This window comes from Chiloscyllium plagiosum, unplaced genomic scaffold, assembly GCF_037043375.1.
Source record: "Chiloscyllium plagiosum isolate Xiang-an unplaced genomic scaffold, Cpla_swu_hap1 HiC_scaffold_27, whole genome shotgun sequence".
NCBI lineage: Eukaryota > Metazoa > Chordata > Chondrichthyes > Orectolobiformes > Hemiscylliidae > Chiloscyllium > Chiloscyllium plagiosum.
Genome location: NW_028270165.1, coordinates 61820977 through 62077006, shown reverse-complemented (window position 1 = coordinate 62077006; position 256030 = coordinate 61820977). Strand labels below are relative to the sequence as shown.

The 256030-nt window shown below is 46.0% G+C and overlaps 4 protein-coding genes and 5 non-coding genes across 10 annotated transcripts; 8 read left to right on the top strand and 1 right to left on the bottom strand.

Annotated features, from left to right (window-relative positions):
- Window positions 1–31582: 31582 nt before the first annotated feature.
- On the top strand, window positions 31583–56289 carry LOC148144402 (uncharacterized). The gene is made up of 2 exons (XM_087975324.1): window positions 31583–31801; window positions 55636–56289. Exons 1-2 carry the CDS (start codon window positions 31583–31585, stop codon window positions 56287–56289), a joined length of 873 nt encoding a protein of 290 aa, XP_087831450.1.
- A 12564-nt stretch (window positions 56290–68853) lies between these two features.
- Window positions 68854–68927, top strand: trnan-guu (transfer RNA asparagine (anticodon GUU)). The gene has a single exon. It is a non-coding gene; the product is annotated as a tRNA-Asn (tRNA).
- A 5462-nt stretch (window positions 68928–74389) lies between these two features.
- On the top strand, window positions 74390–74461 carry trnae-cuc (transfer RNA glutamic acid (anticodon CUC)). The gene has a single exon. It is a non-coding gene; the product is annotated as a tRNA-Glu (tRNA).
- A 17982-nt stretch (window positions 74462–92443) lies between these two features.
- trnae-uuc (transfer RNA glutamic acid (anticodon UUC)) lies at window positions 92444–92515 on the top strand. The gene has a single exon. It is a non-coding gene; the product is annotated as a tRNA-Glu (tRNA).
- An 18210-nt stretch (window positions 92516–110725) lies between these two features.
- On the top strand, window positions 110726–231809 carry LOC148144394 (uncharacterized). Of its 2 annotated transcripts, none has more exons than XM_087974727.1 (2): window positions 110726–110804; window positions 229405–231809. In XM_087974727.1, the coding sequence occupies exon 2, from the start codon at window positions 229805–229807 to the stop codon at window positions 230810–230812; it is 1008 nt and encodes a 335-aa protein (XP_087830853.1). In that variant the 5' UTR covers window positions 110726–110804; window positions 229405–229804; the 3' UTR covers window positions 230813–231809. The 2 variants fall into 2 exon arrangements, with proteins under 2 accessions (XP_087830853.1, XP_087830852.1); XM_087974726.1 differs by lacking the exon at window positions 110726–110804 and adding an exon at window positions 213424–213824.
- Window positions 125235–174524, top strand: LOC148144397 (uncharacterized). Its single transcript, XM_087975323.1, has 4 exons — window positions 125235–126476; window positions 166944–166956; window positions 168706–168837; window positions 168908–174524. Exons 1-4 carry the CDS (start codon window positions 125461–125463, stop codon window positions 169643–169645), a joined length of 1899 nt encoding a protein of 632 aa, XP_087831449.1. The 5' UTR covers window positions 125235–125460; the 3' UTR covers window positions 169646–174524.
- Window positions 137387–139874, bottom strand: LOC148144398 (uncharacterized). Its single transcript, XM_087974716.1, has one exon. It carries the CDS (start codon window positions 139857–139859, stop codon window positions 138684–138686), a length of 1176 nt encoding a protein of 391 aa, XP_087830842.1. The 5' UTR covers window positions 139860–139874; the 3' UTR covers window positions 137387–138683.
- Window positions 177943–178014, top strand: trnae-cuc (transfer RNA glutamic acid (anticodon CUC)). Its single transcript has one exon. It is a non-coding gene; the product is annotated as a tRNA-Glu (tRNA).
- Window positions 196099–196170, top strand: trnae-uuc (transfer RNA glutamic acid (anticodon UUC)). Its single transcript has one exon. It is a non-coding gene; the product is annotated as a tRNA-Glu (tRNA).
- Window positions 231810–256030: the final 24221 nt, after the last annotated feature.

Here is a 256030-nt window from a genome sequence, read left to right as displayed (position 1 = left end):
TTCCCTGCTATTTTTAAAGTACAGATTTGACATGGCCTAGGGAAGCCCTTATGGACTCAGACCCGTAAGCCTCTCTTTCTTGGTTCGTCTGAAAGATCGTACTCTTTGGAAGTTTGGAATAAAAACCTCTTACAGACAGTTTAGTTTAATTTTAGTCATCCCCTTTATTCACTAGTAGCATCACTGTTACAACGTAACACTGACACCTATATGCTAAACTAACTAGGTTCTAATAACCTAGGAGAGTAGGGTTGAAAATGTGTTGCTGGAAAAGCGCAGCAGGTCAGGCAGCATCCAGGGAACAGGAGAATCGACGTTTCGGGCATAAGCCCTTCTTCAGGAATGCCCGAAACGTCGATTCTCCTGTTCCCTGGATGCTGCCTGACCTGCTGCGCTTTTACAGCAACACATTTTCAGCTCTGATCTCCAGCATCTGCAGACCTTACTTTCTCCTCCTAGGAGAGTAGGGTACCAGCTCTTCAAGTGCCCCAGCAGGCTACTCCAATGTACTGATACAAAGTGGCTTCCTTTAGACAAAAGTTTACAAAAAACATTGCATGTTCTTAATTAGACAGATAACAGTGAAAGACAATAATTTGCAATGAAGATAAGTTAATTGACAGATCTGTGTGTGCTTGACTGGTCACTCCTAAAGGCCTTGAGCTATCCATCAGGTGGGAAAAACAAATCCAACCGAGTTAGGCGTCTGGTGACGAGATAAGTTCCTATAAAGAAGTACCAGTCTAAATTAAGTGGGAGATGTCATAAGGTAACCTTGCACATCTCGCATGTCTGATACAATTGTTTTACAAAATGGCTTTTTAGCAAGGAGGGCAAACTTTTGACCATAAAATGGCTTCCTGACAGATTGTGTCAGAATCTCTTCAATGTTAGGTTTAGAATAATTTTAAGCTGGGAGCAGATTCCTGCTTTTTATCTTAAGCACAAAATTGTTCTGTACCTGAGGCTGAAATGTTACTGCAAGGTTGTATTTAAAATGATTAGTCTTGAATTAAACATGCCTTCTTTTCAAGTTTGTGATTCAAATAAGACATCAGATCTGAATGTTAGAATTGACAGTGGGGCAGTCTGTAAGGTCTGTAAAAACAGCAAGTAAGTTAAAGCTTTATCAATATTTCTTTTTACAGAGTTTGCATTTCATAACCAGAATTGGCTACTCAAAATCATCAAAAAGTCTCAAAATGCAATTAAATTCAATCCATAGCAGCTAAGCACTAAGAATTAATTTTCTACTGGATTCAACAGTCTCAGCACTAAAATAGTGATTCTCTCTAGTGTCCTTTTGAACTCTCAAGTCAGGGTTTTGTAACAGCAAAGATTTATTTTCTCTGTGACTGCCCTGCTTGCAAGGGGTATAAGAATCCATTATAATTGACAGCAACTGACCGTTAATTACAAAGTTTTTGATAGTACCAAGTTTCGTTTCAGGGTCAGAATCAAACACTGTCATTAATTTCACAAGGGAATGGCTGTGAATGTTATCACTTGGTGTCCTGTTCATACAGATTCACCGATGCTGAGGCAAACGTTCTTAATTGTCTTACAGCATCCTGTTATCACTTGGTAAGCCCAGGTGTCCCTATCTTTTTCATTCTTTAAGATGCCCCCCTTTTCTGAGCCTTGCTGCCTGTCTATTTTCTAGTGCAGTAAATGTGTTCTATAATTCAGCATTACATTTAGTCTAATGTTTAAAGACAAGTTTTCAGACTATAGACGTTCTCACTATGATGACTCTCGCGGTCTGGATGGTTGACAGGCTGGGAGATTGGGCCTTGATCGACTTTTATTGTTCTGGAAGGTGTAAAAGGGGCTCAAAATTTCAGCAGAAAGCCAGCTGAGCTGAGGACAGATGACACCTTACTCTGTGGGAACAGGGAGACCAACCGGAGAACAGAGAAATCAGGACCTGAAATCCGAGCTGACACCAGACTACCATGTTATCAGAGCTTTGATTAGCAGTGGCCACCCTCTACATTTACCTAGCTTCCCATTTGACTTGAATGTCATGTACCCCCTCGATATTCAGAATCCAATCCTTGTCATTCCTGAAGCCATGTCTCTGGAAGGAGTCTCAGATCATATTCTCTTCAACGTGTGCAGTCAATTCATTCACTTTTGTTACAATGCAGCACACATTCAGCCATACAGTCTTCAGGTTCAATTTTTGTGATTTGTAGAATCCAGTTTTGATTGCTGGTACATTTACTCTCCGTGTCCCTTTCTATCATTCTCTGATGTTCATTTTCCACATCACTACATTGCTCACCTGCCTTGATTCGGATTGCCCATGAGAAATGCAGGTTTATACATTCACAGCAATAGAAGCAGGAGTAAGCCACTTGGCCCATCGAGCCTACTCTGCCATTCTTTAAGATTATGTCTGATCTATCCATCATCTCAGCTCCTCTTTACCTGCATTATCCTGACTACCCTAAATTCACCTACCATACAAAATCCCATCGAACTGTGTCTTGAATATGCCTGCTTCTATTGCTTCCTTGGGCAAAGAATTCCATAGATTCACCACTCTCGAGTTCCTCCTCCTCTATCTTAAACGTACCCTTTATCTTGTTACCCAGTCTCACCCACCAGCAGAAACGACTAGATAGAGTGGATCTGGGTGGCTTGCTGTTTGGATAGGTCAGTGTGGACTTGATGGGATGAATGGTCTGCTTCCACGCTATAGGGATTCCAAGATTTACCACAGTTGTGCTTGCCCCAGACCACAGCACCCAGAACCTCCCACCTTTTGCAAATCGAAAGACAAGTCCTGCCCTGTTCTCTTGTATGTGTGTTATCTAACTGCTTAGTGATTTCTAATGAATACAGCCCACGCCTCTCGCTGCTGCCAGTAACCTTTACAAGCTGATGAGACAATGCAATACCTGCAGTACTGAAAATCATAAGGTTTCTAACGATACCAGTTACTGATTCACCGCTCCCACTGATGGACAGCATTGGAAATACAATGTTAACACTTCTGTTTTCCCTCAGTCCAAATTGTCCATGCTGACCAGATATCCCAAATTAACATAGTCCCATTTGCCAGCAATTTGCCCATATCCCTTTCAATTCTCCCTATTACCAGATGCCTTTTAAAATGCTGTAATTATACCAGCCTCCACCACTTCCTCTGGTAGCTCATTCCATACACACAACATCCTCTGCGTGAGAACGGTGCCTGCAAAGTTCCTTCTAAATATTTCCCCTCTCACCTCAGACCTATGACCTCTAGTTTTGGACTCCCCTACTCTGGGGAAAAGATTTTGGTTATTCACCCTATCCATGCTCCTTATGAACTTCTATAAAGTCACCCCTTAGCCCCAATGATCCAGAGAAAACACCCCCAGCCTATTCAGCCTCCCCATATAGATCAAACCCTCCAACTCTGGCAATATTCTTGTATATCTTTTCCAAATCCTTGCAAAGGTTCGCAACACTTTTCCTGTAGCAGGGAAACCAGACTGAATGCAGTATTCCAAAAGAGGCCTAATCAATGTCCGGTACAGCCGCAACATGACCTCCCAACGTCTGTACTGAAATGCACTGACCTATAAAAGCAAGTATACTAAACCTGTCTACCTGCGACTCCACTTTCAAGAAACTATGAACCAACACTCCAAGGTATCTTTATTCAACAACATTCCCCATTAAATGTGTAGATCCTGCCCTGATCTGCCTTTCCAAAATCCAAATTTCAAAATGTATCATCCATGGTTGAATGGTGGAGCAGATCTGATCAGCTGAATGGCCTAATTTCTGCTCCTGTGTCATTTGGTCTCTTGCTATCCTGGACACAGAGTGAGAGAATTGGGAGCAGGAATAGGTCATTTGGTCTTTCCAGCTAGCACCAGCATTGAACAGTATATTCATAACTGGATATTAATATACCTGCATCTAGGTGGATAGGCTGGGACTTTTTTCACTGGAGCATTGGAGGTTGAGAGGTGACCTTAGAGAGGATTATAAAATCATGAGGGGTATAGATGAGGTGAACGGCAGGTATTCTTTCCCTAGTGTGGGGTTTCAAGATTAGGGAGCAAATTTTGAAGATGAGAAAATAAATATTTTATAAAGACATGAGGGGCACCTTTTTTTTAAGACAAAGAGTAGTTCGTGTGAGGAATCAATGTCCAGAGGAGTTGCTGGATGCAGATACAGTTACAATGTTTAAAAGACATTTGGATAAGTACATGAATAGGAAAGGTTCAGAGGGATATAGGCCAATCATTGGCAGGTGGGACCAGTTTAGTTTCAGAACACAGTCAGCATGGACTAGTTCGACTGAGTGGTCTGTTTCTGTGCTGTATGACTCTGTAACTGTTCTGTACTGATCTTGAAACCATTTTCTTGTCTTTCCCCATAACTCCTTTGTTCTTCAAAGTCAAATAAACTCAGCCTGGAATACACTCCATGACCGACCTAACTGCAGGAAGACATCCCCACTTCTGAATTCAATTCCTCCTGCTGATATACCACTTGCTTTGCTCATTGCTGGCTGCACCTGTCTGACAACTGGCACTGACTGGTTTCGAAGGGTACTGAGGCCCCATTGTCCATCCACACATCAGTCCTGATGTAGGCTCATGCCCGAAATGTCGACTCTCCTCCTCCTCCTCCTCCTCAGTTGCTGCCTTACCTGCTGTGCTTTTCCAGCGCCACACTTTTCAACTCTGATCTCCAGCATCTCACTTTCGCCACATCTCAACATATCACTACATAAACAATGCACCTCCTTTCTGCGTTTTTTTTTCACTGCAAAGACTAGAACTTCACATTGTGATACTGCATTTGCCATGTGTTTGCAAACTGAGACACAGACCTGGATCAACTTTTCCAGAGTCTGGCCCCTCCCTTGATTCACTCTTTCAGTTGCTGCAAGTCAACAATTAACCCCAGAATGAAAAAGTGGTGAGAAAAACACTGTTGTACTCACAAATGTTAGACAGAGGAAGGAAGCTACAGTCTGGGGTGAAGTTTAACCTTATGCAGAGAGAAAAGAGCAGCAGCATGTCCAGAGCTCAATGTCCAACCTCCGCATTTCGACAATGGCCGGCTCTGATTGGCAGGAGGACCAGATTCCTTCCGGTCCTCCAAGGTTCAAGTGTCCAAATTTCAAGTGTCCAAATGCGAATACGAGAGAAAAATGCCGAAGCCAATTTTTTTGCCGAAATTTTTTTTCCCTGTGCCTCGACATTTTATTTCTTTTGCATTTTGACTGGCTGCTCAACGTTTCAGTCTTTTCCCCAGGATAGAGGTATTCCAAAACTAGAGGGTAAAGGTTTAGGGTGAGGGGGAAAGATTTTAAAAGATCTAAAAGACTCGGACTAGAACATTCACCCCTTACAGGGCGAAAGTGAGGACTGCAGATGCTGGAGATTAGGGTCGAGAGTGTGGTGCTGGAAAAGCACAACAGGTCAGGCAGCATCCGAGGAGCAGGAGACTCGACGTTTCGGGCAAAACCCTTCATCAGGAAATAGCCATGGGGAACTGCAGGGCTGTAGCGTAGTCGAGTGAGTCGAAGTGGGATGCTGTTGGGAAGGTCGGTGTGAATGTGGGATGATATAGTTGCGCTACCTAAGCCACGCGTATATTGAGAAATGATTGCCCCAAGTCTGCTGTGGGAGGAGTGCGTTCCAGTTGGTGGGACACTGACACCCTGTCAGCGCAGTCTCTCTCTTCACATTCTGCCCCCCTGTCCATTTTCTCCCCACCCACTGCCCCCTGCCCATTCTCTCTCCTCACACTGCACCCCCTATTCTATCCCCCAACCCTCTGAACCCCAGTCTGACCCCTGTCCATTTCTCTCCCTTCTCCACCACCACCAGCGACCGCCCCCCGCCCCCCCCCCCCCCCCCCCCATCCTTTCTCCTGCCTCAGCCCTCTTTGATCGCTGTATGAAGCCCTTCTAAGGAGAGAGAGAGAAAATGGTTGATGATGACTCTACCTGGGAAACAGGGAATGTGGGAAGTAGCTGATTTTTAAAATTGAGAATAACTCAAATCATATATTCAGAAGCTTCGTTAAAGTGTGGAAGAATGTTAATTTATTTTTAAAAAGCTGCAGAAATCTTTCTGAAACTTGCATTGATGTATTTGCACAACAAAAGACAGGCTGTAAGGAGTGAATGAGTGAATAAAAGACAAGTCCCACCTTGCCCTCGAGGAGAAAGTGAGAACTGCAGGTTATGGAAATCACAGTTGAGTGTGGTGCTGGAAAAGCACAGCAGGTCAGGCAGCATCCAAGGGGCAGGAGAATCGCCGTTTCGTGCATAAGCACTTGGCACTCGGCCATCGCTCCTTCAATCCCCCTGTGATGGCGCGTGAACTCACTGGTGCCTCCCCAGGTGGGAGGAGCAGGTGAATCCCTTCCGGCACTTACAGCAGGTGAATGGCCTCTCTCCAGGGTGGAGCCGCTGGTGGGTCAGCAGTGCAGCTGACTGAGTGAAACCCCTCCCGCACATGGGGTACGTGAATGGCTTCTCTCCCTTGTGGACCCACTCGTGCGTCTGCAGATGGCAGATCCGACTGAAGCCCTTCCTACACACTGAGCTGGTGAATGGCCTCTCCCGGTGTGAATGCGTCTGTGGGTTTCCAGCAGGGATGGGGAAGGGAATCCTTTCCCTCAGACCCCACATTTCCACGGTTTCCCCATTGGGGGAGCTTTACCTTGGTTGCTCTGGGTTTGAAATTACAATCAGAACGGGGACATAATCTTTCCCACCGTGAGGGTGAGACTTTGATTCCCCCAAGCTGAGTAACTGGTTTGAAACACTTTTCACAGTCAGCGCACTGAATCTCCCTCACTCGGTGTCTCAGTATTATTCCTGCCGCACCAGTATCCAAAATCTCTCAAACAAACAAAGGGAAACATGCCTTCTTGATTGGAATGGCTGCTGATATTCAAGTCCCAATGAATTAAGTGGCTCTGTCAGAAGTTGATGCATCATTTGCTTTCAGATTTCTTTCTGCACATCTTCCTGCAAAAAAAAACACAAAATAAGTGATCACTGTCAGTACAGCTAAATGAACAAAACAAAGGTGGCCGTTCCTGTAGATTGCCAGATGCCTGCTGATCACATATTACTCAGCACACAGAAACCTGAAAACCCTCATGTAGCCAGATAGCCTTAAGTGTGTATGGAGGAAAACTTCATTTCGGCGACAAAAACATGGAAAAAACTGCCTAAAAAGGTACTGGAAATGGAGCTGAATCAAGGATAGGAAAATGAAATGTCAAGGCTGCTTGAGAAAAGAAAGGCAGTAAAGTTGCTGAATGACTTCCTGCTGTCGGATTAAATAAAAAATGATGACAAAAAAAGGACGTGACCCCATTACTACATTAGAAGGTGAATAATAATTGCAAAGAAACTTTTACAGCAGCCAACAATATCAGACATACACCAAATGAAGCAACATACCTCTACATTTTATATCAATGTGCCAATCCTTTAAATGCTGCTCAGTTCCATGAGAAACTAACCTTTTAATTGTGAACATGAAGAAAGAAGCAACCTTTTCCAGGGTGCAAACTATAAACGTGCCAAACTGAGGAAATACACAAGGAAAATACACCCCACCTCCCCCTCCCTCCCCCTGCCCCACTTGCGGAGGATGGGGAATGGAAAGGGGGTGACATTGTTTTGCTCCCAGATGTTGCCCAGAGGGAGGGTGTTTCACTCTGAAACTGACAGGACTGCATCCCCGTTGCTCGGGCGGGCCGAGCAGCTGTCCCGCAGTTGAGGCATTTGTGGAGGGGAGGGCACTTTGCAAACTCCTACTCTCCTCCACGTCAAGCAGTTTGAGTTCAAGCAAAGCAATGGCTTTAATTTTAGGCTAGAAAACCTCCTCTGTGCCATGGGAACCCTCCTCCCTTGGGGAATGCAGGGATACAGATTCATAGTAACAGGAGGAATAGGCCATTTAGGAGAAATCCTCCAACCCTGGCAACATCCTTGTAAGTCTTTTCTGAACCCTTTCCAGTTTCACAACATCTTTCCGATAGGAAGCAGACCAAAATTACATGCAATATTCCAAAAGTGGCCTGACCAATGTTCTGTACAGTGGCAACATGAGCTCTCAATATCTTTACTCGATACTCTGAACAATAAAGCAAAGCATAACAAACGCCTACTTCACTATCCTATCTGCATGCAACTCTACTTTTAAGGAGATATCAACTTGCACTCCAATGTCTCTTTGTTCAGCAACACTCCCGGGGACCTTACCAATAAGTGTAAAAGACCTGTTCTGATTTGCTTTTCCAAAATGCACCACCCCACATTTATCTAAATTAACCTCAATCTGCCACTCAGCTCATTGGCCCATCTGATCAAAATCCCGTTGTAATCTGAGGTAATCTTCTTTGCATCCACTACACCTCCAATTTTGGTGTCATCTACAAACTTGGTAACTACACCTCCAATGTTTAGATCCAAATCAATTGTATAAATGACAAAAAGTAGTGGACCCAGCACCGATACTTATTACATACCACTGATCACAGGCCTCCAGTCTGAAAAGCAACCCTCCATCACCACCCTCTGTCTTCTGCCTTCGAGCCAGTTCTGTATCCAAATGGCTAGTTCTCCCTGTATGCCACGAGATCAAAACTTTCCCACCCGTCTCCCATGAGGAACCTTGTTGACCACCTTACTGAAGTCCATACAGATCACGTCCACTACTCTGTCTTCATCAATCCACTTTCTTACTTAGAGTCATAGAGGTGTAGAGCAGGGAAACAGACCCTTTGTTCCAGCCCATCCATGCCAACCAGATATCCCAACCCAATCTAGTCCCACTTGCCAGCACCTGGCCCATATCCCTCCAAACCATTCCTACTCATATACCCATCCAAATGCCTTTTAAATGTTGCAATTGTACCAGCCTCCACCACTTCCTCTGGCAGCTCATTCCATACACGTACCAAGCTCTACATGAAAACGTTGCCCCTTAGGTCCCTTTTATATCTTTCCCCTCTCACCCTAAACCTATGCCCTCTAGTTCTCTACTCCACCACCCCAGGAACAAGACTTTGTGTATTTACCCTATCCATGCCCCTCATAATTATGTTAACCTCTATTAGGTCATCCCTCAGCCTCCGACACTCCAGGGAAAACAGCCCCAGCCTGTTCAGCCTCTCCCTATAGCTCAAATCCTCCAACATTCTTGTAAATCTTTTCTGAACCCTTTCAAGTTTCACAACATCTTTCCGATAGGAAGGAGACCAGAATTGCATGCAATATTCCAGCAGTGGCCTAACCAATGACCTGTACAGCCGCAACATGACCTCCCAACTCCTGTAATCAATACTCTGACCAATAAACGAAAGCATACCAAATGCCTTCTTCATTTTCCTATCTACCTGTGACTCCACTTTCAAGGAGCTATGAACCTGCACTCCAAGGTCTCTGTTCAGCAACTCTCCCTCGGACCTTACCATTAAGTGTATAGGTCCTGTTAAGATTTGCTTTCCCAAAATGCAGCACCTCGCATTTATCTGAATCAAACTCCTTCTAGAAAACTCAATCAAGTTCGTGAGACATGATTTCCCACGCACAAAGCCATGTTGACTATCGCTAACCAATTCTTTCTTTTCCAAATGCACGTAAATCTTATCTCCCAGATTCTCTCCAACAACTAGTCTACCACGGATGTTAAGCTTACTGGTCTTTCATTCCCTGGCTTTTCCTTACCACTTTCTTAAATAGTGGCATCACGTTAGCTACCCTCCAGTCCTCCGGCACCTCACCTGTGACTACCTATGATACAAATATCTCAGCAAGAGGCCCAACAATGCTTTCCGTAGCTTTCCACAGAGTTCTAGGGTACACCTGATAAGGTACTGGGGATGTACCCACTTTTATGCATTTCAAGACATCCTTCACCTCCTCCTCTGTAATGTGGACATTTTCCAAAATGTCACCATCTATTTCCCCACAGTCTATATCTTCCATGCCCTTCTCCACAGGAAAAACTGACGCAAAATATTCGTTCAGCATCTCCTCCATCTACTGCAGCTCCACACATAATCCGCCTTGCTGATCTTTGAGGGGCCCTATTCTCTCCCTTGCTACCCTTTTGTCCTTAATGTATTTATAAAAACCCTTTGGATTCTCCTGAATTCTATTTGCCAAAGCTATCTCATGCCCCCTTTTTGCCCTCATGACTTCTCTCTTAAGTATGCTCGTATTGCCTTTATACTCTAAGGATTCACTCGATCCCTCTGTCTATACCTGACATATGCTTCCTTGTTTTTCTTAACCAAAATCTCATTTTCTCTAGTCATCCAGCATTCCCCAACCTACCAGCCTTTCCTTTCACCCTAACAGGAATATACTGTATCTGGACACTTGTTATCTCATATCTGAAGGCTTCCCATTTTCCAGCAGTCCCTTAACCTGCGAACATCTGCCCCCATCAGCTTTTGAAAGATGTTGCCTAATACCTGAATCTTCCTGCAATTTAGAACTTCAACTTTTAGATCTGACATATTATTTTCAATCACTATTCTAATGTTAATAAAATTGTGGTTGTTGGCTCTTAGGTTTTGCACCATCTCTAGTATATACATCCACATTGTGAATTAGAAAATGTCCTTATACACACTTAACAAATTCCTCTATTTGGCAGATAGGTAAATGGGCAGGAGTTATACCTTGGGTCCACTTTTCCTTCACTCCCATCAACCCTAACCCCATTCCCACCCCAATAGTCCAACGGCACTTTCCCCTGCAACTGCCGAATGTGTGACACCAGCCCATTTACCTGCTCCCTCCTCACTATCCAAGGGCCCAAACTTACCTTCCAGGTGCAGCAGCACTTGACCTGCACTTCCCACAACCCAGTCTACTGCATTTGCTGCTCACAATGTGGTCTCATCTACATTGGGGAAACCGAAGCATAAACTGGGTGACTGCTTCGCAGAACATCTACGTTCTGCCCGCAAAAAAGACCCTGAATTTCCAATTGCCTGCCAATTCCACACCCCACCCTGTTCCCTGGCCAACATCTCTGTCTCAGGTTTGCTGTATTGTTCCAGCGAAGCTCCGCACCAGCAGAACGAAGAGCACCAAATATTACACTTGGGGACCTTACATCCCTCCGGTCCCAATATCGAATTCAATAATTCTAGGGCCTGAACTCCATAATATCCTCGTCCCTACCACACACACCAAGCCTTGTTATCACATACTGGATTAGTGGTGCTGGAAAAGCACAGCAGTTCAGGCAGCATCCAAGGAGCAGTAAAATCAACGTTTCAGGCAATAGCCCTTCATCAGGAATACAGGTTTCCAGCATCTGCAGTCATTGTTTTCACCTTGTTATCACATAGTCTGTGATTACACACTGCCTTTCTTAGACACGAATAGTCCCCAATAACAGTTATTCACCCTCCCACGCAGATTGTTATCAACTCCCTTTCCTGTCCAACAGTTCTTCCCTCGCTTTGGGCTCTGTCCTGATCTATCATTTACTGCATCCGCCTTCCTCCCACAATATTTTTCGCATATTAACCGACATTTTCCCAATCACTATCAGTTCTGTGGAAGAGTCACCGGCAACTCCTGTTTTTCTTGTTTCTGATAAACAGCGTCCGCAGTTCTTTCAGCTTTTTGTTGAGGTAGAGTTGGAAATTGTTTCGAGAGACACAAGGAGAGGGGGGAGAGACAGAACAGACATGAACTGTTGATCTCCGTTGTTACTCATAACGTAAAATCATTGTAGTGCGATCGCTTCCCTTAACCGTGAATAGAAGCGCGTCGGGCCTTGTGAGCTTGTAGCGCAACGTAAGCGCGTTTGACTCCCGATCCGAAGGTTGCGCGTTCACGTCATGTCAAGCTCACTGAAATTAACTTCGCCTAATCCAAATCAAGAAAAGTGTGCGCTCATTCCGGGAATCTGCTGAGTTAAGTCTTCTTTCTGGAAACTTTCGATCACACGCGTGAAGCTTTGCCGTCAGTTTGATTTGTGAGCCCTGTGTCAGAGAGGTGGTGTGCCCATTGGTTGGGTAAATGCTCAGCTCCCCCAATGTGAGAAATAAAACTACCCAGTAACTCTCGCACGTCTGCTTATGCTAGAAGACCCAAAGGTGGAATCATACCCCGAGAACAATGAACAACCTGCCAAGGGTGCAGCGAAGTCCTGAAACAGCTGAGACTTGCTCAGTACGGAATACATTGTACATTGCTCCCAGAATTACAAGCAGCAAAGAGTTTCAAGAACATCTGCTTCTCAATCTGTCTCCCTGCTCCCAGGACGCTGCTGTTTGTCCCGACCCCAGGGACCGGGCTCTCTCCACTGGTGGATAATTGAAACATTTTGTTTCTACTTGCAAGCTGTACTGGTGGAAGACAGAGTCCATTCGCTCTTCTGCTCTCTCTCTCTCTCTCTATCATTTGGGGTAGGAGACGTCAGTTACAGTAATGCGTAAGAAATGGGCAACTTTGAACTTGTTCCAAAGGTCCTGTTAAGGGAGAGACAGAGAGATGCTGTGCTGCCAGGACAAAGAGAAATTGACACCGGAGACTCTTCCCTCAGGTAAATTGGTATGAGTGCATTTTTGTGCAGCCTGCTTGGTGTGCAGAATTTGTCTTGACACAGCAATCCTGCAGAAAGTCTTTTGTTACACGGGCATTAGTTTCTTTCCTGCGGGAAGTGGACAAAAACAGCAAGTCACGTGTTTCAACTTCAGTTCATTGCCATCTGAGAGAAGAGGTTTCACACTTGAGATCAGAACACACCGACAGAGACCAGGACAAGACAACTCACAGCTCCACAAGCGTGCCACCGCAACTGTGTAAATTTGACTCGTGTATCGAAATGACATATTTAGTTCAGATACCCGAAGTTTTGGGAAGCAAGGTAAAGGAAAGGCAAGGGAAAGAGCAGAGCACCGTTGTACGGGAAAGTTGCGAAAGGTGACATTAAGCGAATTGCAGGGGATGGTTATGCTCCATCAACTGCTGGATTATGTCCCAGCACTCTCCCGCTGCATCACGTTACGACAATGCACCAAAGCACATCCAGAGAAGAATTCAGCTTTTCCTCTGGTGCGTGACATGCACGTTCGGGAATGATGTCAAAGATGTTGCTGCGCGCACGTGTCATATGCTGTTGTGCGCATGTGTGGAGGCTGTGTCGAAATTCCCATATTCTGTTGGTCGAACTGTGATTTCACTCTGAATCACAACATGTATCACAGCGCAGATGGAAGCCATGCGGCCCACCTTTGCTCTGTTGGTTCGACATAGGAAGTAAACGAGTGTCTCCATTCGTATCATTCTCTTGGCTGAGAGACATAGACTCATAAGAGATGTACAGCATGGAAACACACCCTTCGGTCCATCCCGTCCATGCTAACCAGATAGCCCGATCCAATCTCGTCCCACCTGCCAGCGCCCGGCCCATATCCCTCCAAACCCTTCCTATTCATACACCCATCAAAATGCCTTTTAAATGCTGCAATTGTACCAGCCTCCACCGCTTCCTCTGGCAGCTCATTCCATACACGTACGTGAAAAGGTTGCCCTTGAGGTCTCTTTTATATCTTTCCCCTCTCACCCTAAACCTATGCCCTCTAGTTCTGGACTCCCCCACCCCAGGGGGAGCCTATTTACCCTATCCACGCACTTCAAAATTTTGTAAACTTCTATAAGGTCACCCCACAGCCTCTGACGCTCCAGGGAAAACAGCCCCAGCCTGTTCAGACTCTCCCTGTAGCTCAAATGCTCCAAACCTGGCAAGTCTGCACATTGTTACGTCGAACACGAAAACCGAATTCCTTCCTCTTTGTCAGTGTCAGACAGGGACTTACTGACCCTAACCACTCCCTGTACGAAAACTTTCTACCTCGTGTCACTTTTACTTCTTTTCCTCGTGACTTTAAAACTCTGCCGAATCGTTGTGGATCCTTTCAGGTGTGGGAGCATTTTCACAACATTATTTCCTGTTTCTAGGTCCCTCATGACTTGGAAAGCTTCGGTTCTCCGAGGAGAGCTGTCCCAATTTTCCAATCTACATTCATTGCGGACATTCCTCAAACACCGCACCACTCACGTCAACTTGTTCAACGCTATCTCCAACCATTTCACTTCCCTGTTCTCTGTCCCATTGGTACTCTAGGGAGCCTAACCTCGTTTCACGAAGGTGTTTTTTGAGAAAATTAACCACGCATTTTTGTACACGTCAAGTTAAGACAGGCGGGCGCATGCGGGATTTGAACACGGGACCTCTCGCAAGTCGGTGCAGTAAAAGACCTTAAGCGAGAATCATACGCCTCGACCAACGAGCCAGACAGCAAACACGCACTCAACTCCCCACGCCTCTTGAGCGACCTGAGACTTGCTCAGTATGAAATACATTTGAGATTGCTCTGAGGATTGCAAGCGGCAAAGAGTTTCCCGAACAGCTGCTTCTCATCCAGTCTCCCTGCTGCTATTTCATTCCACTGCATTCGCTGCTCACAGTGTCATTTCCCCAATGTAGCATGAAGCATAAACTGGGTGACTGCTTCGCAGAACATCCCGGTTCTGCCCGCAGGAAAAAAGGCCCTGACCTTGCGGTTGCCTGCCACTTTAACACATCACCCTGTTCCCTGGCCAACATCTCTGTCTCAGGCTTGCAGCAGTGTTCTAGCTCCAGATGAAAGAACAACACCTCATTTTCCACTTGGAGACCTTACAGCCCTCCGGTCTTCAATATCGAGTTCCATAACTTTAGGGCCTGAACTCCCCCATGTCCTTGACCCCTACCACACAAACGACTCCTTGTTACCACCTCGTCTGCTATGACACACTACGTATTGTTAGCCGCTAACAGTCTCCATCAACAGTTATTCGCCCTCTCACGCGGATCGTTATTCACTCCTACGTCCTTCCTATTGTTCTCTCTCTGAGCTGGCGGCAAACACAGCAATGTACATCGGAGACTCTGAGCCAGCTGAAACTTGCTCAGTATGAAGTACATACCACGTTGCTGCAAGAATTGCAAGCAGCAAAGCGTTTCCAGAACATCTGCTTGTCATTCTGTCCCCGGGGCGCTGATATTTGTCTCATCCCCAGGAACTGGACTACCTCCACTGGTGGATAATTAAACCATTTTATTTCTACTTGCACGTTGTTCTGGGGGGGGGGGGGGGGGGTGTAGGCTGGGGGGAGGGCAGAGTGCATTCGCTCTTCTGCTATCTCTCTCTCTCTCTCTCTGAAATCCTTGGGGTGAGAGGTATCAGTTACACGAATGCGTGGGTGGGACAGAGAGAAATAGACACCGAAGACTCTTCGCCCAGGTAAATTCACATTGTTGTGCAGCCTTCTTGGTGTTCAGAGTTCGTCTTCACGCAGCAATCTTTGGAAAGTCTTTTGCAAAGGGGGCATCGCTCTCTTTGCTGCGACCGCGCAGCAGTTAACCATCTGAGCCCCAAGTGTCCCAGATGAAGAGAATCCGAAAGGAACCTTCACTCACTGAGAGTCATCCCCACGGCCCTGAGCTGAGGGACTGCAGGCAGTCCGACACGGAAGGGACGATAAAAATGAACCAGTTTTGCTCCCTCAGCCTCTCTGTCCCAGAGACAGGCAGTGGGACGGCATAACACGTAGCATCATTCTCGCGCAGACAGAAGCCGTTCAGCCCATCGAGTCCACGGCGATTCTCTGTCACTGGCCTCTCTCTGAAGTTATTCACAATCGGTGATCTGTCCTAATCGTGGGGGAATGTGTCTGAGTCGTAATGCGGTTTCCGACATGCCGACCGTCTTATCATTCACGTCCGAACCGGCATGGCGAATTACTGCAGGGAATGGACAAAAACGTAAGGCATGTGTTTCAACTTTATCAGCTCATTGACATCTCAGAAAAGTGGTTTTACAATTCACTTCAAAGGAACTCGAGGGAGAACAGGAGAAGACCGCTCAGACCTCCAGAAGCGAGTCACTTCGCCTGCGTGAATTTGGCGAGTCTATCAGTACGATACATGTCACTCAGACACTCGAAGTTATGGGGAGCAGATGCAAAGTCAAGATATAGAACAGAGACTCACGACAAAGGAAAGCTGCTCAAGGAGAGTTTGAGCAATAGCAATAGAGGATGGTTTCGAGCTATGGGCCTCTGGGTTGTGGGGCCCGCACGCTTTCGTTGCACCACTCTGTAGTTCGCATGCCGTGCGTTTTCTCAGAACCCTTCAGCTTTTCGACAGGCACCTGGCATGCACGTTCCAGACTCATATCAAAGATCTCCACTGCTGTTATGTAATATACTGCTGCGCAGAGGTGTGGAGGCTGTGTTAATATGAACATTCTGTTGGTCGAACATGACCACCGAATTCAATTTTGTGTCCATTGAATCTGCCCCTTTATCACTGTCAGACAGGGATTTACTGACCCTAACCACTCCTTGTACGGAAACGTTCTTCCGAAGGTCACTTTTACTTCTTTTTCTCATGAATTTAAAACGCTGCCGAATCGTTCTCGATCCTTTCAGGCGTCGGAACACTTTCACGACATTATTTCCAATCTCTAGTCCCCTCATGACTTGGAAAACTTGCCACGCCGGATTTCAAACTTCTGTTCTCCGAGGAGAGCTGTCCCAATTTTCCAAACTACCTTCATGGCTGACCTTCCTCAAACACGGGACCACTCACGTCAACCTGTTCAACGCTATCTCCAATCATTTCACTTCTCCGCTTCCTTCCCCATTCGTACTCCAGGGAGCCCAGCCTCGTTTAACGAAGGAGCTTTTTGAGAAGTTTAATCGGGCATTTTTGCACAAGTCAAGAAAGCCAGGATCTCTCGCAAGTCTGCCCGTTAGAAGACCCAATGCGAGAATCATACCCCTAGACCAACGAGCCACAGGCCGCTGGCTCCAGCACCTCCTGAACCAGCTGAGACTTGCTCAGTGTGAAATACATTCGCCATTGTTCTCAGAATTGCAAGCAGCAAAAGAGTTTCCAGAACAGTGCTTCTCATTCTGTCTCCCTGCTCATTTTGTTCATTTTCAAATGAACAAAACCAGCAGGTCTAGTCCATCTGTGGAGAGAAAGGAGAGATAATGTTTTGAGCCCAACGATCCGTCTTCGGAACTGATGGAATGAGTGGGCGGGTAAAGACCGTGGAAGAAGGTGGACAGGTTCTAAAATGATTGAACTCGGCGTTGGGTCCTGAAGGCAGCGCGGTCTCTCAGGAGAAAATGAGGTTTCGCTCTTCCAGCTCGCGCTGTGCCTTGTGGGAGCACTGCAGCAAATCAGAGACTGAAATGTTGTCATGGGAACACAGTGGGAGGTTGAAGTGACAGGAAACTGGAAACTGACGGTTTATGGGAGAAAGGACACAGAACGGGGGATGTGCTCCAAAAGTGTACAGAAAAGCCACACCCCCAGACCAGACCCTGAACTACAACCATCAAAACACAGACAAGAGAAGCTGCATTAGGACGCTGTTCAAAAGGGTGACTACACACTGCAGCACTGCCGACCTGTGAAAGGAAGAAGAACACGTCTACAGAGGCTTCACCAGGAACGGATAAGCCCGCAACTTCATCCACAAGGGCCGAGCAGACAAACAACGGGACAAGGATCTGCCACGACCCAACACACTCACCACTTTACCTTATATAATAAACCTCACAGAACTTACAGCCAGACATCTCCGACCACTCGGATTCATGACAGCCCATAAACTGACAGCCACGCTCAGACAACAACTCACCAGAACAAAAGACTCAACCATATCATGTGGAAAACGAATATAGTTCAAAGGCTGCACGAAAACTATACAGTACAGGACAAACAGGCAGACAACTAGCAATCTGTAGCCATGAACAACATCTACCCATTAAACACTGTCTTTGGTACCCACACAAACACAGATGACAAGGACGATAAAATCGACTGGGACAGCACAACGGACATAGTACAACTAAACAGAGGACAGCCAGAGAAATTCAACAAACACAGCACTCATCCAGGAACTCCACCAGTAAACACATTGACATATGCCAATCACTGCAACGAACAACCAGAACAGTCAAACAAAAGCAGCAGAAACAGAACCAAATACATTCCAGAAGACACAGTACAGCAGTTCACAGGAGGCTCCAAAGCACTGAAGATGTCACCAAGACAGAGGATGTAACGCCTGCAAATCAACTTCCCAGCACGGCGAGCTACGACCATCGGCAGCCGAACTACAAAGCTTTCCGCAAATCTTATACGGAAGTGTAATTCCTGTCGAAATTTGAGAGCATCCTGTTTATGTCACTCAGTTCCTGCAAGCATAAACTTTGTTGTGATTCTGTTCGCCGAGCTGGGAATTTGTGTTGCAGACGTTTCGTCCCCTGTCTAGGTGACATCCTCAGTGCTTGGGAGCCTCCTGTGAAACGCTTCTGTGATGTTTCCTCCGGCATTTATAGTGGTTTGTACCTGCCGCTTCCGGTTGTCAGTTCCAGCTGTCCGCTGCAGTGGCAGGTATATTGGGTCCAGGTCAATGTGCTTGTTGATAGAATCTGTGGATGAGTGCCATGCCTCTCGGAATTCCCTGGCTGTTCTCTGTTTTGGCTTGTCCTATAATAGTAGTGTTGTCCCAGTCAAACTCATGTTGCTTGTCATCTGAGAGAGATCCCGGGTTCAAATCGCCGTTTCGGACGTGAATGACAAGACGATCCGCATGTCAGAAACCGCATCCCGGGGACAGAATGACAAGCAGATGTTCTGGAAACTCCTTGCTGCTTGCAATTCTTGGAGCAAAGTGGAATGTATTTCACACTGAGCAAGTTTCAGCTGGCTCAGAGTCTCCAGTGTACATTGCTCTCTTTCCCGCCAGCTCTTTCTTATTCACTCAATGTCGTCTTTAGCAGCTTTCCCGCATAATGGCGCACTGTTGTGCACCTCACCTTCTCATTTGCTTCCCAAAAGTGACATTAGGAAGAACGCTTTCGTACAGGGAGTGGTGGTTGGGGTCAGTAAATCCCTAACTGACACTGACAAAGAAGCAGATTCATTAGACGCAAACGGGAATTCGGTGGTCATGTTTAAAGTAACAATGTGCAGAATTACATGGAGAAGGCAAGAGAATGTGGGCCGCATGGTGAAGGTGGGCCGCATGGCGTCTATTCAGAGTGAAATCACAGTTCGACCAACAGAATGTGGGAAGTTAGAAAACGTTTATATTTACACAGCCTCCATACATCTGCGCAACACCATATAAGACAACAGCAGTGGAGATCTTTGACATCAGTCTCGAACGTGCATGCCACGCGCCAGACGAAAGGCTGAAGGGACCTGTGGAAGAGGGCGCTGTGTATGCGAGCAGAGTGGCGCAGCGGGAGCGGGCTGGGCCCATGACCGATAAGTCGAAACCTTCCTCTGCTGTTGTTCAGTGTCTCTTTGAGCGTCTTTCCTTTGTCATGGTACTCTGCTCTGTATGTTGCCTTGAAAACGAGAGTCTGAATTCCCACTGTTCAAGTAACGTGCTTTTGGCGGTCTGAGTGGTCTTCTCCTGCTCTTCGTCGGTTTCCTATGAACTGAATCGCAAACCCACTTCTCTGAGATGCCAATGAGCTGATAAAGTTGAAACGCATACCTTGTGGTTTCATGCCTTCCCTGCAGTAGTTCGCCACGCCGGTTCCGACGTGAATGACAAGACGATCCGCATGTCAGAAACCGCATCCCGGGGACAGAATGACAAGCAGATGTTCTGGAAACTCTTTGCTGCTTGCAATTCTTGGAGCAAAGTGGAATGTATTTCACACTGAGCAAGTTTCAGCTGGCTCAGAGTCTCCAGTGTACATTGCTCTCTTTCCCGCCAACTCAGAGAGAGAACAATAGGAGGGACAAAGGAGTGAATAACGATCAGTGTGGGAGGGTGAATAACTGTTAATGGAGACCGTTAGTGGCTAACAATAAGTAGCAGACTATGTGATAACAAGGTCTCGTATGTGTGTGATAGGGGTCAAGGACATGGGGGATTTCAGGCCCTAAAGTCATGCAACTCGATCTTGAAGACTGGAGGGCTGTAGGGTTTTGAAGTGGAATATGAGGCGTTGTTCTTCCATCTGGAGCTGAGCTTTGCTGGAACACTGCTACAAGCCTGAGACAGAGATGTTGGCCAGGGAACAGGGTGGCGTGTTAAAGTGGCAGGAAAGCAGAAGCTCAGGGCCTTTTTTTGCGGGCAGAACCGAGATGTTCTGTGAAGCAGTCATCCAGTTTATACTTCATGCTCCGTTGGGGAAACGACACTATGAGCAGCGAATGCAGCAGACTAGGTTGCGGCAAATGTGCAGGTAAAGTGCTGCTTCACCTGGAAGGTATGTTCGAGCCTGGAAGGATATTCAGGAGGGAGCGGGTAAATTGTGCTTCTGAGTGAAGTCACGGTTCGTAAAAACAGAATGTGGCAATTTAGACAGAGTTAATATTTGCTTGTCAGCGATATGTCTGCCGGGGCGTGATGGGAGCATAACCCAGAAGGGAAACCATCTTTCCTATTCACTCAATGTCGTCTTTAGCAGCTTTCCCGTATAACGGCGCACTGTTGTGCACCTCGCCTTCTCATCTGCTTCCCAAAAAACTTCGACGTAAATATTTCACATTGATGCACAGGGCCAATGTGCACAGTTGAGATGACACACTCGTGGAGGTCTGCGGGGTCTTCTCCTGTTCTCTGTACCCTATGTTGAGGAGGGCAATGCTTGTCACTGGTCACTCCGGTGTCAGAGAAAAGTTTAGAAAGAAAACGGTTTAATTTTCTGCCAGTAGAGAGGGCCCGGTTCCTGGGGACGGGCAAACGGCAGCAGAGAGACAGAATGAGAAGCAGCTGTTCATAGAGTCATAGAGATGTACAGCATGGAAACAGACCCTTCGGTCCAACCCGTCCATGCCGACCAGATATCCCACCCCAATCTAGTCCCGCCAGCCAGCACCCGGCCCATATCCCTCCAAACCCTTCCTATTCATATATCCATCCAAACGCCTCTTAAATGTTGCAATTGTACCAGCCTCCGCCACTTTCTCTGGCAGCTCATTCCATGCACGCACCACCCTCTGCGTGAAAAAGTTGCCCCTTAGGTCTCTTTTATATCTTTCCCCTCTCACCCGAAATCGATGCCCTCTAGTTCTTGACTCTCCGACCCCAGGGAAAAGACTTTGCCTATTTATCCTATCCATGCCCCTCATAATTTTGTAAACCTCCATAAAGTCACCCTTCAGCCTCCGACGTTCCAGAGAAAACAGCTCCAGCCTGTTCAATGTCAACTATACTTCACTCTGAGCAAGACTCAGCTGGTTCAAGTGGTAGAGCGGGGCCGCAGGCAGCTCGGCGGTGTGGCTCGTTGGTCTAGGGGTATGATTCTCGCTTTGGGTCTTCGTCGACGCAGACGTGCGAGAGATCCCGGGTTCTAATCCCGGACGAGCCCGCGTTTCGTGGCTCGTGCAAAAGTGGCGGCTTAATTTTCTCAAAAAGCACCTTCGTTAAACGAGTTTGGGCTCCCTGGCGTACGAATGGGACAGAAAGCAGCGAAGTGAAATGATTGGCGATACCGTTGAATAGGTTGACGTCAGTGGTGCGGTGTTTGAGAGCTATCAGCGATGGGGGTCGATTGGAAATTTGGGACAGCTCTCTTCGGAGAACAGAAGTTTCAAAATCTGGCCCGATTGAAGCTTTCCAAGTCATGCGACGTCGAGACAGAGAAAGGAATGGAGTCAAAATGCTCCCACGCCTGAAAGCATCGGCAGAGTTTTAAAGTCATGAGGAAAAGAACCAAAAGTGACATTCGGAAGAATGCTTTCGTCCAGGGAGTGGTGGTTGGGGTCAGTAAATCCCTAACTGACACTGACAAAGAGGCAGATGCATTGGACGCAAACGGGAATTCGGTGGTCATGTTTAAAGTAACAATGTGCAGATTACATGGAGAAGGCAAGAGAATGATACGAATAGAGACTCACGTTCACTTACTGTGTCGACCCAGCAGAGCGAAAGTGGGACGCATGGCGTCTATTCAGAGTGAAATCACAGTTCGACCAACAGAATGTGGGAAGTTAGAAAAAGTTTATATTTACACAGCCTCCATACGTCTGCGCAACACTATATAAGACGACAGCAGTGGAGATCTTTGACATCAGTCTCGAACGTGCATGCCACGCGCCCGACGAAAGGCTGAGGGGACCTGTGGAAGATACGCACGTTGCGTAGGAGCAGAGTGGCGCAGCCGGAGCGTGCTGGGCCCATAACCCAGAAGTCGATGTATCGAAACCATCCTCTGCTATTGGTCACTGTACCCTTGAGCGACTTTCCTATGTGATGGCACTCTGTTCGGCATTCAGACTTTCTGAATGCCCCGTATCATACCGATTCTGTCGCGAAACTCACACCGTTCAAGCAACGTGCTTTTGGAGGTCTGAGTGGTCTTCTCCTGTTCTTCGTCGGTTTCCTGTGAACTGAATCGCAAACCCACTTCTCTGAGATGCCAATGAGCTGATAAAGTTGAAACGCACACCTTGTGGTTTCGTGCCTTCCCTGCAGTAGTGCGCCACGCCGGTTCCGACGTGAATGACAAGACGATCCGCATGTCAGAAACCGCATCCCGGGGACAGAATGACAAGCAGATGTTCTGGAAACTCTTTGCTGCTTGCAATTCTTGGAGCAAAGTGGAATGTATTTCACACTGAGCAAGTTTCAGCTGGTTCAGAGTCTCCAGTGTACATTGCTCTCTTTCCCGCCAACTCAGAGAGAGAACAATAGGAGGGACAAAGGAGTGAATAACGATCAGTGTGGGAGGGTGAATAACTGTTAATGGAGACCGTTAGTGGCTAACAATAAGTAGTGTGTCGTAGCAGACTATGTGATAACAAGGGGCTCGTATGTGTGTGATAGGGGTCAAGGACATGGGGGATTTCAGGCCCTAAAGTCATGCAACTCGATCTTGAAGACCGGAGGGCTGTAGGGTTTTGAAGTGGAATATGAGGCGTTGTTCTTCCATCTGGAGCTGAGCTTTGCTGGAACACTGCTGCAAGCCTGAGACAGAGATGTTGGCCAGGGAACAGGGTGGCGTGTTAAAGTGGCAGGAAAGCAGAAGCTCAGGGCCTTTTTTTGCGGGCAGAACCGAGATGTTCTGTGAAGCAGTCACCCAGTTTATACTTCATGCTCCGTTGGGGAAACGACACTATGAGCAGCGAATGCAGCAGACTAGGTTGCGGCAAATGTGCAGGTAAAGTGCTGCTTCACCTGGAAGGTATGTTCGAGCCTGGAAGGATATTCAGGAGGGAGCGGGTAAATTGTGCTTCTGAGTGAAGTCACGGTTCGTAAAAACAGAATGTGGCAATTTAGACAGAGTTAATATTTGCTTGTCAGCGATATGTCTGCCGGTGCGTGATGGGAGCATAGCCCAGAAGGGAAACCATCTTTCCTATTCACTCAATGTCGTCTTTAGCAGCTTTCCCGTATAACGGCGCACTGTTGTGCACCTCGCCTTCTCATCTGCTTCCCAAAAAACTTCGACGTAAATATTTCACATTGATGCACAGGGCCAATGTGCACAGTTGAGATGACACACTCGTGGAGGTCTGCGGGGTCTTCTCCTGTTCTCTGTACCCTATGTTGAGGAGGGCAATGCTTGTCACTGGTCACTCCGGTGTCAGAGAAAAGTTTAGAAAGAAAACGGCTTAATTTTCTGCCAGTAGGGAGGGCCCGGTTCCAGAGAAAACAGCTCCAGCCTGTTCAATGTCAACTATACTTCACTCTGAGCAAGACTCAGCTGGTTCAAGAGGTAGAGCGGGGCCGCAGGTAGCCCGGCGGTGTGGCTCGTTGGTCTAGGGGTATGATTCTCGCTTTGGGTCTTCGTCGACGCAGACGTGCGAGAGATCCCGGGTTTAAATCCCGGACGAGCCCGCGTTTCGTGGCTCGTGCAAAAGTGGCTGCTTAATTTTCTCAAAAAGCACCTTCGTTAAACGAGGTTGGGCTCCCTGGCGTACGAATGGGACAGAAAGCAGCGAAGTGAAATGATTGGCGATACCGTTGAATAGGTTGACGTGAGTGGTGCGGTCTTTGAGGGCTGTCAGCGATGAGGGTCGATTGGAAATTTGGGACAGCTCTCTTCGGAGAACAGAAGTTTCAAAATCTGGCCCGATTGAAGCTTTCCAAGTCATGCGACGTCGAGACAGAGAAAGTAATGTAGTCAAAATGCTCCCACGCCTGAAAGGATCGGCACCGATTCGGCAGAGTTTTAAAGTCACGAGGAAAAGAACCAAAAGTGACATTAGGAAGAATGCTTTCGTACAGGGAGTGGTTGGGGTCAGTAAATCCCTAACTGACACTGACAAAGAGGCAGATTCATTAGACGCAAACGGGAATTCGGTGGTCATGTTTAAAGTAATAATGTGCAGAATTACATGGAGAAGGCAAGAGAATGATACGAATAGAGACCCACGTTCACTTACTGTGTCGACCCAGCAGAGCGAAGGTGGGCCGCATGGCGTCTATTCAGAGTGAAATCACAGTTCGACCAACAGAATGTGGGAAGTTAGAAAAAGTTTATATTTACACAGCCTCCATACGTCTGCGCAACACCATATGAGACGACAGCAGTGGAGATTTTTGACATCAGTCTCGAACGTGCATGCCACGCGCCAAACGAAAGGCTGAGGGGACCTGTGGAAAAGGGTGCGTTGCGTAGGAGCAGAGTGGTGCAGCGGGAGCGTGCTGGGCCCATAACCCCGAGATCGACGGATCGAAACCATCCTCTGCTATTGTTCAGTGTCTCCTGGAGCGACTTTCCTTTGTGATGGTATCCTGTCCAGCATCTTGCCTTTCAAACGACTTCCTGAATGTCTCTCCTGGCGCTCTATTCTTTTCCTTGCCATGTCATTTGCTTCCCAAAACTTAGAGTATCTGAGCTGGATATGTCACATCGAAACACAAGTCAAACACAGTTGCGCTGGCACCCTTGTGGAGCTCTGAGTTGTCTTGTCGTGTTCTCTGTCGGTGTGTCCTGATCTCGTGTGAAACCTCTTCTCTCAGATGGCAATGAACCGGTGAAGTTGAAACACATGACTTGCTGTTTTTGTCCATTTCCTGCAGTAAAGAAACCAACAGCCGTGTAATAAAAGACTTTCTGCAGTATTGCTGTGTCAAGACAAATTCTGAACACCAAGCAGGCTGCACAAAAATGTACTCATACCAATTTACCTGAGGGAAGAGTCTCCGGTGTCCATTTCTCTCCGTCCCGACAGCACAGTGTCTTTCTATCTCTCCGTTAACAGGACCTTTGAAACAAGTTCAAAGTTGCCCATTTCCTACGCATGACTGTAACTGACTTATCCTGCATCACGTAATAGTGTGAGAGAGCAGAAGAGTGAATGGGCTCTGCCTTCCACCAGCACAGCTTGCAAGTAGAAACGAAATGGTTCAATTATCCACCAGTGGAGAGAGCCCGGTTCCTGGGGACGGGACAAACAGCAGCGTCCTGGGAGCAGGGAGACAGATTGAGAAGCAGATGTTCTTGAAACTCTTCCCTATTTGCAATTCTGGGAGCAATGTACAATGTATTTCGTGCTGAGCAAGTCTCAGCTGCTTCCGGAGGTGGCTGCACCCATGGCTGGTGGCTCGTTAGTCTGGGATATGATTCTAGCTTTGGGTCTTCGAGCAAATGCAGCCGTGTGAGAATTCCCGGGTTCCAATCCCAGGCGAACCATCATTCCTTAAATTGACCTGATCAAAAATGGCCGATGATTTTTCTCAAAAAGCCGCTTCGTTAAATAAGATCGGACTGCCTGAATTAGGGACGGCGCAGAGCTACCATTGCAGTGAACACGGTGAAGGGAAACACTTTTTCAAAGTGAGACCAAATATTGCAGATTTTTCGCCCGCGCAATCCGAGTCTGAATGAATCCTCCACCTGTATTACGCTCAATTCTGAAGGTGATACTTCAGGAAGCGGGGAAGTGATGTGTTTGCAGACAGCGCTGAATAGATTAACGTGAATGGTACCGTCCTGAGGAATGTCAGCAATGAAGGGAGATTGGAAAGTTTGGGGCAGCTCTCTTTGGAGAACAGAGGGCTGAAAGCTGGTCTGATTGAAGTTTTCCACGTCATGAGGGTTTTAGATAGAGGAAATAATGCAGTGAAAATGCTCCCAGGCCTGAAAGGATCGAGAACGATTTGGCAGAGATTGAAAATCATCAGGAATAAAAGTAAAAGTGACATTAGGAAGACCGTTTTCGCACAGGGAGTGGGGTCAGTAAGTCACTGTCTGACAGTGACAAAGAGGCAGATTCAATGGACACAAAAGGGAATTCGGTGGGCATGTTCAATGTAACATTATGCAGATTTACAGGGAGAAGGTGACAGAATGAGACACTTATTTACATATTGTGTTGAACCAGCAGAGCTCAGGTGGGCCGCGTAGCCTCAATTTGACAACGGGTATATTCTGCCCAACAGGATATTCCATCACAGCAATGAAGGTGCTTTGACGTCATTCTCGAAGGTACATGACACAATGCAGATTCAAAACCGAGTATTCCTTTGAATCACGGAGTAATTTGTTTACAGTTATTCAGTTGAGGTGAGCGGAGTTGCGCATTGGGAGCCACTCCAGCTGATAGGTCGAAGCCGTTTTCTCCTGTGTGATAGTCCCACCAGCACTCCAATTTGCTGTGCTTCTAGTCAGTAGATGGAGGTTACTATCCCATACTGATACACGGGCCACGATGACCCAGCTGTGGTGACAAGCTTGTGAAGGTCTGAGTGCTCTTCTCCTGTCCTCTGTCTGGCTGCTATGATCCGAATCATCAAACCTCTCTTCTCCGAGATAGGAATAAACTGGTGAAAGTGAAACACCAGTTGCGGTGTGTCCCATGCGCAGGAGGCCCTGCAGTAATTCCCCACGCTGTTTCACACAGCAGCATCCTCTCGGTGAATTTCGCTTGGCAAAAAAATCGATTGAACCAAATCCGTGTCCGCCACTGGATTTTACTGACACCGTTTATAAAATTCAGGCTCACCGTTAATGTGGAGAGAGGCCATCAGACTAGAGTTCCGCTTTTCCTGTTGAATAAAGATAATTTTATCTGTGTCCAGTGAGAGGAAAGGATTTGCTGTTGGTGGGAAACATTTCTATCTGAACTCGCTTTCACTCTCCTGATAGATTGAAACATAAAGCTGGGAGTCTCTGGATTATGTTGTAAAAATATCGGTATTACGTTAATTCACACCGCGTTGTCACCAACTGAACGAAGCGGCTGCCCAGAGGGAGACGGCTGTGTTTAAATCCCGTGATGAACTGGGGAGTTGAGCATTGACCCAGACAATGGGCACACCACCTCCCTGACACAGTGTTCACAAATCAAACAGACAGCAAAGCTTCACGTGTGATCGAAAATTTCCGCAAAGAAGATTTGGCTCAACAGATACCCGGAGTGAAGTACTCCTTTCTTGATTTGAAATGTAAGAAGTTGACGTCAGTAAGCTTGACGAGATTCGAGCATGCACCCTTCTGATCTAGAGTCAGACGCGCTACCGTTGCGCCACAACCTCACGGATTGCCCCTGACCTCTCTTCATGCTTAATGGAAGTGATCGCACTGCAATGATTTTACGTTATGAGTAACAACGGAGATCAACAGTTCATGTGTGTTCTGTCTCTGCCCCCTCTCCTTCTGTCTCTCGAAGTAATTTCCAACTCTACCTCAATAAAAAGGTGAAAGAACTGTGGATGCTGCATATCTGAAGCAAAAAAACAGAAGTTGCCGGTGACCCTTCCACAGAACTGATGGTGATCGGGAAAACGTTGGTTTATATGCAGAAGATATTGTGGGAGGAAGGCGGATGCAGTAAATGATAGATCAGGACAGAGCCCAAAGCGAGGGAAGAACTGTGGACAGGAAAAGGAGTTGATAACGATCTGCGTGGGAGGGTGAATGGAGACTGTTCGTGGCTAAGAAGAGGTAGTGTGTAATGACAGACTATGTGATAACAAGGCTTGGTGTGTGTGGAAGGGACGAGGATACTATGGATTTCAGGCCCGAGAATTATTGAATTCGATATCGGGACCGGGATGTATGCTCCCCAAGTGTAATATCCGGTGCTCTTCGTTCTGCTGGTGCTGAGCTTCGCTGGAACACTACAGCAAACCTGAGACAGAGATGTTGGCCAGGGAACAGGGTGAGGTGTGGAATTGGCAGGCAACTGGAAGCTCAGGGTCTTTTTTGCAGGTAGAACGTAGATGTGCTGTGCAGCAGTCACCCAGTTTATGCTTCGTTTTCCCCAATGTAGATGAGACCACATTATGAGCAGCAACTTCAGTCGACAAGGTTGTGGGAAGTGCAGGTCAAGTGCTGCCTCACCTGGAAGGTAAGTTTGGGCCCTTGGATAGAGAGGAGGGAGCAGGTAAATGGGCTGGTGTCACACACTCGGCGGTTGCAGGGGAAAGTGCCGTTGGACTATTGGGGTGGGAATGGGGTTAGGCTTGGTGGGAATGAAGGAAGAGTGGACCCAAGGTATAACTCCTGCCCATTTACCTATCTGCCAAATAGAGGAATTTGTTAAGTGTGTACAAGGACATTTTCTAATTCACAATGTGGATGTACATACTGGCGAGGGTGCAAAACCTAAGGGCCAGCAACCATAATTCTATTAACTTTAGAACAATGATTGAAAATAATATATCAGATCTAAAAGTTGAAGTTCTAAATTGGAGGAAGACTCAGGTATTAGGCAAGATCTTTCAAAAGCTGATTGGGGGCAGATGTTCGCAGGTTAAGGGACTGCTGCAAAATGGGAAGCATTCAAATATGAGATAACAAGAGTTCAGACACAGTATATTCCTGATTCGGAGATGCCGGTGTTGGACTGGGGAGTACAAAGTCAAAACATCACACCACACCAGGTTATAGTCCAACAGGTTTACTTGGAAGCACACTAGCTTTCGGAGCGACGCTCCTTCATCAGGTGATTGTCTGACATAGAGTATATTCCTGTTCGGGTGAAAGGAAAAGCTGGTAGGTTGGGGAATGCTGGATGACTGGAGAAAATGAGATTTTGGTTAAGATAAAGAAGGATGTATATATCAGGTATCGGCAGAGAGATCGAGTGAATCCTTAGAGTATAAAGGCAGTACGAGCATACTTAAGAGGGAAATCATGAGGGCAAAAAAGGGGACATGAGATAGCTTTGGCAAATGGAGTCATGGATAACCCAAAGGGTTTTTATAAACACATGAAGGACAAAAGGATAACAAGGGAGAGAATAGGGCCCCTCAAAGATCAGCAAGGCGGCCTTTGTGTGGAGCTGCAGTAGATGGGGGGCCGGGGGGGGGGGGTGGGGGGGCGAGATACTGAACGGATATTGTGCATCAGTGTTTACTGTGGAGAAGAGCATGGAAGATATAGAATGTGAGAAAGTAGATGGTGACATGTTGAAAAAAATGGCCATATTACAGATGAGAAATTGCTGGACATCTTGATATGCATAAAAGTGGATAAATCCCAAGGACCTGATCAGGAGTACCCTAGAACTCTGTGGGAAACTGGGGAAGTGATTGCTGGGCCTCTCACTGAGATACTTGTACCATCAATAGTCACAGGTGAGGTGCCGGAAGGCTAGAGGGTGGCTAATGTGGTGCCACTATTTAAGAAAGGTGGTAAGGAAAAGCCAGGGAACTATAGACCAGTGAACCTGACATCCGTGATGGGCAAGGTTTTGGAGAGAATCCTAAGAGACAGGATTTACATGTATTTGGAAAGGCAAGAATTGATTAAGGATAGTCAGCATGGCTTTATGCTTGGGAAAACATGTCTCATGAACATGATTGGGTTTTTTTGAAGAAGTAACAAAGTGGATTGATGAGGGCAGAGCGATGGACGTGATCTATATGGACTTCAGGAAGGCGATCATCAAGGTTCCTCATGGGAGACTGGTGAGCAAGGTTTAATTTCATGGCATGCAGGGACAAGTAGCCATTTGGATACAGAACTGGCTAGAAGGCAGAAGACAGAGGGTGGTGATGGAGGTTGCTTTTCAGACTGAAGGCCTGTTACCAATGGTGTGTCACAAGGATTGATGCTGGGTCCGCTACTTTTTGTCATTTATATAAATAATTTGTATGTAAACGGAGGAGATATAGTTAGCAAGTTTGTAGATGACACCAAAATTGGAGGCGCAGTGGACAGTAAAGAAGGTTACCTCAGATCACAACGGGACATTGATCAGATGGGCCAATGGGCTGAGAAGTGGCAGCTGGAGGTTGATGTAGATAAATATGAGGTGCTGCATTTTGGAAAATCAAATCAGAGCAGGACTTTTACACTTAATGGTAAGTTCCTTGGAAGTGTTGCTGAACAAAGAGACCTTGGAGTTCAGGTTGATAGTTCCTTAAAAGTAGAGACGCAGGCAGATTGGATAGTAAAGAAGGGTTTGGTGTGCTTTCCTTTGTTGGTCAGAGCATCGAGGATGGATGTTGGGAGCTCATGTTGCCACTGTACAGAACATTGGTCAGGCCACGTTTGGAATATTGCATGTACTTTTGGTCTGCTTCCTATCGGAAAGATGTTGTGAAACTAGAAAAGGTGCAGAAAAGATTTACAGGGATGTTGCCAGGGTTGGAGGTTGGAGGGTAGGAAGGTTTTTTGGGGATTTGGGCCAAGTGCTGGCAAATGGGACTAGATTAGGTTAGGATATCCTGGCTGCATGGATGAGTTGGACCGAAGGGTCTGTTTCCGTGCTGTACATCTGTGTCACTCTGTGAGACTCCATGGGATTCTCTGCCCAAGAGAGCAGTTGAGACAGCTTCATGAAGTTTATTGAAGACGCAGTTGGATGGGTTTTTGCATGGTAGGGGAATTAAGGGTAGTCGGGATAGTGCAGGTTGGTGGAGCTGTGATCTGAATGAATGACGGAGCAGGCTTGACCAAATGGTCTACTCCTGCTTCTGTTACTTTGAATCTGTAACACTGCATTTCCCGCGGCAGTAGTTTTCCCACGGCACAAAGGAGGTTTTCTAAAGTATAATTAAACCCCTTGCTTTGCTTGAACTCAAACTGCATTGACTTGGAGGAGAGTGGGATTTGCAAAGTGCCCTCCCCTTCCACACGTGCCTCAACTGCAGGACAGCTGTCCGGCCCGCCCACCATTGTTGACGTCACAATGCGGATGCAGCCCTGTCAGTTTCAGAATGAAACTCCCTCCCTCTGGGCAACATCTGGGAGCAAAGCAATGTCTCCCCGTTTCCATATACCATCCTCCAGCAGCGAGGGGGAAGGGGAGATAGGGATGGGCGAAACACTATTCACTTATAGCAACTGGAGTGAATCCAGGGAGGGAGCAGACACTCCAAAGGTGCTCAAATACTTTCTATCTCTCTTAAAGCTATTTTCCTTGTATATTCCCTCAGTTTGGCACGTATACAGTTTGCACTCTAGAAAAGGATTGCTCCTTTCCTCATGTTCACAACTAAAAGGTTAGATTCTCAAGGAACTGAGCAGCATTTAAAAGATTGGTACATTGCTCAAAAAACGTACGCTGCTGGGGGCCTGTGGCTCGTTGGTCTTGGGGTATGATTCTCGCTTTGAGCCTTCCGGTGCGTGGGCATGCGAGAAATCCCGGGTTCAAATCCCAGACGAGCCCTTGCTTCTTACACTGCCTTATGCAAAAATGGCCAGTCAATACTCTCGCTCGTTAAACGAGATACCGTTACAATGAACGCGGCAAGGGCAGCACTTATTCAAAGAGAATACGTGCTTGACTTCACACAGAGGGTGGTGGGCGTTTGGAACGCGTTGCCAGTAGACGTAGCAGAGGCAGGCATGGTATGATTCATTGAAGATGCGTCTGGATAAATGCATGAGTGGGTGGGGAGGAGAGGGATACAGATGCTTCGGAATTGACCGACAGGTTTAGACAGCACATTTGGATCGGCTCAAGCTTGAAGGGCCTGTTCCTGGTCTGTAAACTTTCTTTGTTCTATATAGTAATGGAGTTACGTCCTTTTTTTGTCATTTTTTTTTATTTAATAGGTCAGAAGGAAGTCATTCAGCAATTTTCCTGCCTTTCTTTTCTCAAGCAGCCTTAACATTGCATTTTCATATTCTTGATTCAGCTCCATTTCCAGAATCTTTGTAGGCAGTTTGTTCCATATTATTGTCACTGAAATGAAGTTTTCTTCTATGCACAGCTAAGCCGATCTGGCTGCATGAGGGTTTTCAGGTTTCTGTGGCCTGGATAATATGTGATCAGCAGACATCTCGCAATCTACAGGAATTGCCACCAATGTTATGTTCATTAACTGTACTGACAGTGATCACTTATTTTGTGATTTTACTTTGCAGGAAGACGTGCAGAAAGAAATCTGAAAACAAATGATACATCAACTTCTGACAGAGCCACTTGATTCATTGGGACTTGAATATCAGCAGCCATTCCAATCAAGAAGGTATGTTTGCTTTTGTTTGTTTGAGAGATTTTGGACAGTCCTGTGGCAGGAAGAATACTGAGACACCGAGTGAGGGAGATTCAGTGCGCTGACTGTGAAAAGTGCTTCAAACCATTTACTCAGCTTGGGGGAATCAAAGTCTCATCCCTCAAGGTGGGAAAGGCTATGTACCCGTTCTGTTTGTAATTTCAATCCCAGAGCAACACAAGGAAAGCTCCCTCCAAAGGAGAAGCCTTGGAAATGTGGGGTCTTTGGGAAAGGATTCCCTTCCCCATCCCTGCTGGAAACCCACAGACGCATTCACACCGGGAGAGGCCATTCACCTGCTCAGTGTGTGGGAAGGGCTTCAGTCGGATCAGCCATCTGCAGACGCATGAGTGAGTCCACAAGGGAGAGAAGCCATTCACGTGCCCCATGTGCGGGAGGGGTCTCACTCAGTCAGCTGCACCGCTGACCCACTAGCGGCTCCACCCTGGAGAGAGGCCATTCACCTGCTGTAAGTGCCGGAAGGGATTCACCTGCTCCTCCCACCTGCGGAGGCACCAGCGAGTTCACGCGCCATCACAGGGGGGTTGAAGGAGCGATGGCCGAGTGCCAAGTGTCGATGCACGAAACGTCGATTCTCCTGCTCCTTGGATGCTGCCGGACCTGCTGTGCTTTTCCAACACCACACTCTCGACTCTGATCTCCAGCATCTGCATTTTTCACTTTCTCCTCGAGGGCAAGGTTGGACTTGTCTTTTATTCACTCATTCACTCCTTACAGCCTGTCCTTTGTTGTGGCCTAACTGCACATACATCAATGCAAGTTTCAGAAAGATTTGTGCAGCTTTTTTTTGAAAAAAAAAATTCTTCCCGACTGTAACGAAGTTTCTGAATATTTGATTTTAGTTATTCTCAATTTTAAAAATCAGCTGTTTCTCACATGCCTTGTTTCCCAGGTAAAGATATCACCACCCATTCTCTCTTTTCCCTGAGAAAGACTTCATACAGCGATCAAAGAGGGCTGAGGCACGAGAAAGGACGATTGTGGGGGTGGAGGGGGTGAAGGGGTCGCTGGTGGTGGTGGAGAAGGGAGGGAAATGGACAGGGGAACAGACTGGGCTTCAGAGGGTTGGGGGAGAGAATAGAGGGTGCAGTGTGAGGAGAGAGAATAGGCAGGGGGCAGTGGATGGGGAGAAAATGGACAGGGGGCCAGAATGTGAAGAGAGAGACAGCACAAATGCCACCTTCTCCAGGACTCGTGTCAGTGTCCAACGAACTGGAACCCACTCCTCTCACATTTCTCAATATACGCGTGGCTAAGGCAGTGGAACCATATCATCCCTACAGGCCATTCACACCGACTTTCCCAACAGCATTCCACTTAGACTCACTCGTTTACGCTACAGCCCTGCAGTTCCCCATGGCTATTTCCTGACGAAGGGTTTTGCCCGAAACGTCGAGTCTCCTGCTCCTCGGATGCTCCCTAACCTGCTGTGCTATTCCAGCTCCACAGTCTCGAACCTAATCTCCAGCATCTTCAGTCCTCACTTTCGCCCAGTAAGGGGTGAATGTTCTATTCCTAGTCTTTTAGATCTTTTAAAATCTTTCCCCCACATCCTAAACCTTTATCATCTAGTTTTGGAATACCTCTACCCTGGGGAAAAGACAGAAACGTTGAGCAGCCTGACAAAATGCAAAAGAAATAAAATGTGGAGGCACAGGGGGAAAAAAATCGGCAAAATAAAATAGCTTCGGCATTTTTCTCTCGTATTCGCATTTGGACGCTTAATATTTGTCATGATCGGGAGGTGCCCGTGTTGGACTAAGGTCTACGAAGTTAGAAATCACACAACACCAGGTTACAGTCCAATAGTCTTGTTTGGAAGCACTCGCTTTCGGAGCGCCGCTCCTTCATCAGGTGGTTGTGGAATATCAGATCGTAAGATCATAAATTCTGTGTCTTACGATGTTATACTCTACAATCAGCTGATGAAGGAGCAGGGCTCCGAAAGCTAGTGCTTCCAAATAAGTCTGTTGGACTATCACCAGGTGCTTTGTGATTTTTAACTTTAAAATTTGTTACAAATTCCTGCACACTGAGCATGCTCTGCGGTGTCAGCAAGTACTGCGCATGACCGCCAGTGTCAGCAAAGCACTGCGCATACTCTTGGGTGTCTGCAGAAATGGCGCGCGAGCTGCTTTCCATGGAGCAGTGGAGAACCTTGGAGGACCGGAAGGAGTCTGGTCCTCCTGCCAATCAGAGCCGGCCATTGTGGAAATGCAGAGGTTGGACCGTGAGCTCTGAAGCTGGTGCTGCTCTTTTCTCTCTGCAAAAGGTTAAACTTCACCCCAGACTGTAACTTCCTTCCTCTGTCTAACATTTGTGAGCACAACAGTGTTTTTCTCACCACGTTTTCATTCTGGGGTTCAAGAGTGAACCGAGGGAGGGGCCAGACTCTGGAAAAGTTGATCCAGGTCTGTGTGTCAACTTGCAAACACATGGCAAATGCAGTACCACAATGTGAAGTTCTAGCCTTTGCAGTGTAAACAAAATAGCAGAAAGGAGGTGCATTATTTAAATGGTGATATGTTGAGATGTGGCGTAAGTGAGATGCTGGAGTTCAGAGTTGAATATTGTGGCGCTGGAAAACCACAATCGGTCAGGCAGCAACTGAGGAGGAGGAGAGTCGACGTTTCGGGCACGAGCACTTCATCAGGAGTGATGTGTGGATAGACAAAGGCCCTCAGTGTCCTTCTACACCAGTCACTGCCAGTTGTCAGAAAGTGCAGCAAGCAATGAACAAAGCAAGTGGTATATCAGCAAGAGGAATTGAGTTCAGAAGTGGGGATGTCTTCCTGCAGTTAGGTCGGTTATTGAATGTATTCAAGGCTGAGTTCATGTGACTTTGAAGAACAAAGAAGTTATGGGAGAAGGCAAGAAAATGGTTTTAAAACCAGTACAGAACAGTTACAGAGTCATACAGCACAGAAACAGACCATTCAGTCGAACTAGTCCATGCTGGCTGTGTTCTGAAACTAAATTGGTCCCACCTGCCAATGATTGGCCTATATCCCTCTGAACCTTTCCTATTCATGTACTTATCCAAATGTCTTTTAAACATTGTAACTGTACCTGCATCCAGCAACTCCTCTGGACATTGATTCCTCACACAAACTACTCTTTATCTTAAAAAAAAAGGTGCCCCTCATGTCTTTTTAAAATATTTCTTTCTTCACCTTCAAAATTTGCTCCCTCATCTTGAACCACCCACACTAGGGAAAGAATACCTGCCGTTCACCTCATCTATACCTCTCATGATGTTATAATCCTCTCTAAGGTCACCTCTCAACCTCTGATGCTCCAGTGAAAAAAGTCCTAGCTATCCATCTAGATGCAGGTATATTTATATCCAGTTATGAACTGTTCAATACTGGTGCCAGCTGGAAAGACAAATGACCTATTCCTGCTTCAAATTCTCTCACTGTGTCCAGGACAGCAAGAGACCAAACGACATAGGCGCAGAAATTAAGCCATTTAGCCCATCAGATCTGTCCACCATTCAATCACGGCTTATACGTTTCTTGACCCCATTTTGAAATATGGATTTTTGAAAGGCAGATCAGGGAAGGATCTGCACATTTAATGGGGAGTGTTGTTGAATAAACATACCATTGAGTGCTGGTTCATATTGGAGTCGCGGGTTGACAGGATAGCAAAGAAGGTGTTTGGTATATTTGCTTTTATCGGTCAGTGCATTTCAATACAGATGTTGGGAGGTCATGTTGCGGCTGTACCGGACATTGATTAGGCCACTTTTGGAATACTGTATTCGGTTCTGGTTTCCCTGCTACAGGAAAAGTGTTACAAACCTTTGTAAGGATTTGGAAAAGATTTACAAGGCTATTGCCAGAGTTGGAGGGTTTGATCTTTCTGGAGAGGCTGAATAGGCTGCGGCTGTTTTCTCTGGATCATTGGGGGCTGAGGGGTGACTTTATAGAAGTTCATAAGGAGCATGGATAGGGTGAATAGCCAAAATCTTTTCCCCAGAGTAGGGGAGTCCAAAACTAGTGGTCATAGGTCTGAGGTGAGAGGGGAAATATTTAAAAGAAACTTTACAGGCACCTTTCTCACGCAGAGGGTGTTGTGTGTATGGAATGAGCTGCCAGAGGAAGTGGTGGAGGCTGGTATAATTAAAGCATTTTAAAAGGCATCTGGTAATAGGGAGAATTGAGAGGGGTATGGGTTATGTGCTGACAAATGAGACTATGTTAATTTGAGACATCTGGTCAGCATGGACAATTTGGACTGAAGGAAAGCAGAAGTGTCATTGTGAAGACTGGACTTTCAGAGCAGTTTTCAAAGAAGTTTTGTCCTTACTGGGAGCAGCAGCTACAATGAAATCTTTCATTTGTGAGACAGCAACTGAGTGAGTGAGGACATTCAGGATATTGGTGGAAAGTGGGAATTTGTTGCAATGTGGAGTTGAAGTGATTTAAGTAAAGTGTGCTGAGCAGGGAGCCGAGTGAAGGGTTAGATGAGTTTTTGTTTTAAACTGCTCATTTCTTTCAGCCTCCAACATTGTATTTCCAATGCTGTCCATCAGTGGGAGTGGTGAATCAGTAACTGGTATCGTTAGAAGCCTTACGATTTTCAGTACTGCAGGTATAGCATTGTCTCATTAGCTTTGTAAAGGTTACTGGCAGCAGCGGGAGGTGTGGGCTGGGATTCACTAGAAATGATTAAGCAGTTAGATAACACACGTACAAGAGGGCAGGGTGGGACTTGTCTTTCGATTTGCAGAAGGTGGGAGGTACTGGTGCTGCGGTCCATGGCAAACACAACTGCGGTAAATCATAGAATCACTACAGCGTGGAAGCAGGCCATTGATCCCATCAAGTCCACACTGACCCATCCAATGAGCATGCCACCCAGACCCACCCTATCTAGTCGTTTCTGCCGGTGAGTGAGACGAGGTCACAAGATTTGGTGGCGTAGGTTTAAGACAGAGGAGAAGGAACTGTTTTTCCAAGAGAGTGGTGAATCTATGGATTCTCTGCCCAAGGAAGCAGTAGAAGCAGCCATATTCAAGACACAGTTCGATGAGATTTTGTATGGTAGGTGAATTTAGGATAGTCAGGATAATGCAGGTAAGAGGAGCTGAGACGATTGATTGATGAGCCATGATCTTAATGAATGGTGGAGTAGCTCAATGGACCAAATGACCTACTCCTGCTTCTATTACTGCGAATGAATGAACATGCATTTTTTATGGCCAATCCGTATCAAGGCAGGTGAGCAATGTAGTGATGTGGAAATGAACATCAGAGAATGATAGAAAGGGACACGGAAAGTAAAAGTCCAAAGATGTGCAGGTCAGGTCAAATGACCATGCTAAATTTTGCCTAGTGTTAGGTTCATTAATCAGAAAGAAATGGGTCTGGGAGGGTTACACTTCAGGGTGTCGGTGTGGACTTGTTGGGCCGAAGGGCCTGTTTCCACACTGTAGGGAATCGAATCTAATCAATCAAAACTGGATTCTACAGAACACAAGAATTGAAACTGAAGACTGTATGGCTGAAAGTGTGCTGCAATGTAACAAAACTGAATGAATTGGCTGCACACATTGAAGAGAATAATTATGATCTGAGACTCCTTACAGGGACATGGCTTCAGGATGACAAGGATTGGATCTGAATATTGAGGGGGTACGTGGCATTCAAGTTGAATAGGAAGCGAGGTAAAGGTAGAGGGTGGGCACTGCTAATCAAAGCACTAATAACATGGTACTCTGGTGTCAGCTCGGATTTCAGGTCCTGATTTCTCTGTCCTCTTCTCCCTGTTCCAACAGAGTAAGATGTTGTTTGTTCTCAGCTCAGCTGGCTTTCTGATGAAACTTTGAGCCCCTTTTACACCTTCCAGAGCAATAAAACATTCAGTCGATCAAGGCCCAATCCACAATATTCTCAGCCTGACAACCATCCAGACTGAGAGAGTCATCGGAGCAGGGAATAAAACAAGAAAAATGAAACAAAATTAGACATAAATGCACATTTGGTGCTTAAAGTGTGTTCATTAGATAGTAAACCAGAATTAGGGGTGTCCCAGGATTCTTATCATCCCCTACTTGAGGAATTCTCTCTCCCTAACAATATTTACATCAACAGCAATAAAGCATCTGTTATCAAATAGACATAGAGATATACAGCACGGAAATAGACTTTTTGATCCAACACATCCATGCTGACAAGATGTCCTATATAAATCTAGTGTCCCATTTGCCAGCATTTAGCCCATATCCCTCCAAACCTTTCCTACTCACACATCCATCCAGATGCCTTTTAAATGTTGTAATTGCACCAGCATCCACCACTTCCTCTAGCCTATTTACCCTATCCATGCCCCTCATGATTTTATAAATGTCCATAAGATCACCCCTCAGCCTCCTATTCAGGCTCTCCTTATACCACAAACCCTCCAACCCTGGCGACATCCTTATCAATCTTTTCTGCACACTTTCAAGTTTCACAACATCGTTCCTATCCTATAGTAGGGAGACCAGAATCGAATGCAATAATCCAAAAGTGGCCGAACCAATGTGCTGTACAGCTACAACATGACCTCCCAACTGCTATACCCAATGCATTCAATGAGACAAATGGCCTCTTTCTGCACTGCAGCAATTTAATGATTTGATTTTGTATCAGAGTCAATTTCAGTCACTATCTCTGGTTTATGGTGTGTCAGGGTGGGATTGCTGGTACCAGAATTGCATGCAATAATCCAAACGTAGCCTAACCAATGTCTTCTACAGTCCCAACATGACTTCCCGACTCCTGCACTCAGTGCACTGACCAATATAGGCAGGCATATCAAACACCTTCTTCACTATGCTGTCTATGTGCGACTCCCCTTTCAAGGAACTATGAACTTACCATCGAGTCATACAGCATGGTCATGGACCTTTGGTCCAACCAGTCCATGCCAACCATAATCCCAAACTAAATCAGTCTCTCCTGCCTGCTGTTGGCCTGTATCCCTCCAAACCTTTCCTATTTATGTACTAAAACAAATGTCTTTTTCTTGTACCTGCATCCACCGCTTCCTGAGGTGGTTCATTCCACACATCAACCACCCTCTGTGTAAAATTAGTATTTGAATGGCAAGGATGAGGTTGAATTGAAATGGTTCATTAAAACAAACAGCTTCTCCCAAACCCCCTACAGCAGGTATGGTAGCAACTCCAACTCTGGAGTCTCTCAAATCGGTATTTCCATGGAGTGGAGGGGGGAGTAAAGTGTTGGATTCACAGAGGTGGGCGTCTTCTGAGACTGTAAAGCTAAAATTAAACCCCATGCTTTGCTTGAACTCAAACCGCATTGACGTGGAGAAGAGTGAAAGGAGTTTGCAAAGTGTCCTCCCCTCCCCATGTGCCTCAGCTGCAGGGCAGCGCAGGCGCAGTGCGTCCCCCCCCCCCCCCCCACCCATTGTAGATGTCACAATGTGGAGGTAGCCCTGTCAATTTCAGAGTGAAACTCCCTCCCCCTGGGTAACATCTGGGAGCAAAGCAATGTCTCCCCCTTTCCATTCCTCATCCTGGGAGGGGGGAGAGAGAGGCGTGGCGGGGTGTGCTGGGGGTGGAGACTGTTCACTTGTAGCAACTGGAGTGACTCCATGGAGGGAGCAGGCTCTCCAAAGGTGCTCAGATGCTCTTTGTCCCTCTCAAAGATATTTTCCTTGTGTATTCCCTCAGTTTGGCACGTATAGAGTTTGCACCCTGGAAAAGGTTTACTTCTTTCCTCATGTTCAGAATTATAAGGGTAGTTTCTCATGGAACTGAGCAGTATTTAAGGGATTGGCACATTGATTTCAAATGTAAACATCTGTTGCTTCATATGGTGTATATCTGATATTGTTGGCTGTTATAAAAACTTTGTGGCTATGATTTTTCACCTTCTAATGCAGTAATAGAGTTATGTTCTGTATCTCTTGTCTCTTTTTTATTTACTAGGACAGCAGGAAATCATGCAGTAACTTCGCTGGCTTTATTTTCCGAAGCAGTCTTGACATTTCATTATCATATTCGTGATTCAGCTCCATTTCCAGCACCTTTGTCAACAGCTTGTTCCAGGTTATTGCGATCTAAATTACGTTTTCCTCCATACACACTGAAGGCTATCTTGTTGCATGAGGGTTTTCTGCGTCCTGCATAATATATGGTCAGCACTCATCTAGCAATCTACAGGAATTGCCACCGATGTTATGTTCATTTAACAGTACTGACAGTGATCACTCAATTTGTGATTGTTTTTGAAGGAAGACATGCAGAAAGAAATCTGAAAACAAATGATACATCATCTTCTGACAGAGCCACTTGAATCAATGGGCCTTGAATATCAGCAGCCATTCAATTCGAGAAGAAATGTTTGCTTTTGTCTGTGTGAGAGATTTTGAACACTGGTATGGCAGGAATAATACTGAGATACCCGAGTGAGGGAGATTCAGTATGCTGTCTGTGAAAAATGCGTCAAACAATTTACTCAGCTTGGGGGATCAAAATCTCACCCCTCACAGTGGGGAGAGAATATGTATCCATTCTGTTTTGAATTTCAAACCCAGCGCGACACAAAGAATGCTCCCCTCATGGGGAAACCATGGAAATGTGGGGACTGTGGGAAAGGGTTCCCTTCCCCATTGGGGCTACACACCCACAGACGCGTTCTCACTGGGGAGACGCCGTTCTCCTGCTCAGTGTGTGGGAAGGGATTCAGTTGGCTGTGCAGCCTGCAGACACACCAGCGAGTTCACACCAGGGAGAGGCCGTTCATCTGCCACCATTGTGGGAGATGATTCATTCAGTCGTCCCACCTGCAGACACACCAGCAGGTTCACAGTTGGGAGAGGTGGTTCTCCTGCTCTCTGTGTGGGCAGCGATTCATCGATGCATCCCACGTCCTGAAACACCAGCGGGTTCACCTGAGGGAGAGACCGTTCACCTGCTCTGAGTGCAGGAAGGGATTTGTCGATTCTTACACCCTGCTGACCCACCAGCAGGTCCACATCGGAGAGGCCGTTCACATGCTCTGTGTGCGGGAAGGGGTTCACTCAGACATCTACACTGTAATCTACCAAAGGGTCCATCTCATGGAGAGGGCGTTAATCTGCTCTCAGTGTGGAAAGGGCTTCACCCGCTCCTCCCACCTGCAGAGCCACCAGCGAGTTCTGGAATTTTTTGAGGATGTAACTCTGAAGATGGACAAGGGAGATCCAGTGGATGTAGTGTACCTGGACTTTCAGAAAGCCTTTGAGAAAGTCCCACATAGGAGGTTAGTGAGCAAAATTAGGGCGCATGGTATTGGGGGCAAACTACTGACTTGGATTGAAAATTAGTTGGCTGACAGGAAACAAAGACTAGTGATAAACGGCTCCCTTTCAGAACGGCAGGCGGTGACCAGTGGGCTACTGCAGGCATCAGTGCTGGGACTGCAGCTTTTTACAATATATTTTAATGATATAGAAGATGGTATTAATCGTCACATTAGAAAATTTGCTGATGATACAAAGCTGGGTGGCAGGGTGAAATGTCAGGAGGATGTTAGGAGATTACAGGGTGACCTGGACAGGTTAGGTGAGTGGACAGATGCATGGCAGATGCAGTTTAATGTATGGTTATCCACTTTGGTGGCAAGAACAGGAAGGCAGATTACTACCTAAATGGAGTCAAGTTAGGTAAAGGGACAGTACAAAGAAATCTGGGTGTTCTTGTACACCAGTCAATGAAGGCAAGCATGCAGGTACAGCAGGTACAAGAAAGCTAATAGCATGCTGGCCTTCATAACAAGAGGGATTGAGTATAGAAGCAGAGTTTCTTCTGCAGCTGAACAGGGCCCTGGTGAGACCGCAACTGGAATATTGTGTGCAGTTCTGGTCTCCAAATTTGAGGAAAGAGATTCTGCCTATTGAGGGAGTTCAGCGTATGTTCACGAGGTCAATTCCTTGAATGGCAGGACTATCTTATGTTGAAAGATTGGAGCGACTGGGCTTGAGTTTAGAAGACCGAGAGGAGATCTGATTGAGACATATAAGATTATTAAAGGATTGGACACTATGGAGGCAGGAAACATGATTCCGCTGATGGGTGAGTCCCGAACCAGAGGACGCAGCTTAAAAATAAGGGAGAGACCATTTAGGACAGAGATGAGGAGAAATTTCTTCATCCAGAGAGTGGTGGGTGTGTGGAATGCTGTGTGCCAGAAGGCAGTGGAGGCCCAGTCTCTGGATTCGTTTAAGAAAGAGTTGGATACAGCTCTCAAGGATAGTGGAATCAAGGGGTATGGAGATAAGGCAGGAACAGGATACTGATTGAGGATGATTAGCCATGATCATAACGAATGGTGGTGCAGGCTCGAAGGGCAGAGAGGCCTACTCCTGCAACTATTGTCTATTGAGTTCATGTGCCATGCAGGGGGATTGAAGGAGCGACGGCCGAGTGCCATTATCGACTGGACTATCAACCCAGTTCCGGGGATTCCCGGGGTTTGAATCCCGCCGAGGCAGTTGGTGGGATTGGAATTCGGTCAGAAATTTGGAGTTCTGAATCTAATAATGAAACCATTTTTGGGGGGACAAACTGCCATCTAATTCACTCATGTCCCTTTTAGGAAAGGAAACTGTCATTGTGGGAAAGGGTTCACTCAGTCATCTCAACTGCATTCTTTATCCGGTCTGACCTACACCTGACTCTTGACCCACAGCAGCATGGTTGACTCTTGACTGCTCTACCCATGGCAAATGAGTGGGAGTAACTTAAATGGATACAGTGTGTGGGTTGAAATTGCTGAGTGAGGCAATACTTCCTTTCGCTTAAGGCTGTACCAAGGATCCAATTATAAAGGGACAACTCGGTGCTGACCAACAGTAAAGGAAGTGGAGTTGGGAGGAGTGTGTGAGCTTTGAGCTGTTTTAAAAAAAAGCTTCTTTTCATACACTTTTTTTTTGCTGGGGAGATCTGAAGCTGTAACAAAGTTGGGTAGCAATTAAGGTTACTTGAACTTAACCCCAGTCTCAGACTATCAATGAAAGCTATGAGATCCAATAGGTTTTTGTTTTAAAGCTGCTCATTCCTTTCAACCTCTTGGACTAAGTTTCCAATATCATGTATCAGAAGGAGCAGTGAATGAGTAGCTAATATCGTTAGAAATTGTAAATGTTTCATCTCTGCAGGTATTGCATCATTTCATCGATATTGTAACGTTTACTGGCAGCACCGGGAGGTGTGGGATGTATTCATGAGAAACAAAGTTAAAAATCATACAACACCAGGTTATAGTCCAACATGTTTATTTGGAAGCACTAACTTTCGGAACACTGCTCCTTCATCAGGTGTTTGTGGAGCAGGGTCATAGGAGAATTTATAGCAAAAGATCGCAGTTTCATGCAACAGAAATGATATAGAACAAACATAGATTGTTGTGAAGTCTTTCGTCTTTTAGAATGGGTTGTAGGTTTTGGTTCATTAATATGTAAATCCCAGAACTTGTTTGAAGACACATTCTCGAGACAACTTAAGGTCTGTATCCCAATCTTGATTGAGACTGGTTCTATTTCCAAAGTAGGAATTTATAAAATCTCACATGGATTGACTGCCTGTAGATTGTATTTTGCTCAAAAAGCGCACAATGTATCTGCAAATATAATTCTGCAAATTCAAAATCACACAAAAGACTTATATGTAAGTGTGTGAGTGATAGAGTATCAGCCTGTGAGAGGGTGTATATGTGTGTGTGTCTGAGAGAGTGATCTGTGTGAATGTGAGCGTGTGTGAGAGTGTATGCTTTGTGTGGGTGTGAGAGAGCGTGACAGTGAAGTGGGGTTACCTGTCATGTGACATGATCCCAAGATCCTGGTTGAGGCCATCCTCATGTGTTCTGAACTTGGTTACCAGCCTCTGCTGGGCCACTAAAACTGAATAAGCAGTTACATAGCACACATTGGAGAGGGCAGGGTGGGATTTGTCTTTCGATTTGCAGAAGGTGGGAGGTTCTGGGTGCTGGAAACTAGGGAAAACACATGCTGGAGGACCTTCAGCTCAAAGAGATGCAGCTGGAAGCCAGGCTGCAGACACGTTGGGGGAATCATCAAACCCCCTACACTGTGGAAACAGGCCCTTTGGCCCAACAATCCACACTGACCCCCCCTCAGAGCATCCCACCTAATAACCTCCACAGCTAATCCCTGAATTTAGAACGCCCAATCCACTCTAAGCTGCACATCTTGGGACCTTGGGAGGAAACCAGAGCACCCAGAGATGGGAGGGGGGAGGGTAGAAAAGTGCAAACTCCACACAATCACCCTGGGGGTGGGATCGAACTCAAGTCCCTGGCACTGTGAGGCAGCGGCACTAACCACTGAGCTGCTGCCACGCCGCCCACAGTCTTGGATTGAAGGAATCGATTGACTTCATTCCAGGATTGAAGGAATCGATTGGCTTCATTCCAGTCCTGGTGACACTCCAGCCCGTTTGGGGAATTGAATTTGCTTCCACACAGTTTCCACGGTGCAGGGGTCATTGCGTCTCAGCAGCTTCGACGATCCAAAGAAGGGCTCGTCTACAGCGAGAACACTAGTCCACATTTCGCGAAAGAGTTAAAGTTCTCTGCACAGTCAGAACCCTGGAACACTCCCACGCAGGCTTCGTGTAATCACGGGGCTTCTCAAGTCACGTTGATGTTTGAAATAACTTCACCTCCTGGATTTAAACGCTGCTGACATTCAGGCCCTGAGTAAATTTCTTGTGCACGCCTGAACAGCAAATCCTCCTCTGCTAATACCTTGAGAAAACAGATCATTGCTGTCAGTGCAGGGCAGGAGATAGGATAAGAGAATTCTAGTTTGTACCGAACAGCCTTCCCTATCTCCTACCCGAAATCTATGTCTCCCATTTCCTCCACCTTTCAATGGATTCCAACTCGAATTCATCCATCCATCCTCCTGTTTTTCCCCAGCTCCCCTCATCGGAAAGCGTTGACTCTCGGTTCAGTTTCTTAGTCACTTCTTGCCATTCCCAGTATATTGCAAACATCGTTATTTTGTTTTTGAAACAGAAAGGCAGTGATTTGCTGATGCCAGGATCTGAGGGTAATTGCACTCACGCTCCAGATTCTCTCTTGCGTCATTCACAAAAATCTGCACTGCACATGTGCAAAGAAGGGGATTCTGGGAGTGGGTGGGACGCATTCACCAACTCCCCTTTCAATCAAGATCCAATCATGCCCACAGCGTCCCCTGTCTATTCTCTCTCGCTATCCCTAGCTTCCCCCCTCTCACACACATGCCATCCTCCCCGTCCATTCAATCTCCATACCCTCTTCCCCCTGTCTAGTCCAGTCTCTCGTCCACCCTCTGCCATCCTCCATCCAGTCCCTCTCCCCACACTAATTCTCTCTCTCCTCCCACTCTCTGCTCCCCTCCATTCTCTCTCTTTCCCCACCCTCTGCTCTCCATCCATTCCCTCTCTCTTCCCCCACCCTCTCCTAACATTCATTGTTGCTCTCTTTCTCCCCCACCCTCTGCCCCCTTGCATTCTTTCCCCACGCACTGACCCACGTCCATTCTCTCTCCCCACACTCTGCACCCCCATTCTCTCTCTCTGTCAAACGCTCTGCCCCCACCCTATGCACCCCCTGTGTTTCTCTAACTCCAATGCTCAGTCCCCGGGTCGATTTCGCTCTCTCTCTACCCCCAGCCTCTGTTTCCCGTCCAATGTTTCTACCTGCACTCCATTCTCATCCTTTCTTGTGCGTCGAGCCCTCTTTGATCACTGTATCAGCCCTTCTAAGGATAGAGAGAGCGTGGATGGTGATGACTCTACCTGGGAGATGGGAGGGTGTGGTGTGAGAAATGGCTGATCTTTAACATTGAGAATCGCTAAAATCATATTTTCAAAAACATAAGTAAAGTTTGAAAGCAAATTCAATTTTTTTTAAAAGCTGCATTTTTCTGAAACTTGCATTGAAATCTGTGCAATTAGGCCACAGTTGAGGACAAGCTGTAAGGATGGAATGGTCAATTCCTCGTCTTGTGAAGTTGGTTCAGATTAATTAGAAATAGAGTCATAGAGTTGCAGAGCAGGGAAACAAACCTTTCGGTGCATGCCAACCACATATTCTAAATTAATCTGGTGATCCATTTGCCACCATTTGGCCCATATCTCTCTCAACCCTTCCTATTCATATACCCATCCAGATGCCTTTTAAATGTTGTAATTGTTCCAGCCTCGACCACTGTCTCTGGCAGCTCATTCCATACATATACCACGCTCTGCATGAAAATGTTACCAGTTCGGTCCCATTTAAACCTTTCCCCTCTCACCCTAAGCCTATGCCCCTCCAGTTTTGGCTTTCCTCTCCCCTGGGGAAAAGACATTCAAAAACTGAGCAGCCAGACAAAATGCAAAAGGAATAAACTGTTGAGCTCCAGAAAAACAAACAAGTCTGGCTCCAGCCTTTTTTTCTCTCCGATTGGCAGTTGGACCAGCATCTCTACTGGGCATACTGCGCAAGCTTCTCGATGTCAGGAAGCATTGCGCATGTCCGCTGGTGTCAGCAAAATACTACGCATGCTCTTTGCTGTCAGCGGAAACGGCATCCAATATTCTTGAGCGACCAATGGGAAGCCCTGAAGGACCGGAAGGAGTGTGGTCCTCCTGCCATTGAGAGCCTCCCCCCTATTGTCTGAATGCGGAAGTTGGACTATGCGCTTGTGAAGGTGTTCCTGCTCCTCTCTCGATGCATGAAGATTGGACTTCATCCCAGACTGCAAATTCTTTCCGCTGTCCAACATCTGTGAGGACAACGCACTCTTCTCACCCCCTTTTCCATTTTATTTTTTTCACTCTGGTGTTCAGTTCTTGACTTGCAGCAAAGTTGGCTCAGGTATGTGTCTTAATTGGCAAACACATGGTAAATGTAGTAACGCAGTGGGAAATTATAGCCTTTCCTATGAAATAAAAACAGAAAGGAGGTACATTGTTTAAATGGTGATATATTGGGATGTGGAGTAAGTGAGGACTGCAGATACCGGAAATCAGAGTCGAAAATTGTGGCGCTGGAAAAGCACAGCTGGTCAGATAGCATCCGAGGTGCAGAACAGTCAACGTTTTGGGCAAAAGCCCTTCATCAGGAATGATGTGTGGATGTACAAACGTGCCTCAGCTACCTTCTGCTCAGGCTTTCTACTCCAGTCAATGCCAGTTGTCACATAGGTGCAGCAAGCAATCAGCAAGGCAAGTGGTAGATTAGCAAGAGGAATTGAGTTCAAAGTGGGGATGCCTTTCTGTAGTTAGGGAGATATTGAATATATTCAAAGCTGAGTTCATCTGACTTTTGAATGTCAAAAATAGTTATGGGGGAAGGCAAGAAATTTTAAAAAAATATATTTTTATTAGAAACTTTTTCAAATCTCTCACAACACCTCCATACAAAAAAGAACAATACCAAAATACAGAAAATTAGCAGTACAACAATGTCATATTATGATACTACTAATAATGAGCTACCTATTATTCTACTAGAACAAACTTAGCTTAAACTGAACTACCATCAAATTGAATAAAAATAAAATTAAACATAATTTAAGTTAATTTGAATTCTATCACATTACTTTATTCTATTTCACTCACCACACCTCCATTAAGGCTCCCACCCATGGGAGTACCAGTTATTGCACCCGTATTCTTTTCACCCAGCCTTGCCCTCCCAGGGCCCCAGGAGCGCCCAGACTGATTCCCACAGTTATACCACGGCTCTAATTAATACTGCTGATCAGTCTGCATCAATATAATTTAGAAAGGGCTGCCACGTCTTGTAAAACTACTGTTTTGTGGTGCACCATATTTGTGAGGTCATCTTGGGGGGGATGCTCCATCACCAGCATATGCCACCCCATAAGCCCTGGGGGGTTTTCCAACGTCCAATTAATTAAAATGTTCTTCCTTACACAGTGCATAAGAATGTTACAGTCTGTTCCTGTGTTCTCCGAGAGAAGGCAAATTTGGCAACCCCAGAAGAAAAAGTACCGGATTCACTTTAACTTTAATCCCCCAGGATGTCCTTCAGCTCCCTTACTATAGCACTCCAGTATCTCTGGATCTTACAACATGACCAATAGCAGTGTGTGAGTGCCTATACTAATTTTACATTTGGGACACCCTGGTGATGTGCCTATCTTGAACTTAGCTAGCCTCTCTGGCACCACATAAGCCCAATGTAAAATCTTCAATTTCTTACCCTGTGCTTTGTTACATTTTGAAATTTTCCTTACATTTTCCCATATATCTTGCCATACTTCTAATGAAATATCCTATCCTAGCTCCCGATTCCACATCCGAGAGAGTCCCTCCACATCCCTTAAGGTAAATGGTACAACGTACTAACTGAAAGAGCACCTGTACACCAGAGTACTCTTTATTCCACATTTGACCTGTAATGCTGAGCCAGGAGCGTGGTATTCCTCTGTATATAATCCCTTGGCTGAAAGTAGCGGAAAAGGTCCCTATTAGACAATGCATATTTCTGACTTAGCTGGTTAAATGACATCAAGACCTAACCCTCGAATAAATCTCCCAGACAGAAGATTCCTTTGTTCTCCCATGACTTAAAGCCAGAGTCCATTGCCCCAGGTTTAAATCCTTGGGCTGCCACCAGTGGAGTAATCAGTGAGGTCTTCAGCCAATTGCCCTTGTCTTGCCTCATTATCCTCCAGGCTTTCACTGGATTTAGAATGATTGTACTCTTACACTGCTCAGTCTCAGATTTCATCCTATCAATGAATAATAGATTAACTAGGGGACATCTTGACTGCAATGCTTCAACGTCAAGCAAAATCGACCCGAGTCCCCTCGTGCCCAGTCACACACATATGCTAAGAAAGCGCTTATTTGATATCTCTTCAAGTCCAAAAGGTCCACTCCTCCTCACCCTGTGAGAGCAGCATTTTGGTAAACTTAATTAGGGGACGGCTGCGACACCAAATAAAAGAACCGAGCCAACCATTGAGCCTCAGTAATACTCATCTGGGTAGCAACAACAGGAGCATTCTCATGGGGTACAACAGGCGAGGAAGAACATTAATTTTAATCAGAGCTATTTGGCCTAACCATGATAACGGTAATCCGTCCCACCGCTGCAAATCCTGCTTTATCCTCTCCAGTAATTGTACATAGTTAGCTTTATACAGCTGGTGGAAGGCAGGGGAAATAAAAATTCCCAAATACAAAAACCCTTTTGACGACCATCTAAACAGGAACTGCATTCCATCCTTCAGATCAGGCACCTCCACTAATTCTTCCCCTCCCCCATCGGCATGGCTTCTGATTTTGTAAAGTTGATCTTGCAGCCCGAAAAACTGCCAAATAAATTAATTGTTTGAGTCAATCGAGGAACGGACTCCTCCAGATTGGCCAAGAACAAAAGGACATCATCAGCATATAGGGTAATCTTATGTTCCCCCATTCCCACTCCTGGCGCCACTATTGCAGGGTCCCTCCTGATAGCCTCAGCTAATGGCTCAATTGCCAAGGTAAACAGCAGCGGTGAAAGAGGACACCCCTGTCGACTAACTCTCCCAGGTTTAAAGTTATCTGACTTAGTGCCGTTTGTGATGACTGCTGCCTTAGGATCATTATACAACACCACCACCCATCTAGCAAAGGTTGTCCCCAGACCAAAGCGCTTGAGGACCCCAAACAGGAACGGCCATTCTATCTGGTCAAATGCCTTTTCTGCATCTAGGGAGGCCACTGAACCCAGGATCAACCTTTGCTAGCATATCTGCACCATGTTCAGTACCCTCCTGATATTGTTGGTGGAGCTACGGCTCTTCACAAAACCCATCTGATCTTCTTTCACAATACAGAACAACACCTTTTCCAACCTCAGGGCCAGCGTCTTGGGTAGAATTTTAAAATCTACATTCAACAGTGAAATGGGTCTGTATGAAGCACATTCTTCGAGCTCTTTCTCCTCCTTTAAAATGAGGGAGATACTAGCCTCCCTAAGAGAGGGAGGAAGATAATCCTGTACATATGAATAGCTATACATCCCCAGAGGTGGCTCCACCAACACATTTATGAATTCCTTATAGAATTCACTTGGGAATCCATCTGACCCCAGTGCTTTGCCACCTTAGAGATGCTTTATTGCTTCCTGCACCTCCTGTATTGCCATAGGCCCATTCAACAGGAAACCCGTTCCGCGTTTATACTAGGGAGGTGCAGGATCTCAAAAAAGGCCTGCATTCTCGCTGCACTGTGTTCATCTCCCTCTGACTGATATGACTCTGCAAAGTATTCCCTACATCTAACATTAATCTTAGTTAACTCACGGGTAACTGTGCCTACCTTCTCTCGAACAGACATAATAGATTGGGAAGCATTTTTCTTTCTAGCCAGATATCTACGTGGCTTATCTCCAAATTCAAACAATCTTTGTTGAGCAAAGCAGACCTTTTATTTCCCAGTGTGTGCAATGAGTTGGGAGCAGCCCGGAGAGCTGCAGCTTGACCAGTGAAGGCCTATTATAATATACTTCCTCAGCTATCTGCAGACGGGTCTCCAACATCTGTTGTTGCTCCTTCCTCTGCGTCCTTCTAGTCGTTGAATAAAAAATAATCAGGCCTCATAAATATGCCTTAGTGGCCTCCTACAGTATTTCCGGATTACTGGCCGTACCCGAGTTGTTATCCCAGAAGGCTCTGAACTCTTGTGATGTACTCAACAAATTTGCTTCCCTTGACAGGAATGGGTCCATGCACCAGTGCTGTGCATCCATTCCACCATTCTTGATTTTACCATCTAAATACACTGGCACATGGTCCGAGACAGCTATATTGCCAATTTCACAAGCCAATGTTCTGTCCAAGCAATCCAATGGCATTAAAAAGTGTCAGTTCCCATGTGGTACTTGTGTGGTTTGGAAGAGAAAGTAAAGTCTCTTCCATTAGGGTAGAGATGCCTCCACACTAATCCCAACTCCTTGCACATGCCCACCAACTGCTTCGGTTGCGCAGGTGTACCTGCCTGGCCCCTTGGCACCCTGTCTACCTCGGGATCTATTAGGTGATTAAAATCCCCTCCAATGACCATGCGGCGTACCCCAAGACTCATTAATTTAGCAACTGCATCAATTAGAAATTTAAGAGGGTGCACCGTAGGGACAATACACATTCAGGACGCCATATTCTTCACCATGTATTAGAGCTTTAAGAATGACGGACAGTCCATGTTTGTCCTTAATTTGCTCAATACCTGCAAAGGGAGCTTCCTTCTTCCCAGTATAGCCACTCCTCTACACTTGGAGCTAAAGGAGGAGAAGAATACCCTATCATAACCTCCTTGCTGCAGTTTCAGATGTTCCTTATCAGTTAAATGTGTCCCCTGCAGCAGGGCGATGTCCACCTTTTCCTTCCTGAGGCTTGACAGCACCTTCTTTCTTTTTAACGGGGGAATGGCTCCCTTTTACATTCCAGGTGCACTACCTGAACGAATCAGTAACCATGGTCATCCAGGTCAGCCCGTGGTTTCCCAAGAGGAGGAAGCTTATCTGAGGTGCAGTGAGCAACAAAGACATTAACTCTATAAAGTCTGAAAACTGCTCCTATTAAAAACTAGGATAAATAAAAATCTAACCACCACATATAACTTAAGCAAACGCTCAAATAACCCCCAATTATGTAGAGATCTCTTCTCCCCCCTCCCCAAACCCCACCATTGCCACCATCCTGGCTCCTTTCCACTGAGGCTGTGCCCCAAACGCCAGGCAATTCACAGATTGAACAAAACATGTTATTTACATTCTGAGAGTTAACAATGGTTGCCCATCTCCCCACACCCCTTCTCCATACATCTTAAGCACAGGTTTAGCCACTCCCAATCCAAAAACAAAAGGACAGCAGTAAAGAAAAAGGCCCCACACAACATGTAACTGACCGATATACTAAATAATTCCAGTTTTTTGTCAAGGCAGTACGTATAAAGCCAATAACCACAAAAAAGGGGCAAAAAAGTAGCATTGTCTGTAATGATGTCCCTCCCGCCTTCACCCCGACTCGATTTCTTTAATTCAGAGAATTCGCAAAGTCCTTCGCCTCTTCTGCTGAATCAAAATTATATACCGTCCCTACATGAGAGAAACGCAATACGGTCAGGGACGTCAAGGAATATTGTATATTCAGATCCCTTAATTTCCTCTTAACTTCATCAAATGTTCTTTTCTTAATCCAGGCTCCTGAGAAGTCCTGAAAATATATTATTCTTGAGCCTTTGTGCATTAAAGCCTGTGGGTCTCTTCCCAGTCTTCTTGCTGTTTCAATCACGAACTGTTTTTCTTTATAATGCAGCAGGCTCACTAGGACCACGCGGGGCTGCGGGTCCGACCCGGACCTGCGCATTTCGATCCAGTGGGCCCGCTCCACACTCAACAGGCCCAACTCCAACTCCAGCCCCAGGAATCCAATAAGGTCTTCGCCTTCCTCGCATTCCGGAAGACCCACCAGCTGTAAGATATTTCTTCTACTTTAGTTTTCCAGGTCGTCCACTTGCTCCTGAAGGACCCGAACCTGGTCTTCCAGCGTTTGGATCCTCCCTCCTGGGACCTCCGCCGCGGTCTCCGATGGCACGGTCCTCTCCTCCGCTGCCTGTTCTCTTCGGGCCAACATTTGAATTACCTGCTCCATGCTTTTCCAGCGTGGAAGATAATGGTTCCACCGCTGCTCCAATCTTATCTCAGAGTTTCGCAAACACCGAGAGTAACTGCTGCAGTCCCATTAAACCCAAAGGGTCTGCCCTGGGAGTTTGAGCAATGGCTCCAGGCGCCCCCGATGCAGTAGGGGAGTGCCCTGCCTGCTGCACCCCTGTCGGCCCTTTTCCTTCATTTGCTTTCATTCTGGTCCTAAAGCTGTCAAACCACAACTATAGCAGCTCCAGACGTTCAGTAAGTTTATATTAGCAATTGTTTTCTCCGACGGGTGGTTAATGAGGTGGGGGGAGGGGTAAAAGCCCACCTTGCCGGGGGTATGGCACAGAGCCCAGCACAGCAGACCACTCAAACCACCGCCATCTTGGATTTCCAAGAAAGTGGTTTTAAGACCAGTACAGAACAGCTACGGGGTCATACAGCACAGAAACAGACCCTTCGGTCCAACTGGTCTATGCTGACTATGTTCTCAAACCCAACTAGTCCCATCTGCCAGTGATTGGCCCATATCCCTCTGGACCTTTCCTATTCATGTCCATTTACAAATGTCTTTTAAACATTGTCACTGTACATGCATCCACTACTTCCTCTGGACACCCATTCCACACACAAACCACTCTGTGTGAAAAAAGTGGAGCTCTTCATGTCTTTTTAAAATGTTTCTCCTCTCCCCTTCAAAATTTGCTCCCTAAACTTGAAAGCCCCACCTGAGGGAAAGGACACCTGCCTTTCACCTCATCTGTACCCTTCATGATATTATAATCCTCTATAAGGTCACCTCTCAATCTCCTCTGCTCCAGTGAAAGAAATCCCTGTCTATCCACCTGGCTTATAGGTATATTCATATTCAGTTATGATGTGTTCAAAGTTGGTGCAGGCTCAAATGGCCAACTCCTGCTCCCAATTCTCTCACTCTGTGTCCAGGACAGCATTGGGAGATTGGGAAAGGGGAGGGATAGATATCTTGTTTGTTTTTATTTTTAGAATGCACTTGATTCCCACAAATAAAATCAACAGGTACAAGTACAGCACATGCAGTGTTCCTCATTGCAGCTTCAAGGTTTTGTATCCTCTTCTTCCGCGTTGGCTCCAGCACATTCGGCTTCCTTCCCCCATCCACAACCCCCCCCCCCCCCCCCCCCGCCCGCATCCCTGCCCTGAGCCGTTGATGCTTCCATTGTTTATAAAATCAAGAGAGGGATGGATAGGGTAAATAGAGAAGGTCTTTTCTCTGGGAGTGTAGAACTATAGCGTAACAGGTTTAGGGTGAGGTGGCCCGGGGAGGGGGCGAGGAATTTAAAAGGAACCGAAGGGGCAATTCATGCAGTAGATGGCACGTGTAAGGAAAGAGCTGCCAGCGGAAGTAGTAGATGCTGGTATAATTATGACACATTTAAAAGGCATCTGGATAGGTTTATGAATAGGAAGGGTTTAGAGGGATATGGGCCAAATGCTGGCAAATGAGACCAGATTCGGTGAGGATATCTGGTCAGCATAGACCAGTGGACCAAAGGACCTGTTTCTGTGCTGCATATCTAGATGACTCTGGTTTGCCACGCCAGTCTGTTCAATTTCTCTCTGGTGTCATAGCCTTGATGTCTCATTCTAAAACTCCCCCACCCCCGTGGGGGCACGTTAACCATTTTGTGTCTGATTGGTTGCCAAGAAGTTGCATTGCAGGTTCATCCTGAATTTACCCACTATATTTTTACTTCCAAAAATCAGACCTTCTCACTCTCAACAGTATCCCAATGTTGTGGAAGATATTAATTTTCAGGTGGAGGTATCCGAAATTCAGAGAGGTGTCAGTTGTGACTGTTTTGCTCTTCTGTCCCTGTCAGATCCTGAATCAGCACTTTCAGGAGAATTAGAATGGAGTGAGAACAGAGGGGGAGAGAGAGAGAAGGATGGTGCTTTCAGTTTTGTGGAATAACAAATGAAAAGAAAGTTCTGCAGAAAGGAGAATTGCTTGTTCTGAATTTCTACCCTGGACTGACAGTGATGACTTTTGTAATCTCTTTTCAGAGTATTTAATCTGAAGATGAAGTTTCAAAATCAACACATGAAGGGCTAATGCCTGAACCATTGACTCTCCTGCTCCTCAGATGCTGCCTGACCTGCAGTTTTCGACTCTGATTCTCCAGCATTTGTGAGTCACTCAATCCATCAGGACTGCAACAATTTTCAACTGTGATCCAATTGGTTCCTGTTTCAGTACGTTTTCAGCATCAGTGGGACTGGAAGAGAGACCCTACTGTTGCAGCAACGCACTGAGTGTGGAGCTTGAAACAGTTATCTGGCCTGGAAAGAGGAATTCAAGGCAGGGGAGGGGCCATACACGCGTTTGTGTGCAACTGTAGCTTCGGCCATGGAGAAACCATGGAAGTGTGGCGACTGCGGGAAAGGGTTCCGTGTCCCATCTGCCCTGGAGACACATCGGCGCAGTCACACCAGGGAGAAGCCATTTTCCTGTCCTGAGTGCGGGAAGGCCTTCAGTGATTCCTCCGCCCTGCTGAGGCACTTCCGGGTTCACACAAGGGAGAGGCCCTTCAGCTGCCTAAAGTGTGGGAAGGCCTTCAGCAATTACTCCGCCCTGATGAGGCACCAGCGGGTGAACACAGGGGAGAGGCCCTTCCCCCGCCCCGATTGTGGGAAGGTGTTCACTCGCTCCACCCACCTCGTGTTTCACCGGCGGGTCCACACCGTTGAGAAGCCCTACCCCTGCCCCAAATGTGGGAAGGCCTTCAGCGATTCCTCTGACCTGCTGACCCACCGGCGGGTCCACACCGGAGAGAGGCTATTCACCTGCTCTGTCTGCGGGAAGTGCTTTACACGCTCTTCCGACCTGCTGAAGCACCAGCGGGTCCACACTGTGGAAAGGCCCTTCAGCTGCTCTGTGTGCGGGAAGGGCTTTACCCAGGCCTCCCACCTGCTGACACACCGGTGGGTACACACTGGGGAGAGGCCGTTTGCCTGCCTCGAGTGCGGGAAGGGCTTTGCTGTCTCCTCCACTCTACTGACGCACCAGTGGGTCCACACTGGGGAGAGGCCGTTTGCCTGCCCCGAGTGTGGGCAGAGTTTCACAATGTCCTGCAGCTTGAACAAGCACCAGCGGAGGCACCAATGCTCCTAACAATCAGATTCTGCCGGTAACGCTGCTGAGGGTCACCCCCATGACTGAACCTCCTGCCCTTTCTGAACGTGGGGGTAGTGGTAAAGTTGTTAGGCTTTTTTGTTTTCTACTGGGGGAGTGGGGGGGGGGAAGGGGGGGGGGGGTGGTGGCTCAGTGGTTAGCACTGCTGCCTCATAGCGCCAGGGACCCAGATTTAATTCCATCCTCAGGGTGACTGTCTGTGTGGCGTTTGCATGTAATTCCCCCCTGTGTCTGCGTGGGTTTCCTCTGCGTGTTGCAGTGTCTTCCCAAAGTCCAAACGTGCGCATATTTGGGCGAATTGGCCAAGCTAAATAGTCCCATAGTGTTCATGAATGTGTAGGTGTGGTGCATTAGGTAGGGGTAAGTGCAGAGTGATAGGGTAGGAGAATGTGTCTGGGTGAGTTACTCTTCAAAGGGTCGCTCTGAACTTGTTGAGCAGAAGGGCCCGTTTCCACACTGTAGTGGCTCTATGTTTCTATGAACCTTGCTTCCAGTGGGCGCTGCTGCTCATTGAGCCCAAGACCCGCACAAACCTACGAACGCAAGACCATTGGAGCAGAAGTTAGGATATTTTGACCCATCGAATCTGCTCCACCATTTGTTAGAGACAAAATAAAAAACTGCAGATGCTGGAATCTAAAATAGACAAACAGGAGGCTGGGCACAACAAGGCAGGCAGCACCAGGAGGTGGAGAAGTCAGCATTTCAGGTATTATCCCTCAGGACTGAATAAGGGTTCTACCCGAAACGTTGACATCTCCATCAGAAATGATTTATCAGGATGTTGTTAGAATTAGAGGGCATAGGTTTAGAGTGAGAGGGGAAAGATTTAAAAGGGATCTGAAGGGAAAACATTTCATGCAGAGTGTGGTGCGTGTATGGAATAAGCTGCCAGAGGAAGTGGAGGAGGCTGGTAGAATTACAGAACTTAAAAGACATTTGGTTGGGGACATGAATAGAAAGGGTTAGCGGGATTTGGGCCAAGTGCTGGCAAATGGGACTAGATTAATTTAGAATATCTGGTCCGCGTGGACGACTTGGACTGAAGGATCTGTTTCCGTGCTGTACCTCTCTATGACTACCGGTCCTGATGTAAGTTTTGAATTGAGTAACTTTTAATAATTCAATCTTGTTGAATCCACCTCCTGAAAGGTTTCAAATGAACCCCTCTAAGCGATATGAGTTAACTACGCCGAGTTGGATAAAGTATCCCATCAAGTTCAACACGAATGCACAGTTGAAGAAGTCAGAAGTCATACAACACCAGGTTACAGTCCAACAGGTTTATTTGAAATCCCAAGCTTTGGGAGCATTGCTCCTTCATCAGTGCTGCTCCTTCATCACTTCGCCTGATGAAGGAACAGTGCTTCGAAAGCTCATGAGTTCAAATCAATCTATTGGGATTCTCACCTGGTGTTGTGTGACTTCTGACCTGTCCACCCCCAGCACCTCCACATCAGAATGAGATTAGATTTTATTCAGCATGATTTAGTGAGATATTCATCTGGATGTCCTTATGCCTGAAACATCGATTCTCCTGCTCCTCGGGTGCTGCCCGACCTGCTGTGCTTTTCCAGCACCACACTCTCAACTCTGATCTCCAGCATTTGCAGTCCTCACTTTTTCCTGGTTCATGTGGAAACTCAACACTGTCAGCGTTACAAAGAGATGGCACTCATAGAGTACTATAGCACAGAGACAGGCCCTTCAGCTCAAACTGGTCCATGCTGACCAAAATGTTTGTCAACACTAACTTCATTTCCTTGCACTTGGCCCATATCCTTCTAAAGCATTCCTATCCATGTATTTGTTGAAACGCCTTTTCAATGTTGTTAATGTACCAGCTTCAACCACTTCCACTGGCAGCTGTTCCCCCAGGCGAACTGCACTCTGTAAATATTTTGCCCCGCATTTTTTCTTCCATCTTTCTCCTCTCACCATAAAAACGCGTCCTTGGTCTTGAAATCCTCCCCCTCGGGAAGAGACAACTGTCATTAAGCCAACTCTACCCCTCATGGTTTGAAAATATTGCCTCTCAACGTCCTCTGCTCCAGTGGAAAAACATCCCAGCCTATCCAGCCTAAATTCTAATTTGATAATAATGACAGTGATGATTTTGGCTGTGTGTGTGTCAAGGATCTCTCATTTCTAAGCCAATGCTGTGCCTCTTAAGTTCACCTGATCTTAAAACGAATGGCACCCCATTCATTTAAAATGTCCATGTTTTCTGTGTAAAGTCGGTCCTGGTCGGGAAATAGGCAGTGGTGTCTTATATTCCCGTAGGCTTCTTGTGACCGGGTTCATATGCTCTGTTTTGAGATGTATGAGTAAATCTTCAGAACAAAAAATTAATGCAGCCTTTATTCATGTCTCATTATTAAAAACACTTTCTCCATTTCCAGATGTGATTGAGAAGCTTCTCCCAATGAATCTTTGACTGATAACAGCATTTGTCAGGCTTTTGAAAGTCACTGCAGCTCTGTCATAGCACAGGGGAGGGCTCTTTCAGACACAACGCGTCATGCAGAAAATTCTCCCACATTAGTCGAACAAAGTTGACGTCTTTTTAATACATTGTGAAACTTGAAAGGGTTTAAAAAAGGTTTGGACGGATGTTGCCAGGGTTGCAATGTTTGAGCTACAGGGAGAGGCTGAATACGCTGGTTCTATTTTCCCTGAAGCTTTCGAGTCAGCCAGAAACATCTGTTGAATCAGGAAACATCTCTTCCTGCAGCAGCTTCAGACAGACTGCTTGCTAAAACCAAAACCAAAACCAGGGGAAAAGAATGGGACAACTGCTCTTTCATTGTAGAAGTGTTTTAGAAAAAAAAAGTCAAACCCTTTTTCCGGATTGTTGCCTTAGCCAGTATCTGTTAACCATTAGCAAAAACCTTAATCCTAGATGAATGGGAAGCCTTTTACAACCCCTCCTGAAAATAAATCAACAACGTAATCTTCTTAAAGGAGTAGCATGATCACAACAAAAAGCACTTGAACTGAAACATTTGTAACAAAAGGCTGTATAGTTAGCAGGACAAGAAAACGGTTTTCAATTTCACCAATCAATTTAAGTCAGCCCCATTGGTTACCAAAAACTTATTAAATTTAAATCCTAAAGTTTTGACAACAGGACCAATCCTATCATAAAGAATTGGCGCTCTCAGTCATCTGTGTATAAGAGAAAGCATCATTTAGAAAAACAGAGAAGGGCATTCCTGACAGAGGAATCGGAGGAGGCATCCCCGATAGAAGATGGTACAGAATATTCCGGAAGACACATAACCTGGTTGTAATCTGAGAGATTAAATTCTATTTTGTGTTATCTGAGTGGGACATGTCTTGATTGGAACAGCATACCAGAAGAATCTTGATTTATTCCAGAATACCCAGTAGTTAGGACGGATTTATTCAGTTTATTGTAGTTTTGTTCATTTGTTCACATTGAGAGTTGGCTAAATAAATTGCTGATTGTCGATTTTAAAGTGTCAGGGATTTACGTTTAACACTACAGCAGGTTACACCACTTATCACACTGACTTTACAGATTAAAGGGCAACGTGCCACTCTTTGGACGTTTCGGTTTGAAATCTTGGTGAGTCAGGGGGAGGGGGGTGGGTTCAGCCTTCGCTTTGTAACAGTATTGATGACATTCTCTTGAATGCAATGGAGTCAATATTAATCCCAGCCTCTTGGTGTGGTTGTGGGTGAATCACCTTAATTTTGCTCCTGACTCAACTGCTGAAACAATGATTTGCACTTTTATTGCATGTAGCAACCACAATTAAAACCCCCTCAAGTTCATTCAGCTTCACCCCCCTTCCCAAACTTGGCTATCACCCAGTTGATGGCTGAATTTAACTGGGTTTCCACCGACAGTGCCCATCTCTGGAAATTCCAGGGGTTTGATGCAGTATTATTCTTCTAAGTACTGCTGCTGCTGCATCATTCTGGAGTTGAATTTTGGTGGCGTTTCCTCAATTTCAAATCTGTGGTGTGACTTTTTTTTAAGACTCTAACATCACCTCACATTGCTGGAGACCTCAGGTCTGTAGTTTACCTTCTTATCCTTGAGGATTAGCTATCTGTTTGAAACAGCCTGCCCTGCAATTAACCTCTCTATGTCAGGGCTTTCCTTCTACAGGCAGAATTAATTGTCCTTTTGTCACACCATTATTAAACAACATTATCTTGCCTGTCCCAAGAAACAACTTATTGTGTTGCCTCCTTCTTCCCAGGGATGGTTAACAAGCCATTTATCGTATTGAATCTGCTCTGCCATTCAATCATGGCTGATGTGTTTCTTAACCCCATTCTCCCAGTAACCTTTGAGCCCCTTGATACTCAAGAATGAGTGAATGGTGGAGCAGACTCAATGGGCTGAATGGCCTAATTTCACTTCCTGTGGTGTCACAGTTTCTCGTCGGCCCTTTCGTTTCTTGATCCAGAAAGAGTTCTTGTTGACTCGTGAAGTTTGGGAGCTCTGGAGTTTCCAGGTGCACACCACGCTCCTCTATGCCTCCAAGGTAAACTTACAGGTTGAGTCAGTAGTGAGGAAAGCAAATGCAACAATGACATTTATTTGACAAGACTTGAATATAAAAGCAGGGATGTACTTCTGAGGGTCTATAAGGTTCCGGTCTGGCCACAATTGGCCACAAACTCCATCAACAAACACATCGACCTGGACCCAATATACCGGCCACTACAGCGGACAGCTGAAACTGACAACCAGAAGCGGCAAGGACAGGCCACTATAAATGCCGGAGGAAACACCACAGAAGCGCTTCACAGGAGGCTCCCAAGCACTGAGGATGTCACCTAGACATGGGACGAAACGTTTGCAACAAAAACTTCCAGCTCGGCGAACAGAACCACATCAATTGGAGTACTGTACACAGTTTTGGGCTCCATATCTCAGGAAGGATGTACTGGCCCTGGAACATGTTCAGAGGAGGTTGATGAGAAAGGTCCCAGGATTGAAAAGCTGCACATATGAAGAACATTTGAGGACTCTGGGTCTATACTCAATGGAGTTTAGAAGATGACAAGGGAACTAATTGAAACCTGCAGAATACTGAACAGCTTAGACAGAGTGGATGTTGGGAAATGGGGAATGGGGTTGAGAAACTTATCAGCCATGATTGAATGGTGGAGCAGACTCAATGGGCTGAATGGCATAATTTCTGCTCCAATAATCTTATGATATGCTGTTGTGTGGAGGGGTGAGAATGGGGGAAAAGAGATAAAGAGGGGAACACAATTAAGGTGAGGCTGGATACAGATACATAGGAAATAGAAGAATTGTGCGATAAATTTCAGACCACATAGAAGCACTGGCATACAGAGGGATCTGGCCATATAGATCCCCAAAAGTGGCAATACAGGCGGGTAACGTGATCAAGAAGGCACACAGCACGTTTGCCTTGAGTGTAAGAGTTGGCGACTTATGTTACAGCTATTTATTCTGGTCACATTCAGAATATTGCGTGCAGTTCTGGTCCGTACACTACCAGAAGGACATGGATGCTCTGGGAGAGGGTATAGAGAAGGTTCAGTAGGACATTACCTGGTCTGGAGGTCTCATTATGAGAAGAGATGGGATCAACCTGGATTATTTTCACTGTAAAGATGGGGCAGAGAGATGACCTCAACAAAATGATGAGACACACAGATTGGCTGGATAGGGGCGGCATGGTGGCTCAATCATTAGTACTGATGCCTCACAGCGCCAGGGAAACTGGTTCGATTTCAGTCTCAGGTGACTGTCTGTGTGGAGATTGCACATTCCCCCTGTGTCGATATGGGTTTCCTCCGGTTTCCTCTCACAATCCAAATGTGTAGGTTTGGGTGGAGTGGCTATGCTAAATTACCCCAATGCCCATGGATTGGCAGGTTAAGTTGGATTGTCCGTCCTTAAATTGCCCCACAGTGTTCAGGAATGTGAAAGTTAGGTACATTAGTCAGGGGTAAACGTCAGTAATAGGGGTAGGGAAATGGGTCTGTGTGGATTATTCTTTGGATGTTTGGTGTTGGGCCAGATAGTCTCCCTCCCCCCCCCCCCCCACTCCCCCCCCCCAGGGTGGAAAAGTCAACTACAAGAGGGCACAAGTTCAAGGCGAGAGGGGGACAGTCTGGGGGAGAATTGAAAGGGAAGATTTTTCACACAGTTGGATGGTGGATGCCTGGAATGCACTGCCAGTGGATGTCGTGGAAAGAGGCACCTGAGCAAAACGTAAGGTGTATCTAGATAGACACATGAACGGGAGGTGAATACAGGGACAGAAACCACACATCGGCAATAAATAGCAGGTCTAAGTTAGGATTAAGAATTGGCACAGGCTTGGGCGGGGAGGGGGTAGGGGGTAAAGTGAACTTTCAAAAATCAGGGGATACCTGTATGCTGATGAAGGAGTGGGTGGAAGCTCAGGTGGACCATAAACACTGACAGAGGCCAATTGGATCTACTGTGCTGGAGACTCAATGGGACAGAGACAAATGTATTTCTTTCAGATCTCCCTGCACTTCAGCCGCTTCTGTGGACTGTTTCCGTAGGGAAGGTGCAATCCCAGGCTCAGAGAGTATCAGCCCCCACTGGAAGTAAAGTGGGTGAGTGAGCAGCCAGTCAGCATAAAGGAACCCCTTACCCCTCCCACTTCACCCACTAAACCGGGTTCAAGATGTGACTCTCAGCAGCGGTAACAGCAGAGTCCAACCTGAATCCCTGCACCATCTCACTTGTGAAGTTGCTGGTGTCTCCACAAGTTGCACGACTGGGTGAAGCCCTTCCCATACACTGGACAGGTGAACGGCCGCTCCTTGGTGTGGATGCGCTGGTGTTTGCGCAGGGTGGAGGAATCGCACAAGTCATTGCACCACACGGGACAGGTGAACGGCTTCTCCCCAGTGTGGACGCGGAAGCTGAGCAGCAGGTGATACGACTGGGTGTAGCCCTTCCCGTACACGGAGCAGGAAAACGGTTTCTCCCTGGTGTGCATCCGCTGGTGCGGCAGCAGGTGGTGTGACTGAGTGAAGCCCAGCCCACACACGGGGCAGATGAACGGGTTCTTGCTGGTGTGGACACACTGGTGGGCCAGGAGGTGGTGAAACTGAGTGCAGGTGAACAGCCGCTGCCCGGTGTGCAAACACCGATGAATCTCCAGCGCGAATGGCGAAGGGATACCATTCCCACACTCCCCACATTTCCACGGTTTCTCCATGGTGCAGGTGCCCTCGTCTGTCTCAGACCTTAACAATCTGTTGAAAACTTGCTCACGCTGACAGCATGTGTGTGGTGTTACTGGTGAACCCTCTGATAATTGGAACACTCTCATTCAGTCTGTAAAGCTTGTTCCAGTCACTACTCTGGTGTGTGGGTATGTGAGACTCTGAGTTTCCAGTCCCACTGACGTTTAAAACCTAACGAAGCAGACAGACCTTCTCCACTTTGTTTTCAAGGCCATCAATATCCACGTCCTCGTGAATCAAGTGACTGTCAGACTTTGATGTGATGTTTGGTCTGAGATTTCTGCCACCAAATTCTTCTCTTGCAATATTCCTGTGAAGTGATTGCAAAGGTCATCACAGTCAGTCCATGAGAGAAAATCTGAACGTAATTCTCGTTACATTGGTACATTCTTTCCTCTCTTAATCCCAAAGATCTTTGTGTCGATCTACATGTAACTGTAAACCAACAGGGTTATGGGGCAGACTGCATACCTCCACGAAGAGTTCATATGGACTCAAGTTGCTGAATGGACCTCTGTAATGCAGTATTGAAGATGAAGATCTACAATATGCTGCAGTAGGATATTACAAGTCCAGGAACAACTGCAAATCAGACAAGGTCTTTTCAGAAGTTGGACCATGAACTCCTGAAGCTGCTGCTGCTCTTCCTCTTCCTCTCTGAATGAAGATTGATCTTCACCCAGACTGCAACTTCCTTCCTCTGTCCAAATATTTGTGAACACATCCCTTTTTTTGAAGGATGGCATGTTTTCTGATCATCACAATTAAAGGGGTGTCTTCCCCCTGATATGCAAAGGGACAGTCAGTCAGGGGAGGGCAGGGTCACGTCATGTGTTGTTGTGTGGAATCTGTGACAGCTGCAACAATTCATCCCAACTCCTGTACTCAGTGCTCTGACTGATGAAAGCAAGCATGCCGAAAGTCTTCTTCACTGCCCTGTCTACCCATGACTCCACTTTCTAGGAGCTATGAACCTGCACCCTTACATCTCTTGGTTTGAAATACTGCATAGGAAACATATTTGGTGCTTGTTGGTATGTATTATTATTTGGTGCTTATCTCGACTCTAATTCGGTATTTTATACTGAATGCCATGATTGATGAAGGCCAGTGTGCCCAAATTTTCTACCTGTGACTCCACTTTCAGAGAACTGTGAACATGTACTCCAAGATCCCTCTGTTCCACCAAACTCCTTAAGGTCCTACCATTCACCATGAAATTCCTACCTTGATTTGACTATACAAAATGTAAGACCTCACACTTATCTATATTAAACTCCATTTGCCATTAACCTTAAACCTATGCCCTCTAATTTTGGACTCCCTCACCCCAAGAGAAAAGACCTTGCCTATTTACCCTATCCATGTCCCTCATGATTTTATAAATGCCTTTAATGTCACCTCTCAACCGCCAAAGCTCCAGAGAAAATAGCTCCAGTCTATTCAATCGCTTCCTGTAGCTCAAACCCTCCAACCCTGGCAGCATCCTTGGAAATGTTTTCTGACCCTTTCAAGTTTCACAACACCCTTCCTGCAGCAGAAAGCACAGAATTGCAAGCAGTATTGCAACAATGATGGAACCAATGTCCTCTCTGAAGAGGATTTTAAAACAATATTTATAACTACAAGCAAATCAGGTTAGTTGGGCATGACTTTTCCATAGTTTTGGTTGTCCTTCATTAACCTATGCTTTATAATATATCAGAAAATATTTTGAGGGATGGGATTGCTGCTAGCAGGTCCAACACTTGCTCCCCATCCCTCATGGCCTTTGGACTGAGCAATAGGCTACATGCTAGAAGGCAGTTGAGAGTCAACCACATTGTAGTAGGTCTGGAGTCACATGATGTGAGCGTGTGCACGCGTGTGTAGAGTTGTGAGTGGTAGATTTCCCTCCCTAAAAGAACACTTTCACAACACTCTGTAATGATTGGACAAAAACAACAGTTCTGGAAGCATCTATGAGGAGACGACAGTGTTACTGTTTTGAGCCCGGTGGCCCTTCAAAATTAGGCTGGATTCAAAACATTAACTGTTTTCTTTCCACAGATCCTGCCAGACCTGCTGCATTTCCCCAGCAATTGTGCCTTTTGTTGCTGATCTCCAACAGCTGCAATTCATTGTCTTAGCCAATAATGGTTTCCTGGTTGCCAGTACAGAGATAAACTCTCATTTCCAGATCTTTTTATTCGTTGAAAATAAAGTCCACTAGCATCCATGATGGGATTTTAATTTTTGTTCTCAGAAGACCGAGATCTCTGGGCTACTTAACCAGTATCACGAGATCACAATCTTCCCTTCACTGACAGTGACATTGATAATCTTGTCCTGAATATTTTTCATTATTCATTCATCGAACGTGACACTTGGTCTCCCAAAAAATAACCAAGTGCCAATTCAGAGAGCAGTTAAGAGTCAACCACATGACTTTGGATCAAGAGTGACACATTCACCAAACTGGGAAAGGACTGAAGATTTCCTTCCTTAAAAAAGGTTATTAGTGAACAAGATAGGTACTTATGACAATTGATAAGATCACCAAAGCAGCGATACGTTAATATTCCAGATACATAAACTGATTTCAAATTGCATCGGGGTCATAGCAGGATCAATTTGAAACTCCAGATGTTAAATCCACTAACAATGCCCAAATGTTACCAACTCCCTACAATCTCTAGGCTTCCCAACACTGACTGGTCTGTAATTGCCAGTTGCATCCTTTTCCTCCTTACTATTTACTATTCAATTCAGCCCATTGAGTTGACTCTGCCATTTATTCAGATAACGATTATTCTGGGAAACGTTTACTCCATTTTGCTGCCATTTCCCTATAATCCTCAATTTGCTTAATGATTAAAAAAAATCTATCTCAACCTTGAATGCACGTAACAACCCAGGCTCAACAGCCCTCTGTAGTATCAAGTTCCACAGATTTACTGCCCTCAGGAGAAATTCCTATCTGTCCTAAACATGCAATCTCTTATTTGGAGGTTACTTCCTCTGGTCCCAGGCTCACCCACTTTTCCACGTCTTGCCTGTCAAGTCTCCTCAGAATCTTGTACGTGACAATAAGGTTACCTCTAATTCTTCTAACTTCTAATAAGCACAGGTCCAACCTATTCAGTTCTCCTCATAAGACATTCTTTCCATCCCTGATATCATCATGGTCAACCTTCTCTGGCCTGCCTCCAATGCCAATATATCTTTCCTCAGGTAAAGGTCCCTAAACTGTTCACAGTATTCAGTTGTGGCCTGACTAATGCCTTACATAGGTTCACTATAACCTCCCTACATTTCTACTCTATTGAAAAGGCCAACCTTCCATTTGTCTCCCTATTACTCACTGAAATTGGATGAAGAGATTCGTGGACGTGATTCCAAATCCCTCTATTCTAAAGCTTTCTCCATTTAATATTCAGTTCTTCACCTCCTAAAAAACTGTATTACCTCATTTTCCCATCTGTCAAGCTTTCGCTCATTTGCTTAACCTGTCTATATCCCTCTCCAGATATCTAATGTCATCCTCACCACCTGCTTTCACATCAACTGTCTCTTCTGCAAATTTAGCAATAGTACCTTTACTTTACTTATCCAAGTAATTCGTGTATATATTGTAAATAATGTTGCCCCCAGCGCTGATCCCTGTGGTACACCACTAGTTACAAGTTGTCATCCTGAACGTGCCACTTACCACAACTGTGGTATTTAGCCAATCATCTATCCATGCTAACATACAGCCTCCCAACACCGTGGGCTCTTTGCGTACTATTTGATAAGATGTGAATATCATTGGCTGTGCCAACAACTCTTCCCAAACTGACCTTGAAAATGTGGTGCTGATCTGCTTCTTAAATTGCTTCACAAATATGATGTGGACTGCAACAATGTTCAGGAGTGAGTTCCAGCATTTTGGTCAATAACAAAGAAACAATGCGATATATCTTGCAGTCGGAAGCCTGTGTTCACACTTGTCTGTTCTTGGTGGTTGAGGTCATGACTTGGAAGGTGCTTTTGAAGAACCACCACTCATGCAACCATGCCAGACTGATAGATTGTGGCCCGAGACTCTGCCGTTTTGACTTCCCTCATCAATCTACATTCTTTCCAGCGAAGTTTCAGTCTCAAACCGTCACGCAATGCCATCTGTTACGGCTTAAAAGATAAGGATACACATGATTACCAACCGTATTTTGGGTTGTATAAATCTTTGCCTGCCAGAATTATTTTCCAAAAGACTTTAATTAAACTGGGTGACTGCATGAAATGGTTTGTTGGTCAGACTATAATCATCATCCTCAAAGGAGACAATGCCAGTAATATCATTGAACTCTTTTTGTTTAAAAAGCACAAGTTCTTGATTTATTTTTACAACTTACTAGCATTCACACCTGCACATTCAATGTCAAACTCAGACAACATAAATGAAATTACACCATTACAACAATCCAACAGATTAATTAATAATACACAGTGAATACCAAGGCTGATTAATGTGAAATTAAATTTGACTGAAAATGTAAAATCGAGATGAGAGATAACAAATGGGGGAAGGGCAGAAGGCAAGAAATGCAGCAGCATAGAAAGTGCTCCTCCAGGGAGTGTATTTTACCAACAACTGCTAAATATAAACAAACACTCTGACATGATCCTCCGGTTTTAATGTAAACCATACTCCCATACAGTAGAAACCATATAAATAAGTTAATAGATACAAGCCTTGAGCAAATCCAGCCTCCAGCCGGGCCCTCCGCTTCTTGGAGCTCCGAGAGGGGTTCCCACTCATTCATTCAACAGGAGAAGGCTCAATTTATTGTAATGGGCACGGAGGGTACAGTGGTCGTGTCTCATGTTGAGGAGGAAGCTGTTTCCTCTCATTCAACAGAAGTGGACCTATTTACGAGAGTTCTTTTTTGTGGTGCAGCTGTAGTCTCCCATAGAGCCCTGAGGCTCAGGTTCAAATCCCACTGGTCCAGTGTGTGTAATAACATTACTGCCCAAGCCACGTGCCAATTGGCATAGGGATAAGAAAATTAGGGAAGTAAACACGTCAACCTGTTCAATGCTATCTCCAATCATTTTACTTCCTGTCCCATTCGTAATCCAGGGAGCCCAGCCTCTTTTAACGAAGGTTCTTTTTGAGAAGTTTAATCGGGCATTTTTGCACAAGTCAAGTTAAGAAAGCCGTGATCCCTCGCAAGACTGTGCGGAAGACAACAATTGTAATTCTCGGCAGGGAGGCTGAATTATGAATTCACTAATAGCCTCACCTAAGCGATGGTGCAGCCCAGGCCAACGCCTGTCTCTGTGGCGCAATTGGTCAGCGCGTTCGGCTGTTAACCGAAAGGTTGGTGGTTCGAGCCCACCCAGGGGCGCTGTGTTTGTTTTTCTTCCTTGGCTTCGAAGCTGAACGCTTTTAATGGGGTCAGGAAAATGTTCCCCAAACGGAAATCCTCTCCACAAAGGGGTTTCTGAATTGAATTCATGTCTAACGTAAGGGACTGCGGATTCTGAGAAGCCGAGACAAAAAGACAAACTCAGCAGGTTTGACAGTACCTGTCGGAGAAAACAGAATTTCGAAATGTTGTCTCTGATTCTCTTTCCACAGATGTTGCCTAACCTGCTGAGTTCCTCGTGCAATTTCTCGTTTTGTTTTGAACGGAAATGTCATTTCACCTTTTGGGATGAAACACCTCGACTCGCCATGTGCAGATATTTAACCCTTTCGAAACACTGTGAAGTGATTGGATTCAAACAAACTCTGCGATGATTCACACTTTCTCAGCTCCACAGGCAGACAGACATGGGAAGTGAAGTTGTCAGTGTGGTTCTATATTCGTGGGCCGAGTGGTTAATGCGATGGACTTGAAATCCATTGCGGTTTCCCCACGCAGGTGTGAGTCCTGCCGAGTACAAAATGAGAAATGTCGTCGAAAAGAAAGGGAGCTCGCTCCCCGGCTTCTTCTTTAAGATTCAAATCAGTGGAGGGGGAAAAGTATTTCACTCACATTGGGACTGGTGGGTATCTGCAACCCACTGCCTGTTCGTGTGGAACAAGCAGATACCCGCAGAGCTTCTTTTGAAGCTATGAGCCAAGTGTTTGGAAATGTATTAGCATCATCAACACTTCTCATCAAAATAACTCGAGAGACTTTCCTCACAATTTTCTGTGAACAGTTCCACATTAGCTTTGCTGAATGAACCCCAAATTTCTTGAAGTGGCTCCTTATTTTCAGCCCTGATTATTAATCTCTCTATGCATGGGAATGGATCCTTCCCACCCGTTCTATCACTCATCAATGTGTGTAGTTCAGTTCGATCTCCCATCAGCCTCCTCTGTCCTGATCAAATCCAGGGGAACAGAATACGTTGGAACTATGGCGCGGACAGGAAAAGCCCAATACTCACCTTTCCTGTTAGAACCATTCCATGAGAAATTTTAGACCACAACTTTGGGCGTGTAGTTGTCGCCGAACACTTAAGGTGCTGGCGTAGAGATCCTTTGGGGCTCCCCCGCTCAGGGTAGTAACCTGCTGACTATGCTTTCTTCACTGACGATTTTAAATGACTTCCTGTTGGCTGCATTATCGCTCAAACTTCACAAAACCCGTCTCGATAAAATCCAGTTTTCTCATGTCTGGGAATTGATTGCAATGCAGGAAAGTCGGGTTGTGAACAAACAACGTACCAGCCTCACAACGTCAGCTCTGTTTACCTTTCCACAGATGCTGCTCGACCTGTTGGCTTTCTGCAGTATTCTCTGTGTTTATTAGTCACAAGTGCTGCTTTTCATTCAAGAACTTCAATCCCTGTCCTCTGGTATCTGACTCTGGTCAGTGGCAATTGATTCTTCTGATCATTAATCTCTCCATTCCCACCGCTTATTCTCCCATCATGACCAACAGCCCCAGGAAATCTCCAGTTAACCTTCTTTGCTCCAAAGCGAACATTCCCAACCTTGGGAATGTCTCTCCAAAATGGAAAATCCTCATCCCTGGAAATGAATCATGGCGTACAATTGGGAAGAGGTTTTGGCAAAATATTGTCAGTTAGGAAATGGAAAAACGTTCATGAAGCAAAACAGAAATCCCAGTCTCCAGCTTTGTGAATCTTTAGAAACTCTTTGGGAAGCGGATTTCGACGAGAATGAAAGATGAACTGTCCGACTGAGCAGAGACAGTCCAGACACCGTCCCCTTGTTGAAGAGGCCGGGAGATTGACTCTGATGTTCTCGGGACATGACCTGATCTGAGACATTGAAAGAATTGTCGTTCCTGCACATCAGGAATTCAAACCCCTTCTCGTCTCCGAGCCAATGAGAGAACTCGGGAACAGGCAAAACACGGAAAGTCTCGAAGGGTGACGGCCCGGAGTAAGAAAGCTAGTTCCTCCTGACATGGATGTGTCTCCAGCCTGTCCCCGGTGTCTCCACAATGAATGTCCCAGGCTTTATTATGGAAAAGTAAAACTGATAGACGACAACTGGAATTCGAGGCCAGGAGGCTGAATTATGAATTCACTAATTGCCTCCCCTAAGCGATGGGGCAGCCCATGTCATCGCCTGTCTCTGTGGCGCAATTGTTCAGCGCGTTCGGCTGTTAACCGAAAAGTTGGTGGTTCGAGCCCACCCAGAGGCGATGAGCTTCTGGTTGCCTGTCACTTTAACACGCCCCCCTGTTGCCTGGCCAACATCTCTGTCTCAGGCATGCAGCGTGTTCCAGCAAAGCTCCGCTCCAGATGGAAGACCAGCGCCTCATTTTCCGTTTGGAATCCTCCAGTCTTCAAGATCGAGTTCAATATTATTTGGACCCGAACTCCCGCATGCCCTTGATCCCTACCACACCCACACGAGGCCGTGTTATCATATCGTCTGCTGTTACACACGACTTATTGTTAGCCAGGAATAGTTAGTCACCCTCCGACACAGATCGTTATTCTCTCCTTTGTCCCTCCAATGTTCTCCGTCTGAACTCGTGGCAAAGAGAGCAATGTGGATTGATATCCCTGAGCCAGCTCTTTGTCCCATCTCCAGGAATAGGGTTCTCTCCACTGGCGGATAATTAATTAAGCCACTTTGTTGTTGCGTTGACGTGAGGAGATTGTATAAATATAAACTTTTCTAAATCCCCACCTTCCGTTGATTGAACTGTGAGTTCACTCTGAATCACAACACGTGTCACAGCGCAATTTGAGGCCCACATTAGCTCTGCTGGTTCTACACAGCAAGTAAATGAGAGTCTCTATTCGTATCATTCTCTTGCCTTCGCTCTGTAAATCTCCACATTGTTACTTTGGACATGCCCACCGAATTCCCTTTTGTGTTCTTGAATCTGCCTCCTTGTCACGGTCAGACAGGGACAAGAAAGTGTTCTTCCTAATGTCACTTTTACTTTTTTTTCCAAATGCCTTGAAATTTCTGCCAATTTTTTGGGAAATTGAAAGGATTCTCATTCCTGCACATGAGGCTGAATTGATTTAATTTCTAACGTAAAGGACTGCGGATGCTGAGAATCAGAGACACAAAGAGGAGCTGCTGGAGAAACTCAGCAGGTTTGGCAGTACCTGTGGGAGAAAACAGAGTTCTGAAATGTTGTCTCTGATTCTCTTTCCACCGATGGTGCCTGACCTGCTGAGTTGCTCCTGCAATTTCTGTTTTTGCTTTTAACTGAAAGTTTATTGCATCTTTCGGGATGAAACAACCAGACTCGCCATGTGCAGATATGTAACCCTTTCGAAACCTGTGAAGTGATTGTATTCAAACAAACCCAGCAATAACTCACTATTTCTCAGCTCCACAGGCAGAGAGACCTGGGAAATGAAGCTGTCAGTGTGGTTCTTTATTCGTGGGTCGAGTGGTTAATACGATGGATTTGAGATCGATTGCGGTTTCCCCACGCAGGTGTGAACCTTGCCGACTACAGTTGAGAAATGTCGTCAAAAAGAAAGGAAGACTGTTCCCCGGTTTCTTCTTTAAGATTCACATCAGTGGAGGGGTTGGAAATCTGCAACCCATTGCCTGTCAGGGTGGAACAAGCAGATACCCACAGAGCTACTTTTGAGGCTATGATCCAAGTGTTTGGAAATGAGACGAGAAGAGTGAGGGGCGTGAAGTCGTGATCGAAATGAAGCAGGCACGTGAGGACGAATGTGTTTTATTTGCCAGTGAAAGATACTGCTTCACCAAGTTGGGACAATGGAAGGGAAGCAGTGATGGTGATTATCTTTGGCTGTTCCTCTTGTTAATGTTCCCATTGCTGCGCATGTACGTGTTAACGTCAGAACTCTGCAGCATGGCGGTGTCAGGTACGCACAGTGCCAGGGCGCAATGGATGACGCATCTGACTCCACCTACCTGTTTGAAATGCAGCTCACAGCTTCTTCACACACTCCAATTAATCTTTCTCATTGTCCTGAAGCCGGCATACGGTTTGAATTCCTGATTTGCGGGAATGGGAATCTTTTCACTGTCTCGCGTCAGTAAGTGCCCCTGAGAACATCAGAGTCACGTCACAGCGCTGTCAGAGGAGGGGAAGCTGAAATCGCCCCACACGCTGCTCATGGACATATTTCACTTTCTCCAACTCACCTCCCCAACCACTGCGGCTCCTGGGAGTGAAAAGGGAACAAACAACAAAACCGAGTCTCAGCTTTGTAAATCTTCAGGAAATAAGAAATCTGTTCATCCTGTTGGATCTTCCATCCTGGGCTGACAGCGTTGATTTTAAATGGCTGTCCAGTCAGTGCCGATTCGTTTTGGCTGAAAAAAATCTTCTTTATCTCATCCCAGCATTTCTTGCCACAGGGAACTGTGCGGCAGAGTTCATGTATATATTTCCTTGTATGGTATTTTGTAAATAACATTCGTTTGCGGGTTGTTTGTATAGGCTATTCCGGGTTCATTAGCCGCTGTTTAAGTGTGTTGGTCGGGCTACCAAATGCTGAGAGGGCTGAGTTGTCTGGACATCATTTCCCAGATGTCTTTTATGTAAAGTAATGTGGCTAGGGTTTCTGCACACGTTGTGTCTGCTTGTGTCAATTTGTTGATGTGAAATCGACACACTGGGTTTATTGGGTAGGCAAAAGTGCGGATTGCAGATGCTGGAAACCAGAGTTTAGATCAGAGTGGTGCTGGAAAAGCACAGCAGGTCAGACAACTTCCGAGTAGCAGGAAAATCGACTTTTCGGGCAAAAGCCCTTCATCAGGAATGGAAGCAGGACGCCTCCAGGGCGGAGAGATAAATTGGGGGGTGGGGGTGTGCTGGGCCGAAGGTAGCAAAGAGTACAATAGGTGAATGGGGGTGGGGATGGAGGTGAAAAGTCAGAGAGGAGGGTGGAGCGGATAGGTGGGAAGGGAGATTGGCAGGTGGGACAGGTCATGAGGATAGCACTGTGCTGGAAGTTTGGAACTGAAGTAAGGTGTGGGGAGGGGAAATGAGGAAACTGGTGAAGTCTACATTAATGTTCTGGGTTTGAATTTATCCGAGGCGGAAGATGGGGCGTTCTTCCTCCAGGCATCGGGTGGGGAGGGAGCGGCGATGGAGGAGGCCCAGGACCTGCATGTCCTCGGCAGAGTAGGAGGGGGTGTTGAAATGTTGGGCCAGAGGGCGATGGGGTTGATTGTTGCGGTTGTCCTGGAAATATCCCCTCAAGCGCCGTGACTGGACTCTGCGAGGAGTCTCCAGCCTCCTCAATGTAGAGGAGACCGCATCGGGAGCAATGGATACAAGAAATGACATTGTTGGATGCACAGGTGAAAACTTGCTGACGACCGCGGCCCAGGTTCGATTTCCGGGCAGGAAAGTAATTTTTAGGAGAGCTGACAAGCAGCATCCGCATCTCCCTGGTGGTCTAATGGTTAGGATTTGGCGCTCTCACCGCCGCGGCCCGGGTTCGATTCCCGGTCAGGGAAACCATTTTCAGGGGTGCAGGCTACCCATTCTTCTTAAATGCGCTGTGTAATTATTTTTCGTCGTTCCTGGGTGCTGCAGTGTGTCGTGGCTCGTTGAAATAGTGTCCTGATTCAGATTTGTTTGTATGTGGAGGGATGATTGCTTCTGTAGTTCAGTACTTGGTTCGTGTGCGTTGTTTTCCTGTAGAGGCTGTTTTGAATTTACCATTGACTGTTTGCTCTACTGTGACATCTAGAAATGGCACTTTGTTGTTGTTCTCCTCTTTTGTGAATTTTATGTCAGCGAGGATATTGTTGATGGTGTTGTAGGTTTCCTCTAATTTGTTTCATTTTCTGATGACAAAAGTGTCATCACTGTAGTGGACCCAAAGTTTGGGTGGATCGTTGGAAGGGCTGTTTGTTCGAGTCTCTGCATTATTGCTTCTGCGAGGAATCCTGATACTGGTGGTTTCATGGGTATTTCGTTGATTTGTTTGGAGAGCTTGTTACTGAATACGAAGTGGGTGGTAAGACACAGTTCTACGAGGTTGACAGTGCTATCTTTGCTGATGAAGTTGGTGCTGTGTTTGTTTCTCTGGTTCTTCGAGTAGTGTCTTCAGTTTTCTTTGGCCAAGTTGATGTTAATGGATGTGAACAGGGCTGTTATGTCAAAGGACATCATTATTCCATCCTCTTCTATCTTAGTGTCTTTGGTGTTCAGGAATTCTTGGATGGAGTAAATGGAGTGGCGTGCATCTTCGACTTGGTGTTTTCAGTGGAGGCCTTTTACTAGTCTGCATATTGGTGTTCCAAATGGTGAGGCTTTGGGCCTGAGGGGGGCTCCTGGTTTGAAGAGGAGAACAACAACATAGTACCATTCTTAGATGTCACAGTAGAGCGAATAGTCAATGGGGAACTTAAAACGAGCGTCTACAGAAAAACAACACACACAAACCAAATACTTAACCACAGAAACAATCATCCCAACACCCACAAACGTTGCTGCATCAGGACATTATTTCAATGAGCCACTACACACTGCAGCACAGAGAAACTACGAAGAGCAGAAGAGGAATACGTATATAGTGTATTTAAGGAGAACGGGTATCCAATAAACCCAGTCCGCCGATTTCTCATTGATGCTTCCAAGCTGACTCTCAAAAATTCGTTTGGCCCTCCATTCTTTCCTGTTTGTTTTTGTGGGTTTTGAAAGCTTTCGCAATCCTCTGACTGAGTATTGGAGTTGGGAAGTTATGTTGTGGCTGTACAGGACATTGGTTAGACCAGTTTTGGAATATTGTGTGCAATTCTGGTCTCCTATCAGAAGGATACTGTGAAATTTGAAAGGGTTCTGAAGCACCAGTGGGTCCACAGAGGGGAAGAGGTCCTTCTGCTGCCCTGAGTGTGGGAAGGCCTTCAGTGATTCCTCTGCCTGCTGCCGCAACAGTTGGTCCACACCGGGGAAGGCTGTTCTCCGGCCCCAAGTGCGAGATGGCCTTCAGCAGTTCTTCCCACCTGCTGAGACACCAATGGGTCCACACTGAGGAGAGGCCGTTCTTCTGCCCCGAGTGCAGGAAGGGCTTTGCTCTTTCCTCCGACCTGCTGGCCCATTGGTGAGTCCACATGGGGGAGTGGTCGTTCAGTTGCCATAAGTGCAGGAAGTCCTTCTGCAATTCCTCAGCCTTGCTGAGGCACCAGTCCGTCCACACCGGGGAGAAGCCGTTCTCCTGCCCCGAGTGTGGGAAGGGCTTTATCCGCTCCTCCACACTGCGGAAGCATCAGCTGGTCCACACGGGGGCGGGGGGGGGGGGGGGGTGAGGCCATCCTGCTGACCTGAGTGCGGGAAGGCCTTCAGCAATTCCTCCACCCTGCTGAAACACCTGTGTGTCCTTCAGCAGTGGGAGGCCCTTCAGCTGGCCCGAGTGTGGGAAGAGGTTCATGTTTGCTTGCAACTTGCGGAAGCACCAGCGGGGGCACTGCTGCTCATTGAGCCAGGGACTGCACATTGCCAATGAAATGATCCAAATAAACCTCAGACCGCAAGACCATCGGAGCAGAAGTTAGGCCATTGGGCCCGTCGAGTCTACTCTGCCATTCGTTAGAGACAAAATTAGTGCAGATGAGATTAGCTACAGGAAACAGGCCATTTGTCCCAACAAGTCCACACAAACCCTCCGAAGAGTAACCCATCCACACCCATTTCCCTCTAACTAATGTACCTAACTCTATGGGCAATTAAGCATGGCCAATCAACATGACCTGCACATCTTTGGTTTATGTAAGAAGACAGGATCACCCAGAGAAAACCCATGCAGACACTGGGAGATTGTGCAAACTCCTCACAGATAGCTATCCAAGGCTGGAGTCAAACCTGGGTCCCGTGCGCTGTGAGGCTGCAGTGGTAACCACTGAGCCACTACATATTGCAACCCGAAGTTGCAAGCAGGAGGTTGGGAGAATACAACCTCAGAATGTGGAGTAGTCAGCGTTTTGGGTATTAACCCTTCTTCAAGACTGAAACGTTAACTTCTCCATGAGAAACGATTTATGGGAATGATGCTGGGGGTTGTAGGGTTTGAGCTCCAGGGAGAGGCTGAATAGGCTGGAGCTGTTTTACCTGGAGCATCGGAGGCAGAGGAGTGACCTAATAGAGGTTACAAAATCATGAGGGGCATGGACAGGGTAATAGACAAGGTCTTTTCTCAGGGGTGGGGGAGTCCAGAACTAGAGGGCATAGGTTTAGGGTGAGAGGTGAAATATATTAAAGGGACAACGTCTTCATGCAGGGGGTGGTACATATATGAAATGAGCTGCCAGGATATATGGGTCAGGTGCTGTCAAATGGGACTAGATTAATTTAGGATATCAGGTCAGCATGGACAAGTTGGACCGAAGGGTCTGTTTCCATGCTGTACGTGTCTTTGACTACTGGTCCTGATGTAATTTTAAAATAGGGTCCAAGTAACTTTGAATAGTTCAATCTTATTGAGCTCACTTCCTGAAAAGTTTCAAATCAATCATCTGAGCGATACTGTTTAAACATGCTAAGTTGGACAAAGTATCCCATCAAGTTCAACACAAACCCAGAGTTGAAGTCAGAACACCAAGGGGACCAAACTGATCACAATATTCCAGGTGCAACCTCATCAACGTCCTGTATAACTACAACATAACTTGCCAACATCTATACTCAATTCCCTAATTGATGAAGGCCAGTGTGCTGAAATCTTTCTTCACTGCCTTGTGTACCGATGTTGTCAGAGATATAGGACCTACTTTAAACTGATCCACAATCCAGCTACTGGGAGCCCAGAAGCAGAGTAGTGCTGCGTGAGTGTGCTGGGCACATAACCCAGAGGTCGATGGGTAAAAACCATGTGATGCTATTGCCCAATGTCTCCGTAAGCTGCTTTCATTTACAAAGGTGCTCTGTTCTGTATGTTCCCTTTGCATCTGCTTCCCAAAGCTTCTTCAGTGGAGGAGTGGCAGCTGGAGCCCAGGAGTTCAACGACCCCCCGGAGCTTGAGGAAGGTCCAAGCTCCAAGAAGCGGGGGGTAAGGCTGGAGGCTGGATTTGCTCAAGGCTTGTATTTTTAACTTATTTAAATGGTACCTACTGTATGGGGCTATGGTTTACATTAAAACCGGAGGGTCATGTCAGAGTGTTTATATTTAGCAGCGGTAGTTGGTAAAATACACTCCCTGGAGGAGCACCTTCTATGATGCTGCATTTCTTGCTTTATGCCCTTCCCCCATTTCTTATCTCCCAGCTTGGTTTTATGTTTTTTTGGTTAAATTTAATTTCATATTATTCAGACTGGGTATTGACTGTGTGCTATTAATTTGCTTCTTCGAATATTGAAAGTCAAAATTAATGGTGTAATTTCATTTCTGATGTCAGAGTTTGACATTGAATGTGCAGATGTGAATACCAGTAAGTTGTGAAAATACATCAAGAACTTGTGGTTTTTAACAAAAAGAGCAGTTCACTGATATTCATGGCATTGTCTCATTTGGGAGTGATGATTCAAATCTGACCAACAAACCGTTTCATGCAGTCACCCAATTTAGTTAAAATTTTCTTTAATTTAATTAAAGAAAAGAGCTCTGGCAGGCTAAGATTTATGCAATCTATTTATAAGATTATGTCCATTGCTTGCAATATGGTCTCATCCACATTGGGGAAACTGGACGCCAACTCGCGGAACGTTTCAGGGAACAGCTCTGGGACACTAAAACTAAACGACCGACGCCCTGTGGCTGAACGCTTTAACTCGCCCTCCCATTCCGCCAAGGACATGCAAGTCCTGGGCCGCCTCCACTGCCAAACTCTTGCTACCCGACGCTTGTAAGAAAAACACCTCACCTTCTGACTTGGGACCCTCCAACCACATGGTATCAATGTAGATTTCATCAGTTTCCTCATTTCCTCTCCCCCACCTTGTCCCAGATCCAACCTTCCAATTCGACACCAGCCTCTTGACCTGTCATACCTGTCCACCTTGCTTCTCACCTATCTGCTCCACCCTCATCTCTGACCTATTACCATCAATCCCTACCTCCATCTACCTATTGCATTCCCAGCTGCCATTCATCCAGCCCCACTTCCTTCCCATTTACCTCTCAGCCCCCTTAGGCCACCCTTTATTCCTGATGAAGAGCTTATGCTCTAAACCAAGACTGTGATGAAACAACATTCTCAACAATTAGGAAATAGCTCCCAAGTCAGATTTCATTCCCTCTTCTGTTTCCCAGTTCTTTCAGAAATAAGATATGTCTTTTTCTTCCACTAGAAAGTGATCTTCCACTTTGCGCTGTCTGAAGTGTTATGCCACATTATTACTTCAGCCACCTTTTAAGAATCCTTTCAATCTGTTTTTCTAACAATTGTGGAGGTGACCAAAAGCAAACATTACACTCCTCCTGAATGTCCCATTTCTCCTCCTATGAGCCATTTTGTTATGTTGTCTGTGTTACAAGCAGCCGAGTGCACTTGGTTTCTGAATTGAAATTTGGCCATTGAAGTGATCAGAATTACTATATATCGATGGATAGCTATGTTTGCACTAACTGTAATTATCCACCAATACGATGTCGTTTGTTCCACCAAAACTGGAAACAATGCTTTGTGATTATATTGCAGTCGGATGTAGAAAATCATCCCAGCGATCTTCACGTTATTATAGTTTACTGTGGCCATACAGCATTGCGAGGCAGTTTGATGTGACTAAAACTTGGATGGAAAGAATGTAGATTGATGAGAAGTCAAAATGGCAGAGTCTCTGGCCACAATTCATCTGTCTGGCTTGATTATATGAGTGGCGGCTCTTCAAGAGCAACTTCCACTCCATCACTTCAACCAGCAAGAGAAGATAAGTGTGAACACAACATTCCAACTGTGACATATACGCATTGCTTCGATGTTATTGATCAAAATCCTGGAACTCGCTCCTGAACCTTTATTATAGACCACATCATATTTATGAAGTAATTTAAGAGGCAGCTCACCATCACTTTTTCAAGGACAGTTTGGGAAGACTTGCTGGCAGAGCCAATGATATGCACATGATATTGGAAACAGTCTAATCGCATGGATAGATGATTGGCTAACCAATGATACAGAAGGGATAAGGGGCATGCTCAGGATCGCAACTTATAACTAGCAACGTTCCACAGGGATCAGTGCTGGGGCACAAAATTATTTACTATATTTATATGAATTACTTGGATAAGTAAAGTGAATGTACTATTGCCAGGACTGCAGTAGAGACAGTTGATTAGAATGCAGGTGGTGAGGATGACATGAACTCTTCATCCAAGTTCAGTGAGTAATCGGGAAGGCAAAAGGGAGATTGGCCTTTCAATGGAATATAAAAGTAGGGAGGTTATAGTGAACTTCCGCCTGGAGGTTTTGATTGAAAGTGCAGTGAAGATTCAACCAGCTGACAGTGGATCTGAATCACATGTAGATCAGACCAGGTTTGGACAGCAGGAAACCAGATAAGTTTTTACAACAAACCACAACGATTTCATCATTTGACTCTTAATTCCAGATTTATATTGAATTCAGATTCCACCATCTGCCGTGGCAGGTTTTGAACCCAAGTCCCGTGAACATTACCTGGGTGAATGGTCTGGTGACAATAAAGTGGCCATCGCCTCCCCTGAACACATTGGCATATTGTGTTCAGAGGTAACAAAGGAGCAAGAGGTTTCAGCAGCTGCTAAGTTGTTGATATTACACAAGGGAACATCAGCACTCTCAGTAATGGCACAAACTGAAGTCAGTGTCCTGTATCAGAGGTAAGGGCTCGGGATCCACAAGAAATAGGAACAGCAATACGCCATTCAGCCTCTTGAGCCTGCTCCTCCATTCAGTAGGATCGTGGCTGATCTGGCATTCCCCACATCCACTTTCCTGCCCTTTTCCTGTAACTGTTCATCCCCCGACTGATCACGAATCTATCGATCCTAGTTTTAAATGTGACAAGAAGGATGTCAACAGAGTTACTGGGGTTGGGGGAGGGGCGGGGGGTGCTCAGGTCGAACTTGGGGACTAAAACAATGGCTTCACACTTCACAATATTTAACTAAGGGAATGTTTATGGTTATCCAATGCTGGAAATTGGGCAGGCATTCAGATAAAATTATTGATAAATTATGAATGACAGAGGAGTCGGGAGAGAAGTGGTGTTCAGGCACAGTTGGATATCATCAGTATAGATGCCAACACCAGCAGCTACGGTTAAATAAATAAGAACGGAAGACGCTAAAAGCAGACCCTCCCAGAGGATACAGCGATGTTGGAGAGGGTCAGTACTGTCATTAACCCTGATCAAGGCTGTCCGCAGGTCGACGAGGGAATGTTCATCCCTGTCACCGTTACAAAGGATGTCAAATATGACCTTGATAAGAACTGTTTCAGGGGTAGAAACCAGACTCGAGGGCTTTAAATATAGAATTCTGGAAAAGATGGGAATGGCTAATTCAATAATGTTACATCCAAACCAACACTTCCATTGGTGCGATAATTATAGAAGTGTTTTGGTTTTTATTTAGATGATTCTCAGCAATACTGAGTAAGAAGCAACAAAATTAACACAAGAAATATTGCAATTGCTACAATTATGCCTGCTCCCAATAGGAGACCATCTGGTGTTCACTTAACTGTCTGCAAGGCGCAATATTGGAAAGGAATTATCCAGTTCATAGCTATAAGAGGGGAGACACAGACTGCTTGATACAAAGGGCGGGAGTAGGCCACTAGGCCCTACGAGCCTGCTGCAACATTCAATAAGATCATGGCTGATCTGAATACAACCTCAGCTCTACATTCCTCCACATCCCCGACAATCTGTCACCCACTTGGTTAGCAAGAACCTATCTACCTCTGCCTTAAAGATTTTGAATTCACTGCCTTTTGAGGAAGACACACAACCATGAGAAAGAAAAAAAATCATCCTCATTTTTGTCTTCTACTTTTAAAATATGACCCTCTATTTTCAGATATTAAGATAGGGATACAAGCTGCATTCAAATAATACCTGTGGTACAGTTAACTATCTCAAAGTGCTTCACGTGAACATAATGAGAATTCCTTTCAAAATCACAAGAGTGGAGCACAGATTCGGACAGGTGACCAAAGACTTGGTCAAAGGGGCAGGTTTAGGGCAATCTTTTAAACAGGTTCAATTTCCCAAACATCTGAGGACAAAGACGTAAAGAGCAAACACAAAATAGCAAAAGATGGGAAACAACAGTGTGGACATAATGTCACAGGATGAGTAGTCCAGGGAACATGAGTTCAAATCCCACCACAGCAAGAGGTGAGATGTGAATAATTCAAATCATAAATGGGGAACACAAAATTAGTCTCAGTATGGTATCGATGGCACTGACGTCAATTGTCATAAAAGCCCATGTTCACCAATGTCCTTTCAGGAGGGAAACTGCCATGCTTACCTGGTCTGGCTTACATGTGACTCCAGACACACAGCAATGTGGTTGACTCTTAAATTGCCCTCTGAATTGGCATAAGCAAGACACCTTGCACTTAGGGATGGATAACAAACATCAACCTTGTGAAAGTGTCAGAACAGAAAGTGCTGGAGAAACTCAGCCAGTCTGGCAACACCGGTGGAGAGAGAGAGAAAGAAACAGAGTCAATATCCTGGCATGCGCCCAGAACAGTTGTGAAGAAGGGTCACAGCACTTGAAATGCTAACTCTGCTTCTCTCTCCACTTGTGCTTCCAGTCCTATTGAGTTTCTCCAGCAATTGGTGCATTTTTGTGTTTCAGATCTCCAGCATTGCAGTTCTTTATTACACTGACTTAGGGAAGCTCAAATCCGATAAAAGAATAAAGCAGAAGGGCTGGAATTACTCAGCAAGTCTGGCAGCAGCTATGGAGATAAAAACAGTTAGTTCTTCGGGTCATTGAATGATCTTACATCGGGGACAAACTTTTGGCAAGCTGCAAGAGTAAAAGGCACTGGTGTAACTTCAACATCTGGGAGAACTCTCTCAGCCATGGAGGTCAGACTGACTCAGCATTCTGGTCCTGCTTATTACCTGTTAACTTCTCCATTTGTTGTTCTTGTTATATTTCTACATGGTTGACACATTCCTATGTTTTAAAATGATATTCCAAACTGACAGGAATTTTCCATGTAAGTAATCATACATTAGAGGGTTTGAAACGTGAATGTAACTTTTAAACAAAAAGTATTTATTCATGCATGGTGTGTGGGCATCGCTGGCAATGCTTGCATTTATACCATCCTTAACCACCCTGTGGTTGGTTGGAAAAGTGAATGAAGGTGTCTGAGATTGTCTTGATCAGCACAGCAATCTCAAAGATGGGTGTGCTCAGGTAGAAGTACCCTCCACTCCCACAGCAAGTCTGCATTCACTTCAATTACAGATGCCATCTCACACTCCCAGGAAAAGGACAGCATGGGATTACAATCAGAATAAAGCTTCCTCTACTCTTAAATTGAAAGTGAAGCTACCTCAACACTGTCCCCAACAAACACTGTCAAGACAGAGAGAGCATTGGGTTAGATACAGAGTAAAACTCCCTCTACACTTCCCCATTCATTCAGTCCCAGGACAATGACAGCAAAGGGTTAAATAAACAGTAGAGCTTCTTCCATTATGACTGACACTTAGTACGTTCTACACCAATCCTCAAGGATAATTCAGAACTGAGACTATTATCTGGTACTGAATTCACACACCCTAATGGGAATGACAGCAACACAAAATCAGGTAAAACACACACAATGTACAACAAAACTAGACCGTTATTGGGATCTAAGATATTTAAATGAGAGGAGATATGATCCCTGCAATGGTCTGAATGTGAGCTGAACAACTTTCTCACTTGAACAATATTCTCTGGGAATGCAATGTCCACCTCACTGCTGTCGATTCAGTTCCTCAGCTCTCATTCAGGGCTGAGTTGCGGCTGACCACATGGTGGCGTGGGCGTCAAGAGGTTAGACAATTAAGGTCAACTTGGATTGAGGGCATCCTGTGTCATGCCAGTGAGGTCGAGGGTCGCTGATTTACTCAACTTATAATCGGGGACAAGGAGATGTCAGGCTGGGCTTGTATCAATTTGCGTTTAGAAGAAACAGATGATCTGATGAAGCTGTATAACATCTGGAGAGGACTGAATGTAAATGTAATGTCCACTCATTTCTAGCCAGAGACTAGCCTCTCATTTAAGATAGGAGAGTTTTGTTTTTCTCTCAAGTGTTCCCAAGTATTTGAAATTCACTTCTTTAGAAAGCAGCATGTGGTGGTGGCACGGTGGTTAGCACTGCTGCCTCACGGCATCAGTGATCTGAGTTTGAACCCACCCTTTGTGAGGAGTTTGCACATTCTCCCCTTGTGTCTGCGTTGGTTTCCTCTGGTGTCTGGCCTCCTACCACAGTCCAAAGGATGTGCAGGTGACTGTAGATTGACCATGGGAGATGCAGTGTTACAGAGATAGAGTAACGAACTGGTTTTGGGTGGGACGGTCAGTCAATGTTGACTCGATGGGCTGAATGGCCTACTTGCACGCAATTGACCTATATCAAGCAACAGTATACTCTTGCTTTATGGTTACCGGCATCAAATTACATTCGTGGTTTTTGTTATTTCATCGCTTACGTCATCATATTCAACCAACTGCAGCATCTCGAAACTTGCTTAATTACAATATCCAATATCAGCAGAGTACTTTTTCTTTTTGTCACGACCATTATCTTGAAATCTGACGTGTGACCTCTTCATTGCTGTCAAAGTTCCTTATTTGTCCCTACATTGTCATGGTCTTACTTTGTCGAATGACTTCCTGGCTTTTGCATTTAAGACCCTATATTCTGCCCTCGTCAACACTTTCCCTTCCACTTCTGTACTAAAGATTTCATGAAAAACCTCAGAGTGTGGTGAGACTGTGGAACTCACTCCGAGAGTGAATAGTTGGGGTGAAAGACATTACAACTAAGGGTAAGCAACCAAATACAAATGAATGTCACTCTCACCAGATTCACAACACAGTGAAATTAAAACATGCAATGTCCCTCAATTTCTCAACTGTTCCTAACCAGACTTGATGAAGAGCAGATCTTGCACATCAACATTATAATTTAAACAAAAACCAACAATTATAAATACGGCAACTTTTCTAGGCCAAAGTTAAGTAGATAATCTAATTAATAGCAATGAATTAAACCCTTTGATCAAGTCCCCCATCATCTCAGAAATAGAAATTTCAGCGGCAAATTAAGAAAGAATTTTTTTTTAAAAACTTACCAATTCAAACAAACAGTTTCCAACAATGTATTGCCAAGCCTTTGTGCAATACTTGGACTATGAGTGTTTCACAGACACGTAACTGTAAATCAAATTTAAAAGTCACTGCTGAATGTGAATAGACACCCCAAAGTATTCAGCTATTTCTTACAGGCTGGGACTCATTCCCAGAAAGTGCCAACAATTCTTTAAATGGACAGTAGAATCTAGAGAGAACAGCTCCTGGGCTCAACAAGCAGCAACGCCCAATGGAAGCAAAGTTGGCGGCGGGACAGGGCGGGGCAAGGGCATAAAACAAAAAAGCCCACTGACTCTCCCACTGCACACACACTGTCAGAATGCACAGGGGCTCAGTCCTGGGAGTGACCCACAGCAGTTTCATCAAGAGGACAACACTTGATGAACACATCTTGCACACCAGAATTATAATTTAAACAAGAACAAACAATTATGAATACCGCAAATTTACTAGGGCAAAGTTAAACAAAATAATCCAGTTAATAGCGATGATTTAAGCCTTATGATCAAGTCCTCCACCATCCCTTAGACACAAAATTAAGGGGTAAATTAAGGAAGAGAATTTTTTAAATTATCAATTGAATCAATCAATTCCCAACAATGGATTGCCAACCCGTTGGGCAATTCTTCGATGATGAGTTGTTCACAGGCACATAACCGTAAATTTAATTTCAAAGTCACTGCTGAATGTGAATGGACACCCTGAAGTATTCAGCTATTTCTTACAGACTGGGGCTTGTTCCCAGACAGAGCCAATAATTCTTTAACTGGACAGAAAACACTAGAGAGGACAGCTCCTGGTCTCAACGAGCAGCAGTGCCCACTGGAAGCAAAGTTGCGGGGGTGGGGGAGCACGACGGCATAAAACAAAAAACTCCGACCGACTCTCCCGCTATAAGCACTGTCAGAATGGGCAGGGGTTCAGTTCTGGCAGTGACCCACAGCAGTTTCACCAGCAGAATCAGATTGTTGGGAGCACTGGTGTGCCCGCTGGTGCTTCTGCAAGGTGCAGAATGATGAGAACCTCCGCCTCGGGGCAGGTGAACGGCCTCTCCCCGGTATGGCCCCCACCTGTGCCTCAGCAGGTGGGAGGAATTGCTGAAGGCCTGCCCGCACTCTAGGCAGGGGAAGGGCCTCTCCCCGGTATGGACCCGAAGGTGGGATGCCTGGTTAAAGCCCTTCCCGCACTTGAGGCAGGAGAACGGGCTCTCCCCGGTGTGGACCCGCTGGTGCCTCAGCAGGGCGGAGGTATCGTTGAAGGCCTTCCCGCACTTGGAGCAGCTGAAGGGCTTCTCCAATATGTGGACCCGGCAGTGGGTCAGCAGGACGGAGGAATAGCTGAAGGCCTTTCCGCATTCGGGGCAGGAGAATGGCCTCTCGCTTGTGTGACCCGCTGGTACCTCTGCAGGACAGAGGAAATGCTGAAGGTCTTCCCGCACTCAGGGCAGCTGAAGGGTCTCTCCCTAATGTGGACCCGCTGATGGCTCAGCAGGCGGGAGGAATTGCTGAAGCCCTTTCCGCACTCAGAGCAGGAGAACAGTCTCTCCCCGGTGTGACTGCGCCCATGAGTCTCCAGGTCAGATGGGAAACGGAAGCCTTTCCCACAGTCGCCACACTTCCACGGTTTCTCCACGGGACGGGATTCCTTAGGTTTCTCCATGACCGAAGCTTCACCTGCACACAAACGCGTGTACAGCACCTCTCTGCCGTGAATTCCTCTTCCCAGTCTGTATAACATTTACTGGCTCCACAACCAAAGTGCTGCAACAGTAGGGTCTCTCTTCCAGTCTCACTGATGCTGAAAACGTACTGAAACAGGAACTAAAACGCTTGGTTCCTTCTCACAGAATCATGGTCGAAAATTGTTATAGTCCCGATGGATTCAGTGACTGTCAGACATTGACGTGAAATTGAGGACTGCAAATGCTGAAAGGTCAGAGTCAAAGTGCAATGCTGGAAAATCACAACAGATCAGGCAGCATCCGAGGAGCAGTCGAGTCAATGTTTCAGGCAAAGCCCTTCAGCTATTGATATTGAAACTTGCGTCTTCAGATCTTCAAATAATCTGTAAAAAGAGATTACAAAAATCATCACTGTCAGTCCAGGTGAGAAATTCCAAACAAGCAATTCTACTTTACGCAGAACATTCTTTTCTTTTTCCACAAAATTGAAAGCACCATCCCACCCCCTCTCACCCTCTATTCTCACTCCGCTCAAACTAATTCTCCCCATGGTACTGATTCAGGATCTTACAGAGACCGAAAAGTGAAAACATCAAGACAGGCACCTCTGAATTTTGGATACATCCACCTGAAAGTTAGTATCTTTCACGATATGAAGCAGTGAGTAAGTCTGATTTTGGGAAGCAAAAAAAGTACCAATTCAGGATGAACCTTCAATGCAGCTTCTTGAGAAACAACCAGACACGGAATGGTTAACATCTGGGGAGGTGGAGGAAATGAGATATCAAGGCATTGGCACCGACACCAGACAGAAACTGAACATACAGGCATGGCAAACATTACGGGCAAGCCAGAGTCATTGAGATACACAGCACAAAAACAGGTCCTTCAGTCCAACTCATCCGTGCCGACCAGATAGCCTAAATTAATCTCGTCTCATTTACCAGCACTTGGCCCATATCCCTCTGAACTCTTCATATTCATATATCCATTCGGACGCCTTTTAAATGCTATAATTGGACCTACATCCACTACTTCCTCCGGCAGATCATGCCTTACACTTGCCTCCCTCACGCCAAACATACTACCCTCCTGTTCTGGACTTCTCCCATCCCTGGGAAATGACTTTGTCTATTTAACCTATCCATACCTCGCATGACTCTATAAACGTCTGTAAGGTCACCCCTCAGCCTCTGGTATACCGGGGAAAACAGCTCAAGTAATGCACTGCGTGTACTTTTAGCTTCACACTCGCTGAACCTCCCTCCCGTGTAAAACATTGTTTCCCTCCCCAACACTGTCCATGGGAAAAGCCAAGAGTGCTGAGACTCTGGAGTTGGGGGAATGCCACGTAGAATTCCTACAATGTGGAAACACGCCATTCAGCCAAACAAGTCCACGCAGACCATCCAAAGTGTAACCCATGCATACAATTTCCCCTATCCCATTACACTACACTACACTACACTTACTGCACACTCTGGGCCCATTTAGTATGGTCACTTCTCCCGAAACCGCACATCGTTAGACTTTGGGAGGAAACCAGAGCAGCCGGAGGAAACCCACGCAGACACGGCAGGGAGAATGTGCAAACTCCACACAGACAGTCGCCCCAAGGCTGGAATCGAACGCTGGTGCTTGGTGCGGTAACGCAGCAGTGCTCACCACTGATTGTGCTACTTATGTGTGCAAAAGGAGGTGGGGCCTGGGAACTTTGTTAATTGTACCACACAGTGGATTGTTGAGTCAGGTTAAATCTCACGGGATCCAGGGAGAGCTAACCAACTGGGTACAAAATTTAGAAGCGCGTTGTTGTAGATGCTAGAATCCTTCCTGAAAACAACAAATGCTGAAGATCACAGTGGGTCAGGCAGCGCTGTGCCACTCTATTACCGGATAGTGTGGATGTGGAGATGATGTTTCCACTAGGAGAAGGGTTGAGGATGCCAAGTCATTGAGGGCATTTAAGACAGAGATAGGTTCTTGATTAGTAAGGGGTCAAGGGTTATGAGGAGAAGGCAGCAGAATGGGATGGAGAAATATATCAGCCATGATCGACTGGTGGAGTAGACTCGATGGGCCAAATGGCCTCATCCTGCTCCTGTGTATTATTGTCTTAAAGCGGAGCAGTAGTCTTAAGAGGTTCTCACAAACTATTTCAGAATCCTGAAGAGGAGTTGTTGGACTGGAAACCTTAACTCTGCTTTTTCTCCACATATGCTTCCAGTCCTGCTGAGTTTTTCCAGTGTTGTCAGTTTTTGTTTCAGTTTTCCAGCATCCACAGTTCTTTGTCTTATTTATCACAGTCATTTCTTGCCTTTCCCAAGTGTCTGGAACTTCATCTCCCTGATCTACAAACTGTTCAGTTACCCTAGAAATGACCGCTATCTCCTTATCAGAGTAGACCCCTTTGTTGCAAAATGATTGTTCAATTCTGTGACCAAAATAATTGCATTCGTAATTACTTACACCAGGGACTCTCAATATCTCAGGCAAGAACACAGCCAGATTTTTTCAGACAGTACATTTATGTGATTTGATACAAATCCCTATTCCCTACTTTACCAGCGTGCTGCTGGGAATGGAGGGTTTGAGTTAAGAAGAAGCTGGGACATTTTTCCAACGAAGCCTAGCAAGTTGACAGATAACTTTATAGAGATTTTTAAAATCAGGAGGGGGAAAAAATAAGGTGTCATTTCCTGGAGGCTCAGAATATTTTATTGCTCCAGAAGGTGTAAAAGGGGGTCAAAGATTCAGCAGAAATCGAGTAGAGCTGAGAACAGACAACATTTTACTCTGTGGGAACAGGGGGACCAGAGGACAGAGAAATCAGGACCTGAAATCGAGCTGACACCAGACTACCATGTTATCAGTGCTTTGACAATGGCACTTCTGTGCGGGGCAGGTTGAATTATGAATTGAATAGTAACTTCCTCAAGGAGACTGTGCAGGAAGGGCCGGGCCTGTCTCTGTGGCGCAACTGGTCAGCGCGTTCGGCTGTTAACCGGAAGGTTGGTGGTTGGAGACCACCCCGAGACGGAGCGTTTGTTGTTCTCGCTCCAACCGCTTTCTTGGCTGCAAAGATGCGCGTTTTTAATGGTGTCTGGAAAATGTTTCCCAAACGGAAATCTTTTCCACTGAGGAAGCACAAAGGGGTTTCTGAATTGATAGATTTTCTAACGTAAAGGACTGCGGATGCTTACAGTCCGAGACAGAAAGCGAAACTGCTGGAGCAACTCAGTACCTGGATGAGGAAAAAAAAGTTCTGAAATGTTGTCTCTGATTCTCTTTCTACAGATGTTGGCTGACCTGCTGAGTTGCTCCTGCAATTTCTGGTTTTGTTTTTAACTGAACGTCCATTTCATCTTTCGGGATGAAACACCCAGAATCGCCATTTGCAGATATTTAACCCTTTCGAAACCTGTGAAGTGATTGGATTCAAACAAACTCTGCAATGATTCACTGTTTCTCAGCTCCACAGGCAGAGAGACCTGGGAAATGAAGCTGTCAGTGTGGTTCTGTATTGGTGGGCCGAGTGGTGAATGCGATGGACATGAAATCCATTGCGGTTTCCCCACGCAGGTGTGAACCCTGCCGACTACAGTTGAGAACTGTCGTCAAAAAGAAAGGGAGATTGCTCCACGGTTTTTTTAAAGATGCAAATCAGTGGAGGGGTTGAAATATTTCAATCACATTGGGACTGGTCGGGAATCTGCAACCCACTGCCTGTCAGGGTGGGACAAGCAGATACCCACAGAGCTGCTTTTGAGGATATGAGCCAAGTGTTTGGAAATGAGACGAGAACAGTGAGGGGCATGAAGTCGTGGTCGAAATGAGGCAGGCACCTGAGGACAAAGGTGTTTTATTTGCCAGTGAAAGATACTGCTTCACAAATTTGGTACAATGGAAGGGAAGCAGTGACGGTGATTATCTTTGGCTGTTCACCTTGTGAATGTTCCCATTGCTGCCCATGTCCGTATAACGTCAGAACTCTGCAGCATGGCGGCGTCAGGTCCGCACAGGGCCGGGGGCGCAATGGATGACGCATCTGACTCCACCTACCTGTTTGAAATGCAGCTCACAGCTTCTTCACACACCCCAATTAATCTTTCTCATTGTCCTGAAGCCGGCATACGGTTTGAATTCCCGATCTGCGGGAATGGGAATCTTTTCACTGTCTCGCGTCAGTCAATGTCCCTGAGAACATCGGAGTCACGTCACAGCGCTGTCAGAGGAGGGGAAGCTGAAAGAGCCCCACACGCTGCTCACGGGCACATTTCACTTTCCCCAACTCACCGCCCCAACCACTGCGGCTTCTGGGAGTGGAAAGGGAACAAACACCAAAACCCAGTCTCAGCTTTGTAAATCTTCAGGAAATAAGAAGAACTAATTGTCCCTTCCAATCTTCCATCCTGGCCTGACAGCGTTGATTTTAAATGGCTGTCCAGTTAGTGCCGATTCGTTTTGGCTGAAAAAAATCTTCCTTATCTCATCCCAGCATTTCTTGCCACAGAGAACTGTGCGGCAGAGTTCATGTATAAATTTCCTTGTATGGTATTTTGTAAATAACATTCGTTCGCGGGTTGTTTGTATTTAAGGTTCACTAGCCGTTGTTTAATGCTGAGAGAGTTGAGTTATCTGGAAATCATTTCACAGATGTCTTTAATGTAAAGTAATGTGGCTAGGGTTTCTGCAGACGTTGTGTCTGCTAGTGTCAGTTTGTTGATGTGAAATCGTCACACTGGGTTTATTGGGTAGGCAAAAGTGGGGACTGCAGATGCTGGAAACCAGAGTTTAGATCAGAATGGTACTGGAAAAGCACAGCAGGTCAGACAGCTTCCGAGAAGCAGGAAAATCGACATTTCGGGCTTAAGCCCTTCCTCAGGAATAGAGGCAGGATCCTTCCAGGGATGGCGAGATAAATTGGGGGGTGCTGGGCCGAAGGTAGCAAAGAGTACAATAGGTGAATGGGGGTGGGGATGGAGGTGACAGGTCAGAGAGGAGGGTGGAGCGAACAGTTGAGAAGGGAGATTGGCAGGTAGGACAGGTCATGAGGACAGCGCTGAGCTGGAAGGTTGGAACTGAGGTATGGTGGGGGGAGGGGAAATGAGGAAACTGGTGAAGTCCACATTGATGTCCTGGGGTTGAATTTATCAGAGGCGAAAGGTGGGGCGTTCTTCCTTCAGGCATCGGGTGGGGAGTGAGCGGCGATGGAGGAGGCCCAGGACCTGCATGTTCTCGGCAGAGTGGGAGGGGGGTTGAAATGTTGGGCCAGAGGGTGATGGAGTTGATTGGTGCGGGTGTCCTGGAGATGTTCCCTCAAGCGCTGTGACTTGACTCTGCGAGGAGTCTCCAGTCTCCCCAATGTAGAGGAGACCGCATCGGGAGCAATGGATACAAGCAATGACATTGGTGGAAGCCTTCTCACGATCGTGGCCCAGGTTCGATTTCCGGGCAGGGAAGCAATTTACATTAGAGCTGTGAGGGAGTACTGCTGTCTCCCTGGTGGTCTAGTGGTTAGAATTCGGCGCTTTCACCGCTGCGGCCCGGGTTCGATTCCCGGTCAGGGAAGTATTTCTCAGTGGATCTTTTGCCTACCCATTCTCCTTAAATGCGCTGTGCAGTTCCTTCTTGGTCTTCGTCGTTACTGGCTACTGCAGTGTGTATTGCCTCGTTGAAATAGTGTCCTGATTCAGGCTTGTTTGTATGTGTAGGGATCATTGCTTCTGTAGCTAAGTACTTGGTTCGTGTGTGTTGTTTTCCTGTAGACGCTGTTTTGAATTTACCATTGACTGTTCGCTCTACTGTGACATCTCGAAATGGCACTTTGTTGTTGTTCTCCTCTTTTGTGAATTTTATGCCAGTAAGGATATTGTTGATGGTGTTGTAGGTTTCCTCTAATTTGCTTCATTTTTTGATGACAAAAGTGTCATCACTGTGGCGGACACAAAGTTTGGGTTGGATCGTTGGAAGGGCTGTTGGTTTGAGACTCTGCATTATTGCTTCTGCTAGGAATCCTGATACTGGTGGTTTCATGGGTGTTTCGTTGATTTGTTTGAGGCTTGTTACTGAATATGAAGTGGGTGGTTAAGGCACAGTTCCACAAGGTGGATAGTGCTATCTTTGCTGATGAAGTTGGTGCTGTATTTGTGTCTTTGGTTCTTCGAGTAGTGTCTTCAGTTTTCTTTGGCCACGTTGATGTTAATGGATGTGAACAGGGCTGTTATGTCAAAGGACATCATTATTCCATCCTCTTCTAACTTAGTGTCTTTGGTGTTCAGGAATTCTTGGATGGAATAAATGGAGTGGCGTGAATCTTCGACTTGGTGTTTTAGTCTTCAGTGGAGGCCTTTGACTAGTCTGTATATTGGTGTTCCAAGTAGTGAGACTATGGCCTGAGGGGGGCTCCTGGTTTGAAGAGGAGGAGAACAACAACAAAGTGCCATTCTTAGATGTCACAGTAGAGCGAACAGTCAATAGGGAACTTCACACTAGCGTCTACAGAAAAACAACACACGCAAACCAAGTGCTTAACCACCGAAGCAATCATCCCAACACCCACAAACGAAGCTGCATCAGGACATTATTTCAATGAGCCACTACACACTGCATATAGAGGATTATAAAATCATGAGGGATACGGATGAGGTGAACAACAGGTGTCCTTTCCCTCAGCTGGGGGTTTCAGGATCAGGGAGCAAATATTTTGAGGTGAGTAGAGAAATATTTTATAAAGACAGAACAAGGATCGTTTTTAAGAGAGTGGTCTGAGTGCAGAATGAACGTCCAGAAGAAGTCATAGAGTCACAGAGATGTACAGCACAGAAACAGACTGTTTGGTCCAACTTGTCCATGCCGACCAACTATCCCAACCCAATCTCGTCCCACCTGACAGCACACGGCCCCATATCCCTCCAAACCCTTCCTATTCATATACCGAACCAAATGCCTTTTAAATGTTGCAATCGTACTAGACTTCACCACTTCCTCTGGCAGTTCATTCAATAAACGTACAATCCTCTGCGTGAAAACGTTGCCCCTTAGATCTCTTTTGTATCTTTCCCCTCTTATGCTAAACCCATGCCCTCTCGTTCTGGACTCCCCCACCCCTGGGAAAAGACTTTGTCTATTTATCCTATCCAGACCCCTCATGATTTTATACACGTACAGTTACAACGTTTAAAAGACATTTGGATAAGTACATGAATATGAAAGGTTCGAAGGTTTATGGGCCAAACACTGGTAGGTGCGACGAGTTTAGTTTGAGAACATACTCAGCATGGACGAGTTGGATGAAGGGTCTGTTCAGTGCTGTCATACTCTGTGACCGACCTGTACTGGTCTTAAAACCATTTTCTTACCTCCACCCCATAACCATCCACTTCTTTGTTGTTCAAAACTCAGATGAATTTAGCCTTGAATATGTTTAATGACCCCACTTCTGAACTGAATTCCTCTTCGTAATATACCACTTGCCTCGCTCATTGCCTGCTGCATCTGCCCGACAACTGGCATTGACTGGTGTGGGGGGACTCTGAGACCCCTTTGTACATCAATACATCATTCCTGATGAAGGGCTTGTGTCCGAAACGTTCACTGTCCTGCTCCTCAGATGCTACCTGACCTGTTCTGCTTTTCCAGTGCCACATTTTTCGACTTTCACCTCTAGTCCTCACTTTCTCCACATTCCAATATATCACCATTTAAACAATGCACTGCTTTTTTTTTAAAACAGCCAAGGCGATAACTTCACATTGCGGCACTGCACTTGCCATGTGTTTGCCAATTGAGACACAGACCTGGACCAACTTCGGGAAGAGGCAAAACACTGAGTTCTGAACAAAAACCGTAACACACTCAAAACGTCGGCTCTGTTTACCTTCCCACAGATGCAGCTCGACCCGTTGGCTTTCTGCAGTATTCGCTGTGTTTGAACTGAGAGAAGACAATGGTAATTCTGGGCGGGGCAGGGTGAATTATGAATTGAATTGTAGCTTCCTCAACGAGACTGTGCGAGTGACGCTCGGACCTGTCTCTGTGGCGTAATTGGTCAACGCGTTCGGCTCGTAAACGCACTGTTCATGGTTCGAGACTACGCAGGGCCGGCGTGTTTGTTGTTCACGCTCCTGCTGCTTTCTTGACCGCAAAGCTGCGCGTTTTAATGGTGTCAGGAAAATGTTTCCCAAACGGAAATCTTTTCCACTGAGGAAGCACAAAGGGGTTTCTGAATTGATTGAATTTCTGACGTAAAGGAATGCGGATGCTGACAGTCCGAGACAGAAAGCGAAACTGCTGGAGCAACTTAGCAGGTTTGGCTGTACCTGGATGAGGAAAAAAAAAGTTCTGAAATGTTGTCTCTGATTCTCTTTCTACAGATGCTGCTTGACATGCTGAGTTGCTCCTGCAATTTCTGTATTTCTTTTTAACTGAACGTCCATTTCATCTTTCAGACTCGCCATGTGCAGATATTTAACCCTTTCGAAACCTGTGAAATGATTGGATTCAAACAAACTCTGCAATGATTCACTCTTTCTCAGCTCCACAGGCAGAGAGACCTGGGAAATGAAGCTGTCAGTGTGGTTCTGTATTGGTGGGCTGAGAGGTGAATGCGATGGACATGAAATCCATTGCGGGTTCCCCACGCAGGTGTGAACCCTGCCGACTACAGTTGAGAACTGTCGTCAAAAGGAAAGGGAGATTGTTCCACGGCTTTTTTAAAGATGCAAATCAGTGGAGGGGTTGAAATATTTCAATCACATTGGGACTGGTCGGGAATCTGCAACCCACTGCCTGTCAGGGTGGAACAAGCAGATATCCGCAGAGCTGCTTTTGAGGATATGAGCCAAGTGTTTGGAAATGAGACGAGAACAGTGAGGGGCATGAAGTCGTGATCGAAATGAGGCAGGCACCTGAGGACAAAGGTGTTTTATTTGCCAGTGAAAGATACTGTTTCACAAAGTTGGATCGATGGAAGGAAAGCAGTGACGGTGATTATCTTTGGCTGTTTACCTCTACCTCAAAAATTCGGCAGAATTTTAAAGTCACAATGAAAAGAAGTAAAAGTGACATTAGGAAGAACGTTTTCGTACAGGGAGTGGTAGGGTCAGTAAGTCCCTGTCTGTCATTGACAAAGAGGAAGATTCAATAGACACAAAAGGGAATTCGGTGGTCACGTTCAGATGTGCAGATTTACGCTGAGAAGGCGAGAGAATGAAACGAATAGAGACACACGTTTACTTAAGTGTAGAACCAGCAGAGCGAAGGTGGGCCGCATGGCCTCCGTCTGCGCTGTGATACATGTTGTGATTCAGTGTGAAATCACAGTTCGACCAACAGAATGTGGGAATTTAGAAATAAGTTTATATTTACACAGCCTCCATATGTCCGCGAAACAGCATATGACACGGCAGCAGTGGAGGTCTTTGACATCAGGCTCGAACGTGCCTGCCGCGTGCCAGACGAAAACCTGAAGTGTTCTGTGGAAGGGGCGCCGCGTGTGGCAGCAGAGTGGCGCAGCGGGAGCGTGCTGGGCCCATAACCCAGAGATCGATGGATCGAAACCATCCTCTGCTATTGTTTAATGTCACCTCGAGCTGTTTTCCTTTGGATCGGTGCTCTCTTCTGCAAGCTGCCTTTGCGTCTACTTTCCGAGTGTCCAAATGTCGCATATCGATGCACTCACCAAATCCACTCAATTCAAGTGGCATGATTTTAGAGGTCTCAGTGGTATTTTGTACTTCGTCTGTTTCCTCTGAACTGAATCGCAAACCCAGTTCTCTGCGATGCCAATCAGCTGGTAAAGGTGAAACACATGCCTTGCGGTTTCGTCCATTCCTTGCAGTAATTCACCACCCTGGTCCAGACGAGAATGACAAGCATGTCAGAAACCGCATCACGACTCAGACATAGTCCCCTACTATTAGGACGGATACCACCGATTGTGAATAACCTCAGAGAGAGAGACAAGTGACAGACAGTCGCCGTGGATTCGATGGGCTGAACGGCTTCTGTCTGCGCGAGAATGATGCTACGTGTTTATGCCATTCCACTGCCTGTCTCGGGGACAGAGAGGCTGAGGGGGCAAAACTGGTTCATTTTTAACCGTCCCTTCCGTGTTGGACTGCCTGCAGTCCCTCAGCTCAGAGCCGTGGGGATGACTCTCAGTGAGTGAAGGTTTCACTCGGATTCTCTTCATCTGGGACACTTGGGGCTCAGATGTTAACTGCTGCGCGGTCGCAGCAAAGAAAGCGATGCCCACTTTGCAATAGACTTTCCGTCAGATTACTGCGTGAAGACGATTTCTGAACACCAAGAAGGCTGCACAACAATGTGAATTTACGTGGGTGAAGAGTCCTCGGTGTCCATTTCTTTCTGTCCTGCCAGCACAGCATCTTTCTATCTCTCCGATAACAGACCCTTGGAGAAAGTTCACAATCAAAGTTGTTCATGTTCCCCGCATTAACGTAACTGAGACCTCTCACCCCAAGGGTTTCAGAGATAGAGAGAGCAGAAGAGCGAATGGACTCTACCCGCCCCCCGCCCTACACCCCGTCCCATCCCCCAAAACAACGTGCAAGTAGAAATGAAATGGTTTAATTATCCATCAGTGGAGGTAGTCCAGTTCCTGGGGATGAGACAAAGTGGGCATTCTGCCCCGGGGACAGAATGACAAGCAGATGTTCTGGAAACGCTTTGCTGCTTGCAATTGTTGGAGCAATGTGGAATGTACTTCACACTGAGCAAGTTTCAGCTGGCTCAGAGTCTCCGATGTACATTGCTGTGTTTGCCGCCAGCTCACAGAGAGAACAATAGGAAGGACGTGGGAGTGAATAACGATCCGCGTGAGAGGGCGAATAACTGTTAATGGAGACTGTTAGCGGCTAACAATACGTAGTGTGTCATAGCAGATGAGGTGGTAACAAGGAGTCGTTTGTGTGGTAGGGGTCAAGGACATGGGGGAGTTCAGGCCCTAAAGTTATGGAACTCGATATTGAAGACCGGAGGGCTGTAAGGTCTCCAAGTGGAAAATGAGGTGTTGTTCTTTCATCTGGAGCTAGAACACTGCTGCAAGCCTGAGACAGAAATGTTGGCCAGGGAACAGGGTGATGTGTTAAAGTGGCAGGCAACCGCAAGGTCAGGGCCTTTTTTCCGCGGGCAGAACCGGGATGTTCTGCGAAGCAGTCACCCAGTTTATGCTTCATGCTACATTGGGGAAATGACACTGTGAGCAGCGAATGCAGTGGACTAGGTTGTGGCAAAAGTGCTGCTTCACCTGGCAGGTATGTTTGAGCCCTTGGATATTCAGGAGGGAGCAGGTAAATGGGCAGGTGTTACACATTCGGCGGTTGCAGGGGAAAGTGCCTTGGCACTATGGGAGGTGGGTGTGGGGTGTTGCGAGTGAAGGAAGAGTGGAACCGAGGTGGAACCCCTGGCACAACGGGTTGGGACCATAACCCAGCTGAGAAAGCATTCTCTCCTATTCATTCAATGTCGTCTTTAGCAGCTTTCCGGTATAACAGCGCTCTGTTCTGCACCTCGCCTTCTCATCTGCTGCCGAAAATAGCTTGGACATAAATATTTCCCAGTGATATACTGGCCCAATGTGCACATTCGAGTTGATACACTCGTGGAGGTTTGCGTGGTCTTCTCCTGTTCTCTGTACCCTATGTTGAGGAGGGCAATGCTTGTCACTGGCCACTCGGGTGTCAGAGAAAAGTTTCGAAGCAAAATGGTTGAATTATCTGCCAGTGGAGAGAGCCCGGTTCCCGGGGACGGGACAAACAGCAGCAGGGAGACTGAATGAGAAGCAGCTGTTCGGGAAACTCTTTGCCGCTTGCAATTCTCAGAGCAATCTCAAATGTATTTTATACTGAGCAAGTCTCAGGTCGCGCAAGCGGTGTGGGCGGTTCGCTGTGTGCTGGCTCTCTGGTTCGTTGGTCTAGGCGTATGATTCTCGCTTAGGGTCCTTTCCAGTGCCGAGTTGCGAGAGGTCCCGGACGAGCCCGCGTTTTTTAACTTGACTTGTGCAAAACTGCCTGATTAAGTTTCTCAAAAAACGCCTTCGTGAAACGAGGTTGGGCTGTCTGGAGTACGAATGAGGCAGAAAACAGGGAAGTGAAATAGTTGGAGATGGTGTTCAACAAGTTGACGTGAGTGGTGCGGTGTTTGAGGAATGTCAACAATCAAGGGAGATTGGAAAATTGGAACAGCTCTCCTCGGAGAACCGAACTTTTCCAAGTCATGAGGGACCAAGAAACAGGAAATAATGTTGTGAAAATGCTCCCACACCTGAAAGGATCCACAACGATTCGGCAGAATTTTAAAGTCACGAGGAAAAGAAGTAAAAGTGACATTAGGAAGAACGTTTTCGTACAGGGACTGGTTAGGGTCAGTAAGTCCCTGTCTGTCATTGACAAAGAGGAAGATTCAGTGGACACAAAAGGGAATTCGGTGGTCACGTTCAGATGTGCAGATTTACGCTGAGAAGGCGAGAGAATGAAACGAATAGAGACACACGTTTACTTAAGTGTTGAACCAGCAGAGCGAAGGTGGGCCGCATGGCCTCCGTCTGCGCTGTGACACATGTTGTGATTCAGTGTGAAATCACAGTTCGACCAACAGAATGTGGGAATTTAGAAATAAGTTTATATTTACACAGCCTCCATACGTCTGCGAAACAGCATATTACACGACAGCAGTGGAGGTCTTTGACATCAGGCTCGAACGTGCCTGCCGCGTGCCAGACGGAAACCTGAAGTGTTCTGTGGAAGGGGCGGCGCGTGCAGCAGCAGAGTGGCGCAGCGGGAGCGTGCTGGGCCCATAACCCAGAGGTCGATGGATCGAAACCATCCTCTGCTATTGTTCAATGTCGCCTCGAGCTGCTTTCCTTTGGATCGGTGCTCTCTTCTGCAAGTTGTGGAGGAGGATCATAAGACACAAAATATATAAGAAAAGATTATAGTGTCATGTAACATAAATGTTATATTGAAGAAACCTAGATTGCTGTTGAGCCTTTCATCTTTTAAAACGGGTTGTAGATTTCGGTTCATTAATCTGTAAATCCCAGAACTTTTTAAAAGTCACATTCTCCAGGTAACTTTAGGTTCGATAAAAGGAGGTGACACCTCAGGTAAGACAATGCATGAAAGCTGTGAGGGTAGGGTCTATCTGTATCCTAATCTTGAGTGAGACTGGTTCTATTTCCAAATATATAATCCTGCAAACGCAGATTCACCCCAAAGACTTCGATATGTGAGCGCATGCATGAGAGAGAGCGTGTTGTGTGCGTGTGCATGTGCATGCTGGGTACTGTGTGTGTTTGTGTGTGTGTGTGTGATGGAGTATAAGCATGTGAGATGGTGTGTGCGTCGGTTTGAGTGTGGGGATGTATTACTGTGTGTCTGAGAGAGAGCATGTCTATCAGAGAAGGTCTGCACGAGCGTGTGAGTATGTAAGAGAGTGTGCTTGTGTGTGAGAGAGTGTATTGTGTAGCTGGGTCTCCTGTAGTGTGCCATGAACCCAGGGTCTCGGCTGAGGCCATCCTCATGTGTTCTAAACTTGGCTATTAACCTCTGCTCGGCCACTAGATCAAAGACGGCTGAGGCACGAGAAAGGACGGGCGGGGACACTGGTGGTGGTGGAGAAGGGAGAGAAATGGAAAGGGGACAGAGGTTGGGGAGTAGAAAATGACTGGGGTTCAGAGGGTTGGGGAAAGAATCGGGGTGCAGTGTGAAGAGGGGAGAAAGGGCGGGGGCAGTGGGTGGGGAGAAAATGGACAAGGGGCAGAATGGGAAGCGAGAGACAGCACAAATCCCACCTTCCCCAGGACTGGTGTCAGTGTCCCACGAACTGGAACCCACTCGTCCCACAGCAGATTTGGGGTAACCATTTCTCAATATACGCATGGCTAAGGCATATCATCCCTGCAGGCCATTCACACCGACCTTCCCAACAGCATCCCACCCAGACACACTCGATTACGCTACAGCCCTGCAGTTCCCCATGGCTATTTCCTGATGAAGGGTTTTGCCCGAAACGTCGATTCTCCTGCTCCTCAGATGCTTCCTGACCTGCTGTGCTTTTCCAGCACCACACTCTCGACCCTAATTTCCAGCATCTGCAGTCCTCACTTTCGCCCTGTAAGGGGTGAATGTTATATTCCGAGTCTTTTAAATCTTTTAAAATCTTTTCCCCTCACCCTAAACCTATACCCTCTAGTTTTGGAATACCTCTCCCCTGGGAAAAAGACAAAATGCCAAAGGAGTAACATGTCGAGGCACAGGGAAAAAAAAACATTTCGACAAAAAATTGCTTTGGTATTTTTCTCTCGTATTCGCATTTGGACACTTAAAATTTGTGGAGGTTCCCGTGTTGGACTGGGGTGTACGAAGTTAAAAATCATACAACACCAGGTTACAGTCCAATCGGCTTGTTTGGAAGCACTAGCTTTCGGAGCGCCGCTCCTTCATCAGGCGGTTGTGGAGTATCAGATCATATATTCTGTGTCTTACGATCTTATACTCCAGAACCACCTGATGGAGGAGCAGCGCTGTGAAAGCTAGTGCTTCTAAATAAGTCTGTTGGACTATAACCAGGTGTTTTGTGATTTTTGACTTTAAAATTTGTAATAAATTCCTGCACACTGAGCATGCTCCGCGGTGTCAGCAAGCACTGCGCATGACCGCCAGTGTCAGCAAAGCACTGCGCATATTCCTTGGTGCCCGCAGAAACTGCGCGTCAGCTCCTTTCCATGGACCAATGGATAACCTTGGAGGACCGGAAGGAGACTGGTCCTCCAGCCAATCAGAGCCGGCCATTGTCGAAATATGTCGGTTGGACCGTGAGCTCTGAAGCTGCTGCTGCACCTTTCTCTGTGAACTTCACCCCAGATTGTAACTTCCTTCCTCTGTCTAACGTTTGTGAGTACAACAGTCTGTTTCTCACCACTTTTTCCATTTTTTGTTTCATTCTGGGGTTCAATTGTTAACTTGCAGCAACTGAAAGGAAAGAGTGAATCGAGGGAGGGGACAGACTCCGGAAAAGTTGATCCAGGTCTGTCTCAATTTACAAACACATGGCAAATGCAGTGACACAATCTATAGCCTTTGATGTTAAAAAAAGCGCAGAGTGGAGGCGCATTGTTTAAATGGTGATATGTTGAGATGTGATGAAAGTGAGATGATGGAGATCAGAGTTGAAAAGTGTGGCACTGGAAAACCACAGCAGGTTAGGCAGCAACTGAGGAGGAGGAGAGTCAATGTTTTGGGCACGAACCCTTCATCAGGAATGATGTGTGGATGGACAAAGGGGCCTCAGCGTCCTTCTACACCAGTCGATGCCAGTTATCAGACAGGAGCAGCAAGCAATCAGCAAGGCAAGTGGTATATTAGCAAGAGGAATTGAGTTCAGAAGTGGGGATGTCTTCCTGCAGTTAGGTCAGTCATTGAATGTATTCAAGGCTGAGTTCATTTGACTTTGAAGAACAAAGAATTGATGGGTATTGGTGGGAGGTCAGAAAATGGTTTTAAGACCAGGATAGAACAGTTACAGAGTCATACCGCACAGAAGCAAACCATTAAGTCCAAATAGTCCATGCTGACTGTGTTCTGAAACTAAACTAGTCCCACCTGCCAGTGTTTGGCCCAGACTCTCTGAACCTTTCCTATTACAATTGCAACATTTAAGAGGCATTTGGATGGTTATATGAATAGGAAGGGTTTGGAGGGATATGGGCCGGGTGCTGGCAGGTGGGATTAGATTGGGTTGGGATATCTAGTCGGCATGGATGGGTTGGACCGAAGGGTCTGTTTCCATGCTGTACATCTCTATGAATCTATGTACTTATCCAATGTCTTTTAAACACTGTAACTGCACCTGCATCCACCACCTCCTCTGGACATTGATACCACATGAGAACCGTTCTCTGTCTTAAAATAAAAAGGTGCCCCTCATGTCTTTTTAAAATATTTCTCCTCTCATCTTCAAAGTTTGCTCCCTAACCTTGAAACACCCATCCCAGGGAAAGAATACCTGCTGTTCCCATCTTTGATACCCCTGAAGATTTTATAATCCTCTCTAAGGTCATCTCTCAACCTCCGATGCTGCAGTGAAAAAAATCCCACCCTGACCACCTAGATGCCGGTATATTTATATCCAGTTATGAACTGTTCAATGCTGGTGCCGACTGAAAAGACCAAATGACCTATTCCTGCTCCCAATTCTCATACTCTGTGTCCAGGACAGCAAGCGACCATATGACATAGGTGCAGAAATTCGGTCATTCAGCCCATCAGGTCTACTCCACCATTCAATCACAACTGATACGTTTCTCAACCCCATTTTGAAATTTTGATTTTGGAAAGGCAGATCAGGGAAGGATCTGCAAAGTGAATGGGGAGTGTTGTTGACCAAAGATACCTTGGAGTGCTGGTTCATAGTTTCTTGAAAGTGGAGTCGTAGGTAGACAGGATAGTGAAGGAGGTGTTTGATATGCTTTCCTTTACAGGTCAGTGCATTTCAGTACAGATGTTGGGAGGTCATGTTGCCCCCGTACTGGACATTGATTATGACACTTTTGGAATACTGCGTTCAGTTCTGGTTACCCTGCTACAGGAAAAGTGTTGTGAACCTTTGAAAGGGTTTGGCAAAGATTTACAAGGCTATTGCCAGAGTTGGAGGGTTTGAGTTATAGGGAGAGGCTGAATAGGCCGGGGCTGTTTTCCCTGGAGCATTGGAGGCTGAGGGGTGACTTCACAGAAGTTCATATGGAGCATGGATAGGGTGAATAGCCAAAAACATTTCCACATAGTAGGGAAGTCCAAAGCTAGAGGGCATAGATTTGAGGTGAGAGGGGAAAGATTTAAAAGGAACCTTATGGACAACTTTCTCACACAGAGAGTGATGCAAGCATGGACTGAGCTGCCAGAGGAAGTGGTGGAGGCTGGTATAATTACAGCATTTTAAATGGCATCTGGTAACAGGGTGAATTGAGAGGGATATAGGCTAAGTGCTGACAAATGTGACTATGTTAATTTGGGATATCTGGTCAGCACAGACAATTTGGACTGAAGGAAAGCAGAAGTATTGTTGTGAAGACTGGAATTTCAGAGCAGCTTTCAAAGATATTTTGTCCTTACTGGGAGCAGAAGCTACAATGAAATCTTTCATTTGAGAGACAGCAACTGAGTAAGTGAGGACATCCAGGATTTTGATGGAATGTGGAACTTGTTGCAATGTGGGGTTGAAGTGTTTTAAGTAAAGCATCCTGAACAGGAATCCTAGTGAAGGGTTAGGTGGGTTTTTGTTTTAAACTGCTCATTTCTTTCAGCCCCCAAAAATGTACTTCCAATGCTGTGCATCAGAAGGAGCGGTGAATCAGTAACTGGTATCATCAGAAGCCTTACGGTTTTCAGTATTGCAGGTATTGCTTGTTGCATCAACATTGTAAAGGTTACTGGCAGCAGTGGGAGGTGTGGGCTGTATTCACTGGAAGCGATGAAGCAGTTAGATAACACACATATGAGAGGGCAGGGTGGGACTTGTCTTTCAATTTGCAGAAGTTGGGAGGTTCTGGGAGCTGTGGTTCTGGGCAAACACAACTGCAGTAAATCATAGAAGCCCTACAGTGTGGAAGGAGGCCATTCAACCCATCAAGTCCACATTGACCCATCGAACAACTTGCCACCCAGACCCACCCTATCTCGTCGTTTCTGCTGGTGGGTTAGACTAGGTAACAAGACTATAGGGATAGATTTAAGGCAGAGGCGGAGGGACTACGTCTCCTGGAGAGTGGTGAATCTATGGAATTCTTTGCCCAAGGAAGCAATAGACGCAGGCATATTCAAGACACAGTTCGATGGGATTTTGGATTGTAGGTGAATTTAGGGTAGTCAGGATAATGCAGGTAAGTGGAGCTGAGATGATGGATAGATCAGCCATGATCTTAAAGAATGGCGGAGCAGGCTTGATGGGCCAAATGGCCTCTTTCTGCACTGCAGGGATTTTATGATTGCTTCATATGGTGTATATCTGATATTCGCTGTTGTACAAGCTGAATGGCTATGATTTTTCACCTTCTAATATAGTAATGGAATTACATCCCGTATTTCTTGTATTCATTTTTATTTTAACAGGTCAGCAGGACGTCTTTCAGCAACTTTATTGGCTTTCTTTCCTGAAGCAGCCTTGACATTTCATTTTCATATCCTTCATTCAGCTCCATTTCCAGCACCTTTGTAGGAAGGTTGTTCCAGGTCATTGTCACCTAAATGAAGTTTTCCTCTTTATATACTTAATGCTATCTGGCTGAATGAGGGTTTTCAGGTTTCTGTGTCATGGATAATATATGATCAGCAGGTATCTGGCAATCTCAGGAATTGTCACCGATGTTATGTTCATTTGACTGTACTGACCGTGACTTATTTCATGGTTTTATTTGCAGGAAGACATGGGGAAAGAAATCTGAAACCAAAAGATACATCAGCTTCTGACAGAGTTATTTGATTCATTGGGACTTGAATATCAGCTGCCATTCCAGTCGAGAAGAAATGTGTGCTTCTGTCTGCTTGGACACTGGTGTGGCAGGAAAAATACTGATACACCCGAATGAGGGAGATTCAGTGCGGTGACTGTGAAAAGTACAGGACTTCACACCATTTACTCAGCTTGGAGGATCAAAGAGACCGTTCACTTGCTCTCTGTGCGGGAAGGGCTTCACCCGCTCCTCCCACCTGCAGAGACATCAGTGAGTTAACCTCCTATCACAGGGGGATTGAAGGAGCTTCGGCCGAGTGCCATTATCGACTGCATTAATAACCCAGTTCTGGGGACTCCCGGGTTTGAATCTCACCATAGCAGATGGCGGATTTGGAGTTCAGTCAGAAACCTGGAGTTCAGAATCTCATTATGAAACCATTTTCGGGGAACAAACACCCCAATCTGATTCACTCATGCTTTAGGGGAGGAACCTGCCATTGTGGGAAAGGATTCGCTCAGTCGTCCCAGCTGCATCCTTTCCCTGGTCTGGCCTATATGTGACTCTAGACCACAGCAGTGTGGTTGATTCTTGACAGTCCATCTGCAAATGCGCGGGGGGAATCTTACTTGCATACAGGCTATGGGTTACAATTGCTGAGTGAAGCAATACTTCCTCCAGGCTAAGACTGCACCAAGGTTCGAATTACAAAGAGACAACTCAGCTGACCAATAGAGAAGAAAGTGGGATGCAGGAGAGAGTGTGTGTGTGTGTGTGTTTCAATAAAAAGCTACTTTTTGTGCACCTTTTTGCTGGGACGATCTGAAGCTGCAACAAAGTTGGGTCCCAACAAAAGTTACCTGAACTTACCGTCGGACTCAGACGTTGAAGGCTATGAGATCCAACAGGTTTTTCTTTTAAAACTGCTAATTTCTTTCAATCTCCGGCGGGAGGTTTCCAATGTCTTATATCAGAAGGAGCAGTCAATGTGTAGCTCGTATTATTAGAATTGTACATTTTTCAGGACTGATGGTTCATTGTTTCCTCAGCATTGTAAAGTTTACTGGCAGCAGTGGGAGGGGTGGGCTGTTTTCACTGGAAACAAAGTTAAAATCCAGTTCCAGTCCAACAGGTTTATTTAGCTTTCGGAGTGTTGCTCCTTCGTCAGGTAACTGTACAGCAGGATCATAAGACACAGAATTTGTAGCAAAATGATATATTGAACAAACTTCGACTGTTTTTAAGTGTTTCATCTTTAGAATGGGTTGCAGGTTTCAGTTCATTAGTATGTAAATCCCAAAACTTCTTTTAAGTCACAGTCTCGAGATAACTTAAGGTTTTACAAAGAGGTGCCATCTCAGCTCAGACAATGCATGAAAGATGTGAGGTTCGAGTCTGTCTTGAGTCAGACTGATTCTGTTTCCAAAGTAGGAATTTATAAAATATTACATGGATTGACTGTCTGCAGATTGTGCACTTTTTGAGCAAAATAGAAGGTATCTACAAACATAATTCTGCAAATGCAAATTCAGCCCGTGGTCTTATCTATGTGTGAATGCATGAGAGTGAGTGAGTGTGTGCATATGCGTGAGTCTGGCTGAGAGAGTGTGTGTTTTCGTGTGTGCATGCTTGGTAAAGTGAGAGTGTGCAGGAGTATAAGTCTGTGAGAGGATGTGTGTGTGGGTGAGAGTGTGGGTGGGTACATGTGTGTGCATTGGAGAGAGCGCGTATATCTGAGAGAGTGTCTGCCTTAGTATGTGAGAATGTATGGCTGTGTGTGAGAGTCAGAGAGGCAGAATGTGTACAGTGTAGTGGGGTCACCTGTAATGTAACATGAACCGAAGGTCCTGGTGGAGGCCATCCTCATGGGTTCCAAACTTGGCTATCAGTCTCTGCTCGGCCACGAGAAATGATTGAGCAGTTACACAATAGACACGGGAGAGGGCAGGGTGAGACTTGTCTTTCGATTTGCAAAAGGTGGAAGGTTCTGGATGATGTGATCCAGGGCAGACACAACTTGGAGGACCTTCCGCTCAGAGGTGGAGCTGGAGGCCGGGCTGCAGACACACTGGGAAGGCAAGGAGGAAAGTTAATCAGATGTTTTTTTATTCCGGGAGATGGTCTTTCCCTCCATAGAGAGACTTCCGATGGATTCATTGGACAGGGTCAGGAGGGTGTGAGCCCGGGTCAGGCAGGTAAAGGGGATCTGAGGGAGGGCTGCAGGGGGGAGGAGCTAACTGTGGGGTGGTGGGAGTAAGAACAACGTTACGGAGTAGGAGGTAAGGGACAGAATAGTGATGGGGATTGCCTTCGTTCTCTGCAGTTGGCAGCAGGAGCACAGATGGCATCAGATTCTGGTGCCAGGATTCAGGAACCGATGCGTTCAGGGCTGGAGAAGTGGGAAAGGGAGGTGCAATGGGTGTGGCCCAACGATGTCAGCAGGAGACAGCCTCTGCTGAGGGCGCATGAGAAGTTAAAAGCTGCAAAGACAAAGCAGAACCTCAAAGCACTGGGTGGGATGGTGGCTCAGTGGTTTGCAATGCTGCTTAATAACGCCAGGAGTCTGGGTTTGATTCCACCCTTGGGTGACTGTCTGTGTGAAGTTTGGCATGTTCTCCCCCTTGTGTCTGTGTTGGTTATCTCTGGGTGTTCTGGCTTCCTCCCACAGTCCAAAGATCTGCACTTTAGGGTGGATCAGCTGTGCTAAAGTGTGCAGGTGAGCTTGCATCTTTTAGGATGACCATGCTAGTTTCGCGTCCTTCATTTGTAAATCCCAGAACTTTTTAAAATTTACATTCTCAAGATAGCTTTTAACAATAGGTGTCATCTCAGCTCAGATAATGCATTGAAGGTGAGACATTAAAGTCTGCCTGTGTCCCAATGTTAGGTCAGACTGATTCTATTTCTAAAGTGGGAGATACAGAATCTTACATGGATTTATGCAGTTTTTGAGTAATTCGGAATAGAATGGACTTCTGCAAGGAAGTGCACAAACAACTGACCAGGAACACGACAGGCAACTACCAGCTGATCTGACCAAAGAGCACAAACGTGAACTGACAGCATTCATCAAGACTTCTGATCCAATCCTTCCAGAAGCTCAGCACCCACAGACTAGTTGAATCCGTGGATGTGTCAGTACTCTACACCAGCATTCCTCATGATGATGGCATCACGGTAACAGCCTCAGTACTCAATACCAACAACTGCCAATCTCTGAGCACTGTCCTACAACTCATCCACTTCATCCTTGACCACAACATTTTCACCTTTGGCAACCAGTTCTTCATCCAGACACATGGAACAGCCATGGGGACCAAATGTGCAGCCCAGTATGCCAACATTTTCACGCAGAGGTTCGAACAAGGCTTCTTTTCTGCACAGGACCTCCAACCAACACTATACATCAGATATATTGATGACATTTCTTCCTCTGGACCCATGGTGAGGAGTCACTGAAACAACGATACTGTGATATTAACAAGTTTCATCCCACTATCACATTCACCACACTCTTTAGTATCTGTCTCATTTTTGAACACATGCAGCTCTATCAAGGATGGATATCTCAGCACTTCTCTGTACCGCAAACCCATGGATAACCTGACAGTGCTATACTTCTCTCGTGTAACATATTAAAACATCCACCCCCTCTGGACAAGCCCTTCGCATACATAGGATCTGTTCAGGTGAGGAGGAACATGACAGACACTTGGAAGTATACAAGCATGCTCTCATAAGAACGGGGTACAATGTTCAACTCATCAACTGCCAGTTCCAATGTGTCACAGCAAGAAACTGTAATGACTTCCTTTAGGAGACAGACACGAGCTGCAACCAAAACTGTATCCTTTGTTGTCCAGTACTTCTCAGGAGCAGAAACACTACGCCATGTTCTTCACAGACTGCAACACATTATTGATGAGGATGAGCACCTCACCAAGACCTTCCCCACGCCTCCACTTCCCGCCTTCAAACAACCGCCAAACTTTAAACAGATAATTGTTCTCAGAAAACTGCCTGGCCTTCAGGACAACACGATACAACTCTGTCACGGCAGATGATGAAAGACGTATCAGAATGTTGACACGATTACCACCATTACACGTGGGGACACCACCCACCATGAGTGCAGCAGGTACTCATGTGACTCAGCCAACATTGTTTATCTCATACGCTGCAGGCAATGATGCCCTGAGTCTTGGTATATTGGGGAGACCGAGCAGAGGCTACAGCAACAGATGAATGGACACTGTACAACAATCAGCAGCCAGGAGTGTTCCCTCCCAGTCGGGGAACAGTACAGCGGTCCGGGACATTCAGCCTTGGACCTTCGGGTGACCATCCTTCAAGGTAGACTTCAGGATAGGCAACAACGGAAAGTGGCTGGGCAGAGGCTGATAGCCAAGTTCAATACCCTTTGAGACGGCCTCAACCGGGACCTTGGGTTCATGTCACGCTACACTATACATTCTCTCTCTCTCTCTCTCATACACACACACGCGCGCGCGCGCGCGCACGCATTCACACACACCCTCTCGCAGACTTATACTCCATTACACTCTCTCACACACACATGATCACTTGGTTTCTCCTGCACACACACACACACATATAAAAGTTTGTGGGTTGAATTTGTACTTGCAGAATCGCATTTTATTTTGCTCACAAACTCATACACGTAAGATTCTGTAATACAACGATAGAAATAGAATCCGTCTGACCTAACATTGGGACACAGACAAACTTTAACTTAACACCTTCAATGCATTATCTGATTGAGATGACACGTATTGTTAAAAGCTAGCTTGACAACGTAACTTTTGAAAAGTTCTGGGATTTCCACGTGAAGGAATCAAAACTAACATGGTCATTTTAAAAAATGGTAGAGGTAAGCTAAAGTTGTTTAATATTCCATCCCATGACACTGCAATCCTGTTGCTATGAAGACTGTGTGTTATGATTCTGCTCCACAACCAACCGAAGAAGGAGCAGCGCTTCGAAAACTAGTGATTCCAAATAAACCTGTCGGGCTATAACCTGGCATTGTGTGATTTTTAACTTTGAAAATGTGTCAGTAACGCCAACATCTCCATACTGCGCATGCTACTCGGTGTCAGCAACGCATTGCGCATGTTCCAAGGTGTCAGCAAAATATTACGCATGCTCACGCATCAAGCGGAAACACTGTGACTTTGTTTTGATGGGCCAATGAGAAGCAAGGACGGACCGGATGTAGACCGGTCCTCCTGCCAATCACAGCAAACCCATCGTCTGGATGCGGAAGTAGGACCATGTGCTTCTGAAGTTGCTGCTGCTGCTCCTCTCTCTCTGAATGAAGATTGAGCTTCACCCCAGACTGCAACTTCCTTCCTCTCTCCAACATCTGTGAGTACAGCACATTTTTTCTCACCCCCTTTTCCGTTCCGGGGTTGAACTGTTGACTTGCAGGAACTGAAGGGAAACGAAGTGAATCCAGGGAGGGGACAGACTCTGGGAAAGTTAGTCCAGATCTTTTTTTTAATGGCAAATACAGGAGAATTGACATTTCAGGCTCGAGCCTTTCATCAGCAATGATGTGTGGATGAACAAAGGGGCCTCTGCGTCCTTCTAATCCAGTCAATGCAAGTTGTCAGACAGGTGCAGCAAGTAGTGAGCAAGGCAAGTGGTATATTAGCAAGAGGAATTGAGTTCAGAAGTGGGGACGCCTTCCTGCAGTTTGGGCGTAATTGAATATATCCAAGGCTGAGGTCATCTGATTTTTGAACAACAAAGAAGTGATGGTTATGGGGGAGGCAAGACCAGTACAGGTCAGTTACAGAAACAGACCCTTCAGTCCAACTAGTCCATGCTGACTATGTTTTATTAGATTAGATTACATTACAGTGTGGAAACAGGCCCTTCGACCCAACAAGTCCACACCGACCCGCCGAAGCGAAACCCACCCATACCCCTACATTTACCCCTTACCTAACACTACGGGCAATTTAGCATGGCCAATTCACCTGACCCTGCACATCTTTGGACTGTGGGAGGAAACCGGAGCACCCGGAGGAAACCCACGCAGACACGGGGAGAACGTGCAAACTCCACACAGTCAGTCGCCTGAGGCGGGAAATGAACCCGGGTCTCAGGCGCTGTGAGGCAGCAGTGCTAACCACTGTGCCACCGTGCCGCTCTCAAACTAAACTGGACCCACCTGCCTGTGTTTAACCTATATCCCTCTGAACCTTTTATATTGGAGTCATAGAGATGTACAGCACAGAAACAGACCATTCGGTCCAATTTTTCCATGCCTATCAGTTATCCTAATCTAGTCTGTTTGCCAGCCCTGGGCCCATATCCCTTGAACCCCTTCTATTATAGACCAATCCAAATGCCTTTTAAATTCTGTAATTATACCAGTCTCCACCACTTCCTCTGGCTGGTCACTTCATATACCCACTACTCTGTGAAAAGGCTCCCCTTAGAGCTCTTTTATGTCTTTCCCCGTTCGCCCAAAACCTTTAGTTCTGCACTCCCCCACCCCAGGGAGAAGACTTTGTCTATTTACCCTATCCATGCCTCTCATGACTTTATAAACCTCTAAGGTCATCCCTCAGCCTCCGACGCTCCAGGGAAAACAGCCGCAGCCTATTCAGCCTTTCCCGAGAGCTATTTTTTCAAATTTGGCAACATGCTGGTAAATCTTTTCTGAACCCTTTCAAGTTTCACACCGTCCTTCTGATGGGCAGGAGACCAGAGTTGCACCCAAATTCCAAATGTGGTCTCACCAATGTCCTGTAGAGCTGCACATCACCTACCTCCCAACTCCTTTACTCAGTGCTGTAACCGATAAAGGAAAGCATACCAAATGCTGCCTTCACTATCATATCTACCTGGGACTTGACCTTCAAGGAGCTATGAACCTGCACTCCAAGGTCTCTTTATTCAGCAACACTCCCCAGGACCTTATACACTTTTTATGCTAAGTCCTGCTTTGATTTGCTTTTCCAAAATCCAGCGCTTCACATTTATTTAAGTTAAACTTCATCATTCATATACTAATCCAAATGTCTTTTAAATGTTCTAAATGTATCTGCATCCACCCCTTTGTCTGGAAATTCATTCCACACACAAACCACTCTCTGGGGGGAAGAAAATGGCAACCCTCATATCCTTTTAAAATCTTTCTCCTCTCTCTCTTTCAAAATTTGCTCCCCCAGCAAATCTTGAACCCCCAGCTTAGAGAGAGGATTTTGGCCGTTCACCTCATCTCAACCCCTCACGATGTTATAATCCTCCTCTGCTCCAGTGAAAAAATTTCCAGCTTATTAACCTGAATGTAGGTATATTCATGGCAGATCAGGCAGCATCCGAGGAGTTACCTGACCTGCTGTGCTTTTCCAGCACCACTCTAGTCTAGACTCTGGTTTCCAGCATCTGCAGTCCTTGTTTTTACCTTTTACGAGGGTATACTCAGATCTACTTATGATCTGTTCAATGCTGGTGCAAGCTCGACAGGCTAAATGGCCTATTCCTGCTCCCAATTTGCACACTCCTTGTCCAGAACAGCAAGAGACCATAAAACACAGGAGCAGAAATTAGGCCCCTCAACCCATCAGGGCTGCTGTACTCTTAAGTTCTGGCTGATAAGTTTCTCAATCCCATTCTCCCACTTTCTCCCTGTAATCCTCCATCCCATTGATACTCAAGAACCTATCTATCTCCATCTTAAATCTACTCAGTGATCTGGCCTCCACAGCCTTCTGTAGCAATGAATTCCACATATTCACCACTCACCGGCTGAAAATGTTTCGCCTTATCTTTGTTCTAAAAGATATTCCTTTTACTCTGATGCTGTGCTCTCGGGTCCTAGACTCTCCTACCAATAGGAACATCTTCCCCATGTGCACTTTGTCCAGGCCATTCAGAATTCTGTCTGTTTCAATTAGATCTCCACCTCCCCCGAGTGTGGGCCTGTTAATCAGCATGAACCACACCTTCCAGGATGAGTTACAGCAGGAATTAGGTTCAGCAAAGTCAGAATGGAGGGAGTGTGTGTGGGATGGAGATTCTCAGCTTTTAGGGGATGAGAGAGGAAATAAAGTTCAATACAAATTAGAATTGATCTGATGGGCGGAGGAATGGCAACATGAGTTTAATTTAGATAAATGTGAGGTGTTACATTTTGTAAGGCAAATCAGGGCATGACTTACATAGTTAATGGGGAGTGTTGCTAAACAGTGTCCTTGCAGGTTCATAATTCCTTGAAAGTGGAATTGCAGGGAGACAGGATAGTGAAGAAGGCATTTGGTACGCTTTCCTTTATTGGTCAGAGCATTGAGTACAGGGGTTGGGAGGTCATGTTAGGCCACTTTTGGAAAACTGTGTGCAATTCCCGTTGCCCTCATCTGGAAGAACGTTGTGAAACTTAAAAGGGTTCAGAAAAGATTTACAAAGATGTAGACAGAGTTGGAGGGTTTGAGCGATAGGAAGATGCTGAATACGCCAGGGATAATTTCCCTGTAGCATTAGAGGCTGATGGGTGACCTTACAGAAGTTTATAAGGGGTATGGAGAGGTTGGACAGCCAAAATCCTTTCCCCATGGTAGGCAACTTCAAACCTAGAGGGCATAGGATTCGCGTGTTGGACATAAAGAGTAAAGTTGTTAATTCTTACTTTAAATATTTACCTCAAACTTTTACATATTACTGCATGGGGTGAATCATTTCTGTGATTCTGGTTTAATTTATCAGAGGGGGTTACTCTGTGTCGTAATAGCACTGCAACGTAACAAAAGTGAATGAATTGACTGCACACATTGAAGAGAATAATTATGATCTGAGACTCCTTACAGAGACATAGCTTCAGGATGACAAGGATTGGATCCTAAATATTGAGGGGAGATGAGGCATTCAAGTCGAATGGGAAGCTAGGTAAAGGTAGCGGGTTGACGCTGCTAATCAAAGCACTGATCACAGGGTAGTCTGGTGTCAGCTCGGATTTCAGGTCCTGGTTTCTTTGTCCTCTATTGATCTCCCTGTTCCCACACAGTTGTTGTCCGTTCACAGCTCTGCTTCATTTCTGCTGAAGCTTTAACCTCCTTTGACACCTTCCGGAACAATAAAAGTCAATCAAAGTCCAACCCACAATCTCCCAGCCTGTCAACCATCCAGACACAGAGTATCATACCAGAAAATATAACAAAACAGGCGAAAAGTTAGAATTAAATAGGTGCTTGTGTCTGTTCATTGGCAAGTAAACTAGAAATAGGGGTCTGCCAGGATTCTTATAGTGCCCTAATTGAAGAATTGTCTCTCCCTTACATCTAAGTATTAGTACCCAGCTATGTTTTATAACAATGTTTACATCAACAGAAATAAAGCATCTGTTATGCAATAGGCAGAGATATACAGTATGGAACTAGACTTTTACTCTCTCTCTCGTGTGTGCGCACGTGCACACACACACACCGAGGTCTATGGGGTGAATTTGTATTTGCAGATACCATCTATTTTGCTCAAAAAATGCAGTCTGCAGGCAGACAATACATGGAATATTTTGTAAATTCCACTTTGGAAATAGAACCAGTCTGACTCAAAAACTGGGATACAGACAGACTCTGGCCTCACACCTTTAATGCATTGTCTGAGCTGAGTTGTCATCTTTTCTTATAAAACCTTAAGTTATCTCGAGTAGGTGTCTTATAAGAAGTTCTGGGGTTTACATATTAATGACACCAGCAACTCATTCTAAAGATGAAAGACTTTACAATCCAGGTTTCTTCAATGTATCATTTCAGTGGCATGACTCTGTAATGTTTTGCTGTAAACTCAGTGTCTTATGATCTTATACTCCACAACCACCTGATGAAGGAGCAGTGCTCTGAAAGCTACTGCTTCCAAATAAACCTGTTGGACTGGCGTCATGTGATTTTTATCTTTGCCCAGGTTAGGGTGGATTGGCCCTGCTAAATTACCCATGGTGCTCAGGGTTTTACAGGTGTGGGAGAATTGTTCGAAGCGATTTGATTCCACCTTCTCATGACTGGCAGTGTGAACTTTGGGATGTTCTCCCCCTTCTGTCTGCGCGGGTTACCTCTGGGTGCTCTGGTTTCCTTCCATAGTCCAAGGATCTGCAGTTTCGGATGGATCGGCTATGCTAAAGTGTCCAGGAATGTGCAGGTTAGAGTGGGTTAGCCATGGGGAACTGCAGAGCTGTAGGGTAAGTGGATGAGTCTGGGTGGGATGCTGTGCAGAAGGTCAGTGTGAATTTGATAGGTGAAATGGCCTGCAGGGATTATATAATTCTTCTCCTTTAGCCATATGTGGATTGAGAAATGACTGCTGTGGGAGGAGTAGGTTCCAGTTCATGGGACACTGCCCCAGTCCTGGGGAAGGTCTGAATTGTGCTGTCTCTCTCCCCACCCACCGCCCCCATCCATTCTCTCTCACCCTGCAAGTCTCTGCCCCCCATTTTCTCTCTCTCTCCCCCTCATTCTCTTCCTCCACCCTTTGACCCCCGAGTCTTTCCATTCAGCCCCCACCACCCTCTGTTCCCCCCAGTCTCTCAATGGCCCCCACACTCTGTCACCCTGTCCATTCTGTCTCTCTTCCAACTCCCACTGAACGTTCTCATGCCTCAAGCTCTCTTTGATCGCTGTATCAAGCTCTTAGAAGAGAGAGAGAGAGAGAGAGAGAGAGTGGTTGGTGATGAAACTGCCTGGGAGATCGGGGTGCACAAGAAATGGCTGATCTTTCAAACTGAGAATAGCTAAAATAATATATTCTGAAACAGCATTAAAGTTTGAACGCATGTTCAATTTTATATTAAGACAAAGCTGCAGCCATCTTTCTCAAACTTGCTTTGAACTATGTGCAGTTGAGGACAGGCTGTTCGGGTTGAATGAGGCTTTTGCTCGAAATGTCAGTTTTCCCGAAATGTCAACTTTCCTGCTCCTCGGATGTTGCCTGACCTGCTGTGCTTTTCCAGCACCACATTCTTGACTCTAATCTCCAGCATCTGCAGTACTCACTTTCTCCTGTTAGGGGTGAATGGCCGAACCCTAGTCTTGAAAAATTGGTTCTGTTAGAAGGTGTAGAGGTGTATTCTACCTTCAAGAGGTTGATTAGTGAGCAGAACCACCTGACATAGCACCAAACATTGTGAACAAGGTAACAATTTAACATTTGGTCAAACAGCTCAGTAGCGGGTTGCCTGGAGACAAAAACATACTCAATTTTGGCCAATCGATTTAAATCTTGCCCCAAAATACTGAATTCCAATCAAGTTTGAATTTAGTATTTTGAGAATATTGGTTAGCACTGCTGCCTCACACCACCAGGGTCGATTCCAGCCTTGGGTGACTGACTGTGTGGAGTTTGCACATTCTCCCCGTGTCTGCGTGGGTTTGCTCTGGGTGCTCCAGTTTCCTCCCACAGTCCAAAGATGTGCAGGTCAGGTGAAGTGGCTATGCTATATTGCCCGTAGTGTTAGGTGCATTCGTCAGAGGGAAATGGGTCTGGGTAGGTTACTCTTCGGAGGGTCGGTGTGGACTGGTTGGGCCGAAGGGCCTGGTTCAGCACTGTAGGGAATTTAATCCAATCTAATATTAACACCAATGAAACGATTTGATGCTTTGGAGTACAAAATCAAAACAAAAAGTTCAACAGTTACAGGAGAACTGCCAAAAGACCAACAAATGTAGGCTGCTAGTGAGAACTCTGAGAGGTACCTGTCCAGAGGAGTCTGCACAGAGAAAAAATATCGACACCGACCTGGAGAGCAAATCTACAGAGGAAGGTCCAAAGAGAAGATTTAACAGCAGGCTGGGTTTGAAGTTTGAATCTTTCGGTAAATCTTAATCAGGGGTTTTTATTGGACTGGTATATAGGGGAAGGTAGAAGATAGGTTAGAGACAGGAGTTGTAAATAGTTGTTAATTAATTATTCTCCGTTAGACTTTAATAAATAAAGTTGTTAATTTTTACTTTAAATACTGACCTTTGGGAATAGTTTCTTGGTTCTTGAATTTTCAGATTACTGCATGGGTTAAACCTTCTCTATGTTGCTGGTTTAAATTAGGTAGGGGAGGTTGCACACAATGTTTTAAAATTTGAGGGCTTTCGTCCGAGATTTAGAACATAGAACATAGAAGAATACAGCGCAGTACAGGCCCTTTGGCCCTCGATGTTGCGCCGATCCAAGCCCACCTAACCTATACTAACCCACTATCCTCCATATACCTATCCAATGCCCGCTTAAATGCCCATAAAGAGGGAGAGTCCACCACTGCTGCTGGCAGGGCATTCCATGAACTTACGACTCGCTGAGTGAAGGACCTACCCCTAACTTCAGTCCTATATCTACCCCCCCTTAATTTAAAGCTATGCCCCCTTGTAATACCCGACTCCATACGCGGGAAAAGGTTCACACTGTCAACCCTATCTAACCCCCGAATCATCTTGTACACCTCAATCAAGTCACCCCTAAACCTTCTTTTCTCTAATGAAAACAGCCCCAAGTGTCTCAGTCTATCCTCATACGATCTTCCTTCCATACCAGGCAACATCCTGGTAAACCTCCTCTGCACCCGTTCCAGTGCCTCCACATCCTTCCTATAGTATGGCGACCAAAACTGCACACAATATTCCAGATGCGGCCGCACCAGAGTTTTATACAACTGCGTCATGACCTCAGGACTCCGGAACTCAATTCCTCTACCAATAAAAGCCAGTACGCCATATGCCTTCCTCACCGCACTATTTACCTGGGTGGCAACTTTCAGAGATCTGTGTACATGGACACCAAGATCCCTCTGCTCATCCACACTACCAAGTATCCGACCATTAGCCCAGTACCCCATCTTTTTGTTATTCTTCCCAAAGTGAATCACCTCACATTTAGCTACATTGAATTCCATTTGCCACCTTTCTGCCCAGCTCTGCAGCTTCTCTATATCCTGCTGTAACCTGCCACATCCTTCCTCACTGTCAACAACTCCTCCGACTTTCGTATCATCCGCAAACTTGCTCACCCAACCTTCTAACCCCTCTTCCAGGTCATTTATAAAAATGACAAACAGCAATGGTCCCAAAACAGATCCTTGCGGAACACCGCTAGTGACGGCACTCCATGAAGAAACTTTGCCATCAACTACTACCCTCTGTCTTCTTCCATCCAGCCAATTCCTAATCCAAACCTCCAACTCACCCTCAATGCCATATCTCCGTATTTTCTGCAGTAGCCTACCATGTGGAACCTTATCAAACGCCTTACTAAAATCCATATATACCACATCTACCGCTTTCCCCTCATCAACCTCCTTCGTCACCTTTTCAAAGAATTCAATAAGGTTTGTGAGGCACGACCTGCCCTTCACAAAACCATGCTGACTATCCTTGATCACATTATTCCTATCCAGATGTGCATAAATCCTATCCCTTACAATTCTCTCTAAGACTTTGCCCACAACAGAAGTGAGACTCACCGGCCTATAGTTACTAGGGTTATCCCTACTCCCCTTTTTGAACAAGGGAACCACATTTGCTATCCTCCAGTCTTCTGGCACTACTCCTGTAGACAAAGAGGACATAAAAATCAAGGCCAATGGCTCTGCAATCTCCTCCCTTGCTTCCCAGAGAATCCTAGGATAAATGCCATCAGGCCCAGGGGACTTATCTATTTTCACCTTTTCCAGGATTTCCAACACCTCTTCTCTACATACCTCAAAGCCATCCATTCTACTTATTTGTGACTCAGTATTCACATCGACGACAATGCCCTGTTCCTGAGTAAATACTGAAGAAAAGTATTCATTCAGTGTCTCCCCAATCTCTTCAGCCTCCACACGCAACTTCCCACTACTATCCTTGACTGGACCTATTCCTACCCTCGTCATTCTTTTATTCCTAACATACCTATAGAAAGCCTTAGGGTTTTCCCTAATCCTACCGACTAAGGACCTTTCATGTCCCCTCCTTGCTGCTCTTAACTCTCTCTTCAGGTCCTTCCTGGCTACCCTATAACTCTCAATCGCCCCAATTGAACCTTCACGTCTCATCTTGAGATCGGCCGCCCTCTTCCATTTAACAAGGGATTCCAATTCCTTATTAAACCATGGCTCCCTCGCACGACCCTTTCCTCCCTGCCTGACAGGTACATAATTATCAAGGACACTCAATAGTTGCTCCTTGAACAAGCTCCACATATCATTTACACTCTTGCCTTGGAGTCTACTTTTCCAGGCCACACATCCTAAGTCATGCCTCACCGCATCATAATTTCCCTGACCCCAGCTATAACTCTTGCCCTGTAGTACACACTTATCCCTCTCCATCACGAGAGTAAAAATCACCGAATTATGGTCACTATCCCCAAAGTGCTCACCTACCTCTAATTCTAACACCTGGCCTGGTTCGTTACCCAGAACCAAATCCAGTATGGCCTCACCTCTTGTTGGCCTGTCTACATATTGTGTCAGGAAACTCTCCTGCACACATTGAACAAACACTGACCCATCTAACGAACTTGAGCTATAGCTTTCCCAATCAATATCAGGAAAGTTAAAGTCCCCCATAACCACCACCCTATTACTGTCACTCATCTCCTGAATCACCTTCCCTATCCTTTCTTCTACGTTTCTAGGACTATTGGGAGGCCTGTAAAAGACTCCTAACAGGGTGACCTCACCTTTCCTATTCCGAACCTCAGCCCAAACTACCTCAGATGGCAAGTCCTCATCCATCGTCCTTTCCACCACTGTAATACTATCTTTGACAAGCAATGCCACACCTCCCCCTCTTTTACCCCCACCTCTGACCCTACTAAAACATTTAAATCCTGGAACCTGCAACAGCCAATCCGGTCCCTGTTCTAGCCATGTCTCCGTAATAGCCACAACATCGAAGTCCCAGGTACCAACCCACGCTGCAAGTTCACCTACCTTATTTCGTATACTTCTTGCATTGAAGTATACACACTTCAAGCCACTTTCCTGTTTACAGACACCCTCCTTGGAAATTGATGCCATGTTCCTAACCTCCCTACACTCCTGGCCCTGCACCCTGAAGCTACAATCTGGGTTCCCATGCCCCTGCAGAGTTAGTTTAAACCCCCCCCCAAGAGCACTAGCAAACCTCCCCCCAAGGATACTGGTGCCCCTCAGGTTCAGGTGTAGACCATCCTGTTTATAGAGGTCCCACCGTCCCCAGAAAGAACCCCAGTTATCCAAAAACCGGAATCCCTCCCTCCTGCACCATCCCTGTAGCCACGCATTTAAGTGTTCTCTTTCACTATTCCTCGAATCTCTATCACGTGGCACGGGTAACAAACCAGAGACAACAACTCTGTTCGTTCTAACTCTGAGCTTCCAACCTAGCTCCCTGAACGCCTGTCTAACATCCTCGGCACTCCTCCTACCTATGTCGTTGGTGCCAATATGGACCACTACTTCGGGCTGCTCCCCCTCCCCCTCCAGGACCCGGAAAACACGATCAGAGACATCACGTACCCTTGCACCTGGGAGGCAACATACCAATCGTGAGTCTCTCTCGTTCCCACAAAACCGCCTATCTGTGCCCCTAACTATCGAGTCCCCAATTACTACTGCTCTGCTCTTCTTCACCCTTCCCTTCTGAGTAACGGGGACAGGCTCCGTGCCAGAGACCTGAGCCCCGTTACTTTGAACTAGTTTAGACAGATTTGAATAGATTTGGCGATACGAAAAATCCCAGCAGATTTAAACACTTGCAAGTTAGTGTCCCAGATCATTAAATAAAACTTTAAATAGTGACTTTTAGAAACAGTTCCTTACCTCTTGAATTTTCACATTACCACATGGGGTAAATCTTTTTTGGGTTTAAATTAGTTGGGGGGGGGGGTGGGTGGTGCAGTCCGTGTCATAACAGTTCTGACTATATAGAAACAGTAGTGGAGCGTGGAAACAAACTGTTTGTTCCGTGCCAATCATATATCCTAAATTAATCTCGGCCCATTTGCCAGCTCTTGGCCCATATCCCTCCAAACCTTCCTGTTCATATACCCATCCAGATGCCTTTTGAATATTGTAATTGTACCAGCCTCCACCACTTCCTCTGGGAGCTCATTCAATCCACGCAGCACCCGCTGCGTAAAATAGTTGCCCTTTAGGTCCCTTTTAGTCCTTTCCCCTCCCACCCTAATATAAATCAATTGCTGCATTTTCTGAACAGGCTCAGTGGCTGGCATTGCTGCCTTATAGCGCTAGGCACCCGGGTTTGATCCCAGTCTCGGGCAACTGTCTGAGTGGAGTTTGCACCTTCTCCCCATGTCTGCGTGGGATTCCTTTGGGTGCTCCGGTTTCTCCCCACAATCCAAAGATGTGCAGGTTTGGAGAGGGCACTTGTGGGGAATTAACTTTCACACTTTTTTTCTACTCCTTCGGTCCCTTTTAAATCTTTCCCCTCTCACCTTCAACCTATGCCCTCTAGTTTGGGAGTCCCCTACCCTGAGGAAAAGATGAGTCGTCAAATAAAATGCAAAAGGAATAAAATGTGGAGCCGCAGGATAAATATAAAATGTCGCTCCAGCCTTTCTTGTCTCCGAGTGTCATTTGGGCACAAAACCTGTCGGTAACACCAGCAACGTCACAGAGCATCTTGCGCATGCTCCTCGGTGACAACACAGTACGCATGTTCGCCGGTGTCAGCAAAATCTGCGCGTGCTCCTGGCTGTCCGCGGAAACTGCGCGTGATCTTCTTTTGTTGGGCCAATAGGAAGCCGTGGAGGACTGGAAGGAGCGTGGTCCTCCTGCTAATCAGAGACGCCCCTATTGTGTGTCTCTCTCAATCTCAATTTATGGAGGGGAGAGATTCTGGAAAAGTTGGGCCAGGTCTGTGTCTCAGTTGGCAAACTCATGGAAAATGCAGTACCACGATGTGAAGTGATAGCATTCCCTGTGGGGGGTGGGGAGGGAAACAGAAAGGAGATGCATTGTTTAAATGGTGATATATTGGGATGTGGAGAAAGTGAGGACTACAAATGTTGGAGATCAGAGTCAAAAAGTATGTTGCTCGAAAAGCACAGCAGATGAGGCAGCATCCGATGAGCAGGAGAGTCAGCGTTACAGGCACGACCCTTCATCAGGAATGTGTATAAAGGGCCTCAGCGTCCTTCCATACCAGTCAATGCCAGTTGTCAGGTAGGTGCAGCAAGCAATGAGCAAAGCAGGTGTTATCTTAGCAAGAGGAATTGAGTTCAGAAGTGGGGATGTCTTCCTGCAGTTATGGGATCATTGAATATATTCAAGGCTGAGTTCATCTGATTTTGGAACAACAAAGAAGTGGATGTTTATGGGGGAAGGCAAGGAAATGGTTTTCAGACCATTGCAGAACAATTACCGAGTCAAACAGCACAGAAACAGTCCCTTCAGTCCAACTACTCCATGCTATGTTCTGAAACTAATCTAATCTCATCTGCCAGTGTTTGGCCTATATCCCTCAGTCACAAAGCTGGTCCTTTTACTAAAAGCTGGTCCTTCTTCTCAAGGATGCTGTGTCCTTGGTTTTTTTTTCAGAGGGGTGGTAAAAAAACCTGGGCTCCGAAGTGACTGGTTTAGTACAGAGATGAAAAACAGTATTGGGAGGCATTTTTGGTTATATGTGAACAGATGAGACTTCAGGCCAAAGCTTTTGTTTTAGAAGTGACCTGTACAATGAAAGGGGAGTGGTCAGTCCTGAAAGCTGAAGTCTCGTTTGGGTGAGTTAAGCAGTGGACTATGTGGAGAAAGGCTGCTAACACTGTCTCCTTCTGCTCTTCTAACTTCAACTGTAAGCCTCTGTTTCAGTTTTACTTTGTTTAAGGGGTTTGTTTTTTTTTGGTACTGTTGTGTTCAAGCATTGCGAAGAGTGTTAAGAGTTTCTCCACAGCTTGTACTGTACTTAATAAAGTTTGGTTGTTCACAGAAGTTGGCGTATTGCAGTGTAAGAAGCTCAAGCAAAAGAACTTAACAAAGGAACCTCAGGGATAAGTCTTTCATGCAGAAAGTGGCATGTTTAAGGAAAGAGCTGTCAGAGGAAGTGGTGGGTGCTGGTACAATTATGACATTAAAAGGCATCTGGATGGGTATACGATTAGGAAGGGTTTAGTCGATATGGGCCAAATGCTGGCAAATTGGCCGAGATTAGGTTAGGTTATCTCGTTGGCACGCATGAATTAGACCGAAGGGTCTGTTTCTGTGCTACATATCTCTATCACTCTGGCTTGCCACTAACATTTGCCACATCTATATGTACAGTTTCTCTCTGGTGTCAGTGTCAATGCCTTGATATCTCATTCTTAACTGGACTGGCAGTGCTTGGAATATAATGCGGCAAAATGAGGGCAATTCACATAAAACATCCCCCTATGCACCGATAGTGGGAGCATGGGGATTGCAACCGGGGTTTACAGATGCCACTTTTAAACTCTGGAGATCCAGGGGTATCTCATGTTTAGGGGATCTATTTAAAGATGAGGTCCTGATGTCTTTTGAACAGCTGCGTCAGAAATTCGGATTACCTAATGGAGACCTCTTTCGATACTTCCAAATTCGAGATTATATACAGAAGAAGACCACGTTATCAGATAGTCTTTATAAATCAGATAGAGAATGTAGTGTCCTACGACCAGTGGGGGTATATTCCATCAGTACTATTTATCATTTACTACATGATAAAGTATCGGGAGATATGTATAATCTGCTTAAAACATGAGATCAGGATTTGGGACTAGAAATCTCTATAGAAACGTGGAATGATATTTGGGAAAATGCTAGAAGAATTACTATCTGTAACAGAACCCAGGCTATCCAGCTGAAGATACTTCATAGGGCCCATATAGCACCGGTTCGATTGGCAAAATTTAAGGCAGGAGCATCTCCAATGTGTCCTAAATGCAAAATAGAAGTGGGCACTCATGTACATTGCCTATGGACCTGTCATAAGATCCGTAGATATTGGACTAAAGCAGCAAGTACCCTGACAGAAACTTTAGGAACGGAAATTAAAGTGGACCCTGTATCTCTCCTCTTGGGCTTTTCGAACCTTCCCTCCCTGGACACGTACGGGAAGACACTATTTTCTATTCTTTCTTTCGTGCAAGGAAAAATATTTTGGTGAACTGGGCGGCTGAGGGCCACCCTGGACTTTCAAATTGGCACAGATTAATTATGGAATGTATTCCCCTCGACTTTTCCTTACAAATATGGTGCACCGAAAGACCAAATTATTTTATAAAATATGGCAGCCCTTCTTGAATGACATAAATACAGATATTTCGGCTATCCTAACAAGGGCTTTTATTTAATTGAGATTACAAACCTGGCTGGTCCGGGGCCCCTCGGGGGAGGAATCCCGCACGAATACGGGTTTTATTATATCTGATGTTAACACATTCCGAGCATGTGACTTAAATATACACTCTGGTTACTGGTAGGTTAGATTAGTAGATAGTTGAGTTTTGTTTGTTTTTTTTCTTTTTCGGTTTTTTTCTGTTTTTTGTTAAATTTTGGCTATTGTATATTTGAGTTAATTGTATATCAATGTTTATATCTGAGAGTTTTGTTTATTTTTGTAAACTTGTTAAAATGTTAAATTTCTAATAAAAAATCTATTAAAAAAAACTGGATTGGCAGTGATGACTTTTGTAATCTTTTCTTACAGACTATCTGAAGACAGAAGTTTCAAATTAACAGATAAAGGGCTTATGTCCAAAATGTTGATTCTCCTGCTTCTCTGATGCTGCTTGCTGTGCTGCGCTTTTCCAGCGATGCAGTTTTTGACTCTGACTCTCCAGCGTCTCCAGTCCTCACTTTCACATCAATATCTGACAGTTACTCAATCCATCAGGACCGCAACAATTTTCAACTATGATTCTGTGAGAAAGAGCAAAGCGTTCTTTTTGGTCCCTGTTTGAGTACGGGGGACTGGTTGAAAGACACTACTGTTGCAGCGCACTGAGTGTGGAGCCTGAAACAACTCTACTGCCTGGAAAGAAGAATTCATGGCAGGGTTGGACACGTGTGTGTGCAGCTGAAGCTTCGGCCATGGAGAAACCTGAGGAAACACGCCCTGTTGAGAAACCATGGAATTGTGGCGACTGCGGGAAGGGCTTCCATGTCCCACCTGTCCTGGCGGCTCATCAGTGCAATCACACTGGGAAGAGGCCGTTCTCCTGCCCCGAGCGGGCAAAGGGCTTTACTTGCTCCTGTGTCCTGCTGCCCCACCAGCATATACACACTGGTGAGAGGAAGTTTTACTGCTCCATGTGCGGGAAAGGATTCACTTGGGTGGACAACCTCCAGACCCACCAGCGAATCCATGCAGGGGAGAGGCTCTTCAGTTGCCACGAGTGCGGGAAAGCCTTCAGCAATTCCTCCAACCTGCTGACGCACCGGCGAGTCCACATGGGGGAGAAGCCATACAGCTGCCCCGAATGCGGGAAGGCCTTCAGCGATTCCTCCAACCTGCTGAGGCACCGGCGGGTCCACACGGGGGTGAGGCCCTTCAGCTGCCCAGAGTGCGGGAAGGCCTTCAGTAATTCCTCCTCGCTGCTGGTCCATCAGCGGGTCCACACGGGGGAGAGGCCCTTCAGCTGCCCAGAATGCGGGAAGGCCTTCAGTCAATCCTCCAACCTGCTGGCCCATCAGCGGGTCCACAGGGGGGAGAGGCCCTTCAGCTGCCCAGAGTGTGGGAAGGCCTTCAGTAAGTCCTCCAACCTGCTGGCCCATCAGCAGGTCCACACAGGTGAGAGGCCCTTCAGCTGCCCAGAGTGTGGGAAGGGCTTCAGTAAATCCTCGGACCTGCTGAGACACCGGCAAATCCACACGGGAGAGAGGCCCTTCGCCTGCTCTGAGTGTGTTAAGGCCTTCAGCAATTCCTCTGACCTGTTGTCCCACCAGCGGGTCCACACCAGGGAAAAGCCATTCAGCTGCCCTGAGTGTGGGAAGGGGTTCACCCGCTCCTCCAAACTGCTGGCCCATCAATGGGTCCACACCGGGGGGAGGCCGTTTGCCTGCCCCGACTGCGGGCGGAGGTTCACATTGTCCTGCAACTTGCGGAGGCACCAACAATCAGATTCCACCAGTGACACTGCAGTGGGTCACCCCCAGGGCTGAACCTCCTGCCCATTCTGACAGTGGGTGCAGTGAGCTTTTGTGTTTTGTGCTGGACTCACCCCCACCAAGCCCACCTACGTGGCTCAGGGGTGGCATGGTGACTCTGTGGTTAGTACCACTGCCTCACGATGCTGACCTGGGTTCAATTCCACCCTTGGGGAGACAGTCTGTGTGTAGCTTTCACATTGCACGCCCCACATCTGTATGGGTTACCTCTGAGTGCTCTGGTTTCCTTCCCCTGGTCTAAAGGTGTGCAGGTTAGGATGAATTGGCCCATCTAAATTGTCCCATAGTGTTCAGGGATGTGTAGGTGTGGTGCATTAGTTGGGGTTAATGTAGAGGAATAGGGATAGGGGAATGGCTGGGTTACTCTGCGGAGGGTCAGTGTGGACTTGTTGGGCGAAAGGACCTGTTTCCATACTGTAGGGAATCTAATCTTTAAAAAAAAAATTCCTCCAAGCAATCTTGATAAAATATGCCGAGTTGGACAAAGTATCCCATCAAGTTTGAGACAAACCCAGAGTTGAAGAAGTCAGAAGTGACACGACACCATGTTACAGTGCAACAAGTTTATTTGAAATCACAAGCTTTAGGAGCATTGCTCTTTCATGAGTACTGCTCCTTCATCACTTCATCTGGTGCCGTGTGACTTCTGACCTTGTCACCCCAATTCAACACCAGCACCTCCGCATCAGAGTTGACGAATGAGATTGGATTTTATTCGGCCTGATTGTGAGATGTTCCATTTGGAAACTCAAAACTGTCTGACCAACAAAGAGATGCAAATCATAGAGTCCGACAGCAGGAGACAGGCCCTTCGGCCCAACATGGTCCACACCGACCAAACTGTCCATCAACACTAAGCCCATTTCCCTGCACTTGGCCCATTTCCTTCCATACCTTTCCTATCCACGTATTTGCCCAAATGCCTTTTAAATGTTGTTAATGTACCCACCTCAACCACTTCCGCTGGCATCTCATTCCATATGTGTACCACCATCTGCGTGAAAAGAAACGTTGCCCCTCACATTCCCTTTTATTCTTTTTCCTCTAACCTTAAACTGACGCCCTCTAGCCCTCACTTCCCCAACCCCGTGCATTCATCCTCTCACGATCTCTTCGCTTCTCTAAGGGCCTCTCTCAGACTCTTAATGCTCCAAATAAAAATATCTTGGCTTGTCCAACCTCTCCCTTTTACACAGACCCTTGAATCCTGGTAACATCCTTGTATATGTCTTCAGCACGCTTCCAAGTTGAATAACATATTTGTTATAGACACTGCCCTGTCTACCTATTTTGTTGGAAATATAGGACCGAATCCAAACTGGATAATCTGGTTGATGGGGCAGGAAACCACTTCCTTTCTTGAGAGACAAGTCTCCTGGAGAGAACTGGCTGGCTGACTGATCTACTGACCCTCACAGTGTCCCACTGCCCTCAGTTATCTGGAGGGGTGTGTGGTGTAAAATTCCAAGCAGTGGAATGTGGTGAAACGGTTAAAAATTATGTCCCAATACATGTGTGAATCTAACCGGAATGGAGGTGTTGCTTAGTCCCGTGTGAATCTTCTTATCTGTATGTAACCAGAATGGAATGTGTTTTTTAGCCTTGCTCTGCTGTTCACATGAATGTTTATATCTGGAAGGGAGTATATCAGCTGGAAAAGTCTCCAGTTCGGTGAGTCTGCTCCGGGGTTACGTTTAACCGCCGAGCGTGGGTTGTTGGCAACCGCTCTACGAGAACTGACGGCTCCCAGTTTTTGTAACATGTAGAGTGAGTATAAGCCAGACCCGTTGGTTGTGGCGACGCTGCGGGGAATAAAATGCCCATATTCTAGCAGTCTCGCCTCTTGGTCGTTTGTTCTGTGTCAGACTACTCTCCTACGAACCTGACCTTGAGAATTTTTTAAAACAGGGTGTCCACACATTTGCCTAAGGTGGTGCTTGAAACCTTTATCATCTTTGGGATGGATCCTCATTCATTCCGTGCTATGGAGTCATGCAGCCTGGAAACAGACCCTTCAGACCAACCAGTCCATGATCCCCAACTAAACTAGTGCTACCCATCTGCTCCTGGCCTGTATCCAGTATGTTAATACTTTTGTTCATTTGTTCACCGTGAGAGTTGGATAAATAAATTGCTGATTGTTGATTTTAGTGTTGGGGATTTATTCTTATCACTAGAGCAGGTTACACCACTTTTCATGCTAATTTTACAGATTATTGGGTGACACGCTCCTCTGGGTGTTTCTGTTTGAGATAGGTGTGGCTGTCAGCCTTTGCTTTATAAAAGTATTGACGTAATGTAGTGCTGAATGCAATGGAGTCAACATGAATCCCAGCCTCTCACTGTGGTTGTGGGTGAATCGTCTTAATTTGGCTCTTAACTCAAAAACTGCACACAATTAACTGCTGAAACAATGATTAACACTTTATTGTATGTCGCAACCAAAAATAAAACTCCTCAAGTTTTCATTGGAGAAAAGAAGGTTTAGGGGTGACTTGATAGAGGTGTACAAGATGATTAGAGGTTTAGATAGGGTTGACCATGAGAACCTTTTTCCACGTATGGAGTCAGCTATTACAAGGGGGCATAGCTTTAAATTAAGGGGTGATCGGTGTAGGACAGATGTTAGGGGTAGATTCTTTACTCAGTGAATAGTGAGTTCATGAAATGCCCTGCCAGTAGCAGTGGTGGACTCTCCCTCTTTATGGGCATTTAAGCAGGCATTGGATAGGCATATGGAGGATAGTGGGTTAGTGTAGGTTAGGTGGGCTTGGATCGGCACAACATCGAGGGCCAAAGGGCCTGTACTGCGCTGTATTCTTCTATGTAACCAAGTTCAACCTCACTCACAACTTGGCTATCACCCAATTGATGGCAGAATTTAACTGAGTTTCCCCCAACAGTATCTGTCTCTGGAAGTGTCCAGGGATTCAGTGCAACATTCTTCTTCCAAGTACTGCTGCTACATCATTCTGGAGTTGAATTCTGGTGGAGATTCCTCGCTTTCAAATCTGTGATGTGATGCTTCTTTAGATTCTAACACCACCTCCCCACACTTCTGGAGATCTCCGGTCTGTAGCTTACCTTCTTATCCTCGAGGTTTAGTGGTTTGTTTGATACAGCGTTTCCTGCAAAAAACCCCTTTACGTCAGGGCCTTCCTTCCACAGACAAACTTAATTGTCCATTTATCATGAGCTTATTAAACACTTCGCTCATCTGTCCCAGGAAACAGCTTGTTGTTTTGCGTCCTTCTTCCCAGGGATGGTTAACTCCCAGAAATTAGGCCATTCAGCCTATTGAATCTGCTCTACTATTCAATCGTGGCTGATACGTTTCTCAACCCAATTCTCCCTGTAACCCTTGATACTTAAGAATGATTGAGTCTGCTCCAACATTCAATGGGCTGAATGGCCTAATTTCTGCCTCTGATGTAGCAGTTTCTCAGTGGCCCTTTTGTTTCTTGGTCCAGAAAGAGTTCCTGCTAACTCGGGGAGTTGGAAAGTTCTGCAGTTTACAGGACCACACCACATTCCCCTCTGCCTCCTCCTGAGATACTGGCAATTCCCAAGATCCCTTGGTATCCCTGAAAACAATCGAGGTGTCTGGAAATCTCTGCTGCTACTCTGGAACAGAAGGATTATGGGGAGAAAATTCAGAAGTCTGATGTGCAAAGGGACTATGGAGTTCTACTCCAGGATTCTCTCAAGGTAAACTTACAGGTTGAGTCAGTAGTTGGAGAGGCAAATGCAATGATGGCATTTATTTTGATCAGACTTGAATATAAATGCAGGGATGTACTTCTGAGGCTCTGTAAGGCTCTGGTCAGCCCACAATTAGAGTACTGTATGTAGATTTGGGCCCCATATCTCAGGAAGGATGTACTGGCCCTGGAACATGTTCAGAGGTGGTTCACAAGAATGGTCCAGGAATGAAAAATTTAACATATGAAGAACATTAGAGGACTCTAGGTTTATACTTCATGGAGTTCAGAAGGATGAGAGGGGATCTAATTGAAACCTACAGAATAATGAACGGTGTGGATGTTGAGAAGGTGTTTCCATTGGTAGGAGAGACTAGAACCTGAGGGCTCAGCCTTCGCGTCAAGGGAAGACCCTTTAGAACAGAGGGAAGAGAGGCTCCTTCAGCCAGAGTGTGGTGAGTCTATGGAATTCACTGCCACAAGGCTGTGGAGGCCAGGTTACTGAATATATTTAAGACGGAGATAGATAGGTTTGTGAGGATCAAGGGTTAAGGGAGAGAATGGGGTTGAGAAACTTATCAGCCATAATTGAATGGCGAAGCAGACTCAATAGGCTGAATGGCCTAATTTCTGCTGCTATGGTCTTATGATATGCTGATGAGTGGAGGGATGAGAAGGAGAGAAAGACAGTTAAGGTGAAGCTCGATAGAGATGAAGGAAATATAAGAATTGTATGATAAATGGCAGAACACATAGGAGCACTGGCATACAGAGAGATCTTGGCATATAGATCCGTGGAAGTGGTAATGCAGGTGGGCACGGTGGTCAAAAAAGCACACAGCACACTTCCTTGAGTGTAAGAGTTACGTTACAGCTGTTTATTATGGCCACATTCAGAATATAGTGTGCAGTTCTGGTCACTGTGCTACTGGAAGGATGTGGGTGGTCTGGCAGAGGGTACAGACAAGGTTCACCAGGACATTGTCTAGTCTGGAGGGCTCTCGTTATGAGCAGAAGAGGCATAAACCTGGATTGTTTTCTTTGGAAAAACAGAGGCTGAGAGGAGACCTTGACAAAATGCTGAGATACACAGATTGGCTGGACAGGGGTGGCAGGGTAGCTCAGTGGTTCGCACTGATGCCTCACAGTGCCAGGGACCTGCGTTCGATTTTAGTCTCAGGCAACTATCTGTGTGGAGTTGGCACATTGTCCCTGCACCCCACCTCCCATATCTGTGTGGGTTTGCTCCAGGTGCTCCGGCTTCCTCCTACAATCCAAACGTGTATAGGTTAGGGTGGATTACTGAAGCTAAATTACCCATAGTGTCCAAGGAGAGGCAGGTTCAGTTGGATTGTCTGTATGTAAATTGCCCCAATTTTCTGGGATGTGTAAGTTCGGTGCATTAGTCGAGTAAATGTAGATCACAGGGGTAAGGGAACGGGTCTCTATATGTTAATCTTTGGAGGGCCGGTGTTGACTTGTTGGGCTGAATTGTCTGTTTCCACGCTGGAGGGATTCTATGATAGTCAGAGGCGTTTTTCCCTCCAAAGTGGAAAGGTCAACTAAAAGAAGGCACAGGTTCAAGGTGAGAGGGGGACTGTTTGGGGGACAAGTGGTGGGGGTGGGGAATTTATACAGAGGGGTGGTGGGGTTCTGGAACGCACTGCCAGTGGAGGTAGTGGAAGCAGGCACCTTAACAATGTTTAAGGTGTATCTTGATAGACACATGAAGGGGAGGTGAACAGAGGAACAGAAACCACACATGGGCAATAAATTGCAGGTCTAAGTAAGGATTAAGAATTAGTACAGGCTTGAGGGAGGGTGTGTGCCTAAACCAAGTGAGAAGGGCCTGTGACTGTGCTGTATTGTATTGATACAGCTTTCCCCCACTATTTGAAAGTAGAGTGTTCCTTTCATAAGCCGAAATGGCCTAAAGCGAAGAAGCAATTACCATGAATTAATTTATATTATGCCTTTCTTTGTAAAAGCGACAATCCTCTTCGGATTTATTTCGGTTTGTGAGAACAGGTATTAATGTAGGTCTTTTGTAAAAGTGAAGTAGTGTAAAGTGAACTTTCGAAAAGTGGGGGATATCTTTATGCTGATGGAGGGGAGATGGGGGAGCAATGAAGAGGGGTAGATGGAGGCTCAGATGGAGAATAAACACTGAGACACCAATTGAGCAGCCCAGCCTGGCCCTGTGCTGGAGACTCAATGGGACAGAGACAAATGTATCTATTTCAGGTATACCTGCAGTATGCTCCATCCAGGATAAAAAAAAAAATGTCCTTCATCTGCTTCAGCACACAGGGCAGATGAGCAGTTTCTCCCCAATGTGGATCAGGAGGTGATGTGACTGAATGAAGCCTTTCCTGTGCTGAATGTAGGTGAATGGCCGCTGCCCTGTGTATAAATGCTGATGAATATCGGGCAGGTGGGGAAGGAAAACCGTTCCTACACTCCCTGCATTTTCATGATTTCTCCATGGTGCAGGTGTCCTCTTATTTCTCCAGGTTCAACAATCAGTTGAAACTCGCTCACACTTACAGCACAGGTGTGGTGTTACTGGTGGACTGGTAATTGGAGGACTCTCATTCAGTCTGTAAAGCATGTTCCAGTCACTACTCTGGTGTGTGGGTATGTGAGACTCTGAGTTTCCAGTCACACTGACGTTTAAAACCCAAGCAGACAGACCTTCTCCCCTTTGTTTTCAAGGCTATCAATATCCAAGTCCTGGTGAATCAACCGACTGTCAGACTTCGATGTGATGTTTGGTCTGAGATTTCTGCCTCCAAATTCTTCTCTTGTAATATTCCTGTGGAAATAGATTGCAAAGGTCATTGCTGTCAGTCCACAATAGAAAATCAGAACACACAATTCTAGTTTCTGTGGGATATTCTTTCCTCTCTTAATACCCAAGATCTTTGTGCTGATCTATATGTAAATGTATACAGCAGGGTAATGTGGTGGATTGCATACTCCATGAAGAGTTCACTCAAGTTGCTGAATGGACATCTATCATGCGGTATTGACGTTCTTACTGAAGATATACAATATGCTTCAGTGCAATATTATGAGCCCAGAAACACTGAAAATCAGGCTTTGAGAGCCATAAACATTCCATCAAATATGTACCATATACCCCAGACTTATCTGTCTTATATTAACGCACGGTTGTCTTAGATTCCCAGAAGACTCGGATTTACGTGTGAGTTTCTGTAAAAGAAGCCGTCGTTTTGGACTCCTTCCATGCCATACTGACTATTACTGGAAATACAGCCATACCACACCAGGATTCATTGATCAATGACGTGAGGTTTATCTTTACCCTCTTATAATTTTCTGTTGCATAAATGTTTCGACGAATGTCAATGCTTTTCACCAGTCATACAGTCAGAGACATAAAGCACAGAAACAGATCCTTCAATCTAACTTGTCCATGCCGACCGGATATCCAAAATTAGTCTAGTTCCATTTGCCATCACTTGGTCCATATCCATCTAAACCCTTCCTTTTCATATACCCATCCAGATGCCTCCACCACTTCCTCTGGCAGCTCATTCCATACACGCATCACCCTCTGCAAAAAAAGGTTGACTGCAAGGTCCTTTCAAATTTTTCCCCCCTCGCCCTAAACCTATGCCCTCTAGTTCTGCACTCCCCATATCCCAGGGAAAAGACCTTGTCTATTCACCCCATCCACACTCCTCAATTTTCATAAGCCTCTTTAAAAAACACACACTCAGCCTGCGATGCTCTAGGGAAAACAGCCCCAGCTTATTCAGCCTCTCCTTGTGGTTCAAACCCTCCTACCCTGGCAACAGCCTTGTGACTCTTCCTTGAATCCTTTCAAGTTTCACAACACCCTGCCTATAGGAGGGAGACCAGAATTGCACACGATATTCCAGAAGAAGCCGACTGAAACTGACTTTTGCAGAGTCTGATCCCTGCTTGGATTCATACTCTCTGCCTCCCGTTGCTGCAAGTGAACAGTGCTTCCCCCCTTCTCTTTCCCTCCCAGGATAAGGAATGGAAAGGGGGAGACATTGCTTCATTCCCAGAAGAGCCCCCCTGTTGTCTGAATGCGCAAGTTGGACCATGAGCTTCTGAAGCTACTGCTGCTCCTCTCTTTCTCTGAATGAAGATTGAGCGTCACCCCAGACTGCAACTCCCTTTCTCTGTCCAAACATCTGTGAGCACAGCACATTTTTGTTGAAATAAGGCATCTTTCCTGAATGTTACAATTGAAGGGGGTGTCTTCCCCCTGATATTCAAAGGGATGGTAAGTCAGAGAAGGACCACGCCTTGTGTTGTGTGGCATGTGTGACAGTTGCAACAGGATGTCCCAACTTCAATGCTCAATTCAAAGTTTGTGAGAAGATTTGTAGCTCGGGTGCTCATTGTTGTGGTTCTGTTCGCCGAGCTGGGAATTTTTGTTGCAGACGTTTCATTCCCTGTCTAGGTGACATCCTCAGTGCTAGGGATCCTCTTGTGAAGCGCTTCTGTGATGTTTCCTCCAGCATTCATAGTGGTTTGTCTCTGCCACTGCCGGTTGTCAGTTCCAACTGTCTGCTGCAGTGGCCGGTATATTGGGTCCAGGTCAATGTGTTTGTTGAGAGAATCTGTGGATGAGTGCCATGCCAGAGAACGGCCAGGGAATTCCTAGAGGCATGGCCTCGAGGCATTTTTCCAGCGCCACATTTTTCAACTCTGGATCTGGAACAAGGTGTGTGGTATGGGGGGGGGGGGGGAATAAAGAAACTGGTGAAATTTACATTGATCCCATGTAGTTAGTAGGTCCCAAGGCAGAAGACGAGGTGTTCTTCCTACAAGTGTCAGGTAGCTAGAGCTGGAAGGGGGAGGCAGCAGAGTACTTGCGTGTCTTTGACAGATTGGGAGGGGAAGTTAAAGCGTTCAGAAACAAGGCAGTGGGGTCGTTTAGTTTAGGTGTCCCAAGGCTGTTCCCTGAAATGTTCTGCAAGTTGGTGTCCAGTCTCCCAATATGGCAGAGACCACATCGAGAGCAAGGGACGTATAAATAAATCTTATAAACAAAATGTACAAATCTTAGCCTGCCAGGGTTATTTTCTTCAATTAAGTCAAAGAAAATTTTAATTAAATTGGGTGACTACATGAAATGGTTTGTTGGTCAGACTCAAATGAGACAATGCCATGAATATCAGTGAACTGCTTTTTTTGTCAGAACCACAAGTTCTTGATTTATTTTCACAACTGACTGATATTCACATCTGCACATTCAATGTCAAACTCTGACATCAGAAATGACATGACACCATTAATTTTTTCTTACAATAATCCAACAAACAAATTAATAACACACAGTGAATACCAAGTCTCATTAATATGAAATTAAATTTGACCAAATAAAATGTAAAATCAAATGGGAGATAACAAATGGGGGAAGGGCAGAAGGCAAGAAATGCAGCATCATAGAAGGTGCTCCTCCAGGGAGTGTATTTTACCAACTACAACTGCTCAATATAAACAAACACTCTGACATGACCCTCCGGTTTTAATGTAAACCATAGCCCCATACAGTAGGTACCATTTAAATAAGTTAATAGATACAAGCCTTGAGCAAATCCAGCCTCCAGCCGGACCCCCCGCTTCTTGGAGCTCGGACCTTCCTCCAGCTCCGGGGGGTTGTTGAGCTCCTGGGCTCCGGCCGCCGCCGAAGAAGCCGCGGGCGCCGGCTCTCTCTCCTCCACCGCCGACATTTTTAATTTGTTTTCTCGTTCACCCGGTAACCGTCACCTCCCCCTTCCCGGGCCCCAGGAATTATACACAAATAAACAATAAACCCCACCGGGGACTGTCTCCTTTTTTTCACAACTTTTGTTTGAAAAGGTCCGACTTTAATTTGAAATGTATTTTAAAGGTATTTTCTGAGGTAAACGATGCCTGTCTGCCCCCTCCCTCCGTCAGAAACCGCCCGCTGAGTCGATGAGAAAACCGCAGCCTCGCGCCGCCATCTTTGTTTTTCTTCTTCTTACCGTCTCCTCCTTCAGTGACGCTCGTCATCCGCGTCCCCTCCAATCAGAGCGCACCTTACTCCACCTGACCAATGGCAGCTGGCATTCCGTGTCGTGTTGGTCCAACCTTCTGTAATCTCTCTCTCCGATTAGTCGGTAACGACCACAAGCTTTGGGATTGGTTGGGAATTTCACAACCACATCATGTATCCGCCCTTTTCATTCCCGTTCATTCATTCAACAGCAGATGACCCAATTTACTGCAACGGGCTCTGCGGCTATAGCGGTAGTGTCACATATTCAGGGGGAAGATGTGATTTTTAACGTTATCAACCAATTCAACTCTGGCACCTCCGCATCCATTCATTCAATCGAAGAGGGCTCAATTTAGTGTAATGGGCTCTGAGGGTATAATATTTGTATCCCATGTTGGGAAGGAACCTCTCCCCATTCATTCAATAGAAGAGGACCTATTTGCTGCAGAGGTTTTTTTTTTATGGCGCAGTGGTAGTGTCCCTATCTTCGAGCCCTGAAATCCCACAGCTATGAGGATGCGTAATAAATTTTTTAGTCATAAGTCACATGACACCAGGTTATAGTCCAGCAGGTTTGTTTGGAGGGGATCTTACAGAAATATATTAAATTATGAAAGAAATAAAAGTAGGATGTTGCATTGGTAGGTGAGACTAGGATAAGAGCGCATGGCCTCAAGATTAGAGGAAGCAGGTTTAAAACTGAACTGAGAAGAAACTTCTTCACCCAGTGGGTTGTTAATCTATGGAATTCCTTGCCCAGGGAAGTATTTGACATTACTTCAGCAATCACTAGAATCAGTAGATACGTTTTTGAAAAATAAAAGAATTAAGGATATGGTGAAAACGCAGATAAGTGCAGCATAGTCCACGAAAAGATTAGTCATGATCTTATTGAGTGGTGGAGCAGACTCGAAGGGCCGGAAGGCTGACTCTTGCTCCTAGTTCTTATGCTCTTATGTTGAAATCACAAGCTTTTGGAGTGTAGTCACTTCAGCAGATGAAGTCATGAAAAAACAAGTGTAGGAAAGAGAATTTAGATCAATGAAAGACAGAGCATCTCAACGGTCAATTACTTACTCCCATTCCTATTTCTGATTATCTTACTACACAGCAAGTTGTGTTTTCCAAACATTAATTTTATTTCCATTGTTTAAAATCAAATATTTAAGATGAACAGTTTGTTTTTCGTCACTTGGACACACTGTGAATATCATAAACCCTCTCATGAGATATCATAGGAACAATTCATAAACTAGATTTGTCACTGAGTCACTCAAGGAGATATAGAAAGGAGAAAAAATCCCAACATGTGCAGGATGCTAACGAAAAGTTAGCAACCTGAAATGGTAACAGGAGCAAGTGAACAGCCCCAATCAGGAAACTCATATTAGATTAGATTACTTACAGTGTGGAAACAGGCCCTTCGGCCCAACAAGTCCACACCGCCCCGCCGAAGCGCAACCCACCCATATCCCTACATCTACCCCTTACCTAACACTACGGGCAATTTAGTATGGCCAATTCACCTGACCTGCACATCTTTGGACTGTGGGAGGAAACCGGAGCACCCGGAGGAAACCCATGCAGACACGGGGAGAACGTGCAAACTCCACACAGTCAGTCGCCTGAGGCAGGAATTGAACCCGGATCTCCACTGTGCCACCGTGCCAACCACTGTGCCACCGTGCCGCCCACTACAGTACCTTGTACTATTCTTCACTGAACACTGCAATTGCTTTCCTTTTCAGTTTAATGATCCATAATTGAATCTGACTCCAACACACTCTCTGGCAGACAGTTCCAGAGGTCAAAGTAATTTCAATCATTAACGAAGTAAGTTTTGGATCCATCCCAAAGACAATTCCGGTGGACGTTTGCTTCCAAACATTTACAGTAAGTTCTTGGTATGGACACATTTCCAACTTAGTAGGTTTATTCCAGTTTTATAACATATTGGGGTGGCACACTGCTTAACATTGCTACCTCACAGCATAAGGGACCCAGGTTCAATTCCAGCCTCAGGTAACTGTGTGGAGTTTGCATGTTTTCCCTGTCTGCACAGGTTTCCTTCCACTGTCTAAAGAGGGGCTTCGGTACATCCGTGTCGACCTCCTCCAATTAACTGAGGGCAATGGGGCACTGTGAGGATCAACAGATCAGACAGTCAGTCAGCAACTTCTCTCCGGGAGACTTGTCTCAAGAAAGGGAGCGGTTTCTTATCTCATCCATTCTCCTACCCTCCACAAACTCCACACAGACAGTCGCCCCAAGGGTGGAATTGATCCTTGGTTCCTGGTGCCATGAGGCAGTGCTAATCACTGAGTCACAATGCCACCCCTGAGCCACCTTGGGGTTGCAGTCCAATGGAAAACAAATACAGTGCACCAACTCTCCCACTGCACCCACTGTCAGGAGAATCAGTCCTGGGGGGGACTCACAGCAGTGTCAGCGGTGGAATCTGATTGTTGTGAGCGCTGGTGCCCCCGCTGGTGCTTCCGCAAGTTGCGGGAAAATGTAAACCTCTTCCCGCACTCAGGGCAGCTGAAGGGCCTCTCCCCGGTGTGGACTCGCTGGTGCTTCAGCAGGGCAGAGGAATCACTGAAGGCCTTCCTGCACTCGGGGCAGCTGAATGGCCTCTCCCCCGTGTGGACCCGCCGGTGGGTCAGCAGTGTGGAGGATCGGGTAAAGCCCTTCCCGCACTCGGGGCAGGAGAACGGCTTCTCTCCGGTGTGGACGCGCTGGTGCCTAAGCAGGGCAGAGGAATTGCTGAAGGCCTTCCCGCACTCGGGACAACTGAATGGCCTCTCCCCTGTGTGGACCCGCCTGTGGGCCACGAGGTTAGAGGAAACAGCAAAACCCTTCCCGCACTCGGGGCAGGAGAACGGTCTCTCGCAGGTGTGGATCCGCTGGTGGGTCAGCAGGTTGGAGGGCTGGGTAAAGCACTTTCCGCACTGGAGGCAGGAGAAGGGCCTCTCCCCAGTGTGGACCCGCTGGTGCCTCAGCAGGTGGGAAGACCTGCTGAAGGCCATCCCACACTCGGGGCAGCTGAAGGGCTTCTCACCCGTGTGGACCCGCAGATGGGTCAGCAGAGCAGAAGAGCGGGTGAAGCCCTTCCTGCACTGCGGGCACGAGAACGGTCTTTTCCCAGTGTGGACCCACTGGTGCCTCAGCAGGATAGAGGAATCACTGAAGGCCTTCCCGCACTCAGGGCAGCTGAATGGCCTCTCCCCTCTGTGGACCCGTTGGTGCTTCAGCAGGTCCGAGGATTTGCTGAAGGCCTTCCCACATTCAGAGCAAGGGAAGGGCCTCTCCCCAGCGTGGACGCGCTGGTGGGCCAGCAGGTGGGAGGAGTAGGTGAAGCCCTTCCCACACTCAGGGCAGGAGAATGGCTTCTCCCCAGTGTGGACTCGGCGGTGGTCCAGCAGGTGGGAGGAGCAAGTAAAGCCTTTCCCACACTCGGGGCAGGAGAATGGCCTTTCCCCGGTGTGACTTCGCCGATGAATCTCCCGGACAGATGGGGCATTGAAGCCTCTCCCGCAGTCGCAACACTTCCATGGTTTCTCCACGGTGTGGGATTCCTCTTGTTTCACCATGGCCGCAGCTACAGCCCCTGCCTACAGTAAATTCCTTTTTCCTGGCTGTATAACTGTTTCAGGCTTTACACACAGTGCGCTGTAACAGTAGAGACTCTCATCCAGTCCCAATAATGCTGAAAATGGTCTGAAACAGAAACCAAAATGTTTTGCTCCTTCTCACAGAATCATAGTTGAAAATCGTTGAGGTCCCGATGGATTGAGTGACTGTCAGACATTGATGTGAAAGTGGGGACTGTAGACGCTGGAGAGGAGTTGAAAAGTGCGGTGCTGGAACAGCACAGCAGGTCAGGCAGCATCCAAACAGCAGGAGAATCGACGATTCAGGCATAGGCCCTTCATCTGTTGATTTTTAAACTTCAGTCTTCACATCTTCAAATACTCTGGAAAAAGAGATTCCAAAAGTCATCACGGTCAGTCCAGGGTAGAAATTCAGAACAAGCTACTCCACTTTCTGCAGAACATTTTTTTCTTTTGCTGTTCCACAAAATTGAAAGCATCCCACTCTCTCTCTCTTCCTCTATTCTCACTCCCTCAAATTAATTCTCCTGAAGTTGCTGATTCAGGATCTTACAGGGACAGAAAAAGCAAAAACGTCAGGACTGACACCTTCGAATTTTGGATAACACCACGTGAAAATTAATATCTTTCAGGATATTGGGATATTGCTGAGAGTGAGCAAGTCTGATTTTGGGAAGCAAAACAAGTGTAAATTCAGGTTGAACCTGCAATACAGCTTCTTGATAAAAAAAAGACATGAATTGGTTATCGTCCCTGTGGTGGTGGTGGTATGTGGTGGGTGGAATGTGACATTAAGGCATTGACACAGACAACCCGAGAGAAACTAAACATACAGACATGGCAAATGTTAGTGGCAAGCCAGAGTCAGATCTACAGCACAGAAACAGCCCCTTCGGGCCAACCAGATATCCTAGCCTAATCTAGTCCCATTTGCCAGCACTTGGCCCAGAACCCTCTAAATCTTTCCTATTCATATACCTATCCAGATGCCTTTTAAATGTCACAGCTGTATCAACACCCACCACTTCCTCTGGCAGCTCATTCCTTTCACACACCACCCTCTGCATGAAAAGGTTACTCCTTCGGACCCTTTTAAATCTTGCCCTCCTCCACCCTAAACCTTTTACCCTCTAGTTTTGGACTCTCTCACCCAGGGAAATGTCCTTGTCTATTTACCCTATCCATGCCTCTCATGATTTTATTAATGACTCTCAGTCACCCCTCAGCCTCTGATGCACGAGGAAAAACAGACCAGCCCATTCAGCTCAAACCCTGGCAACATCCTTTTAAATGCGTTCTGAACCCTTTCAAGTTTCACAACATCATTCTGATAGGAGCAGACCAGAATTGCACACAATATTCCAAAAGTGGTCTACCCAATGTCCTATCAGCCACAACACAACTTCCCAATTCTTATCTGCAGTCAGAGGAAAGTTTTCAAAACCCAGAAAAGACAGCCAGGAAAGAATGCAGGGACAAACCAAATTTGAGGGTCAGCTTGGAAGCCTCAATGAGAAATCGGCGGACTGGGTTTATTGGTTTTCCGTTCTTGAGTACGTATACTTATTTCTCTTCTGCTCTTCGCAGTTCCTCTGTGCTGCAATGTGTGGTGGCTCGTTGAAATAATCTCCTGATGCAGCTTCGTTTGTGGGGGTTGGGATGATTGCTTCTGTAGTTAGGTATTTGGTCCGTGTGTATTGTTTCTTGTAGACGCTAGTGTGAAGTTCCCCTTGACTGTTCGCTCTACTGTGACATCTAGGAAAGGCAGTTTGTTGTTGTTCTCCTCCTCTTCAAACCAGGAGCCCCCCTCAGGCCCATAGTCTCACTACCTGGAACACCAATATACAGACTAGTCAAAGACCTCCAGTGAAGACTAAAAAACTGAGTAGAAGATTCATGCCACTCCATTCACTCCACCCAAGAATTCCTGAACATCAAAGACACCAAGATAGAAGAGGATGAAATAATGCTGTCCTTTGACATAACAGCCCCGTTCACATCCATTAACATCAACGTGGCCAAAGAAACACTGACTACACTACAAGAACCACCAAAGACACAAACACCAAACAGCACCAACTTCATCAGCAAAGATAACATTGTCAAGCTTGTGGAACCGTATCTTATCACCCACTTCACATTCAATAACAAGCCCTACAAACAAATCAACAGAACATCCATGAGACCACCAATATCAAGGTTCCTAGCAGAAGCAATAATGCAGAGACTCGAACAAACAGCCCTCCCAACGCTCCAACCCAAATTTTGGGTCCGCCACAGAGATGACACCTGTCATCACAAAATGAAACAAATTAGAGGAAACCTACAACACCATCAACAATATCCTTACTGGCATAAAATTCACAAAAGAGAACAACAAAGTGCCATTCCTTGATGTCAGTAGAGCGAACAGTCAATAGGGAACTTCAGACTAACGTCTACAGGAAAACAACATACACAGACTCAAGTACCTAAAGCAGAAGCAAATCATCCCAAACACATCTGCATCAGGACACTATTTCAACGAGCCACTACACACTGCACCACCCAGAAACTACGAAGAGCAGAAGATAAATACTTATACAGCATATTCAAGAAGAACGGTACCTAATAAACCCTGTCCGCTGATTTCTCAACAACAAACTCAAACAAGCAGACACATGCGCAGAAACCCTAGCCACATTACCTCACATCAAAGACATCTGTGAAATGATGTCCAGACAACTCAAACCTCTCCACATCATGGTAGCCCACAAATCTACCAACACACTTAAGCAGCAGCTAATGAACCTGAAAAAACAAATGTTATTTACAAATTACCATGCAAGGAAGTATAGACATGGACTCTGCCCCCATAGTTCTCGGTGGCAAGAAATGCTGGGATGAGATAAGGAAGATTTTTTTCAGTCAGAAAGAGGTGACTCTGTGGAACTCATTGCCACTGAAATGAGGAAAGTAACTGAGTGCTTTTAAAACAGATAAAGATAGGCTCTTGATTAGTAAGGAAATCAAGGGTTACAGGGAGGATGCAGGAGAATGGGGTTGAGACACATTGGCCATGATCGAATGGTGGAGCAGACTGATTCTGCTTCTGTATCTTATGGATCAGTAACCACAAAGATCTGACTTAATTTTCACTACTTTTACTGTGTTCCTGTCGTATTTATGGCAAGCATGTGGCAATACGTTGTAGATTTCTCAAGCTAGATCTTCTATTTCATATCAAATATTGATAATTGGAGCTAATATTAGAGAGAGTAAAGGTGCTTATTTCTTGGATAAATAAACCTGTCATGCATTTTAAGCTTAAACCTTGCATACTTGCGAAATTAGAGTTGCCATTTTGCCCGCTGTCATCAAATCTCCAATAATACTTTTACTTGATAACCCATTTTGGGAAATAATAAACATAACTGAGGTTTCGTGTTTTATGCAAGCACTTTAAGCTTTTGATATCATGATTTTAAGCCATCTACACAGAGTGTGATTGAATTTCTAAACTTAAGTAACAGCCTTAAAGTATTGTTAGTTGTGTCACCCACAACTGTAATTAATGTAAATATTGAATTAAACTTATTGAAAAGAACATACTTGCTGAATTAGAGTCAGCATTGTTTTCAATGCTTTGTCCATTATTCCCTTTCACCTCATTACCTATATTAGAGAAAGAAAAATATTGCATATGTTTGAACATTTACTTTTTTTGGCAATATTATAAAATGAAGAAAGCAGTTCAGTCAACTTCAATCTTCATCCGGTCACTTTTTAGAAAAGGTTTTGAGCACAGTTATAAAATAATAATGCAAGGTTACCTAATTTGCAGCATTGCTTGAGACAGATTTAATAGTACAAGAAGTTATGATCTCCATTCAGTAATGTCTTGATTTGAACATAGTTTAAGTTAAGCGAAGGGTGTTCAGGAATTGAAGTCATTGTGAAAATGTTACCAGGGAAAACATTGGATAAAAAAAAATTCTGGTTTGAGTTTTTTCTTTGGGTATAAACAGATACTGGATCCAAGTGTCCTCCCAATCTTCTTATGATATCCCACAAAATAAACACAATGCAACCTAAATAAATCAGGCCCAAAAGAAATTCAGAACCCACACTAATATATGGCAAGGAGGAAAGTTTTAGACTACAGGGCAATAAAGATGGGTTGGTCAGATGGGCAGAACAATGACAGATGGAGTTCAATCCTGAAAAGATTGAGATGATACATTTCAGGAGGATCAACAGGCAAGGGAGTACATGATGAATCACAAGAACTTAGAATGTACTGAAGATCAGAGAAAGGTATATGTGTTCATAGATTCTTGAAGGCAACAGGACATGTGGATGAAATGGTTAAGGCGGCATATGAAACACTTGCCCTTAATAGTTAAGGCATTAAACATGAGACCAGGAGATCATGATGGAACTGTACAAGACATTCGTTGGGCCACAGCTGGAGTAGTGGATCTGGTCGTCACATTATTAGAAGGATTTGATGGCACTAGAAAGGGTGCAGAAGGGAATACTAACCCAGGGTGGTGCATGTTGGTGGGTTTCAGCTATGAGAGTGATTAGATCGGCTGAGGGTATTTTCCTTAGAGCAGAGAAGGATGGGTGAGGACCTGTTTGTACAGATAAGACACTTAGGGTCGAGATAGGAAGAAACTTTTCCCCTTGGTGGACGGCTTCAGCAATTAGGGGGCATAGATTTAAGGAAAGAGATAGGACATTTTAATGGAATTTAAGGAACAATATCACCTAGAATGTGCTGGAGATGGATGAATTTACTTATGGGAAGAATTGGTTTGTTTGAAGGGATGGATATAATGAAATAAAACTAGTTCAGAAGATCATTATAATGTGCTAAGAAAAAGAACTGGAGGTAGACCTCCAATAGTGGAAACAATCTAAAGAAGTTTCATTGTCCCATCTGAGAAAAACAATTCTGCTAAACTTCTCAAACGAACCCGAACATGTGTCAGAACTTGTTTGTTTAAAATCAATTGAATCTATTCCAAGTATTTAGGAAAATGAGAATCATCTTTAATCCTGACCCTATTGGCTGCAACCAAAAGTGATAGGAAGCTTTTTCAGTTTCATTGAAATGGAGCTGTCAGAGATATTGGCTCATTAGAAGAACAGAAGAGGGTTGTTTGAGCTTATTGAGCAGTTTGTAGACTCAAACAAGGATCCAGAAAACAATTTTCTGTGGCACAGAAGCAAGGACAATTAACAAGGATTGATGTTGCTACTGTGTGTTCAAGTGTCTCAGTCTTCAAAGTTCTAGATAAGTTAAACCTCTGAAAAATTGAAGGTGTCAAAGGAAGATCAGTAGGGAATCAAGGGTTTTGGGGAAAAGGCAGGAAAATGGAATTGAGGGTTATCAGATCAGACATGATCTCACTGAATGGAGGAGCAGAATGGCCAATACTGCTATTTGTTGCGGTAAATCGATCTGGGTGTTGATAAAAGCTTTTGTATGATTTTTCTTTGTCGTCAGCAACATTTTGTATTCGGAAGAAATTGGCTTTTGTGTTTGATCTCAAATAACGCTGGAGGCTCCACTGAGGGTTGTTTAGCAACTGAGGTTATATATCATCAAGTTAAATCAAAATAAGCAGCAAAATATATGGTAAAAGTGTAGGTGTGACTGCTGAAGGCCAAATAAAACATTTTCTGTCGCAAAAATGTCTTTACTCCATAATGTTTCGTTTTACATGCAGTCAGCGACAACCAATCAAGGTGTCGCAGAGTAAAGTTAGGTCTCACCAAGACAGCTGACATGTCCGTACAATACTGTTGTAGCGCTCTTTAACCACAGGGTATATACTAGTGATTCATTTATTTTGCACTTTCCCCAACATCCCAAATTAGGTTGAGGTTTGTTACAGCATCCTGATGGGAAGCCCGATGTAACGTGCTCAGATTCTGCTGCAGTAGTGTGATGTGTTAAATTCCTAATGATTTTCAAAAAAAAAGAGTGAAAGGCAGTGGTTGCATGTGTTGACACCACAGGTATTATTTATATTGGCTTTGAGATAGGGAACAACCATCACCTCCCAAATTGTGTTTTGTTTGCACAGCAACTTTGAGTATGAAAAGCATTCTATTTTTAGACGGCCTAAATGCATACACCGTTTCTTATCAGCATACCTTAAAATCAACATTAAAAAGCACAAACAATTCATTTTCACTGTAAATTACATATTTTAAAATCAAATATTGCAAGACGTACAAACACATCAAGAAGTCAAAATTTGCGAAGAAAGCACATCTTTTCTGACAGTTCAGACAGGGAAAAACTTTGTTCTTGTGGTGGTCAGTGGAGACTTACTCGATCAAATATTAACTACCATGTATCTCACATAGATGCTGTATAAATCAAGATCTTATTGATCACTGTTGACAAAATTAAACCTATTGACCTGACTCTTTACAAAATAAGAACATATTTTAGTACATAACATTTTCCCATAATACAGACATTTGCAGTAGTGCAGTTATGTGAAAAGAAACCTGCGTTGTTAATTTAGTTTGTTGCTCCACTTCATAAATATTGTTTTCATTTATTTTGAAAAATCAACCCTTCCACTCCTTCTGAAGGTACATGATACTTTAATTTTTTTTTCTTTGCCAATTTTCTTTCACCAACAAAAGCATTCACTTTTTTGGCATTGGGTGGGGGAGCTCTGCCAGCTGCCAATTTCTTGCTGGAATTGTTTCACTTGACATGAGTCTTGCCAATAAATGACAGCAATAGCAGCAGCTAATACTGATGGTCACACTTCAACAAAAGTACACCAAGGTGCTTCACGTTATGTATCACCCAAGTTGGAGAAACGTGAGGATCTCCATATCGGCCTTTCCCCTCGGCTGAGGTGTGGTGACCCTCAAGAAAACCACCACCAGCCATCTCTAATGAGAGAGAACAGTCTAATCCTCTGGGAAGACTGTGATGAATGTGTTTAAGGTTGAAAGACTGTTGAAATATAAGGGGACGGCACGGTGGCTCAGTGATTAGCACTGCTGCCTCACAGCACCAGGGACCCGGGTTCAATCCCATCCTGGGGTGACTGTCTGTGTGGAGTGTGCACAATCTCCCAGTGTCTGTGTTGGTTTCCTCCGGGTGCTCCGGTTTCCTCCCACAATCCAAAGATACGCAGACTAAGTGAATTGGCCATGCTAAAATTGCCCATAATGGTACATAAGTCAGGGGTAATTGTAGAGGAATGGGCTTGGCTGGCATACTCTCTACAGGGTCGGTATGGAGCTGTTGGGCCGAAGGGCATATTCCCACACATAGGGATTCTATGACTGTAACAAACACGACATCTGACGAATAGGAATAAAACTAGCCACCAGGACATATGATCATCAACTAGCCACAAAAACACATGATCCACTATCACTAGTATCTTTACATACAGACAAAGGAGGACACCATGTTGACTGGGACCATACATTCATCCTATGACAAGCCACTATCCAATAAGCCAACCAGAAACACACACAAGAATTCCTTGGAACATGTCATTCCAACTGGAAATCTATTGATTTGGACCCCATCTACCATGCTCTGAGAAAAAAGAACGGAAATGATATCACCCATCCCAAAACCAAAAGACATAAATAGAAAGCAGGACATAATACCAGTGCTTCACTCGACTCACTGATGACGTTACCTAGTATGGTGATGAAACATCTGAAAATGACCTTCCAGCTCAGCGAGCAAACTTACATCCAGAATGAGAAAATTCTGGTTGACACAAAGGCTGCCACAAAGTTGGAATTCTCTCCCAGAAATGACAGTTGATGGTGCCCTCACCAAGATGGATGCTCGCGCTCCCCGCCCCAAGACAACATGCATCTTACCCTCACGAATATGGCGACCGGTTGCCCCCAGAGGTCCTTCCCCAAACAAAGTAAACACTGGGCCTGTGGAGCTTTTATTCGCAGCCTCAGGCCTCCCCTAGGACTTTATAAACTCCCCAGTCTCCCTCCTCCCGCGGTTTCCAATCCTCTCCTGTCTCACTGTCTCCTCTCGGTAAAAACAATGACTGCAGATGCTGGAAACCAGAGTCTAGATTAGAAAGGTGCTGGAAAAGCACAGCAGTTCAGGCAGCATCCGAGGAGCAGTAAAATCGACATTTCGGGCAAAAGCCCTTCATCAGGAATACAGGCAGAGATCCTGAAGGGTGGAGAGATAAATGTGAGTAGGGTGGGTGTGGGGAGAAAGTAACAGAGTACAATAGGTGAGTGGGGGTGGGAAGAAGGTGATAGGTATGTGGGGAGAGGGTGGTGGAGTGGATAGGTGGAAAAGAAGATAGGCAGGTAGGACAAGTCATGGGGACAGTACTGAGCTGGAAGTTTGGAAGTGGGGTGAGGTGGAGGAAGGGGAAATGAGGAAATTGTTGAAGTCCACATTGATGCCCTGGGGTTGAAGTGTTCCAAGGCAGAAGATGAGGCGTTCTTCCTCCAGGCATCTGGTGGTGAAGGAGCAGTGGTGAAGGAGGCCCAGGACCTCCATGTCCTCGGCAGAGTGGGAGGGGGAGTTGAAATGTTGGGCCACAGGGCGGTGTGGTTGATTGGTGCGGGTGTCCCAGTGGTGTTCCCTAAAGCGCTCTGCTCGGAGGCGTCCAGTCTCCACATCTGGAGCAACGGATACAATAAATGATATTGGTGAATGTGCAGGTAAAACTTTGACGGATGCGGAAGGCTCTTTTAGGGCCTTGGATGGAGGTGAGGGAGGAGGTATGGGCGCAGGTTTTGCAATTCCTGCTGTGGCAGGAGAAAGTGCCAGGATGGGAGGGTGGATCGTAGGGGGGCATGGACCTGACCAGGTAGTCACAGAGGGAACGGTCTTTGCGGAAGGTGGAAAGGGATGAGGAGGGAAATATATCCCTGGTGGTGGGGTCTGTTTGGAGGTGGCAGAAATGTCGGAGGATGATTTGGTTTATGCGAAGGTTGGTAGGGTGGAAGGTGAGCACCAGGGGCGTTCTATCCTTGTTACGATTGGAGGGGTGGGGTCTGAGGGCGGAGGTGCGGGATGTGGACAAGATGCGTTGGAGGGCACTTTAACCATGTGGGAATGGAAATTGCAGTATCTTAAGAAGGAGGCCATCTGGTGTGTTCTGTGGTGGAACTGGTCCTCCTGGGAGCAGATACGGCGGAGGCAAAGGAATAGGAAATACGGGATGACATTTTGTAGGAGGTAGGGTGGGAAGAGGTGTAATCCAGGTAGCTGTGGGAGTTGGTGGGTTTATAAAACGCCGGTGTCAAGTCGGTCGTTATTAATGGAGATGGAGAGGTCCAGGAAGGGGAGGGAGGTGTCAGATGGTCCAGGTAAATTTAAGGTCAGAGTGGAATGTGTCAGTGAAGTTTGCTCAACCTCCTCACGGGTGCACGAGATGGCGCCAATGCAGTCATGAATGTAGCGGAGAAAGAGGTGGGGAGTGGTGCCGGTTTAATTACGGAAGATGGACTGTTCTACGTAGCCAACAAAGAGACAGGCATAGCTGGGGCCCATACGGGTGCCCATGGCTGTCCCTTTGGTCTGGAGGAAGTGGGAGGATTCGAAGGAGAAATTGGTAAAGGTGAGGACCAGTTCAGCCAGATGAATGAGAGTGTCGGTGGAAGGGTACTGTTGGGGACGTCGGGAGAGGCAGAAACGGAGGGCTTGGAGGCCCTGGTCATGGCGGATGGAGGTGTAGAGGGATTGGGTATCCATGGTGAAGATGAGGCGTTGGGGGCTGGGGAAACGGAAGTCTTGGAGGAGGTGGAGGGCGTGGGTGGTGTCTCGAACGTATGTGGGGACTCGGGGGGAATAGGACAGTGTCGAGGTAGGTACTCACTGTCCCCTCTCCCCGGGCGCTCAGGCCTGGCGACCTCTCCGGGACGTTTCCGAAACCGGTTTCTGTTCTGAAGGAGGATCACTGGACCCGTAACGTTCCCTCGGATTCTCTTGACACATGCAGCCAGGGCTGCTCAGTTTTCCCAGCGGGTCCAGTTCTTGTTCCTTAAGCCACCGGCGCCATTCCTCTCCCACTCAGTAACACTGCCTTTGTCTCGCTACATGACCTACACTGCACATGCGCCAACTCACCAGGGGCTGGGTGACCAGACCGTGACGTCACCCCGCGTGTAGTGGGCGCGGTTCGACGAGGCATCCAACCAATCGGAGACAATGGGGGCGGGGCGAATGTGTTCCCTGCTCCCCTCGCCAGCCACCTGAAAGGTGGGTTTGTCTTTAAGTTTTAACGTTGTTTTAAAAAATTTTCAGTCTTTTCCGTAATGTTATTCCAGACCTCGAAGGCTGAAATATTGGAAAACTTGCAAACATAATCGAAGGGACACTAAAAAAACGAATAAAGATAAATTACGAAAGAACCCTAGCGCAAAATATCAAAAAGAATAGCAAAAGCTTCTGTTGGCATGCTAAAGGGATCAGAGTCGCTATGGTCCCTTGGAAAATGAAACCGGTGAGTTAATAGGAGGAACACTGAAATGGCAGAGATGCTAAGTCAATACTTTTCCTCAGTTTTCAAGCTGGAGGACAATAGTGCCATTCCTATTGGAACAGGCAAGTCAGAGGTGATAGAAAGGATAGAACTTAAACAATCCACGTTGAGAGGGAAAAGGTACACAGCAAACTATTAGGATTGAGGGCAGACAAGTCCCCTGGGCCTGTTGGCCTACATGCCAGGGTACTAGATAGACTTTAGTAAGGCGTTTGACAAGATTCCCCAAGGGAGACAGGTTCGCAAGGTTAGATATCATGGAATACAGGGAGAACTAGCCATTTGGATACAGAACCAGCTCACACGTAGGAAGATAGAGGGTGGTGGTGGAGAGTTGCTTTTCAGACTGGAGGCCTGTGACCAGTGGTATACCACAAGGATGGTGCTGGGTCCACCAGTTTTCATCATTTATATAAATGCTCTGGATGTCAATATACGCGGTATAGTTACTAAGTTTGCAGATGACACCAAAATTAGAGGTGTCGTGGACAGTGAAGATGCTTAGCTCAGAGGATAACAGGACCTTAATCAGATGGGGCAATGGGCTGAGAAGTGGCAGATGGAGTTTAATTTAGATACATATGAGGCAGTGCATTTTGGAAAAGCATATCAGAGGAGGACTTATACACTTTGTTTGGAATGCTTTCCTTTATTGGTCAGAGTATCAAGTATTGAAGTTGGGAGGTGATATTGCAGCTGTGCAGGGCACTGGTTCGACCACTTTTAGAATATTGTGTGCAGTTCTGGTCTCCTACCTGTCAGAAGTTTGTTGTGAAACTTGAAAGGGTTCAGAAAAGATTTAGAAGGACATTGCCAGGGTTGGAGGATTTGAGCTATTGGGATAAGCTGAATAGGTTGGTGCTGTTTTCCCTGGAGCGTTGGAGGCTGAGAGGCGACCTTATAGAGATTTATAAAATCATGAGGGACATTGATAGGATGAACAGACAAGGTCTTTTTCTGAGTTGGGAGGAGTCTAGAACTTGATGGCATACATTTAGGGTGAGAGGGCAAAGAAATAAAAGGGACTTAAGGGACAACCTTTTAATGCAAAGGGTGGTGTGGGTATGGAATTAGCTGCTTGAGGAAGTCATGAAGGCTGGTATAATTTCAACATTTGAATGGAATCTAGATGGAAGGGTTTAGAGGGATATGGGCCGAGTGCTAGCAAATGGGACTAGACTGTTTAGGCTAACTTGTCAACATGGATGAGTTGGAGTGTTAAAGTAGGGATTTGAGACAGCCCAGGGAATCCCTTGTGGAGTCAGACCTGTAGCCTCTCACGATTCGTCCCAGAGGTCGTACTCTTTGACAGTCTGGAATAAAATAAATTCTCTTACAGGCAGTTTAGTTTAATTTTAGTTCACCCCTTTATTTAGCAATAGCTCCACTGATACCGATAAGCTAAACTCGCTAGGGTCTAGAAACCTAGGAGAGTAGGGGACCAACTCTTCAAGTGTCCTGGCAGGTTACTCTGATGTACTGCTACAAAGTGATTTCCTTTACACAAAAGTTTACAAAAACATTGCATGTTCTTAATTCGTAAGGAAGAAATGTTAATTGACAGGTCTCTGTATGCTTGACTAATCACTCCTACAGGCCCTAAGCCATTCATCAGGTGGGAAAAACATATCCAGCCGAGTTAGGTGCCTGCTAGCGAGATAAACTCCTATCATAAAGAGGTACCAGTCTGAGCTAATTGGAGAGTTCCTAACCTTGCACAGGTCACAAGTCAGATACAACTATTTTCCAAAACGGCTTCTAAGCAGGAGGGCAAACTTTTGACCATAAAATGGCTTCCTGACACATTGTGCCAGAATCTCTTCAATGTTAGGCCAAGAATAATTTCGAAGCTAGGAGCAGACTCCTGCTTTTTAGGCACTGAATCATACTGTACCCGAGGCTGAGATGTTACCAAAAGGTTGCATTTAAACTGATTCATTAGTCTTCGAATTAAACATGTTCTCTTTTCAGGGTTGTGATTCAAATAAGACATAAGATCTGATTAGTTGGAATTGACAGTGGGGCAGTCTGAAAGGTCTGTAGAGTGGTCTGCAAGAACAGCAAGTAAGTTAAAGCTTCGTCAACATTACCTTTTACAGAGTTCATATTTAATAACCGGTAATGGCTACTCAATACCATCATAAAGTCTCAAAAATGCAATTACGTTCAATCCAACGCAGGTAATTTTTTAATGGCTTCGGGAGCCCCAGCGCTATAATGGTTCCTCTCTCTTGTCCTTTTGAACTCTCACGTCAGGGACTTTTAACAGCAAAGGTGTTTTTCCCTCTGTTTGCCTAGCTTGCAAAGGGTAATAAGAATCCATTATAATTCACAGGACCTGACTGTCAATTACAAGGCTTTTGACAGTACCAAGTTTCGTTTCGTGGTCAGAATCAAACGCTGTCATTAATTTCACAAGGGAACAGCCATGAATGTTATCACTCTGTGTCCTATTTGCACAGATTCACTGTTAAGGCAAATGTACTTAATTGCCTTAGGGTATCCTGTTATCACTTGGTTATCTTCTGCATACCTTGAGTTCTCCCCTTTTACCAAGCCTCCCTGACTGTCTATTTTCTAGTGTGCAGCAAATGTGCTCTATAATTCAGTATTATATTTTAGTTTAAATGTTTAAAGACAAGTTTTATGGCTATCGACTTTCTTATTCCCTTCTTTTGTTAATTCATGACAACTACTTGGCTTATAACAATTAGTCCATTCAGTCAATTTGTTTTTTCAAATAAGTCAAGTGCCTCCTCTGCTAGGTCATCGTCCAGAGGAACAGAGTCTGAAAGATACTGGATTTCAGCATGGAAGTTTGAGCATGGAGGTAGAGGGTTAGACAAGGGTCAATTAAGCAGACTCTTCTTTGGCTTAGGTGAAAAACAAATGTACAGTCCATTTCACGCATAAGCGGACGACAGTGTATATTCCTAGGATGAGACCAAGGACTATCAGTACAATCCACACGATCCATCCAAACAGCGATCATAGCCAGCAAGTAAACTTCCATTCATATGAATCAGACGACAGTTGGGCAGGTATCTTCCCTGCATCTTGATCCGTTTTGTTGATCACATCTGTGTCGTCCGTAAGATCAGGACATGGTTTAGTAACAAGTTCATCTTTGAGAACACAATCATGGGGAGGATCAGGCAGTTCAAGCAGTTCTTCCTGCAGGAATGTAGGGGGGTTAGTGTTAGAGCAGCATTTAAAGGAGAGAAACGGATTCAGAAGTAATGAAATCTCACAGCGACTGAGACGAACCTTAACGAGGTGTTGAGTATGTTTAGAAATCAGCAAGGATACTGCAGAATGCGAGGTACAGACTTCTACATTTTGATGTAAAGTTATATTAGATGCAGCCACTACCATAGTATGGATGGCAGAGAGAATCTGGGTGCAGGAAGGCATACCTTAGGCAACAGGGTCAAGCTTAGTAGAAAAATAGGCAATAGGGCGCCAAGAGGAGCCATGCTGCTGGGTGAGAACAGCTGAAGCACAGGTGTCAAGGATGGCAACATAAAGATGAAAGTGGCAGTCATACAAACGTCGGCCTAGCATGGGTGCTGAAGAGAGGGTAGTTTTAAGCTCCGTAAAGACTTGTAGTTGTTATGGGGTGAGTTCATACCGTTAAGGCTCACTAATCAACGACGGGGAGATAATTTTTGATCAGAAGGGCACAATTAGGAATCCATTGTCGGCAATAATTGATGAGGTCGAGAAACTACCGTATCTGTTTAGGAGTGGTTGGAGGGGCAATACAAAGAATAGGATCAATACGTTCACGTGTCAAGCACCGATCGAATTCAGAAATGAGAGTACCTAGGAACTTAACTTCTTTCTGATTAGTCTTAACTTTGCTGGGGGGTACAATATAGCCACATTGATGTGGATGGTTGAGAAAGGTAGTGGAGTCAGTGTGATTGGACACTTTGTCAGGGCTAGCGAGGAGGTAATCGCTGTATTGAACTAGGGTAACGTCTCCAGGAAATTCAAATAATTCAAGCTGGGCGTGAAGAGTCTCTGAAAAGGGTGTTGGCGACTGAATAAACCCTTGAGGTAGGCAAGTCCACATATATTGGTGGCCCTTAAAAAAGGTAAAAATGTATTGGGCAATTGGATGCAAAGGAAGACAAAAGAATGCATGTTGGAGGTCAACGATAGTGAAGAGCTTGGCATCAACTGGAACTTGGCTGAGGATAGTAGCAGGAATAGCAACTGGAGGATTATGAGCCTCAATGATTTTATTTACTTCACGAAGGTCGTGAACGACATTCAGGACATCCCTGTTTAGGGATCGGAAAGATAGGTGTATTGACAGAAGAATGGCATGGGACTAGAAGGCCTTGCTGTAGAAATAAAGCAATGACAGGTTGAATGCCAGCTTCACCTTCTGGTTTCAGGGGGTATTGAGATATAGACAGGAGGACAGAAGTAGGTTTGATCAGAACAATGATGGGTGGGACCTTAGCAAGGCCCACTTGTGTTTTAGAGACCACCCAGACTCCATGGTATACTGCGTCCTGCGGGTGATGGTGGGCATAATGATGATGAAGGCTGCCGTGAATTGACTAAGGCTGTGCATAAAATAGGATTGATCCTTGAATGAGCAGCTGAATTTCACGGCAAGTTTGATCAGCATGGTCAAAAAGACTCTGTGTGTCAAAACCTACTTCTTAGGCTTTATGTTCTGGGTTCAAGTGAGTGGTGACACGGGGAAAATGAGAGGGCCAGTTTTCCAGCTATGAAGAGGAACTGACACGAAAAGAACGCCACCAGCTGGTGACCTGATCTCACCAATCACCCAAGTGTGCTGAGTAGTGACCAGTAAGGGATTATAGTGTGTTCAAGCCTGAGATCATAAGCTAAAGTAATGTGGGGGTGAGGGACGTTATGTAAAATAGGATCAAAAACATAAGGATCCAAATCAAATGACCACTATCGAGGAGGCTTTGGTTTGGTATTGATGCATTGAACAAAATGAGGTGGATCCTGAATCCGGATACCATCATCATGACATTGAATCGTAATATTTAGAGGACAGAGGAGATCTCTAGCGAGTAGAGGGATACGTAATCCATCAGTAACAACAAAGCAAAAAGGGAGCGTGACACAAGTTTTCCACACCACTGTCAGAGGGACAGCATATGCATGTTTATTAGAGGAACTATCAAAACACTGCAGGATTTCATCAACGTCCAAGATTTGAAAATCAAAAGCATTAGCAAGATGGACGGGAAGTGATGAAACAGTGGCTTCTGTGTCAAACATAAATTCAATATCATGGCTATTATGGTTAAGAATTAGCATAGGTCCATCCTCTGGGCTAGCGGTAAGTATGGGAAAATTCAAAGCAGGAAGCTGCCCTATATCCGGGAGTCAGTTTTGAAAAGGGTTTTGTGCTGTAAAAGGGCAACCTGCTGAGGTCACTGGGGAGGGAGACCAGGAGATTGTCTGTTGTTTTTACTGCGGTGATGAACCAGGGACTGTTATGGAAAGGGCAGTTCTTGGACCAATGTCCTGGTTCATTGCAATTGAAACAAAGGTGTAGTTGTTGGGGGACTCTAGGGGGTGGGGGAGGCAGTGAAGAGGAATGAGAGGATGTATAGAGGCATCATGGACTGTTGGGGAAGGATACATAGGAGGACCGCAAGGTCCATTGGGATGTTGTGAATACACAGTACCATTTCTACTGTCCTGCCATACTGGACGATAGTATGAGGGTTTCATTTGCAAGCTTGACTGATCTTGCAGACGAAAAGGTCTACTTTGAATCCTGGGTTTAAGTTTAGCCACTGTAGTTTGGGCAAGTTCTGTCTTACTCTTGGGATCCTTTCATTCTCAGAAGTAACAAACCTCTCGGCTGAATTGTGCAACCTCAGCATCTTGCCAGTGGATATTGTGGGTTTTAATAGCTTTCTATACCTGATCAGGTAAGAGAGTCATACATAGGGCATTAAATTGGGATGATCACCCTTGTAGGTAGTTAGCGTCACCAGAGGAAGCACCATAGCATTCCTTAAAACGGTAAGGAACTCCTCAGCCTCTTCACCTGAGCTAGGTTTACATGTTAAGACTTTACCCACATCAACTACACGATGCACTGCTTGGTGGAGACAGGTAATAATCCAATCTGATAGTTTCTGCCGGGTGCCGCACTACAGGCTCGGTATGATTATTACCTAGTAAAATTTCTCAGTACTCGCCCATTTTTCAGGCAAAAGGCTGCATTCTGAGGTGAAGTAGGTCTTGGGAGGCAGCATTATAAATGGTCTTAGTCCTGTTAATTACATGTATAAGGCAAACATCTGCTATTTTGTACGGTCAGTCAGGGAGGATCCGTCAGATCGATGTTGTATAATGATTCATGATTGAGGAACTGCAGGGATTGGGACTAGGACCCCAGGTATTCACAGTATATGTCAGTGATTTAGATGAGAAAACTAATTGGAATATATCACAAATTGCAGATGACACAAAGCTGGGTGGAAGGGTGAGCTGTGAGGAGGATGCAATGTTATTTGGACAGGCTGAGTGAGTGGGTAAATGTATGGCAGGTGCAGTTTAGTGTGGATCAATGTGAGGTTATTCACTTTGGTAGTAAAAATAGAAAAGCAAATTATTTCAATAACTGTAACCTGGGAGATGGGAATGTTCACCAAGAACTAATCCAAGATGGAGGCTGAGAAAATTTGTGGCTGTAAGAGCTGCTCTTTTTTAGGATATTTTTAGTGTTGGAGGTGATTTCCTTGAATTCCAGGAGCAGCACTTACTGTTTTATATGCTGTTGCATTGTTTTGGAACTTTGGAGTAAAAAAATCAAGTCAACAGCACTTTTAAAAGAGAGAAAGACAGCTTCAGGCAGCGAGCACATGGTCTGAAAGAGAGAGAGAGAGAGAGAGAAAATCCTACACTGCTAGCTGACACAGCAGTGAATCTATGTAGTTACTGCCTTTGTTGTTTGAAATCATGTATCTCTGGACATTGGAGTGCGTCTAGGAAAAATTAACAAACAGCAAAATTCACAACTGGTCTTGGTGGAATCTGTGTGGGAGAGCTCACAGCACAGGAACAGATAAGTGCATAGTTTTTAATGTGTAACCTTGCTGTAAGTCTGCGGTAGTGAATAGAGTGGGTTCTTTCTTGATTATTTGTTTTCAGATTTTAGAAGCTCTCCAGCAGGTCCACAACAGGGAGCGGCCAATCACCTGCTCCAAATGTAGGAAGAAATTCATTGATTCTTCCAGCCTGCAGACGCACCAGTGGGTCCACACTAGATTCAGCCAGCTCACCTCCTGTCAGTGTGGGAAGGGCTTTACCCCCTCCTCCCACCTGTGGAGGCCATTGCAGAGTGATTGAAGGAATGACAGCCGAGTGCCATTATCGACTGGACTATCAACCCAGCTCTGGGGACTCCTGAGTTCGAATCACACTGTGGCAGATGGCAGAATTCGAATTCAGTCAGAAATCTGGAGTTCAGAATCTAATGATGAAACCATATTCTGGGAAAAAAATATCCCATGAGATTCACTCATATCAGAGTCTGTCTGTATCCCAATTTTGAGTCAGACTGGTTCTATTTCCATCGTAGAATTTATAACATATTACATGGATAGACTGTCTGAAGATTGTGCGATTTTTGAGCAAAATAGAACGTACTTGCAATTAAAATCCTGCAATTGCAAATTCACACCATAGACTGATGTGTGTGTCTGTGTATGTGCGTGCTTGGTAAAGTGTGTGAATAATGGAGTATAAGCCTGTGAGAGGGTGTGTGCATGTGTGTGTGTCTGAGTGCGAGCATGAGTATGAGAGTGAGAGAGAGAGAGTGTATCGTGTAGTGGGGTCACCTGTAGTGTGACATGAACCCAATGTCCCAGTTGAGGCCACCCTCATGGGGTTCCAAATTTGGCTATCAGCCTCTGCTCAGCCACCAGAAATGATTAAGCAGTTACACAATACACATTGGAGAGGGCAGGGTGGGCCTTGTCTTTCGATTTGCGGAAGTTGAGACGCTCTGGATGCTGTGATCCAGGGCAAACACAGGCTGGTGGACCTTCGGCTCAGAAAGATGCAGCTGGAAGCCGGGTTGCAGACACGTTGGGGGAAAAGGGGAAAGTTAACTGGACACTTTATTCTGGGAGATGGTCTTTCCTCTACGGACAAAGCCTTCTGACTGGGTCAGTGGACAGGGTCAGGAGGATGTCAGCACAAGTCAGACAGAATGGGTGGCACGGTGGCACAGTGGTTAGCACTGCTGCCTCACAGCACCAGAGATCCGGGTTCAATTCCCACCTCAGGCGACTGACTGTGTGGAGTTTGCACATTCTCCCCGTGTCTGCGTGGGTTTCCTCCGGGTGCTCCGGTTTCCTCCCACAGTCCCAAGATGTGCAGGTCGGGTGTATTAGCCATGCTAAATTGCCCGTAGTGTTAGGTAAGGGGTAGATGTATGGGTGGGTTGCACTTCAGCGGGGCGGTGTGGACTTGTTGGGCCGAAGGGCCTGTTTCCAAACTGTAAGTAATCTAATCTAATAAAGGGGATCTGAGAGAGGTCTGCACGAGTGAGGAGCTAACTGGCTGTGTGGTTGGAGTACGAACAATGTTGGGGAGGGGGCAGTGGTGGTCAGGGAGAGAATAGTGGCAGGGATTGTCACCATTCTCTGCAGTTGGCAGCAGAAGACCAGGTTGCATCAGTGTCTGCCTGGCGCCAGGATTTGGGAACCGGTGTGCTCAGGGCTGGAGAAATGGAAAAGGGAAGTTGCAGCAGGCGTGGTCTAACAATGTCAGGAGGAGAGAGCCGCTGCTGAAGGCTCATGAGAAGTCAGAAGCTGCAAAGACAAAGCAGAACTTCAAAGCTCTAGGTGGCACGGTGGCTCAGTGGTTAGCACCACTGCCTCACAGTACACTGACTTGGGTTCAATTCCACTCTCATACAGCTCTCTGTGTGGACTTTGGCATGTTCTCACCTTTGTGTCTGCGTGGGTGAACTCTGGGTGCTCCAGTTTCCTCTGACAGTCTAACCATCTGAGGTTTAGGGTGGATTGGCCATGCTGAAGTGTCCAGGCATCTGCAACCTAGGGTGGGTTCACTATGGGGAACTGCAGGGAAAGTAGGTGGGATGCTGTTTGGAAGGTCAGTCTGAATTTTATGGGCCGAATGGCCCGTATGGATTATATGAATCTACCGTCTATTGAGAAACGACTGCACCCAAGTCTGCTGTGGATGGAGTGGGTTCCAGTTCATGGAACACTGACACCATTCCTGGGTAAGGTGGGATTTGAGCTGTCACTATCCCAGCCCACTGTCCCCATGCATTTTCTCTCTCTCCTTACAGTCTGCACTCACCAAATCTCTCTGCCCAGCCATTCTCTCTCTCTCCCCCTCATTTTCTGCCCCCCATTCTTTGTCCCCAAGTCTTTCTCCTCCCCTCCACCCTCTGTCTCCTATCCATTTTCTCTCACTCTCCCCCTACCCTCTGCTCCCCTATCCATTCTCTCTCTCTCTCTCTCTCTCTCTCTCTCTCTCCCTCTTCCCCCCCACCCTCTGCACCCCTGTTCATTCCCCCCATCTTTTCTCGTACCTCGAACCCTCTTTGATTGCTGTATCAAGCCCTTCTCGGGAAAGAGAGAGAATGGATGGTGATGACTCAACCTGGAAGACAGGGGAGCACAAGAAATGGCTGATCTTTAAAATTGAGAACAGCTGAAATGACATATTCAGAAACATTGTTAATGTCGAAAAGCAGAAAGCTGCAGACATGTTTCTGAAACTTGCATTGAACTAGGCGGGTAGAGTCATACAGCACAGGAACAAACTCTGCAGTCGAGCTTACCCATGCTGACTGGATATCCTAAATTAATCTCGTGACCCATTTGCCAGTATTTGACCCATATCTCTCTCATTGGTTCCAATACATATACCCAACCAGATGCCTTTTAAATGTTATAAAGGTACCAGCTCCCATCACTTCCTCTGGCAGCCCATTGCACACACGTACCACCATCTGTATGAAAAAAATACAAATCTATGCCTTCCTCACTCCCTCGTTTTATCTGTACTGATACCTTCGGGGATCTCTGGACTTGGACAGCAAGGTTCCTTTGTTCCTCAGCACTCTGTAGGGACCTACTATTTATTGATTACTTTCTTCCATTATTACATTTCCCAGAATGCCTGGAGATTAAATTCCATCTCTCTGCCCCATTTACCAGCTGATTGGTATCAAAGTGTAGCCGGAGACCATCCTCCTCACTATCAATACCACCACCTTTCCAGAGTTTACTCCTAAACAGAGGGGAGCAGCACTGTATCCGGCTGAGCAGTGGGAAATGTGTGTGTGTGTTGTGGAGGCTTGGAAACTTTGCAAGCTCCTTTTCCTTCATTTTTTAATCCCACCAAATCCATGTGGTTTGAGTTTTTATAACAGAAAACAGCACAGGGTTTAATTTTAACTTCCCACTGGCTGAAACTTTGTCCTCCCCTCTAAGGTCTGAGAGTAAAACACTTTACTTCCCCTCCCCTCCCTCCATGTGTAACACAGAGTTGTGGGATTGGCACCTGTTGTTATTTTGTGATCTATTCCAAATGAAAGTTTATCTCTGCGCAGGCACAAGTGAACAGCCTGTTTTTGTGCTTTCTGCGAGATCAGGCTAGCAGCTTTTAAATCCTTATGTTAAGCAGCAGAAGCAAACAGTAGATCAGCAATTGTATTTTGAGAGTGGTAATTCTAACCCTGGTAATCCCGTTGGGTCAACAGAGAGAGAGGGAGAGCATGTCACATCTAAAGTGCATACAGAAGAGTTGTTACACTTGTTCAGTCAGTTGAGTTGGTTCTGCCCTCAGATGTGACTGGATGTTGCTTTTCATGGATCATAATTAAACTACAACGGAACACATTAAATTCAAGGAATTCAATTGAAAGGGCAGTTTGAGTGAATAAATGGAAAACTGCTTAAAGATTGGCTCCAGGTCTTTTACTTCACCAATTAGAAGTTGTTGGTTTGACAGCTCTCCTAATCATAGAATCCCTACAGTGTGGGAGCAGGCCATTTGGCCCATCGAGTCAACACTGACCCTCCAAACAGCAGCCCATCCAGACTAACAAAAATGTGCACCACATGTGTGCAGAGAAGGGGATGCTGGGAGTGAGTGGGATGCTTTCACCACCACCATCTCTCTCCAAGACACAAACATCCCCATAGCTCCACCTGTCCATTCCTCCACCACCACAGTGCCTCCGGCCTTACCCCCTGCCAACCACAGTGCCACTGTCCATTCTCCCTGCCACCCACAGCATCCCCTGACCATTCTCCCTGCCACCCACAGCATCCCCTGACCATTCTCCCTGCCACCCACAGCACCCCCATCCATTCTCCCCCGCCATTCATGGCTCCCCCCTCTCCATTCCCCCGTGCCACCCACGGCACCCCTGTCCATTCCCTCGCCACTCCCGGCACACCGTCCATTCTCTCTCTCTCTTTCTTTCTCTCACCCCCACCCTCTGCGCCCCTGTCCAGTCCCCCTTCCCATCTTCTGACTTCCATGCATTTTCTCTCTCCCCCAAATCCTCTGCTCTCCATCCCTCTGTTCCCCCATATATTCTCTTTCTCCACCCACGTTCTGCCCTCTGTCCATTCTCCTGCCATCCACTGACTCCCATCTATTCTCTCTCCCCTCACACTCTGCACTCCACTCTTTCTCTACCCCACAATGCTCTGTACCCCATTCTCTCTTGCCCCCTCCACTATTTACTGCTGCCCTATTTTCTCACTTTGCCCCCTACCCTTTGCCCTGCAGGTCTTTCTCTTGCCCCCCCACTAACCTCTGCCCCCCAATCTTTCTCTAGACACCACCCTCTGTTCCTGTCCATTTTCTGTTTCTCTACACACCACCCTCTGCCCTCTCATCCATTCTCTCTCTTTTCTCCCCATCCTTTCTCATGCCTCGAGCCCTCTTTGATCACTGTATCAAGGCCTTTTCAGAAAAGAGAGAGAATAGATGGTGATGACTCAACTGGGAGTCAGGACGGGTGACAAATGGCTGATCTTTAAAATTGAGAATAGCTAAAATGATACATTCAGAAACATCATTAAAGTCTGAAAGCATGTTCAATTTTTAAGAGCTGCTGTATTCTTCTGAAACTTGCATTGAAATAGGCGCAGTTAGGCCACAGCTCAGGACAGGCTGTAAGGGGTGAATGACCTATTCTTAGTCTCATGAAATTGGTTCTGACTATGTCAAAATAGAGTTATAGATTTGTATAGCACAGAAACAAATTAAATTAATCTAGTGACCCATTTGCCAGCATTTGGCCCATTTCCCTCTGAATCTTTCCTATTCATAGCCCTATGAGAATGCATTTTAAATATTGTAACTGTACCAGCCTCCACCACTTCATTGCATACACATACCACCCTTTGTACAAAAAGGTTGGCCTTTAAGATCCTCAGAAATCTTTCCCCTCTCATCCTCAACCTATGCCCTCCAGTTCTGGGCTCCCCTCCCCCCAAACATGCGGAAAAGACATACAAAAGTTGATCAGCCAGACAAAATGCAAAAGCAATAAAATGTCGAACCACGGGGGAACAAAATTGTTGCCCCATCTTTGTTTTCCTATTTGCATTTGGACACTTAAAATCTGTCCGTAAAACTAGCATCCCCACAAGAGTATATTGCCAATATTTGCTGGTGTCAGCAACGCAGTGCGCATGCTCATCGCTGCCCAAACGAAAGGCGCGCGACCTGTTTTTGATGGACCAATCGGAAGCCCTGGAGGACCAGAAGGAGATTGGTCTTCCTGCCAATCAGAGCCACCGCATTGTCTGAATGCGGAAGTTGGACCACGAGCCTCTGAAGCTGCTGCTCGCGCTCCTCTCTTTGGAATGTAGATTGAGCTTCACCCCAGACTATAACTTCCTTTGTCCGTCCAACATCTGTGAGTATGGTAGTCCCTTTTCTCACCCACTTTTTCCATTTCACTTTTTTTCATTCTGGGGTTCGGTTGTTGGCTTGCAGCAACTGAAAGGAAAAGGAGTGAATCCAGGCAGAGACATACTCTGGAAAAATTGGTCCAGGTCTGTGTCTCAATTGGCAAAATACATCGGCAGGAGACTCAAGAACACACTAAGCCAGGTAGCATAAGGGGGTGGACAAGGCGATGTTTTGGGTGTAAACCTTCTTCGTGGCGGAGTGGGTGGTGGGGGAGAGTGTAGGGGGAACTGTAGATGGGATATTAAAATGGGTGGTGACTGGGAGGACCAGTCAGTCTCTGCGGACCCGGCTGCGATGTTCGGCGAACCGTTCCTCAAGTTTACTCTTGATCTCCCCGATGTAGAGAAGTCCACAGTTGACAAACACATGGCAAATACAGTACCACAATGTGAAGTTATAGCATTTGCTGCCAAAAAAGAAAGCAGAAAGGAGGTGCATTATTTAAATGGTGATATATTGGGATGTGGATAAAGTGAGAACTGGAGATCAGAGTCGAAAAATGTGGTGCTGGAAAAACACAGCAGGTCAGACAGCAACGGAGGAGCAGGAGAGTCGCCGTTTTGGGCATGGGTCTTTCATCAGGAATGGGCGTACAAAGGGGCCTCAGCGTCCTCCTACACCAGTCAATGCCAGTTGTCAGACAGGAGCAACAAGCAATCAGCAAGGCAATGGTACATTAGCAAGAAAAATTGAGTTCAGAAGTTAACCAACTACTGGACTTCTGGTACCTCTCCTGTGATTGATTTACAGATATCTCAGCAAGGGGTCCAGCAATCACTTCCCTAGATTCCCACAGAGTTCTAGGGGCACCTGATAAGGTACTAGGTATTTATCCACCTTTGTGTTTCGAGACATCCAGCACCACCACCTCTGTAATATGGACATTTTTCAAGATGTCACCACCTACAGTCTATATCTTCCATAACCTTTTCCACAGTAAATACTGATGCAAAATACTCATTTAGTATCTCCCCCATTTTCTGCGGTTCCACACACAATCCGCCTTGCTGATCTTTGAGGTGCCCCATTCTCTCCCTAGTTACCCTCTTGTCCTTAATGTATTTGTAAAAACCCTTTTGATTCTCCTTCACCCTATTTTCCAAAGCTATCTCATGTCCCCTTTTTGCCCTCCTGATTTCCCTCTTAAGTATACTTGTTTATACTTTGTACCTTTATACTCTTCTAAGAATTCACTCAATCTATCCTGTCTATACCTGACATAAGCTTCCTTCATTTTTTGAATCAAACCCTCAATTTCCCTAGTCATCCAGCATTCCCTACACCTATCAGACTTTCCTTTCACCCCAACAGGAATATACCATCTCTGGTCTCCTCAGAATTAGGCTTCCTCCAATTTAGAACTTCAACTTTTAGATCTGGTCTATCCTTTTGCCCTCCTGATTTCTCTCTTAAGTATACTTGTTTATACTTTGTACCTTTATACTCTTCTAAGAGTATCCTTTTCCATCACTATTTTAAAACCTACAGAATTATGGTTGCTGACCCAAAGTGCTCCCCCACTGATACCTCTGTCACCTGCCCTGCCTTATTTCCCAAGAGTAAGTCAAGTTTTGTACCTTCTCTAGTAGATACATCCACATACTGAATCAGAAATTTTCTTGTACACACTTAAATTCCTCTCCAACGAAATCCTTAAACCTATGGCAGTCCTGGTCTATGTTTGGACAGTTAAATCCCCTACCATAACCATATAAAGGGAAATAAGGGTCTAAAACTGGGCACAATCCTCCAGGTCCGGCCTCAGCAATGCCATGTATAGTTGCAGCAACATTTCCTGACCTTTTGTATTCTATTCCTTTAGCTATCAAAGCCAACATTGCATTCACTTTCTTTCTTATCTACTGTACCTGCATGCTAGTTTTCTGTGACGTATTAATGAGGATACCCAGATCCCTCTGCACCAGAGCACCCCAAAGTCTCTCCCCATTTAGACAGTAGATCACCTTCCTTTTTTTTTGACCAAAATGCATGATCTCACACTTATCCACCTTAAACTCCATCTGCCACATTTGGGCCCACTCTCCTCACCTATCTATATCCATTTGTAAGGTTCTTATTTCCTCATTGCAATTTACCGTCCCACCTATTTTTGTGTCATTCACAAATTTGGCAATAGAGCCTTTTATCCCTGTATCCAAGTCACTAATGTGGATTGTAAATAGCTGGGGTCCAAGGACCCAACCCTGTGGCACCTCACTACTTACATCTTGCCATCCAGAAAAAAAGCCATAGATTCGGACTGTCTGTCTTCTGCCGATCAGCTAGTCACGTATTGAAGCTGATAAATTACCCCTAATCCCATATGATCCCACCTGTGAATTAACTTTTTGTGTGGCACTTCAGCAAATGCCTTCTGAAAGGCCACATATATTAAATCTACAGGATCACCATTATCCACTATGCTTGTTACATCTTTGAAGAACTTAGTCAAATCTGATTTTGCCCTTCATAAAACCATGCTGACTCTGATGGATGGAATTTTGACTTTCAAAATGTTCTGATATTGCTTCCTTTATAATTGATTCTAACAACAGGTGTTAAACTAACTGGTCTGCAATTTCCCACATATTGCCTCCCTCTCTTTTTGAATACAGGTGTTACATTAGCATTTTTCAAATCCACTGGAACCATAAGACCATAGGATATAGGAGTAGAAATGAGGCCATTCAGCCCATCGAGTCTGCTCCACCATGGTTGACTGGTTTCTCAACCCCATTCTCCCACTTTCTCCCCATAACCTTTGATCACCTTGACAATCAACAACCTACCTATCTCAGTCTTAAATAAACTCAATGAATCTTTCTCACGTCTAGAGAACTTTGGAATATTATAACTAATGAATCCACCATCTCCACCGCACTTCCCTAATGTATTTTTAAGAAGCTATGAACCTAGACTCCAAGGTCTCTTTGTTAAGCAATACTCCCAAAGACGTTATCATTATGTGTTGAAGTCCTGCTAAGATCAGCCTAAATTGGACAACTGCATGATGCATCTCGGGCCATAGTCTGAGGTGTGGATTACCAGGTGCTGGGGATTTGTAAACTTTTAATCCCATCAATTTCTCCAACACCACTTCCCTACGACTACTCAGTTCCTTCAGTTCTGCTCTCAATGGACCATGTGTTCCCCAACATTTTGGGGACGTTATTTGTGCCCTCCTTTTGTGATTATATCAGCAACATATGTGGTTAATTGGTCCGCCATCTTTGTTCCACATGAGAACTTTGCCTGTTTCTAATTGTAATTGTTTTCACCAATCCTTTTTTCCCTCTTCACATACCCCATTTTCCCCTTTTAATCAATCCTTTTGTTGAAACCTGAACTGCTCCCAGTCTTCAGACGAGCTGCTTTTTTTTTTAGCTAATTTGTATGCCACTTCTTTGGATCCAGTCCTGTCCATAATATCCCTTGTTAGCGGTGGCTGGGCCACCTTTTGTTTTATTTTTCAGACAGGATGGAACAACTATTGCAGTTGCTCCAGGTGCTATCTAAATGTTTGTCATTTCTTTCAATAATGTGCCCTCGTTTGTTGCAGCCTGTTTGTGCCTGTAATTTCCTTGCTTTAGATTTAAGTCCCCAGTCTCAGTATCAACTCTGTTGCTCTCCATCGTAATGGAAAGTTCTCACTCAGTTCTTCACTCTTCCGCAAGGGACCTCTCACAGCTACATTGCCAATTATTCCCTTCTCATGAAGGAATTAACATTTTGGAATTTAATTGCCATTGGCCAACAGAACCATTGCAATTTTTGGGAGATTGTGTGCAATTCGGGTCTCCCTCCTATTGGAAAGATGTTGTGAAGCTGGAAAGGGTTCAGAAAAGATTTACAATGATGTAGCCAGGGGGTTTGAGTGATAGCGAGAGGCCAAACAGACTGGGTCTATTTCCCCTTGCGTGCCGGAGGCTGAGAGGTGACCTTATAGACGTTTATAAAATCATGAGAGGCATGGATAGGGTAAATAGACAAGGCCTTTTCCTTGGGATGGGAGAGTTCAGAGCTAGAGGGTAACAGGTTCAGGGTGAGAGCTGTGGGATGGGGGTGCAGATTTAAAAGGGACCTCGGGCATCTTTTTTATTCAGAGGGTGGTGCTTGCAACGAATGAGCTACCAGAGAAAGTGGTGGAGGCTGGTACAATTACAGCATTTAAAAGGCCTCTGGATGGGTATATGAATTGGAAGGGTACAGAGGAATAGAAGCCAGGTGCCAGCAAACGGGGCGATATTAATTTGGGATATCTGGTTGGCATGGACAAGTTGGACTGAGAGTTTCTGTGCTGTATATCTCTGACTCTGGCTATCCACTAGACATTTGCCATGTCTGTATGTTCAGTCTCTCTCTGGTGTCGGTGTCAAAGCCTTAATATCTCATTCCACTCCCACTTCCCGGGATGTTAACCATTTCATGTCTGTTTTTTTCTCAAGAAGCTGGATTGCAAGTTCAACCTGAATTTACACTTGTTTTACTCCCCAGAATCAGACCTGCTCACTCTCGGCAATATCCCAATGTTGTTGTGAAAGATATTAACTTTCAGGTGGAGTTATCCAAAATTCAGTGATGTCAGTCCTGACATTTTTGCTTTTCTGCCCCTGTAAGATACTGAATCAGCACCTTCAGGAGAATTAGTTAGAGCAGAGTGAGAACAGAGGGGGAGAGAGAGTGGGATGGTGCTTTCAAATTTATGAAATAACAAAAGAAAAGAATGTTCAACGGCAAGTAAAATTCCTTGTTCTGAATTTCTACCCTGGACTAACAGTGACGACTTTTGTAATCTCTTTTAACAGAGTATTTGAAGATCTGAAGATGGAAGTTTCAACATCAGCAGATGAAGGGCTTATGCCCGAAACAGACTTTGCTGCTCCTCAGATGCTGCCTGACCTGCTGTGTTTTGCCAGTGCCGCACTTTCCGACTCTGACTATCCAGTGTCTTCAATCCTCACTTTGATGTCAATGTCTGACAGTCATTCAATCCATTGAGACCGCAACAATTTTCAACTATGGATCTATGAGAATGAGCAAAGCTTTGGTTCCTGCATGCGTGCGTTTTCAGTATCAATGGGACTGAATGAGAGACCTTACTGTTGCAGCGCACTGAGTGTGCAGCCTGAAACAGATATACGGGCCTGGAAAGAGGAACTCACAGCAGGAAGGGCCTGTACACAACTTTGTGTGCAGCTGAAGCTTTAACCATGAAGAAACCTAATGAATCCTGTCCTGTGGAGAAACCGTGGAAGTGTGGCAACTGCGGAAAAGGCTTTTGTTTCCTGTCTGTGTTGGAGACTCATCGGCGCAGTCACACCGGGGAGAGACCGTTCTCCTGCCCTGAGTGTGAGAAGGGCTTCGTCAATTCCTCCAACCTACTGACTCACCAGCGGGTCCACACGGGGGAGAGGCCGTTCACCTGCCCCGAGTGCAGAAAGGGCTTTACCCAGGTCTCTGCCCTGCTGAGGCACCAGTGGGTCCACACGGGAGAGGCCCTACAGTTGCCCCATGTGTAGGAAGGGCTTTATCTGGGCTTCCAACCTACTGACCCACCAGCGGGTCCACACTGGGGAGAAGCCTTTCAGCTGCCCCGAGTGTGGGAAGGCCTTCAACGATTCCTCTGCCCTTCAGACCCACAAGTGGGTCCACACACAGGAGAGGCCTTTCCCCTGCACAGAGTGCGGCAAGATCTTCAGCAATTCCTCCTCCCTGCTGAAGCACCAGCGGGTCCACACAGGGGAGAGGCCCTTCAGCTGCCCTGAGTGTGGGAAGGGCTTTACCCAGGCGTCGGTCCTGCTGATCCACCAGCGGATCCACATAGGTGAGAAGCCTTTCTGCTGCCCTGAGTGTGGGAAGGGATTCACTCAGATGGGCAACTTGCGCACGCACCAGCGGGTCCACACGGGGGAGAAGCCCTTCATCTGTCCCAAGTGTGGGAAGGCCTTCAGCGATTCCTCCACCCTACTGAAACACCAGCGGGTCCACACGGGGGAGAGGCCCTTCAGCTGTCCCGAATGTGGGAAGGCGTTTAGCAATTCCTCTGACCTGCTGAAGCACCAGCGTGTCCACACGGGGGAGAGGCCATTCCCCTGTCCCGAATGTGGGAAGGCCTTCAGCGATTCCTCCGCCCTGGTGAAGCATCGGCGGGTCCACACGGGGGAGAGGCCCTTCAGCTGTCCCGAATGTGGGAAGGGCTTTACCCGGGCAGCCACCCTGCGGAGGCACCAAGGAGTTCACGTGCCATCGCAGGGGGATTGAAGGAGCGACTGTCGAGTACCATTATGGACTGGGCTACCAACCCAGTTCTGGAACTCCCAGGTTTGAATCCCACCGCAGCAGATGGCGGATTTGGAATTCGGTCAGAAATCTGGAGGTCAGAATTTAACAATGAAACCATCGGGTGGGGTGGGGGGGAAGCCCCATTCTGATTCAGTCACGTCCTTTTTAGGGAAGGAAACTGCTGTTGTGGAAGGATTCACTCAGTCATCGCAGCTGCATCCTTTACCCGGTCTGGCCTACACGTGGCTGCAGACCGACAGCAGTGTGGTTGAGTCCACCTGCTTCGCCCCACTTCTTTCCCTCCCGGCACATGGGCGGGGAGAAACTTACTTGGAGACAAGGTCTGGGTTGAAATCGCTGAGTGAAGCAATACTTCCTCCGGGTTAAGGCTGTACCAAGGATCCAATTACAAAGGGACAAGTCAGTGGTGACCAATAGTAAAGAAAGTGGGGTGGGGGGCTGTGCTTTGACCTTGAGCTGTTAAAAAGCAGCTACTTTTTCAACACCTTTTTGCTGAGGTGATCTGGAGCTGTCACAAAGTTGGGTCACAATAAAGGTAACCTGAACTTACTGCTGGGCTCAGACTTTGAAAGCTTTGAGCTCCAACAGGTTTTTGTTTTAAAGCTGCTCATTTCTTTCAGCCTCCTGCACTAAGTTTCCAATGTCGTGTGTCAGATGGAGCAGTGAATGAGTAGCTGGTATCGTTAGAAATTGTAAATTTTTCAGGAGTGTAGAGTGCGTCATTTCATCGGCATTGTAAAGTTTACTGGCAGCACCAAGGTGTGCGCTGTGTTCGCGAGATATGATGTGGAGATGCCAGCATTGGACTGGGGTGGATAAAGTTAAAAATCACACAACACCAGGTTATAGTCCAACTGGTTTCTTTGGAAGCACTAACTTTCGGAGCGCTGCTCCTTCATCAGGTAGCTGTGGAGCAGGATCATAAGACACATATTTTATTGCAAAAATCACAGTGTCATGCAACTAATAGGATATATTGAACAAACCTAGAGTGCTGTTAAGCCATTCATCTTTTAGAATGGGTTGCAGGTTTTAGTTCGTTAATACGTAAATCCCAGAACTACTTTTAAGTCATAGTCTTGAGATGACTTATGGTTTTTTTTAAAAAAGTGATATCTTAGCTCAGACAATGCATTACAGGTGTGAGCTTCGAGTCTATCAGTATCCCAATCTTGAATCAGACTGGTTCTATTTCCAAAATAGAAATTTATAAGATTCTGTGCTTTTTGAGCAAAATTGAATGTATCTGCAAATATAATTCTGCCAAATTCACCCCATAGCGTTGTGCATATGTGTGCATGAGAGTGTGATTGTGTGCATGTCAGTTTGTGCATGCGAATGTGCGTAAGACTGTGTGAACATTTGGTAGAGTGTGAGTGTGATGGAGTATAAGGCTGAGAGAGTGTTCGAGGGGGTGGGGTGTGTGTATATGTATGTGACTGAGAGAGGGAGCGTGTGTATGAGAGAGGTATGAATAAAAGCGAGCAGTTGCGTTTTGCTAAAACAAGGAAGGGCAGGACTTGTACAGTTAATGGTAGGGCCCTGGGTCATGTTGTAAAACAGAGACATTGGGGGAGTTAGGGTACATAGTTCTTTGAAAGTTGCATCATTGCTAGACAGGGAGGTTAAGAAGGCATTCAGCAGCATTGCCTCCACTGTTCACACCATTGAGTTGGGATATCTTGTTGAGGTACAGAATGTTGGTGAGGCCACTTTCCGGGTACTGAGTACAGCTCTGGGTGACCCTGTAAGAGGAAGAATACTATTAGAGAGGGTTTGGTAAAGATTTACCAGGACTGGAGGGTTTCAGTTGCAAGGAGAGGCTGGGACTTTTTTCATGAGAACACAGGAGGTTGAGGGGTGCGCTCACTGAGATTTATAAAATCATGGAGTGGAGGTAAGGTGAATAGAAAGGGTCTTCTTAGTGTAGGGGAGCTCAAAGGTAGGAGGAATTTTTTTAGGGTGAAAAGAGAGGTGCAAAAGGAACTGGAGAGCAACGTTTTGACAGAGGGTGGTTTACATGAGGAATGAACTTGCTGAGGAAGTGGGAGATGCAGGGACAGTTACAGCGTTTAAATTACATTTCGATGGGTACATGAAAAGAAAGGTTTAGAGGATTATGGGCCAAATACAGGCAAGTGGGACGAGTTCACTTTGAGAATCCATGGATGATTTGGACCAAAGGGTCTGTTTCTGTGCTGTATATCTCTCTGAATCAGAAGTGAAACCAGTAGAATTCTGAAAGGGGTTTGAAAGGATAGATGCAGATAAAATGTGCCTTTGTTGGGGAGGGTCACAGAATCCTGACAATGTGAAAGCAGGCCATTCGGCCCATCTATTCCACATTGGCCCTCCATACTGCATCCCATCCATACACACCCCCTTACTCCATATTTTCCATGGCTAATCCACCCGAACCTGCACATCTCTGGACACTGTGGGTAATTTAGCACTGCCAATCCACCCTAATCTATAATTTACCTTCTCAAGAATGTAATCTAAGTACAGAGCTTTTCTAAGAAAAATGTCAGTCTGACTGGACATTGGGACACAAACAGAATTCACAACTCTCTTCGAAAAGCTCTGCATTTCAATGGCATTCTTGAGAAGGTAATTAAAACCAAACTCTGGGATTAACATACCAAAGAGCAGAAACCCATTCTAAAAGATGAAAGATTTAATCTAAAATTGTTTAATATATCACATTTCCATAATACTTGACTCCTTTGACTATAAATTCCTTGACCATGATCTCATTCTCCACAACCACCTGATGAAGGAGCAGTGCTCCAAAAGATAGTGCTTCCAAACAAATCTGTTGGATTATAACCTGGTGTTGTGTGATTTTTAACTTTGTCCATGGAAACTCATGAGTTGTGGGACTGGTAACAGTTGTCATTTTGTGATCTGTTCCAAGTGAAATTTATCCTCTGCTCAGGCACAGGTGAACAGTCTGTTCTTTGACTTTGGGGATGACCAGGCTGGCAGTTATTAAATGCTTATGTTAACCAGCAGAAGCAAACTGTAGATCAGCAATCGTTACTCTTTAGCCCTGGTAATCCTGTTGGGTCAACAGAGAGAGAGAGGGAGAGGATGTCACATCTAAAGTGCATATAGAAAAGTTGTTTTGCTTGTTCAGTCAGTTGAGTTGGTTCTGCACTCAGATGAGAGTAGATACTGCTTTTAATGGATCATAATTAAACACTATGATGGAACACCTTAATTTCAAGGAACGCTGAAAGGGCAAATTGAGCTGTAACCTTGAAGAGAGATGTTTTTCCATTTCTAACCTTGGATACCCCAACTGAGACATTTTTACTGATAGCTCCATAATCATTTTACTGCTGGATTTTTTTCAGGGCAAATAATTTCTGGGAGAAAATTTCTATCCTGGGAAGACAGGGAAATTTAAAGAAAAGGCTGTTAAAAGCATTTTAACTGTGGCCTCACGAGCTCTCGTGGGACAGTGCATTTGCTATAAACATTTCAGAGAAATTCTGTCTAACTGTTGGACTGAAAGTAGGTTCCCCATTGAATGTTAAACAGCTATTGAGAACATTGCACATTATAAAGTGCATTCCTAAGGAACGGAGGAGGATTGAACTTGCCAACGTGAACCACATTTTGCAGAGAGAGGACATTTCTCAGGATCGAAGAGGTTGATAGAAGTCAACAATTGTCAAATTATTTCATGAAAAGTACAGCTGGTATGGGGAGATGATTGGGGATCACAGAAGAGGAGTATCTGTAATGAGCACATAGAAACAAACCCTTCAGTCCAGGCCAACCAGATATCCTAAAGTAACCTAGTGACCTATTTGCCAGCATTTGGCCCATATCCCTCTGATTCCTTCCTTATTCATGTCCCCATCCAGATGCATTTTTTTTTCTTCAGAGAATACTTGGGTGAGAGCCAAGATATTGCTATTGCTCATCCTTTCCCTTCGTGCTAATTGTAGCTGGAGAAGCCTGAAATCTGAAAAGGATTTCCTGAAAAAAACATTGATTGAAGGTTGGGCTCAGTGATGGATTTTCTAAAGCTTTGCTATTGTAGTTTTCAATTTGCCAAAAAAACTTTCAGTCATTGTTGTCCAAGACAAAGTAGATATTCATTTAAGATATAATTGAGATATATATGTTCTTCACAATGTTTTTCCTTCATTACCAGTGATTGTCTGTCATTGGTACATTGAGCATCATCTTTTTGTGATTCAACAGATATGATTTGAATTGAATTCTGTAAGATGGTTTTGTATTTTATTTAATTTTGTGTTAAAGATTTCCTTTTCATGACTTTATTAAAATATCTTAATGTATTATAATGAAGCAGCTAATTTATTCTGAAATTATTTCAATTAGTTGGTCAATTGCCAAATAATAGCTGCATAACTGTTGTCAATATTAACACCCAGGAAAGCTATTTTGTTTAATATATTTGTAAAGATCTTATCAAAACTATAAAATTGTTTTTCATAGGAAATAAAATTTGCAATGTTTTATTAAATGGTTGAAAGTAACTTTGCACTTAATTGCTCTGTTTGGGATTAAACATTGTGACTTTGAAAGATTATTTTTATCAGAGTTTATGGTGAGTGTATTAACAAACGAATGTTGCCATTTTCTCTTGAATTACCTCAAGCTCAATTTGAAATTCTTGAATGAGTTGAGTAAGGGGTACAAAGTGAATATTTATTGCACTTTGCTGAAATTCTCTGCACTGCCAATGTATTTGATTAAACAAGATATGTATCTCTCTTGATAACTTTGTATTTCTTTGATATTTTATTTGTCAGTGCTAGTGCCCAAACATCCTAAATAAAAACGTTTTGGCATTTGGTGAAGTTGTGAATTTTCAGTCTGTTTCACAATTAAAGACACAACCAATCTAAAGATTAAATACATATAACAACGTCAAAGAGATTGTGATAATAGAAAGTCAACATGTAGAATTGCCAATGAAACATAAACCGTGGCTGCTCTGAATTTGGTACAGACTGAATATCAATTGAAATGATCAGAATTAGTAGACATGATGGCATTGTGCGCAAACTGTGTGTAGTGTGAGTTCAGAATTTTTCTGATCACTTAATTCTGACACATGCAGTGATGGCAGCACCATAATCTGTTTTATTTGTTCATGGACTGTGAGCATCACTGGCAAAGCCGGTATTTTTCATCATCCCTTATTTTCCTTAAATATTGGGTGAGGACAAGATGAGGTTGAGTTGCAAGGTCTATTGGCTTACCCTGTCCCCGACAAAACAGAGACTTTGGCAGGAGAACAAAAATTGGAAGTTTACTTAAATATTGATCCTCTCGTTTATCTCTCTCAAAAGGCAATTGTTTGGTCCATCAAATTTGTAATGGATCTTTTATAGAGTCATAGAGATGTACAGCACAGTATTCTTCCAGTAACAGAGTGACCAGAAGTGTACTCAGTACTCTAGAAGTGGCCTCACCAACATCCTGTACAACCTCAACATGATGGGCCAACTCCTATACGCAGTGGGGGGAACAATAAATGCAATGGTGCTAAATGCCTTCTTAACCACCCTGTCCACCAATGATGCAACTTTCAAAGAACTATGTATCTGAATGCCCCTCCACCTCAATGTTTCTCTGTTTCACAACATGATGCAGGGCCCTACCATTAACTGTACAAGTCCTGCCCTTCCTTGTTTTAAGAAAATGCAAGCCGTCACTTTTATTCATACCTCTCAGCTAACCGACGAAGGAGCAGCGTTCCGAAAGCAAGTGCTTCCAAATAAACCTGTTGGATTATAACCTGGTGTTGTGTGAATTTTAACTTTGTACACCCCAGTCCAATACCAGCTACTCCACATTGTTTCTCGTGAATACAGCCCACATCGCCCAGTGCTGCCAGTAAACTTTAAAATGCTGATGTAACAACACATTACCTGCAGTCCTGAAAAGTTTACAATTTCTAACAATACTAGCTCCTCATTCACTGCTCCATCTGATACACGACATTGGAAACTTCGTGCAGAAGGCTGAAAGAAATGAGCAGCTTTAAAACAAAAACCTCTTGGAGCTCAAAGCTTTTAATGAGAGCTTGAGCCCGGCGATAAGTTCAGGTAACCTTTATTGTGACAACTTTGTTACAGCTTCAGATTCCCCCCAGTAAAAAGGCATGGAAAACGTAGCTGCTTTTTAAACAACTCTGGGTCAATGCGCGCAAACACCATCCCACCTCACTTCCTTTACTATTGGTAACCACCAAGTTGTCCCTTTGTAATTGGATCCTTGGTACAACCTTAATCCAGAGGAAGTGTTGCCTCAGTCAGCAATTTCAACCCAGACCCTGTCTCCATGTAAGATTCTCCCAGCCCATCTGCTGGGGCAGGGTGGTTGGAGAGTTGGGGCAGTAGAGAGTCAACAAGACTGCTGTGGGTTTGGAGTCACCTGTTGGTGAGACCAGGTAAAGGATACAGCTAGGGTGGAACAAGCAGATATCCACAGAGCTGCTTTTGAGGCGATGAGCCAAGAGTTTGGAAATGAGACTAGAACAGTGAGGGGCTTTAAATCGTGATCGAAATGAAGCAGGCACCTGAGGATTAATGTGTTTTATTTCCCAATGCAAGATACTGCTTCACAAAGTTGGGACAATGGAAGAAGCAATGATGGTGATTATCTTTGGCTGTTCACCTTGTGAATGTTCCCATTGCTGCGCATGTCCGTATAACGTCAGAACTCTGCAGCATGGGGGCGCAATGGATGACGTATCTGACTCCACCTACCTGTTTGAAATGCAGCTCACAGCTTCTTCACACACCCCAATTAATCTTTCTCATTGTCCTGAAGCCGGCATACGGTTTGAATTCCCGATCTGCGGGAATGGGAATCTTTTCACTGTCTCGCGTCAGTAAGTGTCCCCGAGAACATCAGAGTCACGTCACAGCGCTGTCAGAGGAGGGGAAGCTGAAAGAGCCCCACACGCTGCTCATGGACACATTTCACTTTCCCCAACTCACCGCCCCAACCACTGCGGCTCCTGGGAGTGGAAAGGGAACAAACACCAAAACCCAGTCTCAGCTTTGTAAATCTTCAGGAAATAAGAAAGCTGTTCATCCCTTTGGATCTTCCATCCTGGCCTGACAGCGTTGATTTTAAATGGCTGTCCAGTTAGTGCCGATTCGTTTTGGCTGAAAAAAATATTCCTTATCTCATCCCAGCATTTCTTGCCACAGAGAACTGTGCGGCAGAGTTCATGTATATATTTCCTTGTATGGTATTTTGTAAATAACATTCGTTTGCGGGTTGTTTGTATCGGGTATTTCAGGTTCATTAGCCGCTGTTTAAGTGTGTTGGTAGGTTTGTGGGCTACCATGATGCTGAGAGGGTTGAGTTGTCTGGACATCATTTCACAGATGTCTTTAATGTAAAGTAATGTGGCTAGGGTTTCTGCACACGTTGTGTCTGCTTGTGTCAATTTGTTGATGTGAAATCGGCACACTGGGTTTATTGGTTCGGCAAAAGTGAGGACTGCAGATGCTGGAAACCAGAGTTTAGATCAGAGTGGTGCTGGAAAAGCACAGCAGGTCAAACAGCTTCCGAGGAGCAGGAAAATCGCCGTTTCGGGCAAAAGCCCTTCATCAGGAATAGAGGCAGGACGCCTCCAGGGTGGAGAGATAAATTGGTGGGGGGGGGGGGGGGGGGGAGCTGAGCAGAAGGTAGCAAAGAGTACAATAGGTGAATGGGGGTGGGGATGGAGGTGGCAGGTCAGAGAGGGGGGTGGAGCGGATAGGTGGTCAGGGAGATTGGCAGGTAGGACAGGTCAGCTGTAAGGTTGGAACTGAGGTAAGGTGGGGGGAGGGGAAATGAGGAAACTGATGAAGTCCACCTTGATGTCCTGGGGGTTGAATGTATCCGAGGCGGAAGATGCGGCGTTCTTCCTCCATGCATCGGGTGGGGAGGGAGCGGCGATGGAGAAGGCCCAGGACCTGCATGTCCTCGGCAGAGTGGTGAGGGGGGGGGGGGGGGTGTTGAAATGTTGGGCCATAAGGCGATGGGGTTGATTGGTGCGGGTGTCCTGGAGATGTTCCCTCAGCGCTGTGACTTGACTCTGCGAGGAGTCTCCAGTCTCCCCAATGGAGAGGAGACCGCATCGGGAGCAATGGATACAAGAAATGATATTGGTGGATGCACAGGTGAAAGCCTTCGAAATACCGCGGCTCAGGTTCGATTTTCGGGCAGGTAAGTCATTTCTAGCAGATCTGACACCATGCATCGACATCTCCCTGGTGGTCTAGTGGTTAGGATTCGGCGCTCTCACCGCCACGGCCCGGGTTCGATTCCCGGTCAGGGAAGCAATTTTCTGTGGGGTCTGTTGGCGACCCGTTCTTCTTAAATGCGCTGTACTGTTATTGATTGGTCTTCGAAGTTCCTGGGTGCTCCAGTGTGTCGTGTCTCGTTGAAATAGTGTCCTGATTCAGATTTGTTTGTATGTGTAGGGATGATTGCTTCTGTAGTTAAGTTCTTGGTTCGCGTGCGTTGTTTTCCTGTAGACGCTGTTTTGAATTTACCATTGACTGTTCGCTCTGCTGTGACATCGAGAAATGGCACTTTGTTGTTGTTCTCCTCTTTTGTGAATTTTATGCCAGTAAGGAGATTGTTGATGGTGTTGTAGGTTTCCTCTAATTTGTTTCATTTTTTGATGACAAAAGTGTCATCACTGTAGCGGACCCAAAGTTTGGGTTGGATCGTTGGAAGGGCTGTTGGTTTGAGCCTCTGCATTATTGCTTCTGCTAGGAATCCTGACACTGGTGGTTTCATGGATGTTCCGTTGATTTGTTTGTAGGGCTTGTTACTGAATATGAAGTGGGTGGTTAAGGCACAGTTCCACGAGGTGGATAGTGCTATCTTTGCTGATGAAGTTGGTGCTGTGTTTGTGTGTTTGGTTCTTCGAGTAGTGTCTTCAGTTTTCTTTGGTCACGTTGATGTTAATGGATGTGAACAGGGCTGTTATGCCAAAGCACAACATTATTCCATCATCTTCGATCTTGGTGTCTTTGGTGTTCAGGAATTCTTGGATGGAGTAAATGGAGTGGTGTGAATCTTCGACTTGGTGATTTAGTCTTCAATGGAGGCCTTTGACTAGTCTGTATATTGGTGTTCCAAGTAGTGAGACTATGGCCTGAGGGGGGCTCCTGGTTTGAAGAGGAGGAGAACAACAACAAAGTGCCATTCTTAGATGTCACAGTAGAGCGAACAGTCAATGGGGAACTTCAAACTAACGTTGACAGAAAAACAACACACACAAACCAAGTGCGAAACCATAGAAACAATCATCCCAACACCCACAAACGAAGCTGCATCAGGACATTATTTCAACGAGCCACTACACACTGCAGCACAGAGAAACTACGAAGAGCACAAGAGGAATACATATATAGTGTATTTAAGGAGAACGGGTACCCAATAAACCCAGTCCGCCGATTTCTCATTGATGCTTCCAAGCTGACTTTCAAAAATTCGGTTTGTCCCTCCATTCTTTCCTGTTTGTTTTTTGTAGGGTTTGTAAGTTTTCACAATCCTCTGACTGAGTATTGGAGTTGTGAAGTTATGTTGTGGCTGTACAGGACATTGGTTAGACCACTTTTGGAATATTGTGTGCAATTCTGGTCTCCCTCCTATCAGAAGCATATTGTGAAATTTGAAAGGGTTCTGAAGCACCAGTGGGTCCACAGAGGGGAAGAGGCCCTTCTGCTCCCCTGAGTGTGAGAAGGCCTTCAGTGATTCCTCTGCCCTGCTGACGCACCAGTTGGTCCACACCGGGGAAGGCCGTTCTCCGGCCCCAAGTGCGAGATGGCCTTCAGCAGTTCTTCCCACCTGCTGAGACACCAGTGGGTCCACACCGAGGAGAGGCCATTCTTCTGCCCAGATGTCACAGTGCAGGAAGGGCTTTGCTCTTTCCTCCGACCTGCTGGCCCATTGGTGGGTCCACATTGGGGAGAGGTCGTTCAGTTGCCCTAAGTGCAGGAAGGCCTTCAGCAATTCCTCAGCCCTGCTGAGGCACCAGTCCGTCCACACCGTGGAGAGGCCCTTCAGCTGGCACGACTGTGGGAAGAGGTTCATGTTTTCCTGCAACTTGCGGAAGCACCAGCGGGGGAACCAGCGCTCCCAGCAATCAGATCCCACTGGTGACGCTGCCTTCGGTCACACCCCAGGACTGAACCTCTGCCAGTTCTGACAGTGGGTGCAGTGGGAGAGTAGGTGGGCTGTTTTTGTTTTCTGCTGGACTGCAAGTGCCTCCCCTACACCCCACAACCACAACCCCATGGTGCCTCAGGGTTAGCACTGCTGCCTCATGGCACCGGAACCCAGGATCAATTCCACCCTAGGGGGTCTGTGTGCAATATATGGAGGGGAGAAAAATGGATCTGAGTAGGTTACTCTTCGGAAGATCAGTGCAGATGTGTTGGGCTGAAGGTCCTGGTTCCACATTGTAGGAGTTCTACGATACAATGAGCTTTGCTTTCAATGGACACTGCTGCTCATTGAGCCCGGGACTGCACATTGCCAATGAAATGTTCCAGAGAAACCTAAGACCGCAAGACCATCGGAGCAGAAGTTAGTCCATTCGGCCCGTCAAGTCTTCTCTGCCATTCTTTAGTGACAAAAGTAGTGCAGATGAGATTAGCTACAATGTGGAAGCAGACCATTTGTCCCAACAAGTCCACACCGACCCTCCGAAGACTAACCCATCCAGACCCGTTTCCCTTTGACTAATGTACCTAACACTATGGGCAATTAAGCATTGCCAATCCACATGACCTGCACATCTTTGGTTTATGGAAGAAAACAGGATCATCCAGAGAAAACCCACGCAGACACTGGGAGAATGTGCAAACTCCTCACAGACAACCACCCAAGGCTGGAATCAAACCTGGGTACACGGCACTATGAGGCTGCAGTGGTAACACTGAGCCACTACATGTTGCAACCCGTAGCAGGCAAGCAGGAGGTTGGGAGAATACAGCAAGCCAGGCAGCACCAGGATGTGGAGTAGTCAGCGTTTTGGTATTAACCCTTCTTCAGGACTGAAACGCTAACTTCTCTATGAGAAACGATTTACGGGAATATTGCTGAGGGTTGGAGGGTTTGAGCTACAGGGAGAGGCTGAATAGGATGGGGCTGTTTTCACTGGAGCATCGGAGGCAGAGGAGTGACCCAATAGAAGTTACAAAATTATGAGGGATATTGACAGGGTAATAGACAAGGTCTTTTCCCTGGGATGGGGGAGTCCAGAACTAGAGGGCATAGGTTTAGAGTAAAAGGCGAAATATATTAAAGGGACAACGTCTTCATGCAGAGGGTGGTATATATATGAAATAAGCTGCCAGCGTATATGAGTCAGGTGCTGTCAAATGGGACTCGATTAATTTAGGATATCAGCTCAGCATGGACAAGTTGGACAGAAGGGTCTGTTTCCATGCTGTACGTGTCTCCGACTACTGGTCCTGAAGTAAGTTTAAAAGAGAGTCCAAGTAAATTTGAATAGTTCAATCTTGTTGAGCTCACCTCCTGAAAAGTTTCAAATGAATCCCTCTGAGAGATACTGTTTAAACATGCTGAGTTGCACAAAGTATCCCATCAAATTCAAAACAAACCCAGAGTTGAAGAAGTCAGAAGTCAGAACACCAAGGGGACCAAAACGGATCACAATATTCCAGGTGCAGCCTCATCAACGTCCTGTATAACTACAACATAACTTGCCAACATCTATACTCAATTCCCTAATTGATGAAGGCCAGTGTGCTGAAACCTTTCTTCACTGCCTTGTGTACCGATGTTATCAGAGATATAGGACCTACTTTAAACTGATCCACAATCCAGCTTCTGGGAGCACAGAAGCAGAGTAGTGCTGCGTGAGTGTGCTGGGCAGATGAACCATAGATCGATGGGTCAAAACCATGTGACGCTATTGCTCAATGTCTCCGTAAGCTGCTTTCATTTACAAAGGTGGTCTGTTCTGTGTCTTGCCTTTGCATCTGCTTCCCAAAGCTTCTTCAGTGGAGGAGTGGCAGCTGGAGCCCAGGAGTTCAACGACCCCCCGGAGCTGAAGGAAGGTTCAAGCTCCAAGAAGCGGGCGGTAAGGCTGGAGGCTGGGTTTGATCAAGGATTGTATTTTTAACTCATTTAAATGGTATCTACTGTATGGGGTTATGGTTTACATTAAAACCAGAGGTTCATATCAGAGTGTTTATATTTAGCAGTGCTAGTTGGAGAATACACTCTCTGGAGGAGCACCTTCTATGATGCTGCATTTCTTGCTTTAATGCACTTCTCCCATTTCTTATCTCCCATCTTGATTTTATATTTTTTGGTCAAATTTAATTTCATATTAATCAGACTTGGTATTCACTGTGTGCTATTAATTTGTTTCTTCGAATATTGTAAGTCAAAATTAATGCTGTAATTTCATTTCTGGTGTCAGAGTTTGACATTGAATGTGCAGATGTGAATTCCAGTAAGCTGTGAAAATACATCAAGAACTTTTAACAAAAACAGCAGTTCACTGATATTCATGGCATTGTCTCATTTGGGAGTGATGATTCAAATCTGACCAACAAACCGTTTCATGCAGTCACCCAATTTAATTAAAATATTCTTTAATTTAATTAAAGAAAATAACTCTGGCAGGCTAAGATTTATGCAATCTATTTATAAGATTATTTCCACTGCGCGCAATATGGTCTCATCCACATTGGGGAAACTGGACGCCAACTAACGGAACGTTTCAGGGAACAACTCTGGGACAATAAAACCAAACGACCGACGGCCCTGTGTCTGAACAGTTTAACTCCCCCGCCCATTCCACCAAGGACATGCAAGCCCTGGATCTCTTACACTGCCAAACTCTTGCAAGCCGACGCTTGTAGGAAAAACGCCTCATCATCTGCCTTGGGACCCTCCAACCACATGGGATCAATATCGATTTCATCAGTTTCCTAATTCCCTCTCCCCTACCTTGTCCAAGATCCAACCTTCCAATTCGACACCAACCTCTTGACCTGTCATACCTGTCCACCTTGCTTCTCACCTATTTGCTCCACCCTCATCTCTGACCTATCACCATCAATCCCTACCTCTATCTATCTATTGCACTCCCAGCTGCCTTCCCTCCAGCCCCACTTCCTTCCCAGTTATCTCTCAGCCCCCTTGGGCCACCCTTTATTCCTGATGAAGAGCTTATGCTCTAAACCAAGACTGTGATGAAGCAACATCCTCAACAAATAGGAAATAGCTCCCAAGTCAGATTTCATTCCCTCTTCTGTTTCCCCATTCTTTCAGAAATAAGAAATGTCTTTTTCACCATTACTTCAGCCAGCTTTAAAGAATCATTTCAACCTGTTTTTCTAACAATTGTGGAGGTGACCAAAAGCAAACATTTCACTCCTCCTCAATGTCCCATTTCTCCTCCTATGAGCCATTTTGTCATGTTGTCTCTGTTACAAGCAGCCGAGTGCACTTGGTTTCTGAATTGAAATTTGGCCGTTGAAGTGAACAGGATTAATATTTATCGATGGCTAGCTGTGTTTGCTCTAACTGTAATTATCCACCAATACGATGTCTTTTGTTCCACCAAAACTGGAAACAATGATCTGTGTTTATATTAGGATGTAGAAAGTCATCCCAGCGATCTTCACGTTATTATAGTTTACTAGAGGCCATAACAGCGTTCTGTGGCAGTTTGATGTGACTAAAACTTGGATGGAAAGAATGTAGATTGATGAGAAGTCGAAATGGCAGAGTCTCTGGCCACAATCGATCTGTCTGGCTTGATTATATGAGTGGCGGCTCTTCAAGAGCAACTTCCACTCCATCACTTCAACCAGCAAGAGGAGATAAGTGTGAACACAACATTCCAACTGTGACATATACGCATTGCTTCGATGTTATTGATCAAAATCCTGGAACTCGCTCCTGAACCTTTATTATAGACCACATCATATTTGTGAAGCAATTTAAGAGGCAGCTCACCACCACTTTTTCAAGGACAGTTTGGAAAGATTTGCTGGCAGAGCCAATGATATTCGCACGATATCGAGGACAGTCTAATCGTATGGATAGATGATTGGCTAACCAATGATGCAGTAGGGATAAGGGGCATGTTCAAGATCGCAACTTGTAACGAGCAATGTGCCACAGGGATCAGGGCTGGGGCCAAATTTATTTACAATATGGATATGAATTACTTCGAAACATGAAGTGAATGTACTATTGCCAAGACTGCAGAAGAGACAGTTGATTGGAATGCAGGTGGTGAGGATGACATGGAGAGGGATATCGACAGGTTAAGCAAATGAGCAAACCCTTGGCAGGTGGAATAGAATGTGGGAAAATGAGGTTGTGCACTTTGCCAGCACGAAATGTGCTGAATGTTAAATGGAGAAAGTTGCTGAATAGGAGGATTTGGAAGCATCTATGAACTCTTCATCTAAGTTCAGTGAGTAACAGGGAAGGCAAAAGGGAGATTGGCCTTTAAATAGAGTATAAAAGTGGGGAGGTTATAGTGAACCTCCGCCTGGAGGTTTTGATTGAAAGTGCAGTGAAGATTCAACCAGCTGACAGTGGATCTGAATCACATGTAGATCAGACCAGTTTCGGACAGCAGGAAACCAGATAAGTTTTTAAAACAAACCACAACGATTTCATCATTAGACTCTTAATTCCAGATTTATATTGAATTCAGATTCCACCATATGCCGTGGCAGGTTTTGAACCCAAATCCCCAGAACATTAACTGGCTGAATAGTCTGGTGACAATAAAGTCGGCCATCGCCTCCCCTGGACACATTGGCATATTGTGTTTAGAGGTAACAAAGGAGCGAGAGGTTGCAGCAGCTGCTACGTTGTTGATATTACACAAGGGAACATCAGCACTCTCAGTAATGGCACAAACAAGTCAGTGTCCTGTATCAGAGGTAAGGGCTCGGGAACCATAAAAAATAGGAACAGGAATACGCCATTCAGCCCCTTGAGCCTGCTCCTCCATTCAGTAGGATCGTGGCTGATCTGACATTCCCCACATCCACTTCCATGCCCTTTTCCTGTAACTGTTCATCCCCCGGCTGTTCACGAATCTATCAATCCTTGTTTTAAATGTGACAAGAAGGATGTCAACAGAGTTACTGGGGTTGGAGGGGGTGTCAGGTCGAACTTGGGGACTAAAACAATGGCTTCACCCTTCACAATATTTAACTAAGGGAATGTTTATGGTTATCCAATGCTGGAAATTGGGCAGGCATTCAGATGAAATTATTGGTAAATTATAAATGACAGAGGAGTCGGGAGAGAAGTGGTGTTCAGGCACACTTGGATATCATCAGTATAGATGCCAACACCAGCAGCTACGGTTAAATAAATAAGAACGGAAGACGCTAAAAGCAGACCCTCCCAGAGTATACAGCGATATTGGAGAGGGTCAGTACTGTCGTTAACCCTGATCGAGGCTGTCCGCAGGTCGACGAGGCAATGTTCATCCCTATCACCGTTACAAAGGATGTCAAATATGACCTTGATAAGAACTGTTTCAGGGGTACAAACCAGACTCTAGGGCTTTAAACACAGAATTCTGGAAAAGCTCGGAATGGCTTATTCAACAATGTTACATCCAAACCAACACTTCCATTGGTGCGATAATAATAGAAGTGTTTTGGTTTTTATTTAGATGATTCTCAGCAACACTGAGCGAGAAGCAACAAAATTAACACAAGAAATACTGCAATTCCGACAATATGCCTGCTCCCAATAGGAGGCCACCTGGTGTTCACTTAACTGTCTACAAGACGCAATATTGGAAAGGAATGACCCAGTTCATAGCTATAAGAAGGGAGACACAGACTGCTTGATACAAACATACAATGGGCGGGAGTAGGCCACTCGGCCCTTCGAGCCTGCTGCAACATTCAATAAGATCATGGCTGATCTGAATTCAACCTCAACTCTACATTCCTACACATCCCCGACAATCTGTCATCCACTTGGTTATCAAGAACCTATCTACATCTGCCTTAAAGATTTTGAATTCACTGCCTTTTGAGGAAGACACACAGCCATCAGAAAGAAAAAAAAATCATCCTCATTTTTGTCTTCTACTTTTAAAATATGACCCTCTACTTTCAGATATTAAGATAGGGATACAAACTGCATTCAAATAACTTCTGTGGTACAGTTAACTATCTCAAAGTGCTTCACGTGAACATAATGAGAATTCCTTTAAAAATCACAAGAGTGGAGCACAGATTAGGACAAGTGACCAAAGACTTGGTCAATGGGGCAGGTTTAGGGCAATCTTTTAAACAGGTTCAATTTCCCAAACATCAGAGGACAAAGACGTAAAGGGCAAACACAAAATAGCAAACGATGGGAAGCAACACTGTGAACATAATGTCACAGGATGAGTAATCCAGGGAACATGAGATCAAATCCCACCACAGCAAGAGGTGAGATGTGAATAATTCAAATCATAAATGGGGAACACAAAATTAGTCTCAGTATGGTATCGATGGCACTGACGTCAATTGTCATAAAAACCCATGTTCACCAATGTCCTTTCAGGAGGGAAACTGCCATCCTTACCCGGTCTGGCTTACATGAGACTCCAGACCCACAGCAATGTGGTTGACTCTTAAATTGCCCTCTGAATTGGCATAAGCAAGACACCTTGCACTTAGGGATGGATAACAAACATCAATCTTGTGAAAGTGTCAGAACAGAAATTGCTGGAGAAACTCAGCCAGTCTGGCAACACCGCTGGATAGAGAGAGAGAAAGAAACAAAGTCAATATCCTGACCTTCGTCCAGAAAGTTGTGAAGAAGGGTCACAGCACTTGAAATGCTAACTCTGCTTCTCTCTCCACTTGTGCTTCCAGTCCTATTGAGTTTCTCCAGCAATTGGTGCATTTTTGTGTTTCAGATCTCCAGCATTGCAGTTCTTCATTACACTGACTTAGGGAAGCTCAAATCCGATAAAAGAATAAAGCAGAAGGGCTGGAATTACTCAGCAAGTCTGGCAGCAGCTATGGAGATAAAAATAGTTAGTTCTTCGGGTCATTGAATGAACTTACATCGGGGACAAACTTTTGGGGAAGCTGCAAGAGTAAAAGGCATTGGTGTAACTTCAACATCTGGGAGAACTCTCTCAGCCATGGAGGTCAGACTGACTCAGCATTCTGGTCCTGCTCATTACCTGTTAACTTCTCCGTTTGTTGTTCTTGTTATGTTTCTACATGGTTGACACATTCCTATGTTTTAAAATGATATTCGAAACTGACAGGAATTTTCCATATAAGTAATCATACATTAGAGGGTTTGGAACGTGAATGTAACTTTTAAACAAAAAGTATTTATTCATGCATGGGGTGTGGGCATCGCTGGCAATGCTTGCATTTATACCATCCTTAACCACCCTGTGGTTGGTTGGAAAAGTGAATGAAGGTGTCTGAGATTGTCTTGATCAGCACAGCAATCTCAAAGATGGGTGTGCTCAGGTAGAAGTACCCTCCACTCCCACAGCAAGTCTGCATTCACTTCAATTACAGATGCCATCTCACACTCCCAGGAAAAGGACAGCATGGGATTACAATCAGAATAAAGCTTCCTCTACTCTTAAATTGAAAGTGAAGCTACCTCAACACTGTCCCCAACAAACACTGCTAAGACAAAGACAGCATTGGGTTAGATGCAGAGTAAAACTCCCTCTACACTTCCCCATTCATTCAGTCCCAGGACAATGGCAGCAAAGGGTTAAATAAACAGTAGAGCTTCTTCCATTATGACTGACACTTTGTACGTTCTACACCAATCCTCAAGGATAATTCAGAACTGAGACTATTATCTGGTACTGAATTCACACACCCTAATGGGAATGACAGCAACAGAAAATCAGGTAAAACACACACAATGTACAACAAAAGTAGACTGTTATTGGGATCTATGATATTTAAATGACAGGAGACATGGTCCCTGCAATGATCCGAATGTGAGCTGAACAACTTTCTCACTTGAACAATATTCTCTGGGAATACAATGTCCACCTCACTGCCGTCTATTCAGTTCCTCTGCTCTCGTTCAGGGCTGAGTTGCGGCTGACCACATGGTGGCGTCAAGAGGTTAGACAATTAAGGTCAACTTGGATTGGGGGCATCCTGTGTCATGCCAGTCAGGTCGAGGGTCGCTGATTTACTCAACTTATAATCGGGGACAGGAGGATGTCAGGCTGGGCTTGTATCAGTTTGAGTTTAGAGGAAACAGATGATCTGATGAAGCTATATAACATCTGGAGAGGACTTTATGTAAATGTAATATCCACTCATTTCTAGCCAGAGACTAGCCTCTCATTTAATATAGGAGAGTTTTGTTTTTCTCTCAAGTGTTCCCGAGTCTTTGAAATTCATTTCTTTAGAGAGCAGCATGTGGTAGTGGCACGGTGGTTAGCACTGCTGCCTCACAGCATCAGTGACCTCGGTTTGATCCTACCCTCGGGCCGACTCTCTGTGTGGAGCTTGCACTTCTCCCCTTGTGTCTGCGTGGGTTTCCTCTGGTGCTCTGGCCTCCTCCCACAATCCAAAGGATGTGCAGGTGAGGGTAGATTGACCATGGGAGATGCAGGGTTACAGAGATAGGGTAACGAACTGGGTCTGGGTGGGACGGTCAGTCAATGTTGACTCGATGGGCTGAATGGCCTACTTGCACGCAATTGACCTCTATCAATCAATAGTATACACTTGCTTTATGGTTACCGACATCAAATTACATTCGTGGTTTTGGTTATTTCATCTCTTACGTCATTATATTCAACCAACTGCAGCATCTCGAAACTTGCTTAATTACAATATCCAATATCAGCAGAGTACTTTTTCTTTTTGTCACGACCATTATCTTGAAATCTGACGTGTGACCTCTTCATTGCTGTCAAAGTTCCTTATTTGTCCCTACATTGTCATGGTTTTACTTTGTCGAATGACTTCCTGGCTTTTGCAGTTAACACCCTATATTCTGCCCTCGTCAACATTTTCCCTTCCAATTCTGTACTGAAGATTTCATGAAAAACCTCAGAGTGTGGTGAAACTGTGGAACTCACTCCCACAGTGAATAGTTGGGGTGAAAGACATTACAACTAATGGTAAGCAACCCAATACAAATGAATGTCACTCTCACCAGATTCACAACACAGTGAAATTAAAACATGCAATGTCCCTCAATTTCTCAACTGTTCCAAACCAGACTTGATGAAGAACAGATCTTGCACATCAACATTATAATTTAAACAAAAACCAACAATTATAAATACGGCAACTTTTCTAGGGCAAAGTTAAGTAGATAATCTAATTAATAGCAATGATTTAAACTCTTTGATCAAGTCCCCCATCATCTCAGAGACAGAAATTTAAGCGGCAAATTAAGAAAGAATTTATTTTTAAAACTTACCAATTCAAACAAACAGTTTCCAACAATGTATTGCCAAGCCTTTGTGCAATACTTGGACTATGAGTTTTTCACAGACACGTAACTGTAAATCTAATTTAAAAGTCACTGCTGAATGTGAATAGACACCCCAAAGTATTCAGCCATTTCTTTCAGGCTGGGACTCATTCTCAGAAAGAGCCAACAATTCTTTAACTGGACAGTAGAATCTAGAGAGAACAGCTCCTGGGCTCAACAAGCAGCAACGCCCAATGGAGGCAAAGTGGGCGGCGGGGCAGGGTGGGGCAAGGGCATAAAACAAAAAAGCCCACTGACTCTCCCACTGCACACACACTGTCAGAATGCACAGGGGTTCAGTCCTGGGAGTGACCCACAGCAGTTTCATCAAGAGGACCACACTTGATGAACAGATCTTGCACACCAGAATTATAATTTAAACAAGAACAAACAATTATGAATACCGCAAATTTACTAGGGCAAAGTTAAACAAGATAATCCAGTTAATAGCAATGATTTAAGCCTTATGATCAAGTCCTCCACCATCCCATAGACACAAAATTAAGGGGTAAATTAAGGAAGAGAATTTTTAAAATTATCAATTCAAGCAAACAGTTCCCAACAATGGATTGCCAAGCCGTTGGGGAATCCTTCGATGATGAGTTGTTCACAGGCACATAACTGTAAATTTAATTTCAATGTCACTGCTGAATGTGAATGGACACCCTGAAGTATTCAGCTATTTCTTACAGACTGGAGCCCGTTCCCAGACAGAGGCAATAATTCTTTAACTGGACAGAAAACACTAGAGAGAAAGCTCCTGGTCTCAACGAGCAGCAGCGCCCACTGGAAGCAAAGTTGCGGGGGTGGGGGAGCACGACGGCATAAAACAAAAAAATCCGACCGACTCTCCCACTGTAAGCACTGTCAGAATGGGCAGGGGTTCAGTCCCGGCAGTGATCCACAGCAGTTTCACCAGCAGAATCAGATTGTTGGGAGCACTGGTGTGCCCGCTGGTGCTTCTGCAAGGTGCAGAATGATGAGAACCTCCGCCTGCACTCGGGGCAGGTGAATGGCCTCTCCCCAGTGTGGACCCGCTGGTGCCTCAGCACGTGGGAGGAATTGCTGAAGGCCTTCCCGCACTCTGGGCAGGGGAATGGCCTCTTCCCCCGTATGGATCCGAAGGTGGGATGCCTGGGTAAAGCGCTTCTCACACTTGAGGCAGTAGAACGGGCTCTCCCCGGTGTGGACCCGCTGGTGCCTCAGCAGGGCAGAGGAATTGCTGAAGGTCTTCCCGCACTCAGGGCAGCTGAAGGGCCTCTTCCTAATGTGGATCCGCTGATGGCTCATCAAGTGAAAACATCAAGACAGACATCTCTGAATTATGGATACCTCCACCTGAAAGTTAGTATCTTTCACGACATCTAGGAGTGAGTAAGTCTGATTTTGGGAAGCAAAAAAGTATCAATTCAGGCGGGTGGAATTGCTGAAGCCCTTTCCGCACTCAGAGCAGGTGAACAGTCTCTCCCCGGTGTGACTGCGCCCATGCGTCTCCAGGTCAGATGGGAAACGGAAGCTTTACCCACAGTCGCCACACTTCCACGGTTTCTCCACGGGACGGGATTCCTTAGGTTTCTCCATGACCGAAGCTTCACCTGCACACAAACGCGTGTACAGCACCTCTCTGCCATGAATTCCTCCTCCCAGTCTGTATAACATTTACTGGCTCCACAGTCAGAGTGCTGCAACAGTAGTGTCTCTCTTCCAGTCTCACTGATGTTGAAAAAGTACTGAAACAGGAACCAAAAAGCTTGGTTTCTTCTCACTGAATCATGGTCGAAAATTGTTATAGTCCCGATGGATTCAGTGACTGTCAGACATTGACGTGAAATTGAGGACAGCAAATGCTGGAGAGTCAGAGTCAAAGTGCAATGCTGGAAAATCATAGCAGATCAGGCAGCATCTGAGGAGCAGCAGAGTCAATGTTTCAGGCAAAGCCCTTCATCTATTGATATGGAAACTTCCGTCTTCAGATCTTCAAATAATCTGTAAAAAGAGATTACAAAAATTATCACTCTCAGTCCAGGTTAGAAATTCCAAACAAGCAATTCTACTTTCTGCAGAACACTCTTTTCTTTTTCCACAAAATTGAAAGCACCATCCACCCCCTCTCACCCCTCTATTCTCACTCCGCTCAAACTAATTCTCCCGATGGTACTGATTCAGGATCTTACAGAGACCGAAAAGTGAAAACATCAAGACAGACACCTCTGAATTTTGGATCCCTCCACCTGAAAGTTAGTATCTTTCACGATATGAAGCAGTGAGTAAGTCTGATTTTGGGAAGCAAAAAAAGTACCAATTCAGGATGAACCTTCAATGCAGCTTCTTGAGAAACAACCAGACACGGAATGGTTAACATCTGGGGAGGTGGAGGAAATGGGATATCAAGGCATTGGCACCGACACCAGACAGAAACTGAACATACAGGCATGGCAAACATTATGGGCAAGCCAGAGTCATAGAGATACACAACACAAAAACTGGTCCTTCGATTCAACTATCCGTGCCGACCAGATAACCTAAATTAATCTGGTCTCATTTACCAGCACTTGGCCCATATCCCTCTGAACTCTTCCTATTCATATATCCATCCAGACGCCTTTTAAATGTTATAATTGGACCTACATCCACTACTTCCTCCGGCAGATCATGCCTTACACTTGCCTCTCTCACGCCAAACATACTACCCTCCTGTTCTGGACTTCTCTCATCCCTGGGAAATGACCTTGTCTATTTAACCTATCCATGCCTTGCATGACTCTATAAACGTCCGTAAGGTCACCCCTCAGCCTCTGGTATACCGGGGTAAACAGCTCAAGCGATGCACTGCGTGTACTTTTAGCTTCACACTCGCTGAACCTTCCTCCCGTGTAAAACAATGTTTCCCTCCCCAACACTGTCCATGGGAAAAGCCAAGAGTGCTGAGACTCTGGAGTTGGGGGAATGCCACGTAGAATTCCTACAATGTGGAAACACGCCATTCAGCCCAACAAGTCCACACAGACCATCCAAAGTGTAACCCATGCATACAATTTCACCTATCGCATTACACTACACTTACTGCACACTCTGGGCCCATTTAGTATGGTCACTTCTCCCGAAACCGCACATCGTTAGACTTTGGGAGGAAACCAAAGCAGCCGGAGGAAACCCACGCAGACATGGCAGGGAGAATGTGCAAACGCTCATGTGCGGGCGACTCCGCACAGACAGTCGCCCCAAGGCTGGAATCGAACGCGTGTCCTTGGTGCTATGAGGCAGCAGTGCTCACCACTGATCCATCGTGCAAACTACGTATGCAAAAAGAGGTGGGGACTGTGAACTTTGTTAATTGTACCACACAGTGGATTGTTGAGTAAGGTTAAATCTCACGCGATCCAGGGAGAGCTAACCACTTGGGTACAAAATTTAGAAACGCATTGTTGTAGATGCTGGAATCCTTCCTGAAAACAACAAATGCTAAAGATCACAGTGGGTCAGGCAGCGCTGTGCTACTCTATGACCGGATAGTGTGGATGTGGAAATGATGTTTCCACTAGGAGAAGGGTTGAGGATGCCAAGTCATTGAGGGCATTTAAGACAGAGATAGGTTCTTGATTAGTAAGGGGTCAAGGGTTATGAGGAGAAGGCAGCAGAATGGGATGGAGAAATATATCAGCCATGATCGACTGGTGGAGTAGACTCGATGGGCCAAATGGCCTCATCCTGCTCCTGTGTATTATGGTCTTAAAGCGGAGCAGTAGTCTTAAGAGGTTCTCACAAACTATTTCAGAATCCTGAAGAGGAGTTGTTGGACTGGAAACCTTATCTCTGCTTTTTCTCCACATATGCTTCCAGTCCTGCTGAGTTTTTCCAGTGTTCTCAGTTTTTGTTTCAGTTTTCCAGCATCCACAGTTCTTTGTCTTATTTATCGCAGTCATTTCTTGCCTTTCCCAAGTGTCTGGAACTTCATCTCCCTGATCTACAAACTGTTCACTTACCCTAGAAGTGACCACTACCTCCTTATCAGAGTAGACCCCTTTTTTGCAAAATGATTGTTCAATTCTGTGACCAAAATAATTGCATTCGTAGTTACTTACACGAGGGACTCTCAATATCTCAGGCAAGAACACAGCCAGATTTTTTTCAGACAGTACATTTATGTGATTTGCTACAAATCCCTATTCCCGACTTTACCAGCGTGCTGCTGGGAATGGAGGGTTTGAGTTAAGAAGAAGCTGGGACATTTTTCCAACGAAGCCTAGCAAGTTGACAGATAACTTTATCGAGATTTTTAAAATCAGGAGAGATATAGATAAGTTGTCATTTCCAGGAGGCTCAGAATATTTCATTGCTCCAGAAGGTTTAAAAGGGGGTCAAAGATTCAGCAGAAATCGAGCAGAGCTGAGAACAGACAACATTTAACTCTGTTTGAACAGGGAGACCAAAGGACAGAGAAATCAGGACCTGAAATTCGAGCTGACACCAGACGACCATGTTATCAGTGCTTTGACAATGGTAATTCTGGGCGGGGCAGGTTGAATGATGAATTGAATAGTAGCTTCCTCAACGAGACTGTGCGTGCCGGTCCGAGCCTGTCTCTATGGCGCAACTGGTCAGTGCGTTCGGCTATTAACCGGGAGGTTGGTGGTTTGAGGCCACACCGGGACGGAGCGTTTGTTGTTCTCGTTTCTAGGCTGCAAAGATGCGTGTTTTTAATGGTGTCAGGAAAATGTTTCCCAAACGGAAATCTTTTCCACTGAGGAAGCACAAAGGGATTTCTGAATTGATTGAATTTCTAACGTAAAGGACTGCGGATGCTGACAGTCCGAGACAGAAAGCGAAACTGCTGGAGCAACTCAGTAGGTTTGGCTGTACCTGGATGAGGAAAAAAAAAGTTCTGAAATGTTGTCTCTGATTCTCTTTCGACAGTGGTTCTGTATTGGTGGGCCTAATAGCGAATGCGATGGACATGAAATCCATTGCGGTTTCCCCACGCAGGTGTGAACCCTGCCGACTACAGTTGAGAACTGTCGTCAAAAAGAAAGGGAGATTGCTCCACGGCTTTTTTAAAGATGCAAATCAGTGGAGGAGTTGGAATATTTCAATCACGTTGTGACTGGTCGGGAATCTGCAACCCACTGCCTGTCAGGGTGGAACAAGCAGATATCCACAGAGCTGCTTTTGAGGATATGAGCCAAGAGTTTGGAAATGAGACTAGAACAGTGAGGGGCGTGAAGTCGTGATCGAAATGAAGCAGGCACCTGAGGCCGAAGGTGTTTTATTTCCCAATGAAAGATACTGCTTCACAAAGTTGGGACTATGGAAAGGAAGCAGTGACGGTGATTATCTTTGGCTGTTCCTCTTGTGAATGTTCCCATTGCTGCGCATGTCCGTGTTAACGTCAGAACTCTGCAACCTGGCGGCGTCAGGTCCGCACAGTGCCAGGGGCGCAATGGATGACGCATCTGACTCCACCTTCCTGTTTGAAATGCAGCTCACAGCTTCTTCACACACCCCAATTAATCTTTCTCATTGTCCTGAAGCCGGCATACGGTTTGAATTCCCGATCTGCGGGAATGGGAATCTTTTCACTGTCTCGCGTCAGTAAGTGTCCCTGAGAACATCAGAGTCACGTCACAGCGCTGTCAGAGGAGGGGAAGCTGAAATAGCCCCACACGCTGCTCATGGACACATTTCACTTTCCCCAACTCACCGCCCCAACCACTGCGGCTTCTGGGAGTGGAAAGGGAAGAAACGCCAAAACTCAGTCTCAGCTTTGTAAATCTTCAGGAAATAAGAAAACTGATTATCCCTTCCGGTCTTCCATCCTGGCCTGACAGCGTTGATTTTAAATGGCTGTCCAGTTAGTGCCGATTCGTTTTGGCTGAAAAAATCTTCCTTATCTCATCCCAGCATTTCTTGCCACAGAGAACTGTGCGGCAGAGTTCATGTATTTCCTTGTATGGTATTTTGTAAATAACATTCGTTTGCGGGTTGTTTGTATAGGGTATTTAAGGTTCACTAGCCGTTGTTTAATGCTGAGAGGGTTGAGTTATCTGGAAATCATTTCACAGATGTCTTTAATGTAAAGTAATGTGGCTAGGGTTTCTGCAGACGTTGTGTCTGCTAGTGTCAGTTTGTTGATGTGAAATCGTCACACTGGGTTTATTGGGTAGGCAAAAGTGGGGACCGCAGATGCTGGAAACCAGAGTTCAGATCAGAGTGGTACTGGAAAGGCACAGCAGTTCAGACAGCTTCCGAGGAGCAGGAAATTCGACATTTCGGGCTTAAGCCCTTCATCAGGAATAGAGGCAGGACGCTTCCAGGGATGGCGAGATAAATTGGGGGGTGCTGGGTCGAAGGTAGCAAAGAGTACAATAGGTGAATGGGGGTGGGGATGGAGGTGACAGGTCAGAGAGGAGGGTGGAGCGAACAGTTGAGAAGGGAGATTGGCAGGTAGGACAGGTCATGAGGACAGCGCTGAGCTGGAAGGTTGGAACTGAGGTAAGGTGGGGGGAGGGGAAATGAGGAAACTGGTGAAGTCCACATTGATGTCCTGGGGTTGAATTTATCCGAGGCGAAAGATGGGGCGTTCTTCCTTCAGGCATCGGGTGGGGAGTGAGCGGCGATGGAGGAGGCCCAGGACCTGCATGTTCTTGGCAGAGTGGGAGGGGGGTTGAAATGTTGGGCCAGAGAGTGATGGGGTTGATTGGTGCGGGTGTCCTGGAGATGTTCCCTCAAGCGCTGTGACTTGACTCTGCGAGGAGTCTCCAGTCTCCCCGATGTAGAGGAGACCGCATCGGGAGCAATGGATACAAGCAATGACATTGGTGGAAGCCTTCTCACGATCGTGGCCCAGGTTCGATCTCCGGGCAGGGAAGCAATTTACATTAGAGCTGTGATGAAGCGCTCCTGTCTCCCTGGTGGTCTAGTGGTTAGGATTCGGCGCTTTCACCGCTGCGGCCCGGGTTCGATTCCCGGTCAGGGAAGTATTTCTCAGTGGATCTTTTGCCAACAAATTCTCCTTAAATGCGCTGTAGAGTTCCTTATTGGTCTTCGTCGTTACTGGCTCCTGCAGTGTGTATTGCCTCGTTGAAATAGTGTCCTGATTCAGGCTTGTTTGTATGTGTAGGGATCATTGCTTCTGTAGCTAAGTACTTGGTTCGTGTGTGTTGTTTTCCTGTAAACGCTGTTTTGAATTTACCATTGACTGTTCGCTCTACTGTGACATCTAGAAATCGCACTTTGTTGTTGTTCTCCTCTTTTGTGAATTTGATGCCAGTAAGGATATTGTTGATGGTGTTGTAGGTTTCCTCTAATTTGATTCATTTTTTGATGACAAAAGTGTCATCACTGTGGCGGACAACAAAGTTTGGGTTGGATCGTTGGAAGGGCTGTTGGTTTGAGCCTCTGCATTATTGCTTCTGCTCGGAATCCTGATACTGGTGGTTTCATGGGTGTTACGTTGATTTGTTTGTTGGGTTTGTTACTGAATATGAAGTGGGTGGTTAAGGCACAGTTCCACGAGGTGGATAGTGCTATCTTTGCTGATGAAGTTGGTGCTGTGTTTGTGTCTTTGGTTCTTCGAGTAGTGTCTCCAGTTTTCTTTGGCCACGTTGATGTTAATGGATGTGAACAGGGCTGTTATGTCAAAGGACATCATTATTCCATCCTCTTCTAACTTAGTGTCTTTGGTGTTCAGGAATTCTTGGATGGAATAAATGGAGTGGCGTGAATCTTCGACTTGGTGTTTTAGTCTTCAGTGGAGGCCTTTGACTAGTCTGTATATTGGTGTTCCAAGTAGTGAGACTAAGGCCTGAGGGGGGCTCCTGGTTTGAAAAGGAGGAGAACAACAACAAAGTGCCATTCTTAGATGTCACAGTAGAGCGAACAGTCAATAGGGAACTTCACACTAGCGTCTACAGAAAAACAACACACGCAAACCAAGTGCTTAACCACAGAAGCAATCATCCCAACACCCACAAACGAAGCTGCATCAGGACATTATTTCAATGAGCCACTACACATTGCATATAGAGGATTATAAAATCATGAGGGATACGGATGAGGTGAACAGCAGGTGTCCTTTCCCCCAGCTGGGGGTTTCAGGATCAGGGAGCAAATATTTTGAGGTGAGTAGAGAAAGATTTTATAAAGACAGGACAAAGATCGTTTTTTAAGAGAGTGGTCTGAGTGCAGAATGAATGTCCAGAAGAAGTCATAGAGTCATAGAGATGTACAGCACAGAAACAGACTGTTTGGTCCAACTTGTCCATGCCGACCAACTATCCCAACCCAGTCTCGTCCCACCTGACAGCACACGGCCCCATATCCCTCCAAACCCTTCCTATTCATATACCTAACCAAATGCCTTTTAAATGTTGCAATCGTACTAGACTTCACCACTTCCTCTGGCAGTTCATTCAATAAACGTACAATCCTCTGCGTGAAAACGTTGCCCCTTAGATCTCTTTTGTATCTTTCCCCTCTAATGCTAAACCCATGCCCTCTCCTTCTGGACTCCCCCACCCCTGGGAAAAGACTTTGTCTATTTATCCTATCCATACCCCTCATGATTTTATACACGTACAGTTACAACGTTTAAAAGACATTTGGATAAGTACATGAATATGAAAGGTTCGAAGGTTTATGGGCCAAACACTGGTAGGTGGGACGAGTTTAGTTTGAGAACATACTCAGCATGGAAGAGTTGGATGAAGGGTCTGTTCAGTGCTGTCATACTCTGTGACCGACCTGTACTGGTCTTAAAACCATTTTCTTACCTCCCCCCATAACAATCCACTTCTTTGTTGTTCAAAACTCAGATGAATTTAGCCTTGAATATGTTTAATGACCCCACTTCTGAACTGAATTCCTCTTCGTAATATACCACTTGCCTCGCTCATTGCCTGCTGCATCTGCCCGACAACTGGCATTGACTGGTGTGGAGGGACTCTGAGACCCCTTTGTACATCCATACATCATTCCTGATGAAGGGCTTGTGTCCGAAACGTTCACTGTCCTGCTCCTCAGATGCTACCTGACCTGTTCTGCTTTTTCAGTGCCACATTTTTCGACTTTCACCTCTAGTCCTCACTTTCTCCACATTCCAATATATCACCATTTAAACAATGCACTGTTTTTTTTAAACAGGCAAGGCGATAACTTCACATTGCGGCACTGCACTTGCCATGTGTTTGCCAATTGAGACACAGACCTGGACCAACTTCGGGAAGAGGCAAAACACTGAGTTCTGAACAAAAACCGTAACACACTCAAAACATCGGCTCTGTTTACCTTTCCACAGATGCAGCTCGACCCGGTGGCTTTCTGCAGTATTCGCCGTGTTTGAAGTGATAGAAAACAATGCTAATTCTGGGCGGGGCAGGTTGAATTATGAATTGAATAGTAGCTTCATCAACGAGACTGTGCTCCTGATGCTCAGACCTGTCTCTGTGGCGCAATTGGTCAGTGCGTTCGGCTGTTAACCGGAAGGCTGGTGGTTCGAGACCACCCAGAGACGGAGCGTTTGTTGTTCACGCTCCAACCGCTTTCTTGGCTGCAAAGATGCGCGTTTTTAATGGTGTCAGGAAAATGTTTCCCAAACGGAAATCTTTTCCACTGAGGAAGCACAAATGGGTTTCTGAATTGATTGAATTTCTAACGTAAAGGACTGCGGATGCTTACAGTCCGAGACAGAAAGCGAAACTGCTGGAGAAACTCAGTAGGTTTGGCTGTACTTGGATGAGGAAAAAAAAATTCTCAAATGTTGTCTCTGATTCTCTTTCTACAAATGCTGCCTGACCTGCTGAGTTGCTCCTGCAATTTCTGTATTTCTTTTTAACTGAACGTCCATTTCATCTTTCGGGATGAAACACCCAGACTCGCCATTTGCAGATATTTAACCCTTTCGAAACCTGTGAAGTGATTGGATTCAAACAAACTCTGCAATGATTCACTCTTTCTCAGCTCCACAGGCAGAGAGACCTGGGAAATGAAGCTGTCAGTGTGGTTCTGTATTGGTGGGCCGAGTGGTGAATGCGATGGATATGAAATCCATTGCGGGTTCCCCACGCAGGTGTGAACCCTGCCGACTACAGTTGAGAACTGTCGTCAAAAAGAAAGGGAGATTGCTCCACGGCTTTTTTAAAGATGCAAATCAGTGGAGGAGTTGAAATATTTCAATCACATTGGGACTGATCGGGAATCTGCAACCCACAGAGCTGCTTTTGAGGATATGAGCCAAGTGTTTGGAAATGAGACGAGAACAGTGAGGGGCGTGAAGTCGTGATCGAAATGAAGCAGGCACCTGAGGACAAAGGTGTTTTATTTGCCAGTGAAAGATACTGCTTCACAAAGTTGAGTCGATAGAAGGGAAGCAGTGACGGTGATTATCTTTGGCTGTTTACCTCTACCTCAAAAATTCGGCAGAATTTTAAAGTCACAATGAAAAGAAGTAAAAGTGACATTAGGAAGAACGTTTTCGTACAGGGAGTGTTAGGGTCAGTAAGTCCCTGTCTGACACTGACAAAGAGGAAGATTCAATGGACACAAAAGGGAATTCGGTGGTCACGTTCAGATGTGCAGACTTACGCTGAGAAGGCGAGAGAATGAAACGAATAGAGACACACGTTTACTTAAGTGTAGAACCAGCAGAGCGAAGGTGGGCCGCATGGCCTCCGTCTGCGCTGTGACACATGTTGTGATTCAGTGTGAAATCACAGTTCGACCAACAGAATGTGGGAATTTAGAAATAAGTTTATATTTACACAGCCTCCATACGTCTGCGAAACGGCATATTACACGGCAGCAGGGGAGGTCTTTGACATCAGGCTCGAACGTGCCTGCCGCGTGCCAGACGGAAACCTGAAGTGTTCTGTGGAAGGGGGACAGAGTGGCGCAGCGGGAGCGTGCTGGGCCCATAACCCAGAGGTCGATGGATCGAGACCATCTTCTGCTATTGTTCCATGTCACCTCGAGCTGCTTTTCTTTGGATCGGTGCTCTCTTCTGCAAGCTGCCTTTGCATCTACTTACCGAATGTCCAAAAGTAGCATATCGATGCACTCGCCAGATCCACTCAAATCAAGTGGCGTGGTTTTAGTGGTCTTTTGGTCTTCGTCGGTTTCCTCTGAATCGAATCGCAAACCCAGTTCTCTGCGATGCCAATCAGCTGGTAAAGTTGAAACACATGCCTTGTGGTTTCGTCCATTCCTTGCAGTAATTCGCCACCCTGGTTCAGACGAGAATGACAAACATGTCAGAAACCGCATCACGACTCAGACATAGTCCCCTACTATTAGGACGGATACCACCGATTGTGAATGACCTCAGAGAGAGAGACAAGTGACAGACAGTCGCCGTGGACTCGATGGGCTGAACGGCTTCTGTCTGGGCGAGAATGATGCTACGTGTTTATGCCGTCCCACTGCCTGTCTCTGGGACAGAGAGGCTGAGGGAGCAACAATGGTTCATTTTTAACCGTCCCTTCCGTGTTGGACTGCCTGCAGTCCCTCAGCTCAGGGCCGTGGGGATGACTCTCAGTGAGTGAAGGTTTCACTCGGATTCTCTTCATCTGGGACACTTGGGCCTCAGCAAAGAAAGCGATACCCACTTTGCAATAGACTTTCCGTAAGATTGCTGCGTGAAGACGATTTCTGAACACCAAGAAGGCTGCACAACAATGTGAATTTACCTGGGCGAAGAGTCCTCGGTGTCCATTTCTTTCTGTCCTGCCAGCACAGCATCTTTCTATCTCTCCGATAACAGACTATCTCTCCGAGAAAGTTCACAATCAAAGTTGTTCATGTTCCCCGCATTAATGTAACTGACACCTCTCACCCCAAGGGTTTCAGAGAGAGAGAGAGAGAGAGAGCAGAAGAGCGAATGGACTCTACCCGCACCCCACCCTACACCTCGTCCCACCCCCAGAACAACGTGCAAGTAGAAATGAAATGGTTTAATTATCCACCAGTGGAGGTAGTCCAGTTCCTGGGGATGAGACAAATATCAGCGCCCCGGGGACAGAATGACAAGCAGATGTTCTGGAAATGCTTTGCTGCTTGCAATTCTTGGAGCAATGTGGAATGTACTTCACACTGAGCAAGTTTCAGCTGGCTCAGAGTCTCCGATGTACATTGCTGTGTTTGCCGCCAGCTCAGAGAGAGAACAATAGGAAGGACGTAGGAGTGAATAACGATCCGCGTGAGAGGGCGAATAACTGTTAATGGAGACTGTTAGCGGCTAACAATACGTAGTGTGTCATAGCAGGGGTATCACATTTCCGACGCCCCTCCCCCAAGTCCCTCCTCCCTACCTTTTATCTTAGCCTGCTGGACAAACTTTCCCCATCCCTGAAGAAGGGCTTATGACCGAAAAGTCGATTCTCCTGTTCCCTGGATGCTGCCTGACCTGCTGCGCTTTTCCAGCAACACATTTTCAGCTCTGATCTCCAGCATCTGCAGACCTCACTTTCTCCTCAAAGTGTGTCATAGCAAACGAGGTGATAAGAAGGAGTCGTTTGTGTGGCAGGGGTCAAGGACATGGGGGAGTTCAGGCCCTAAAGTTATGGAACTCGATATTGAAGACCGGAGGGCTGTAAGGTCTCCAAGTGGAAAATGAGGTGTTGTTCTTTCATCTGGAGCGAGAACACTGCTGCAAGCCTGAGACAGAGATGTTGGCCAGGGAACAGGGTGATGTGTTAAAGTGGTGGAAATGTGCTGCTGGAAAAGCGCAGCAGGTCAGACAGCATCCAAGGAACAGGAGAATCGACGTTTCGGGCATAAGCCCTTCTTCAGGGATGGGGAAAGTTTGTCCAGCAGGCTAAGATAAAAGGTAGGGAGGAGGGACTTGGGGGAGGGGCGTCGGAAATGTGATAGGTGGAAAGAGGTCAAGGTGAGGGTGATAGGTCAGACTGGGGTGGGGGCGGAGAGGTCGGGAAGAAGATCTCAGGTTAGGAAGGCGGTGCTGAATTTGATGGATTTGACTGAGACAGGGTGGGGGGAGGACAAATGAGGAAACTGGTGAAATCCGAGTTCATCCCTTGTGGTTGGAGGGTTCCTTGCCGGAAGATGAGGCGTTCTTCCTCCAACCGTCGTTTTGTTGTGGTCTGACGATGGAGGAGTCCAAAGACCTGCATATCCTTGGTGGAGTGGGAGGGGGAATTGAAATGTTGAGCTACAGGGTGGTTGGGTTGGTTGGTCCGGGTGTCCCAGAGGTATTCTCTGAAACGCTCTGCAAGTAGCCGGCCTGTCTCCCCAATATAGAGGAGGCCACATCGGGTGCAGAGGATGCAATAGATGATATGTGTGGAGGTCCAGGTGAATCTGTGGCGGATATGGAAGTTTCCTTTGGGGCCTTGGAGGGAGGTGAGGGGGGAGGTATGGGCGCAAGTCTTGCACCTCCTGCGGTTGCAGGGGAAGGTGCCGGGAGTGGAGGTTGGGTTGGTGGGGGGTGTGGATCTGACGAGGGAGTCACGGAGGGAGTGGTCTTTACGGAATGCTGATAGGGGAGGGAAATATATCCTTGGTGGTGGGGTCCGTTTGGAGGTAGCGGAAATAATGGCGGATAATGCGCTGTACATGGAGATTGGTGGGGTGGTAGGTGAGGACCAGTGGGGTTCTGTCCTGTAGGCGGTTGGAGGGGCGGGGTTCAAGGGCGGAGGAGCGGGAAGTGGAAGAGATGCGGTGGAGGGCATCGTCGACCATGTCGGGGGGGAAAATTGCGGTCCTTGAAGAAGGAGGCCATCTGGGTTGTGCGTTTTTGGAACTGGTCCTCCTGGGAGCAGATGCGGCGGAGTCGAAGGAATTGGGAGAATGGGATGGCGTTTTTACAGGGGGCAGGATGGGAGGAGGTGTAGTCCAGGTAGCTGTGGGAGTCGGTCGGTTTGTAGTAGATGTCCGTGTTGATTCGGTCGCCTGAGATAGAAATAGAAAGGTTGAGGAAGGGGAGGGAGGAATCTGAGACTGTCCAGGTGAATTTGAGGTCGGGGTGGAAGGTGTTGGTGAAGTGGATGAACTGTTCAACTTCCTCGTGGGAGCACGAGGCGGCGCCGATACAGTCATCAATGTAGCGGAGGAAAAGGTGGGGGGTGGGGCCAGTGTAGTTGCGGAAGATGGATTGTTCCACATATCCTACGAAGAGGCAGGCATAGCTGGGGCCCATGCGGGTGCCCATGGCTACTCCTTTCGTTTGGAGGAAGTGGGAGGATTGGAAAGAGACGTTGTTCAGGGTGAGGACCAGTTCAGTTAGTCGAAGGAGGGTGTCAGTGGAAGGGTACTGGTCGGTACGGCGGGAAAGAAAGAAGCGGAGGGCTTTGAGTCCTTCGTGATGGAGGATGGAGGTGTACAGGGACTGGATGTCCATGGTGAAAATAAGGCGTTGGGGACCGGGGAAGCGAAAATCATGGAGCAGGTGGAGGGCATGGGTGGTGTCCCGAACGTAGGTGGGGAGTTCTTGGACTAAGGGGGACAGGACGGTGTCAAGGTACGCAGAGATGAGTTCGGTGGGGCAGGAGCAGGCGGAGACAATGGGTCGGCCGGGGCAGTCAGGTTTGTGGATTTTGGGCAGGAGGTAGAAGCGGGAGGTGCGGGGTTGTGGGACTATGAGGTTGGAGGCGGTGGATGGGAGATCACCCGAGGTGATGAGGTTATGGACGGTCTGGGAGATGATGGTTTGGTGGTGGGGGGTGGGGTCATGGTCAAGGGGGGGTGGGGTCATGGTCATGATGTGTTAAAGTGTCAGGCAACCGCAAGGTCAGGGCCATTATTTCTGCGGGCAGAACCGGGATGTTCTGCGAAGCAGTCACCCAGTTTATGCTTCATTCTACATTGGGGAAACGACACTGTGAGCAGCGAATGGAGTGGACTAGGTTGTGGCAAAAGTGCTGCTTCACCTGGCAGGTATGTTCGAGCCCTTGGATATTCAGGAGGGAGCAGGTAAATGGGCAGGTGTTACACATTCGGCGGTTGCAGGGGAAAGTGCCTTGGCACTATGGGAGGTGGGTGTGGGGTGTTGCGAGTGAAGGAAGAGTGGAACCGAGGTGGAACCCCTGGCACAACGGGTGCGTGTTGCGACCATAACCCAGCTGAGAAAGCATTCTCTCCTATTCACTCAATGTCGTCTTTAGCAGCTTTCTGGTATAACAGCGCTCTGTTCTGCACCTCGCCTTCTTATCTGCACAATGTTTCCTCATTTCCCCTTCCCCCACCTCACCCTAGTTCCAAACTTCCAGCTCAGCACTGTCCCCATGACTTGTCCGGACTAGTCCTACCTGCCTACCTCCTTTTTCATCTATCCACTCCACCGTCTCCTCCCTGACCTATCACCTTCATCCCCTCCTCCACTCACCCATTGTACTCTATGCTACTTTCTCCCCACTCCCACCCTCCTCTAGCTGATCTCTCCACGCTTCAGGCTCTCTGCCTTTATTCCTGATGAAGGACCTTTGCCCGAAACGTTGATTTCGCTGCTCCTTGGATGCTGCCTGAACTACTGTGCTCTTCCAGCACCACAAATCCAGAATCTGTGAACTTCACCCCAGACTGTAACTTCCTTCCTCTGGCTAACTTTTGTGAGTACAACAGTCTGTTTCTCACCACTTTTTCCGTTTTTTGTTTCATTCTGGGGTTCAATTGTTAACTTGCAGCAACTGAAAGGAAAGAGTGAATCGGTGGTGGGGGGTGGGGGCGGCGGGGGGACAGACTCTGGAAAAGTTGATCCAGGTCTGTGTCTCAATTTGCAAACACATGGCAAATGCAGTGATACAAGGTATAGCCTTTGATGTTTAAAAAAACGCAGAGAGGAGGCGCATTGTTTAGATGGTGATATGTTGAGATGTGGTGAAAGTGAGATGATGGAGATCAGAGTTGAAAAGTGTGGCGCTGGAAAATCACAGCAGGTCAGTCAACAACTGAGGAGGAGGAGAGTCAATGTTTTGGGCATGAGCCCTTAATCAGGAATGAGGTGTGGATGGACAAAGGGCCTCAGCGTCCTCCTACACAGTCACTGCCAGTTGTCAGACAGGAGCAGCAAGCAATCAGCAAGGTAAGTGGGATATGAGCAAGAGGAATTGAGTTCAGAAGTGTGGATGTCTTCCTGCAGTTAGGCCGATCATTGAATGTATTCAAGGCTGAGTTCATTTGAGTTTGATGAACAAAGAAGTGGATGGGTGTTGGGGGAAGGTAAGAAAATGATTTTAAGACCAGTATAGAATAGTTACAGTCATACAGCACAGAAACAGACCATTAAGTCCAAGTAGTCCATGCTGACTGTGTTCTGAAACTAAACTAGTCCCACCTTCCAGTGTTTGGCCCAGACTCTCTGAACCTTTCCTATTACAATTGCAACAATTAAGAGGCATTTGTATGGATATATGAATAGGAAGGGTTTGGACATATATGGGCCGGGTGCTGGCAGGTGGGACGAGATTAGTTTGGGATATCTGGTCAGCATGGATGGGTTGGACCGAAGGGTCTGTTTCCATGCTGTACATCTCTATGTACTTATCCAAATGTCTTTTAAACACTGTAACTGTACCTGCATCCACCACCTCCTCTGGACATTGATACCACATGAGAACCATTCTCTGTCTTAAAATAAAAAGGTGCTCCTCGTGTCTTTTTAAAATATTTCTCCTCTCATCTTCAAAGTTTGCTCCCTAACCTTGAAACACCCATCCCAGGGAAAGAATACCTGCTGTTCACCTCAACGATACCCCTGAAGATTTTATAATCCTCTCTAAGGAAATCTCTCAACCTCCAATGCTGCAGTGAAAAATTCCCACCCTGTCCACCTAGATGCCGGTATATTTATATCCAGTTATGAACTGTTCAATGTTGTTGCCGACTGAAAGACCAAATTACCTATTCCTGCTCCCAATTCTCACACTCTGTGTCCAGGACAACAAGAGACCATATGACATAGGTGCAGAAATTAGGCCATTCAGCCCATCAGATCTACTCCACCATTCAATCAAAACTGATACGTTTCTCAACCCCATTTTGAAATTTTGACTTTGGAAAGGCAGATCAGGGAAGGATCTGCAAAGTTAATGGGAAGTGTTGTTGACCAAAGATACCTTGGAGTGCCTGTTCATAGTTTCTTGAAAGTGGAGTCACAGGTAGATAGGATAGTGAAGGAGGTGTTTGGTATGCTTGCCTTTATAGGTCAGTGCATTTCAATACAGATGTTGGGAGGTCATGTTGCCCCTGTACTGGACATTGATTCAGCCACTTTGGAATACTGCGTTCAGTTCTGGTTACCCTGCTACAGGAAAAGTGTTGTGAACCTTTGAAAGGGTTTGGCAAAGATTTACAAGGTTGGAGAGGTTGAGTTATAGGGAGAGGCTGAATAGGGCGGGGCTGTTTTCCCTGGAGCATTGGAGGCTGAGGGGTGACTTTATAGAAGTTCATACGGAACATGGATAGGGTGAAAGCCAAAAACATTTCCACATAGTAGGGAAGTCCAAAACTAGAGGGCATAGATTTGAGATGAGAGGGGAAAGATTTAAATGGAACCATATGGACAACTTTCTCACACAGAGAGTGATGCAAGCATGGAATGAGCTGCCAGAGGAAGTGGTGGAGGCTGGTATAATTACAGCATTTTAAATGGCATCTGGTAACAGGGTGAATTGAGAGGGATATAGGCTAAGTGCTGACAAATGAGGCTATGTTAATTTGGGATATCTGGTCAGCACAGACAATTTGGACTGAAGGAAAGCAGAAATGTCACTGTGAAGACTGGACTTTCAGAGCAGCTTCCAAAGATATTTTGTCCTTACTGGGAGTAGAGCTACAATGAAATCTTTCATTTGAGAGACGGCAACCTAGTAAGTGAGGACATCCAGGATTTTGACGGAATGTGGGAATTTGTTGCAATGTGGGGTTGAAGCGTTTTAAGTAAAGTATCCTGAGCGGGAAGCCCAGTGAAGGGTTTTGGTGTGTTTTTGTTTTAAACTGCTCATTTCTTTCAGCCCCCAACAATGTACTTCCAATGCTGTGCATCAGAAGGAGCGGTGAATCAGTAACTGGTATCATCAGAAGCCTAACGGTTTTCAGTACTGCAGGTATTGCATTGCTGCATCAGCATTGTAAAGGTTACTGGCAGCAGTGGGAGGTGTGGGCTGTATTCACTGGAAGCAGTTAGATAACACACATATGAGAGGGCAGGGTGGGACTTGTCTTTCAATTTGCAGAAGTTGGGAGGTTCTGGGAGCTGTGGTTCTGGGCAAACACAACTGCAGTAAATCATAGAAGCCCTACAGTGTGGAAGGAGGCCATTCAACCCATCAAGTCCACACTGACCCATCGAACAGCTTGCCACCCAGACCCACCCTATCTCGTCGTTTCTGCTGGTGGGTTAGACTAGGTAACAAGATTAGGGGTAGGTTTCAGGCAGAGGAGGAGGGACTACATTTCCTGGAGAGTGGTGAATCTATGGAATTCTTTGCCCAAGGAAGCAATAGAAGCAGGCATATTCAAGACACAGTTCGATGGGAGTTTGGATTGTAGGTGAATTTAGGATAGTCAGGATAATGCTGGTAAGAGGAGCTGAGATGATGGATAGATCAGCCATGATCTTAAAGAATGGCGGAGTAGGCTCGATGGGCCAAATGGCCTCTTTCTGCACTGCAGGGATTTTATGATTGCTTCATATGGTGTATATCTGATATTCGCTGTTGTACAAGCTGCATGGCTATGATTTTTCACCTTCTAATATAGTAATGGAATTACATCCTGTATTTCTTGTATTCATTTTTATTTAACAGGTCAGCAGGAAATCTTTCAGCAACTTTACTGGCTTTCTTTCCTGAAGCAGCCTTGACATTTCATTTTCATATCCTTCATTCAGCTCCATTTCCAGCACCTTTGTAGGAAGGTTGTTCCAGGTCATTGTCACCTAAATGAAGTTTTCCTCTTTATAAACTTAATGCTATCTGACTGAATGAGGGTTTTCAGGTTTCTGTGTCATGGATAATATATGTGTCATGGATAATATATGATCAGCAGGTATCTGGCAACCTAAGGAATTGTCACCGATGTTATGTTCATTTGACTGTACTGACCGTGACTTATTTCGTGATTTTATTTGCAGGAAGACATGGGGAAAGAAATCTGAAACCAAAAGATACATCAGCTTCTGACAGAGCCACTTGATTCATTGGGACTTGAATATCAGCAGCCATTCCAGTCGAGAAGAAATGTTTGCTTTTGTCTGCTTGGACACTGGTGTGGCAGGAAGAATATTGATACACCCGAATGAGGGAAATTCAGTGCGGTGACTGTGAAAAGTACAGTACTTCACACCATTTACTCAGCTTGGAGGATCAAAGAGACCGTTCACTCGCTCTCTGTGCGGGAAGGGCTTCACCCACTCCTCCCACCTGCAGAGACATCAGTGAGTTCACCTCCCATCGCAGGGGGATTGAAGGAGCTTCGGCCGAGTGCCATTCTCGACTGCATTAATAACCCAGTTCTGGGGACTCCCGGGTTTGAATCTCACCATAGCAGATGGCGGATTTGGAGTTCAGTCAGAAATCTGGAGTTCAGAATCTCATTATGAAACCATTTTCGGGGAACAAACACCCCAATCTGATTCACTCATGATTAGGGGAGGAAACTGCCGTTGTGGGAAAGGATTCACTCAGTCGTCCCAGCTGCATCCTTTCCCTGGTCTGGCCTATATGTGACTCCAGACCACAGCAGTGTGGTTGACTCTTGACAGGCCATCTGCAAATGCGCGGGGGGAATCTTACTTGCATACAGGCTATGGGTTGCAATTGCTGAGTGAAGCAATACTTCCTCCAGGCTAAGGCTGCACCAAGGATCGAATTACAAAGGGACAACTCAGCTGACCAATAGAGAAGAAAGTGGGATGCAGGAGAGTGTGAGTGTGTGTGTGTGTGTTTCAATAAAAAGCTACTTTTTGTGCACCTTTTTACTGGGACGATCTGAAGCTGCAACAAAGTTGGGTCCCAACAAAAGTTACCTGAACTTACCGTCGGACTCAGACATTGAAGGCTATGAGATCCAACAGGTTTTTCTTTTAAAGCTGCTAATTTCTTTCAATCTCCGGCGGGAGGTTTCCAATGTCTTATATCAGAAGGAGCAGTCAATGTGTAGCTCGTATTATTAGAATTGTACATTTTTCAGGACTGATGGTTCATTGTTTCCTCAGCTTTGTAAAGTTTACTGGCAGCAGTGGGAGGGGTGGGCTGTTTTCACTGGAAACAAAGTTAAAATCCAGTTACAGTCCAACAGGTTTATTTGGAAGCACTAGCTTTCGGAGTGTTGCTCCTTCGTCAGGTAACTGTACAGCAGGATCATAAGACACAGAACTTGTAGCAAAATGATATATTGAACAAACCTCGACTGCTTTTAAGTGTTTCATCTTTAGAATGGGTTGCAGGTTTCAGTTCATTAGTATGTAAATCCCAAAACTTCTTTTAAGTCACAGTCTCGAGATAACTTCAGGATTTACGAAGAGGTGCCATCTCAGCTCAGACAATGCATGAAAGATGTGAGGTTCGAGTCTGTCTTTAGTCAGACTGATTCTGTTTCCAAAGTAGGAATTTATAAAATATTACATGGATTGACTGTCTGCAGATTGTGCACTTTTTGAGCAAAATAGAATGTATCTACAAACATAATTCTGCAAATGCAAATTCACCCCATAGTCTTATCTATGTGTGCATGCATGAGAGTGAGTGAGTGTGTGCATACGCATGAGTCTGGCTGAGAGAGTGTGTGTTTGCGTGTGTGCATGCTTGGTAAAGTGAGAGCTGCAGGAGTATTAGTCTGTGAGAGGATGTGTGTGTGGGTGAGAGTGTGGGTGGGTACATGTGTGTGCATCTGAGAGAGCACGTATATCTGAGAGAGTGCCTGCGTGAGTATGTGAGAATGTATGGCTGTGTGTGAGAGACAGAATGTGTACAGTGTAGTGGGGTCACCTGTAATGTAACATGAACCAAAGGTCCTGGTGCAGGCCAACCTCATGGGTTCCAAACTTGGCTATCAGTCTCTGCTTGGCCACTAGAAATGATTAAGCAGTTACACAATAGACACTGGAGAGGGCAGGGTGAGACTTGTCTTTCGATTTGCAAAAGGTGGAAGGTTCTGGATGATGTGATCCAGGGCAAACACATGTTGGAGGACCTTCAGCTCAGAGAGGTGGAGCTGGAAGACAGGTTGCTGACACGCTGGGAAGGCAAGGCGGAAAGTTAATCAGATGTTTTTTATTCCGGGAGATGGTCTTTCCCTCCGGACAGAGCCTTCTGATGGGATCAGTGGACAGGGTCAGTGGGGTGTGAGCCCGGGTCAGGCAGGTAAAGGTGATCTGAGAGAGGGCTGCAGGGGGGAGGAGCTAACTGTGCGGTGGGAGGAGCAAGAACAACGTTAGGGAGGGGAGGTAAGGGACAGAATAGTGACGGTGATTGCCTCCGTTCTCTGCAGTTGGCAGCAGAAGCACAGATGGTATCGGAATCTGGTGCCAGGATTCAGGAACCAGTGTGCTCTGGGCTGGAGAAGTGGGAAAGGGAGGTGCAATGGGTGTGGTCCAACGATGTCAGCAGGAGACAGCCTCTGCTGAGGGCGCATGAGAAGTTAAAAGCTGCAAAGACAAAGCAGAACCTCAAAGCAGTGGGTGGGATGGTGGCTCAGTGGTTAGCAATGCTGCTTAATAACGCCAGGAGCCTGGGTTTGATTCCATCCTTGGGTGACTGTCTGTGTGACGTTTGGCATGTTCCCCCCCTTGTGTCTGTGCTGGTTACCTCTGGGTGTTCTGGCTTCCTCCCACAGTCCAAAGATCTGCACTTTAGGGTGGATCAGCTGTGCTAAGATGTGCAGGTGAGCTTGCATCTTGGATGACCATGTTAGTTTCGGTTCCTTCATTTGTAAATCCCAGAACTTTTTTAAACTTACATTCTTAAGATAGCTTTTAACAATAGATGTCATCTCAGCTCAGATAATTGAAAGTGAGAAATTAAAGTCTGTCTGTGTCCCAATGTTAGGTCAGACTGATTCTATTTCTAAAGTGGGAGCTACAGAATCTTACATGGATTTATGCAGTTTTTTAGTAATTCGGAATAAATGGACTTCTGCAAGGAAGTGTACAAACAACTGACCAGGAACACGACAGGCAACTACCAGCTGATCTGACCAAAGAGCACAACTGTGAACTGACAGCATTCATCAAGACTTCTGATCCAATCCTTCCAGAAGCTCAGCACCCACGGACTAGTTGAATCCGTGGATGTGTCAGTACTCTACACCAGCATTCCTCACGATGATGGCATCACAGTAACAGCCTCAGTACTCAATACCAACAAATGCCAATCTCTGAGCACTGTCCTACAACTCATCCGCTTCATTCTCAACCACAACATTTTCACCTTTGGCAACCAGTTCTTCATCCAGACACATGGAACAGCCATGGGGACCAAACTTCCACCCCAGTATGCCAACAGTTTCAAGCACAGGTTCGAACAAGGCTTCTTTTCTGCACAGGACCTCCAACCAACACTATACACCAGATATATTGATGACATTTATTCCTCTGGACCCATGGTGAGGAGTCACTGAAACAACAATACTCTTTAGTATCTGTCTCATTTTTGAATATATGCAGCTCTATCAAGGATGGGTATCTCAGCACTTCTCTGTATCCGCAAACCACGGATAACCTGACAGTGCTACACTTCTCTCATGAAACATATTAAAACAGCCATCCCCTCTGGACAAGCCCTTCGCATACATAGGATCTGTTCAGGTGAGGAGGAACATGGCAGACACTTGGAAGTACACAAGCATGCTCTCATAAGAACGGGGTACAATGTTCAACTCATCAACTCCCAGTTCCAATGTGTCACAGCAAGAAACTGTAATGACTTCCTTTAGGAGACAGACACGAGCTGCAACCAAAATGGTACCCTTTGTTGTCCAGTACTTCTCAGGAGCCGAAACACCACGCCACATTCTTCACAGCCGGCAACACATTATAGATGAGGATGAGCACCTCGCCAAGACTTTCCCCACACCTCCACTTCTCGCCTTCAATCAACCGCCAAACTTTAAACAGATAATTGGTCTCAGAAAACTGCCTGGCCTTCAGGACAACACAATACAACTCTGTCACGGCAGATGATGAAAGACGTATCAGAATGTTGACACGATTACCACCATGACACGTGAGGACACCACCCACCATGAGTGCAGGAGGTACTCATGTGACTCAGCCAACATTTTTTATCTCATACGCTGCAGGCAACGATGCCCTGAGTCTTGGTATATTGGTGAGACCAAGCAGAGGCTACAGCAACAGATGAATGGACACTGCACAACAATCAACAGCCAGGAGTGTTCGCTCCCAGTCGGGGAACACTACAGCGGTCTGGGACATTCAGCCTTGGACCTTCAGGTGACCATCCTCCAAGGCAGACTTCAGGACAGGCAAAAATGCAAATTAGCCAAGCAGGGGCTGATAGCCAAGTTCGGTACCCATGGAGATGGCCTCAACTAGTACCTTGGGTTCATGTCACACTACAGGTGACCCTACTATACTATGCATTCTCTCTCTCTCTCTCTCTCTCTCTCTCTCTCACACACACACACACACACAAGCATGCATTCACACAAATACATGCTCCTCCAAACCAACACACTCACACAGACTCTCTCTCATACACATACGCTCTCTCAAATGCTCCCTCTCACACACACACACACCCTCTCACAGACTTATACCCCATTACACTCTCTCTCTCTCTCACTCACTCACACACACATACACACCCTATGACAGACTTATACCCCATTACACTCTCTCACACACACATGATCACACGGTTTCTCCTGCACACACACACACACACACATAAAAGTTTGTGGGTTGAATTTGTACTTGCAGAATCGCATTTTATTTTGCTCAAAAACTCATACACGTAAGATTCTCTAATACCACGATAGAAATAGAATCCGTCTGACCTAACATTGGGACACAGACAGACGTTAACTTAACACCTTCAATGCATTATCTGATTGAGATGACACCTATTGTTAAAAGCTATCTTGAGAACGTAACTTTTGAAAAGTTCTGGGATTTACATGTGAAGGAATCAAAACTAACATGGTCATTCTAAAAAATGGTAGAGGTAAGCTAAAGTTGTTTAATATTCCATTCCATGACATTGCAATCCTGTTGCTATAAAGTCTGTGTGTTATGATTCTGCTCCACAACCAACCGAAGAAGGAGCAGCGCTTCGAAAACTAGTGATTCCAAATAAACCTGTTGGGCTATAACCTGGCATTGTGTGATTTTTAACTTTGAAAATCTGCAGTAATGCCAACGTCTCCATACAGCGCATGCTACTCGGTGTCAGCAACGCACTGCGCATGTTCCACAGTGTCAGCAAGACATTACGCATGCTCACACAACAAGCGGAAACACTCCGTGACCTTGTTTTGATGGACCAATGAGAAGTTCTGGAGGACCGGATGGAGACTGGTCCTCCTGCCAATCACAGCAAACCCATCGTCTGGATGCGGAAGTAGGACAATTAACTTTTGAAGTTGCTGCTGCTGCTCCTCTCTCTATGAACGAAGATTGAGCTTCACCCCAACTGCAACTTCTTTCCTCTCTCCAACATCTGTGAGTACAGCACACTCTTTTCTCACCCCCTTCTCCATTCCGGGGTTGAGCTGTTGACTTGCAGGAACTGAAGGGAAACGAAGTGAATCCAGGGAGGGGACAGACTCTGGGAAAGTTAGTCCAGGTCTTTTTTCAATGGCAAATACAGGAGAATTGACATTTCAGGCTCGAGCCTTTCATCAGCAATGATGTGTGGATGAACAAAGGGGCCTCTGCGTCCTTCTAATCCAGTCAATGCAAGTTGTCAGACAGGTGCAGCAAGTAGTGAGCAAGGCAAGTGGTATATTAGTAAGAGGAATTGAGTTGAGAAGTGGGGACCCCTTCCTGCAGTTTGGTCGTAATTGAATATATCCAAGGCTGAGTTTATCTGATTTTTGAACAACAAAGATGTGATGGTTATGGGGGAGGCAAGACCAGTACAGGTCAGTTACAGAAACAGACCCTTCAGTCCAACTAGTCCATGCTGACTATGTTCTCAAACTAAACTGGACCCACCTGCCTGTGTTCAACCTATATCCCCCTGAACCTTTTATATTGGAGTCATAGAGATGTACAGCACAGAAACAGACCCTTCGGTCCATTTTCTCCATGCCTATCAGTTATCCTAATCTCATCTGTTTGCCAGCCCTGGGCCCCATAATCCCTCGAACCCCTTCTATTATAGACCAATCCAAATGCCATTTAAATTCTGTAATTATACCAGTCTCCACCACTTCCTCTGGCTGGTCATTTCATATATGCACTACTCTGTGTGAAAAGGCTCCCCTTAGAGCTCTTTTATGTCTTTCCCCGTTCGCCCAAAACCTTTAGTTCTGCACTCCCCCACCCCAGGGAGAAGACTTTGTTTATTTACCCTATCCATGCCTCTCATGATTTTACAAGCCTCTAAGGTCATCCCTCAGCCTCCGACGCTCCAGGGAAAACAGCCCCAGCCTATTCAGCCTCTCCCGAGAGCTAATTTTTTTCAAACCTGGCAGCATGCTGGTAAATCTTTTCTGAACCCTTTCAAGTTTCACACCGTCCTTCTGATGGGCAGGAGACCAGAGTTGCACACAATATTCCAAATGTGGCCTCACCAATGTCTTGTAGAGCTGCAAAATCACCTACCTCCCAACTCCTTTACTCAGTGCTGTAACCGATAAAGGAAAGCATACCAAATGCTGCCTTCACTGTCATATCTACCTGGGACTCTACCTTCAAGGAACTATGAACCTGCACTCCAGGTTTTGATCTGGGACTCCTTACAGAGACATGGCTTCAGGATGACAAGGATTGGATCCTAAATATTGAGGGGAGATGTGGCATTCAAGTCGAATGGGAAGCGAGGTAAAGGTAGAGGGTTGACACTGCTAATCAAAGCACTGATCACAGGGTAGTCTGGTGTCAGCTCGGATTTCAGGTCCTGGTTTCTTTGTCCTCTATTGATCTCACTGTTCCCACAGTTGTTGTCTGTTCTCAGCTCTGCTTCATTTCTGCTGAAGCTTTAACCTCCTTTGACACCTTCTGGAACAATAAATCATTCAGTCAATCAAAGTCCAATCCACAATCTCCCAGCCTGTAAACCATCCAGACAAAGAGTATCATACCAGAAAATATAACAAAATAAGTGAAAAGTTAGAATTAAATAGGTGCTTGTGTCTGTTCATTGGCAAGTAAACTAGAAATAGGGGTCTGCCAGGATTCTTATAGTGCCCTGATTGAAGAATTCTCTCTCCCTTACATCTAAGTATTAGTACCCAGCTATGATTTATAACAATATTTACATCAACAGAAATAACGCATCTGTTATGCAATAGACATAGAGATATACAGTATGGAACTAGACTTTTTCTCTCTCTCGTGTGTGCGCGCGCGCACACACAAACACACCGAGGTCTATGGGGTGAATTTGTATTTGCACATACCATCTATTTTGCTCAAAAAATGCACAATCTGCAGGCAGACAATACATGGAATATTTTATAAATTCCACTTTGGAAATAGAACCAGTCTGACTCAAAAACTGGGATACAGACAGACTCTGGCCTCACACCTTTAATGCATTGTCTGAGCTGAGTTGTCATCTTTTCTTATAAAACCTTAAGTTATCTTGAGCCTTAGAAGAAGTTCTGGGATTTACATATTAATGACACCAGCAACTCATTCTAAAAGATGAAAGACTTTACAATCCAGGTTTCTTCAATGTATCATTTCAGTGGCATGACTCTGTAATGTTTTGCTGTAAACTCAGTGTCTTATGATCTTATACTCCACAACAACCTGATGAAGGAGCAGTGCTCCGAAAGCTAGTGCTTCCAAATAAACCTGTTGGACTGGCGTCATGTGATTTTTATCTTTGCCCAGGTGAGGGTGGGTTGGCCCTGCTAAATTACCCATGGTGCTCAGGGTTTTACAGGTGTGGGAGAATTGTTAGAAGCGATTTGATTCCACCTTCTCATGACTGTCTGTGTGAAATTTGGTATGTTCTCCCTCTTCTGTCTGCGCGGGTTACATCTGGGTGCTCCGGTTTCCTCCCACAGTCCAAGGATCTGCAGTTTCGGATGGATCGGCTGTGCTAAAGTGTCCAGGGATGTGCAGGTTAGAGTGGGTTAGCCATGGGGAACTGCAGGGCTGTAGGGTAAGTGGATGAGTCTGGGTGGGATGCTGTGTGGAAGGTCGGTGTGAATTTGATAGGTGAAATGGCCTGCAGGGATTATATAAATCTTCTGCTTTAGCCATATGTGGATTGAGAAATGATTGCTGTGGGAGGAGTAGGTTCCAGTTCATGGGACACTGCCCCAGTCCTGGGGAAGGTGGGAATTGTGCTGTCTCTCTCCCCACCCACTGCCCCCAACCATTCTCTCTCATCCCGTAACTCTCTGCCCCCCATTTTCTCTCTCTCCCCTTCATTCTATTCCTCCACCCTTTGACCCCCAAGTCTTTCCTTTCCGCCCCCACCACCCTCTGTTCCCCCCAGTCTCTCAATGGCCCCACACTCTGTCACCCTGTCCATTCTGTATCTCTTCCAACTCCCACTAAACTTTCTCATGCCTCGAACTCTCTTTGATCGCTGTATCAAGCTCTTCTCAGAAGAGAGAGAGAAAATGGTTGGTGATGACACTGCCTGGGAGATGGGGGTGCACGAGAAATGGCTGATCTTTCAAATTGAGAATAGCTAAAATAATATATTCAGAAATAGCATTAAAGTTTGAACGCATGTTCAATTTTATATTAAGACAAAGCTGCAGCCATCTTTCTCAAACTTGCATTGAACTATGTGCAGTTGAGGACAGGCTGTTCGGGATGAATGAGGCTTTTGCCTAAAATGTCAACTTTCCTGCTCCTCGGATGTTGCCTGACCTGCTGTGCTTTTCCAGCACCACATTCTTGACTCTAATATCCAGCATCTGCAGTACTCACTTTCTCCTGTTAGGGGTGAATGGCCGAACCCTAGTCTTGAAAAATTGGTTCTCTTAGAAGGTGTAGAGGTGTATTCTACCTTCAAGAGAATTGAAAAGCGAGCAGAACCACCTGACGTAGCACCAAGCGTTGTGAACAAGGTAACAATTTAACATTTGGTCAAACAGCTCAGCTGGGTTGCCTGGAGACAAAAACATACTCAATTTTGGCCAATCGATTTAAATCTTGCCCCAAAATACTGAATTCCAATCAAATTTGAATTTAGTATTTTGAGAATATTGGTTAGCACTGCTGCCTCACACCACCAGGGTCGATTCCAGCCTTGGGTGACTGACTGTGTGGAGTTTGCACATTCTCCCCGTGTCTGCGTGGGTTTGCTCTGGGTGCTCCAGTTTCCTCCCACAGTCCAAAGATGTGCAGGTCAGGTGAAGTGACTATGCTATATTGCCCGTAGTGTTAGGTGCATTCGTCAGAGGGAAATGGGTCTGGGTGAGTTGCTCTTCGGAGGCTCGGTGTGGACTGGTTGGGCCGAAGGGCCTGGTTCCGCACAGTAGGGAATTTAATCTAATCTAATATTAACACCAATGAAATGATTTGATGCTTTGGAGTACAAAATCAAAAAAAAAGTTGAACAGTTACAGGAGAACTGCCAAAAGACCAACAAATGTAGGCTGCTAGTGAGAACTCTGAGAGGTACCTGTCCAGAGAAGGAGTCTGCACAGAGAAAAAACATCGACACCGACCTGGAGAGCAAATCTACAGAAGAAGGTACAAAGAGAAGATTTAACAGCTGGCTGGTCTTGAAGTTTGAATCTTTCGGTAAATCTTAATCAGGGGTTTTTATTCGACTGGTATTATACAGGGGAAGGTAGAAGATAGGTTAGAGAAAGGAGTTGTAAATTGTTGTTAATTAATTATTCTCCGTTAGACGTTAATAAATAAAGTTGTTAATTTTAACTTTAAATACTGACCTTTGGGAATAGTTTCTTGGTTCTTGAATTTTCACAGATTACCACATGGGTTAAACCTTCTCTCTGTTGCTGGTTTAAATTAGGTGGGGGAGGTTGCACCCAGTGTTGTAAAATTTGAGGGCTTTTGTCCGAGATTTGAACTAGTTTAGACAGATTTGAATAGATTTGGCAGTACGAAAAATCCCAGCAGATTTAAACACTTGCAAGTTAGAGTCCGAGATCATTAAATAAAACTTTAAATAGTGACTTTTAGAAACAGTTCCTTACCTCTTGAATTTTCATATTATCACATGGGGTAAATCTTTTTTGGGTTTAAATTAGTGGGGGGTGCAGTCCGTGTCATAACAGTTCTGACGATGTAGAAATAGAGTAGTGGAACATGGAAACAAACTGTTTGTTCCGTGCCTGTCGGATATCCTAAATTAATCTTGGCCCATTTGCCAGCTCTTGGCCCATATCCCTCCAAACCTTCCTGTTCATATACCATCCAGATTTGAATATTGTAATTGTACCAGCCTCCACCACTTCCTCTGGGAGCTCATTCAATCCACGCACCACCCGCTGCGTAAAATAGTTGCCCTTTAGGTCCCTTTTTATCCTTTCCCCTCCCACCCTAATATAAATCAATTGCTGCTTTTTCTGAACAGGCTCAGTGGCTGGCATTGCTGTCTTATAGCGCCAGGGACCCTGGTTTGATCCCAGTCTTGGGCAACTGTCTGAGTGGAGTTTGCACATTCTCCCTGTGTCTGCGTGGGATTCCTTTGGTGCTCGGTTTCTCCCCACAATCCAAAGATGTGCAGGTTTGGAGAGGGCACTTAAGGGGAATTAACTTTCACACTTTTTTTCTACTCCTTAGGTCCCTTTTAAATCTTTCCCCTCTCACCTTCAACCTATGCCCTCCAGTTTGGGAGTCCCCTACCCTGAGGAAAAGATGAGTCGTCAAATAAAATGCAAAAGGAATAAAATGTGGAGCCGCAGGATAAATATAAAATGTCGCTCCAGCCTTTCTTGTCTCCGATTGTCATTTGGGCACAAAACCTGTCGGTAACACCAGCAACTTCACAGAGCATCTTGCGCATGCTCCTCGGTGACAACGCACACTGCGCATGTTCGCCGGTGTCAGCAAAACCTGCGCGTGCTCCTGGCTGTCCGCGGAAATTGCGCGTGATCTATTGTTGGGCCAATAGGAAGCCCTGGAGGACCGGAAGGAGCGCGGTCCTCCTACTAATCAGAAACACCTTTATTGTGTGTGTCTCTCTCTTCATCTCAATTTATGGAGGGGACAGATTCTGGAAAAGTTTGGCCAGGTCTGTGTCTCAGTTGGCAAACTCATGGAAAATGCAGTACCACGATGTGAAGTGATAGCATTCCCTGTGGGGGGTGGGGAGGTGTGGTGAAAGGGTTAAAATTGTGTTCCAATACATGTGTGAATCTAACCGAAAATGGAAGGTGTCGCTTAGTCCCGTGTGAATCTTATTACACACCTTCCCGTGTGAATCTTCTTATCTGTATGTGACCAGAATGGAATGTGTTTTTCAGCCTTGCTCTGCTGTTCACATGAATGTTTAGATCTCGAAAAGAGTATATCAGCTGGAAAAGTCTCCAGTTCGGTAGAGTCTGCTCCGGGGTTGCGTTTAACCGCCGAGCGTGGGTTGTTGGCAACCGCTCTACGAGAACTGACGGCTCCCAGTTCCGGTAACACGTAGAGTGAGTATAAACCAGACCCGTTGTAAGTACGAGACCTGGTTGTGGCGACGCTGCGGGGAATAAAACACTTATATTCTAGCAGACTCGCCTCTTGGCTGTTTGTTCTGTGTCAGACTACTTTCCTGCGAGCCTGGTCCTTGACCTTGAGAATTTTTTAAAACATTTTGGCGTAGTCGGCAGGATCAATCGCAATTGAGGAAAGATTTTGATACAGAACAATGTTTTGGAAAAAGGCTAAGAAACCAGAGGAACAAACTGTGGAGGTCCCGACCGTCCCGGGATGGCATGGACCGTGGCATGGCGTGGCAGTTTGTTTGAGAAATGGTGGGGGGCGACCGGAGAACTGGGAGGCCGAGGGCGTAGGAACCCCAGGGTCGCTGCTGTCCACCCTTGAGAGGATCCCAGTCCTGCCGAAGAACCCCTTGCCTGGGGTACAGCGGAGGATGTGGGCCTGTGCGGCGGCTTGTAGACAACAGTCAGACAAGCGCCAAAAAGCTGAAGCAGAATTAGCCCTCCTGAAACATGAGCAGGGACTCAGTTCGGGAGATGCCTCTATGTTGAGGCAGGAAATTATGAAGTTAAAAGCTGAATTGACAGCATTAACTGAACTAGCAGGACGAACTATTATGTATCTGTCTGCTAAGAAACGGAAAGAGAAAAGGAAGGTCCCTCGAACCCCGGACCCAGTACAAGTACGGGCGTTTGTAGCCCAGTTAAATAACGGGGATCGGTGGGATATCGATCATTGGGATGGGAACATTTGGGGAGATTCAGATGATCAGTACGAAGAGGACCCACCCGTACTCCAAGCTAAACCAGTGGTTAGGAGAAAGCAGGTTCAGAGACGTCTCCCAGTGCAACGGGAGGTAATGTTAGATGAGGAAGGAAACCCTATACGGAATGAACAAGGGGAGGCAATTATGCATGAATTACCGCGGGCTCAGCCTCCTGCAGAATTCTCTGAATTAACGGAAGACTTCACTACCGATGAGGTGCTGTTTATCACCCAGAAAACCCGACGTAATCCTGGGGAGCCGTTAGAGCTATGGCTAATTCGGCTTCTCGAGGAAGGGGGGCAACAAGTGCAGGTAGACTATCAGGATGCTCCCAAGTTTGGTGGATTAGCAAAGGATGCTGCCATAGACCTGGGGTACCGCAGACAAGCCAAGGATATGGTAATAGATCGCAGTATGGGGACCTTATTTGGGATGTATGCCAGGGCAGTGGCCGAACAGTATCCCTTCCCATCCGATTGGCCCCCCTTGGAAGGAACTTGGACAACAATTAAGGAAGGGGTTCAGAGGCTAACCCGTTTGTGTGTGCGGGATGCCCTGTTGCTGGGAGTGCTGGACGAGGTAGATAACACAAATGTTAGTAGACAGACTAGAGACCACCTAGTGAAGACTGCCCCCCCCCATTATAAACCACTGTTATTAACCATAATGTTGAGTGGACGGGGAGAAACCCTAGGAGATGCCCGTAGTATGATGAGGGAGATGGGTGGTTTGGGGGATTGGGGACCCACAACCCGTGCTTCTCAGGGGGGCACGGAGGGGCGTCGCCCTGAGGCTCGGGCAGGGGGAAAAGTAAACCCTAATCAAGGAAGTAACCAAGGCCCCTCACGGCGTGCTTTGTGGCAAGCTTTGATACAGGCGCAGGTCCCAGCATCGGAGATTGATGGCCTACCTACACCGGAATTAAAAGACTTATGCAGACGAAAGGGACTGAAGGTGTCCCGGGTAGAGACGGAGTCCCGACCCACTATGGAAGACCTAGTGGAATTACTAACACAAAAATGTCAGACACGGGGTCCGGTTGTTAATGAGCCTCGAAGGGGTAGAACTTCCACTTCCCAGCGGTGGGAATCCTCGGAGGACGAGGAGGAGGAGGAGGTACGGCCTCCCCTCCGAGAGTGTTATAAAGTGGATAGGCGTGGCCGGAAACCTAGTAAGAAAGGCAAGAACAAAGAAGGGCGAGGCAAACGTCTTTACCCAGTGCTGTCTGGGGAAGATGAATGGGAGGAACAATAGGAATCGGGCCAAGCCCCAAGGGTTTGCCCACGAACGAGCCAATGGTCAGCAGACGACATTCGACCTCATGTATCATTGACTATCTATTGGCGCAAATCCGTCCAAACCGTTATGGCTCTAGTGGACACAGGGGCGGAGGCCACCTTAATCTATGGGACGCCCCATAAGTTTAAAGGAACCCCAGTCACGCTGGTTGGGCTGGGAGATAATCTGATTGAAGGAAAAACAGTACAATTGCCCCTAAAGATAGGTACAATGCCCATTAAAACTTATTCAATTATCATTACACCAGTTAGAGAATGGATCCTGGGAATGGACATTCTGGCCGGTTTAACACTTCACCTCCAACAAGGGAAGTTTGAATTTGGAATCACGAAAATGGCTTTGCGCTGTAGGACGGTGTTAGTGGGAAAGGTTAAAATGGACCCCTTCCCCATCCCGATCGCCGATCGCGTAATAAGTCTTAGACAGTATAGGATTCCCGGCGGACATAAAGAAATATCCGCCACAATTAAGGATTATTTGGAAGCGGGAGTGCTTAGGACATGCACCACGGCGTGGAATAACCCCTTATGGCCCGTACATAAAGCCGATGGGTCATGGCGGATGACGGTAGATTATCGGCAACTAAACCGTCACACTCCGGCCTTGACGGCAGCGGTCCCGGATGCCGTCACTATTATAGGACGAATCCAACATCATCCAGGGGTGTGGTACGGAGTAATTGATTTGGCTAATGCCTTCTTCACAATTCCTATTCCCGAAGATAGGCAGGAACAGTTCGCATTCACTTGGGAGGGTAGACAATTCACGTTCACGCGATTGCCCCAAGGATATCTGCATAGCCCTACTATCTGCCACCGGATAGTTGCAGAACACTTGGCTGCCTTTAAAGTGCCTGACGAAGTGATGATCTCGCACTATATTGACGATATGATGATACAGGGGACAAGTCAGAAGCAGGTTCAGGAATTGCTGGACCAACTGGTTCAACATATGCGAGGATATGGGTGGGAGATCAACCCAGCCAAAATCCAGGGTCCCTCACAAACGGTAAAATTCTTAGGAATCGTGTGGAACAAGGGGGAAAGGGAAATCACTGCGAAAGCTAAAAATAAGATTCAGGTCTTTGCCGTCCCTCACACCCAGAAGGACGTGCAGCAATTTATTGGGTTATTCGGATTCTGGAGACAGCATATTCCCCATTTAGGACAAATTTTAAAACCTTTGTATCGAGTTACGAGGAAAAAGGCAGCGTTCGAATGGACGGAGGTCCATCAAACTGCATTTGAAATGGCCAAGCAAGCGATACAGCAAGCTGTATCCTTGGGAAAGATACAGTCAGGACCTGTAGAACTGCAAGTCTCAGCACAGGGGGATTATGCCAATTGGAGCTTATGGCAAAAACAGGGAAGAACCCGTAAGCCATTGGGATTTTGGTCCCGAAAATTACCCCCGGCAGGGGAACGGTATACCCCCTTTGAGAAACAGTTATTAGCATGCTACTGGGGCTTGGTGGAAACCGAAGCCCTGACCATTGGACATGAAGTGATCATGAGAACAGCTATCCCTATTCTTCCGTGGGTACTTAGTGACCCCACTACCCACCGAATAGGAACTGCCCAAGAGAGCAGCATCATTAAATGGAAATGGTATGTGTCGGAGAGAGTGCGGACTGGACAGAAAGGAGTGTCAGTCCTACATGAGCAAGTGGCGGAGGCCCCTGAGGAAGGGGAAAAACGGTTTGAGGTGATTGAATACAAGGAATCACCCGTTAAGATGGGAAAACGGTATGATGAACTGACCCCGGATGAACAAGCCACGGCTTGGTTCGTAGATGGGTCAGCCCAATGGAAAGCGGGACAGCGTAGATGGAAAGCTGCCGCCTTTAACCCAAAACAAGGCACTACCCTAGAAGAATTAGGGGAGGGAAAAAGTAGTCAGTGGGCAGAATTAAAAGCAGTGCATATGGTAGTCATGCAAGCAGGGGTCATGGGAGTTTGTTTGTTCTCTGACTCGTGGTCAGTGGTTAACGGCATGACACAATGGATGCCAACTTGGCAGGCCAATCAGTGGATGATCCAGAATAGGGAAGTATGGGGTAAACAGTTATGGGAAGATATATGGGAGAAAGCTCAATACCTGGTCATATCCATCACCCACGTAGATGCCCATACATCTCGAAATGATGTGGAAGCTCTACATAACCGATATGTGGATGGTATCGTCCGAACCATGATTGTGCAAAGGGGCACCTCAGTGGACCTAGCTAGATGGGCACACCTTAAGGCTGGGCACTGGGGAGTGCAAGGAACCTTGCAATGGGCTCGAGACCGAGGAATAGATCTTATGGTAGATGATGTTAAGACTGCAGTAAACCAGTGTGAGCAGTGTCAACATCAGCGGCAGGGAGTGCCCCAACACATGATGGGACATATCCATCGGGGGGATGGTCCGGGACAGAGCTGGCAAATGGACTTTGTGGGTCCCTTACCCTCCTCACAAGGATGTAACCACATATGTACAGCTGTGGACACTATGTCTGGGGTTTTGGTAGCCCATCCCTGTCGTCACAACAATCAACAGGCTACCTTGCGATGTTTAGATTTGATTGAACAATTTTATGGATTGCCCATACAGGTCCAGAGTGACAATGGCTCCCATTTCACAGGAAGGGTGGTAAAGCAGTGGTGTCACGATAACCACGTGGAATGGGTTTATCATGTACCCTATCACCCACAAGCTGCGGGACTTATAGAACGAATGAATGGGCTTCTGAAGTCCTCACTACGAAAAGCAGGAGGTTGCAATGACTTAACAGGTTGGAAGAAGCAACTAATTCGGGTGGTGAAACAAATTAATAACCGCCCATTAGGAAATGGGGTAACACCCTTGAATAGGATGATACGAGTATGTGATACCCCAAAGACTCAGCCTATTAAAATGTGGAAATTCGCTGAGGAAGCTGATATTCCCGTAAGGGCCACGCCGGCTTCGGCTGGACTGGACCTACGAGCACTAACTGCCCAGACTTTGATCCAACAGAAACCTACGGTGATTAAGACCGGATTAGGATTGATTTGTCCCCCTGGAACCTATGGGCATATCCTCCCGCGGTCGGGACTGTCACTAAAGGGGATTGATGTGATGGCAGGCGTAATTGACGCGGACTAACAAGGGGAGTTGGGGGTGGTCCTGGTCAACATCACTGCTGAACCTTACGTGATACAGAAGGGGGACAGAATAGCGCAATTGGTCATTAAACCATGTAACCTTACAACGGTGGAAGAGACGGGAGCTCCCGTTACGGTTACTGAGCGTGGGACGGGGGGATTTGGGTCTACTGACACTAAGGGGGCCAAGGTATGGGTGCGCCAGACAACCGGCCCCCCCAGGCCGGCCGAAATCATAGCACAGGGGAAGGACAGTCTGGTCACCATTATGTACCCCGGGGACCCGACCTGGGCAAACGTCCCGGCGAACCAGTGCTACTTACGTGAGACCTAAATAATGTTGTAATTGCTATGCACCCGCAGGCTGGCCCTCCGCCTTGAACATGGGGTGGTCATGGGGATTGCGACTCCTATTGGCGATGTTCGCGATCGGATGGCCACTCCAGGGCATTGGTATCACGGCCTGGACGCTGGTACCGGTCGCCCGCCATGAGGTGCGGTGGGAGGCCAGTAGCCAGCGACGGACGCAGGACAATTTTACATGTGAACCCGGTCAGCAGTGCGTTGTTCTGACTCTCACCAGCGACTGTCAATTGTACACGTGTGCACAGTGCTACATGCGCCGGGATGGGGAAAAATATGACATATCGTTCATACCGCCTAATTGCGCCCTGGTGGTAAATGCCCAAGTCAAGACGTGTTTGTGGGACCGACGCACCCAGACATGCGGGACAACGGGGACTCATTGGAGCGTCACAGCTCGGGGGGAAGATCTGTGGCTGCGCAATGCCACCGATATTCGGAATCGTCATCGATTCATGTGGTTAATAATGGTACTGCCCTCGACGAACGCCCCGTCTGAGGCGTTATTAAACCCCACGCGGGGCGGGCCAGCACCGAAGAGGGGTGCCACGGGGGGCGTGCGGTCGCATCGAACACAGATGGCCCGGGCGGTACTGCACACTGATGTTCATTGGCGGGTACAGTTGCCCCTCATACCCGAGTGTCATACCAAGAGGCGGCGACGAGCGTGGTACGACACCCTGCTGGGAGGCGCAGGAACTGTTATGGGTATCTCGAATGCCATTGACTCTGAGGTAACCCGTACTAAATTATCTAACACGGGACAGGCCACCTCACAAGGACTACATACTATTGGAAGGTGGATGCCATCCGTAATGATGACTCAAGGAGAGACAGCTGAAATAATGATACGATCTCTGCAATGGGAACTGGATGTCTGGGGTGCCACTCAGGAACTGTTTGAGAACATTACGGCTCAGTTAAATTGGACTGCCTGTCATATTCAAATGTTGCATGCTCAAATACAGAAAGAACGCTTTTTGCGTGTGGTAACATCCCCCAATGTACAAGCGTGGAGGGGAATATGGAATGTATCTGAGAAATTGTGGATGATAACCCATCCAGAACGAACATGGTGTAACGCAACTATGTGTAATGGATACTTTGTTACCATGAATGTAACCCACACTGTTACGGTCTGTCGATATTATGTATTACCAGTGATTACATCTTCTGGATATTATTTTCTGAAGACAAGGGGACAGTGGTTTAGCCCAGATACCAATATTACCTATGATCTGTCCGCTTGTGAACAGACTGATCAGGGGAAAACTTGCCTACTGATGGACAGGTATCGGGACCCTTGCTTGACTAAGGGAACGGCCCTGTGCGAATGGACTGTTGAAACTCCAAGGGACATGATGTGGCAGATTGGGCCACACACGCTCTGTGTGGCTACCAATAATCCACATCCTATGCTTCCCTCAGCACCGTTCTCGGGATGCCTCTCAAATGTCTATCAGTGGCACTGGCAGAATCAGACCTATCTGTTGGCCACTTATAGCAGTGCTCGCCACTTTACCAAGGTGCAGTGGAAAGTGCTGATGAATCCTTGGAACATTTCCCTGGATCGGTTTAAGCGAGCATTGGACCGATCCGAGGAGCTTAAGCAGATATTACGAAAGCATCAAACCAATGTCACCAAGGTTACGGTGTCTACCTTTATACATGGACAGGAGGTAGTACATGCTGCCCGTGTAGTGGACGTGGAGTCAGCTCATCATTGGTGGGACATATTGAGTGGTATGTCCTCCACTGCGGGGACATTCCTGTTCCCACCCTTGTCGATCCTGGTAGCGGTCCTGGTGATTTTAACATGCTGTAATGTCCTGACTTGCTTGTATATTTGGCGTGTACGTAGGCGCTTGTTAGAAAGAATACATATGGGCATAATGTAACACATGTATTGGGCCAAGCAGTGGAATGTGGTGTGTCCCAATACATGTGTGCTCATAATGTAACACATGTATTGGGCCAAGCAGTGGAATGTGGTGTAAAATTATGTCCCAATACATGTGTGAATCATAATGTAACACATGTATTGGGCCAAGCAGTGGAATGTGGTGAAAGGGTTAAAATTGTGTTCCAATACATGTGTGAATCTAACCGAAAATGGAAGGTGTCGCTTAGTCCCGTGTGAATCTTATTACACACCTTCCCGTGTGAATCTTCTTATCTGTATGTGACCAGAATGGAATGTGTTTTTCAGCCTTGCTCTGCTGTTCACATGAATGTTTAGATCTCGAAAAGAGTATATCAGCTGGAAAAGTCTCCAGTTCGGTAGAGTCTGCTCCGGGGTTGCGTTTAACCGCCGAGCGTGGGTTGTTGGCAACCGCTCTACGAGAACTGACGGCTCCCAGTTCCGGTAACACGTAGAGTGAGTATAAACCAGACCCGTTGTAAGTACGAGACCTGGTTGTGGCGACGCTGCGGGGAATAAAACACTTATATTCTAGCAGACTCGCCTCTTGGCTGTTTGTTCTGTGTCAGACTACTTTCCTGCGAGCCTGGTCCTTGACCTTGAGAATTTTTTAAAACAGGAGGGAAAGCAGAAAGGAGATGCATTGTTTAAATGGTGATATATTGGGATGTGGAGAAAGTGAGGACCGCAAATGTTGGAGATCAGAGTCAAAAAGTGTGGTGCTCGAAAAGCACAGCAGATGAGGCAGCATCCAAGGAGCAGGAGAGTCAGCATTACAGGCACGAGCCCTTCATCAGGAATGTGTATAAAGGGGCCTCAGCGTCCTTCCATACCAGTTAATGCCAGTTGTCCGATAGGTGCAGCAAGCAATGAGGAAGGCAAGTGGTATATTAGCAAGAGGAATTGAGTTCAGAACTGGGGATGTCTTCCTGCAGTTATGGGATCATTGAATATATTCAAGGCTGAGTTCATCTGATTTTGGAACAACAAAGAAGTGGACGTTTATGGGGGAAGGCAAGAAAATGGTTTTCACACCATTGCAGAACAGTTACCGAGTCAAACAGCACAGAAACAGTCCCTTCAGTCCAACTACTCCATGCTATGTTCTGAAACTAATCTAATCCCATCTGCCAGTGTTTGGCCTATATCCCTCTGTCACAAAGCTGGTCCTTTTTTCTAAAAGCTGGTCCTTCTTCTCAAGGATGCTGTGTCCTTGGTTTTTTTTCAGAGGGGTGGTAAAAAGACCCAAGCTCCGAAGCGACTGGTTTAGTACAGAGATGAAAAACGGTATTGAGAGGCATTTTTGGTTATGTGTGAACAGGTGAGACTTGAGGCCAAAGCTTTTATGTTTTAGAAGTGACCTCTACAATGAAAGGGGAGTGGTCAATCCTGAAAGCTGAAGTCTTGTTTGGGTGAGTTAAGCAGTGGGCTGTCTGGAGAAAGGCTGCTAATACTGTCTCCTTCTGCCCTTCTAACTTCAACTGTAAGCCTCTGTTTCAGTTTTACTTTGTTTAAGGGGTTTGTTTTTTTGGTACTGTTGTGTTCAAGCATTGCGAAGAGTGTGAAGAGTTTCTCCACAACTTGTACTGTACTTAATAAAGTTTGGTTGTTCACAGAAGTTGGCGTATTGCAGTGTAAGAAGCTCAAGCAAAAGAACTTAACAAAGGAACCTAAGGGATAATTCTTTCATGCAGAAAGTGGCATGTTTAAGGAAAGAGCTGTCAGAGGAAGTGGTGGGTGCTGGTACAATTATGACATTAAAAGGCATCTGGATGGGTATACGATTAGGAAGGATTTAGACGATTTTGGCCAGATGCTGGCAAATCAGCCGAGATTAGGTCAGGTTATCTAGTTGGCACGGATGAATTAGACCAAAGGGTCTGTTTCTGTGCTACATATCTTTATCAGTCTGGCTTGCCACTAACATTTGCCACATCTCTGGTGTCAGTGTCAATGCCTTGATGTCTCATTCTTAACCGGACTGGCAGTGATGATTTTTGTAATCTTTTCTTACAGACTATCTGAAGACAGAAGTTTCAAAGTCAACAGATAAAGGGCTCAAGTCCAAAATGTTGATTTTCCTGCTTATCTGATGCTGCTTGCTGTGCTGCGCTTTTCCAGCGACGCATTTTTTGACTCTGACTCTCCAGCGTCTCCATTCCTCACTTTCACGTCAATGTCTGACAGTCACTCAATCCATCAGGACCGCAACAATTTTCAACTATGATTCTGTGAGAAGGAGCAAAGCTTTCTTTTTGCTTCCTGTTTGAGTACGGGGAACTGGTTGAAAGACCCGACTGTTACAGCGCACTAAGTGTGGAGCCTGAAACAACTCTACTGCCTGGAAAGAAGAATTCACGGCGGGGTTGTACACGTGTGTGTGTGTGTGTGTGTGTGTGCAGCTGAAGCTTCGGCCATGGAGAAACCTGAGGCAACACTCCCCGTTGAGAAACCATGGAAGTGTGGCAACTGCGGGAAGGGCTTCCGTGTCCCATCTGTCCTGGCGGCTCATCAGTGCAATCACACTGGGAAGAGGCCGTTCTCCTGCCCCAAGCGGGCGAAGGGCTTTACTTGCTCCTGTGTCCTGCTGGCCCACCAGCATATACAGACTGGTGAGAGGACGTTTTACTGCTCTGTGTGCGGGAAAGGGTTCACTTGTGTGGACAACCTCCAGACCCACCAGCGAATCCATGCAGGAGAGAGGCTTTTCAGTTGCCACGAGTGCGGGAAAGCCTTTAGCAATTCCTCCGACCTGCTGAAGCACCGGCGAGTCCACACGGGGGAGAGGCCATTCAGCTGCCCAGAGTGCGGGAAGGCCTTCAGCGACTCCTCCAACCTGCTGAGGCACCGGCGGGTCCACACAGGGGAGAGGCCCTTCAGCTGCCCAGAGTGCGGGAAGGCCTTCAGCAATTCCTCCAACCTGCTGGCCCATCAGCAGGTCCACACGGGGGAGAGGCCCTTCAGCTGCCCAGAGTGCGGGAAGGCCTTCAGTAAATCCTCCAACCTGCTGGCCCATCAGCGGGTCCACACGGGGGAGAGGCCCTTCAGCTGCCCAGAGTGCGGGAAGGCCTTCAGCAATTCCTCCGACCTACTGAGACACCGGCGAATCCACACGGGGGAGAGGCCTTTCGCCTGCTCTGAGTGTGGTAAGGCCTTCAGCAATTCCTCTGACCTGTTGTCCCACCGGCGGGTCCACACCAGGGAAAGGCCATTCAGCTGCCCCGAGTGTGGAAAGGGGTTCACCCGCTCCTCCAAACTGCTGGCCCATCAATGGGTCCACACCGGGGAGAGGCCGTTTGCCTGCCCCGACTGCGGGCGGAGGTTCACATTGTCCTGCAACTTGCGGAGGCACCAGCGGGGGCACCAGTGCACCCAACAATCAGATTCCACCAGTGACGCTGCAGTGGGTCACCCCCAAGGCTGAACCTCTTGCCCATTCTGACAGTGGGTGCAGTGGGCTTTTTTTGTTTTGTGCTGGACTCACCATCCCCTCCCCGCCCCCACCCCCCCAAGCCCACCTACGTGGCTCAGGGGTGGTATGGTGACTCAGTGGTTAGTACCACTGCCTCACGATGCTGACCTGGGTTCAATCCCACCCTCGGGATGACAGTCTGTGTGTATCTTTCACGATGTCCCCCCCACATCTCTATGGGTTACTTCTGAGTGCTCCGGTTTCCTTCCCCTGGTCTAAAGGTGTACAGGTTAGGATGGATTGGCCCATCTAAATTGTCCCATAGTGTTCTGGGATGTGTAGGTGTGGTGCATTAGTCAGGGGTAAATGTAGAGGAATAGGAATAGGGGAATGGGTCTGGCTGGGTTACTCTGCGGAGGGCCAGTGTGGACTTGTTGGGCTAAAGGACCTGTTTCCATACTGTTGGGAATCTAATCTTTAAAAAAAAGAATTCCTCCAAGCGATACTGATAAAATATGCCGAGTTGGACAAAGTATCCCGTCAAGTTTGAGACAAACCCAGAGTTGAAGAAGTCGGAAGTCACACAACACCATGTTACAGTGCAACAAGTTTATTTGAAATACAAACTTTAAGAGCATTGCTCTTTCATGAGTGCTGCTCCTTCATCACTTCATCTGGTGCCATGTGACTTCTGACCTTGTCCACCCCAATTCAATACCAGCACCTCCGCATCAGAGTTGATGAATGAGATTGGAGTTTATTCGGCCTGATTTAGTAAGATGTTCATTTGGAAACTCAAAACTGTCAGACCGACAAAGAGACACGAATCATAGAGTCCCACAGCAGGAGACAGGCCCTTCGGCCCAACATGGTCCGTGCCAACCAAACTGTCCATCAACACTAAGCCCATTTCCTTGCACTTGGCCCATTTCCTTCCATACCTTTCCTATCCACTTATTTGTCCAAATGCCTTATAAATATTGTTAATGTACCCACCTCAACCACTTCCGCTGGCATTTCATTCCATATGTGTACCACCGTCTGCATAAAAATAAAAGTTGCCCCTCCCATTCCCTTTTATTCTTTTTCCTCTAACCTTAAACTGATGCCCTCTAGCTCTCACTTCCCCAACCCCGGGGTAAACGTCTGAGTGCATTCACCCTCTCCATGCCTCTCACAATCACTTCACTTCTCTAAGGGCCCCTGTCAGTCTCTAATGCTCTAAATAAAAATATCTTAGCTTGTCCAACCTCTCCCTTTTACACAGACCCTTGAGTCCTGGCAACATCCTTGTATATGTCTTCAGCACACTTCCAAGTTTAATAACATATTTGTTATAGACACTGCCCTGTCTACCTATTTTGTTGGAAATATAGGACCTAATCCAAACTGGATAATCTGGCTGATGGGACAGGAAACCACTTCCTTTCTTAAGAGAGAAGTCTCCTGGAGAGAACTGGCTGGCTGACTGATCTACTGACCCTCAGTGTCCCACTGCCCTCAGTTATCTGGAGGGGTGTCCACACATTTGCCTAAGGTGGTGCTTGAAACCTTTATCATCTTTGGGATGGATCCCCATTCATTCCGTGCGATGGAGTCATGCAGCCTGGAAACAGACCCTTCAGACCAACCAGTCCATGATCCCCAACTAAACTGGTGCCACCCATCTGCTCCTGGCCTGTATCCAGTTTGTTAATAGTTTTGTTCATTTGTTCACCATGAGAGTTGGATAAATAAATTGCTGATTGTTGATTTTAAAGTGTTGGGGATTTATTCTTCTCACTAGAGCAGGTTACACCACTTTTCATGCTAATTTTATAGATTATTGGGCGACACTCTCCTCTGTTTGAGAAAGGTGGTGCTGTCAGCCTTCGCTTTATAAGAGTATTGACGTGATGTAGTGCTGAATGCAATGGAGTCAACATGAATCCCAGCCTCTCTCTGTGGTTGTGAGTGAATCGCTTTAATTTGGCTCTTAACTCAGAAACTGCACACAATTAACTGCTGAAACAGTGATTTACACTTGATTGTATGCAGCAACCAAAAATAAAACTCAAGTAACCAAGTTCAACCTCACTCACAACTTGGCTATCACCCAATTGATGGCAGAATTTAACTGAGTTTCCACCAACAGTTTGTCTCTGGAAGTATCCAGGGATTCAGTGCAGCATTCTTCTTCCAAGTACTGCTGCTGCATCTTTCTGGAGTTGCATTCTGGTGGAGATTCCTCGCTTTCAAATCTGTGATGTGATGCTTCTTTAGATTCTAACACCACCTCCCCACACTTCTGGAGATCTCCGGTCTGTAGCTTACCTCCTTATCCTCGAGGGTTAGTGGCTTGTTTGATACAGCCTTTCCTGCAAAAAACCCCTTTACGTCAGTGCCTTCCTTCCACAGACAAACTTAATTGTCCTTTTGTCATGAGGTTATTAAACACTTAGCTCATCGGTCCCAGGAAACAACTTGTTGTTTTGCGTCCTTCTACCCAGGGATGACTAACTACCAGAAATTAGGCCATTCAGCCCATTGAGTCTGCTCCACTATTCAATCATGGCTGATATGTTTCTCAACCCAATTCTCCCCGTAACCCTTGATAGGTAAGAATGATTGAATGGTGGAGCAGACTCAATGAGCTGAATGGCCTCATTTCTGCTTTTGAGGTCTTCTGATGTAGCAGTTTCTCAGTGGCCCTTTTGTTTCTTGGTCCAGAAAGAGTTACTGCTGACTCAGGGAGTTTGGAAACTTCTGGAGTTTACAGGACCACACCACATTCCTCTCTGCCTCCTCCCGAGATACTGGCAATTCCCAAGATCCCTTGGTATCCCTGAAAACAATCGAGGTATCTGTAAATCTCTGCTGCTACTCAGGAACAGAAAGATTATGGGGACAGACTATGGAGTTCTACTCCAGGATTCTCTCAAGGTAAACTTACAGGTTGAGTCAGTAGTTAGGAAGGCAAATGCAATGCAGGCATTTATTTTGATCAGACTTGAATATAAAAGCAGGGATGTACTTCTGAGACTCCGGTCAGGCCACAATTGGAGTACTGTATGTAGATTTGGGCCCCATATCTCAAGAAGGATGTACTGGCCCTGGAACATGTTCAGAGGAGGTTCACAAGAATGGTCCAGGAATGAAAAATTTAACATATGAAGAACATTAGAGGACTCTAGGTTTATACTTCATGGAGTTCAGAAGGATGAGAGGGGATCTAATTGAAACCTACAGAATAATAAACGGCGTGGATGTTGGGAAGATGTTTCCATTGGTAGGACAGACTAGAACCTGAGTGCTCAGCTTTCGTGTCAAGGGAAGACCATTTAGAACAGAGGGGAGAGAAACTTCTTAAACCAGAGTGTGGTGAATCTATGGAATTCACCGCCACAGAAGGCTGCGGAGGCCAAGTTACTGAGTATATTTAAGACTGAGATAGATAGGTTCTTGAGTATCAAGGGGATTAAGGGTTACGTGGAGATTGGGGTTGAGAAACGTATCAGCCATGATTGAATGGCGAAGCAGACTCAATGGGCTGAACGGCCTAATTTCTGCTCCTATGGTCTTATGATATGCTGATGTGTGGAGGGGTGAGGAGGGGGGAAAAAGAGATGAAGAGAGAAAGACAGTTAAAGTGAACCTCGATAGTGATGAAGGAAATATAAGAATTGTATGAAAAATGGCAGAACACATAGGAGCACTGGCATACAGAGGGATCTGGGCATATAGATCCGTGGAAGTGGTAATGCAGGTGGGCATGGTGGTCAAGAAGGCACACAGCACGGTTCCTTGAATGTAAGAGTTACGTTACAGCTCTTTATTCTGACCACATTCGGAATATTGTGTGCAGTTCTGGTCACTATGCTACAGGAAGGTTGTGGGTGCTCTGGCAGAGGGTACAGACAAGGTTCACCAGGACATTGCCTAGTCTCGAGGGCTCTCATTACGAGCAGAGGAGGCATAAACCTGGATTGTTTTCTTTGGAAAAACAGAGGCTGAGAGGAGACCTCGACAAAATGATGAGACACACAGATTGGCTGGACAGGGGTGGCAGGGTAGCTCAGTGGTTCGCACTGACGCCTCACAGTGCCAGAGCCCTGCATTCGATTTTAGTCTCAGGCAACTATCTGTGTGGAGTTGGCACATTGTCCCTGCACCCCACCTCCCGTGTCTGTGTGGGCTTCCTCCGGGTGCTCCGGCTTCCTCCTACAATCCAAACTTGTATAGATTAGGGTGGATTAGCGAAGCTAAATTACCCATAGTGTCCAGGGAGAGGCAGGTTAAGTTGGATTGTCTGTATGTAAATTGCCCCAATGTTCAGGGATGTGTAAGTTTGGTGCATTAGTCAGGAGTAAATGTAGATAATAGGGGTAAGGGAATGGGTCTCTATGTGTTAATCTTTGGAGGGCCGGTGTTGACTTGTTGGGCTGAATGGTCTGTTTCCACGCTGGAGGGATTCTGTGATAGTCAGAGGCGTTTTTTCCCTCCAGGGTGGAAAAATCAACTAAAAGAGGGCACAGGTTCAAGGTGAAAGGGGGACTGTTTGGGGGAGAAGTGGTGGGGTGGGGGTGGGGATTTTACACAGAGAGGTGGTGGGTTTCTGGAACGCACTGCCAGTGGAGGTAGTGGAAGCAGGCATCTTAACAATGTTTAAGGTGTATCTTGATAGACACATGAAGGGGAGGTGAACAGAGGAACAGAAACCACACATGGGCAATAAATAGCAGGTCTAAGTAAGGATTAAGTATTAGCACAGGCTTGAGGGGGTGTGTGTGCCTAAACCAAGTGAGAAGAGCCTGTGACTGTGCTGTATTGTATTGATACAGCTTTCCCCCACTATTTGAAAGTAGAGTGTTCCTTTCATAAGCTGAAATGGGCCTAAAGCGAAGAAGCAATTACCATGAATTAATTTATATTATGCCTTTCTTTGTAAAAGCGACAATCCTCTTCAGATTTCTTTCGATTTGTGAGAACAGATATTAATGTAGGTCTTTTGTAAAAGTGAAGTAGTGTAAAGTGAACTTTCGAAAAGTGGGGGATACCCTTATGCTGATGGAGGGGAGATGGGGGAGCAATGAAGAGGGGTGGATGGAGGCTCATGTGGAGAATAAACACCGAGACCAATTGTGCCTGGCCCTGTGCTGGAGACTCAATGGGACAGAGACAAATGTATCTATTTCAGGTATACCTGCAGTATGCTCCATCCAGGATAAAAAAAAATGTCCTTCATCTGCTTCACCATACAGGGCAGATGAGCAGTTTCTCCACAATGTGGACCAGGAGGTGATGCGACTGAGTGAAGCCTTTCCTGTGCTGAATGCAGGTGATTGGCCGCTGCCCGGTATATAAATGCTGATGAATTTCGGGCAGGCGGGGAAGGGAAACCGTTCCTACACTCCCTGCATTTTCATGATTTCTCCATGGTGCAGGTGTACTCGTATTTCTCCAGGTTCAACAATCAGTTGAAACTCGCTCACACTTACAGCATAGGTGTGGTGTTACTGGTGAACTGGTAATTGGAGGACTCGCATTCAGTCTGTAAAGCATGTTCCAGTCACTACTCTGGTGTGTGGGTATGTGAGACTCTGAGTTTCCAGTCACACTTACGTTTAAAACCTAACTAAGCAGACAGACCTTCTCCCCTTTGTTTTCAAGGCCATCAATATCCAAGTCCTGGTGAATCAAGCGACTGTCAGACTTCGATGTGATGTTTGGTCTGAGATTTCTGCCTCCAAATTCTTCTCTTGTAATATTCCTGTGGAAAGAGGTTGCAAAGGTCATCGCTGTCAGTCCACAATAGAAAATCAAAACACACAATTCTAGTTTCTGTGGAACATTCTTTCCTCTCTTAATACCCAAGATCTTTGTGCTGATCTTTATGTAAATGTATACAGCAGGGTAATGTGGTGGATTGCATACTCCTTGAAGAGTCCACTCAAGTTGCTGAATGGACATCTATCATGCGGTATTGACGTTCCTACTGAAGATACACAATATTCTGCTGTACAATATTACGAGCCCAGCAACAACTGCAAATCAGGCTTTGAGAGCTATAAACATTCCATCAAATATGTAACATATACCCCAGACTTATCTGTCTTATATTAACGCACGGTTGTCTTAAATCTGAGTCTTCTGGAAATGTAAGTTTTAAGTGTGACTTTTTGTAAAAGAAGCCATCATTTTGGACTCCTTCCATGCCATACTGACTCTATTACTGGAAATACATCCATACTACACCAGGATTCATGGATCAATGACGTGAGGCTAATCTTTACCCTCTTATAATTTTCTGTCACATAAATGTTTCGACGAATGCCAACGCTTTTCACCAGTCATACAGTCAGAGACATAAAGCACAGAAACAGATCCTTCAATCTAACTTGTCCATGCCAATCGGATATCCAAAATTAGTCTAGTTCCATTTGCCATCACTTGGTCCATATCCCTCTAAACCCTTCCTTTTCATATATCCATCCAGATGCCTCCACCACTTCCTCTGGCAGCTCATTCCATACACGCATCACCCTCTACAAAAAATGGTTGACTGCAAGGTCCCTTTTAAATTTTTCCCCTCTCGCCCTAAACCTATGCCCTCGAGTTCTGCACTCCCCCTATCCCAGGGAAAAGACCTTGTCTATTCACCGTATCCACACCCTTCAAGTTTTTATAAACCTCTTTAAAAAACACACACTCAGCCTGAGATGCTCTAGGGAAAACAGCCCCATCCTATTCAGCCTCTCCTTGTGGTTCAAACCCTCCTAATCTGGCAACAGCCTTGTGAATCTTTTCTGAATCCTTTCAAGTATCACAACATCCTTCCTATAGAAGGGAGACCAGAATTGCACACAATATTCCAGAAGAAGCCGACTGAAACTGACTTTTGCAGAGTTTGCTCCCTGCTTGGATTCATACTCTCTGCCTCCCGTTGCTGCAAGTGAACAGTGCTTCCCCCCTTCTCTCTCCCTCCCAGGATAAGGAATGGAAAGGAGGAGACATTGCTTCACTCCCAGATTTTACCCAGAAGAGCCCCCCTATTGTCTGAATGCGCAAGTTGGACCTTGAGCTTCTGAAGCTACTGCTGCTCCTCTCTTTCTCTGAATGAAGATTGAGCTTCACCCCAGACTGCAACTCCCTTCCTCTGTCCAAACATCTGTGAGCACAGCACATTTTTGTTGAAGTAAGGCATCTTTCCTGAATGTTACAATTAAAGGGGTGTCTTCCCCCTGATATTCAAAGGACGGTAAGTCAGAGACGGGCCACGCCTTGTGTTATGTGGCATGTGTGACAGTTGCAACAGGATGTCCCAACTCCTATGCTCAATTCAAAATTTGTGAGAAGGTTTGTAGCTCGGGTGCTCGTTGTGGTTCTGTTCGCCGAGCTGGGAATTTTTGTTGCAGACATTTCATCCCCTGTCTAGGTGACATCCTTAGTGCTTGGGAGCCTCTTGTGAAGCGCTTCTGTGATGTTTCCTCCAGCATTTATAGTGGTTTGTCTCTGCCGCTTCCGGTTGTCAGTTCCAACTGTCCGCTGCATTGGCCGGTATATTGGGTCCAGGTCAATGTGTTTGTTGATAGAATCTGTGGATGAGTGCCATGCCAGAGAACGGCCAGGGAATTCCTAAAGGCATGGCCTCTAGGCATTTTTACAGCGCCACATTTTTCAACTCTGGATCTGGGACAAGGTGTGTGGTGTGGGGGTGGGGGGATGGGAAATAAAGAAACTGGTGAAATCTACATTGATCCTATGTAGTTAGTGGGTCCCAAAGCAGAAGATGAAATGTTCTTCCTACAAGCGGCAGGGAGCTAGAGCTTGGAGGGAGAGGCAGCCGAGGACTTGCATGTCCTTGACGGATTGGGAGGGGGGAGTTAAAGTGTTCAGCCACAAGGTGGTGGGGTCGTTTAGTTTTGGCGTCTCAGAACTATTCCCTGAAATGTTCTGCAAGTTGGCGTCCAGTCTCCCCAATATGGCAGAGACCACATCGAGAGCAATGGACTTATAAATCTTATAAACAAATTGTACAAATCTTAGCCTGCTAGAGTTATTTTCTTTAATTAAGTTAAAGAAAATTTTAATTAAATTGGGTGACTACATGAAACGATTTGTTGGTCATCCTCCTCAAATGAGACAATGCCATAAATATCAGTGAACTGTTTTTTTTGTTCGAACCACAAGTTCTTGATTTATTTTCACAACTTATTGGTATTCACATCTGCACATTCAATGTCAAACTCTGACATCAGAAATGACATGACATCATTAATTTTTTCTTACAATACTCCAACAAACAAATTAATAACACAGTGAATACCAAGTCTCATTAATATGAAATTAAATTTGACCAAATAAAATGTAAAATCAAATGGGAGATAACAAATGGGGGAAGGGCAGAAGGCAAGAAATGCAGCATCATAGAAGGTGCTCCTCCAGGGAGTGTATTTTACCAACTACAACTGCTCAATATAAACAAACACTCTGACATGACCCTCCGGTTTTAATGTAAACCATATCCCCATACAGTAGGTACCATTTAAATAAGTTAATAGATACAAGCCTTGAGCAAATCCAGCCTCCAGCCGGACTCCCCGCTTCTTGGAGCTCGGACCTTCCTCCAGCTCCGGGGGGTTGTTGAGCTCCTGGGCTCCGGCCGCCGCCGAAGAAGCCGCGGGCGCCGGCTCTCTCTCCTCCACCGCCGACATTTTTAATTTGTTTTCTCGTTCACCCGGTAACCGTCACCTCCCCCTTCCCGGGCCCCGGGAATTATACACAAATAAACAATAAACCCCACCAGGGACTGTCTCCTTTTCTTCACAACTTTTGTTTGAAAAGTTCCGGCTTTAATTTGAAATGTATTTTAAAGGTATTTTCTGAGGTAAACGATGCCTGTCTGCCCCCCTCCCTCCGTCAGAAACCGCCCGCTGAGTCGATGAGAAAACCGCAGCCTCGCGCCGCCATCTTTGTTTTTCTTCTTCATTCCGTCTCCTCCTTCTGTGACGCGCGTCATCCGCGCCTCCTCCAATCAGAGCGCACCTTACTCCACCTGACCAATGGCAGCTGGCATTCAGTGTCGTGTTGGTCCCACCGTCTGCAATATCTCTCTCCGATTAGTCGGTACCGACCACAAGCTTTGGGATTGGTTGGGAATTTCACAATCACGTCAGTGTATCCGCCCTTTTCATTCCCGTTCATTCATTCAACAGCAGCTAACCCAATTTACTGCAACGGGCTCTGCAGCTATAGCGGTAGTGTCACATATTCAGGGAGAAGATGTGATTTTTAACGTTATCAACCAATTCAACTCTGGCACCTCCACATCCATTCATTCAACTGAAGAGGGCTCAATTTAGTGTAAAGGGCTCTGAGGGTATAATATTTGTATCCCATGTTGAGAAGAAACCTCTCCCCATTCATTCAATAGAAGAGGACCTATTTGCTGCAGAGGTTTTTTTTCAGGCGCAGTGGTAGTATCCCTATCTTCGAGCCCTGAAATCCCACTGCTATGAGGATGCGTAATAACAAATTTTTTAGTCACAAGTCACATGACACCAGGTTATAATCCAGCAAGTTTGTTTGGAGGGGATCTTACAGAAATATATTAAATTATGAAAGAAATAGAAGTAGGATGTTGCATTGGTAGGTGAGACTAGGAGAAGAGCACATGGTCTCAAGATTAGAAGAAGCAGGTTTAAAACTGAACTGAGAAGAAACTTCTTCACCCAGAGGGTTGTTAATCTATGGAATTCCTTGCCCAGGGAAGTATTTGACATTACTTCAGCAATCACTAGAAGCAGTAGATACGTTTTTGAAAAATAAAAGAATTAAGGATACGGTGAAAATGCAGGTAAGTGCAGCATAGTCCACGAAAAGATTAGTCATGATCTTATTGAGTGGTGGAGCGGGCCGGAAGGCCGACTCTTGCTCCTAGTTCTTATGTTGTGTTTTCCAAACATTAATTTTATTTCCATTGTTTAAAATCAAATATTTAAGATGAACAGTTTGTTTTTCCTCACTTGGACACACTGTGACCCACAACACTGTGAATATCATAAACCCGCTCATGAGATATCATTGGAACAATTCATAAACTAGATTTGTCACTGAGATACTAGAAAGGAGAAAAATTCCCAACATGTGCAGGATGCTAACGAAAAGTTAGCAACCTGAAATGGTAACAGGAGCAAGTGAACAGCCCCAATCATATTCTGACATCCACTACAGTACCTTGCTTTCCTTTTCAGTTTAATGATCCATAATTGAATCTGACTCCAACACACTCTCTGGCAGACAGTTCCAGAGGTCAAAGTATTTTCAATCATGAATGAAGTAAGTTTTGGATCCATCCCAAAGACATTGAACATAGAAAAATACAGCGCAGTACAGGCCCTTTGGCCCTCGATGTTGCGCCGATCCAAGCCCACCTAACCTACACTCGCCCACTATCCTCCATATGCCTATCCAATGCCCATTTAAATGCCCATAAAGGGGGAGAGTACTGGCAGGGCATTCCATGAACTCACGACTCGCTGAGTAAAGAGTCTATCCTAACATCTGTCCTATACCTACCACCCCTTAATCTAAAGCTATGCTCCCTCGTAATAGCTGACTCCATACGTGGAAAAAGGTTCTCATGGTCAACCCTATCTAAACCCCGAATCATCTTGTACACCTCTATCAAGTCACCCCTAAACCTTCTTTTCTCCAATGAAAACAGCCCCAAGTGCCTCAGCCTTTCCTCATACGAACTTCCTACCATACCAGGCAACATCCTGGTAAACCTCCTTTGCACCCGTTCCAGTGCCTCCACATCCTTCCTATAGTATGGCGACCAAAACTGCACACAATACTCCAGATGCGGCCGCACCAGAGTCTTATACATCTGCAACATGACCTCAGGACTCCGGAACTCAATTCCTCGACCAATAAAAGCCAGTACGCCATATGCCTTCTTCACAGCACTATTTACCTGGATGGCAACTTTCAGAGATCTGTGTACATGGACACCAAGATCCCTCTGCTCATCCACACTACCAAGTATCCAACCATTAGCCCAGTACCCCATCTTCTTGTTACTCTTACCAAAGTGAATCACTTCACACTTACCTACATTGAACTCCATTTGCCACTTTTCTTCCCAGCTCTGCAGCTTATCGATATCCCGCTGTAACCTGCCACATCCTTCCTCACTGTCAACAACTCCACCGACTTTCGTATCATCCGCAAACTTGCTCACCCAACCTTCTAGCCCCTCCTCCAGGTCATTTATAAAAATGACAAACAACAATGGTCCCAAAACAGATCCTTGCGGAACACCGCTAGTAACTGCACTCCAAGATGAACCTTTTCCATCAACTACTACCCTCTGTCTTCTTCCAGCCAGCCAATTCCTAATCCAAACCTCCAACTCACCCTCAATGCCATACCTCCGTATTTTTTGCAGTAGCCTAGCATGGGGAACCTTATCAAACGCCTTACTAAAATCCATATACACCACATCTACCGCTTTAGCCTCGTCCACCTCCTTATTCACCTTCTCAAAGAATTCAATAAGGTTTGTGAGGCACGACCTACCCTTCACAAAACCATGCTGACTATCCTTGATCACATTATTCCTATCCAGATGTTCATAAATCCTATCCCTTACAATCCTCTCTAAGACTTTTGCCCACAACAGAAGTGAGACTCGCCGGCCTATAGTTACTAGGGTTATCCCTACTCCCCTTTTTGAACAAGGGAACCACATTTGCTATCCTCCAGTCTTCTGGCACTATTCCTGTAGACACTGAGGACATAAAAATCAAGGCCAATGGCTCTGCAATCTCGTCCCTTGCTTCCCAGAGAATCCTAGGATAAATGCCATCAGGCCCAGGGGACTTATCTATTTTCACCCTTTCCAGGATTTCCAACACCTCTTCCCTACATACCTCAAAGCCATTCATTCTAATTAATTGTGACTCAGTATTCACATCGGCAATAATGTCCTATTCCTGAGTGAATACTGACGAAAAGTATTCATTCAGTGTCTTCCCCAATCTCTTCAGCCTCCACACGCAACTTCCCACTACTATCCTTGACTGGACCTATTCCTACCCTAGTCATTCTTGTATTCCTGACATACCCTATAGAAAGCCTTTGGGTTTTCCCTAATCCTACCAACTAAGAACTTTTCATGTCCTCTCCTTGCTGCTTTTAGCTCTCTCTTCAGATCCTTCCTGGCTACCTTATAACTATCAATCGCCCCAATTGAACCTTCACACCTCATCTTTACATAGGCCGCCCTCTCCCCTTTAACAAGGGATTCCAATTCCTTATTAAACCACGGTTCCCTCACACGACCCTTTCCTCCCTGCCTGACAGGTACATTCTTATCAAGAACACTCAATAGTTGCTCCTTGAACAAGCTCCACATATCAATTGCGCCCTTCCCTTGAAGCCTACTTTTCCAAGCCACGCATCCTAAGTCGTGCCTCACCATATCATAATTTCCCTGTCCTCAGCCATAACTCTTGCCCTGCAGTGCACACTTATCCCTCTCCATCACTAGAGTAAAAGTCACCGAATTGTGGTCACTGTCCCCAAAGTGCTCACCTACCTCCAATTCTAACACCTGGCCTGGTTCGTTACCCAGAACCAAATCCAGTATGGCCTCACCTCTTGTTGGCCTGTCTACATATTGTGTCAGGAAACCCTCCTGCACACATTGGACAAACACCGACCCATCTAACGAACTCGAGCTATAGCTTTCCCAGTCAATATCTGGAAAGTTAAAGTCCCCCATAACAACCACCCTATTACTTTCACTCTTCTCCTGAATCAATCCTTTCTTCTACGTATCTAGGACTATTAGGAGGCCTGTAGAAAACTCCTAACAGGGTGACCTCACCTTTCCTATTCCTAACCTCAGCCCAAACTACCTCAGATGGCAAGTCTTCATCCATCGTCCTTTCCACTGCTGTAATACTATATTTGACAAGCAATGCCACACCTCCCCCTCTTTTACCCCCGCCTCTGACCCTACTAAAACATTTAAACCCTGGAACCTGCAACAGCCAATCCTGTCCCTGTTCTACCCATGTCTCCGTAATAGCCACAACATCGAAATCCCAGGTACCAATCCATGCTGCAAGTTCACCTACCTTATTTCATATACTTCTTGCATTGAAGTATACACACTTCAAGCCATTTTCCTGTTTACAGGCACCCTCCTTTGAGATTGATGCCATGTTCCTAACCTCCCTACACTCCAGGTCCTGCACCCTAAAGCTACAGTCTAGGTTCCCATTCCCCTGTAGAATTAGTTTAAATCCCCCCGAAGAGCACTAGCAAACCTTTCCCCCAAGGATACTGGTGCCGCTCAGGTCCAGGTGTAGACCATCCTGTTTATAGAGGTCCCACCTTCCCCAGAAAGAACCCCAGTTATCCAGATACCGGAATCCCTCCCTCCTGCACCATCCCTGTAGCCACGCATTTAACTGTTCTCTCTCCTTATTCCTCGACTCTCTATCACGTGGCACGGGTAACAAACCAGAAACAACAACTCTGTTTGTTCTAACTCTGAGCTTCCAACCTAGCTCCCTGAAAGCCTGCCTAACATCCTCAACCCTCTTCCTACCTATGTCGTTTGTGCCAATGTGGACCACGACTTCAGGCTGCTCCCCTTCCCCCTTAAGGATCAGGAAAACACGATCAGAGACGTCACGTACCCTTGCACCTGGGAGGCAACATACCAAACGTGAGTCTCTGTCGCCCCCACAGAACCGCCTATCTGTGCCCCGAACTATTGCTCTGCTCTTCTCCACCCTTCCCTTCTGAGCAACGGTGACAGGCTCCGTGCCAGAGGCCTGAACCCCATTGCTTACCCCTGGTAAGTCGTCCCCCCCACAAGTATCCAAAATGGTATACTTGTTCTTGAGGGGAACGGCCGCAGGGGTCCCTGCACTGGCTGCTTCTTCCCAGTCCCCCTCACTGTCACCCATCTATCTGCCATCTTTGGAGTTACTACTTCCCTAAAGCTCCGATCTATGACCCCCTCTGCCTCCCGAATGATCCTAAGTTCATCCAACTCCAGCTCCAGTTCCCTAACATGGTCTTGGAGGAGCTGGAGATGGGTGCACTTCCTGCACGACCATGGCATCCCTCACCTCAAACATGTTGCAAGAGGAACATTGCACTGCCTTCACTGCCATCCCTCTAAAAGTAACCTTTTAAAAACAAACTGGGTCCAAGAATAGAACAAGCAAAATGCAGCACTTACCTACTTACCACAACGGTTCTTATTATTAGGTTAGGCACCTCTGCAGTGCCTCGGGTTCCTCTCCTGCGTGCTTTTATAGGGAAAGAAACCTACCCAGGTAAGCTTACGCTACACCAACTTCCAGATCCGCTTCGCGCTTTTTAAAAAAAACTTTCAAATTTAAACCGTTAAACAAACGTCACCGAGCCTTCAAGCAGCCCCTGCCAAACATCCCTTACCTGCTCCGCTGACACTTCTATAAGAGGTGTTGGCTGGACGCAGACACTTCGGCGGGCAGTGTTCATTACTCATGTGTATTCTCTCCCCCACCCGCCTTAAACTAATCACCTGGGTTGTGAGTCGATTGTGCTGGCATTCTGGTGGCCCCAGGCAGTGTCTGTATCTGCTCTGCTGTTTCTCTCCATATTGTGATCCAGCGGCCATCTTGTGTGTCAAGTTGGCCAACTGATGGCTCAGTAGCCATCTTGTGTATCTGTGTGCCTAGTAACACCCTGCCCTTCCCCACCTCTCCGCCATGCCCACTTTCTCTTCCCCACTCAATCTCTCTATCAACCCCACTCATTCTCTCTCTCTACCCCCACCCTCTGACCGCCATTTTCTCTCTCTCTCTGTCCCCCATCCTTTTGGTCTCTATTCTCCCCAGTCCCCACCACACCCGTCCTTTCTCAAGCCTCGAACCATCTTTGACCGCTGTATCAAGCCCTTCAAAGGACAGAGAGAGAGAGAGAGAGAGAGAGAGAGAGATAATGGATAGTAATGACTCTACCTGGGAGTTGGGAGGGGTGATAAATGGCTGATCTTCAAAATTGAGAATACTTAAAATGATTTTTGCAAGGTTTGTAGCTCAGGTTGAGGTTTAGGGTGTAGGTTTGCTCGCTGGGCTGTAGGTTTGATATCCAGACGTTTCATCACCTGGCTAGGTAACATCTTCAGTGGCGACCTCCCAGTGAAGCGAAGCTGTGTCTCCTGCTTTCTATTTATATCTTTCTCCTGGATGGGGTTCCTGGGGTTTGTGGTGATGTCATTTCCTGTTCGTTTTCTGAGGGGTTGATAGATGGCATCTAGATCTATGTATTTGTTTATGGTGTTGTGCTTGGAGTGCCAGGCCTCGTAGCCCTACACATGGATGAAAAAAAACACCATTTCGACTGGGACAACACATCTATCCTGGGGCAGGCTAAGCAAAGACTTGCCAGAGAATTCCTAGAGGCCTGGCACTCCAACCTCAACGCCATAAACAAACACATAGACCGAGATACCATCTATCAGCCTCTCAGAAAACGAACAGGAAATGACATCACCACAAACCCCAGGAACCCCATCCAGGAGAAAGATATAAATAGAAAGCAGGAGACAACAGCTTCGCTTCACTTGGCGTCGCCACTGAAGATGTTACCTAGCCAGGTGATGAAACGTCTGGATATCAAACCTACACCCGAAACCTAAAATGATATCTTCAGAAACATCGTTAAAGCCAGAAAGCGTTTTCAAGTTTTTTAAAAGAGCTGCTGAAATCTATCTGATTCTTTCACTGAAATAAACGCAGTCAGGCCACCGCTCAGGACAGGCTGGAAGGGGTGAATGGGCGAAAATGAGCACTGCAGATGCAGGAGATTAGAGTCAAGATTAAGATTAGAGTGGTGCTGGAAAAGCACAGCCGGTCAAGCAGCATTCGAGGCTTTTGCCTGAAACATCGATTTTCCTGCTCCTTGGATGCTGCCTGACCTGCTGTGATTTCCGACACCACTCTGATCTTGAATGTAAGGGGTGAATGGCCTAGTCCTAGTCTTGTGAAGTTGGTTCCAACTATCTAGAAATAGCGTCACAGAGCACAGAAACATACCCTTCGGTCTATGCCGACCAGATATCCTAAATTAATCTAGTGACCCATTTGCCAGCATTTGGCCCCTTATCCCTCTGAATCTGTCCTATTCATATCCCCATCCAGATGCATTTTAAATATTATCATTGTACTGGCCTCCACCACTTCCTCTGGCTGACACGCACCAGCGTTGTGTGCAAAAAGGTTGCCCCTCAGAAATCTTACCCCTCTCACCCTAAACCCATGCCCTCCACTTCTGGACTCGCGCAACGTGGGGAAAAGACATACAAAAGTTGAGCAGCCAGACAGAATGCAAAAACAATACAATGTCGAATCACAGGGAAAAACAAATTGTAGCTCGACCCCTTTTTTGTCATATTGGCATTTGGACTCTTAAAATCTGACAGGAACACCAGCATCCCTAGTGAGCATACTGCGCATGTTTCCCGGTGTCAGTAACGCAGTGCACATGCCCACCGGTATAAGCTGAACACTGGGCATGCTCATCGCTTTCCGCAAAAAATGGCGCGCGACCTTCCTTTGATGGTCCAATAGGGAACCGTGGAGGGCCAAAACAAAACTGGTCCTCCTGCCAATCAGAGCCACCCCATTGTCTGAATGCGGAAGTTGGACCATGAATTTCTGAAGCTGCTACTCCTGCTCCTCTTTCTGAATCAACATTGAGCTTCACCCAGACTACAAATTCTTTTCTCTGTCTAAGATCTGTGTGTACAGCACTCTCTTTTCTCGCCCCCTTTGCCATTTCTATGTCTTTCCGGAGTTCAATTGTTGACTTACAGCAACTGAAAGGAAAGGGATTGAACCCAGGGAGGGGACGGACTATGGAAAAGTGATCGAGGTCTGTGTCTCAATTGGCAAAATAGACAGACAGGAGGCTGGAAGGACACAGCAAATCAGGCAGCATCACGAGGTGTAGAAGTCGATATTTCGGGTGTAACCCTTCTTCAGGACTGGGGATAGGTGAAGAATCGGTCAGATTAATCATTGGGTGGAAGAAATCAGGTTGGTGGCAGGAAGGAGTGGTAGTGAGGGGCATGGGGCTGAGAAGGGAGTCGGGTGATGGAAAGGGAAGTTATTTGAAATTGGAGAACTCGATGTTGGGTCCTGCAGGCTGTAGTCTGCCCGGGCGGAAGATGGGGTGTTGTTCCCTAATTTGCGGTTTGGTTCGTTGTGGCAATAGAGGAAGCCTATGATGTTCTTGTCGGGAAGGGGAATTAAAATCGATGGTGACTGGGAGGTCTGGTCAGCCTCTGCGGACCCAGCTGTGATGCTCGCCAATCCGTTCCCCAAGTTTATGCTCAGTCTCCCCGAAGTCGAGAAGACCACAATTTACAAACACGTGGCAAATGCAGTATCTCAATGTGAAGTTATAGTCTTTGCTATGAAACAAAAAGCAGCAAGGAGATGTATTGTTTAAATGGTGATACTGTGGGATGTGGAGAAAGTGAGAACTGCAGATGTTGGAGATGAGAGTCAAAGTGTGGTGCTGAAAAAGGTGGTAAGTCAGGCAGCATCTGAGGACCAGGAGAGTCGACATTTTGGTCCCGAGCACTTCATCAGGAATGATGTGTGGATGGACAAAGGGTCTGATTCGGTTCTATATAACTCTCATCATCTTCAGTGAGAGCAGAAGTGTGATTGTGAAGGCTGGAGTTTCAGAGCAGCTTTCAAAGATGCTTTGCCCTTAATGTGGATGGACAAAGGGTCTGTTTCTGTGCTGTATGACTCTAATCATCTTCGGTGAGAGCAGAAGTGTTTCTGAGGACTTTTCAAAGATGTTTTGCCCTTAATGGGAGTAGAAGGTACAATGAAATCTTGCATTTGTGAGACAGCAACTGAGTGAGTGAGTAAATCCGAGGTTTTGGTGCAAAGTGGGAATTCATTGCACTGTGAGGATGAAACTCTACTTATTGAATCATTTCTGCTGGTGAATGAAACCAGGCTCAAGATTAGGAGGAGTAAATTTAGGACAGAGATGAGGAGGAACTGCTTTTCATGGAGTGTAGTGTATCTATAGAATTCTCTGCCCCAGGAAGCAGTAGAGGCAGCTTCATTAAGTATATTCAAGACACAATTGGATGGGTTTTTGCAATGGTAGGGGAATTAAGGGTAGTTGGGACAATGCAGGGAGGAGGATCTCAGATGGTGAATAGATTAGCCATGATCTTAATTGGATTTTTGAACAAGAGGAAGGCATGAAAATGGTTTCAAGACCAGTTTAGAACAGTTACAGAGCCAGAGAGCACAAACAGACCCTTCAATCCAACTAGACCATGCTGACTGTGTTCACAAACTAAACTAGTCCCACCTGCCCCATTCTCCCCGTAACCTTTGATCCCCTTGATACTCAAGAACCTATCTGTCTCAGTTTTAAATATCCTCAGTGACCTGGCCTGCACAGCCTTCTGTGGAAATAGATTCCACAGATTCACCGCTCTCTGGCTGAAGAAGTTTCTCCGTTCTAAAAGGTCTTCCCTTTACTCTAAGGCTGTGCCCTCTGGCCCGAGTCTGTCCTACCAATGGAAACATCTTTGCAATGTCCACTCTGTCCAGGCTTTGAAGATTATGTATGTTTCAATTAGACCCCCCCCCCCTACTCCTCCCCCCCCTGAGTGTGCGCCTGTTAATCAGCATGAACCAGACCCTTCAGGATGAGGTACAGCAGGGATTAGGGTCAGCAAAGTGAGAATGAAGGGAGTGTGTGTGGGATGGAGATTTTCAGCTTCTAGGGAATGAGAGAGAAAAGTGAGTTCGCTATAAATTAGAATTGATCGGATGGGCCAAAGAGTGGTAGATGGAATTTAATTTGGAGAAATGTGAGTTGTTGCATTTTGGTCAAGCAATCCAGGCAGGACTGACACAGTTAAGAGGAGTGTTGCAGAACAAAGAGTCCTTGGAGTGCAGGTTCCATAGTTCTCAGGTAGACAGGATAGCCTTTGTTGGTCAGAGCATTGAGTAGATGAGTTGGGAGGTCATGTTGTGGCTGTCCAGGATGTTGGTTAAGCCACTTTTGGAATACTGCAGTTAGTTCTGGTCTCCCTGCTGTAGGAAAGATGTTATGAAACTTTGAAAGGGGTCAGAAAAGAATAGGCCAGGGGCATTTTCCATGGAGCATCAGAGACTGAGGGATAAACTTATAGACCTTTGTAAGGGCCATGGATAGAGGGGAAACCCTAAGGTCTTTTCCCCAGGGTATGGCAGTCCAAAACTAGAAGGCATATGTTTGAGGTGAGAGTGGAATGATTTAAGAGATTGGAGGGGCAACCACTTCAGAGGGTGGTGCATGTATGGAACGAACTGCCAGAGGAAGTGGTGGAGGCTGGCACAATTACAACATTTAAAAGGCATGTGGATGTCTGTCTGTTCTCAGCTCTGCTGGATGTCTGTTGAAGCTCTGAACCCCCCCTTCTACACCTTCTGGGACAAACATTTAGTCAATCAAGCCTCAATCCACAATCTCCCAGCCAGTCAACAATCCAGGCACAGTGTAGTCACAGCAGGGAATCAGCTGCCCTGAGTGCAGGAAGGCCTTTACCCAGGCCTCTGCCCTGCTGAGGCACCGGTGGGTCCACACGGGGGAGAGACCCTTCAGCTGCCCCGAGTGCAGAAGGACATTCCGTGAATCCTCCAACCTGTTGAGGCACCAACGGGTCCACACAGATGGTGGAATTCGAATTTGGTCAGAAATCTGGAGTTCAGAATCTAACGGTGAAACCATTGTCGGTGGGGTGGGGGTGGAAGAAAACCCCCATCTGATTCACTCAGTTCTTTTTTAGGGAAGACTTGAGCAGTTATTAGAGCAGTCGTCCCAGCTACATCCTTTACCCGGTCTGGCCTACATGTGACTCCAGCCCCACAACAGTCTGGTGGACTCTACGCTGCTCATCCAACTTGATTGGAATACAGGTTGAAATTGCTGAGTGAGGCAATACTTCCTCCAGGTTAAGGCTGTACCAAGGATGCAGTTACAAAGGGACGACTCAGTGGTGACCAATAATGAAGAAAGTGAGGGGTTGCACTTTGACCTTGAGCTATTTTTAAAAAATTGCTACTTTTTCTACGCCTTTCTGCTGGGAGATTCTGAAGCTGTAACAAAGTTGGGTCACAATAAAGATTACCTGAACTTCACACTGAGCTCAGACTCTCACTGAGAGCTTTAAACTGCAACAGGTTTTTGTTTTAAAACTGCTCATTTTACATGTGAAAGTGAGAACTGCTGATGCTGGAGATCAGAGTCAAGATTAGAGTGGTGCTGGCAAAGCACTGCAGGTCAGGCAGCGTGCGAGGACCAGGGAAATTGACATTTCGGGCAAAAGCCCTTCCTCAGGTTTTTGCCAGAAACGTTGATGTTCCTGCTCCTCAGATGCTGCCTGACCTGCTGTGCTCATTTCTGACAGTCTCCTGTACTATGTTTCCAATGTTGTGTATCGGTTGCAGCAGTGAATGAGTAGCCAGCATTGTTAGAAATTGTAAAATTTTCAGGAGTGCAATGTCATCAGCATTGTAGTTTCCTGGCAGCACTGAGAAGTGTGTGCTTGGTTCACTAGACATGATGTGGAGGTGCTGGTGTTGGACTGGGGTGGATAAAGTTAAAACTCAACACCAGGTTATCGTCCAACTGGCTTATTTGGAAGCACGAGCTTCTTCATTGGGTGTTTGTGGAACAGAATCATAAGACACAACCACCTGATGAAAGAGCAGTGCTCCAAATGCTAGTGCTTACAAATGAGCCTGTTAGAGTATCACCTCGTATTGTGTGAAATTTAACTTCGCACACCCCAGTCCAACAGCGGCATCTCCAAATCAGGTACATAGTTCTTTGAAAGTTGCATCATTGGGAGACAGGGTAGTGAAAGAGGCCAGTCAGGAGCCCTGGAGGACCGGAAGGTGACTGGTCCTCCTGCCAATCAGAGCCTTCCTATTGTCTGAATGCAGACGTTGGAACAGGAGCTTCGGAAGCTGCTGCTGCTCTCTCTGAATGAAGATTGAGTTTGCTCCAGACTGTAACCTCCATATTCTGTCAACCATCTGAGTGTATGGTACTCTCTTCACAACGCCTTTTCCATGTTTTTTATTCTGGGCTTCAATTTACGACTTGCAGCAACCGAAAGGAAAGGGAATGAATTCACGGAGTGGACAGAATCAGGAAAAGTTTGTTATAAACAGTGTGTTTCACGTGTGGAGTGAATGTAAAGAGGAAGTGGTGGATGCACATTCAGATGCAACGTTTAAAAGACATTTGGATAAGTATATGAAGAGGCACGGTGCGGAGGGATATGGGCCAAACACTGGCAAGTGGCACCAGTTTAGTTTGAGAACGTAGGCAGCATGGAATAGTTGGACTGAAGGGTCCGTTTCTGTGCTGTCTAACGTAACTGTTCTGTCATGGTCTTAAAACCATTTTCTTGCCTTCCACCTTCAACGTGGATACTGTACCTGCATCCAACACATAAACCATTCAAAATAAAAAAAAAACCTCCTGCGCACAAAGAAATCCACACTTTATTGTTCAAAAATCAGATGAACTCAGCCTTGAATATATTCAATGACCCCCTAACTACAGGAAGACATCCCTACTTCTAATCTCAGTTCAGCTTGCTAATATACCACTTGCCTTGCTGCACCTGTCTGACAACTGGCATTGACTGATGTAGAAGGATGCTGCTAATCAAAGCACTGGATCACAGGATGGTCAGGTGTCAGCTCAGATTTCAGGCCCTGATTTCTCTGTCCCGTGTTGATCCTCCTGTTCCCACAGACTAAGATGTCGGTCTGTTCTCAGCTCTGCTGGATTACTGTGAAAGCTTTGACCCCGCCTTTTATAACTTCTGGAACGATAAAATATTCAATCAAGACCCAACCCACAATCTCCCAGCCCGTCAACCATCCTGATACAAGGTGCAGTCATAGCAGGGAATAAAACAAGAAAAAATGAAACAAAAATCATAAATAGGCGCACGTGCTTAATGTTTGTTCATGAGGAAGTAAACCAGGAATAGGGGTCTCTCAGGAATCTTACAGTGCCCTACTTGAGGAATTCTGTCACCCTTACATCTATTAGTACCCAGCTATGAATTACAACAACATTTACACCAACAGGAATAAAGCATCTGTTATCAAATAGACAGAGATATACAGCACGGACATGGACTTTTTCTCTATCTCATGCACACATGATAGATCATCCATGGTGGGAGTTTGTCTTTGTAGCATGATGTTTGCAAATACATTCTACTTTGCTCAAAGACTGCACAATCTGCAGGCAGTCAATACATGTAATATATTGTAAATTCCACTTTGAAAATAGATAATGGGCCCACTACTTTTTGGATGCGAGCATAAGTGGTATAGTAAGTTTGCTGATGACACCAAAATTGGAGGTGTAGTGGACAACGAAGGAGGTTACCTCAGATTACAATGGGATCTTGATCAGATGGGCCAATGGGCTGAGAAGTGGCAAGTGGAATCTAATTTAGGTAAATGTGAGGTGCTGCATTTTGGGAAAGCAAATCTTAGAAGGACTTGTACACTTAATGGTAAGGTCCGAGGGAGTGTTGCTGAACAAAAAGACCTTGGAGTGCAGGTTCACAGCTCTATGAAAGTGGAGTCGCAGGTCAATAGGATAGTGCAGATGGCATTTGGTATGCTTTCCTTTATTGGTCAGAGTATTGAGTACAGGAGTTGGGAGGTCATGTTACAGCTGTACAGTTGGAATATTGCATGCAATTCTGGTTTCCTTCCTATCAGAAAGCCCTATGCAATGTTTGTTTTTGTTTAGTGGGCGGCACGGTGGCACAGTGGTTAGCACTGCTGCCTCACAGCTCCAGAGACCTGGGTTCAATTCCTGCCTCAGGCGACTGACTGTGTGGAGTTTGCACGTTCTCCCCGTGTCTGCGTGGGTTTCCTCCGGGTGCTCTGCTTTCCTCCCACAGTCCAAAGATGTGCAGGTCAGGTGAATTGGCCATGCTAAATTGCCCGTAGTGTTAGGTAAAGGGTAAGTGTAGGGGGTATTGGTGGGTTGCGCTTCTTCGGGGCGGTGTGGACTTGTTGGACTGAAGGGCCTGTTTCCACACTGTAAGTAATCTAATTAATGATTGCTGCAACCTATTCTAAAATATGAAAGACTTAACAATCCAGGTTTGTTCAATATATCAGTTCAGTGGCAGGGCACTGGAATGTTTTCCTATGAATTCTGTGCCATATGATCTTATTGTCCACAATCACCTGATGAAGAAGCAGTGCTCCGAAGCTCGTGTTTCCAAATAAACTGTCGGACTTAGCCTGGTGTTGTGAGATTTTTAACTTTGTCCAGGTTCAGATAGTGCCCAGGGATGTGCAGGTTAGGTGCATTAGTCAAGGGTAAATGTTGAGCAATAGGGGAATTGTGTGGGTGGGTTACCTTTCGGAGGATCGGTGTGTAGCCTTTGGGCCAGTTGGCCTGCTCCCACACTGTGGGGACTCTCTGAAGGGGAAGTCATTTTTGTAAACTGTGCAAGGCAATGCAGGCGTAGTGTGGGGGCCTACTGTTGGCCTTGCCCCGCCCTTTGCTCCTCTCCCCTGTTGTGGAGTTGTCTAAAAAACAGCTACTCTTTCTCTGCCCTTTTTGCTGGGGGGGGGGGGGGGGGATCTGAAGCTGTAACCATGTTGGGACACAAAATAAAAGGTAACCAGAACGTACTGCTGGGCTCAGGCTCTCATCGAAAGCTCCAAGCGGTTTTTGTTTTAAAGCTGCTCATTTCTTGCAGCCTTCTGCACTAAGTTTCCAATGTTGTGTATTAGATGGAGCAGTGAATGAGTAGCTGGTTTCGTTAGATACTATAAATTTTTCAGGAGTGCATCGTTTCATCGGCAGTTTACTGGCAGCACTGGGAAGTATGGGCTGTGTTCACTAGAAACGAGGTGGAGGTGCTGCTGTTGGACTAGGTTGGACACGGTTTAAAAATCACAACACCAGGTTATAGTCCAACAGGTTTATTCGGAAGCACCAGCTTTCGGAGTGCTGCTCCTTCATCGGGTAACTGTGGAGCAGGATCATAAGACACAGAGTTAAGAGCAAAAGATCAATGTCATGCAACTGATGATATATTGACAAACGTAGATTGTTGTTAAATCTTTCATCTTTTAGAATGGGTTGCAGGTTTTAGTTCATTAATGTGTACATCGCAGTACTACTATTAAGTCATATTCTCAAGATCACTTAAGGTCTTTTTAAAAAACAGGTGACATCTCAGTCCAGACAATGCATGAAAGGTGTGAGAGTATCCCAATCTTAAATCGGACTGGTTCTATTTCCAAACTAGGAATTTATAAAATATTCCATGGATTGACTACCTGCATATTGTGCGTTTTGTGCAAAATTGAATATATCTGCAAATATAATTCTGCAAATGCACCACATTGTTATATGTATGTGTGCAGCATGAGTGTGCGTGTAAGAGAGTATGTGTGCACATGCTTGGTAAAGTGAGTGTGATGGAGGAGAAGCCTGTGAAAGGGTGTGTGTTGGGGGGGCGTGTATGTGTGTATGTCTGAGAGAGAACATGTGTATAGATAAAAGGTGAGGGGTTGCATTTTGCCAAAATAAGGAAGGGCAGGGCTTGTACAGAGGGATATGGTGGGGGGCGGCGGGGGTTCAGATATATACTTCTTTGAAAGTTGCATCACTGGCTGGAAGGAAGCTTCAGAAGGCATTCAACACACTTACCTTAATTGTTCACACCATTGAATAAAGGAGCTGGGACATAATGTTGAAGTTGTACAGGATGTTGGTGAAGCCACTTGTAGAGTACTGAGAACGCTTCTGGTGGCCCTGTAATAGGAAGAATTCTATTAGAAAGGGTTCAGTAAAGATTTCCCAGGATGTTGCCAGGACTCAGCGAGTCGTTAGTTCATGGAATGCCCTGCCAGTAACAGTGGTGGACTCTCCCTCTTTATGGGCATTTAAGAGGGCATTGGATAGGTATATGGAGGATAGTGGGTTAGTGTAGTTTAGGTGGGCTTGGATCGGCGCAACATCGAGGGCCCAAGGGCCTGTACTGCGCTGTATTCTTCTATGTTCTATGTTCTATGACTGGAGGGTTTGAGTTGTAAGGAGAGGCTGAGACACTCTTCACTGGAGCACAGGAGGTTGAGGGGTGACCTC

Excerpts from the sequence above, each read along its gene's own strand:
- LOC148144397 (XM_087975323.1), top strand. The coding sequence starts at position 125,461 with ATGGAGAAACCTGAGGAAACACGCCCTGTTGAGAAACCATGGAATTGT. Across the intron at positions 168,838-168,907 it reads GCAGAAAGGGCTTTACCCAG|GGCTTTATCTGGGCTTCCAA; the intron begins GTCTCTGCCCTG and ends ATGTGTAGGAAG.
- LOC148144398 (XM_087974716.1), bottom strand. The coding sequence starts at position 139,859 with ATGGTGAAACAAGAGGAATCCCACACCGTGGAGAAACCATGGAAGTGT.
- LOC148144394 (XM_087974727.1), top strand. The coding sequence starts at position 229,805 with ATGGAGAAACCTGAGGCAACACTCCCCGTTGAGAAACCATGGAAGTGT.
- LOC148144402 (XM_087975324.1), top strand. The coding sequence starts at position 31,583 with ATGCGAGAAATCCCGGGTTCAAATCCCAGACGAGCCCTTGCTTCTTAC. Across the intron at positions 31,802-55,635 it reads ACGTAGCAGAGGCAGGCATG|TGCGGGAAGGCCTTCAGTGA; the intron begins GTATGATTCATT and ends TCCTGTCCTGAG.